Source organism: Oryctolagus cuniculus, chromosome 10, assembly GCF_051225735.1.
Source record: "Oryctolagus cuniculus isolate XC-2025 breed Fujian yellow rabbit chromosome 10, ASM5122573v1, whole genome shotgun sequence".
NCBI lineage: Eukaryota > Metazoa > Chordata > Mammalia > Lagomorpha > Leporidae > Oryctolagus > Oryctolagus cuniculus.
The window spans coordinates 35,361,461-35,649,818 of record NC_142876.1 but is presented as its reverse complement, the minus strand read 5'-3'; the positions used below and the strand labels follow the sequence as shown (position 1 = coordinate 35,649,818).

The following is a 288,358-nucleotide window of genomic DNA, read 5'->3' as shown; positions in this document are numbered from 1 at the left end:
GACACTGTAATCATCTTATACTGAAAGTCTTTGCTTTCTGTCACAGACCCGTCCTTCAATAACAATGAAAAGCTATAGAACACAACTGAGGAAACTATAATATCCATGCAAACACAATTTAATATGCACAGTGGGGGAGGAAGAGAATAAACAAGTACACAAAGAAATGATGTCATTTTTATCTGGTGTTAAATGATCTCATTGGTGTATTGACATCAGCTTGGATTAAACTTGAATTAACTGTCTTTTGTACCTTGTATTTTCTACTTATGTTTCCTCCCAGAGTGATGGAGGCCACTGGAGAAACCGCAGTCAGTTTCCTTCCATGTCTGCTGCACAAATCTCCTTCATCTCTTTCTGCCAGGAGCCCAACATCACAAACATTTTAACTCAAACCACTCAGAACATTCCTGTGATGATAAATTTTATGTATCAACTCATGTAGGATGTAAGGTACCTAGATATTTGCTCAAATATTTTTCTGAATGTTTCTGTAAGGGCATTTTTTATATGATTTTCACTTAAGTAGATAAACTTTGAGTAAAGCAAATTTCCTTCCATAATGTGAATGAGCTTCTTCCAATCAGGGAAAGGTCTCAACAGAACAAAAAAAAAAAACAAGCCCTGTCTGGTTTCCTCCGGCTGCTTCTGAGGAATAGAATTCTCCAGTAGACTGGCTTCAGATTTCATCCGCAACATTAGTCAACTCTTTCTGCTTCAAGAGGAGACATCCATCAGACTCAAACTGGAATATTAGCAATCCTGGGTCTCCAGCCTGCCAGCTGGCTTTACAGATTTTGAGTTTCCTAGCCTCCAAAATTGCATGAGCCATTCCTTATGTTATAAATATGTATGTGCTACAAATATGTGTGTGTACATATATATCACATTGGTTCTCTTTCTCTGGAGAATCTGTACTAATATGATCCCCATGACAAATTAGAAATTAAAAGTAACTCTTTCCCCAAACAAATAAGAAAAACAAAAACAAAACTTGGGAAGTCCCCAACTGAGACTAAGGGCAAATGGTATGTACTACTCCAATAAACACTTGTGATTGACTGACAACTAGAAATGCAGAAAGTATACTAATTGCTGGACTTAGAAATATAAATGCATACAAAGACAAAAGATCAAGACATTTTACAAAGCTCTTGAAACAAGAACTATTGACTAGAGAACCAACTAGGGAAATAGATTATATGTGCTTTGTAATTATAAAGAACAGAAGTGGAAGTGGGAGAAGGTATAAAGATGCTTTTTTTAATGATCAAAATCAATGTACCAAAAGTGACAGAAGCAAAACAAGACTTGGATCCTTATTACTTGGATAAGTAATGTCAGGTATAAAATGAAGACAATAATAGCAACTACCTCACCAGGTTATCAATGAGGATTCAACAAGAGAATGGAAAAAAAGTATTTAGACAGTGTCTGACTATTCATGTTATATGCTCAGTACTATTGACGGATGTCATTATCTACCTTATATCTTCAAGTATTAGACCAGGTAAGTGCAAAAGAAAAATAAATAGTACAGAGGTGAAAAATAAACAGATTAATACAATAAAGACTGTCCCCAACTTACAACATTTCTACTTGCAATTTTTTTTTACTTTATGAGAATGCAAAAGTAAAATGCATTAAGTAGAAATCATACTTAAAAATTTTATATATTCCTGAAATATCAATATGGATGCTTGACAGTGGTAGTGAGCTGAAGCTCCCAGTCAACCACAGGGTAGATAACCAATATGCTATAATATCCTGTGTTGCTAAATTATAATACCTGGTAGGTTAGCTTCAAACGTACAATGGGTTTATCAGCACATAACCCCACTGTAACTTGAGGAACATCTTATCATCCTGAGATATATCAATTCATTGACAGATTTCAGACCCCATGAAGAGTGTGAAGACAAGTAGACAGAATCTGTTTCCACTCCTGAATCTGACTGGTAGACTCATTAACAGATATACAACAAAGGCAATTCCATATAGAAACACCCAAACATCATAAGAGTTCAAGTACTGTGCTGTGGAAATTCATGGAGGAAAAAGAAATTGTGAAATCAGCTGGAATTGGGAATGAGTTTTGAAGGACAGAGCTCATGTTTATGTGAAGGTGAATAATGAGGGGAGGAAAACAGTGTGAACACAAGGATGGAACTAATCTAAAGTCATCCAGGCTGTTGGATGCTGAGGAATAAGGAGGCAGGAGAGGCAGACAACTGGAAACCACCTAGATGGACTTAAATTATTTTCCTAATGCCATATAGCCATACAGAATATGACTACTGCACCTGATTCTAATGCCTGGATTTCCACTACCCAACAGTCAAAGGAGGAGAAAAAATAGAGTTGGTCCTATATCATAAAGAAAGTAGTATTAATTTTTAGTTCCCTAACACTTAATAGAACAGCTAACATCCAGTAAACTGATAGTTCAAAATGTGCCAGTAAAAGGATGACGGAATGGCAAAACATGGAAAATTAGTTTACTAAAAGGTAGGGAATTAGTACATCCAATAAAATATGGACACTGTATATTGAAATACCTCTTGGTAAATATCTAGAATTATGGTTAATGTGAAAATATCTTAAAAGGAGTTCTGATCCTCTATAGTGTGCCTGTCTCTGTAACCTGGAGAACTATTGACAAATAAAAAAAGATCACCTCTGCAGGGTCTGATTTCTAAATCCTATTACCTTCTAATCTCATGCAGAGTAATTTTAACAAATATTTTCTCGTAATCTATAGGCAAATTCAAATCTTAATTTGGAAAACCTACTAGAGGGCATTTCACTAATATCACGCCTATGGTCACCCTGAATTAAACTCATGAAGAAACTTTTCATTGAGCCAGGCTGCTGAGTCATGTGTGCCCTAGGCTTATTTGATAGGCTCTTCATAGAAGAGATTGAGACATGGCACATGACAGTGCTATACACAGACTCCTACCTCTGAAGGCTTAACCTGAACATCCCTTGCCTTCTCAAAGCCTGTCCAATATAGCAATCTCATTCAGCCAACAGTAAATATGTACCAGGAAAAGTATGTGTATATGTAGTTGGGTTTGTTTATTTGTTTATATTCCTCTTGGTTTTCAAATACCCATCCTTGATGCAGGCAAGGTAATTTACTCCCTCTGTGTTTTTTGCACTTTTAATCAATGATTAGGCTATAGGAACAAATTTTTTATTTACTCTTATCGCTTCTTTTAGAGTTTGTTTTTGGTTGCCCTGGCCCTCCAGGTATTAAATGTGTCATCACTCATCCAGAATAATTGTGCATTTTTTTCAGTTAGCATATGTTTATTGAGTTCTTATTACATGCCAGTTATGATGCTGGATATCAGTAAGAATGCCAGAGTTCATTGTAAGCAAATAATCAACGTAAAGACCAAAAAACAATCAACTGAGAAATTCACAAGCCTCAATGGTATCAGTTAATTATGATTGTCTTTTACATGGAAACTTGCCCCTCAAATTTCATTCTCTACCTCCTTTATTTAAACACCCTCTCCTCTATTCAGGAGTCACATTTTTTTAGGAGTCACATTTGTTATTATCTATCACCATATGTATACAATCTACTCCTCAACAGTACCTCCCTGACCCTCAATTTCATGTCCTCCCATACTGTCTTTAATGGTGAGTTATAACCTAAAACATGTGATGCACTGGTAAATGTTTAACAACCAGTTCTCTAGGGAAAACTTAATCAAATGTTAATGAGTAATTTTAATGTAAATAATGGTAATGCTGAAACTTCAGTGAGAGACTTCTTTGGTTAATCAGAATGCTAGAAAAAAATTTCCTCCAATGTTGTCTTAATAACACACATTAAATTAATCCAAATCATCAACATCTTCTCCACTAGTACAAGCTACCATTGTGATGTCACTGCACATATACCTCATCCTACTGGATCCTGTTTGAGCATTCCCTGCTCCAAAAAAAAGTTTACATAATCCCTGATCCTTATCACAACTTTCTAATCTACTTTCTCTTTGTCCCCACAGCACAGGACTCAAAACTTGCACCTTACCATGAGTATGAATTTCAAAGCTCCAAATAAGTTTCCTTAAGTTCATAAAGGGTTTTCTCTCCACTCCCTCAAAAGAAATTAAATATTAAAAAAAAAAAGTAAGGAGGCCAGTGCTGTGGCTTAGCAGGTAAAGCCAGCAACTGTAGTGCCAGTATTCAGCTGTTCCCATATAGGATACCAGCGCTTCAGGCCAGGTCTTTAACCCACTGCACCACAGCGCTTTCCCCGCTGTTCCACTTTCAATCCAGCTCTCTGCTATGGCCCTGGAAAGCAGTAAAATATGGCCCAAGTGTCTGGGCCCCGGCACCCACATGGGAGACCTGGAAGAAGCTTATGACTCCCGGCTTCAGATCGACTCAGCTCCAGCCACTGCAGCCATTTAGGGAGTGAACCATCAGATGGAAGACCTTTCTCTCTCTCTCTCTCTCTCTCTCTCAGCCTCTGCCTCTGCCTCTGCCTCTCTGTAACTCTGCCTTTTAAATAAATAAATAAATAGATAGATAAGTAAATAAATGGAAACTCCAAGGTGAGAGGGGTAGTACACTGATGTAAACCTCCTCACCAGTTCTTTGTTTCTACTGCTGCTGACTTTAAAAAAATGCAAGAGTTCACTGCGCTCCTGGGCATTTGATCAAACAGCTGCAGTACTATTCTCAAATTTTGAAGTGAAAGCTGCTCCACTTTTTTTCTACATGCCCATTCTTTAATTTGGGTGGAGTCTAAACAGTAAAATGGAAAATTGAGCCAACCTATAACAAATGGGAAAGAGTGGGGCTTTTCTTTAACATTCTACTGGACTTCTTCACTCACGTCCTAAGGTAACCCTCTATCTTGATAGGCGTTCTTAAGCAGTATTACAGATTTATTTTCTCAGGGCACTACCTCAAGCTTCAACTTACTGTTTATATTTTTGTTGATATCCTCTTCTGTTATAATCTTCAGTTTACAGGAAAATGTTTGTTTAATGATTCATTAAGGGACCAGTGACGTGGCTCACTTGGTTAACCCTCCGCCTGTGGCACCGGCATCCCATGTGGGCACCGGGTTCTAGTCCCAGTTGCTCCTCTTCCAGTCCAGCTCTCTGCTGTGGCCCGGGAAGGCAGTGGAGGATGGCCCAGGTGCTACAAAGATCCAGATTACTTGCAAATACTGACAAGGAAATGGTTGAAATCAATTATGATTTTTACTATATCTTACATTAGTTTTACTAATTACAGCTTGCTATAGAGTTTTGGGTATGTTGATACTGCTTTTTCACAGCCCACATAGAAGATATCACTTATCTTTATTTTTCATACATGAAAAAGAATCAAAAAATTATGTGATTTTCCTGTATGTATACAGACAAATGTTTATGAAATCAAAAATAGGGAACTTCTAATTCTTAAACTGGTATGTTTCCATCTAACTACATCTTTTTTCACAAAAAATGTTTACAGCAATATGTGCTGGGGAGAGAGGGTTTGTGACATGGGAGAATGTCAGAATTGAGAAAAGGAGAAAAAGAAATAGAAGCAATATTTAGATGAACAGAGTTGTTATTAAGGTTGTTTGGTATACATGTTACATAAATAAATCTTGCAATCAGAATATCTGAATTAGAATCCCAGCTCTTTCACTTACTCTAAGTGTGATCTAAGGCAAATAAAATTGCAACACACCTCAATATGATCACCTGTATAATAGGAGTTATAAGGGTATCATGACTCTCCAGGTTGTTATAACAATAAAATGAGACAGTGCATGTGAGCCACATAGTGACATATAATAAATACTTAGATCTCACAAGTTATAATACCAGCTAGAAATGTTAAAATAGCTTAAAAGTGCTTGCTATGAATTTATATACGAAAGTTCTAAAGCTGTTTTTGAGAATAATTAGGGTATTTGGGGAATGTTCTTAAGTCCTTGACTCCAAAAAGAAGGGCCAGGGGCTCCCGCAATTTCTCTCTCCTTTTGTGTCTTGCTAGAATAAACTCTAGGTAGAAGGAACACATATGTATTTATAGAAAATGTGTGTCTTGGTCAATACATCCTTAAGACTATTGACTTCTGGAGGGCAAGGACCACATCTTCTTCAGATCATCTAAAGCCCTCCCAAAGACCAATACACTGCTCTGCACTCAATAAAATAATTTTAATCCCTTATTTATTGATGAAAAAAAACATGAGGTATTTGGAGAGATTTGCCAACAGCAATTGATCTTGGAAAACAGCAATTAAACTTCATCAAGCAAAATCAATAGCAGGCAGAAATCAAGAAAATAAGCACTGAGAAGATGGGGAACTGAGGCAACAATTGCCTGTATAGAAAATACCCACAGAAGAGCACTTACTGTATAATTTTACAGTAAGCATTAATTTTTAAGTACTATTTATGATCATCATGAATGCATTAAAAGTTGAAGAAATATTTTTATGTATGGTAACTCTGAGACTGAGAGAGATAAAATGGCTGGCTTAGAGGTACACAGTTAATAAATTAATATAAAAAAGCAAAGCCAAAGTTTGAATTTAAGAAAACTGAAACAAAAGAAGTCAATCAGTGTTTGAGGAAATGATCCTGCTTCAAATTTCTGTGTTTAAAGGTACTGACAATGATTTTCTTTCACTTTTCCCTTAACTATCTAAATAATAATACATTTAGACTGTAGGTGGGTTTGTTTTTAATGGAGCTAAGTTGTTAGCTAAGTAGTTACTAACATCTAACACTTTGATGAGATCACAGCGTAAGCCCTGAAAATTCAAACCCTGAAATGATACATGAGTATGTATGTACGTGTATATGTTTGTGTAGTCTGATAAACCGACAGTTCAATGTATGTGAGTGTGTGTGAGTGTGTGTGTATGTGTGTCTGTGTATAATATACCAACAGTTCAGCCTTCCATTAACCTTAGAGAACTTAGATCATGTGATAAAATAATACTGTGATGACCCAGGAGCATCCTAGCAGAGTAAGATGAACAGTACGAAGATCTGGTATCTGGTACCCCTTGAAACCATCCCTTCTCCCTTATCTTCACACACCTCTCTCTTCTCTGAGGAATGCATCTCTTGGTATTGCACCATTCAGTACTCCACTGAATCTCTCTGAGCAGTATTGTGTCAGGGCCCTTGTTGGCCTGATCTGAATGCTCCAATTGTCCTGAAAATCCCTTAAGATCAGACGTAATTATATTTCCTTGGACTTACGCAAGAGCAGGTGTGTGGCAAATATTTACTATTGAATGTAGCTGGGCTGGGGAATTATAATGCAATTTCATAACTATTTGAGGATAATACAAAAAATCCATAAAAATAGAAAGAAAAAATATTTCTAACCAAAGAAGTCATACTAGACAAAGTCACATAAAATATGAAGTGGACTACGATGAACGCGTGCATCACAGCTGAATTAGGGTAGTTGTAGCTAGATAAATGTAGGGCTGAGTGAAGTTCAGAGGTGAGAGTCTAGCAATCCTTTGGATATAGTAAAATCTCCCAATATTTGAAAAGTGAATTTATAATTTTCTATCACATAAAGTTACTATGTGAATTATTTTTATGATATGAAATGATAAATATGGCATTTCATTTAATGATATAATCTGTATCTATCTAGTTCCCAGATATGGTTTAGGGTCAGGTGATGGTGTTTATCTACTCCAGATTAATATTAATGAGGACCATTCAGGATTTGGGGGGCTATTTGGGACTTCTAAGACTGCCACAGCAATTCTGAGAATGATTTGATTAGATGATACCTATTCCATAAACCTCATCAAAAGAGATCCAGACAGGAAAATACAGGCCTGCTCTCCCAGATGCAGTTGCCTGCAATTTCCCTAAACATCACTCCTCTGTTAGTATACCAGTGAGCTCTTACATTCTCCCCACTCATATGGAAATAACAAATTTAGCCAGCTCCTTTTGAATAAGAGAACAAAATAAGGAATCATTTGTCAAGTACATTATGTGAGACTCTTTATTACAGGATTTTACTATATTTGACTCCCTCTTATGGCCTATAAAAAATCAGTCAACATATGTGTAGCCAACCCTGTTGTGAAATAACCTACTCTGACCTTGGATACTTTTACTCAGTGGAAAGTCATGGCCCAGACACTACTCTGGTTTAATATGCATGCATTAGCTTTGTTTCTGTGGTCATTCAAAAGGATACCATATCTTTCAAATATTGGAAAATAGCATTTAGCACAAATCTGCTAAGTTTACTTTCTTGTAGACTAAATTTCTTGAGTTCCTTCAAGGATTATTTGTCTGTCTTGTACACTAAATTTTTCCTTGAGTGCCAAGGAAAATGCCTGGAGCATGGCAGGTTCTCAGTAAAGATGTACTAAATAAGCAAAAAATGAATGAATGGTTCTGATGGGCATATACACATGTCTCTGTCTCTCTTCAAGTGGGGACACCCAAAATAGAATGAAAACATCCAAGTGCTGTCCAGCAAGTACAGACAACCAGGTTGATCACTATTCCCACCTGGGATGCTTAACATCCATGGGTGCAACCCTGGACTGACTGCTCTTTCGGAGCAATCCTATTACTATGGATTCATATCAAGTTTATAGTCAGCTAAGACCCCACTGAGATTTTTTTTCACAGATCTACTCTTATGCTACATCTCCCCCAATTGAATTTTCAGACTGAACTGCAAGACCTCACATTATTCCCTGTAAGTTTTGTCTTATTAGATTTAGGCCATTACTCCAGTATCTAAAGACCTCTTTGAGCCTTGATTCTGACCTCTGACATATTAGATATTCAGCCTAGCTTTGCGCTACTTACAAATTTGATCAGCATTTTCTCATTGCTCTCACACAAGCCTTCAATAAGTAGCTGGACAAGGTCTTGGATAGAGCCTTGAGATTTGCTTCAAGAGACTTTTCTCCAGATTAATGGTCATTTGTCTTGTAGTTGCATTATTGCCTGAAGCCAGATGGGAAGTAACAAAAAAGAGAAATAATACACCACCAAAGCTTAGAAAGACCTATTTTGTAACTCTGGCTTATCATTTACTAATTGTGTCCCTTCTATTAAGAGAAATGTTTTGAACCAGACCAAAGGGTGAAAGGGTTTTTCCAACAGATGCAAACAACAAAAACAGTGGCACAAAGTTAAGAAACTAAGGCATGCCCAGGGAACAGGAAAACAAACATATTTGGCATGATGATACTTTGGAGAAAGGATAAACTACAATGTTTTATTTTTTGCTTTTTTTTTGCATAGAGGTTGTCTGATTCCTTTCTTCATCTACTCTCTGGGTTCATTAACTGGAGAAAAATAACTATATTAAATAACAACACAAAATAGTTTCTCTTAGAACAAGTATTTACATGTGATTTAGTATAGCAAAAAAGGACTGGAACTCTCAGTGCTTTACAAACTTGCTTTGGGACATTGTTTAGATAATTCCATTACTTCTAGGAACACTTCATCTATAAAATATGGGTCCCATTTCTGCTGTAGTGAGGAGTAGGTGAGAAACCTAAGTGGAATAGCCTATGGAACCTAAAAACATTGTTACATTCAAGTTTATGCTAATTCCTGTTTTGTTTTCCTCTACTCTCATTGCTATTGGGTTTAAACAACCTTGAAAGTCCAGGAAATCTGTTTTATATTCTACTTTTGGTCCTTGTTAGAACAAAACAGAAGAGAAGAACATCACCCAGCCTACTACTCTATTAGTAATCACAGTATTTAAGGGAAAAAAAAAGAATCTGGTGAAAATCCATTCACTATGATTTACCCTATGAAAGTGTGGTAAATTGCTTCAAATCTTATTTGATTCTTTCCTAAATAATATCTCTTATAGGGATAGATAATTTTTGTGTTTCAAGTATAATGATAAATGAGTCAAGATAAAATGATAATGAGTCAGATGATAAAAATTTGAATTATGGTTATATTTTCTTCCAGAGATACTGTTATCTCTATTAGAACCAGATAAACTACAAAGATAGAAATGATTTAATTAATAGAATTCAGAGTAGCATTACATGTGCCATTTTAAGAGACTGAGTTGAACTGGTTGTGGAATGTACTAGTTAAGATTTTCATAGCTGCCAGTGACAGAAATCCTGATCAAAATAACTTAGGCTAATAATGCAATCTATTATGTCATTTAACTCAAAGGACTAGAGACAGCAAAACTGGGTTGATTGCTATTCTAGAGAAAAAAATATCATTTTTCCATATATAAAATCTTATGGAAGAACTTAGTTGGTTTGGGATCATAAACCAACTATATACCATTTGTTATATTGAAAAGGCCAAATAACATGCTCAGTCTGTTACCAAAAGATTCAGATCCAATATTAGGCAGACAAAAAGGAGCATGAGGTACAATGAAGTCAGTTTCTCAAAGGAAGAGGTACTTTGATAATGCAAGAAAGAGTAAAGATAGTTGGGCAGAGAAGGAAAATAAACTCCAATATAGGAAGCCATTGACCCTGCAGATAAACAAAATCCAATTCACCCAGTACATAGAAATCATTTAGTCATCTCTTTACTTGCTCCTGGTAAGAGTAACAAGCATCACTCAGTGCTACCATCTGAATGACTGTGTCCTCTAAAGTTCATATTTTGAAACCTAATCCCCAAAGTTTAAATATTCAAAAGTAGAGCCTTTGTGTTCAGGTCACGAAAGCAAAGCTCTCATGAGAGGAATTATTGCCTCACCCTTTCTACCACATGAAAATGCCGTGAGAAGAGACTGACTGTGCAACAGACACCACTTTGATCTTGGACTTCCTAATCTTCCAAATCGTGAAAAATAAATTTCTATTGCTGATAAGCTACCCAGTCCATTATACTTGGTGATAATTATCATAATGGACTAAGACACAAAATTGGTACCAGGAAATGGGGTTATTACTAAAAAAAATGAAAATTAGAATCATCTTTAGTATTGGGTAATGGGTAGAGGCCCAGGGAGTTCTGAGGCAGATACTAGGGGGGAAATGCTGTTGTTATGAATGGACTGCTAAGTTCAAGAAAACAGTTGTAATCTCAGCTGTAACCTCAGTCTGCATGGAAAATGTCAGTCTATATTCTCGGAATATATTTTGTTAGAAATATGGATGGTAAAGATCATTTTGATGATGCCTCAGAGAGAAATCAGCAGATTATTACTGGACAATAGAGGAAAGGCCATTCTGGTCATAAAGTGGGAAAGAACTTGGATTAAATGTGCTTGCGTGCTAGTATTTAGTGGAAAGCAGGACTTGCAATCAGTGAAACTGGATGTGTTATTGAGAAAATATCTAATCAAAGTATTGAAGGAGGGCAGGTATTGTGGCATAGCAGGTCAAGCCTCAGCTTGGAAAACCCACATGCATGTCAGAGTACTGATTCCAGTCCTGGTTATTCCGCTTCAGACACATCTTTCTGCTAGAGAGTCCCTGCCATCTACATGAGAAACCTGGATGGAGTTCCTAGGCCAGTCCTTACCACTATGTGCATTGGAGACAGAACTAACAGATGGAAGATATTCTCTCTCTCTCTCTCTCTCTCTCTCTCAATCTCTCTTTCTCTCTCTCATCCCCTCCCTCTCTCCCTTCCTCCCTCCCTTATCCTCTGTCTTCCAAGTAGATGAAAAATAAATAAATGAACTTTTTTTAATGTTGAAAGAATGGCCTGGCTTCTCCTAACTGTTTATAGTAAAATGTAAGAAGAGAGAAATTATTTAAAGATGAAATTACTCATTAGAAAGGAAGCATAATTTACTTAAAGACTTGGAAAATCCTTAGCCTGTCCAGTTGGAAACTAATGAGAAACACTGCTCAGGAATGAACACTAAGGGTAGGGCCAAGGAGCATAACATTAGTCAGCCAACTAAGCTAGAAGCCAAGAAACCTGGAAAAATAACACAAAGGCATTTTAGAAATGATGAGACTGCCACTCTCATCATAGACTCAGTGTGCAAAAGCCCCAGCAAAACCAGCATCACCATAAGGAGTCCTTGGTCAAGCCTTGATCCTTGATCGAGCCTCTTTTTGGTGATTCCAGTGCAAGGGAACCATTGGCATGTAGCATAGGCCCAGAAATAACTACAGGGGTGTGGTCACAATGAAGAGCTGCCACCAGAGTAAATGGGGCCACCCAAAGCTATGGGGTTGGAATGCCCAGCACAGTGGACTCAGAAGGTAGGACCTCCATGCCAAAATCCTGGAGGGTAGAGCATCAAACCAAAGAGGATTATTCTTCAGCCTTAAGGTTCAATGTTGTTTGTTCCATTGGGTTTCGGACTTGCTCTAGATCTGTTACTCTTCTTTCCTATTTATTTCTTTGGAAATAGCAATGTCTATTACATATATGCCTCACTATTGTATTTTGGAAGCACATCCAGATCTGTTTTCACAGATTTCCAGCTGAAGAGCAATTTTTCTCAGATACATCACATCTTGAGTCTCACACATATCTAATTTGGATGATATTTAGATGAGACTGTACTTTAGACTCTTTAGTTGATGCTGGAATGATTTAAGACTCTCAGAGGTATTCTGATGGAATAAATGTGTTTATGATCTGAATGTTTGTGTGTTCCCCGAACACCAGTGTTAGGGTGTTTGGAAGTAGGCATTTAGGATTTGATTAGTTTGTGAAGGCCAATCTCTCATACGTGGGATTAGTGCCCTTATAAAAGAGGCTCCAGAAAGATCATTTGCCCTGTCCATCAAGTGGGTACACAACAAGAACAAGTCATCTGTGAGCCAGAGGTTGGCCCTCACCACACACTGAATCTGTCAGTTCCTTGGTCTTAGACTTTCCAGCCTCTGGAATGGTGAAAAATAAATTTCTTTCATTTATAAACTACAAGTCCATGGTATTCTGTTATAGCAGCCCAACAGACTAAGAAACCCAATCATCAGACTTTTTTCTGGCAATGATTAGCACCTTCAGCTTCATTGCCAGTGTACTGGGAGGAAGAATAACAGAACAGGAAGTCAATGAGCTTCCTTGGCATACATCAATACACATTGTCAAAGAGAATTTTTTTTTAAATCACACAAACATGGATGGCCTAAATAATGGCTTCACAATGAGAGAAAGCCATCTCTGTCTTTATTTGCCAAAACTTGCATTGCTCACATTAAAACGAGATTCCATTGTTTTATCAAAGTTTGTTTTGTCTCCTGATAAGATGGCAATCTTCAGTTAGACTTTACTTTATCAATCTTGTTTCCAAGGTAGGATTTGATAAACCCATTTGGTAAAGAGCATACAAGTTCTGGCCCGCGCCACGGCTCACTAGGCTAATCCTCCGCCTTGCGGCCCCGGCACACCGGGTTCTAGTCCCAGTCGGGGTGCCGGATTCTGTCCCGGTTGCCCCTCTTCCAGGCCAGCTCTCTGCTGTGGCCAGGGAGTGCAGTGGAGGATGGCCCAAGTGCTTGGGCCCTGCACCCCATGGGAGACCAGGAGAAGTACCTGGCTCCTACCATTGGATCAGCGCAGTGGGCCAGCCGCAGCGCGCCGGCCGCGGTGGCCATTGGAGAGTGAACCAACGGCAAAGGAAGACCTTTCTCTCTGTCTCTCTCTCTCTCACTGTCCACTCTGCCTATCAAAAAAAAAAAAAATTTAAAACTTAAAAATAAAAAAAAAGAGCATACAAGTTCTAAGCACACAAGGAGAGCACCAAGAGTTGCCGTCCTGGAGTGCAAAGGCCTGGGACCTGAGTCTGGTCTTGCACTTTGCCAGCATATATATTTCTGTTTTTGATTTCCTTTTACTCTTTTGATCCAATCTGCTATTTTTTTGCCCTTTTGGGATTCCCTGACCCCACCCTAATCTTCTTTAGGAGAGATGTCCCTTTTGTATCAGATCTGATGATGGTTCAAAAGTGTACTCACAGCAGCTTAGGCTAAACAGGAGAAAGCTGAGGCTACTGAAGGGCCAGATTAGAGCAACCTTGAAAGAGATCAGCATCAGCACAGTTGTGACAAGCTAATGGCATGGGCAAAGCTGTAACTGGCAGACTGCCAGCATCCTACCTCCCAGAAAAGGAGTCATGATTTGATAGGTGGCTCTTAATGTTGGTAAAAGTTCCAGGGTCAGAAAAATAAGGGACCCAAGTTAGGCAAGACGTCAATGCCTCTGGACTGCCACTGGAATGTCCTAAATTATTCAGGCTTTTGTTTGTTTTCTTGCTTGCTTGTGCATTGCCTTTTTTCTTTTTTTGAAGATGTGTCTTACATTGGTCTCAACACCACAGTTGTGGATGATGTTCACAGCTGCTGTAACTGCTCGAATCATCTGAAAACGTCCAGATGAGTTGGAGGCAGCAATGAACAACCACGCAGCCAACTCTCATAAAGATGAATCAAACCAGGGTGATCTGATAAGAAGACTTGTAAGATCCATTTTTTTCATCCCAAAGGGTAAGAGTTATTATATCTTCTGAAATCGTCAGTGTGATAAAGTAACCAATTGGAAGACACACTATTCATGCATCACCCAAATGCACTAACTGGTAAATAGAGAACCATGGCTCATACCAGCATCCATAAATTTAAAGTTAGTATTTCAGGTCTATATCGAAAGAATGACAGAATATCATCTCTCCTGATTCATCCTGCAAGAATGCATCATCCTTTTTCTACGGATCTAATCAGGAACAGTTCTGCCATGTTCATTTTTCTTTATAAGTCAAACGGCACAGAAGAGATTTAGTCCCGCTCTCCTACACCCTTCTTGACTCAGGGTGGGGGAGGAAGTGGGCTGCCTAAGAGCAAAACCTCAAACAAATTCTATTCTGACCACCCCACAGGTACTCTTGTTTTCGCAGGAATCAATTTCAAATGCTGTACACAAGTGCCATCTAGTGGTCAGAAATAAATTAACATGATTCTTTAAGAACCAAGGAAAGACTTACAGCCTTTTCATGAATAAACAAACATGTTTTTATCTTTTTTTCTCACTGAAACAGGATGATTTTCCCCTATTTGCATTCTCTTTTGAGGAAATTATTTCTTCCATCTGTTTCCGTTTGGTCAGACTAGAAATATCTTGGCTCATTTTCTGTAAAGTGCATTTTGCAATATAAAATGTAGACTGGGGTTGATTCACAATGAAACAGTGAGACTGTCCCCGTCATTGCTAGTCAGTACTCTGTGGAATAAAATTAGGCTGGATCTAGTGCCTCTGTACTGTACTTTAGCAACCACTACCAGGTTGAGTGGTGGCTGCAATGAAGGAGAAATGTGAGAACTGAGGATGGAGCCAAAGTTAGTCAGCTCCTCCAGTAGTCTCCACTGCATACCGTAGAAGTCTGAACCACAAAATCAAAGTTCTTTAGTTAACATAAACTCACATTTTCAGACAAAGTCAAAATCAAAGTTCTCTAGTTAACATAAACTCACATTTTCAGCCTCTTTGTCCTCCTGCAGCATGGCATAAATTGTTCTCTCCACATTAGTCTACCCATTGACTCCTGAATAAATATGTATTTTAGCCTTTCTTTATTTTCATGCCATTGCCCCATCTCCAAAATCTGATATTCTTCCTCCCCTTCCTTGAATATATAACCTTACTCATTCTTCAAGTTATTTATGACTGTAACAGTATGTCAAAATGGAGCTATTTCAGTCTTGGTTTTCATTTAGACCTGAGTCAATTAGTTATTTCCGCATAATAAATCCTTGAAACTTAGTGGCATTAAGTTGCAAGCTTTTATTATCATTTGCCAACCTGTGGGGTATCTGGGCAGTCTTGGCCATGCTTTCGTACACTTTTTGGCCAGCTGTGGACCAGGTGGGCAGTTCTGCTAGTTTTGACTCAGTTCTCAATGGTTGGCTGGCATAGGTTGTTTAAAGATAACCACAGCTGGAACAACTGGGTTTTTCTCCTTGTTATCTCTCATCCTTTAGCTGTCTTGTCTTTGTTCACAGGGTGGTGCAAGGAACCCAGACAGAGGAGAACCATAGAAGAATACTTGATCCAGTCCTATAGGTAGTAACTTGCCACTTCTACCTAAGGGATTGACCAGAACAAATCAAAGATTAGTTCACATGAAGAAGAAATACTCAGGGCCGGCACAGTGGCTCAGTAGGTTAATCTTCCTCTTGCAACGCCAGTTCTAGTCTCAGATGCTCCACTTCTGATCCAGGTCTCTGCTACCGCCTGGGAAAGCAGTGGAAGATGACCCAGATGCGTGGGCCCCTGCACCAGTGTAGGAGACCCAGAAGAAGCTCCTGACTCCTGGCTCCTGGCTTCAGATCGGCTCAGCTCTGGCTGTTGTGGCCATTTAGGGAGTGAAACAGTGGATGGAAGACCTTTCTCTCTGTCTCTCTCTCTCTCACTGTAACTCTCTCTCTCTCAAACAAATAAATAAAATCTTCAAAAAAAAACTAACATTGAAGTTTTAAACTTGAAAACATTAAAAAGAAAAAGAAGAAATACTCTACCTTCTGATGGGCTGAAATACAAAGTCAGGTTTCCGAGTGTTGCTACGTGAATCAGTAAAAGAAAGTTGCCATTTTAAGAATAATCTACCCCGAGGCCAGTGCTGTGACATAATGGAAAAGCTGCTGCCTGCAGTGCTGGCATCCCAGATGGGTGCAGGTTCGAGTCCCAGCTGCTCCACTTCCAATCTGGGTCTCTGTTATGACCTGGGAAAGCAATGGAACACGGCCCAAGTCCTTGGGACCCTGCACCCATGTGGGAGACCCAGAGGAAGCTCCTGTCTCCTGGCTTCAGATCAGCCCAATTCCAGCCATTGAGGACATCTGGGGAGTGAACCAGCAGATGGAAGACCTCTCTGCCTCTCCTTCTCTCTTTCTGTAACTCTGACATTCAAGTAAATAAATAAATCTTTTTCTTAAAAAAAAAGAATAATCTATCCCAAGAACTCAATAGGTATTGTATTTCACAGTGCAATGAGAGCTCCTATGAAGAATTTTTTTAATTTTTTTTTAGATTTATATTTATTTATTTGAGAGGGAGAGAAAGGGCTTCCTTCCATTGGTTCACTCCCCAGATGGCCACAACGGCCAGAGCTGTGCCTATCCAAAGCCAGGAGCCAGGTACTTCTGGGTCTCCCATGTGGGTGCAGGGGCCCAAGGACTTGGGCCATCTTCTACTGCTTTCCCAGGCCGTAGCAGAGAGCTGGATCAGAAGAGGAGCAGCTGGGATTAGAACTGGCACCCATATGGGATGCCTACCCTGGAGGCAGAGGATTAACCTATTGCACCACGGAGCCAGCCCCTGAAGAACTTTAAAGATCTACAGATCCCTCACCTTTTTAATTTAAGACTAAACCTTGGGGATCAGAATATAGAGTGCTGTAAATTCAAAAGAAGTGTTCCTTTTTTATTGTGACACTAGACATACTAAGAACTGAGCTGGAATCATTTTTATAGCCTCAAGATTCGCCAGGAGTCATGGACCACACCTCAGTTTTCACTCAAAGGTAAAGTCAAATATTAGTCATGTAGCAAGTGTTTCAATGGGCAGTGGAAAAATAAATCAGGTTGTTTTCTCATTATTCCTTGGAACTCTTGCCCATTCCGTACTATTATTTCCTTATATGTTTCCTGCCCACTGTAGCTGTCCAAGGTACATCTTCAGCCACCACCCTCTTATTCTCTGGGTTGATTTGGCTTTTGCTTATCTGAAAGCATAAAGCCTACTGAGAGCTAAAGATTCTAAATTGGAGTTACAACTTTACAGTTCATGATACAAACAAGCCTGTCCTGTAGCCTCTCTGGCACTCTATTTTCTTCCTTTATATGAGTGAAATATGACAATAATATCTATCTCCATGATTATTGAAAGCGTTAATGAGGTCAAGCAAATGAAGAAAATTTTTCTAAATACTGGCATGTTAAAAATTAAAATGGGGGCCAGTGCTGTGGCATAGTGGGTAAAGCTGCCGCCTGCAGTGCCGGCATCCCATATGGGCACCAGTTCAGACCTGGCTGCTCCATTTCCCATCCAGCTCTCTGCTATAGTCTGCGAAAGCAGTAGAAGATGGCCCAAATGCTTGGGCCCCTGTACCCACGTGACAGACCTGGAAGAAGCTCCCGCCTCCTGGCTTCAGATCGACGCACCTCCGGCCATGGTGGCCATCTGGGAAGTGAACCAGCAGATCTCTCTTTCTATCTCTCTGCCTCTGCCTCTCTGTAACTCTGCCTTTCAAATGAATAAATACATCTTTTAAAAAATTAAGATGAGAAGCTTTAAAATACTTGTTACTTGTTTGCAATAACAAAATAAACCTATACATATTTAAGTAAATAATATTGCTATATGCAAAGAACCTAAACAAACTTATCTGAAACAAACTTATCCAAAACAAACTTATCTGAAGAAAAAAATGGCATATTTTTTCAATTTTGCAATGTCTTTTAATGTCTTTTTTTCTTTTTAATGTCTGTTCTAATAGAAAATAGATAGATTCTTAAATCTGTCTGCATTCTGTCTATTACAATATGCAGTTTCATTTACAGCACATAAAGAAAATTTGGCCTCAAACAAATATACAGTTGATAGGAGTATTTTAGTAGTAATATGTCAGTAGTGATGTCAGATAATTGTGTATAGTCATCTTTGATACTATACCAAAATTCAACAATTGTTAATCTCTTTAAAGTTAGTTGTATATCTTAGACCACATCAGTATTTTTGTACTTTGTTCCATTAAAAATTTGTTGGCTTACTGTGCACTTAGAGTGGATCTTTAATCCATGAATGATTTTATATCAATGTGTATTTGGTCATTTGGAAAATACTGGCTCACTGAACTATACAGATCATTCATTGTTGACATATTTCATTATACAATTATAAAATAACACATTTGTTAATATCACCACTGACCTCATTTCTCATCATCATGTGACAGATACATGGATCCATACTGTTAAATTTTGCTTAAAACCTCACTTTTTACTACTAATAAATATATATTCATTTTGAAGTGGCAGACTCACACCGTTTATGTCTGCCAAATTCTCAAATATGAATAATCAATTTTCTCTGTCAATGTATGATTTCCTCAAAATACTGTCCATGAAAATAAGCTGCTACTCAAATGATTGTAAAAGTGCTATTCCAATGGGGAAGGAATGTCAGAAAGTTTGATCACACTGTCTATGGCTGTTGGCCAAGTTGATGGTTGTGGCCTTCAGCCATATGTCTCAATAGGAATTTTATTTAGGTCTAAATCATCTTTTTTTCTCTCTCAGTCTTTCTCTCTGTCTCTTCCCCCGACTCCTCTTCTCAAATAAATACATAAATGTTTTAAAAATATGAATATTTGGGCCGGCGTCGCGGCTCACTAGGCTAATCCTCCGCCTTGCGGCCCCGGCACACCAGGTTCTAGTCCCGGTTGGGGCGCCGGATTCTGTCCCGGTTGCCCCTCTTCCAGGCCAGCTCTCTGCTGTGGCCAGGGAGTGCAGTGGAGGATGGCCCAGGTGCTTGGGCCCTGCACCCCATGGGAGACCAGGAAAAGCACCTGGCTCCTGGCTCCTGCCATCGGATCAGCGCAGTGCGCCGGCCGCGGCGGCCATTGGAGGGTGAACCAACGGCAAAAGGAAAACCTTTCTCTCTGTCTCTCTCTCTCACTGTCCACTCTGCCTGTCAAAAGAAAAAAAAAAAAGAATATTTGGCCATAGCAATAATGCCAAATATAGTGGATCCTAGCATGATAATTGTGATATTAGAAACATATATGTGGCCCTTACCTCTGGTTCCTAGCACAGAGTTCTTTTGTTTTTTAACTTTTATTTAATGAATATAAATTTCCAAAGTACAGCTTATAGATTACAATGGCTTCCCCCCCATAACGTCCCTCCAACCCGCAACCCTCCTCTTTCCTACTCCCTCTCCCCTTCCATTCACATCAAGATTCATTTTCGATTCTCTTTATATACAGAAGATCAGTTTAGCATACATTAAGTAAAGATTTCAACAGTTTGCTCCCACACAGAAACATAAAGTGAAAAATACTGTTTGAGTACTAGTTATAGCATTAAATCTCAATGTACAGCACACTAAGGACAAAGATCCTACATGAGGAGTAAGTGCACAGTGACTCCTGTTGTTGACTTAACAAATTGACACTCTTGTTTATGGCATCAGTAATCACCCTAGGCTCTTGTCATGAGCTGCCAAGGCTATGGAAGCCCCCTGAGTTCACTGACTCTGATCATATTTAGACAAGGTCATGGTCAAAGTGGAGGTTCTCTCCTCCCTTCAGAGAAAGGTACCTCCTTCTTTGATGACCCATTCTTTCCACTGGGATCTCACTCGTGGAGATCATTCATTTAGGTTTTTTTTGTTGTTGTTGTTTTGGTTTTTTGGTTTTTTTTCCCCAGAGTGTCTTGGCTTTCCATGCCTGAAATACTCTCATGGGCATTTCAGCTGGATCCGCATGCCTTAAGGGCTGATTCTGAGGCCAGAGCTAGCACAGAGTTCTTAAAACCTTTGTAATTTCTTGAGTGATAGGAATAGCAGGAGAATTTTTGGTATTTATTTATTTATTTGGCCATACTCTCTGATCATTATATAAGAACTTCTAGAACATTCAGAATCTATAGAGTTATAAATGTCTTTTCCATGATAATGAGATTACTGGTGGATGGCAGGGTTTAGATAGCTTAAAGATGAGGGATGATTGGCACAAAGACCAAGGCAAGCCGGAGGGTTGGAACTCCCTGTCCATCTACATCCATTGAAGGAAAAGTGGACTAGACATTGGGTTGATCACAAATGACCAATGATTTCATCAGCCTTGCCTTCATAATGAAACTTAGCAAAACTATAGGACTCTGGGAGCTTCTGGATTTGTGAATACATTGAAGTACATGTAGAGTGGCCCAACAACAAGGGCATGGAAACTCCATGACCCTTCTTATACACTTTACCCTATACATATTTTCCATTTGAGTGTTTCTTAGTTGTATTCTTCATATTAAGACAGCAATTATAAGTAAATTATTTTCCTGAATTTTTGAGGCATTCCAGTAAAGAATCAAACCCTAGCTGGGGGATATGGGAGTCCTTGATTTATACAGGTTAGAAGTACAGGAGGTGCAGGATTCATGCTTGGTTTCTGAAATGTAGGCAGTTTGTGGGACAGAGCCCTTAACCTGTGGATTAATTAATTAATTAAATTAAATTGTAGGAAGAGGTTGTTTGAGAAATAATACATATTAGATATCAGACATGTTGAGAGTAGAATTAGAAAACATTTTCAGTATCATTTTGTCCACTCAACAAGGGAATTCTCTGTGCAGCTGGGTCGACATGAGATTATTCAACTTCTGATCAGCACTGCAGCAATGTGAATCTCAATAATTCTTTAAGTGGGCCATTCCACTATTCTTGAATAGTTTCAGTTGCAATACAGATCTTTATGATCTCAGTCCAAAATCTTCCTTCCTTGGTTCCAAGATGCAGAAGAGAATGAATCTACTCTCTTCCATATGGATAAGCTTCGAATATTTAAAATTTAAGTTCCTTTTGAATTTCAAAGACCACTTTAATACCCTTCCCCATTTCAGTTCTCTCTCACATACACACATTTCCATCACCATAATATCTCTTCTTCTAGGAAGAACTCGACTTCTTCAGTACTCTTCTTCACATGACATAGTTTCTAGATTGCTTCATTCTACCATTCTAGACACTTTGTTCATGTATGTGCCTCATAAAATTAGCACAAGAATGCTATTAAAACATTTTAAATTAAATATTTCTGGAGAAAAATGCACTTCCTTCTTGTACACTTTGTGTTGATGTAGCCTATAATTGTATTCACAGTTTTGTTTGTTTGTGTATTTGCTTTTCAGGAACCACATCAAACTCTGAGCACATGTTGATTTAGTCTTCAAGCAAAATCCTCAAATCATTCTTCTACATGAACATCATTAATTGGACTTCAGTATTTTGTAAAAGTGGAATTATTTTTAACCTACTTGAAGGAATCTGTATGTCATACTGGTAAACTTTATGTTTAGACCAATTTAGAATAATTTAGAGTGTATAAATTATTAGCACTTTTATTTTACATCTATAGCAAAGAATGCTTGCTGGCAACCGAAACCTACTCTCTCCTTCCTGGGCATTTAACTAGATTACCTTTCTCAACCTTCATTGTAGTGAAATCCAACTGTGAAAATAATTTCTATCCAATTAAAAATGGATAAAAATGCACATTGCTTTAGAAATTATCAGTCTATTTGTGTTGCTATAATAAAATGTGCAAGACTGGTTAGTTTATAAACAACAGAATTTTTTTCTCACATATCTGGATGCTGGGAAATCCAAGTTCAAACTGTCTTGTGAGAGCTGTTGTCCATTTCCAAGATGGTGCCTTGTTGCAGCATCCTTCAGAGGGAATGGATGGGATGTTGTGTTCTTGCATGGCAGAAGAAAGAAGAGCAAAATGGATAAATACCAGATCTTCCCACGGTGCAAAATGAAAGCGCAAAAAAATGAATGCTGTATACTCCGTTGGCAGAAGATATGGGAAGGAACAACTCAAATCTCTCAAACCCTTTTATAAGAGCCCTAATCTCATCCAAGAGAACTCTGTACTCATGGCTCACTCATCATCTGAAGACCTCACCTCTTTGTCACATTGGCTGCGAATTTCAACTCTTGAATTTGGAGAGCCAGTAATGTTGTGCAGCAGGTAACGCCACCACTTGTGATGAAGGCATCCCATATCTGAGTGCCAGTTGGAGTCCCAGCTACTCCATTTCTGATCCAGTTCCCTGCTAATGTGCCTTAGAAGGCAGTAGAAGACGTGCTTAGGTCCCTGCCACTCATGTGGTAAAACTGGATGGAGTTCCTGGCCTTTGGTTTCAGCCTAGCCCAGACCTGGCTGTTGCAGCTATTTAGGGAATGAACCAGAGAATAGAAGATTCTCTATCTTTCTCTCTCTCTCTCTTGCTCTCACTCTCTCTCTCTCTTTCAAATAAATAAATTAATCTTTAAAAAATATGAATTTGGGGTATACATTCAGGCCATAACATGGAGCTTGAAAACAGCAGAATGCCCCCTTCACCCTCCTTCTCCACTTCTAGTCTTGAACTTAGACATGATAACTCAGCCTTAATTATACTGTTGACAGGAAATTGTCAGGATAGGGCCAGGGGCCGGCGCCATGGCTCACTTGGTTAATCCTCCACCTGTGGCACTGGCATCCCATATGGGCACTGGGTTCTAGTCCCGGTTGCTCCTCTTTCAGTCCAGCTCTCTGCTGTGGCCTGGGAGGGTAGTGGAGGATGGCCCAAGTGCTTGGGCCCCTGCACCCACATGGGAGACCAGGAGGAAGCACCTGGCTCCTGGCTTTGGATTGACCTAGCTCCGGCCATAGCAGCCATTTGAGGGGTGAACCAACAGAAGGAAGACCTTTCTGTCTCTCACTCTCACTGTCTAACTCTGTCAAATAAATAAAAAAAATTTTAAATAATAAAAAATAGATAAATAAAAAAAAGATAGGGCCGTAGGTAGAAATAGTCTGGTCCCCCTGAGTCTCTGTGCAGAAAACAGCTGCTTCCTTCACTGGAATACCTTCCTTAGAATTACATGAGCCAGAAATAAACTATTCCTTAAGCCAATAAAGTTGATGTCTGTTTATGACAACAGCTTAGCTTACATTAACTAATATAATATTCAATGTATTTATGGCAGGTAAGAATTAAACTATGTTTTTGTCCATATTGAATGCGTCATCATCTTCACTGATTTTTTTCCTGTGGTTAGAATCATAGTGAGAAATGTAATATCTACTAATAAAATTAGGCCCTGTATATATCTATGCTTCATTCAAGTTTGAGGAATGTATTTTGTGTCCCAAAAGGTACTCTAAGACCCTGGTTCTGATCAGATAAGATTTTATCATTAGTAAGTCCCCTCTTTGAAGTGCTCTCCTTCTTCCCCAGAGTTGGTACCTCTCCCTGCCACATTCACACTGAAACCCTTGCCCAAGCCTTATGACTTGTAATGCCATTTGCATTATTTCCTTGCTATTTTTTCAGGAAACTGTGCTCCCCAAGAAGGAGTAAGACTACCTCTTACTTATCTGCATATTCTCAGTGCTGTGTGACAGTGTCTGACATACACTTAATCTTTAATAAATGTTTGAGATGAATGAATAAATAAATACATGGATACTTTCTACCTGAACCTACCAAAAAAATCATCAAGAGATAATGGCTTGAACATCACTAAGTGTCCACGGGTGCCAAATAAAGGTTAAGTCGGTGACTGCACATTTATAAAAACAAAATAATTAGCGTTCTGTATGGTCTCTTTGGCATTCTGAAATAGATGGATTCTTTTATAATCTTATTTTTATTTTAACTGTTTCAAATTTTATGGTATCATAAATATCTACAACTAGTCAATGTTTCAATTTGCAATTAGCAAACCTCTGAAAGCAAGAGTGATTTTTTTGTTTGCTTATTTAGTTGTTTGTTTGTTATTATTCATTTATTTATTTGAAAGGCAAAAAGAGCAAGATAAAGATAAAGAGAGATAGACAGAGGACCTATCTGCTGATTCACTCCCAAAATGCCCATCCTGGCCAGGGCAGTGACAGGTCAAAGCAAGGAGCTGGGCTGGGTAAAGCCTGGAAGCCAAGAACTCAACCCCAGCCTTCCACAAGGGTGACAGGTTCTCAACTACTTGAACCACCACCTGCTGCCTCCCAGGGGTACACATTAGCAGGAAGTTGGAATAGGGAACAGAAGCAGTACTCAAACTCAGGCATTGTGATTTGGGGTGAAGGTTTCTTAATTGCTAGACCAAACATCTACCTGCAACGAGATCATGTTTTCCAACTTCCCACACTCTCCTAACCTGAAGTAAGATGGAATGTATTGTCTCTTTATATTTCTTACTTTGGCTTCAATTTATTTAAGACTATTCATGACAGCCAGATGGTCTACACTAGCTTCAGACAATTTATCATAGTGTTCAGCCGTTGCACTAAATCTATTTCTTAAAGGAGAAAAAAACATATTATTTTAACAGGAAGAGAATAAGGATAAAGATCTACAGGATAGGCTAGATGTCTACTCATAGGCCCCCTAACCCTTTAGAATATTTACCTATAAGTTATCTAACTGGCTGAAGTTCCATTCAATGTCCTGCAGAAATTCAAAGCGCTCACCAGATTTTCTGTAAATTATAGGGAAGGTAGGGGTGGTGGGATGGCCATATAACTTTATGATGAATTCTTGCCAGAAAGTCTTCCATCTCCTTTTCTCACATATACACTGTGCATTTTGTGCCAGGTCAACCCAAGTATGAAGCTAAACCCACTCTCAGTTCTCCCTAAAAATCTCATCAGATATTATTCGTGATTTGGGAAAAAGAGTAAAGGAAGATTATATAACAGAATAGCAAACAGCCTCAAAATGAATGCTGGAAATGAGGTAATGTTAGTAAAATGGTGCAGTCTTATCTAAGGCATGATCTATACCTCAGACACCATCCTAGGTTCTAGCCCCTGCTCCCATTGCTGGAAGCCAGGTGACCACATGGCCCAACCACCAGTGTCAGTCAGCTCCACCTCCATCCTAATGGGATTGCCTGCTTCCTGGCAAAGTTTTAAGAGGACCTGTTCCTGAATACGTGGCTCTCTTTCTCTCTGTCTCCTGATCTCTCTCTCTCTCTCTCTCTCTCTCTCTCTATCTCTATCTCTATCTCTATCTCTATCTCTATCTTATGCTATCCTTCTCCCTCATTTCCTTCTTCTCCCCTTCCCTCTTGTATGTCAGGTTTCCCCACCAATAAATCCTTTCTCTTAAAAAAAAAAAAATACTGGCCACTCTGGCCTCAGAATCAGCCCTTAAGGCATTCAGATCTGGCTAAAAAGCCCATGAGAGTTTTTCAGGTATGGAAAGCCAAGACACTGTGGCAAAAAAAATTACCTAAATGAAAGATCTCTGTGAGTGAGATCCCAGTGGAAAGAATGGGCCATCAAAGAAGGAGGTACCTTTCTCTGAAGGGAGGAGAGAACTTCCACTTTGATTATGGCCTTGTCTAAACAAGATTGGAGTTGGTGGACTCAAGAGGCTTCCATAGCCTTGGCAACTCATGACTAGAGCCTATGGTGATTACTGATGCCATAAACAAGAGTGTCAATTTGTTAAGTCAATAACAGGAGTCACTGTGCACTTACTCCCCACGTAGGATCTCTGTCCTTAATGTGTTGTACTATGCAAATTAATGGTAAACTACTACTCAAACAGTACTCTATATTTTGTGTGTCTGTGTTGGTGCAGTCTGTTGAAATCTTTACTTAGTATGTACTAAGTTGATCTTCTGTATATAAAGATAATTGAAAATGAATCTTGATGAAGAATGGGATGGGAGAGGGATTGGGAGATGGGATGCTTGAATGTGGGAGGGATGTTATGGGGGGAAAAGCCACTATAATCCAAAAGTTGTACTTTGGAAAGTTATATTTATTAAATAAAAGTTGAAAAAAAATGCTGGCTTTTCAGGCAGTCTTGCTCTTAATTTTTTTTTTTTTTTTACCCACTCCACTAAGATTTGTTTCCATTGTACTCTTCATCTGTGATGCCTTGGACTTGTGTCTTCTCATTGACTTCTCTCTTCTTGCCTCTCATGTCTTCTGTTTCCTATCCCAATTTCTGTTTCTTTCTAACTCAGAACAGTGTAGCTTTGTCATTTGTAGCTTGTGTTCCTGTAACACCTAACAAGAATCTCATCTTTCTTTCAAAATCTTAGTGAGGTATTTTCCTATATAACTACATGATATTTTTTTTTGACAGACAGAGTGAACAGTGAGAGAGAGAGAGACACAGAGAGAAAGGTCTTCCGTTTGCTGTTGGTTCACCCTCCAATGGCCGCCACGGCCGGCGCACTGCGGCCGGCGCATCGCACTGATCCGAAGGCAGGAGCCAGGTGCTTATCCTGGTCTCCCATGGGGTGCAGGGCCCAAGTGCTTGGGCCATCCTCCACTGCACTCCCTGGCCACAGCAGAGAGCTTGCCTGGAAGAGGGGCAACCGGGACTAGAACCCGGTGTGCCGGCGCCGCAAGGTGGAGGATTAACCTAGTGAGCTGCTGCGCCGGCCTAACTGCATATTTTAAGTGAATTCTAGTAGCAGCTGTGAGACAATAAAACATTTCCTATTTTATTTTATTTTTTAAGACTTATTTATTTATTTGAAAGGCAGAATTACAGAGAGGCTGAGGCAGAGAGAGAGAGAGGAGAGAGAGAGGTCTTTGATCCACTGATTTACTTCCCAGATGGCTGCAACGGACAGAGTTGTGCTGATCCAAAGCCAAGAGCCAGGAGCTTCTTCCAGGTCTCCCACAAGGGTACAAGGGCCCAAGGACTTGGGCCATCTTCTACTGCTTTCCCAGGCCATAGCAGAAAGCCGGATCGGAAGTGGAACAGTCAGGTCTCAAACCAGCACCCATATGGGATGCTGGCACTGCAGTGGCAGCTTTACCCACTATGTCACAGTGCCGGCCCCTAAGGCACATTTCTAAACACAGGCTGGTGGAATGTAAAGAGATTCTTGATATCTAGACCTCAGTCATTTGGTATAAAGAATTGTCCAAGGGCTCACAATGTGGTAGCTATGGAATCCAGCCCTACCTCCAGTCCCTCTGACTCCTACTCAAATACCCTCTTCACCACAGACCTTATCACCAATCTCTGCAGTATGGAAGAAGCAAATATCAGCATATTCCCTAAACCAAACCAGCACTCCTCTACTCTCCTCCTATTATGGATCAATTTTGGCTTTTTCCCTGATTCTATTTCCTATCTTCATAACCATCCCCTTTACCTCTGTCCATCCAAGACTGGGATTCTGATACTCCAATATATCTGAGATTGGAATTTCACCAGATCAGCCTATGGCGATATTTCCAATCACCGAACTACCATATTTTTTCACTTTTTAAAAAATCTTGACTTAAACCTTTAAAAAACATTTTAATGATATATGCCCCTGCTTAAAATCTCCAGAATGAACTTTCCTATTTTAATTCACATTTCCTAACCTACTAAAGGGAAATCAGATGTTTTCTTATCCTTATCAATCATTTGAATTTACTAAGAAAAAGATAATACTTGATCAAATTTTAGAAGTGGGGATACAGCAGTCAATGTCTTGACCAATGGGATAATCAAGAAAAGCTAGATGTAGAGACATTTGTTAGATAACTATAGCAGGGATGAAGTAAGTGTTCAATAGTCATTATCCAAATAGGGCTGGGTGCTGGAAAACCAGCATCCACATATTCTGAAATAGAATTATTAATATTTTGTCCTGAGAGCAACATTTAATGTGCACCCTACTCAAACATTCCCTTAAACTTTACCATACGCTTTATCTCAGAATTGGGTACTTCCAAGGGGGATGTGAGTAATTGTTTCAACATGACATCAGTATATCTCCGCAAAAAGTTCATGTACACACGCACTTTCCAGATGTGTTAGCTTCATGTTCCAGGCACCTGCTTGTTTCCAGATAGCTAGGTGCATGGCCTCCTGCAGGAGGAACATCTGGGTGACTGAATGCATTCTTCCCTATTCATGCAAAAGTTTTGGCAGTCAGTTGCCAACAGATTGAAAATCTTCTCCCGAAAACAAGCAAGAGTAGCCTGTCAGCTGAATACTGACAGGATCCATGGTGTTGGCTTTTTTTTTTTTTTTTCAAATCTCAGTAACCATCAAAATGTTGTTTTCCAGCTGCTAAGTGCTGGTATTTTATATTATAACTCAAGGCCAATTACATTCAGAAGGAAATGTGAAAAATACATTTAAAAAGATTTCAGTCCTGACAGAAGTATTCAGATCACAGACAGTGTCACACAACTGTATGCAAAACAATATATTTGTGGACATCAGACTATTTGACATCTGAAATTATTACTTATGACTAATTTTGGTTTTATGTATGAACAAAGAATTAGAGCTGGTCATCTACTAGCAATTAAATGTACTGGTCCAGACCTAGATGTGTTCATTTATTCTAATGAACAGTGGAATACTAAATTAAGGAATTTTCTGAGTTCCAATAGAATAAATAAGTAGTTGGAATTGTTTGCAAATTGTCTGACATTAAGAATCCCAAATGAATTCTATGAAATATAACTATACAGGACTTGGAATTTTTGCATCCATCTTCCTAGTCACATAAGGAAAGCACTTTGTAAAGCAAAGATGATAAAATCTGAGGTTTTTTTAAGTAGATATAAAAAAAATAAGACAACAGAAGAAGTCCATATCAAACAAAAAATGGCAAAACTAGCTTTCAAACCTTGCTATACATCTATAATGTATTATTTAAATTTATTTCTTCCAACCTCCAAGTCTATGTCTTTACTCCCACTGCTATAGTGACAATCCTGTGCCTGCTCATTTCAACTCTTAATTCTTTTTTTTCCTGCTGCATTTTCAAATCTTGCATCCTTCAATTTCTACCTTTGTCTTATGTCTGTGTCCTTTCTGATTTCCATCTCTTCTGAAATTTTACCTAATTTAACCATATACAGCATATTTTAGTACTTAATGATGTTCTGTATAATGATGTGTTAGAGTATTTCAAAATAGCCTAGGTTTCAAATCCATACCAGCTTCCCCATTCTAGTAGTAAGACTTCTCTTTATTCTATAATTAAAGATCTCTTTTTTAATGTAGAAAATTTTTTTAAGATTTTATTTATTCATTTGAGAGGTAGAGTTACAAACAGAGAGAGGGAGAAACAGAAAGATCTTCCATGTGCTAGTTCACTCCCCAAATGGCTGAAACAACTGGAGCTGGGCCTATCCAAAGCCAGGAGCCAGGAGCTTCTGACAGATCTCCCACATGAGTACAGGAACCCAAGTACTTGGGCCATCTTCTATTGCTTTCCCAGGCCATAAGCAGAGAGCTGGATAGAAAAAGGGTTAGCCTGGACACAAACTGGCACCCCTATAGGATGCTGGCACCACAGGTAGAGACTTAACCTACTATGCCAAAGCACCGGCCAGAGGTAAGGGTCTTATCAGCTGCTCCCAAGCTTTTAAATATCTAGCCCATTTTCAGAGAAATATGAATGGATGCGTAAAAGAGTGTACTTGGGTCACAGGTATCCATGTGTTGAGTTCCAGTCTCCTAGCTTTGGCCTGGCGAAGCCTTAGCTTGCAAGCATTTGTGGAGTCAATCAGCAGATGAGAGATCTCTGTTTGTCTTTCTCTCTCTCTCTCTCTCTCTCTCTCTCTCTCTCTCCCTATTTCTATCTCTGCTTTTCAAATAAAATGAAAATCAATGAAGATTTAAAAGACAGTGCTTAGTGAAAAATATTAAACTATTACACTGATACCATTAAACACACATCTTATAAGAACACATAAATGTTAAACAAAACACCTGTTAAACAAAACAAAGTGACTGTGAAAGAAGGCCGTGATTATAGGAGTAGGATGTGATGAAAGTATTCGTATATGTTTCAACCAAAATATTCTATTTACAAAATTTTTTAAAGATTTACTTATTTATTTGAAAGTCAGAGTTATACAGACAGGGGAAGGAGAGGCAGAGAGAGAGAGAGAGAGAGAGAGAGAGAGGTCTTCCATCCCCTGGTTCTCAGCCAGAGCTGTGCTGATTCGTAGCCAGGAGTCAGGAGTTTCTTCCATGTCTTCCACGTGGGTGCAGGGGTCCAAGGACTTGGGCCATCTTCTATTGCTTTCCCAGGCAATAGCAGAGAGCTGGGTCAGAAGTGGAGCAGCCAGAACTTGAACCAGCACCCATATGGGATGCCGGCATTGCAGGCGGCGGCTTCACCAGCTACGCCACAGAGCTGGCGCCGCATGGAGTCGGTCCATTTTTGTGTGTGTGCCATTGAACCTGTGCTTTTCCAACCCTAATTCACATGTTACATGTCTGAATAATGAATGGCATATGTAGTATAAAATGTACACTAGAGTTGTCAGAGTATTTAAGAGTAAATTAACCAATTTAAAAATCTATTTTCCAAGTATTTGTTGAAAGGTATTTTTTGGTTTGTATTTTGTTTTATTGCTGACAACAACAAGATGAGAGGTATGTGTCCTTTTTCTGTAATGCCCAGATTTTCAGGGTCTGGGGATGGCAGTGATCAAGCTAATGATGGTAATGACAGTAATTATGGTGATGATAGAAGTACTAAAGATCGGCAAAATGAAAAATATCACTTTTGAAATGGGCCCTTTTAAATTGTCATTTCCTCCTTTTTTCTCTTTTCCTATCTCCATTGGAAAAAATAGTGGGAGAATCACAAATAATTTCAAATACATTATTTCCTTGACACAGAGGACCACAGCTTAAATTACCAGTTCTCAACCAAGGTGTCATGACACATTCATAATAGCTGTGAAGTATTTTAAGATTAATCTTAGCACATGATGTAATTAGATATTAATAGGAAAAATAAATGCAATTTTAATAAAATAGTATATTTGAGGCTCTACCATGAACATTATCATTTTCACTCATTTGCTTTCATATTATGCTCTCTTGAGAAAAGAAATAATAAAGATACAACCAGTATGTTAAAAATTGTACATAAAACATACTGTATTTTGTCTATACCACAGTCCTGTGGGGAAAACCTTCATATGTCCTTATTTTCAATGTCCTGCTGTCTCATAAACAGGGAGGGTTTCTAACATTCAAGTCTGTCACAATTTAAATCCAATAATAGCTTCTCAGTGACAAAATAAGCAAAAGAAATATTTTCTCAAATTCTGGATCCTGAATTTTGGTCTACAAACTATGGTCACCATAGAAATCTGCTAAAAATACAGTATTTTTAAATTGTTGTATGAAATAGAAACAGAGCCAGAGAGTCATTTAACACTTAATCAGATATCAATTAGGTATAAACCAATAGTATGAAAATCCAGATAAATAAAAATTTTCTTTCATCAGAACAATGCATTTGGTTTATAATTCCAATACTTGCCCCCCGCCCCATCAACTCATTTTACTTTGTGAACCAAAAAGGTGGGGGTATGCGGTATAAGGAGGAACAGGAAAGGGCATCCAAGCGTCTAAGAATTTATGACTAGAAAGGGAGACATTTGGTTACATTCATACCTGCAACAGATTGCCAATCATTTGTAGTGTACTGAGTAAAGAATCGGTTTCAATCCACACTGGGGAGAGGGAACAAGGAAATTCTATAGGTAAAAAGGAAAATGTCACATTCACAGAAAACAATAAAACTACAAAGTTCAGTGAAGAAAAAAAAGTAGGAGAAAACAGGAAAAGAAGACGGGTGTTAGAGCAAGACTGAAAGAACAGAGACTGAATTGAGTTTTTAATTTTAAGAGGAGTAAGAATTAAATTCTCCACCAGAAAAATAAATCAAGGAAGTTTTCTAGGGTGACTAATACATTAATAACCTCCAGAAAGAGCTGAGCTCTCAGGTGAAACCAGTTCAAGGACAAAAGGGCAAGCTCCTACTCTCCGGAACACTGTCAAGGGATCTTTAATGAATTCACGGAGCTGACAGAGAATCCGGAATTCTTAGAGATGCTGGATGCTGCATCCAGAAAGTCTCTTGTGTACATCTCTGAAAGGCCTTATTATTGACTAATGAGCTTGTTTGAATCACCTATTTGCTTTATTATTTGCAAGCAAACATACAATTATGCCTGAGCTAATTTGAGATTCCAACTTTTCATTTATAATGCTGCTTAGTTAACACATAAAACCTTTCACACTGTTCGTGACAAAAAGGTTACTCTTTATTCTTTTGTGCCAGAGATTTTTTCAAAGCGAGCTTCACTGGATGTCATTTTCTCTGGAAACTTTTTTTCTCCTTCCATTAGTGGAACAGTCTAATTACTGCATAATCAAAAAGAGAAGCACACACGGCTGCCTAGCTTCACCACATCCACACAATGGTGCAGAATGCGTCTTAACAGTCCAGTGAACTGTCAGCAGCAAAAGTAATTGGAAATTGGGGGCTATTTCTTCATGTACTGGTAGTGGGAGTTGTTTTTGTGCTTTGTTAATAGGCAAATCACTCTCGGGAGGCTGGGCGTTTAGAGTTAGTTTGTAAAGACTCTGTAATGCTTTTAAAAAATGAAAAGTTAAGATGCTGCCTTACTACCTCCTAAAATTTTTTTTTCAATTACACATTAAATGACTTGGCATTTGAGGTAATGTTATCTAGTGTTAATTCACCTGTTAGGAAATTGCCTCTCTCTAGAACCTGGGGTTAATAGAGTGCAAAAGACCATTCTTATCAAGGGGTAGGAGAAAGGCGATTAATTTACACTATAAATTAAAACATAGAAAATGGAAAGAAAACAGACTCTGAGTTCTGGCCTCACTCCTGAAAAGCTATTATGTTTTGTTGTTTTTTTCTGCTTTTAATTTGTTATTTTTATCCACGTTAGCAGGCCTCTAATCATTCCAGGCAGAACACACAGCATGGATGAAACTATACATGAAAGAATATGCTTCAGGAAGCAAAATTAATTGACATTGCAGGGAACATATTCACACAGTCCATGGAGTTACAGCTGTGTGGCTTCTATTCACATCACAGTAGAATCATTTGTCTGTTTAATATGTGCAAAAGCACATTTGAAAAGGAAAACTATGAAATGCTAAGTGGCCTTGTTGACAAGCATTAATCCTGTTTGTCATATTTCACCTTTAACAAAAATAGTGATGCTAACAATGATAAAATCCATTTGTGCTACATTCAAAATCCATGGCAAAGCAATGTATGTCAGAGGAAAGCTTCCAAGAAGTGAGCTTGGAAATAACAGTTAATGGACCACCAGGCAACTCTTTGCACAGATCAGTTATTATAAGTCTCAGGAACATTAATAATAAAAACAAAAAAACTGAAAATATACATAACTGATTTGTTTTCATTTCCAGAGCCAGGCCTCTCTTCTCTGTTCTCCATTCTCTGTTCTCCCACCTCTAGCAACTAAAGGTAATAGCCAGCCTTGTCACATGCAAAATTTTAAATGAGTTTACCCTTTACTTCCCCAACTTTTAATTTCCAGCGTACTTCTGATGCTGGACCAGCAACCTCTTCCACAGCCTACATCCAGATGCCTCAAGTTAGCCCTACCACGTCCCTTCTGCCTTGCTGAAACTTTTCCCTTTTCTACTTCAAGACTCTAAGTAGTCAGACATAAGAATTTGACCTAACTAGTAACTGCTTACTACAGAAACCAACTAAGTAATAAACGTAGTTGATCAAGTGTCCACCACTTTCAAATTTTATAGTTTTGGGTATCTGCCTTAATTCTTTAAGTTCCAGCTTCCTCATTTGCAAACCTGGTCAATAACGCCACAAGAGTCTGCAGAGATGCATACAAAGCACCTGTATCACAGCCAGGCACAGTGCCTGTCACTTAATTGCAGCTAAATACATTTGATGAATAGATTGAATAAATAAACACAGATATGGCTAGATTGTCTTGACAACCAGAGATATCAGAAGTCATCAATCAAGAGGCAATTATTTTGTGCATAAAATATCACACAAGTGACAACATGGCTTGCAAAACAACATAGCATTTTGGACTGGTTTAGTTGCCTTCTGTGACAAAACATAAATTAGGCAAAGAAGAAATGTTACGTGTTTTCAGCAAGCATTAGAGGTTACCACAAATTTTAATACTCAGGAAACATTGAATTGTAGCCATCACTGACACTTGGGAATTGGAATTAGCCAGATTGGAATGAGCTGACAATGGCTGATTCTTCACTTAACAATTTCAAATGGTGGCCCAAATGACCACATTTTGTGGCATTTATTCTATCCGATCTGTTTTTGGGGGAAGCAATGATCAATTAGTTTTTTTTTTTTTAAAAAAAAAGGAAAAACTCAAGAATGTAGTTAAGAAATTTTATTGTGTCATAAAGTATTAAAAGACAAGAAGATAACTTGAAATATATCTGAAAAAGTTTAAAGTTGCTTTTAAAAACACAGAATCAATGGGGACACCACAATAGATTTAGAGAAACCATACAAGGAGAAAAATCTTTTGGAGGAAATAGGGAATTTAAAAAAATAAGTTTATGTACACTGTTGGTGGGAATGTAGATTAGTGTAGTAACTGTGGAGAATAGTGTGGAGATTTCTTCAAAAACTAGAAATACACCTGCCATATGATACAGCAGTCCTACTACTGGGTATATATCGAAAAAACATGAACTCATTGTATCAAAGAGATATTTGCTCCACCATGTTTATAGCAGCACTCTTCACGATAGCCAAAAGCTGAATCAGCCAAGGTGTCTGTCATCAGATAACTATTTAAAGGAAATGTGATGTATATATGCAACAGAATATTACTCAGCTATTTAAAAAAAGAATGAAATTTTATCATCAGTAGAAAAATGGCTAGAATTGGAGGACATCATGTTGTGTGCAATAAAGCAGACACAGTAAGAAAAATACTGCATGTTTTCCCTTATATGTGGGAGCTAAAATTGAAAAAAAGAAATGTCTTTATCAGTCTTATTGCAAATACAGTATTTTGCAAAACTTTGCTTTAAATCTTTGTCCAACAAATTGTGAGGAATTATATACTACTGTAGTTTTAATGATGTTGTGACTATGTTTAAATCAACTTTATATGAGTGTAGTTGAACATCTTTTAATTTGATTATTGTTTGCTGCCCTTGCCTGTTTTCCTGCTGGACTATGGTCTTTTTACTTATTATTTGTTGAATTATTTTTATCTGGCAGAATCATTAAGCCTTTGAGTATAGTGTAAATTAAAATGTTATCTGAAAAAGACATAAATAAAATATTCAGTAGAAAAAATAAATTTGTACTTGAATAATACTCCATTACTTTCTATCTGTGTACCTTTACATATACCACTTAGGCTCTCAATCTCAGATTTCTTATCTTTAAAATGTAAATTACAGGCCAGCGCCGCAGCTCACTAGGCTAATCCTCCGCCTGTGGTGACGGCACCCCGGGTTCTAGTCCTGGTCGGGGCGCCGGATTCTGTCCCAGTTGTTCCTCTTCCAGTCCAGCTCTCTGCTGTGGCCCGGGAGTGCAGTGGATGGATGGCCCAAGTCCTTGGGCCCTGCACCCAATGGGAGACCAGGAGAAGCACCTGGTTCCTGGCTTCGGATCAGCGTAGTTCCAGCCGAAGCAGCCATTTGGGGGGTGAACCAATGGAAGAAAGACCTTTCTCTCTGTCTCTCTGTGTGTCTCTCTCTCACTGTCTATAACTCTCTCTCTCACACTGTCTAACTCTGCCTTGCCTATATATATATATAAATTATAGGGGCCAGCGGGTTAAAGCCCTGGCCTGAAGTGCCGGCATCCCATATGGGCACCGGTGCGAGACCCAGCTGCTCCACTTCTGATCCAGCTCTCTGCTATGGCCTGGGAAAGCAATAGAAGATGGTCCAAGTCCTTGGGACCCTGCACTCACGTGGGAGACCCGGGAAAAGCTCCTGGCTCCTGGCTTCAGATCAGTGCAGCTCCAGCTGTTGCAGCCATCTGGGGAGTGACCCAGCGGATGGAAGACCTCTCTCTGTCTCTACCTCTCTCTCTAACTCTTTCAAATAAATAAAATAAATCTTAAAAAAAAAAATGTCCGGCACTGCGGCTCACTTGGCTAATCCTCTGCCTGCGGCGCCGGCACCCCGGGTTCTAGTCCCGGTGGTCAGGGCACCGGATTCTATCCCAGTTTCACCTCTTCCAGTCCAGCTCTCTGCTGTGGCCCAGGAAGGCAGTGGAGGATGGCCCAAGTGCTTGGGTCCCTGCACCCGCATGGGAGACCAGGAGAAGCACCTGACTCCTGGCTTTGGATCGGTACAGCATGCTGACCGAAGCGGCCATTTTGGGGGTAAACCAATGGAAAGAAGACCTTTCTCTCTGTCTGTCTCTCTCTCACTGTCTCTTTATGTCAAATAAATAAAAAAAGGTTAATTACTTAAAAAAAAAAAACATAAATTATAGTAGAGATTGAGCATTCCTAATCTGGAAATCTGAAATACAAAATCTTCCAAAATCTGAAATTTTTATGTACCATTATACCACAAGTGAAAATTCTATTTAAGATCCCATGTTACAGATCACAATCAAGAAGCAGTTGCACTTAACATGCTATGTAAAATTACTTTTAGCTTATGTGTATAAGATGTATATAAAGCATAAGGTTATGTTGTACTTAGACTTCAGTCCAATCCCCAAGATATCATATCATTATTTATGTACAAATATTTTAAACCCTGAAACTCCAAAATGAGACACACTTGTGGTCCCAAACATTTTGGATAAGAGGTACTCAACTTATATTTCTCTGCAAGTTTCTTGGGAGAATTAGGATAATGAATATTCCAGGCACAGAGTAGCCACTCAGTAAACAGCAGTAGTGGAGGTGGCAGTGTCAGCAACAGCAGTAGCCATAGAAGTACTCTAGTCATTAGGGAGTCCTATTTAATCACAGGCTAGATTAAAGGCAGCAGTTTCATGCTGTAGGGGGGAGAAACCTCACAGTTTTTGGCCACCATACTTTTAAAATATGTATTGGAAGCCAATAAATATATTTAAAAACTTCAATTTTGTCAATAATCAGGAACATTTAAATTAAAAAATAAGATACTGTTACCCAACCATTAGATTGGCAAAAATTAAAAAGTGTGACAATACCCAATACAAATGAAGATGTTGGAAGCAGAGGCTCTGATGAGCACTCTGGAGAACAATTGGCAATATCCAATAGAAGAACAGGTCCTCTACTGCTCTCAGTATTTCTCCACCCACTGTACAGTCACATCTGCACATGAGGACACAATCACCAGTATTGTTTATAATATGAAAACTTAATATTCCTCAACAGGAGAATGGATATGTAAAATGGCACATTCACTAAATGGAACATGATAAAATGTTCACATTTAGGAATTCTAGCTACATGTATCAAGGCGAATAAATTTTAAAATTAATGATGTTGAGACAACAAAGTATGTTTCTGAATGGCAATATATATATACACATATATATATAATGCTTTGCATGGATTCTGGAAAAATACAAAACACAAAATGATGTACACTAAGGATAGCAGCTTTTCTTGGGACAGAAATAAAAGAACAGAATCAGTTAGGAATATTCAGTCTATAGTATGTGATTTCTTTCATGAAAGTCTGAAGCAAATACGACAGATGAGTCGCCCTTCAACATGGTACTATGTATACAGAAAGGCTCATATAATCACATCACATAGACAAGTCTCTGGGGCTTAGAGTCACCATCTGTAAAATGAAATGATTGGACCTGCTAATTACCAAGCTCCCTTCCAACTGAGAGATTCCATAACTCTGTGATAAGAAAAATTTATAATGATGGAACAGACCAATGAAGTTGTTCTTTCTGTCATAGAAAAAGGAAATCAACATAAATTTAAGGAGGAATACCATAAAGCTCCAATAGTCGAGACAGTGTAGTAGTGGCACAAAGCTAGAATAGAGTTCAATGTAATAGAATTGACAGACCAGAAATAAACCCTTTCAGTATGGTCAATTGATTTTCAACAAGGTTGACAAGACCATTCAGGGGGGAAAGAATAGTCTTTTCAACAATAGTACTGAGACAATTGGATATCCACATAAAAAAGAAAGAAGTTGGACCAGTACCTCACTTATAGATCATAGATTAAATGTCAGAGATAAAAGCTATAAAACTCTTAGGAAACTATTTTTAAATGAATACATTTTTGTGGCCTTAGATCAGGCAACAATTTTCTAAGATACAATATCAAAAGCAAAAGAAACAAAAGAAAAAGAATGTAAAGTTCATCAAAACTAAAAACTTTTCTGTTACAATGGACAGAATGAAGAAAGTGAAAAGACAACCCTTTTGTTTCTTTTTTTTTTTTTTTTTACTTTATTTATTCATGTGAAAGAGAGATCTTCTATCTGCTGGTTTAATCCCCAAATGTCCACAACAAGTATGGCTGGGCCAGACTAAAACCAGAAACCTGAAACAAGATTTTCATTGCCCATTTGGGTGGTACCCCAAATACTTGAACCATCACCTGCTGCCCTCAAGCTGTACATTAATAGAAAGCCAAATAGGAAGCAAAGCCAAGACTCAAACCCAGGCACCCTGACACAGAATACAGGCATCTTAAGTGTAGGCTTGTGAACCTCTCACCACAATGCCTGCCACATAAAACCCTTTGAATGTGAGAAAATATGTATAAATAATACATCTAATGAACTTGTATATCAAAGAGATAACTGCGGGACTAGTGCTGGCATTCCATATGGGCGCCAGTTTGAGTCCCGGATGTTCCACTTCTGATCCAGCTCTCTGCTATGGCATGGGAAAGCAGTAGAAGGTGGCCCAAGTACTTGGGCCTTTGCACCCAAGTGGGAGACCTGGAGAAGGCGTCTGGCTCCTGGCTTCAGATTGGCGCAGTTCCAGCTGTTGTGGCCATCTGGGGAGTGAACTAGCAAATGGAAGACTCTCTCTCTCTCTCTCTCTCTGTCTCTGCCTCTCTATAACTCTGACTTTCCAATAAACAAAATAAATCTTTTAAAAAAAAAAATGGAGAGATACTTGCACCACAATATTATTCACAATAGCCAAGATATGGGATCAACCAAAGTGTTCATCAACTGATGAATGGATAAAGAAAATCTGGCATATGGACACCATGGAATATTACTCAGCTTTTAAAAAAAGAATACGATCCTGTCAGTTACAGCAAAATGGATAGAACTGGAGGACATTGTGTTAAGTGGAATAAGTCAGAGAAAGACAAAAACAACACATTCCACTTCGTATCTGAACACAAAATAATGATTACTAAAGACTGGGAGAAATATAGAGGGGAGTTTTCACAGCACGTACCAAATCAGAATTAGGTAGAAGTTCCAAATGTTCCACAGCACAGTAGATGGCTATAATTTATAATCGTCTATTATTATATGTTTTCTGAGCAAATAGAGGAGGGACACTTCAAGTCTCCAATCATAAAGCAGTGGCAAAGGGGGGAAATGCTAGTCACCCTGATCTGATCAGTACACATTGCATACATGTATAGAAATGTCTCACTGTGTCTCATAAATATACACAATTATTGTTCTTCTAAAATGTTTAATTCTTTAAAAGGTAGAGAATTTAAAAATAAGAAAATTTTAAGAAAGAATATATGTATTATTCTCACAATTCAGCAATAAAAAGATGAGTAACTCAACTTTAGAAATGAATAAGGAATTTGAATAGATATTTCTCCATATGCAAATATTTACATGACCTACAAATGATCAATAAACACATGAAAAGTTGTTTAGAATTATCAGTCATTTGAGAAATTTCAATTAAAATAATAGGACACCACTAGTATGTCCATAATTCAAAAGACAAACAATAGCATGGTCAAGGAGATATTGGAAGCCTCACACATTGCTGGTGGGAACTTAAATTGGTGCAGTTCCTCAGAAAGTTAAATATCATAGTGCTCACACAACCCAACAATTCCATCCTTGAGCATACTCAAAAGAATTGAAAATGTTTGTTAATGCAAAAGCTTATATACCAATGTGTTTGTAGCATTATTCTTTTTTAAAAAATATTTATTTTATTTGAAAGACAGAGTTACAGAGAGGCAGAGGCAGAGAAAGAGGGAGAGAGAGAGGTCTTCCATCTGTTGGTATACTCCCCAGATGGTAGCAATTGGCGGAGCCATGCTGACCTGAAGACAGGAGCAGGAGTCTCTTTCAGGTCTCCCACATGGGTGCAGGAGCTCAAGGATTTTGGCCACCTTCTACTACTTTCCCAGGCCATAGCAGAGAGCTTGATTGGAAGTAGAACAGCCAGGACTCTAAACGGTGCCCATATGGGATGCCAGCACTGCAGGCAGAAGCTTTACCTGCTACAACACAGCGCCAGCCCCAGCAGAATTATTCTTAATAACCAAAGAGCGGAAGCAATCCATAAGTGTGGTAGCTGGTAAATGGATAAACAGTGTGAAAAGTACTGAATGCTACATCATGTATAAACCTTGGAAAACTTATGTTGAGTGAAAGAAGCAAGATACAAAAGGTCACCACCATGATCTGAATGTTTTTGTATTCCCAAAATTCATATGTTGATATCCTAACTACAAGGTGATGGTGTTAGATGGTGGTGATGGATGAATGACTGAATATACTAAAGACCACTGAACTGTTCACTGTAAAAGGATATGGTAGGCGAATTATATCTCAATAAACTGTATTTTAAAAATGTAGGGGTAAATATTAGGTTGGAACATATAACTTGATTATCACAATTATTAAAATTATTATATTTCCTTACAAAAATATGTGGTATTGTTATTTTAGAAGGATTCCAGAACAGAATACATTACAACCTATCTTGATGTCTTTAGACATTTCTTCCTGAAGGCATGAGGTGGGTTCGTACAATTTTATGAGATTTATTCCAATTCTATTCAGTAATGAACACAAGACTTCCACTTCCAAATATTTATTTTTCTTCTGTTTCCCTCACGGGCTTTATTTCTAAATACAAGATGTATTCTCTCTCTCATCACATTTGAGGAAAACTCTTTGTGTAAATGAAAATTCAGTATTGCTATATTCATCTGTCATTATTAAGAATGGAGTTGTTCCATATATGGTAGAAATTACAAAACAACTAAAGTTCGTCTGAAGCCAAGGCATGCATTGTGTTTTCCTTAATCATCTTTGATAGAAAGATATCAAAATTCTTTATTTCCTTGACTTCTAAAGCAGAGAACAGTGAACCGATCTTCTGTTTGTTCTTGAAATGGGGTGAATATTATAAATACCCATTTCCTAAAATACGCTGCTGTGTATGCCCTGTCTCCCTCTGCACTGGTTTTAGGTTGCATTTCCTCTCAGGCTGTCAACAATCACTTTTGTTCTCACGGCAGAATCGCTCTCATGAAGAGTTTTCATAGATTTGTGGAACAACTGTTTTACCTCTCCCTTATCTCTTCCTCATGTTTCACTGAACAAAAACTGTAATAACACTTGCTATTAAGAAAAGCAGGCCGGCGCCGCGGCTCACTAGGCTAATCCTCCGCCTAGCGGCGCCGGCACACCGGGTTCTAGTCCCGGTCGGGGCGCCGGATTCTGTCCCGGTTGCCCCTCTTCCAGGCCAGCCCTCTGCTGTGGCCAGGGAGTGCAGTGGAGGATGGCCCAGGTGCTTGGGCCCTGCACCCCATGGGAGACCAGGAAAAGCACCTGGCTCCTGGCTCCTGCCATCGGATCAGCGCGGTGCGCCGGCCGCAGCGCGCCGACCGCGGCGGCCATTGGAGGGTGAACCAACGGCAAAAGGAAGACCTTTCTCTCTGTCTCTCTCTCTCACTGTCCACTCTGCCTGTCAAAAAAAAAAAAAAAAAAAAAAAAAAAAAAAAAAAAAAAGAAAAGCAAAGACATTTTTAGAGAGAAAATAAAAGTAAAGGATAATTACCCTACATCAGGTAATTCTACTTCATACTAACAATTGATACATGAAGGCACTTGAGCCCAGTCATTCTTCCTCTTCAGATGGATGGCTTAGGGTGGAGTCAGGTAAAGATTGAATGAGTCTATTGTCTCAGTCCTAGGGGTCTTAAGGAGTTTGAATGGGTACCAGGACTTTCTCTTTATGAAATAGATACAATGTCACCCCCAGCAGCCCCATTCAGTGACAAGGACCCTTTCTCCCATTTCTTTTCCATGCTCACTAATATCAATTCACTAAAGATGGTACAAGGGAAGAGAGAGAAATGGACATTTTTGCTCAGCAGTTAAGATGCTGATGTCCTACATCAGAGTGCCTGGCTCTGACTCCTTATTCCAGCTTCCTGCTAATACAGAACCAGGGAGGCCGTGGTTTTGACTCAAGTAATTGGGTTTCTGCCATTTATTGTGGGAGACCCAGACTGTGTTCCTGACTCCCAGTGTTGGCCCAATACAGCCACAGCCCAACCAGAGCCACCGTGGGCATTTGAGAAGTGGACCAGTAGATGGAAACTCTGTCAGTCTCTCTTTTTCTCATAAATATACTTAGTGAAGTACATGGAGTTAATTACCATGCTAATAACTTTCAACCTTACTTAGAAATACAATTTTTTTAAGATTTATTTATTTATTTGAAAGTCAGATTTACACAGAGAGGAAAGGCAGAGAGAGAGAGAGAGAGAGAGATCTTTGGCCGGAGCTGCGCCAATCTGAAGCCAGGAGTCAGGAGCTTCTTTCCTGTCTCCCATGCGGGTGCAGGGGCCCAAGGACTTGGGCTGTCCTCCACTGCTTTCCCAGGTCATAGCAGAGAGCTGGATAGGAAGTGGAGCAACTGGGTCTTGAACCGGCACCCATATGGAATGCTGGTGCTTCAGGCCAGGGCGTTAACCCACTGTGCCACAGAAATGGCCCCTAGAAATACAATTTAAATAAACTAGTACATTCCTCTGGCTGTATCATGTTGACCGAACAGGATTATTTTTATTTATGTAGTATTTTTTTAATCTTTGAATGCTGAATATTGGAAGGGTTTTGGTTTCTTTTTTTAAAAAAAGAAAAAGAAATCTGCAGAAAAAATTTTCCCAGAGCTGCCTGCCACCTCTTTTCTTTTGATTTCTCAAAATTTCAGGTTATATTATTATAAATAAAATTTAGTAGTCTTTGTATCTGCAAAGATGAGAAATAACCAGGTTATTAAGTACCAGAATAAAATAACAAATATTTTGTAATCTCAGCGTTTCTGTCCAATTATTTCTTGCTTCATAGATATGCCATAGGTTTGAATAAATCTGATATCTTTTTCCTAAATGCCAGGAATATTATATTTCACAAATTATTTGGGAGGATCAAATCTAATCTCAGTAAATAATGTTACTGCATGTTCCAGATGGTACAGATTTTTTCCAGCCAGAATTTACACATTGACCCTTGAATGGTTATGTGGAAGAGACATCCCTGATGAAATGTAGCATGAATAAAAAGTAAAGGTTTCTTAGATGATCAATATTTCAAAGTAATTTGTTACTACAGCATAGGTTTCCAGTCCTGACTAAAACATATTCTGACTCTAAATGTGGAGCAAACGTGAATAAAAGAGGTGTTTAACTTGATCTACGTCAAGAAGTTATTATTTAGAGGGAGGGGAGGTGAAGGAAAAGAAGGAGAAGTTATCTGGGCTAGGATATGCAACCTAAATGAAAGGAACTATATGAGGTTAATTTAAGTAAAAGAGGACAATGGAGTTTATAATAATTGTATTCAGAATTATCAGCTAAGAAATGGGTGTTTGGCACAGCAGTTAAGGCACTCACTACTTGGAATGCCCACATCCCATATTGGAGTGCTTGATTTCAAGTCCCAGTTTTGCTCTCAATTCCAGCTCCCTGTTACTATGCACCCTATGAAGTAGCAGGTGATGGCTTAGGTAGCTGCCATCTGTGTGGGAGGCCTGGATTGAATTTCAGGCTCCTTGCTTTGGTATGGCCCAGCCCCACCTATTGTTGGTATTTTAGGGTGAGGTGACCAGTGAAGGGGAGCTCCCTCTCTCTAATAAGATGAAAAGAAAGTAAATTAAATAATTTTTAAAATGTATTATGTAATATGTAATGTAGGTCCAGACCTCACAGAACCATGGAAATCCAATGCATTACACAAAATACATTTACTGTAAATAATACACATTGATCGAACTAACTTAAGTGAAAATTATTAAAATTACATGGAAGTGTCTAAAGCAATTCAAATGCTAAAACACCTTTGAGGTTCAGAAAAGTCTGATTCAGACCTAAGAAATCTTGTAGAAGTACTCTTTGAACTTTATATATCTACTTTTATAGCCTTTCTCTCTCTCTCTCTCTCTCTCTCTCTCTCTCTCTCTCTCTCTTCTCCCGCTTCTTTTATACTAACTTTCTCAGCTTCCACTTGCATTTTATCACTCCAGACATAGATTGGTAATTTCTAGATACTAATACCAAATCCCTAGAGACATGATCATTGTGTACCACTGAAGTCAGATGTCCCCCACGAACCAAATCAACTGCAGGTTGGGAGAACAAATTACGTGGTACACACACAGGATGCTGGAAGTCTACCCTATAAACCAGGGGTCCCCAGAAGGGAGACAGCCCTGTGGGCTGCACTTGTCCACAGCAATTCTCCGCCACACACAGTGAATGAGTTAGCATATGAGACTTTATGTAACAAGGAAAAGGGAAATAATATTATGAAAACTACTTTAGGGAAATTACCCTGAAATATTGAACAGAATAGATCAAGATCAAAGTAGATCAAGATAAAAAAGTAGGGGGCCGATGTTGTGGCACAGCGGGTTAATGCCTGGCTTGCAGTGCCGGCATCGCATATGGGCGCCGGTTCAAAACCCAGATGCTCCACTACGAATCTAGCTCTCTGCTGTGGCCTGGGAAAGCAGTAGAAGATGGCCCAATTCCTTGGGCCCCTGCACCCATGTGGAAGACAGGAAAGAAGCTCCTGGCTCCTGGCTTTGGATTGGGGCTGCTCTGGCCATTGCAGCCAATTGGGGAGTGAACCATCAGATGGAAGATATTTCTCTCTTTCTCTCTCTCTCTCTCTCTCTCTGCCTCTCCTCTCTCTGTGTAACTCTGACTTTCAAATAAATAAATAAATCTTAAAAAAAAAAAAAGATAAAACGGAGACCAAAAAAGAAATGCAGCTGAACATATATTCTAGTAAAATCTGTTACTTTTTCAGGTTTTAATTTTGTTTCTCTAATTATAAACTTAGAGCATTTTAAAAGAGATTTACCAGTTTCCATTTGTGGATTTTAAAATTCACACTCTTTTTGCATTTATTATTGAAAATCCATTCATTTTTTTGTAGCTAACAGTTCCCACACTAAGATTCTTTAAATTGAGTGTGATACTTTTCATGGATTTCACACATTTATTTCAAATGTCTTAATATGTGCCAGACTCCATGATAGCCTGAACAAAAGAGACATGACATGGTCACAAACCCCTAGAACTTAATTTTCTATTATTTTAAAACAGAAGTAGGGGCCGGCGCTGTGGCACAGCGGGTTAACACCCTGGCCTGAGGCACCGGCATCCCATACGGACACCGGTTCTAGTCCCGGCTGCTCCTCTTCTTCTGACCCAGCTCTCTGCTATGGCCTGGGAAAGCAGTAGAAGATGGCCCAAGTCACTGGGCCCCTGCACTGCATGGGAGACCTGGAAGAAGCTCCTGGCTCCTGGCTTCGGATCAGCACAGCTCTGGCCGCTGCGGCCAATTGGGGAGTAAACCAGCAGATGGAAGACCTCTCTCTGTCTCTACCCCTGTCTGTAACTCTTTCAAATAAATAAAATGAATCTTAAAAAAAAAAAAAAAAGTAAATATGAAGAAAACTTCAGCTAAATCATAAGATTAATGGTATTTTTTCTTGTTTGATATTACATGACCTAAAAATATGTGGCTAATCTATTTCTTTTTTCTTTCTTTTCTTTTTTCTTTTTTCTTTTTTTTTTTTTTTTTTTTTTGACAGGCAGAGTGGACAGTGGGAGAGAGAGACAGAGAGAAAGGTCTTCCTTTGCCGTTGGTTCATCCTCCTATGGCCCCCGTGGCCGGCACACTGCACTGATCCGAAGCCAGGAGCCAGGTGCTTCTCCTGGTCTCCCATGGGGTGCAGGGCCCAAGCACCTGGGCCATCCTCCACTGCACTCCTGGGCCACAGCAGAGAGCTGGCCTGGAAGAGGGGCAACCGGGACAGAATCCGGCGCCCCGACAGGGACCAGAACCCGGGGTGCTGGTGCCGCAGGCGGATGATTAGCCTATTGAGCCGCAGTACCGGCCTATTTCTTATTGTTAAAGGCATAGTAAACATGAAAAAAATAATATTTTAATGGAGCTGATCAAGTCAATTCCTCAAATTTTAAAAATATATTGAGCTCACATATATGAAACATTGATGCCTTCTGTCTGGTCAATAATGGGAACTTCTACCTTTAAGCATTTAAGTTGGAAGAGTTTGCTGTTTAACTTTTCAAGCTATGAATAATATATTTTCTCATATATAATTTTTTCATCCAGAATTTATATCCTCTTTGGATTCAGTTCTGCCAGGTATGATAGTTTAATGAGGTGGAGAGAGCCTTCGTGTGAGAGCAAGAAGAGTGCTCAGAAATCATAATTCCAAGTTTTTTGGTTTTGAGTCCTTCAGCAAAGCAGTCTTTGCTGCTTCATACAGATATTGATTTTAAAACACATTTAACAAAGAGGGATTTGAACAACACCAAAATTCATCACTTGGTTCAGGCAGGAGCACAAGGCTGAGGGTTGGTCAACATGTGCCTCCCTAGTCACCCTGTGGAACTATACACTTGGTTGGGTAGCACTGGTTGTGTCCCTGCTCACTGCAGCTGTGTTGCCCCTGTGGTGCTTCACATGGCAGACAATGTCACAAGGTCTGCTCATGGATATCCAAGAGTCTGAATTAGGATCTAGCTGTTCTGGGTTGCTGAATGTCAATGGTCCTGTCATATAAGACATTTATCTGGTCATCAAGCTTAATTATTTACCAATCACTTAGTTAATTATTTACTAATCTATAGTACTTTCCTAGTTCAGGGTAATGTCTGTCAAAATGTAGCAGTAACAAAGGTACAAAATAAGTTGAATTCAGATGTCTTGAGGATGAAAACAAACAGGTTGTACATAAATTTCTTCATTTCCTAAAATGTTCAACAACAGAATATCCACATAAAACAGTTTAAAGATTAAATTGCCTTAAACTGCCTTTTGTTCCTTTAGAAAATAGATACAATCTGGCTCCTTGTGGCAACAGATCCCTTCTGTATTTGAAATGATAAATAAATGGAGCTGGGCAGAATCCGAGGTGGTTTGGAGTTTGAGCTGCGAGTATAGCGTTTATACTTTCCAAGTTTCCCTTCTTAACTTGTGACTCTGGGGCTGAAATAATGATCTCTCTTTTTTCCCTTTAAAATAAATCTTTCCCTGCTTCTAAATACCAGGGGAATATTATGAAAACATTCAGAGCTAACTTTACAGAACTAACATAGCTAAAAACCGTGCATCAGCATTGTGAAAAGGCCTGTAATCCCACAGAGAGAAAAACTCCAAACATTATCAGCAGTGCCAGGCTCTTTACTGTTGATTCTGAGAAACAGTAAGTTTGGGGTTTTTGCTGCTCATTTAGCAAAAATAAACTTTAAAAAAAAAAGAAAGAAAAAAACACAACCTGCATAGAAAACACATTTTTTGTGTTAATTTTCACCTCCAGATCCCATGACCCAGGAGTCCTTCACACTCTCAAGACTTGAGGGCTGAGGGAAAGGAAAGGTGGGGAGGCAGGGTGGACAGAATAAGGCACAGAGTAGGTACTTCAAGCCTCTGATGGGTTGTTTCCTCATCTACACTGCTTTGTGCACCCAGAGAAGACTGGATGACAGAAACCAGTTTAAGTCCACTTGCCTGCTCAGTTAGTGTGGATTAGGCATGGTATCTCAAACAGTCAAGGTTAAAAACAATGTTGTCCCTAGAACAGTTATGCCAGCCACCACCCACCACACACACATACACATAGAAACATTAAAGATGTCACCATCTCACCAAAAATTCTCTGCTTTCTGTTGGTAGTTAGCTGCTTTCTCTGTGGTTTCAAGTCTACTGTGCATGAACTCTGTTTTGTGTGTAGCAGTACAAATTATTTGCTTCCTTGTCTCATCATTTGATTATGAACTCTCTGAGGGTGTCTTTCAATCCCTAAGACTTTGCAGAGTACCTGCTATATAATAAGCATTTGACAGTAATTATTTTTGAATATTTATTTATTTGAAAGATACAGTGATAGAGAGAGAGAATCTTCCATGCACTGGTTCACTGCCCAGTGGCGAGGCCGAAACCAGAAGTCAAGAACACTTCATTTGGGTCTCCCACATGCATGGCAGAGGTCCAAGTACTTGAATCATCTTCTGCTGCCTTTCAAGGCACATTATTAGGGAGCTAGATCAAAAGCTGAGCAGCCAGGGCTGGAACCATGCTATGATATGGGATGTTAGCATCACAAAAAGTAGCTTCATCCATTGTGCCACATCGCCAAGCCCAATTTGACAGCAATTATAATCAATGAGAAACTACTGACTCACAGGAATTAAATTAAATATGATACATAGATAGTAAACAAAAGTTTACAAAAATTGAATAACTCAACCTGAATCACCAGCTAGTTGGGACAAGTCTAGTCCTAGGTGCCCAGTTCCTGACAAACAATAACACCTTTCACATTTGTTGAGTGAATATGGGAAAGTCTCCTTATATTTCCCCCATTGTATCAACCATATCTGCTGATAGCCAATAATAATATAGGAAACCTCTTTCCCCCAAAAAAACTGCCTTTTCAGTATCACCAAAACACTATCACTTGATCTTAGTCAAAAGGCCAAGAAGTGATCATCATCAAAACACTATCATTTTTCATACACTGACCTTATCTTAGAATTTGTTCCTTGTCTCTAGGAAGTGCAAATACAACGTGCTTTCAACATAGGAGACCCAAATCAATACAGGACATGTAGCCCAGAGAAAAAAAGAAGTATCCTAATGTGATTATAGACCATGAAATGACACTCAGGGAGTCTTACTTCCCAAATTACACTTAAAACAAGGGCAGAAATGCCACACACACACACACACACACACACGCATGCACACACACATACACTCCTATACAAATAGACACACATATACAATATACATATATAAATGTATACATGTGCATAAAGACAGAGACAAAAAGAGACATTACTTTTAAATTATTCATTTTCATTTTATTTGAAAGGTAGAGAGGCAGAAAATAGAGAGTTTCTAATCTACTGGTTCACTCTCCAGATGCCTGAAATGCCTGCAACAGCTAGGGCCAGGCCAGGCCAAAGCCAGCAACCAGAAACTCCATATAGGGCTCCTATGTGGGTGGCAAAGATCCAACTACTTGAGCTAGCACCTGCTACCTCTCAGGGTGTGCATCAGCAGGAAGCTGCTTCAGAAGCAAAGGTAGGACACATAGGTGCTTAAATGTGGTATGTAGTGATCCCAAGAGGGATGTCAACTTTTGTGCCAAACAATTGTCCTCCCCAGAGAAAGGTATTACTTTTTAAAAGATTACTTAAAAATGTATTTATTTTGAAAGGCAGAGTTACAGAGAGGCAGAGGCAGAGGGAGAGAGAGGTTTTCCAACTGCTGGCTCACTCCCCAGATAGCCACAATGGCCAGAGCTGAGCTGATCTGAAGCCAGGAACCAGGAGCTTCTTCCAGGTCTCCCAAGCAGGTACAGGGGCCCAAATACATGGGCCATTTTCCACTGCTTTCTCAGGCCATTGCAGAGAGCTGGATTGGAAGTGGAGCAGCCAGGTTTTGAACCGACGCCTATATGGGATGCCAGCACTTCAGGCAGCCACTTTACTCACTATGCCACAGTGCCAACCCCAAGATTACCTTTCAAAGGCAGAGTGACAAGAGAGGGAGAGACAGAGGTGTTCTATCCATTGGCTCACTTCACCAATGGTCACAAGGGCCATTGCTGGAACAAAAAGAAGCAGGGGTCCAAAAACTCCATGCTGGTTCTTGACCTTGGTGACAAGTGTCCAAGTACCTGAGCAGTAATGTGATACTTTCCCAGGTGCATTAGCATGAAGTTGAATCAGAACTGGAAGAGCCAGAACCAAAACTGGTACTCTGATATTGGATGTCAGCATTCCAAGAGGAGGTTTAACCCACTGAGCCACAGTGCTGGCCCAAGAGATGGATGATTGTCCCTAGATAAGGATATAGCTTCTGTTCTCTCTGTAAAATGGGGTTGTTGTGATAATTAAATGAAAGGAAGCGCAAAAGTGCTTTGAGTACAGCCTGTGCTCTAGCAGTCATTAAATTATACAAATCATCACAGCAACAGGGAACAGTTCCTTTGAGGCTAAATTAGCATTCCAGTGAGCTGAATTGCCTGAACATGCCTCTTACAGACTGTCCACCCATTTCTAAACAATGCTCATGACAAATGCAAGCACATCAAGCCTCGCTTTTCTGCTTACCCCAAAGGGTTCAGGACACAAGTTCTAACATCTTAGCATTTGAGAAAATGGCAGAAATAGGAAGATCATGCTCACCTCCACCTGCTTTTTACCTCTGAAGCAGATCATAAAAACATAGAATGGTTTCTGACATTCTCTACAATCAAGTCCCCAGGCCCTCACACAACAGGTGTCCTCCCTAAACCTGTAAGAAAAGAATATCCTTATTCCTGACGAAAAGGGTCATGGAGAAGAATCTGAACAAATAGCCCTTGCCAAGTTTCCCAAAGTTTATTACCATTAAATCATTATCTTTATCCAATTATAATTTTCTAAGATTCATTTACATTCTCCACCAAACATAGCTAACAATATATGTTCAATGATTTCTTCAAGTTTTCTTTTCTTATGAAGGATCCAATGTCATCTAAAACCTACATTAGCTTAATTTAGGGGTGGACATGTGGTGTGCTAAGATGCCCCTTAGGATGACTGCTGTCCTATCAGAGTCCTGGGTTTGAGCCCTAGACTTTGCTTCAGATGTAATTTCCTGCTAGTGCAGCACCCTGTGAGGCACAGATTATGGTCCAAGCACTTGTTTCCTGTCACCCATGTGGGATACCTGAATGGAGTTCCTGGCTACTGGATTCGTCTGGCCCAGATCTGGCCAATATAGGCATTTGGGAAGTGAACCCAGCAGATGGGAGATATCTCTCTCTTCCTTTCTTTTTTTATTTGACAGGCAGAGTTAGACAGTGAGAAAGAGAGAGACAGAGAGAAAGGTCTTCCTTCCGTTGGTTCACCCTCCAAATGGCCACAACGGCTGGAGCTACACCAATCTGAAGCCAGGAGCCAGGTGCTTCTTCCTGGTCTCCCATGTGGGTGCAGGCACCCAAGCACTTGAGCCATCCTCCACTGCCTTCCCGGGCCACAGCAGAGAGCTGGACTGGAAGAGGAGCAACAGTACCAGAACCAGCGCCCATATGGGATATGGGAAGCCAGCGCCGCAGGCGGAGGATTAACCAAGTGAGCCATGGCACCGGCCCCATCTCTCTCCCTTTCTTCTCCACATTACTCCTTCCCAACCCCACCACTGCCTTTGCCTTTCTAATAAATAAATAGTTTTTAAAACTTTGCTTTAAGCATAAATAAATCTGCATTCTTCTCTTATTATTCTATCTGTTATTATGGAAATCTTAGCAATAAACTTAGGAAAGATAGAGAAAAGAAATTTCCCTTTTATTTAGCCTTCACCTCTGCAAGTCTAGGTCATCCATGGATACCTCATTCTTGTTGGAACAAGGACATAAGCCTCAACCATTTTAGGTTCTCATTACCCCTGCCTTCTTTAAGAAACCAGTTCAGTCTCACACCTCATTGTGCCCCACCCCACCCCTGCATTCCTCTCCAGGTTTGAAAACCCATGAAAAATTTGAAAAACCTGTATGGAGAAGCTCACCTCAAACTGAAATCGGAGAAGACCCCCTAAAATTTACACTGAAATGTGGCCCTTTAAAGTTCCCTAGAAATGCTATCCGGGGTGCCACATGTGCTACTGGAATTTGGGGTGCCTTATGATTTCACCACGGGCTTATTACTAAATCCCCAATATTAATAAGCCCAAGAGGGTTCTTGCCTAATATTTAGAGAAGAATTCTAAATACCGGCACAGATAAACGAGGCAGCATGGTACATTTGAAGCTTTTATTTAGTGAGAAAGATGCATAGGAGAGTGAGAGCTTCGTTTAGGAGAGAGAGGTGAATAGGGGTTCATACCAAGCACCAGGAACCAGCCACGTGGAGGAGCATCTAGGCCAGGAAGCCTAGAGCACATGGCCTTTCTAGCAAGAGGCCAGGGAAAAAGAGCAGGCCAGGCCACACCATGGCCCGGCTTCTAACCCACTTCCAAAGGGGAGTGGTTAATTAACCTGATTGTCTGGTGGTCACCCAGGTGTGGCCAGGTAGGGGCATGAAGCCACACAGGGGCGTGGCAAAGGCATCAGGTAGGGGCATGACGTCACACAGGGGCGTGGCAAAGGCGTGGTCTTCCAGTTCACAAATCTGATCAATTTTAACCTGTATGCCTGCATACTTCAACCCTACTTCCCCCTACTCCCACCTGTTAGCCCACCGAGGATATAAAAAGGCCCAGCCTGCTGACGTCTGGGCTCTCTGCCATGTGTTCAGTCTGTGTGCATATTGGCTGTTGGTTGACCTCTGCAAATTTATTTTCTTTGAATAAATTCTGTCTACCTACATGGTCGTATCCTTTTTCTTAGAATTTTCATTTCTGTTTTGGCCACATTGCCTCAATCTGACTCAATTCCTTCCTCTCTCCTCTGTCAATGCTTTTATTGGGTCTTTTGGAACTGTGTTTTGCTGTCAGAATGGGGCTCTCAGCTTCCATTTTGAATACTTTTTCACCCTACTGCTAATGAGTGCTGGCTCTGTCCCCTGAGGATAGCACTCTCCCTTTCAAATGGAGGTGGTTTTTTTTTCTTCTCTTCTCTTGCTCACCACCTACTTAAGGGCCATGTGGTAGATTAGATATACACTTGACCTTCACTCTGATTCCAATCATTTCTCCTTCAACCCTCCTCAAATGAAGGCCAGTTTATCATTTGGGAACAATAGGCACAGTCCCTAAATCCCATGATACTTTTAAGGAATTAGAAAAATATTTTGGGGCTGATACCGTGGGATGCTGCAGTGCCAGCATCCCATATGGGCACTGGTTCGTGTCCCGGCTGCTCCACTTCTGATCCAGCTCTCTGTTATGGCCTGGGAAAGCAGTAGAAGATGGTGCAAGTCCTTGGGCCACTGCACCCACGTGGGAGACCTGGAAGAAGCTCCCGGCTCCTGGCTTCAGATCGGTGCGGCTCCAGCCGTTGCAGCCAACTGGGGAATGAACCAACGGATGGAAGACCCCTCTTTTTCTCTCTGCCTCTCCTTCTCTCTTTTTGTAACTCTGACTTTCAAAATAAGTAAATCTTTTATAAAAAAAAAGAAAGAAAAACTTTTTAATTTATTTTAAAAATTTATTTTTAAAAAGCAGGAGGGAGGCTGGTGATGCTGCTCAATAGGCTAATCCTCTGCCTTGCGGCACCGGCACACCGGGTTCTAGTCCCGGTCAGGGGACCGGATTCTGTCCCGGTTGCCCCTCTTCCAGGCCAGCTCTCTGCTGTGGCCAGGGAGTGCAGTGGAGGATGGCCCAAGTGCTTGGGCCCTGCACCCCATGGGAGACCAGGAGAAGCACCTAGCTCCTGCCTTCAGGCCATCGGAGGTTGAACCAACGGCAAAGGAAGACCTTTCTCTCTGTCTCTCTCTCTCACTGTCCACTCTCTGCCTGTCAAAAAACAACAACAACAACAACAAGAGTATTTGCAGCAGTGGTAAAGCTACCACTTGGAATGTCTGTTTGGTTGTGTCCAGTATCAGAGCATGTGGGTTAAGGTCCTGATTCTGCTTCCAATTCCAGCTTCCTGCTGATGGGCACCCATGATGTAGCAGGTGATAATGACTCAATTACTTGGATCCCCACATGGGAGACAAGGCTGTAGTTCCTCATTTCTGGCTTCTGCCTGGCCCAGCCCTGGCTTTTGCAAACATATGGGGACTGTACCAGTTGATAGAAGATCTCTCTCAATTTCTCTGCTATCTCTCTCTTTCTCTCTCTCTTTCTCCCTCTCTCTCTGTGTGTGCCTTTACCTATCAAATAAAATGCAAATAAATAACATAAGAAGTAAAAATGAATATAATTCAACATAAAATATAGTCATCTTTTGCTAATACAATTGTAAAATATATTTTAAGTCATTGCTTTTATATAGGAAAGAACTAAAAATGCCTAGGGCCCAGGAGTCATACAATAGCCCTGCTTTGAGTCCTTCCCAAACTCCTGACTTCACAGTTCAACTCCTCTGCTCCCTATCTTTCCCATCAAGCGGCAGGAATCAGGATCAGCCCTTGTTTACTGAGGGCCTGAGTTCCAGGTCACTATTTTCCTCTCCATATAGACTATTCTACCTAGAATTAGTCCAACTGGGTACTAAAAATTAATGCAAGAGGTCACATATCTTGATCAGTCTCTCCATTGAATCTGTGTGTGTGTGCATGTGCGTGCGTGTGTGCTTGCCTCTATGTGTTTGAGTTTGTATAGAATTGAAGGGAAAGGAAGGGGTCAGGGTTAAGCAAGACATCGGTGAGGGTTTGAGTCTGCAAGTAGAGGGACTTGGCATGTCAGATGAGAGGGCTGGGGAAGGCAGAGAGCAGTGTAGCAATTGAGGTTGTAGACAGCACACCCATTTTGAAATTTTCACCTTGTACCATTTTGAGATTTTCACCTTGTATCTTTCTTTATCTGTAGCCCTGATCACTTTCATTCACCTAAACAGGCTGGGTGGGGGTAGCAGAAGGTGAGGCAGATCAGATTGGTGTGCACATGGCCCAGTGCTGTTAATGATCTCCTTGAGTCTCGCTCCCGCTCTGCAGACAATATGCCCACTAGCTCTGAGTGCCCTCTGCTCTGAGAGCAGCATGTGAGTTTTCAAGGTGTTTCAATGCATCTGTAGGGAAAGCAAATGCTCATCAAAATGGATGTAGAAAAAAAGAATCCTGAATCCTTATTTCCCCTGAAGCTTCCAAAGTTCTTGAAGTGCAAAGTAGAGAGAAGAGCTCAATGTGTGTGCAGGGGGCTCTTGAGCTGTAAATCTGCCTGGGAGTGGCAGGCAGCACTCATTAGGCAGGCACGGGAGAAAGCCTCTCCTTTAAAAGGCAGGAGGCAAGTTAGCAGCTGTTGGGGCAGAAGTGTTTGTTTTCGCCTAGGCTTGGTCCTGGGACTGCTCTGCCTGGAACGATGATTGCCTGAGGTCAGAGGATGACCCTGCCCCAGGCGTCTCTCTCTCTTTCTCCTATTTTGTCTTCCCCTCTCTCTTTCTTTGTTAAAATGCAGATTTACATCATGAAGCAGCCAGGCTTCATAATGATGGAGACAGACTTGCCTGGGTGCAGACATAATCTCTGACTGATGGGGTGTGGTGAGGGAAGAAGAAAGAAAGAAAAGAGTTCATGAACTCACTCTATGATTCAAGTCTTGCCCATGGCCCTGCCTGCCTCCTTAGGCATAAAATTGGGCAGCACAGGAATCAGTAGGATAGTGTTATGTTTCTCTTTCTTAATCTTTTCTCTGAGTCTCTGCCTATCTTCCTTACCACCTGAACTTACAAAATTGGGTCTCAGAAGCTCATGCCCCTTCCCCAAACTTCTGATTTTGTGCAAAATAAGAACTTGTGATTGATGTCTTTTATATTATTATCCTTTGAATTATTATTCTTCCCTGGAGCATCAGGAACACTGAACTTATTAACTCACTGTTGGAGAAACTTAGTTATCTGAGTTGCTCCAAAGAGATGCTCCAAGTTTATTTAGTTTGCTTTTTGTCTCAGTATTTAAAAGATTAGTATATCAATAAAAACATGGATTTGCAAATTCTCACTGCCACCACCAAACAGCCACTACTTAAAAGATAAACAATTTGGGCCCCCCTGCTGTGGCATAGTGGGTTAAGCCGCCTCCTACAGGGGCATTGCATCCCATCCTCTTCAGATCCAGCTCCCTGGGAAAGCAGAGGAGGCTAGCTCAAGTGCTTGGGCCCTGGTATCCATGTGGGAGGCTTGGAGAGGCTCCTGGCTCCTGGCTTCATTTTGGCCCAGCTCCGGCTGTTGTGGCCCTTTGGGTAGTAAACCAGAGGATGGAGGAATCTCTATGTCTTTTTCTGTCCCTCTCTCTCTAACTCTGCCTTTAAAGTAAAATAAATCTTAAAAAAAAAAAAAAGAAAAAAAAGGGTAGGCAAATTGACATCAGTACTTTTTTTTTTTTTGAATGCCAATATCTGGTCAATGTGAGGTGGGAAAAGCAAGTCCACATGTAACAGTAGATAAATAAAATAAGATAAAAAATAAGCATGTTAAATAAAAAGTAGCTTGGGTACAGCAATATACCCCATCATTTTAGGTAGTCCACGCGACTTGGATAAATAAAGGTTTTGGTCAACTTAAAACAATCCTCACTTGTAAGGATTACAACATTTGCTCACCTAATAATTCTCATCTTCTCACCTGTATAACATGCAAGTCTTAGGCTCAAATGAGTAAAAAAGAGTGAGATTTTTCATTTGAAATGAGATGACTTTTGAGGTTGAAAAAAACTCCAACAAACTGTAGAAAGAATTTACATCATGACAGCACTGTTCAAATCAGTATTAGAAAAACTTGCATTTTAGAATGGTGTGTTCTGCAGCAAGAAAAATCCAAAGCTTCTGTATATTGCATTGATAAATACTTTCAGGAATATTTGGTTGGCTGGGAACATGAATTTTAAGTTGAGTGTGCAATGGTTTCATGTTTTACTAAATAACTATGTGTCAAGTCCTATTAAAAACAAAAATAGCACATTATATAATTTTACCTGCAGAATATTTATTTCTCCTTCTTCATAGAGTTTTGAATTATTTTAAATTATAAATAAGTTAGATATAGTTAAATGTTATTTTTATCTAAAGAGTATTGTGCAGGGAGAAGTCCACCCCTTTACAGAGGCTCCCAATAACATGTTTAATCAATAGATGTAAAAACTGTAGGATGGGGCCCAGCATTGTGGCGTGGCAGGTAAGGCCGCCACCTTTGACACTGGCATCCTAGTGGACACCAGTTTCTGGGGTTCGAGTCTCTGCTGCTCCAGTTCTGACCCAGCTCCCTGCTGGTACGCATGGGAAAGCAGCTGATGACCAGAGTGCTTGGGCCCTTGCACCCACATAAGGGACCCAGAGGAAGCTCCTGGCTTCGGCCTGGTCCAGCCCTGGCCGTTGTGGCCATTGGGGAGTGAACCAGGATGAAAGATCTGAAGGATCTCTCTCTCTCTCTCTCTCTGTCTCTTCCTCTCTCTCCAGCTTTGTTTTAGAAAAAACAAAATTTTTCTAAGATTTATTTTATTTATTTGAAAGGCAGAACTATAGAGATAGGGGGGAGATGGAGGGGGTGGGGGAGAGAGTTCTTCCAGCTGCTGCATCACTCCCCAGGTGGCCACAGTGGCCAGGGCTGAGCCAGACTGACAAGAGACAGGAGCCTCCTCCAGGTCTCCGACATGGGTGCAGGGGCCCTACCACATGGGCCATCCTCCCTGTTTTCCCAAGCCATTAGCAGGGATCTGGATCTGATATGCAGCAGCAGGGATTCTAACCAGTGCCCATACGGGGTGCCATCATCCCATCATCGCAGGTGACAGCCTTACCTGCCGTACTACCATACTGGCCCCACAAAATAAATCTTAAGAAAAAAATTGCAGGATTAAACTCCTACCATCAGAAGAGAAAATAAAAGGCAAATAGTTGACACTGGAATCAAAGTTGAAAAGGAAATAACACTGAACCAACAAAATGTGTATTAAATTGTTGATTTTATCTTAGAGCTGCTTTGAACCACTTGGAATCTAGGAATCCAACAAGGAAGGGATTTTTTCTTATCCATGTTATCGCAACAGAGAAGACACCCCAGACCGTTTCTCATCAGGATGGTTTCATCTTAGACTGCTACAGGGAAGAGTAGACAAGTTATAGGTGGAATGCTTTTACAGCTGGTTTTTATAATTAGAAGGAGCTTCAATCAGTCAGCCAAACAGGAAACATTTCTGTCTAGGTTCTTTGGGGACGATAAACAATTCAGGCAAGATTTATGAGAAAAATAAGGGGAATTTGGAGGATCTGTGTTGAGTTTTGTCATAATAAGAAAGAGATTCTTTAGCAAATTATTTTTTTTTTTTTTTTGACAGGCAGAGTGGACAGTGAGAGAGAGAGACAGAGAGAGAAAGGTCTTCCTTTGCCGTTGGTTCACCCTCCAATGGCCGCCGCTGCCAGGTGCTTTTCCTGGTCTCCCATGGGGTGCAGGGCCCAAGCACCTGGGCCATCCTCCACTGCACTCCCTGGCCATAGCAGAGAGCTGGCCTGGAAGAGGGGCAACCGGGACAGAATCCGGCGCCCCAACCGGGACTAGAACCCGGTGTGCCGGCGCCGCAAGGTGGAGGATTAGCCTATTGAGCCACGGCGCCGGCTTTTAGCAAATTATTTTAAGTTACAGGAGGAAGGGTGGTTCCTGGCAGTAAGCCATTTCCCCAGATCAACAAGAGTGAGAAACTTTTTAAGCAACCACCTTTTCCAGGAGCTCAGGTCTCAGATAAAGTTCAGTATCGTCATTCTCAGTTTGGTTGTTAAATACAACGAAACTGCCTTCCCTCTTGAGTGCTCATCCTCTACACAACATGATTTATTCATGCAGTTGTTCACTTATTGGCATATCATCCACTGAGGGCTTCACATTGATGTAAGAGATAATTTTCAGAAAAAGGCAAAATGATGACTCCCAGTAAGATATAAAAATCAACGTATATTAACAATTTTATTCTGCTCATTAATCAATGAGAAAAGTGGAAGCAAATAGATGTCATAATGTCAAAAAGAGAATTCAAGAATATTGAATAAATCAAGAATATTGAAGTGAATATTTAAATTACAGCAAACCTGGCTTTTCCAAGAGTAGTGGAAGAGGGGGCAGATTTGGTTCAGTGGGTTAAGCCATTGCCTGCAACTCCAGCATCCCATTTGGGTGCTGATTCAAGACCTGGTTGTTCCACTTCCTGATCCAGCTCCCTGATAATGTGCCTGGGAAAGCAGCAGAAGGTGGTCCAAGTAATTGGGCCCCTGCCACCTATGTGGGAGACCCAGATGAAACTCCTGGCTCCTGGCTCAGCCCTAGCCTTTGTGCCTATTTGAGGAGTGAAGCAGTGAGTGAAAGATCTCTCTCTCTCTCTCTCTCTCTCTCTCTTTCTCTCAGTACCTCTACCTTTCAAATAAATAAATCTCTTTTTTAAAAGAAGGTAGTACATTGCTGTGTTTGACATCCATTGGAAACACGCACATGGGGAGCCAATTCTTTGCTGCTTCTCACATGTCCATGAGTGGCTATGAAAGCACTGTATTAACTAAAATTTGCAGCTGTGAAATTCATGAATACTGAGAGTAGAATATGCCAGCATTGTGGCACAGTAGGTAAAACTGCTGCCTACTCTGCCAGCATCCACTATGGGTGCCAGTTCAAGTCCCAACTGCTCCGTTTCTGATCCAACTCTTGGCTTGGAAAGCAGCAGAAGATGGTCCAAGTGCTCGGGCCCTTGCACCCACATAGGAGACCTGGAAGAAGCTCCTGGCTCCTAGTTTTGGCCTGGCTCAGCCCTGGCCATTGCAGCCATTTGAGGAGTGAACCAGCAGATGTAAAGATGGACCGCCTCTCTCTCTCTCTCTCTCTCTCTCTCCCTCCCTCCCTCTCTCTCTGCCTCCCTCCCTCGCTGCCTCCCTCCCTTTCTAACTCTGCCTTTCAAATAAATAAAATAAATCTTTAAAAAATAATACGGGTTGACTATAATTGTTCAGCCTTCTGCTTTTCCTACAATAGTATACTCAGGAAGGACACAGATTCTGTTTTTTATTTACTCTTCAGGACTATGCTTGGCCCTTGGCAGATGCTACATAAGTACTTGTTGAAAGAGTTAGTCACTGGAATGTGCAGTGATAAACGTGCAGCTATTTTGCAAAGATAATTTAATATTGGCTCCAGGCTACTGATATGAGGTAACAAATGCACATTTACAACCATGCCAGTAAGTTAGGAGTTTCAAAGATTTTTACATGTTTGGGAAATTTGTTGCTAAAGATAAAAGGATTGAAATAGAGTGAGGCTGGCTCTTGAAGTAAGTGGGGCAAACAGGAGACTTTTTAGGGAAAAGATAGAGCATCAGCAATACATATGTCAGGAAACATGTGTTGCATAGATTATATATGGATTGAGTGCAAGCAGAGTCCACCTTAAGCAGCAATAAAAATCAGTGCACCAAAAGAATTCTGGAGTAAGAATCTAGAAGATGAAAAAGTCCCAGGTAAGAAATCTTTTCCTTAGATTTGGTTAGCCACAGAAGAGTTTTGAGCAAGGGAAGGACAAACTCTGTGTAGTAGAATGTAAGTATAATGGAGATAATGGAAATAACCCTTAACTGAGATTATTAGAAATCCTATTAGAAAGCTTTGCTTATCTTTAGAAAGCTTAAGAAGATCTTCCATAGTTTATAAGTGGCCTTCAAGAATCATGAAGAGATGCAGGGAAAAAATGGAAAGGGGGCGAAGCAGGGAGCAGCCAAGTAAGGCATCGCTTCCTAGGATTTTCTCACCATATACTTAATTAGGTTCCTGTTAGCATCACAGAGGGCCACATCCTCATGAAGTCTCTGGAAAAACAGTGAAGTCATAATCATCACTCTGTAATCATCAGCGTGACCCTTAGCTATGTATGTTCTTTGCCACAGAACTCGATTTCTGTGTCTCTAAATGAAAAGGAATGGGTGGTGCAAATTATTACTACTCAAGGCAGCTTTGGCCTCATTCTTAAGAAACGAGGTAACTCAGGCCTATTGGCCACAATTATTGAGCCAAAAATCTCTATTTTAGTAAAAATCCTCCAGTAAATCTTTTGCACACTAGTCTCTAGAAGTTCTTCATCCTCTTCTGAGGAAATTAGAGTTGATTGTCATTATTCACAAATGACATTATTATGAATTCACTACTCTATAAAATTTATTTGCAATCTCCAAATCAATACTTGCAGCCATTTGTGCAAAACAATGAAAATTTAATTGTGATATGTGTGATACCTATGTTTGAAGCTGAGGTCAAAGTGATATTCTGCCTTCTTGTTCCAGTTCTCACACTATAAACAATTGTCCCTTTTGTTTAATTAGTGCCATGTATTTGCATTTTTGTGCTTTATATTGATAATTTCACTGTTCAAACTGTTTTTTTGTTTACTTTTTTTTTTTTTTTTTGTCAGGCAGAGTGGACAGTGAGAGAGAGAGACAGAGAGAAGGGTCTTCCTTTGCTGTTGGTTCACCCTCCAATGGCCGCCGCGGCCGGCGCGCTGCGGCCAGTGCACTGCGCTGATCCGATGGTAGGAGCCAGGTACTTATCCTGGTCTCCCATGGGGTGCAGGGCCCAAGCACTTGGGCCATCCTCCACTGCACTCCCTGGCCACAGCAGAGAGCTGGACTGGAAGAGGGGCAACCGGGACAGAATCTGGCGCCCCGACCGGGACTAGAACCTGGTGTGGCGGCGCCGCAAGGCGGAGGATTAGCCTAGTGAGCTGCAGCACAGGCTTTTTTTTTTTTTTTTTTGATAGGCAGAGTTAGACAGGGAGAGAGAGAGACAGAGAGAAAGGTCTTCCTTCTGTTGGTTCACTCCCCAAATGGCTGTTACAGCCAGCACGCAGCGCCGATCCGAAGCCAGGAGCCAGATGCTTCCTTCTGGTCTCCCATGTGGGTGCAGGGCCCACTGCCTTCTCGGGCCACAGCAGAGAGCTGGACTGGGAGAAGAGCAACCGGGACAGAATCCGGCGCCCCAACCGGGACTAGAACCTATGGTGCTGGCGCTGCAGGCAGAGGATTAGCCTAGTAAGCCGCGTCGCCGGCCTCAAACTGGTCTTGAAGTGTGATACTGATGTGCTGTCTGGTGTTCCAGACAAGATGTTTACCTGAGATGATAATCTATATAAAGCAGAGGGATCAATGGCAGTGCAAAACAGCACAGAAGATGCTAACTATAAAGATGCAGTAATGGTTTGTTTTCTTTTGCAGAAACTAACTTCAAGGATGGGTCTGGAATACTCTCTCAGAGTTTCTCAAAATATCATGATTTGGAAGTCAGACACAACTGGTTTTTTCACATATTAACTATTAATTATGTACTTTCTACCTTGCCATTATTTTTCTGCAAAATTGGATAGTAATATTTACGTCACTAAATCACTTTACATGACAGACAGCAGACACACAGTAGTATTTCAAGTCTTACTTCATTTACTATTTTTCTGATTTTTTAAAGATTTATTTATTTATTTGAAGGAGTTACACAGAGAGAGGAGAGGAAGAGGGAGAGGGAGAGAGAGAGAGAGAGAGAGAGAGAGAGAAAGAAAGAGAGAAAGAGAGAATAAGGTCTTCCACCTGCTGGTTAACTCCCCAGATGGCTGCAATGGCCAGAGCTGTGCTGATCTGAAGGCAGGAGCCAGCAGCTTCCTCCAGGTCTCCCAGGTGGGCGCAGGGGCCCAAGGACTTAGACCTTCCTCTACTGCTTTCCCAGGCCATAGCTGAGGGCTGGATCAGAGGTGGAGCAACCGAGACTCGAAACAGTGGCCACATGAGATGCCAGCACTGAAGGCAGCAGCTTTACCCCCTTCGCCACAGTGCCAGCCCCACTTTCCTTATTTTTTAACACATGCTCTAGACTAGGAAGTAAACAACTGGGCACAGTGTGTCTTTGTCATTTTGGGCTGCTGTAACAGGTTACCATAGCCTGGGTGACTTAAATAGCAAACATTTACTGGAAGTCTGATGTCAGGGTGTAAGCATGATTGGGTTCAGGTGAGGATCCTCTTCCTATTTGCAGACTGCTAACTTCTCATTGTATCCTCACATGGCAAGAATACATGGAAGTTATTTCACCTGTTTTTATAAGAGATAATCCCACACATGAAAGCTCCCTTGCATTAGTCAGGGTTCTCTAGAGATACATAACTAATAGAATATGTACATAAATATATGAAGGAAAATTTATTGAGGGGTTTGGCTCATGTGATTCTGACAGCTGAGAAGTTTCACAATGGGTTGTCTGCAAGCTGGAGAGCCTGGGACTCTGGTAACCTGGCTCATTCCAAGTCCAAAGGCCTCGTTATCAACGAAATTGAGGATGTGAGTTTCAGTTCAGAGCCAAAAAAATCTGAGTTTTAACAAGGGTGCTGTGGGCATAGTCCTGGAGTCCAAATGTGAGCAAATGACTTCAGAGAAAGGAATCCAGCACCTCTCAGGTCTGTCTCCTCGAGAACTCAAAACCATCTTTCCATTTAGTCTCTCCAGTCCATTGATGGTGCCTGCTGACATCAAGGCTCAGTCTTCCCATCCAGTTCACTTAGGATCACATACTAATCTGACCCTCACAAACATATTCAAAAAATGCCTTTACAGGTTTCTAGGAATTCCTTAATCCTTCAAGTTGACAAGATAAAATTAAACACATCCCTCATGACTAATTACTTTCCAAAACCCCATCTTTAGATACTGTCATAGAGGTATTATATTTCTTTTTTTTTTAAAGATGTTATTTATTTATTTATTATTTAATTGAAAGTCAGAATTACACAGGAGAGAAGGAGAGGCAGAGAGAGAGAGAGAGGTCTTCCATTCGCTGGTTAACTCCCCAACTGGCCGCAACAGCTGGAGTTGAGCCAATCCGAAGCCAGGAGACAGGAGCTTCTTCTGGGTCTCCCACTTGGGTGCAGGGGCCCAAGGACTTGGGCCATCCTCTACCACTTTCCTATGCCATAGCCGAGAGCTAAATTAGAAGCGGAACAGCCGGGACTCGAACCGGCGCCCACATGGGATGCCGGCACTGCAGGTGGCGGCTTTACCTGTTACGCCACAGGGTCGGGCCAGATGTATTATATTTCAACATGTGAATTTTGGGGGGAAACAAACACTATCCACAACAATCAATAAGTAACATTGCTACAAATCTTTCCCTCACAAAGTTTCTAATCTTGTTGACAAGATAGCCATCAACCAAATTATTGTGTTAGAAACTTTTGCAAGTGCTTTGAAAGAAAACAAGAAGAAAGGTGGCATTCAGGAGGAGTGATTTTAGGCCTCAATTGCAAATATAACAGTAGCAGTTCCTTTGCAGGAATGAAGACGATGATGGAAATTCTTCCAGGGTCCAGAATGGTTTGTAAAGACCCACAGTTGATGGGAATTTCTACAGTTTTTCATCAAACTGAGCACTTGAAGACTGCCATATGAGGCAGAATCTGAGAATCAGTGTGTTTCTAGTTGTATGTAATGGAAACATTTAACAACTGGAAATGTGGCTTACTTCATAAGCATACTTTTTTATTTAGTTAATAAGAAATGGAGATGTAGACAATTTCTGAATTATTTAGTAGCTCTGTACTATTATTAAAGAGGCATGGTCCTCTTTAATAACATTTTGCCAACTTCAGTATTTTGGCTTTTATTTTCAAGCCCACATCTTTAAATCCATAGAGGGTTGTAGAAACTCCAGATTTCATGTCATCATGACATCCTTCATGCAAAGAAAGGAGGGAAAACTCTGTTGACAGGTAAAAAGGGAACAAAAATTAAGGGGGAGGGATGGACAACCAAAACTGTTGGCTGCACTTTGGTCTTTATCCTTGACACTAAAGCAACATTGGCCAAGACCAAATATAAAAAAGAGAAACCTGAAACCTGACCCACAATCTACAGCAGTAACTCCAGGGAGCCAAAGTTCAACCCCTATAGCACTCTGCCCATAATGATGAGGATTTGATAACTACAGATTCCTCATGCCAACAACCTCCAATCTGGTCATACCTTTTTCCTGCTACAAAGCGTTTATATTCTTGTGCTTGCAATTGAGTCACCACCAAGCTAATGATGGTGTGACTCTTTTGTTATGGCAAACGCTGAATAAACTGCTTTGCTTGTCTTATTTATGTGGTTTTTGTTTACTTCCACATCCTAAAATATTTGAAAGAATTTTGAAGACTTTAAGCAGAGGAATTATGTGAGATGGTAGAAAATAATAATATGAACAGAATAGTAAGGAGGTATAATAGCCAAAATAGCTGAATACTCTAATAATATGATCCCAAATTTCACTCACTTAACCTCATTTAATGTCAAAGATATATTTCATGTTTACATCACAATCCAATCAGGTGTTTTCAGGGTGTCTTCCAAGCAGTGGAATTTAAGCTTGGCAAAATTCTCATTTTTGTCCTCGTTCCTTGTTTATACACCATCCAATAAAAGTTTTTACAATACATTTTTGACTCGAGTTCCCTTCTGGATTTATTTTAGGTACACTTCGAGCTCAAATAACGGCTCTTTTTCTTAATAAAGAAAAGTTTGTCTTCTCCGGACAGGAAGACTGGCATGTAACCAATTAGGCTGCGTTTCCGTCTTCTAGTTACCCTTAAGCAAGATGGTGAGCGAAGCTTGCACATGCGCAGTAGTAGTGCCTGGGCGTGGAGTTCCGCTGTGTTGGGGCGGCGCTCTGGGTCGGGATTGGCGGTGCGAGGGTCGAGAGGCGGAACCGGAAGTGCTTGTGAAATGTAGCGATGTAGGTCAGCGGGTTGTTTTTTGGAGTTTTTCCTGTGTTTAGCTTTCCTCCGGACGTGTTGATTTTGCGAGAGTGCCATGGGGGAAGCAGAGAAGTTTCACTACATCTACAGTTGTGATCTGGACATCAACGTGCAGCTTAAGATGTAAGAGAACACTGGGAACAGGAAGTGAGATTGCTGGGGCGAAGGGACGGGAAGACAGGTGCCGGTAAGGGGTGAGGAGCGGGGGAAGAGAAGATGGTGACTGCCCGGAAAGCCCGGACTGGGGGCAACCCGGAGGGCAGTGGCTTGGAAAGCGAAGGAGCGTGGATCGGGGAGACGGGTTGTGTGGGCGGATTGAGGGCATGGTTTCTGAGAAGGACAGCAGTAGGACTAGTCCTTCGGTTCCGTAGTCTTCAGAAAATTTTGATGTTTAACATTTTGAGGAGTTCTTACTGTCTCATTTTAAAGATGAGGAAAAGGCGCAGTAAATTCATAGTCCTTCCGTAAATAAGAGGAACATCTTTAGTTTGGAACGGGGCTGAGGGTGGAATTGGGACTGCAAAAATTATGGAGAAGATACAGGTAGATGTGGTTGTTGGCAGTACTTTTTGTGCTCGTTTGTTGAGCACTTGAGTGTAGTAGTTATTAGTACTGCGGGAGGTGATAGAGGCGTCAGTTGAATCTTTGAGCAGTTTGGCATTGTGAAGGCAGAGAAGTTGAAAGTGAGTTGAAAATAAAGAAGACTGTTGGTAAAGAACCAAGAAGATAAGGGGGAAAATCTTGAAGGAAAATGGGGCACTGGATTTGAAGAGCGTAATATCCTGATATGAGATTGATGGAACTGATATAATAACAGGAGTAAAACTGAGTTGGAAGTCTGTCCAGTGTAAGTAGTAGTATAGAACTGTTGCCAAAGCTCACAAATTAATGACCACATCATCATTCTCAGTGAAAGGGCTGCATGGCTGCAGTACATTCTAAATACATTTTCTCGTGGCCCACAAAACGTGGTCATTTAACATGTCCCAAAGAACTACAAAGGCAACTTTCCAAAGTTGAGCACATTGTTAACCTACCCCTTTGCCTTTGACTTTCTTTATTTTCGGTCACCCTATTTTGTTGATTGTTCACATCCTCTGTCCAGTTTAAGTCAGAAAACTGTGACACCTCTTATTTTTTCTGTTGCATCATTCACTAAGGTGTCTTAAATCTACCTGCTAAATCTCTGTTTCGCGCTCCTCTTACCCCACTGTTTCAGTAACATACTTTTTTCCTTTTGCTTTTGATGGTAAGTATTCCAACTGTTGCTTTCAGTAAACTTCTCCAGTATATTGTGCTGCAGCCAGAAGAATCGTGTAGACAAATCTGATTATGTCATTTTCTCTTCAAGTCATTCAGTTAACATATTTTTAAAATGTTTGTTTTGTGCTAGGCACTGAAATGAATTTGGTGGCCACTTAGTTTCATTGTTCAGCCACAAGTTTTCATTCTCATCTTTTGCTTCCCCATATAAGCTTTCTGCTTTGGTTAATATTGAACAACTTGAAATTACCAGACACAGCATTTATATAATGCTGTTCTTTCCCTTTTAGATGACTTCCTACTTTTTTTTTTTTTTTTTTTTTAACTCCCACTTACTTTTGTTGTTCAGACTCATTTCAGGCATCTTACAGGGGTACTCCAGCTCAGGTACTTTCACATGGGGTGTAGGCAACCCAACTGATGTCTTCACTGCTAGGTCAAACACTTACGTAAAATTAAGATGCCTAAAATGGAAAAAATTTGTTGATGAAGATAAGAATAATCTTAGGTATGTTAGGATTTTAAGAGACCCTTTTCATAGGTAAAATAACTAATTTCTTATGCAAGAAAATATTGTTCAGTAGTGATCAGATTTCCTTGATATAAACATAAACTCTTCTTAGTATTTGTTGAGCATGTGAGTATTTGCTTAATAAATGTATGTCTAAAGCATTGTTTTTGTGCTTTCAGAGGAAGCTTGGAAGGGAAGAGAGAACAAAAGAGTTATAAAGCTGTCCTAGAAGATCCAATGTTGAAGTTTTCAGGGTTATACCAAGATACATGCTCTGACCTTTATGTTACGTGTCAAGTTTTTGCAGAAGGAAAGCCTCTGGCCTTGCCGGTGAGAACATCTTACAAGGCATTTAGTACAAGATGGAAGTAAGTTGTTTTCTTGCACATGATAGATTTCAGACTCTTATTCCATTTCTTTATAGAGGTTGAGAGAGTAATTTTATAGAGAATACAGGGGAATTTTCTACCTATGCTTATTAATAAGAGCGTTGAAAGCAGTATCATACAAACATATAGTTATAACTGCAATTGAAATGAAAGTGAATTACATTACCAAAATCAAAACCATATCTGTAACATGTGTAAACTTTTTACCATTCTGTGCATCTGAACACATAAACACTTCTGGATAGCCTGAAATGATGTCCAACTTGTATTTTGGAGCTCAGATCTTTAGAAGGAGATCTTGTATCATCCATTCAGATATTATAACTGCACACATGAGTCTTGCTTTTAGGTTCATGGTTTATTCAGCATGGTTCATTAACAAACTGTTGGGATTCAGGGAAAATACCATGAATGGAAGGCTTTGTTTTCATATCGTGGGTCCTTAATCTTACTTCTTGACAGCTCTTGCCTGATAGACTATTGGGTGTTCTAAATTTCAGTCAGTGAATTTTATTCAGCATCAAGGTAGGATCAGTGCAGGATACAAGGTGGAATGTTCTTAAGGAAGAGGGTTATACTCACATTGTTTGTAGAAGACAAAATGTGGTCACACAGATAGCCAGGCTATGCTGCTGAGGATACAACTCTATACCAGTGGAGAAGCCTGAGCTTTGGTGATCTGACTACATCAAAACCAAGCATTTTAATTGTGTAATTTCTTTAGTAGTTTTTTAGTGGTTTTATTCACACGTACACAGAAATGTGTATATATTTAATATATGTTATTCTGGACAATTTGAAACCTACAAATAATGAATATTATTTGAATATAATTTGAAACCTACATATAATGGAATAAATTTCTACATCCATATTACCTAAATACTAACTAGTTACTTGTGCCAGATCTTGTATTCCTACCAGAGCTTTGAAGCAAATTCTAAAGATTATATCATCTTAAGTAAGTATTTTTGTAGATATTTTTATCTTTTTCTTGTAAAGATTTTATTTATTTATTTGAGAGTTATAGAGAGAGAGAGAAAGAGAGACAGTGGGAGATACCTTAATTCACTGGTACACTCCCAAATGGTTGCCATGGCCGGGCCTGGGCCAGGCCAAAGCCAGGAGCTGGGAACAACTTCTGGGTCTCCCATGTGGGTGGCAGGGGCCTTAGGACCTAGGCCATTTTCTGCTGCTTTCCCAGGCAGATTAATAGGGAGCTGCATCTGAAGTGGAGTTGCCAGGACACTGTATGGGATGCTGGCTCTTAAGTGCTGGGCCCTATATATCTTTAAAAACATAACTGCAATACCATATCATACCTAAAACAATGTACCGTACTCACTAAGTTGTCTTAGAGGTTTCTTTTTTTTTTAAACTGAGGTTGGCCAGAAAGGATTTTTTTTTTTTTTTGACAGGTAGAGTTATAGACAGTGAGAGATGGAGAAAAAGGTCTTCCTTCCATTGGTTCACTCCCCAAATGGCCACTATGGCCAGCGCTGCGCCAATCCGAAGCCAGGAACCAGGTGCTTCTTCTTGGTCTCCCATGCGGGCGCAGGAGCCCAAACACCTAGGCCATCCTTCACTGCCTTCCCCGGGCCGCAGCAGAGAGCTGGACTGGAAGAGGAGCAACTGGGATTAGAACCGGTGCCCATATGGGATGCCAGCACCGCAGGCGGAGGATTAACCTAGTATGCCATGGCGCTGGCCTCACAAAATGGCTTTTTGAAAATAAAAGCTCTAAGACGCTGTGTAGAAAATAGTTTAGGAAAAATAGCCTATTTTGATTGAAGTAACATGAAGGTGGGCTTTTTTTTCCCATGATATTCTTTTAGATTAAGAGAAAAGTTTGCAGATTTTGTATATCTTTTTGTTTAGTATTTGAGTTGAACTTATTGTCTATTTATCAGAACAAAAACTGGCCCTGTAAAATCAATGAAGGCAAAAACTTTATACAGCCAGCATTTTTCAAAATGCTTCCTTAAGAGAAATATTTAGTGTGGAAAAAAAGAAATTATACCATAATAGGATCTCTTGCCATACAAATTTTTTGCATTTCCTATTGTATTTGGGATATTGTGAGATTCCAAATTATTTAAATCTGTTTGATTTCTGTGTGATAGTTTTGAGAGTTCTTTTTTTTTTCATAGTGAGTCTTTTTTTTTTTAAGAATTATATTTATTTATTTAGAGAGGCAGCGTTACAGATGGAGAGGGAGAGATAGAGAGAGGTCTTCCATCCGCTGGTTCACTCCTCAAATGGCCTTAATGGCCAGAGCTAGGCCAACCTGAAGCCAGAAGCCAAGAGCTTCTTCCAGGTCTCCCGTGTGAGTGCAGGAGTCCAAGCACTTGAGTCATCTTCCACTGCTTTCCTGGGCAATTAGCAGAGAGCTGGATTGGAAAGGGAGCAGCTGGGACTCATACCAATGCCTATATAGGGTGTTGGCACCACAGGCTTAGGCTTAACCTGCTATGCCATGGCACTGGCCCTAAGAGAGTTCTAAAATTAAATTTATCAGGTGTATCCTATTATTTCCTATTCTATAATGTACTGTAATAGGAGATTCCATGGTGAGACAAACTTGTACTTTTTAAAATTATACTTAAGGGGTCCACGTTGTAGTTTAGAGGTTAACCGCCTCTGCCTGTGACACAGGCATCCCATATGGGCACCAGTTAGAGAACTGGCTGTTCCACTTCTGATCCCGCTTCCTGCTAATGTGCCTGGGAAAGCAGTGGAAGATGGCCCAAGTACTTGGGCCCTTGCCACCCATGTAGGAAACCCAGAAGAAGCTTCAGGCTCCTTGCTTCGGCCTGGTCCAGCCCTGGCCGTTGCGGCCATTTGGAGAATGAACTGGCGGAGGGAAGATCTCTCTCTCTATCTCCCCGCCTCTTTCTGTAACTCTGCCTTTCAAATGAATAAAATTTATGTTTTAAAAAAATTATATTTAAGGCAGATTCTTATCTGTAGATGTACATACTACAGATTTCCCAGTTTTTTAATGTGAATAATTACTAGTAGGCATGCAGTTTACATTATTAAGGACACTTTTATTTTACTTTATATCATAATAGATTAGAAATCGCACTACACACATTGAAGTAAAATAACAACTACTAGAATTTAAATGCCATAGAGGATGTAATAGTGTGATTTTTTAAAAAAAGATTTACTTATTTTGAGAGGCAGAGTTACAGAGAGAGAGTGAGAAAGGGAGAAGTCTTCCATCTGCTGGTTCACTCCTCAAATGACCACAACAGCTGGGGCTGGGCCAGGCCAAAGCCAGGAGCTTCTTCTGGGCCTTGGACATGGGTGCAGGGGCCCAAACACTTGGGCCGTCTTCCTCTGCTTTCCCTGGTGCATTAGCACGGAGCTGGATCGGAAGTGGAGCAGCCAGGACTTGAACTGGCACGCATATGGGATCCCAGCACTGCAGGTGGCAGCTTAATCTGCTATGCCACAATGCTGGTCCCTGTACTTTTTTTTTGGTAATGGTGTATTAGTGAGACTAGAGAGTTGGGGGCTGGCGCTGTGGCAGAGTGGGTAAAGCTGCTGCCTGCAGTGTGGGCATCCCATATGGGAGCAGGTTTGAGACAAAACAGCTGCTCCACTTACAATCCAGCTCTCTGCTATGGCCTGGGAAAGCAGTAAAAGATGGTCTAAGTCCTTGGGTCCCTGCATCCATTTGGGAGACCCAGGAAAAGCTCCTGGCTCCTGGCTTCAGATCAGCATGGCTTTGGCCATTGCAGCCATCTGAGGAGTTAACCAGCGATGGAAGTCTTTCTCTATTGCTCACTTGCTCTCTCTCTCGCCACCCCCTGCCCTGCACCTCTCTGTAACTCAGCCTTTCAAATAAATAAATAAATCTTTGACACAAAAAAAAAAAAAAAAGAGAGAGAGAGAGTTAGTACAATGGTGTGCCCTTGGCATTCAGATTTAGGCTTTACAATCTGGAAATTTCTTGAATGTTGCGGATGACTTACTCTTGAGACTAATGAGGTTTGGGCATGGGGAAAAGATGATTCTTAGGGACGGAGTGAACAAAATGGTACTAAGTAAATTTTAGAATATCTAGAGCAGTTTTCAAACTGCTTAGCTGCAGAATCATTTTCCTAAAACAGCTCTTCTGCAAAAGTCCTATATGAAAAACAGATTACAGTTGATTTGCTTTAAGGAGAGGTTTGGGAGCTGATATTGGGTAATAAAAAATTTGAGGTGAATGACTGGTCATAGGTGTTGGTTCAGAATAAAGAGGTGAGAAATTTCCCAGTTCATTTTGGATATTATCACTGATTTTTCTCTTTAACTTTAGTGGGTGTTAGTTTCCTCTGTAGTTTATTGATTGGCAAATATGCTGCTGCTTAGTATTTCCTTTTTCAGTCTGTCCTACCATGTGGATAGTAATTAAATGGATGTATTTAGATGTTCAAGTTTATCTGTTGTAGATAATGACTTTGTTAAGCATATGACTTAATTTTTTTAAGAACTTGATAGAAGAAAAAGATTTAATGATTTTTTGCTTCCTTATATTGATAGCCAGGTCTGATTTTCCCGGAGGTCCTTAAATTTGGTGGATGTGAATGATTTGTTGTGTCAGTTTTTGAAAATTCTATTAAATTTCTTATTGATGCAAATATATTTAATCTAGACTTTTAGATAACCCTCTGAGAGTAATTTTTAGTAACTAGAATAATTTTGAGTTAATGGAGAGAAATGGAATTCTGTGAGTCTGCTGGATATTATTTTGTATATTGTTTGTACAGTATTCTTTTGGGATTTTAAAATCATCTGCTGTTTTAAGGGAGTTGCAATTATGAAGTGAATTCAGTGTGAAATTTAAATGCAGAAGAAAGTTTAGACAGATGAATAGAGGGTTTAAGAAAAAAAGAGCTGTGCTGTCATTACTACATTAACAGCAAACATCCCTTAGTGAGATAACTTATTGTATACAGACAGGGTTTAAAAACATAAAGCAATAGTAGCTAAGTGTTAACAGCATTAATGAAATCACTTGAAGAGCAGAAAAGTCTCACATGGAAAAAAAGCAGTGCTTTGACATAATATGAATAATTTTGAGTATTTTATCTTTATAATGTAAAATCACGTTCTGGAAAATAGTTAAGGAAAATCACACTTTGATTCAAAACAGGTTAAAATGTCTTTCCACGTTTTATTATCTATTATCATGTTCCATTCTGTGTTATTAATGTTGGCTGAGTTTCTTGATTGAAGAATTGAAGTGTCATTTTTCATGGGCTCTTATTATTTGCTGTATTTGAAATTGAAGTGTCTGCTGTATTTGAGATTGGAGTGACTACTGTATATTTAGAGTAGTAACTTACTCTTTTTGAAACACTTTCTTCTTGTATGGTCTGTTAATGAAGTCATTTTTAGTAGATTCATTTATTTACTTACTCACTCACACGCTTGCTTGCTTACAAGGCAGAGTGACAGAGGGAGAAGCAGAGAGATCTTATATCTGCTGGTTCACTCCCCAAATTGCTGCGACAGCCAGGAGTAGGCCAGGTCAAAGTCAGGAGTTAGGAACTCCATCCAGGTCTCCCACGTGGGTGGCAGAGACTCAACCAACTACTTAAGCTGTCATCTGCTGCTTCTCAGGAGCATTTTGAAGGAGCTGGATTGGGAGTAGCTGGAACTTGAACCAAGCACTCTGATATGGAATGTGGATGTCACATGCAGTGGCTTAGACACTGCTCCACAATGCTTTCCATGATTTTTTTTTTTTTTTTTTTTTTTGACAGGCAGAGTGGATAGTGAGAGAGAGAGAGAGAAAGGTCTTCCTTTTGCCGTTGGTTCACCCTCCAATGGCCGCCACGGCTGGCGCGCTGCGGCCGGTGCACTGCACTGATCCAAAGGCAGGAGCCAGGTGCTTCTCCTGGTCTCCCATGGGGTGCAGGGCCCAAGGACTTGGGCCATCCTCCACTGCACTCCCGGGCCACAGCAGAGAGCTGGCCTGGAAGAGGGGCAACCGGGACAGAATCTGGCGCCCCGACCAGGACTAGAACCTGGTGTGCCAGCGCTGCAAGGTGGAGGGTTAGCCTATTGAGCCGCGGCGCCGGCCCCTCCATGATTTGTTAATTTAAAAGATAATTTATATGCTTGTGTTAACATTATTTCCATAGCTGGAATGAATGGCTGAGACTACCCGTGAAATACCCCGATCTACCCAGGAATGCCCAAGTGGCCCTGACCATATGGGATGTGTATGGACCAGGAAAAGCAGTGCCTGTGGGAGGAACAACAGTTTCACTTTTTGGAAAGTATGGGTAAGCATTCTGTTTGAATCCTGGGGTGCGAAATGTCTGACCACAAAATCATTAGATCTGATCCCTCCAAGACAACTGCGGGTTGTAACTCAAAATTCAATTAAATCTATAGCAAGTTAATTTTTAAATTGGTAATTTTGTATGGCCCCTGAAAAATGTATAAATACTGAAATGGCCCTTGACAGAAAAAGATTTTATATCCCTGAATCTATAGTTACAGCTTTCTAACGCTTTTCTTTTCTGGAGGTCTTTAGCAGTTTATGTCTGGTCTGGTTTTCTAAGTGAAAACCAGGTAGGTACATAGATTTGGTCATTTTTTTTTCCCTTTGTGTTTTTTTAGATTTTTATTTTCTTTTTAACTCTTTCAAGTAAAGTAAAAAAGAATCTCAAAAAAATTTCCTAAGATGCTAATCCATTTAAAAAAAAATGCACATAGTAATTGACATGTTTATGGGGGTAACAGTGTGATATTCCAATACATGTATATAGTCTGTAATGATCACTAATTGGCATATATATGATTTCTTTGTGTTGGGAACATCCAAAGTCTTCTCTGTGACTTGAAGCATGTACTTTGCCCATTTTGTTGTTATTGAAATGTCATTCAGATACCATAAAATCCATTACTTTTTTTGTGTTGTCATTTTCTTATTGCTTTATGTGAAGTCTTTGTACATGAATGAAATTAGCCCCCTGTATGTTATGTTACGATTACTGATTTTTGTGTTTGGCTTGTTCTTTTGAATGTGTGTGTGTGTGTGTGTGTGTTTGCTTTCTGTACGTGAACTTTAAATTACAATGTTGAGTTTTTAGAAGGTTCTTTCCATTTAGGTTTTTTACAAAAGATTTCTGTTATGCTTTCATTCCTTTGCTTTTAAATCTTTTTTTTAAAAGATGTATTTATTTATTTGATGGGCAAATTAACAGAGAGAGGGAGAGACACAGATCTTCCATTGTCTGTTTCACCTGCTAGATGGTCACAACAGAAAGGGCTGGGGCAGGCCAAAACCAGGAACCAGGAACTACATCTGGGTCTCCCATGTGGAAGGTAGAGACCAAGTACTTGGGTCATCTGTCTGCTTTTCCAGGCACATTATCAAGGAGCTGGATTTGAAAAGGAGCAGCTGGGACTAGAACTGGCTTTCAAATATGAGATGCTGACATCACAGATGGTGTTAACCCTCTGTACACAGTGCTGGCTCCTACATTTAAATCTTTGACTTATTTAAAATAACTTTTGGAAAAGCAGTGATATATTGGGAATTAGTTTTTTAAAAAGACAAAACCAGTCTTTATTTGTTTCATCACCTTAAGTAAATCATGTTTTCCAACTATTTTAAGATAGCATCTTTATATACTCAATTCATTATTATTTAAGGAGAAGAGAGGCAATATAGTATATTTGGTATAATCATTAGGACAGTGGGTTGTAGAAGTAGATTATCTATCTGAAATCCTGGCTGCTTTGCTTAATATCTTGTCTCTTTAGGCAAGTTATTTATTCTCCTTATGTCTTATTTTCATCATCTGTAAAATAAAGTAACGTAGTACCTATTTCATATAGTAGTTCCTGATTAAATAACTAAATATATTTGATGAGTCTAAAATATTATATATTATACATGATATATCTATGTATTTAATACATTTTATAATGAGTTTCATGCATAGCTCTTTTCTAGGCTACAATGAAATGTTTTGATTTCAAAAGAATCTTTGTGGGCTACCGTTGCAGTGTGCCGTGACTGGTAAAAGCACTGCCCGAGGTGGTGGCATCTCATATGTGCACCAGTTCATGTCCCTGCAGCTCCATTTCTCATCCAACTCCCTGCTAATGGCCTGGGGAAAGCAGGGGAAGATGGACCAAATGTTTGGCCCCCTGGCACCCAATGTGGGACAGCTGGATGGAGCTCTTGGCTCCTAGCTTTGGCTTTGCATAGCCATGGCTATAGTGGCCATCTAAGGAGTGAACCAACAGATGGAAGATATTTTTCTGTTTTTCCTTCTCTCTCTGTCAGTCTTGACTTTCAAATAAATAAATCTTTTTTTGAAAAGATAATCTTCACGGCCGGTGCTGCGGCTCAATAGGCTAATCCTCCGCCTGCAGCACCGGCACACTGGGTTCTAGTTGCAGTCGGAGGGCTGGATTCTGTCCCGGTTGCCCCTCTTCCAGGCCAGCTCTCTGCTGTGGCCCGGGAGTGCAGTGGAGGATGGCCCAAGTCCTTGGGCCCTGCACCCCATGGGAGACCAGGAGAATCAGCTGGCTCCTGGCAGCACACCGGCCGCAGCGGCCATTGGAGGGTGAACCAACAGAAAAGGAATACCTTTCTCTCTGTCTCTCTCTTCCTCTCCACTCTGCCTGTCAAAAAAAAAAAAAAAAAAAAAAAAAAAAAAGATAACCTTCATTAGTCTTTTAGATTATTATCTGAATATTCTTAATATTTGAACTTTAATATTATTTTCTCAGTGAAGAAAATAAACTCATTATTTTGTTGGGAAACTTTACTGACACTTTTATAATAATGAATTTTTCTATTGGTAATAGGGTGTGTTGGAAAGGGTGCAACTTATGAATGAAATCTAGATGTATTCTAATTTATAGTAGCTAAACTTGTGATTGAAAACCACACAGCAATATTTAGTCATAATTTGAAACACTGTAACCTAAAGTTTTTCAATATACTATTTGGTAAAATAGCATGGTATGAGAGAATGGATATAATAATAAATCAACATCCTTCCTTTTCCAAGTGTTTGCATCCTTTTATTCTTTACTGAAAAGAGCTTTGCTTGCTATAGAAGGGGAAAGCATATGTGCCAGTTTATTATTCATAGAGGCTGGAAGCTTTTGAGAAACAGCCAGACCAGCCTCTCAGATTTTCCTCCAGGGATTCTTCACATGTGTTTGCCTTCTGGAAATCAACTGTAGGTTCTCATAAAAATAGTTGTTTTAGCATGTATGTGCATTTAGGTGACTGTAGGATTTGGTTACAGGAGATTTTCTCATTAGGCTTTAGGTGAGTGACAATTGAAATTGCCACAGTTGTGCAGTGAAATGATCCACTTAAGGCCAAATAAACTTTCTCTGACCATCCTATATGACAATGTTTTATTTGGTTTTTGGCAAGTTCTTAAAAAGTAATTTAAGGAAATATTAATCTCTGTATAAAGTGTCTGGGAGGCTTACTACAAAAGCATCTTCTTGGTTTTTTAATAAAGTCTGTGATAGGGCCCAAGAGTCAACATTTTAAATAAACATCCTGACTGATTCTGTGAAAAGTGGCCTATGGAACACATTTTGAAAAACACTGCATTAAGCTTCGTCATAGCTGTCTGTTTATATGTCTTGTGTGTGCAGTTTTCTCATGCATTCTTCCTTGATTCCTTCCCTTGGTGCCCATTTTATTTGTAATTCTAAGTATGTCTTACTAAAAGGAAAATTCCTTACCTCCCATACAAACCAAGCAGAATATCTACCTGAAAGACAAATTGGTACTTCTTGTTCAGCCCTGAAAAGTAATTAAACCTCAAGGATTTTCAAAAAGGCAGTAGCTGCAAGAAGTGGGAGTTACATTTGTTTTCCTAGAATTGACTAAAATAAGACTGAATCTTGAAAAGTCATCTGTTTTCTCTTAATTCTAACTGGAAAATAATTCATACTGTTCTACTATGTCCTGAGATACAAGATACAAATGAAATGTGTTAGGAATACAAATTCTGTGAAATTATCTCACTTATAGCAGGGTATCTGAAATTTGCATCATTTAGCAAGAAGCTGGAATTGGTAGTAGAGTCAGAGCTTGAATCCATGCACCCTGATATGAGATGTGGCATCCCAAGTGGTGTCTTAACCACCATACCAAATGCCCACCCCAAATTCTGTTTATTTTAAAGGAAGAGCTTGATGCCTCTACTGCACGTGGAAAACAAATATTATTTAACGCTGGTGGGTGACAGTTAAACTAGATACAATGAAAATAACTATATTATTAAATTCTAGAATTTGAAGCAAAAAAACCCTTACTGAAATATAAGGGATATTAAATTGATTTATTTGCAAAATATGTGTATAATTATTGAAAAAAATGGTTCTTCAATTAGAATGATCCTGTTTGTACCTAGTCAGATAAAAGTTGATATTCAGCTAGTGTCATTTTAAGGTGAAGGTAAGCCTCTGTTTTTTTTTTTTTTTTAAGATTTGTTTGTTTATTTGAAAGGCAGAGTTACAGAGAGGTAGAGGCAGAGAGAGAGAGATGATCTTTCATCTGCTGGTTTATTCCCCAAATGGGCACAACAGTCTGAGAGCTGGGCCATCCCGAAACCAGGAGCCTGGAGCTTCTTCTGGGTCTCCCACATGGGTGCAAGGGCCCAAGGACATGGGCCGTCTTGTGCTGCTTTCCCAGGCCATAGCAGAGAGCTGGATCAGAAGTGGAGCAGCTGGGTCTCGAACCGGTGTCCATATGGGATGCTGGCACTGCGGATGGCAGCTTTACCTACTACACCACAGCGCCAGCCCCAAGCCTCTGTTAATACAGTTGTAGGGCAGTTATCCCAATGATTGCATTAAACTTTACTAAAGGTCTTTGGATACTTTAAATAGTGGGAAATGAGTGCAAAAAAGCTAGGTCACTGACTCCTATTACCTCTAGACTGGTGCTTATACTGACCTTCACCTAAGAAGAAAGAATTCTAAGAAACCCTGTGATATTAAAACATCTTTTTCTCATTGTCCTGGGGCATGCCCTGAGGGCAAGCTGAGTTTCTTTGGAGAAAAATCAGGCATTCCCAAACCAACTACAGGACTTGCACAGCTTTGGCTTTTGGAAGAATATTATCTTTAGGGTGTTGCAAGGTGCCAGCATCTAGTTAGGCTGCTGGGTCACAGCTGCTTCTCTGCATGATGCTGCTGGCATTTACAGAGACAAAGAAACATGAGTCTTCTGTGTGGCCTCTGGAGGAAGCCTGTGAAAATTTTCTTCCACCTATCATTGAAAATCATGCTATGTGCCACCCTAGTTCTCATGACTTAGGGAAACTACTGCCTTTGGCTGTAGTTTCCCCAGTGTTTGTTAAACAATGCAATGACAACAATTGCTTCTCACTTTTTTCCCTAAAGCGTTATAGTATGCACTAAGTAGCTTTTTAAAGTAGTCCTTAAAGCATCTAATATTGTAGTATTGGTACTTGTGACTCCCAAATCTTGTTATTTGCTTATGTCTGCTTTGTATAATTGAGTCATATGAAGCAAAGCTTCTTAGGAAATTACCTAATGAATAATTTAAAGACTGATCTGTTAGAATAAGGCTAGAGTAACTTACTGCCCTGAAATTGGAAATCTAGCTTGTGAGATTTCTAATTATATCAAGAATGCATTGATCATTAGGATGAATTAATTGGCAAAGAACTCTATAGGCAAGCTGCTGATTTCTCATGAAAATGTTTTTTCCATTTCAAGTCCTGAAGTTAGGGAAGTTGCTGTTATCCTGACTTGGCATTGTGAGCTGGAACATCAACAGCAGCTGTTGCTGGGCCTCTGCTGGAGTCTGGAGGAGGTCTTGCTGTGCTGTTGTTTCTTTCTTGCCTGTTTGGCTTAATTTCCCAGGTGGACACATGCTCAGAGCATCTTCTGGCTTGCCACCTGGAGGCTGTGTAACTCTCTGTAAGGTTCCATTAATGTCAAAAGAAAGTAATATGTTCATTTGATCATTTGAGTCACTTGGCATCGCCCCTACCCTTGTATCCTTAATTCTCTTCTCCGGATCCATCCCAAGTCACCTAAATCATTTAGGAAACCAACTTGCTGCCAAATGGACTTACTTTTGATTTAGTTAAGTTCAGTCAGTTGGTATTCACTAGGGATGTGGAGGTAGAGAGAAGGAAAGGAAGCCCTGTGCTCTTTCTGGAGGTGCATGGGAGACTGTTCTTTTAGAGTGGTATTACTGTCCTCCTGTACCCAGTTTCTTAGCATCTGCTCCAAGCAGGTCTGCTTGATGTTGTATATCTGGTTGAATGGGGAAAAAAGAGTAGTTTATAAAAGCTCTGTATGTGTGCTGTCTTTTGTAATGCAGCTTTTAGAAAAAATGTGTACCATAAATAAATACTGAGAATTTTCATTCTCCATATCCAGTCTGTGCATTTTTTGCTAGGCCTGTTATGTAAACTTTTGCAAATATGGTTGCTGGAATTGTCTGTTTCATTGCCAACTTTAGAGACTTTTTTTTTTTTTTTTGACAGGCAGAGTGGACAGTGAGAGAGAGAGACAGAGAGAAAGGTCTTCCTTAGCCGTTGGTTCACCCTCCAGTGGCCGCCACGGCTGGTGCGCTGCGGCCGGCGCACCGCGCTGATCCGATGGCAGGAGCCAGGAGCCAGGAGCCAGGTGCTTTTCCTGGTCTCCCATGGGGTGCAGGGCCCAAGCACCTGGGCCATCCTCCACTGCACTCCCTGGCCACAGTAGAGAGCTGGCCTGGAAGAGGGGCAACCGGGACAGAATCCGGCGCCCCAACCGGGACCAGAACCCGGTGTGCCGGCGCCGCAAGGTGGAGGATTAGCCTAGTGAGCCGCGGTGCCAGCTGCCAACTTTAGAGACCTTTTGACAGATACGGTCCTTAATCTCATTGTGTTCATGAGTTTCTAGCTATCCTTTATAGTTCCCAATCTAACTGTGTGTGGCATCTTTGCTTTCATGCGTTACACAATGTGAGTGAAGAGCCTCTTGTTTACCTCAGGAAGATCTATGAAGAAATTAGTGAGAAAGTTTGATTAAAAAAATTTATGTAAACATTTACAATTAAGCAGACACCTTTTTTTTTTTTTTTAAATAAAGATTTATTTATTTATTGTGAAAGCCAGAGTTACAGAGAGAGAGAGGGAGAAACAGAGAGATCTTTCTCTATTGGTTCACTCCCCAAATGGCTGCAGCAACCTTAGCTGGGCTAGGTCAGAGCCAGGAGCCTGGAATTCTATTCAGGTCTCCCATGTGGGTGCAGGGGTCCAAGGACTTGGGCCATTTTCTTTCTGCAGCTTTCCCAGGTGCATTTTCAGGGAGCTGGATCAGAAGTGAGCAGGCGAGGCTTGAACTGGCACCTATATGAGATGCCAGCTTCACAGATAGGGGCTTAACCCGCTGTGCCACAATGCCGGCTCCTCGAAGTACGTTTTGCTATTAATGTTTTGTTTAGCTTTTTCAGTAACCATGTGAGATGCAGATACTCTTTATTTATCTGATTTTACAGATGAGAAACTGAGGTGCTGAGAGATTAATTTACCCAAAGTCATATGTATGGTAGATTGCAGAGTTGAGATTCAAATTTAGGTAGTTTGAGCCCATAGTCTACTATGCTGAATTGTCACAGAAAAGTTATATAATTTTATAAATTTTTATTTCAGTGATTGTAAATGTGACGTTATTCCATTGGTGAGAATTTTGTCTCTGATTCCTAAGATGTCCAGTGAAATATTGTGTGTGCTACAATACCAGTTCTTCTTTTTATTTACTGTATATATTTCTCTGTAATAGTTCTAACTTTTCAGAGAAGAAATGAATGTCATGTGAGAAAGTGTTACCTGGATTTTAGTTGCTGAGTTAATATCTGTACAATCCACCAGGGACTTACAGCTTGGCAATAGAGACATCCGTTTACTTTTGTAGCATTCTCTTTGTTGTAGGAATCTAAAATTTCCTGTCTACCCTGAACATTCTCTTTTCCTATAGTATGTTTCGCCAAGGAATGCATGACTTGAAAGTCTGGCCCAATGTGGAAGCAGATGGATCAGAGCCCACAAAAACTCCTGGCAGAACAAGCAGTACTCTGTCAGAAGATCAGATGAGCCGCCTTGCCAAGGTAAAGGTGTGACTTTTGAACAGGTGGAATATTCTGAATGATGTCTTTTTTTTTGTTTTTTTTTTTAAGATTTATTTATTTATTTGAAAGACAGAGAGAGAGAGACAGAGAGAGATCTTCCATTGCTGGCTCATGCTTCAAACTACCACAATGGCTGGGGCTAGGATGATGCGAAGCCAGTAGCTAGGAGCTTCTTCCAGGTCTTCCAGGTCTTCCAGGTGGGTAGCAGGGGTCCAAGGACCTGGGCCATCTTCTGCTGCTTTCCCAGGCACACCAGCAGGGAGTTGGATCAGAAGTGGAGTTGCCAGGACTCAAACTGGCACCCATATGGGATACCAGTGTTGCAGGTGACAACTTTACCTGCTAAGCCATAACACTGAAAGGTATAGTTACAGAGAGAGGGAGAGATAGAAAGAGATCTTCCACCCTCTGGTTCACTCCACAAATGGCTGCAATGGCCAGGGCTGGGCCAGGCTGAAGCCAGGAGTCAGGAGCCCCATCTAGGTCTCCCACATGGGTACAGGGGTTTAAGCACTTGGGCCATCCTCTGCTGCTTTCCTGGGCACATTAGCAGGAGCTAGATCAGAAATGGATCAGCTGGGGCTCAAGCCAGTGCCCCTATGGGTTGTAGGCATTGCAGGCTGTGGCTTAATACACTGCACCCAACACTGGCCACCTGAATGATGTCTATTGTAGTATATTATGACACTATGAAGTCTTTCGTATTTGTTTAACTTTTTAATAACAGTTTTATTGAAATATAGTTCACATACCATAAGATTTATCATTGGAAAATGCACTATTGTTCAGGAAATTCACAGAGTTATATAATCATCACGGTTATTTAAATTTAGAATGTTTGGGGCTGGTGGTGTGGTGTAGTGGGTAAAGCTGCCACCTGAAGTGCTGGCATCCCATATGGGTGCTGGTTCAAGTCCTGGCTGCTCCATTTTTGATCCAGCTCTCTGCTATGGCCTGGGAAAGCAGTATAAGACGGCCCAAGTGCTTGGGCCCCTGCACTAGTGTGGGAGACCTGGAGGAAGTGCCTGGCTCCTGGCTTCAGATCGTTCCCGGCTCCCGCCTTTGCTGCCATTTGGGGAGTGAATCAGCTGATGGAAGACTGCCTCTCTGGAACTCTTCCTTTCAAATAAATAAATAAACCTTAAAAAAAAAAATAAATTTAGAATGTTCTCATCACCCCTGGGAAAAAACTTGTACCTATTAGCAGTTGCTCCCCATTTCCTCCCTTCAGCTCCTGGCAGCTGCAAATCTATTTTCTTTGACTATACTAGACATTTTTTTGTAAATTGGGTCACACAATATGCTGCTTTTTCTTTTTGCAGTTCCATCAGATATGAAAATGTGGGTCTTTTAGTGATATTTCAAATCATTGCCTACCTTTTTGGATGGCATAGCCTTAGAGATATAAGTGCTGTATGCTAGAAATACTTAATGTTTTTTGGAAATAAAGACTCGATATATAGTTGACTAAATTGCCTTCACCCTCTTTCTGTAAGCAGACTGAGTTATTATCTTTTCTTTTTTCTTTCAAAAGTGTTGTAATATAGACTTTTCATTTAGAGTTACACAAACTAAGCTCAATTCTGAGCTTAAATTATCTCAGTGTAACTTTATGAATGCTCTTTCACAAAGCACCACTAGGTACTCTTTAAAAGTCCTTTGAGTCAGTGCTGTGGCACAATATTTTAGCCACTGCCTGCAGCCCTGGCATCCCATATAGGCTCCGCTTTGAATCCCAGCGACTTCAATTCTGATCCAGCTCACTGCTAATGTGCCTGGATCCTTGGGCCTCTGACACCATGTGGGAGATCTGGCTGAAGCTCTTGGCTCCTGGCTTCAGCCTGGCCTAGCCCTGGCCCATTCCTGACCTTTGCAACCATTTAGGGAGTGAACCAGTAGATGGAAGATCTCTCTCTCTAACTCTACCTTTGAAATAAATAAATCTTTAAAGAAAAATGGTCATTTTGCAGTTCTTTTGTTTAGAGACTTTCTTGTTTTTCTTTTAATTTTTTTTAAAGTTGTTTTGAGAGACAGACACACACACACAGGGAAAGGGGAAGGGAGAGAGAAACAGAGCTCTGAGACAGAGAACTCCCATTTGCTTGTTCACTCCCCAAGTACCAGAGATGGCTGGGTCTGTGCCAAGGCTGAATCAGGAACATGGAAACTCAATACAAATCTCCGACATGGGCAGCAGAAACCCAATTTCTTTAGCTGTCGTCATTACCTTCTAGGGTCTTCATCTGCAGGAAGCTGTAGTCAGGAGACAGAGGCAGATGACAAACCCACGCAAACTGTTTTGGGTTGGGGGTGTTATAACCACTAGTCAAATGTCCACCCCAAGTATCTTTAATTCTTACGTGTGTTTTTCTTTTACAGTCTTACTAGTATGGGTGAATCTTTAATGTCAGGAGAAGGCTTTGTTGCCATTTAACAGCTTTTTGCTCCTACTACATGTGGAAGAAATCTTAATAATAAAAAATTAGGACTTGCATTGGCTACCCATACAGATGTTTGTTGTCAAATTTATTTTGTGTCCTTTTGTATTTAAGGAAAAATGATATGCCAGCGCCGCAGCTCACTAGGCTAATCCTCCGCCTTGCGGCACCGGCACACCGGGTTCTAGTCGGGGCGCCGGATTCTGTCCTGGTTGCCCCTCTTCCAGGCCAGCTCTCTGCTGTGGCCCGGGAGTGCAGTGGAGGATGGCCCAAGTGCTTGGGCCCTGCACCCCATGGGAGACCAGGAGAAGCACCTGGCTCCTGCCATCGGATCAGCACGGTGTGCTGGCCGCAGTGTGCCGGCCGCGGTGGCCATCGGAGGGTGAACCAATGGCAAAGGAAGACCTTTCTCTTTGTATCTCTCTTTCACTGTCCACTCTGCCTGTCAAAAAAAAAAAAAAAAAAAAAGGAAAAATGATGCCAAGAGTACCTGACAAGAATATTGGCCAATATATATTGTCAATCTCCCCCTTCTATAATTAAATAAAGAAAATTTAATATTGAATTCAGCTACTCATTCTGACACTTTTCTTTGTATTAGTCTAACGGATACAGAAAAGTTCTCAATCTTTTATTTTGTCCCCCTTCTCATAAGAGTTGATATTAGCAATGAACTTTTGTTTGTGCTACTCTCAGTGACTTTGTTAAATCTTGAGTGGTTAATAGAAATTTTCTAAGAATGAACTCACACTAATAATATGTGAAAGGTTAAATCTCAAATGCAAGAGGTATGTTAGCATGTATTGAAGAAGGAAATGTTCTTAAATTATCTTGAGAACAGCATAATTTATAAAATGGATGAAATTCTGAATCTGAAGATATCAAAAAATGCAAAGCTGTATAGTGCATAGTGCATCCAGTTTGTTTTTGTATTAAGCAAGATAGGCTCCTGTTCACCTGTTAATAATTTCTTCCATGCTTATTTTTGATGGAAAGCTAAAAATCGTTTTTCTTAACTATGATGACTTTTTGTTTTTTAAAAGATTTATTTATTGTATTTATTTGAAAAGAAGAGAGAGAGGGAGAGACAGACGGATCTCCTATCTTCTGGTTCACTCCCCAGTTGGCTACAATGGCCAGCACTGGCCCAGGCTGAATCAGGAGCCTGGAGCTTCTTCCAGGTCTCCCACATGGGTGGCAGGGGCCGAAGTGCATGGGCCATCTTCGCAGGTTTCCCAGGCCATTAGCAGGGAACTGGATCGGAAGTGGAGCAGCTCAGTCTCCAGCTGGTACCCATATGGGATGCTGGCATTGCAGGCAGCAGTTTTCCCTGCCATACCACAGCACTTGCTGTGGGGAGCAACTCGGACTAGACTAAGTTACTGGAATTAAGACTTATTCTATGCATCTGCTCTCCCACAATATGGCGCTGCGAGAGGAGTAAACAGCTTCTACGCAGCTGCCTCTCGCCAACTTGAGTGATGACCTGCAGGAGCTGATCCTGCTCCTGATTGGAGGAGAGCAGCGTACTCGGCGTGTGGGTAGCAGAGTTGGGATTGGTGGAAGAGGACTATAAAGGAGGAGAGAGACAACATGCACCAGGTACACCTGAGGAACACCTGAGCAGCCCCTGAGAGAGCCGGCCGGCGGTGTGCTGCTCCCCCACGGAAGTGGGGAAAGTGGCCAGGGGGAACCGCCCTTCCACGGAGGTGGAAGGGACGGTAGCCAACCCGGGAAGAACCAGCAGCAAACCCGGGAAGGGCCGAGCAGACAAAAGAACAGCGCAGGGTCCTGTGTCGTTCCTCCGCGAAGAGGGGGAGCGACAACTTGCCTCAATGCTGACATTTTTAAACAGTGTATTTAGTATAATATTCGCGATTTGTTTGAATTAGCATTCTGGCTTTTACATGTAGGACAGTCTTATACAATTTACTCTCTACATCTGTGGTTTCTACATCCTCCTTTTCAACCAGTGTTGTATTGAAAATATTTGTCGAAAAACATTGCATCCCTAATGCGCATGTGCAGACTTTTCCCTCCGCGTATAACAACTTGCATAGCTTTTACGTTGTATTAGGTATTATAATCGAGATGATTTAATATACATAAGAGGATGTGTGTAAGGATATATGCAAGTTCCATGTCATTTTATATAGATAATTTGAGCATCTGTGAATTTTGTTATCCAAGGGGAGTGACGGGAGATGAAAATAAGGATCCTGTAATTAATCCCCTGGTGTTACTAAGGACTGACTTATATATTTCTCATTTTTGTTTTTTGAGTTTTTATTAGGAAAAAAGATATGTTTTGATAATGATCTGTTCTTTTATAATTGAAACAGTAACTTCTTGAGAATTGAATGATTGTATGTTTATTCCTTTAGTTGTCTGTGCACATTAACAGCTCCATAAATGATTACTAAGCATATGCAGAGCTAACCGAAGTTTTAGGAAGAAGCCTTCTCAGTATTTTTTTGTTGGTAACGATCATTGTCAAGAATCTAAATTCCTTCTGTTAGAATATGGCAAATTGGGTCTTATTTTTTCAAGAGATAGTTATTAAAATTATGTGCTGTCTGTATTATTCAGAATGCTTAACAGTTTTCAGGTCAATCTGTTGTCATAAATCTTTAAAATGGGGATAAAAATTAATAAGTAAAAGCATGTTGAAGTCTTTGTTAATTGGAACCTAGGGTTGTTCCATATTCTTTTACCCCTAATAGAAATGTACTTTTAACTTCTGAATGAAGTAGTGACTTCAGATCTTGCTATGCTGTGACAGCTTGTGTCAGTGTTAACTTATGTTCTCCAAAGACCAAATAGGAACCATCAAAACCAGTAATGATTTTTTCTTACGGGGAAAAATCCATACTGTTTGTAGCATTGTAAAGGAACTGCTCCCTCTTTGAAGGATGCTCTTTTGATTTCTTGGTACTTTGGACTGATCTACCCTTCTTGGTTCAGCAGTTGGTCATGCTGTTTGAGGTTTAGAGCCTGCTTTATCTCTGTTGCTACTGAAGAGAAATGTGTTTTAGAAATGATAGATTTGATGAAATTGGAAGCTTGGGCACTTGAAATATTTTACAGTGGGAAGAACACTTTACTGTGAGTCAGAGTTTTAGCCGTCTTGCCAACTCAGGGAAAATTAATTTTTGAACCTATAAAATCAGGTGTTTAGAATGGATATTTCTAAGATCCTGTTTATGTTTTCATATTTTATGATTCTAAAAGTACTGACATAGCAAATCATAGGGATTATTTGTCTACCTAGAGTTACAGTTTTCATCTTATTAGAGGATAAAACTGTGCTTATCAACTTTTAGTTGTTGGTGTGTTTTGATTCCTTTTTTTCTCCAGTGTGCCTGCCTAGAGTAAAACATTATTACACAGGGCTTGAAGAATCTGAATGATTGGCTGTATGCGGTTTTTGTTGTGATTGTTGCTTAGTGCATGCCTCTTGGCTTACATGTTTGAGAGGCTTCCTGAAAAACAACTCTCCTCACCCAAAGCATGAGTCATTGGCCTTGCCTTATTCCAGAGAAAATGTTTATTTTGATATTTGTCATGGTCTTATCAGAGAGAATACACTTTGATAATTATGTTCTCCTTTTTAAAATTTTTATTTATTTGTTTGAAAAGCAGAAAGGCAGAGTTATAGATATAGAGAGAGGCAGAGAGATCTTCTGTCTGCTGGTTAACCCCACAAAAAGGCTGCAGTGGCCAGTTTTGAGCCAGACTAGCCAGGAGCCAGGAGTTTCTTCCTGGCTTCTCACATGGATGCAGGAGCCCAAGCACTTGGCCATCCTCAGCTTCTTTCCCAGGTGCATTATAAGGAGCCAGATTGAAAGTGGAGGAACTGGGGCTGGTGCTGTAGCTTAGCGGTTGAAGCCGCCACCTGTAGTGCTGGCATCCCATATGAGTGCCAGTTCGAGTCCCGGCTGCTCTACTCCCAATCCAGCTCTCTGGTATGGCCTGGGAAAGCAATAGAAGATGGCCCAAGCCCTTGGCCCCTGCACCCTTGTGAGAGACCTGGAAAGGGCTCCTGGCTCCTGGCTTCAGATTGATGCAGCTCCTGCTGTTGCAGCCAATTGGGGAGTGAACCATAGGATGGAAGATTCTCTCTCTGCCTCTCCTTCTCTTTCTGTGTAACTCTGACTTTCAAATAAATAAATAAATCTTAAAAGAAAATGGAGGAACAGAGACTTGAATGGTGCCCACGTAGGATACCCGCACCACAGCTGGCGGCTTTACCTACTGTGCTGTAGTGTCAGCTCTGATACTTATGTTTTCAACTTAAAACTGTACTTCGATAGGTTGTTCTTAAAATTGTGTTGCAATAGTACATTCTCTCTTTTTTCATTTTGTAGTTACAGACTAAAAATAGTTGTTCAGTTAGATTGTCAGTCAGTTCCTCAAAACATTTGAAATGATCTTTGATATAGTCTTAAAAACTGGAAATGAATTTGTATACTCCATGTTTGCATTTTCTTGCAGAAGGGACAGAGATTGTACATGTAATGCTTATATTTCTCATACTGCCATTTTTAGAAAAGAATATTTTTAGAAAAGAATTGAAAATAGATGAGGTTTAAGTGTTTAGAACTGAATGGTTTATTTCTTGTTTTACTTTGATTTTCCAGCCAGTGAGTTTACTATGACTGTATATAATTGTTGAGAAGGCAATTGGCTTGAGACTAAAAAGGTGTACATAAATCCTAATAATAGCAAAGCATGGTTAGTATACATTGTACCCATGAGCCTAAGTAAATAGCATAGTGACAGTTTCCAAAGTGCAATGTAAGAAAGTTTATTCAGTTATAGAACTGATTCTGTCTTGGTTGCCTAGGGATAATGGGACAAGAGAACTGTGAAATGAAGATTAACTATTGAAATGGCCTGTGAAAAGATGGTGTTAGATAATTATTAAGCAAAAAACTTCAACTGCAAGCTGAATTTAATACTCTTTATTCTGATTTATTGCTCAGCTATGAAATTCGAATTCTAACTGCAGTATGAATAACTGAATTTTAAAAGCTAGCTTTCCAAGTTTAACATTTTCTATAAGCCAAATCTTTTCAGAATATATGAAGTGGAATTAACTTCTGTAATGATTTTATATCATTATGAACATACCTAATTTTCCTTTGAGGAAAAATGAATAGTTCTCAGTTTATGTCTTTTTTTTTTTAACATGGATTTTTTAGAGTTGTGATAGGGAACAGGAAGAAATAAATGTGGTATAGTATTTCCTCTTCCATCTTCCTCATTCACATTTCTAAATTTCCCTAATTTTTACAAGTACAATGTGTTTCTTTATGACTTGTGAAAATAATAAAAGGCCATATTCTGCGACATTTATTAAACTTTCCTTGTCCATGACTTAGCATTTTAATAATGATTGTGAGCCTTACTTGAACAAAGTTGCCGATTGTTCCCATATCCTCCACTTTTCAGCTTGTCATATTGTAAAAGTTTTGTGACTAGGATGTGTATCCACCTGGGGTTTTGGATGTGACTCCCAAGCTTTAGTGTTTGATTTATATCTGAATCCATGTCTTTAGACATGAAAGGTTAGTGCAAAAGCATGCTTCTCCACCTTCTCCTTTTCATTTTAGTAGCTCTGCTTGATGCCTTTGGAATGTGCTTTAGTTTCTGTCAATTTGATTAAGAGGAGGCAAAGAGAAAGTAACGAGCAGATGAAAAATGCTTGTATTCATTGAGACACAGATACATTAGGGAATGTTGGGTAGAGTATAGAGGGAGGTGAGCATTGCAGTGGTGAAGATGTGGTGTTTCAGACACAAGGGTGCCTGCTTGGGATTGCTGTGAGTCCAGGGTCTGGAGCTCTGGTTTAATGGAACACAACTGGATTTGTTTTTGTTTTTATTTCATCCAGAAATAGTTTCTTGAGAATTAGATATACCCATCAATTTAAAGAGTTACTCATCTAAAGTCTAACACAGTAGCCATGTGTCACAAATGGAGAGGAAGCAGCTGATAGTTTTTTGAATACTCACAAAAGATGGTATAATGAGAAAGTAGTGACAGTAATGATAATAAAATCTCCTTCATTCAATTCAGGCTTTTCTCAAATAATTTACTTGATCAAAGGATCATATTTTAAAAGATTGAGGAAAAAGAGACACTACTAATTTAGGTTAATTATAACTTCTGTGAAAGAACTGGTTGGTGAAAAGAGAATAATAGAAACTTTGGAAAAACAAGGTACCACCTTATAATTGGGATTGCAATTACTGTGAAGGAGTAGACTAATGAGCCACGTTACAGTTTGGAGAAAGTTAAGACATTGCATTGATTTGAGAATCTAAAAGTTAAGACAATGGAAATGAAACAGTGATTCTCAAAGGGTAATTTGACCTGGGCTTAAGGAGGGCTTATGACAAGATGACTATAGGTGGAATTGTCTGAAATTTCAAAGAAAAAATCCCTCTGTATAATAGGATGTTATATTTTTCCTTTGTTTTGAATGCATAAAAATGTCATGGAAGAAGTAGGTCTGTAGGAACAAGTTAATTGATTTAGTTGAGTTCTGTCTTCTTTATTAAGATTTATTTATTCGAAAGTCAGAACTTGCCATCCACTGGTTCACTCCTTAGATGGATACAGTGGCCAGGGCTGAGCCAGGCTGAAGCCAGGAGCTTCCTCCAAGGTCTCCCATGTGTGTGGAAAATCCCAAACACTTGGGCCATCTTCTGCTGCTTTCCTAGGTGCATTAGCAGGGAGCTGGATTGAAGTAGAACTGGTGCCCATATAGGAACATGGTGTTGAAGGTAACAGCTTTACCCACTGTACCACAGTGCCAGTTCCAAATTCTATCTTATTTATCAAAAAATGGTGTTCTTTGGCTTGGTTAAACCAAATAATTTGATTAAATAGTAATTGAATCCCAATATTGTTGAGAAGAGGTAACACGACATTCTAGTGCCGGCATGTTAAATGTGTGGGTTTTAAAATTATATCTTTCTGTATTTATAGTTTTGATTTTATTATAGAATAAAAACACAAAATTTCACAGAGGTACTGGACATCCATCCATTCACTGTCAGAGTTGAACATATGTTAACATTTTAGGCCAGCGCCATGGCTCACTAGGCTAATCCTCTGCCTGCGACGCCGGCATCCTGGGTTCTGTCCTGGTTGCTCCTCTTCTAGTCCAGCTCTCTGCTGTGGCCCGGGAAGGCAGTGGAGGATGGCCCAAGTGCTTGCTCCCTGCACCTGAATGGGAGACCATGGGGAAGTACCTGGCTCCTGGCTTCGGATCAGCGCAGCATGCCAGCTGCAGCACCCTGGCCGTAGTGGCCATTTGGGGGGTGAACCAACGGAAAAGGAAGACCTTTCTCTCTGTCTCTCTCTCTCTCACACTGTCTAACTCTGCCTGTCAGAAAAAAAATATTTTACCTTGTTTCACATCTGTTCTCAAAAGATCAAAACATCACAAAGATTTTGCTCATTCTTTCACTTTACAATTTTTAACTTAATAATGTTTTTGATATTTGTCCTTGTTAATCTGTGTGGATAAGTGCTTTCATTTAAAACTGCTGCATATTATTCCTGTGTTGAGTTTGTTTATTCTCTTGGCAACACCTTTTGCTATCAACAGGCGTGATGTTTAATAGGAACAATAAATTCTAGATCATTGTTTAATGGAAGCAGTAGTACAATAGTCCTTCCTCATCTACAAGGGATACATTCCAAGATCCCAGTGGATGCCTGAAGCTAAAGATAGTACCAAGCCCTCTGTACTATGTCTTTTCACATGTATATATATATACAAACATTTTTATGATAGTTTATTTATAAATTTGTTTAGTAAGATATTAACAATAGCTAGTCATAAAATACAATGATTATGATTGTATACTATAGTAAAAGTCATGTTAATCTGGTCTCTGTTTATTTTTGGACTTTTTATTTAATATTTTTGGAACACTGTTGACTGCAAAGTGAAAGTGTATATAGAAGAAGATCACTATAGAGGTATTCTTGTTTTGGGCTTGACTTTAATGAGAATGCTCCTTACATTTAACCATTTGGTAAGATGATGTTGGATCTTCTTGGTGTACAATTATTTCTTTTATTTTACCAAAACTTCACATGATGGCTGAGTGTTGAAACTTACCAAAAATTATGGACTCCTTTGATTTAGTGATTAGGAAAGCATTAACATGGCATATCCAAGGCTGCTATCTAGATCTCATGTGAAGGTTGACTCTTGACTGATGTCTGAGAACATGGTTTCTGAGACAACTCTAACTGACATAGATTATTTCACTGTGCCGAGACTGCACTGTTCAATGGGATTTAGAGAGAGCACCTGCTTTCTTTTGGGAGCCAAGAATTTTGATAGTTTTGAGTTAGAGAATGCCTGTGTGACCAGCATCCAATGAAAAGCCCAATCTCTTGACTCAAATGGTTTTACTGGGCTCCATTTTTCCTGCTACAGAAATATGCAGCTTGAATTGTCTCTTCCCTGGCTGGGAGGGGAAAGCATTGGAAGTCTGTGTGTGGATTTCTCTAGACTCTACCTGTTTCTTTTTCTGTTACTGAACCATCTTAAATGTATATCCTTACTGGGTTGCTGTCATAAATTTTACCTGTGATTGTAACTGCCTCTGAGTCCTGTGAGTTCGAGTGGATCACTGATCCTGTGGTTAACTTTGGAGACTCCTCAAGCGCGTTAATGATGCAATTGATGACTGCATTAATATATATTCTGTACGGAGTTGTTCTACTCTTGCAATAAGTCCTTATTGGTCATGATTTCTATGACTGTTTTTTCCTAATTACTTGATGCAGTTGACTAGCTTTCCTCCTGAAAATTTGGATCTATATGAGCATTTATAAGTGAGAATTGCCTATAATTTTTCTTTTACTTTCCTTCTCTACTGTAGATATCGTGGTCATATTGACCTCAGCAGTTTTTGTAGAACCAGCTTACAAAATCACCTGAGTTTGAAAAGGGAGAAATTTTGATCCACCTAATATTAAAGTTTATTGTATAGCTATAGTAGTAGTACTATCTTGTCCTTTTCTTTGTGTTTTGATTCTTTCATTTTTGTTTTTTTTAATTATTTTATTTCTAATATCCTGTTGTCTGTATTTCTGGTGGATGTGTTTGTCTTATTTGTTGTGGCTATTGACTTAAGCTTTTATTTAGTTATAATTTTATATTATAAACTATCTTCAGTAAGACTTGCCTTCATAAATTTTCATACCATTTTACTGTTGCTTTATTTTTTTCTATTTGTTGTGGGAGGAATTTCAGTTTATCTTAGTCTCCTATATTATTGAAACTGAAATCAAAACTAGTGTTACTGCTTATCTGCTGTGGATGTTACAGGAAGCTAGAGACAGTTAAGAGATCTTCGAAAGATCAGCTAAAGTTTTGGTTTTTGAAATATTATTTGAGTGAGTTTTGTTATCAGCTGGACATCATTTCGTTTACAAATCCTATAATATATTATCAAACTAATGAGGTGTATGGATTTTAAAGTCTGTACCCATATACTGGTATTTTGTATTTAGATTTTAGAGAAATAAAGAACATGAAAGTCTGTAAGAAGGCATTTTGAAAAATGAAATAATTACCTTATATTTTGTGCTTTCAAAATTAATAAAACTAAAAAAATGATGAAAGACTTAAATAGTAGTAAGATGTAACTAGAGAGGTAGAGGCAGTCAATACTTCTAAGTTATAGCTCTGATGTATAGTAGTCTATTGGGTAACCAATTATTTCTGTGTTTTGGGATTTTTTTTAGTTTTAAAATGTGGTCAGTTAGTTGGAGTCCATTATATGCTAATTATGGGAGTCATGATAATGCCATTATTATTACTGTTTTTATATTTTCAGCTGTTTTGTAAAGAGAAATTAACCACAGAGCTATTTTTTTTTTCTGCAGGTAATAGCAAGTTGATTATATTTTCCTTGGATTCTGAATAAGTTTCTGCCTTGATGAAGTTGTATGAAATAATGTTAATGAATAAACTGACATTTGGATAAAATTAATGCGATAGAATAAATTACTTAGAAGGACCTAATAATCATATTTTCTTCTCATTATAATTTGTAATTTAATATTTTCAGAATATATCATTAACTTTCTTAAATAATTTTTAGTTAATTCTGTATGTTAGGGCTTCTCCTGTGAAGTTGGTATTCTTTATAAGTGATATCTTCATTTGGTTAGACATTTCATGCAAAAAAATTGTCCTTTTTCTAAGGCTCAGTAATTTAACTGTATGTTGGTTATAGCTGGGTAGCTTGATAGTCTTCAGGTTTTCACCCTGCAATTGGTTCACTTATTAACTAACTATTAGTTATAATGTGAACAGTATATGCAGCATAAGATTAGGTTATAGCACTTTAGAAATGTTTGTCTACCACCTATATGATCATGTAACCAACATCTAGGTTACTGAATGTATTTTGTGTGTAAATTTATATGGTACATTACATTTTATTCACAGTATAAAACAATTGACTGGTGCTGGCATTGTATCTCCATGAGTTAATTTACCACCTGTGATAACTGGAATCTCATATGGGTGCTAGTTTGAGTCCCAGCTGTTTCACCTCTGATACAGCTCCCTGCTAATATGCCTGGGAAAGCAGCAGAAGATGGCCTAAGAGCTTGGGCCCCTGCCAGCCTGGTGAAGCTCCTGCCTCTGGCTTTGGCTGTTGTGGCCATTTTGGGAGTGAACCAGTGGATGGAAGATCTCTCCGTCCATCTCCCCCTCTTTCTGTAACTGCCTTTCAAATAAACAGTGTTTAAAAATTGACTTTATATAGTAAAGTAAATATAGTAAAAATAAAGTTTTCTCAAGCAAATATGTATGTTGTCCTTAGTAATATTATTTAATTATAAGGAATACAATAAAGGTTTTTATTTAAAAAATTTTTCATTTCAATTTATTTGAAAGATAGAAAAACAGAGAGAGAGAGAGATCTTGCATTTGCTGGTCACTCTCCAAATACCCACAACAGCGGGACTAGTTCAGGCCAAACCCAGGAGCCCAGAATTCAGTTTGGGTCTATCATGTGAGTGGCAGGGACCCAATTACTTGAGCCATCAACTGTTGCCTCCTACTATGTGTAGTAGCAGGAAGCTAAGATTGGAACTGGGAATCTGATATGAAATATGGGGATCCACTCTACCAAATAACTGCCCCAGCTTCTGTTTTTTCATTGTGTATCTATTAGTGGTAGGAAAGTGGTGATCAAAACAGAGAAGAGATTTTTACTTTACAAATGAAAACAGAATGCTACTAGAGTTTCATATTGTTTTCTTTTTTTAAGATTTATTTATTTGAAAGAATTACAGAGAGAGAGGGAGAGATAGTGATCTTTCATCCACTAGTTCCTTCCTGGATGGCTGCATCTGCCGGGGCTGGGCTAGGGTGAAACTAGGAGCCAGGAGCTTCTTCCAGGTCTCCCATGTGGGTGGCAGGGGCCCAAGTACTTGGGACATCTTCCACTGCTTTCCCAGGCACATTAGCAGGGAGCTGGATCAGAAGTGGAACAGCTGGGACACGAATCGGTGCCTATATGGGATGCTGGCGTTGTAAGCAGCAGCTTTACCTGCTACACCAAAATGCAAGCCCCTGTTTTATTTTCCTTAAGCAATGGAATTAGGATGAGAACTGCTGAAATTATTCAAGACTATCAAATTTGTTCAGCAACTCCATAGACGTAATCAAAAATACCCCTTAGCTACAGATATTTGTATAAAAATTATGTGTGTCTTTTATAAATACAGCTTATTTGATTTCATGCTGTGTTGCCATTCTTTTATGTTTTAACAGAAGTGTTTGAGAATTTCTTGTGAATTTATTCCTAATGCTACATGGTAGCATCTTTTTTTATTAGTGACTTTGGTTTGCTCACTGTTGTCTAAGCTTGTCAAAACTTTAAAATTTATTTAAAACCACTGGTAGAGGCCGGCGCCGTGGCTCAATAGGCTAATCCTCCACCTTGCGGCGCCGGCACACCGGGTTCTAGTCCCGGTCGGGGCGCCGGATTCTGTCCCGGTTGCCCCTCTTCCAGGCCAGCTCTCTGCTATGGCCAGGGAGTGCAGTGGAGGATGGCCCAGGTGCTTGGGCCCTGCACCCCATAGGAGACCAGGAAAAGCACCTGGATCCTGGCTCCTGCCATCGGATCAGCGCGGTGCGCCGGCTGCAGCGGCGGCCATTGGAGGGTGAACCAACGGCAAAGGAAGACCTTTCTCTCTCTGTCTCTCTCTCTCACTGTCCACTCTGCCTGTCAAAAAAAAAAAAAAAAAAAAAAAAAAAAAAAAAAAAAAAATAAAACCACTGGTAGTGAGTAACACTAAATTAGATTTTGCCAGTCTAATATTGAGCCCTAAGAGTATTGATTTATGTTCTATAAATTCATTGTCTATCTTATTAGCAGTAGTTTTTGCCACAAAATTGAAAGCAACCTGCTTTTAAGACTAGATTAATCTTGGAGTAGTTAACGAAATGAAACATTTATGTGGCAAATACTACACTTCCTCAATAATAAGATTTACATGTAAAGTTTGAAAATATTATTGAAGAATTTTTGTTAAGGCTTCATTAATCAGGGAGGTAAAAGAAAATTCTTTGCTAGCTAATAATTAATTTGTAGACATGCTCAAAATCTCTAACACATACACGTGTACACAGATATGACTCCTTTTTGAACCTGTGTAGTTTAAGTGAATTTTCATATACAACTGCATTTTGTCATAAATTATTATACAGTCTACATCTGATTTGGCAGAAAAGACTCATTATGGTTTTTGAAGAATTACACTATTTAATAATAGAAATCTCTGATAGTGCCAGAGTGTATTATGCAAATACATTAGCAGACCAATAATGCTGTTCTGTTTGAATATTTATTAATGTAACAGTTCTGTTTTAGGTTCAGGGAGGCATTAGACTTGGAAGAGTTAAATTATGGCATTTAGCCCAATGGAGTGTAGAGGAACAAAGTATGAGTTAATGAAGAACTGCAACCAAGTATAATCATGCTGAAAAAGTTGGGTTATTGTATAGTAGTACCAGAGTGTTTTATTCATCGCTAATTGTAGATGTTTCAGAAGAGCAGTTTTTAACATTCAAGAATTTGAATGTTTTCTCTGTCTGGTGACAGAGCTGATTGGTTTTTATTTTTTAAGTGCGAGTAAAAGTGGAAAAGTGGAAAAAAGTGTACTTTTATAAATTTTTTCCCTATGGGTCTGGCTCAAGCATTGTAGCTTCTATTTAACTTTTTTTGGGGGGTGGGCAGGGGAGTGAGAGTGAAGTAGCTTTACTTTGTAAATCTCTTCTGAAGTTTCTTCACATGAGAAAGGTTTGGTACCTAAACTCTAAATGCTGACCTAATATGAAGCTTTACTAAGCACATAATGAAGTATGGTAGTATCTAATTTATGTGGTGCTTTAGTTGGACCCAGCTGAAAGGCCCTTCAAAGAAATAATCTGAGTGAGAGCAATCATGCTATTCTTGGCTCTCATATCAGGCGATCAAGTTAATCAGATGGGTTTTTTTATTATTAAATGAATAATAAAGGAAAGCATCATCTTTGAAATTGCTAATCTCTAGTGGATTTCCTTTAGATTTCCCCACAATTGTTTTAAAAATAACTTCAGCTTTTAAAAAAACTTTTGTTATTTCCTATTACAAAGATGTGTACATCTTCTAGCGATAAAACCTTGTTAAAGCACAAAGAAGACTATGAAAATCATCCCTAACTCAATTACCAAGAGAGAGGTATTATTAATATCTTGGATTTTATGCTTTCAGCAAATATATAAACATGTGTATTGTATATGAATGTTTGTTTTTAATTTTTTAAAAACTTTAATTTGATGAAGAGAGAGAAAGCAAGAGCCCCTATCCTCTTGTTCACTCCCCAGAGGCCTGCTGGGGTTGGACCTGAGCAAGGAGCCAGGAATGCAGTCCAGGTCTCCCATGTGAGTGGCAGGGAGCCAGTCACTTGAGCCTCATTGCCTCCCAGGGTTTGCTTTGGCAGATATCTGGAGTTAGGAGCTGGGCACTGAACCTTTTAACCAATCAAAGGTAGAATGTGGGGATTTTTTTTTTTTTTTTTAAGATTGTTTTATTTACCTCAATGGCAGACTTACGAAAAGATAGACACAGAGAGAGAAATCTTCTATCTCTGGCTCACTCCCCAAATGGCCATAACACCAGTGTCTAGGCATAGCTAAAACCAGAAGCCTGGTAGAGCAGCTGGAACTCAAGGATGCCGGTGGAATGTGCATATTTCAGCAATACTCTGGTTGATAGAAATTCATTGCTTTTATAAAGTCATCATCCATTTTACATTTTTTTCTTGATTTGAAATGAAAAGTGAGAATTTTTTTTTTTTTTTTTTTTTTTTTTTTTTTTTTTTTTATTGACAGGCAGAGTAGACAGTGAGAGAGAAAGACAGGGAAAGGTCTTCCTTTTCTGTTGGTTCACCCTCCAGTGGCCGCTGTGGCCAGCGCACTGTGCTGATCTGAAGCCAGTAGCCAGGTGCTTCTCCTGGTTTCCCATGCGGGTGCAGGGCCCAAAGACTTGGGCCATCCTCCACTGCACTCCCGGGCCACAGTAGAGAGCTGGACTGGAAGAGGGGCAACCAGGACAGAATCCGGTGCCCTGACCGGGACTAGAACCTGGGGTGCTGGCACCGCAGGTGGAGGATTAGCCTATTGAGCCGCGGCGCTGGCCGAGAATTATTATTTTCATTGGTTTTTATATGACTTACTTGACTTGCATTTAACTCAGAGTTTTGAGTTATCAGACAGATATTATGTGCAAAGTTGGGTGCTTATAGTATCAAAATTTGGAGGAAATCCTGCAATTCTGTATTTTGTTAGTTATATTTGGTCTTGTAAATTTATTTTATTTTTAAATTAGATATTAAACTCCTTAATTGTTCATACTGTCTCTTAATAAGCAAATACAACTCCTTTCCATAACATCTATGAACTTGGTATAAGTATCTGATTCTGTGAGTCAATACATATTCATTGATTACTATTATAATGATAAAATGAGTATATTAATATGGAAAAAACCGACCAAGGAAAATTTAAAACAAATCATTTCTCTTCAGTTTTCTTTGAAGTCAGAGTGTATATGTCTATCTCTTTCCATGTACCTCCACAGATTCTTGGACAGCATTGAAATAGTAAATATTGGTTTCCAGTTCTCATCTTTTCCTCTATCTTTTTGCTTTGAGTATAAAAATCTAGGTTGTAATAACCCTCACAAAAGATGATTTCCAAAAGAGTTGATTTCTAGCATAGCATCTTCTGTTTATATAGGTCTTTTCACCCTCCAATGTGCACAGAAGTTGATTTATTAAGTACTTATTTTGGGCTATTATCTTGGACTCTCTGAAGTCTGGGCAGATAAAGTTTACTGATGTGCTGATAAATAAGGGGCTTGAAAGGTGTACTCCTGTTTGTTGGTCAGATCCCTTATCCTTCAAGTCTCTGCTTGTTATTTGTCTGAGAGACACTTGTCAAGACGCCCTCTGCCCCAATCACTTTGATTTAACCGTTTTGATTTGTAGTTACCTCTTTTAGTAGGGGTGGCAAACCTGATTGTAAACTCTGAAGTTCCATCATGGCAGAAACATCTTTTCTTTGCAACATGATGTACTTACTTCAAGGGTTAGAGGACATGAGCAATTAAGTTACAGATTTATGTAGGAAAGGTTATGTAGGAAAGATTTTTTTTTCTAGCCTCCTTTTGCTGAATTCCACAAAGCTCTTGGGCAGAATTCTATCATTTGAAAATACTTGTTTTCCAACCTGTCTATCATCCTTCCACACAAAGGCCTTTCAATAAATACAATCAGCAAGTGAATAAGTGCTAGGTTTTACCTACCTTTCATATATAGTCTAGTAGGGTTGGTAAGAATGAGGAACAGTGAACCATGAAGTGGAGATCATGGATGTCCCTCTGCTTGCAAGGCTCACTTCGTGCTTTTGCAATGCTTTTCACTGATGTTCTTAGTCTAGATACAATGCAGCAAGTTGGCCTACTTTCAGTTCTGTCCTTGGTACTTTTGCTAAATACCTACTGTTCTGATACATCGTCCTCAAGCACATATTTCCGTCCTTCCATTAAATCTAATAATACATGATTAGTACTCCCTGAAGTTTCCTGGGCATGTTGTTATTTGATTCTTGGGGATGCTTTTATTTAAATAGCTTTACAACCCCTTGCTGTTTAATTCTGGTAAAAGTTAGGGCTCAATAATTACACCATTATTTTTGTGACAGTGGCCTCCTCTTCTGAACTCTGTATGATTCTTTTAAGTTCTATAGAAACTTGTGTTCCTTAAAAAGAGAGTAACACTTTTACTGTTTTCTTGACCTTTATCCTTCGTAAAATAGGCACCCTAGTGAGAATTATTTCTTCACAAGCAATTTGAAACAGATTGTACTATTTTTACCCTGCTGTTTAACAGAATGCAGATTTTCTGTTTGGAAAGATCTAGGTCATTGATATTACAAAGTGAAAATAAACATAAATTGTCATTCTAGTAATAAAATAATAAGTCAGCACACTTATCTATGTTTTAAAGTTCATTTTTGGTCTTCAGTACCTGTGCAACTTCTGAGGGTAATCAGAAGCTGCTTTGTACTGGTAAAAACAACCCAAATCCTACCTCCGTTGTTAACAACATCTAGAAGAATAAAGTGACATAAGTATGGAGCTAATTAAAATAATTGCTTACAGCTTGTGTAGTGCTTTATAGTTTGTACACTTTTATTACATTTGTTATAAAAATTTGTATTCAGTTAGTAATTATTAATTATTTTACTCACCTTGAACTCTTAAAAGGGCTTACGGTTTGAGGAACCAAAAGCCATTCTGGTGGCTTAAGTGTAATCAGTTCATTGCAATGTTGAAGGAAATTATTTCAAAGAGGATGAGTGAAGCCGATCATTTAGCCATTGCTCAATCTAATTTTAGTTCAACCAGGCACTGACTATACCATCTCTAAACTCTGCTCTTCTCCTTTGCAGTTGAACAATCAATTGTATTAAGTGCTTGGATTCTCTAATACTTATGTTCTGTGCTAGCTAGTCTCCAGTAATGGTCCTTAATGAAACATACCTCCTGATACTTACATCCTTCTGCTTTGGATTTACCTTAGCTCTGTGATTCTTTTTAACTGGCACAAAGCAGCAGAAGTAGTGCTATGTTTGTTAACAGGTACAGCAGCTTAACTGCTTTTGCTTCTGTACTTTTGGGGAAGATTTTGATGAAGTGATCATGTTGAAAAACCACTTGGAATGAGAGCAGCACTGAGAATACATGGGGATAGGAGAGGTACTCCACTAGATCAGTAGATCTGCCTACCGTTTATCACCAAGGTGTTAGATATGTGAGTGAAGTTCCAGCTCTGTCTACCAAATGATTACAGTCTTTTGGTAGCATTGTAAATGAAACTAATAGAAAATATGAGCCACACATCCCTTAAGAAGATAAGTATTCTAAAAATTGTGAGAAATAATAAATATTGTTGTAAACCACTAAATTGGGGAGTGATTTTTGTTGCTGTTGTTATTATGAAAAGTAGATAAGACAAATGACTAGAAGAAATTTTCAGCAGTTCCTGTTCAGTTCTGCAGAAATTATAAAACTGTTTGAACAGAGAAATACCAAAAACATATGCTGTTAGTCCCCAAATCTGCAGGAGACAAACATGTGAATAGTCATCATAGTGTGAACAGTTCCTCTCATTTAATGATTTTGCTTTCAGTAGCATCTTTCCCTATCAGTGGGTGTAGATTTACTCATTTTTTTTCATTATGGTATGTTTTAATGTTTGTGTGCATGTGTATGTGCACATATGTACACCATAATTAACAGTTTCCTCTAATAATGGACATTTTCATTTTTATGTCTTGTTTTTCAGTATTACAAATTACAGTACACAAATCTGCATGCCTTTGGGATAATTTAAACTTGTCCTCCATTGTGGCTTCATCAATTTTGCTACTGCCATGGGAACCATTGTTTGGTAGTTATTTTTAAGATCGAGAAAGGTCATATTTAATATTTAAGTAGCAAAAAACTAGACATACGCTATATAAGAAGCAGCCAACAAGATATGATAATATATATATAGCAAAAAACATAAATTCTGGGGCCAGCGAAACATGTCTGATTTGTATACATAATTTAGGAAAACAGAAAAAGCGCTAGCACATTATTCTTGCTAGTTTTCTCCCATAGGAAATTAGTGGAAGATCAATTACTATGTCATAAAAATGAAAGTGATGGCCAGAGAATGACAGGAATGAGTTGAGTGTATATATCTTAGGAATATGTCGTCACCAGAGAGGGAGAAGGAAGTAGTGATGAGAGAAGCATGGGTTTTATAGTCCTGGAGACATGAAGTTCAAATTATAGTAGTAATTGACAATATGCATACTGGAGTCAGATATTTTTAGTACCTGTGTTTAGACAGTGACCTATTGTATGAGCTTGAGAGTGGGATTTTATACTTCTAGTGTCATCTTGGTACTCACAAAATTTCAGATTTTGGAGCATTTTGGATTTTCAGATTAAAGGTGTTCAACTTGTATCATTTTGAAGTTTTCTTTTTTGTTAGAACTATGTTAAGATTTCTCCATTATATTTGTTCTGCAGCTCACCAAAGCTCATCGACAGGGACACATGGTGAAAGTGGATTGGCTGGACAGATTGACGTTCAGAGAAATAGAAATGATTAATGAGGTGAGTTTTAGTCCCCTTTTATTTTGAAATATTTTCTCTACATTCTTAAATCAGTTTTCTTTCCTAGGATAATTATATGCCACCAGGTACCTCACAAATGTGGGACTATTGGATATAATTCCCTTACATCTGTGAATTCTGTGATAATAAGCAGAAAACTAAGAGATTTCTATGTTTTTTATGTTTTACTTTAATGTTGAATCTGAAGTAGATAGTAGATATCATGGGAATACTATAATACGTAAGTGAAGTCTGTAGGCTTGATGCCTCACTTGTGCTCTTTCATGTCAGCTCATGTTCAAGTTCCAGACAATGCTGAATAAATCTTGCATCAGAATACTGCAGCATCTTCAGTTACTGTAAATCATCTTTAGCAAATTCTTTCTGGTTATTGTTGCTGTTCTTATGTACTAAATCTAGGATTATGTACCCTAAATAAAGTTACAAGATTTAAACTTTTTTTTCTTGACTTCATATATTGGGTTGGTGTGTATTAATTAAAATATGACCTATACTATATTGGAGTGCCTGGAATCCAGTGTTGCTTCCATTTCTGATCAAGTTTCCTGCTAATGTGCCTGGGAGGCAGCAGATAATGACCCCAACTGCTTGGGTCCCTGCATCCTACATGGGAGACACAGATTGAATTTTTGGCTGCTGGCTTAGACCTGACGAAACCTTGGTTATTGCAGGCATTTGGGGAGTGAATCAGTGGATGGAAGTTAGTTGTCTTTCTCTCTTTTTCTTTTACATTCTCCTCTTTGAACAAATAAATGAAACATTTAAAAAAAGATTCCATTTAGTCTTTCTAAAGTTATAACAAAAGTATATTTACTCTAAAATACCAGATATTTAGCCAACATTCTATGTCTAGAGAGCAGAAATAACAATTATGTTCATCAAATTAAGAGAGAATAGCATCCAGGTCTAGTTTATAATGACCACTGTAGGGCACAAGTGACTTAATTTATAATCTTTAATAGTTCTCAGCAGGTGGAAGGAGAGAGAAACCTTTTAATTTTATAGTGAAAGATTGTCCTTTTGAAAAATGATTGTAGTGGTGTTTAACAACATTTACCTATTTACCTTCAGTTTGGATATTGATTATCTTTACTAAATTTGTTCATAATACATTCCAGAATACTCAAACTGAAAGAAAAGTTTACATTTTAAAATATCTATAGCAGTCATATTCCCAAAGTAAATTAATCTAAATGTTATATTTTTCTATTCCACTTTGGTACCTTTTGATTTAGAAAATCTAATGGTAATTCTTATTCTGCCCCATCTTTCTCATTCTTCCCTCTCTTACTCTTTTACAAGATAGGAGACCATTATAGTTACCACACTGGACTATAATATGCTTCATAAAATTGAGCAATTTAAATAGCCTTTTCAGACCTTTATGATTTTATAGATTAAAGGTGATTTGGAGCAAGACTAATCATTCCTTTAGACTTTATTGTATTTTACAACATCATTGCAGTAATGTTTACTTTTTTTAAGAAAACACATTAACATAACGGACCAACATTTTTATCTTGAGGGACAAGATAACTACCTAGTATACTTAAAGTATTAATAATATTGACAACTGACAATACGTCTTAAGGCCCTTTATAAACTCTGATACACTTATAAAGATTATACTTGTTAAGTTCAGATAACCTGTGTCCTTTGTTTCTCACTTTCATTTTACCTTTGATTTTTCTTAAACTTAATTTTTTTTAAAGATTTATTTTTTTATTTTGAAGACAGAGTTACTGAGAGAGGGAGTGAGGGACAGAGAGAGAGATCTTTCAACCTAGATTGAAGCAAGAAGCTTACAACTCCATCCAGGTCTTCCACTTTGGGTATAAAAAACCAAATACTTGGGTCATTACTTGCTGCCTTTTCAGGCACATTAGTATGGAGTTGGATTTGAAGTGGAGCAGCCAGGACTCAAACTGGTGCCCATGTGGGATGGCATCATCTTAGGTGTAAGCTTAACCCACTGTACCATGGCGCCAGCCCCCAGATGATGTTAACTTCTTTAGTTGAACTAGCCATATAGTAAACTGTTACTTGCATAAAATTGTTAGAAGTACAGAATATATTATTTTTGAAATAAGATAACTTATACATATGTATACAAAATACTAGTCTTTTATATAATAAAACCCAAATTAACAAAAAAAAAAAACCCAAAGGAGTGATGTTCTAACCAAAAAATTTTTAAGTTCCAAGAGGGAATTTGAAGTGAATAATAGACATTACTGAATAAATCAGTAAGGCTATATGTAATAAAATAGTAGTTATATGTAAGACTGCATGTATATAATGAAATAAAATTTGCTATACAAGTTATATTTCATAAATACTTGTATTACTAAATTAGGAAAATGATATATACTGATACCTTAAGAGAATGTTGAAAATTATAATTTTTTATAAAAATCTTTTTTTTTTCTTTTAGAGTGAAAAACGAAGTTCTAATTTCATGTACTTGATGGTTGAGTTTCGATGTGTCAAGTGTGATGATAAGGAGTATGGTATTGTTTATTATGAAAAGGTATTTGCTTTGGAACTGTTTATGCTGATAAAGTAGAGGGGAGGGAAACATTTAAAAAAATGACTGCTGTTCCTGCTGAGATGAATTATTTGGTTGCAGGATAGCAGCAGACAGCTGTCAGCAGCAGCTGTTTATATATCCACAAATCAAATCATAGAGCTACAACAAGATTACATAAGCTGATCTTTCATGTAATATAGTTCTGGGTTACAAAATCTAATTAGTATGCAAATGATTATAAACTTTTTGATTAATTGTTCTACACATTGGTGAGTAGTATTGATAAACCAGTAGCTTTATTTACAATTACTATTCATTTGAAAAATAGAGGAAATCAGATTTTTAAGAAATAGCTATTGAAAGTTATGAATGTGTTTGTTACTTGAGTATTTATGTAATGTGTTAGAAGTCTGTATGTGGTCCTATCATAAGTATGCTTATGAAAAACTTTATAAATGTGCATTTATTTTTAAAGTATATGCAAAATTAAGAAAACTGTGGGAACTGGTGCTGTGGCATAGAAGATTAAGCCTCTGCCTGCAGTGCTGGCATCCCATTTGGATGCTGGTTTGAGACCGAGCTGCTCCACTTCCAATCTAGCTCCCTGCTAATATGCCCGGGAAAGCAGTGGAAGAAGTCCCAAGTGTTTGGGACCCTGTGCCCACATGGGAGATCCAAAAGAAGCTCCTGGTTCTAGCTTTGGCCTGCCTCAGACTGGACCTTTGTGACCATTTGGGGAGTGAACCAGCGAATGGAAGATCTCTCTCTTTCTCTTCCTCTCTCTCTCTCTCTCTCTCTCTCTCTCTGTATTTCTGGCTTTCAAATAAATAAAAAAAATTTTTTTTAAAGAGCAAACTGTGTTACCATTAGGATGAATAATAATAATCATCAGGCTGATTAGTAAGTACACAGTTAGGGATTTGTTCTGTTCTGCTCGTGTGGAAGAAAGTAGTTCTGTGCTTGGCATGTAGCTACTTGAAAGTTATCTGCCTTAAATGCTTGTTGAAGGGATTTCATGAAAATACTATAGAAATAATACTATATGTGGTCTGAATCCACACAAAGCAGATATCTTCTATTGTGGAAATAATAGACAAGAACAGACTTGATACATGGTAAAATAGATTAATAGTTCTAGCATATAACCAAGTTTATGTGCCATATACTTGTTTATTAGAAATTGCATTTATATCTTAGTGATAATAAAGCTATTACAGTGTTGTTTAAAATACATATACTCTTACAACTATAAATTATTATTTGAAATGTTTGCATAAGAAAGTTTAGGGTTTATATATTTAATTTATAACTGTTTTGTGGTATTTTTCAAGTAACTATATTTTTTTCCATTATCTTGTTTGCCTTTCATGTTAGTGAAAGATTAGGAAAAATTGACTTATTTTAGCTTTTTGTTTTATAAATGATACTCTGGGAAAAGAAAAAAGGAAGGTAGGCTGTTTTAGCATTCTGTATTAATTTGTTAGAAAAACTGTCAAAAGGAAAGGAGAATATAGATGAGTAAAATTGTTTTGTCATCAGTGCATTTTGATAAAATCATATTTTACATTTTGTGCTGTATGTAATTTCTTTAAGAGCAATATTTGCCACTCATACTCATATTGAGCTCATCTTGCAAAAACATGCTAATATCAGTAGTACTTTCAAATATTAGAGATGTGAAGAGTCTTTTGATAGACAGCTTTGATAATAGAGGAAATGTAACAGAATAGGTATTAGAAGAATTTCAAATATATTTTTAAAAACTTCTTGACCCCTTTTTACTGTTTCTTGGAAATTGCTCATAAATTAATGCCTCTCTACCCATCCTGTCATATTTCCACTTAGTATAAAGATTGCTGGGCCAGTGTATTGAATCTATTGAAAATAGACTTTCTTGTCACCTGTCTTTTGTGACAGATAGTCTTGGTGAAGATTACTTGTCACAGTTCAGCTGATAAATGTGTTTTCTGGTGTTGTGACTGAGAACAAGCCTGTTAAACAACAGCTGTGGGAATTTGTGGTTTTCCGTAAGACTCAATTACTGAACTAAAGGAGTTACAATGGCTCTCTTTCAGTCTCTCCCAATTTTGTTGCACATAACTAAATTGAAGACATACTAGCATTTATAAATTGACAGGAAAACTTGATGCTAGGTATACAATTGTGAAGGGATGAATTTTTACCTCATTAAGCTTAGCATTTTCTAGTATATTGCACTGTGATATTTATTATGTGGAATTACCTTTCTTGCTTTAATTGAATTAAAATAAAAATGATAATAGCATAACATAATTTCTGTTTTTTTAATGATTTATTTATTTATTTGAAAGGCAGAGTTACAGAGAGGCAGAGGCAGAGAGAGAGAGTGGTCTTCCATCTGTTGATTCACTCCCCAAATGGCTGCGAGGGCCAGAGCTGGGCCAATCTGAAGCCAGGAGCCAGGCGCTTCCTCTGGGTCTCCCATGTGGGTGCATGGGCCCAAGCACTTGGACCTTCTTTGGCTGCTTTCCCTGGCAAATTAGCAGGGAGCTGGATCAGAAGTGGAGCAGCCAGGAGTTGAACCAACACCCATATGGGATATCTGCGCTGCAGTAGGTGGCTTTCCTCACTATGCCACAGTGCCCGCTCCTGTAATATACCTTGATTGATATATTCTTGTTATTCAGAATGCATTGTATTGAGTTGGTGTTCCTCTAGTTGTATATAAATTTGAGTAACTTTAATTCCACACCTAAAATTCTGCTCCTTTGAATGGAAATCTGTTGTACCATGAAAATTTACCAGTATCCATTTAGTTTTTGCAAATGATTCAACACATGTATTGGGAAACTTATTAATTATATTCAGTGCTTTTATTCTAAGTTTGCAAGATAGTACTTTTTCTTTTTTGATGCTTGTCATTATAAATAAAGTTAAAATTAAAAATAAAAGAACAGCCGGCACCGCGGCTCACTGGGCTAATCCTCCGCCTTGCGGCGCCGGCACACCGGGTTCTAGTCCCAGTCGGGGCGCCGGATTCTGTCCCAGTTGCCCCTCTTCCAGGCCAGCTCTCTGCTGTGGCCCGGGAGTGCAGTGGAGGATGGCCCAAGTGCTTGGGCCCTGCACCCCATGGGAGACCAGGAGAAGTACCTGGCTCCTGCCATCGGATCAGTGCGGTGCGCCAGCCACGGCGGCTATTGGAGGGTGAACCAACGGCAAAGGAAGTCCTTTCTCTCTATCTCTCTCTCTGACTGTCCACTCTGCCTGTCAAAAAATAAAATAAAATAAAATAAAAAAACACCCAAAAGAATATGAAATTTTTTAAAGGTTTATTTACTTATTTGAAAGGCAGAGTTACAGAGAGGCAGAGGCAGAGAAGGATCTTCCATCCCCTGGTTCCTTCCCTAAATGGCCACAACAGCCGGAACTGGGCTGATCTGAAGCCAGGAGCCAGGAGCTTCTTCTGGATCTCCCATGTGGGTGCAGGGTCCCCAGCACTTGGCCATCTTCTACTGCTTTTCCAAAACATAGCATAGAGCTGGATCAGAAGTGGAGCATCTGGGGCTCAAACTGGCACGCATATGGGATGCCTGCACTGCAAGCGGTGACTTTACCCACTACACCACAGTGTTGGCCCTGAGAATTTGAATTTTTGACCTCATGTCTCTAAAACCAGTTTTAGAAATTTTTTAAATTTTATTTTTCTCAGTGTTTCAGCAGTGGTTATGTGGTTTGCTTAGTAGTTAAGATACTTGTTGAGATGCCAGCATCCCATATCGCGAATGTGTGGGTTCAAATCCCTGCTCTGCTCATGATTCCAGCTTCTTGCTAATGTACATCTTGGGAAGCAGCTTGTGGTAGCTCAAGTAGTTGTATCCCTGCAACTCGCATGAGAGAAATGGATTGAATTCCTGGCCTGTAGCTTTTGGCTGACCCATTCCATCTGTTGTGGGCATTTGGAGAGTAAGCTAATGGATAATAGCCCTCTCAGGCAGTTTCTATCTTTTGATTTAAAAAATACATACATACATACATACATACGTAGTAAATTCATCAGCAGGGCCAGAACCATTGCACAGTGAGTTAAGCCACCTTAGTATCACATATGGGTGCCGGTTTAAGTCCTGGCTGTTCCACTTACAATCCAGCTCCCTACTAATGTGCCTGGGAAAGCAGCAGGGGATGGTCCAAATGCTTGGGCCTCTGCACCCATGTGGAAGACCCAGGTGAAATTCCTGGCTGCTGGCTTTGGCCTGGCCCAGCCCTGGTCATTGTGGCCATTTGTGGGAGTAAACCAGTGGATGGAAGATCTCTCTCTCTCTCTCACTCTTTTTCTCTCTCTGTGTGTCCCCCTCTCTCGATATAACTCTGACTTTCAAAAAAATATATTTTAAAAAAAATTCATCAGAAAAAAAGACGTTAAACAAGGGATATATATTTTATAGTATAGTTGAAAAGATTTTTTTCCCTCACCAGAAGAATGGTGTTTATTAAGTAGAACTAAAATTTATTAGCATGTACAATATTATGTGTTGTTTTGATTAAATTTTCTTTCTTTTTGTTTTTTTTTTTTTTTAAACTTACTGCGCTGTTATCCAGGATGGTGATGAGTCATCTCCAATTTTAACAAGCTTTGAATTAGTGAAAGTTCCTGACCCTCAGATGTCTATGGTAGGTTATTGTTCAAGTTTTCTTTTTTTCTCCTTAATGATGATTTAGATCACACCATATATTTTCTTTTAAGAAGAGTAATATAATACTACCTCAGTTATCTAAAAGTAATCCTTTTATCTACTTTAGCTCTCTGGATTCAGATTTTTTACAAGGAACATTGACATCCTCAAAATAAGGATTGAGCAATCATTTTATCTGGATTGTCAAAAGAGCTAGAGAATGTTGTAATGGAAGTAAGGATTAGGTAGAACAGGTATTTGAAAGATTGTCGTTACATAGAAAGAGGATTTGTTTATAATGTTAGGATCATATAATTAATGTCAATGGATTACAATTTTAAGGAAACTGATTTTATTATAAAATAAGGAAGATCATTTTAGCTACAAAAAGTATTCAGTTTAGAACATGATGACCTGGATGCTGATACAATAACTATCTGTTAATGAAATGTTGAGATGATCCTTCTCAAGGATGTAACAAAGAGTTCCTACTTTGAAATACAGGTTTACTTATGTTTTATTTTTAATAATTAGTATTTAAAATATTTATCTGAAAGGCAGAGAGACTGTGAGAGTGAGAGACAGAGAGAAGACTCCCATATGCTGCTTCACTCTCTTGATGTCCACAGTAGGCTGAGTGAAGCCATCGCCAGTAGTTAGGAACTCAGACCAGGCCTCCCAAGAAGGTGACAGGAATCCAATTACTTGAGCCATTACCATTGCTTCACAAGATCTGCATTAAAAAAAGCTGGAATCAGGAGCAAGAGGTTAATATCAACCCTGGCATTGTTATCCGGAATGTGGGTATCTTAACCACTAGTCTAAACAACTGCCCTCTGTAATAAAGATTTAATTAGATAACTTTAGATTCAAAAAGTTGCAGAGAAAATATTCTTTTATCCATGATACCATGATATTCAAAGTTATAATTCATTTACAGGATTTTGAAACTTTTAATTTTGATTTTAATAGTTTTTTAAGTTATTTATTTGAAAGGGTTATTTATTTGTTTATAATGTTAGGATCATATAATTAAAATTAATGGATTAAAATTTTAAGGAAACTTATTATAAAATAAGGGAGATCATTGTAGCTACTAAAAATATTCGATATTTATTTATTTAGAGGAGTTAAGAGAGAGAGAAAAGAAGAGCCACAGGAAGAGAAAGAGAGAGAGAGAGCTTCCACTGCTAGTTTACTCCCTTAGTGGCCATGAAAGCCATGGCTGGGTCAGACTGAAGCCAGGAGCCAGGAGCTTCATCTGCATCTCCCATGTGGGTTCAGGGATCCAAGATTTTGGCCATTTTCTGCTGTTTTCCCAAGCACATTAGCAGGGAGCTGGATAAAACATGGAGCAGCCAGGACTTGAACTAGTGCCCATATGCGATGCCAGTGTTGCAGGCAGTGGCTTAACTTGCTGTGCTACAAAGCCAACTCTGCATTTCTAATTAGATTATTTACATTGCTAATCAAGTCAAAGAAGATTAATAGTGACACATTGGTTGATAAAAGCATGATGACTGAGTTGGGATACAAGTTTTAAAGCATGAAATGTAGTGACTGATGACCTAATATCAAAGGAAGAGATAAAGTAGGAAAAATAAAGATAGAAAAAAAAGAAACTTGGATATCGTATCGGAACAAACACTGCAAATACTTGCATATTATGTATATATAACATAGTTAAAAGTTGGGTTAATATATCTAAAATTGGCACTGAAGGTTTAGTACAAAATCAAATTATATTTGGTGTTCTGCATACTGAAAATACATAGATGGGTATACCCTGTGGTTGACTTCAAAATGTATGAATATAAACAAATTTTGCCATATTGTGGTCATAGATGTCACTTACATAGATGTAAAATTCTGGGGCTGCTGCTATGATGTAGCAGGTTAAGCCACTATCATATGGGTGCTGATTAAATCCTATCCACTCTACTTCTGATTCAACTCCTTGGTGAAAGTAACGGAACAAGGCTCAAGTCCTTAGGCCCCTGCCACCTACATGGGAGACCTGGGTAAAGCTCCTGGATCCTGGCTTTGGCCTGTCCCAGCCTTGGTTCTTGTGACCATTTGAGTAGGGAACCAATGAATGGAAAATCCCTCTCTCTGTCTCTCCTCTCTGTAACTCTGCCTTTCAAATAAATAGATAAATCTTAAAAAAAATAACTTTTCCAAAATATCAAAGATTTTGTTTATATAACTCCTACCAAAATGTCAGCTAAGTGAATGATTTGCATGTTTAAAGTGTTCTTTTCTGAAGAAAATGCCCATCAACAATGGTTGCTGTTTTCTAAGTTTAAGAAAAAAAAAATCTAGGATATGAAAGCAAGCATGGACAAACCAAAAAATAAAAAGGAAACCAAGGGGCTGGCACTGTGGCACAGCAGTTAAAGCCCTGGCCTGCAGCGCTGCCATCCTGTATGTGCAGTGGTTCTAGTCCTGGCTACCCCATTTTCAATCCAGCTCTCTGCTATGGCCTGGGAAAGCAGTAGAAGATGGCCCTTGGGCCCCTGTACCCATGTGGGAGACCTGGAAGAAGCTCCTGGCTCCTGGCTTTGGATTGGTGCAGCTCCAGCCATTGTGGCCATTGAGGAGTGAACCATCAGATGGAAGACCTCTCTCTTCCTCTCTCTGTAACTCTGTCTTTCAAATAAATAAAAAATTAAAAAATAAATTAAAAAAAAAGGAACCCAAGATAGTATACCACCTTATTAAATAATAAAAAAATTAATTCTGTAATTAAGATAATGTGCTACTGACATATAGATACACAAATAGGCTGGTAAGACAAAATAAAAAGCCCAGAAATATATCCATATATAAATGGAAATTTAGTAAATGAGGTAGGTGGCATTTATCACTGAAGCATAGTTCCATGAAATGGGATTTGTAAATTGGATAATGTTAAATTAAACTTGATCCATACCACATAGCATAAGTAAGAAGGAATTCTAAATGGTTCTGGAATCTAAATATTAAAAATGAAATTCTACTCTTAGTGTAGGGAAAGACTTTCTAACTATTATTCAAAATCTAGAAGACTTAAAAAAAGTAATTGATATATTTGACTAATTAGAAAATTGCATGACAAAAAACTCAGTAAATGAAGTGGAAAGACAATTGAAAAACTAGGAGAAAATACTATATACATCACAAATGGCTGACATATAAAGAACTGATAAAAATTGAAAGACCAGGAACTGATAGCCAATCAAAATTTAAGGCACACACACACAAAAAAAGAACAAACAATTCACACATGCAGTCACTCAAATATTTAAAATAAACAAAATTTCAAAACTTCAAATTAAGCATTATCTTAAGCAAAACAATATGGTTAAAACTAATGATTATGGCCATAGAAAAAGCAGTGAGTACCATATGTGTATATATTCAAGCATTATGATCACAGTTCCCTGCCCTCAGTGGCTTGTAATTTAAGCAACTGGTTGAGATGTTACTGTATTAGAATGTACAGTAGCTGATAGGAAGGAAGGAATGTTTTAGTCTGGGTTGTCAGGGAAGTTGATTGAAGCTGATAGAAGGTAAACATCTTCAGTATGTGGAAAGAGAAAGGTTGATGTTTTAAGAAGTTGGAATGCCATGTGCATATTATGGCACTTGGTTTTCCAGTTTTGAGATAGCTCTTTTTTTTTTTTTAAGATTTATTTATTTATTTGAGATATTTATTTGAGAGGCAGAGGCAGAGAGAGAGGTCTTCCATCTGCTGGTTCACTCCCCAGATGGCTGCAATAGGCAGAGCTACGCCGATACAAAGCCAGGAGTTTCTTCTGGGTCTCCCACGTGGGTGCAGGGACCCAAGGACTTGGGCCATCTTCTGCTGCTTTCCCAGGCCATAGCAGAGAGCTGGATGGGAAGTGGAGCAGCCAGGACTTGAACCGGCGTCCATATGCAGAGGGCAATTTTACCTGCTAGGCCACAGCAAAGGCCCCTAGGTTTGTCTTTAAACGATGCATGGGGGCCTGAAGTTGTACCAGAATAAGATGTTAAGTATTATAGAATGATCTTAAGTAACTCTTTACATTTCAACTTATGATTGGCTGTTGAGTTGTTCTTTTGGCAAAGTGTACATTCTCAGTTAATATTTGTAAATTTATAGGAGAATTTAGTTGAGAGCAAACATCACAAGCTTGCCCGGAGTCTAAGAAGTGGACCTTCTGATCATGATCTCAAACCCAATGCTGCTACACGAGATCAGCTAAATGTAAGAGAGTTTATAAAATGTTAACATAAAAATCATTAAATGGGTATTTTGGTTGCTACTAGTGTATCACTTCACATAAAAATGATCTAGATGCGCATTTTTTTCCAGGTTGATGAATTCTGTATAATTTCAACAGTTCCATATATTTGGAAGTTTTATTATCATTTGGGAACTTTCAGTAAATTTATTAGTTCTGAAGAGTTGTTGTGTTTACTTTCATGATGTAGCATTAACGTAACTGATCCTAAGGCATTGCCCAGACTCCCAGGATTTAATTTGTCCACATGCATTGTTGTGTGCATTTAATTGATAGGAGAATGTGTTTTCTGTTTGTTTTTCCTTATTTTGCATTGGTGTGGCATTGCTGTTTTGTTTTGTGCTGTTTTGATTGAATTAAGTGAACTGATTATGTGATATTTTTATATGGGATGTGGCTGTCATCTTTTTCTTCCCTGTATATGTTAATAAATTGGACAGATAACTACTGCAAATTTAAATCTTACTTCCTAGATCAATATTGTCCTTGTTTGAGTCTATCACAGAAATACTTAATGAACAATTGAAAATCAAATAGAACTATGTATTTGACAGAAATTGTTTTTTTTCTTCTTTGTTGTAGATTATTGTGAGTTATCCACCAACTAAGCAACTTACATATGAAGAACAAGATCTTGTTTGGAAATTTAGATATTATCTCACTAATCAAGAAAAAGTGAGTTTCTTGAGTCTTTCATGTTAAATTCATTTGTAAATTTTATTACTAATGATCAAGGTGAGATAAACAGCCATGGAAATTTAGTTAATAACTTAAAAAGTTAAAGAGCTATATATATATATGAAAAAAGATGGTTGCAAAGGTATATGAGCAAAGCTATGTTCCTGATGGTTGCTGCATAGACAAGTCTGACCTGGTTTAGAAGTTAAGTCAGAGATGGCTTCAATTTTAAGTACCACCACTTGTATGTATTAGATTGAATGAAGTAAGTTATTTTGGAAGCTTGGTTTCTTCCTTTTTCTAAGGGACACAGTTCTCCTTCACAGGTGAGATAATACAGAATACCTGGCAGAATACTTGGTGAATAGTAGAGGTACTGTCCATGTTGATTTCTTTCTATCTCATTCTTAGTTTTTTGAATTCGGATCATATGAGAGTATTTACACTAGTAAAAGGACCTCAGAATCCTGGAGAAGTGCCTTCTGGAGAGTACGGCATCTCTAGTTTGCAGTGTGGAAGTGTGGAAGTTGAGTTGGTGGAGTGGCAAACAGATTTGTGGGATAGAGGTTAGGTCAGAACCATACATTTCCTTTCATAATGAAACCATGGAGTGGATAAAGTTTCTAGAGAGACAGAATTATGATGAAATAGCATTACACTTGTAGAGACTGTTTTTGAATCTTATTGCTAGTACAAGGATTTGTAACTACAGGCATATTACTTCACCTGTAAGATTTCATTTCCTCCTATTTAATAATGAACTTTAAGTGTTTTCTAATTCTTAAAATAATCTGTAAATTCTTATAATAGAAGGCCAAGGACTAACTCTTAAGGCACTAATATAGTCAGCATTTATTAAACAGCCACTGTGTGTCAGAGATCTTTTAAATCCTACAACAACCTCACAATGCATGTCATTGTCACTGTTCTACATGCAGATGAGGACACTGAGAGAGATTAATGAAACTGTGCATAATCATAAAACTTATAAATGCTGCTTTTGATATGCTAACATTTTTTAGTTAGAAGAGAAGGGAGGGACTGTTGCCATGGTGTATAGCAGGTAATGCTAGCATCTCATATGGGTGCCAGTTCGAGTCCTAGCTGCTCCACTTATGATCCAGCTCCCTGCTCATGTCCCTGGGAAAGCAAAGGAAGATGGTCTAACTGCTTTGCCCTTCCCCCTGTGTAGGAGACCTGAAGAAGCTCCTGGCTTCAGACTGGCCCAGCTCTGACCCTTGTAGCCATTTGGGGAGTAAACCAACAGATGGAAGATCTCTCTCTCTCTTTCTGTAACTCTGCCTTTCATAGAAATAAATAAATCTTAAAAAAATAAAAAAGAAAGGAGAGAAGGAAGACAATGAAGACATAAAAAAGAGAATTTTGGAAAAAAACATTTTTAACATACCTGTGACTTCCCAGGAATTGTGATATGTATTAGAGGCAGAGCAGAGAAGCATTAGAAAAATGTGTATCCAGAAATTGTTATAGAATTAGGGGTGGATGAATTAATATGTTTTACAATATTAAAAGATGCTCTTTAATAACTTTCTTTTGGCTTGCTTTTTGAATCATTTGTATTTCCTTTAGGTTTTGAAGTAAAGATAAAAGTCCAGTTATGGTTCATCTTAACTGTTGAACTTTTTTTCTTTATCATTTATTGCTGCTTTGGAAAATTCTTTGTAGATAAATCATACTTTTTATATCCACAATAAGAATGAGAGGGGAATTTTAAATTTACTAGAGCTTTTAATGTTATTCCCGTCATCATTGAACAAAAGGAAATATTCATCAATAGAACACAGGTTTGTGATTTTGTGTTTTATGAAAAGATTGAGTTAGTATCTCGATATTGTGTTAAATGAAGAATAACCTTGGTGACAGAATTTGCATCTTCAGTGCAGCATGGTGTTGTTTGAAATACACAATGAGATACATGAAGTAAACCTGTTAGAATGTGTAAATTCAAGAAGCATTAGAATAGATTTACAGAGCAGAACTTCTTTAGGTGGAAAGGCTTGCAGGAAAAACTGTTTAAACAAATAGTCACTTCTCACTGAAACACAATTACTTCTAGATAAGTGCAAAGAATAAAATGCTCAACTGATACAAAGTATGTGACGTTTCATTTAACTAGTTGATTACAAGTTTTAGAAAGGTGGGTGATGAGCCTTCATTTCTCAGAACATAAGGATTGTTAAAATCACTAGAGTAGAGTGAAGGATACTTTTTGATGTTCAGGAAGCATGGGTGAGTAAGCAAATATATATTGGCCTTGAAGTGGCCAGAGGAATTATTCACACAGCCACATTTTTATCTTTGTAATTACTTAAAATGGATTTTGTAGAATACAAATACTCCTCTACACTTCCCCTTAATTTATTTACACAAAGAAATTCTTTTAGTGTCAGGTTCTCAGCATTTGTAATTTGATTTCTTGGCATTTTGACCCTGAGGCTGAAAAGCCTTCCAAGAGAAAAGAGTGTACTCAGAAAATAAATTGCAAGAAATTGGTTCCTACAGAGTTGTACCTTTTGTTTTTAATTGAATTTGGCCTTTCCTCTTATTTGTTTCTAAATCACCTGTCTTATATATTTTGGATGAAAATCCTCTAGTTTGGACTTGATGTTTTACCTAAAAAGTTTATGTTAATAATTTATCCAATAAAGCCATTTAAATTTATGAAGTATTTTTAAACTTGTCTATAGCAGGTAGGTAGTAACTGATATTTGTGAAACACAAAATATGACTATTGTAATTCTTTAATACAGTGGCCCTTCTTAGGAAAGTTTTAAAGAAAAATGACTTAATTCCAAGCTTTTTGGTTATGTTTGTAGAGAAAAAAAGCGTGGTAAGAGTCACATGTTGGAGAAAGTAGGAGGCCTGATTATGCCACTGAGGCTACTTAGAGAAAACAGGAAAATAATCATATTGCTGTTTCCTGAAAAGAAGTTGATGGTGAATCACAGAAGAAATGAATTTACTTTAACAAGCATTTATTATTTACACTTGGCCTACCATTACACATTAAACAAGGCTTTGAGATATCATGTCTTGTATTCATATAAATTAAATTATTTTTAAGGAAGGAGATTTATATACAATCTAGGAAGTATAGTATGGTAAATGATTAAGTCACTATCTTAGTAAATATATAGATAATTACTACAATAGAAATATAGAGGATGAAAAGATCAGTGTGTTATTATATGAAGGAATTTTCATAGAGAAAGATTAAGCAGACTTTGATGGCATTTTTTATTTGGTGATAATTTTTCAAGGATTAAAAAATGCATGAGTAAGGCAGGCTGTGGGGTTCAGGAAGCAGAAGTTTCTATGGATGATTATGAATTAGAAAAGATCGCATCAGATTGTTATGGGCCTTGAATTCTTCACTTGGGAATTAGGTTTCACTGACAATAGGAAGCCACTAAAGCAGGAAAATGTGTTTTAACAATTTTTTTTCAAGGAGGATGAACTAGGATATTAACATAAAACAGGATAATAAGTGCAGTTAGATTAACATTTGATACTAGACTCAGCATCAGAAAGAGTAACAAACAATAAAATAATTTACATTATTTGTCTACACAAGGTACTGTTCTAAACATTTTATATTAGCATTTAATCTTCACCATAAACCAATGAAATAGGACACTTAAAAATTAAACAATGTGCTTTAAGTTAATTATCTGATAGTTAATGGAACCAGGAATTGGGATTTCAACCCAAAAACTCTGGCTCTAAAGTCCGTACTCTCCAGTTAACCTAAGGAAGCTGCAGAGATAAAATTACATTTGAGTACCCTCCCCTTATGTAAAAAACATGTAAAAACATGTAAAACATGTAAACATGTAAAACATGTTTAGAAGCTTTGAGGCTAATTATCATCCATCATTATTATTCCTGTCTTCAAATTCTTACACAGTCCTTCTCATTCCTTCCCTTTTCCTGTTCTTCAGAGTATTATCTCCTTGTTTTCATTTGGAACATTTAGCTTTAAAAAGTTGTGAAATTCTATGTACAGCGCCTTGCATTCCTTGGCAGCAGTATACTCTATAGATCTTACTAATAAGTCTATAAATCTTAGAATCTATGGGGTAGATTGTTTCAGTTACTGAGTTGAGTACATTTACATGCTGTGAGATTTGCTTATAATAAGTACATACCCACACATTTCTATTAAGACTGCTGATGTACTGTGAAATAGAAAAGCTTTCACTGTAGTTATTTAAGAAGTATTGCTTTGTTTCCACATTCAACCTAGAAGTACATTTTAGAAGTGAAAAATAAATGCATGGAATAAGTTAGTAGAACAATCAGTGCTCTGTATGGAGACAGGGATCATTATACTAAATGGTGCGCAAGAGGTGCAGAGGAAATGGACAGTTATCCTTGGGGAATGAGGTTATAGAGATAAAGTGTGCCAACAACAGCATTTGGCAGTTGGAAGAGCATCATTTTAATAAGAAATGAAATTGAGCCAACTTCAAAGAAAGAACCAAGGCATTCTGGAAAAGTTGAGTTTTTGACAAGCTGACCTTAAAGGTGGTACCATGGTTTTGTTGAGGAGCACAAGGAAGCAGAATCCATACAGTTAGATTAATCTGGTTGAACCATAGAATGGCAATGATAACTTAATGAAATAGAGTTTGGATTGTGGTGAGAGGTCCCAATGAATGTTCTGAGAAAGAAGCCAAAATTTGTTGTTTTTCTAAAACCACGTTATATTAGTTGGCAGTCATCTTCAAGTACTGGAAAGACTTGATGAAATCTTGGGGGGTAGGTTTCCTCTCTTGTTTCCTGAGAGTGAAACTAACAAATGGGAAAAAGTTATTTAAAGAAAGACATTTTTGTCTTTTGATTCATAATCATTGAGTAAAACAATTTTTTTAACTATCTATAAATGTTGTAGTGGCTACCTTGAAAATTAGTTGCTAGAATTACTTAATAAATATTAATCTCTTGGCAAAGATGTTGTAGGGCTAATTTCTGCTTACAATGGGAGATTTAGGCTAAGATCAGTTTGAACTTGAGCTTCTAGGAGTTTGTGTGAAATAATTAGAAGAGAAACTGGAATTGAGGCTATCAGTTAGCAGCCTTTGTCAAATACACGTGAAATGAGAATAAAGCTGAGTGGAAGTATTGCTAGAAAAGTTGACAGAGTTTGGGGATGGATCTAGGCAATCAGTGTTGGCTGCGTAATGGCTTCAGGAAGAATGGACTTAATAGGGAAGCGGCATCTTCGTGTGAGAAGCAAGGGGCTGAGAATTGGAGGACCTGTATTCTAGATGTAGCTCCATCCACCATTTGGAAGTGATAAGGAAGCCACTTTGCCGAGGCTCTCTATGACTGAAGCATGACATAGTGCCTTTTTTCTTAAGTTAGTAAAATCAAGAATAAATTAAGGGGTGGACATGAAGGTGCATTTTTTTTTTTAATCTTACTACCAAAAATTATGTTTTGTTGTCCAAGTAGACATTTTCTTGAGAATTTGATTTGTTTACTAATAAGATTTTAATTTGACATAGCGGGAATTTAAAATTTCGAAATTATCTTTGTTTAAGAGATAATTCACAAATAAATTTAAAGAGGAAGAGAAAGTAGAAAATGTCTTAGGTTTTCCAGGGAAATATTTCCAGTAAGGAGACCTTGCAATGAGAGTTGCTTTTTATGGGAACTAAATATATACCTTTTTAAAAAAGAAACTTCATTATTTATGCAGCCACGATACATATTTCAAGGTAGTCAACTTACAGCTAGTATGCTGTTCATCTAAAAGATGATTCTGAAAAGACACTACAGGCAGGTAGTTGAATCACAGACTATTGGTGTTGGTTCTATGCGTAACCATTTTTATGCTTTATTTTTGAATTTTTATTTGATTGTCTTTTCAGAGATACATACTTATTCCAGTTTGAGTCCTCATGTGTAAGTATCTAGGAAAGTCAATGATCATAACCTGAGGAAATGAACAAGAATAAGGCTAGTTTTGGGGATTTCTGATCTTACTTGACTTCTGACTCTTTCCTTCAGTGACTGTGGTACTTTGAGACCTACTGTCGATGTTATAAAATGAAGTTTGTCTCCAAAGCATCCTTTTTCTTTTTTTTTTTTTTTTTAAGATTTATTTATTTATTTATTTGAAAGTCTGAGTGAGAGAGAGAGAGAAAGTCTTTCATCTGCTGGTTTACTCCCCAGATGATCACAATAGCCAGAACTGCACCGATCCAAAGCCCAGAGCCAGGAGCTTCTTCTGGGTCTCCCACGTGGGTGCTGGGGCCCCATGTCTTGGGCCATCGTCTACTGCTTTTCCAGGCCATTGCAGAGAGCTGAGAACTGGATCAGAAGAGGAGCTGCCAGAACTCGAACCGGCGCCCATATGGGATGCTGGCACTGCAGGCGGTGGCTTTACCCGCTACGCCACAGTGCTGGCCCCTCCAAGGCATCTTAAAAGTTCACAAGACATGCCTCAACTATGTCTTGAGGCTTGTAGTATTTTAAAATAACCAAAGGAAAATGAAGAAAAACCTAAATAAATTGAAGATTCATAGTGCTATGCAATTCATTTGACTTGAAGAGGTACTGCTTCTCTAGGATAATATGTATGACTTAATTTAGTGTTTACACAAGGAATCTATCATTGACCCCCATGACTTTGCATCTGGACCAAGTGGAACTCTGTTTAGTCACCCTTGACCTTTCCTTCCCTAGGCAATAGGTTATTACTAACTTTAAGATGTTCTTTGGATTTTAGGCATTGACAAAATTCTTGAAATGTGTTAATTGGGATCTACCTCAAGAGGCCAAGCAGGCCTTGGAACTTCTGGGGAAGTGGAAGCCAATGGATGTAGAAGATTCTCTGGAGCTGTTATCCTCTCATTACACCAATCCAACAGTGAGGCGTTACGCTGTGGCCCGATTGCGACAGGCTGATGATGAGGTACGTTACTATTTCTTATTCCAGTTTGACCAGCTACATTTTAAACTAGAGCCTAATTAGGGAGAAAGGAGGAAAGAGAGAGAGAGAGAGAAATGTTTGGAAGGAAAGAGAATATACTAAGTGTGTTTTCAGAAGTAAAATTAAAATATTCCTCTAAGGACTCCTCTGTGAAATGAAAATTTACTTCCTGATGTGTTACGTGATAGGACAATCGCTCCCAGGACATTTACCTGGCAGCAGAGCTTGTATTGCTCTGTCTGGAAAAAGGAATTCTAATGAAAAATGGTTTAATGCAGCTCCAGTTGGGGAATAATTCAGATCTTCTCCATCAGTCAGTATACAGCTAGCCACATTTAATTGTAGCCTTGGAAAGCCTTTGGGGCCTCTAAAGCACAGAGATGCATGGTCATCTTACTCTCCTTCAAACTCCTCCTTTGAACTTTGAGCTACTGACAGTGTATATGTAGATTTTGTGATGTTGGTTTTGAATCCTCTGGACTGGAAACTTCATGCTGGCTAATTATATCCATGTCAGGCCATCAGGGAAGGAGGAACACTCTCTGGACACAAAGCATTGTTGGATTTTGGGTTTTAGTAATTGCTAATGAGGTAGGCTAACCCAGCAATTTTTCTTTACTTAATATTTATAGAGTGAATGTGTTCTCAATATACTAGCTACTGTGGGACATGGAATACATTTTCTCAAGCCTTGAAATATACACTGATCCTCAGAACATTATCAAAGACTGCTTTTCAAAATAAAAATACCAAAACAGTGAGATTTTGAATTAGTAGTGGCATTTGCATCTCAAGAAGCAAATGAAGCATTTATTAAAATAAATGCTTACATATGTTTTTTTAGTTACAATAAAAATCAAACAATAAATAGTGTAGAACCCTCACATATACTTTACCTATATTTAGCATTTGTCAACTCAGAGCCAATCTTGTTTGATATATAATGGGATACACTCTTTTCAACTCATGCCCCATTCTCCACCAGATCTTGAGACACCCTTTTGATTTTTGATGTACTGGTTGTAAATCAGGGGTTCTCATGGCCTCAACTTTAGATTGCATAATTTGCTAGAATGACTCACAGAACTCTGTGAAATGTTCCTTACTATCTGCTATTTATTACAGAAGATATTTAAATAGTACAGTAATACAGCCAGATGAAGCAATATATATGGTGAGGTCCTGAGCACAGGAGTATCTCTTCTCATGGAGTCTTGGGTATACCATCCTCTTGGTATGTAAATATATTCTTGTTCACCAACCCAGGAGCTTTTTGAATCTTGTTCTGTTCTTAACTTTATGGACATTTATTGACCCAGGTTCTTGGCTGCTAGATTCTCAGTTGGTATTCTCATAAGACACATTAACAAGAGAAAAACATTGAAATTAATACAAGTTTTATGAGACATAGCAGCTTTCATATGAAAGGGAAGACTTGAAGAAATGATTGAATCTCGCGTCTTTTTGCTTTTTGTTTGTTGAATTCATTCTTTTTTTTTTTTTTTTTTTAAACAACTGTTTATTTCTATGAAAGGCAGAGTTGAGAGAGAGAGAGAGAGAGAGAGAGATCTTCTACCTGCTGGTTCACTCCCAAAACTACCACAACAGTTAGTGCTGCGTCAGGCTGAAGCCAGGAGCCAGGAGTTTCTTCCGGGTCTCCTACATGGATGCAGGGGCCCAAAGATTTGGGCCATCTTCTGCTGTTTTCCTAGACACATTAGCAAGAAACTGGATGGGAAATAGAGCAGCCAGAACTTGAATGGGTGCCCATATGGCATGCCAGCATTGCAGGTGGCAGCTTAACTTGTTGTACCACAACACCAGTCCCTGTTGAATTCTTTATATATTGATGCATTAAGTCTTTGGATATAATGTAAATTGAAAGTATATTATCTTAAATATAAAAAGAATTTTTAAAAAATGGTTGAATAGGAGTACTTTTATCTTAGATTTGATAAAAAGTAGAAAATAATGGAAGATGTGATAAGACAAAGGCATATGAGCTGAGAGTAATAAGGGTATTACAGGCATTTGGGGAGTGAACCAACAGATGGGTGATCTCTGAATGTCTGTCTGTGTCTGCCCTTCATCTATTTCATCTGTTTATTGCTCTCCTTTTCTCTTTTTTTTTTTTAAAGATTTTTTATTTATTTATTTATTTGAGAGGTGGACTTACAGTGAGAGGGAGAGACAGAGAGAAAGGTCTTCGTCTGCTGGTTCTTTCCCCAGATGACCACAATGGCCGCAGCTGCGCTGATCCGAAGCCAGGAGCTTCTTCTGGGTCTCCCACATGGGTACAAGGGCCCAAGGACTTGGGCCATCTACTGCTTTCCCAAGCCATAAAAGAGAGCAGGTTCAGAAGAGGAACAGCCGGGTCTCGAACCGGTACCCATATCAGATGCCAGCGCTGTAGGCGGAGGATTAACCTACGGTGCACAGCACCGGCCCCTCTCTCCTTTTCTTTATATCACTCTTTCTTTTTTTGTTTTTTAATTTTTTATTTATTTGACAGATAGAGTTAGTGAGAGAGAGACAGAGAGAAAGGTCTTGCTTTCGTTGGTTCACCCCCCACATAGCCACTACGGCCGGAACTATGCCTATCCAAAGCCAGGAGCCAGGTGCTTCCTCCTGGTCTCCCATGTGGGTGCAGGCTCCCAATCACCTGGGCCATCCTCCACTGCCTTCCTGGGCCACAGCAGAGAGCTGGACTGGAAGAGGAGCAGCCAGGACTAGAACCCGGCGCCCATATGGGATGCCGGCACTGCTGGCAGAGGATTAACCAAGTGAGGCACAGCGCCGGGCCCTATATCCCTCTCTCAAGTATGATTTTTTTTTAAAGGATGACTGTTTTTGCTATATTTTTTTCTAGTTACTTTATTGATGTCTCTTGCTAATTCTAAGAGATGTTAGGTATATTATATTTTCTATGTATGACATTATGCCATCTTTTAAAACAGTATATCTTGTTTTTCAAATCTATATAGAAATGTTCTAGAATTTGAAAAACTGCTAAAAAAGTTTTGGATTTCAGAGTATTTTTGATTTTAAGATTAGATACACTAAACCTGTAGTGCTGATGCAAATATTCTGAAATCTGAGAAATTCTAGTATCTAAAACACTTTTGGTTTCAAGCATTTTGAATAAGAGATACTCAACTATATTTTTCTTTCAATTTATTGCCACGAAACTGTGTAAATAATAGTAAACAATAGCTGCCTATCTTTGGCTTGTTGTTCATTATTGTAGAGATACTTTTAGTATTTCATCCTTAAATGTATGTTTTTTGGGGTGGCTGTTGTAACACAACAGGTTAACCCACTGGTTTGGATGCCCACATTCCATATCAGAGTGTCTGGTTCAAGTCTGACTACTCTGTTTCTGGTTTGTCTTCTTGCTAATGCACCTGGGAAGGCAATCGATGATGGCTTAAGTGTTTTTTTTTTTTTTTTTATTGATAGGTAGAGTTATAGACAGTGAAAGAGACAGAGAGAAAGGTCTTCCTTCCATTGGTTCACCCCCCAAATGGCTGCCACTGCCGATGCTGTGCTGATCCGAACCCAGGAGCCAGGTGCTTTTTCCTGGTCTCCCCTTCGGGTGCAGGGGCACAAGCACTAGGGCCATCCTCCACTGCTTTCCCAGGCCACACCGGAGAGCTGGTTTGGAAGAGGAGCAGCCAGGACAAGAACCCGGCACCCATATGGGATGTCGGCACAGCAGGCAGAGGATTAACCAAGTTAGCCACAGCCCCTTAAGTGCTTTTGTCCCTTAAGTGCTTTTTTATGCATTTGGGTGAACCAGATTGAATTCTGGGCTCCTGGACCAGCTCTGAATGTTGCAGGCATTGGGGGAAGTGAGAAAGTAGATGAAAGATCTTTCTCTCTCTGTCACTCTTTGAAATAAATAAATAAGTCTTTTTAAAAACCCTATGTTTCTTACTGGTTTCAAATGGTCTGTCTTTCTGCTTAGAAAGTTTCTGTGTATGTGTGTGTTGGGGCCAGCATAGTGGCGCAGCAGGTAATGTTACTGCCTGCAGTGCTGGCATCCCATATGAGCACTGGTTCAAGTCTTGGCTAAAAATGGCTTCAGCCTGGCTCAGCCCTGCCTATTGTGGCCATTTGTGGAGTGAACCACAGATGGAAGAGCTCTCTTTCTGTCTTTTCCTCCTCTTCTGTCTTTTCCCCTTCTCTCTCTAATTCTGCCTTTCAAATAAATAAGTAAATGTTTAAAAAAAAAAAAAAAAAAAAAAAAGAGGGGCCCGGTGTCGTGGTTCACTTAGTTAATCCTCTTCCTGCAGTGCAGGCATCCCATGTGGGCGCCGGGTTCTAGTCCTGGCTGCTCCTCTTCCAGTCCAGCTCTGCCTTGGCCTGGGAAGGCAGTGAAGGATGGCCAAGTGCCTGGGCTCCTGAACCCGCAGAGGAGACCAGGAGGAAGCACCTGGCTGCTGGCGCTGGCTCTAGTGGCCATTTTAGGGGGTGAACCAACAGAAGGAAGACCTTTCTGTTTCTCTCACTGTCTAACTCTACCTGTCAAATAAAAAAAAATGTTAAGAAAAAAAAAAAGGAATGGGTTATGTATGTTATTACACGCTTTTTTTTGTTCTTAATTCAATTGTTCTTAATTAATGTAATTATAAGTATGCTGGTAAATTTCTTCATGATGTACACTGTGGAATCTTTTAATTCCTGTATGAACTTGATTTGCTAATATTCTATTTATCCATTTTTTTAAAAGGCATATTTCTTTGTTGTGTGGCTCAAAAGGAGAGATATTCCACATTAGAATTTAATGAGGAAGTGACATTCAAGATAGACATTGAATGAAATGTAGAATTTTCACAAAAGGAGTTTATATTCTAAGCTGAGAAAGCCAGGAGATTGAAAAATACAGAAAGAATAGAAAATATTTCACTTCAATGGGAGTGTAGGATGTACTGTGCAAGCAAAATTAGAATCCATGTCTCTAACTGAAAATGAGTATAAGAAGTGTTTCTCTTAATTCAATAAAAAATGGGAAGTCAGCGACTGATTTTTGACATGGCCCTTTGCATTTGCACTCTGAAGCATTAGAATTAACTTGTTCTTCAGAAAAATGATGATCACTATCTAGAAACAATTCCATAGCTCTGGGGAAATTTTTACTGAGTTGCCTGAGATTGAAACTTGATTTTTCTCTCTCTTTTTGGGAGGGTTTGGGATTTATTTTACTCAGATGCTTGTGTCTTTCATGCTTGGAGGAGTTTTATGTTTTTCAAGATGTGAATATATAATGAGAATACTGACTTTGTACTTACTGTTGAGGTTAATTCATTTTCATGTAAATGCAGAACAGTAAAGTTTAAATATAAAATGCCAAATGACCTACATATCAGATGGTGATAAATGACTTAAAAAGAAGAATTTTTTTTTCTGAATTTTGCCTTCCTGGGGATTTTTTAATAATATTGCAGCTTTTTTATTGCATGTGACTAAATGTTTTCTGTAATTGGGAAAACATACTGGAGATAGATTTAGCAGCATTGCTGAGGAATGTCAGCAGTGAAACTGAATTTTGTGTACCTATAAAGAAGGAGAGTACTTGTCATCAGACATATTGAATCAGTTATTTATTGCTCCTGCTAAAATGTGTTTTTTAGAAACAGAACACTGTGTAATGGTGCTTTGGTATGAAGTCACTTGATATCCTGGTCATTGTCATTGACTTATTTTATTGGGAATATTCTAAGTAGTCTTTGATTTGATTTGTAGTTATGATGAAATGTGTATTACCCTTTGTCAGTGCTTGCCTAATGATTTAAATTTTTGTTACTTTGATATAAGACATGATTTATAAAAAAGAGTGCACAAAATCCATGCATAGAGGGGTCTTTGAAAAATATATAGAAAATGTGTTTTCTGAAAAAATTGTGCATAAATTTAAAAATCTGTAGCACCAAAACAAACTTACCTTTTAACTCTGTTTTCTAATAACCTTTTGAAGTATTCTAATATTTAGTAAGGAAAAATTGGTAATTGGTAAATAGACTGTGTCACTACGTTCCATAAAATAATGGAAATAATAAAAAGTAATTAAGCAAGTAATTACAGGTGCTATAGATGTTAGAAAGGATGGGCCATGAAATATTTATAGGAGATTTAATCTTGTTTATGGGGTTAGAGAGGAGACAAGTTGAATTGGTAGTTTCAGAATTATCTAATTATAAATTTTTAAGAGATAGTAAGTGGCAATTGGAAAATAGAAGACAATTTTTAAAATATTTAAGTATTGAGAGCTTCTTCAGTTTTTAATTGTTTTAAAATTTATTTTTAGGGCCGGTGCCGCGGCTCACTAGGCTAATCCTCTGCCTGCAGTGCCGCCACACTGGCATCTAGTCCCGGTCAGGGCGCCAGATTCTGTCCCGGTTGCCCCTCTTCCAGGCCAGCTCTCTGCTGTGGCCCAGGAGTGCAGTGGAGGATGGCTCCTGGCTTCAGATCAGCACGGTGCGCCGCCGGAGCGGCCATTGGGGGGTGAACCAATGGAAAAGGAAGACCTTTCTCTCTGTCTTTCTCTCTCACTGTCCACTCTGCCTGTCAAAAAAATTATTTTTAGAAATTTTTATTAATTTATTTGAAATGCAAGAGACAGAAACAGACAGACATCTCATCTGCAGTTTCACTCCCCAAATCGCCACAAAAGCTGGTACTTGAAGCGGCCCCCATATGGTATGCTGGTCCCAATCCAAATTCTTTAAAACCTGAGCTCTCAAGGGGCCAGCATTGGGGTGTAGCAGGTAAAGCCGCTGCCTGCAGCACCCATATGAGATGCTGGCACTGCTCCACTTCCTATCCAGCTCTCTGCTGTGGCCTGGAAAAGCAATAGAAGATGGCTTAAGCGCTTAGGCACCTGCACCTGTGTGGGAGACCTGGAAGAGGCTCCTGGCTTTGGATGGTCCAACTCCGGCTGTTGCAGCCATTTGGGTAGTGAACCAGTGGATGGAAGACTTTCTCTCTCTGCCTCTGCCTCTCTGTAACTCTGCCTTTCAAATAAATAGATAAACCTTTAAAATAAAAACTGAGCTTTCAGAAAAAAAGACTAAGGCTTTTTCAAGATCCTAATTATATAAGTTCAGAAGATAAAAATTCTCTGAAAACATGAAAAATTGGAATTTCTTATGTTTTCAGCATAGAATGTGGTTTTCTGATGTATTACTGAAAAGTTATCCTTTAATTTCTTAGTTTTATTTGAACCATCTCACCTACTACATGAACACACACATATACACACATACACCCATTCCAACCCCACCCCCCCTACTTTTTGGGTACTGCTACTTCAGACAATCACTCAGTAGGTGTATACTCTGTCCATGTGCTAATCTGCAAGTTTCTTATATTAACTGATTCAATCATCATGATCCTCTCAAAGATTTATATCACAAAGTTCATTTTATAGATGAGGAAGCCATGAGGCACCATAAAGGTAAATCACTGAGTAATATGCCAAAGGAACACAGCTGAAGGATAGTAAAGAAAGCTAAAATATTGGCTTGATAGTTAGGAACAAGTTATGCCTATAATCATATTTCGTTTGCTTCTCTAATATTAGCTGATTTTTTGTTTTCCAGGATTTATTGATGTACTTGTTACAACTGGTCCAGGCTCTCAAGTACGAAAATTTTGATGACATAAAGAATGGGTTGGAACCTACAAAGAAGGATAATCAAGGCTCAGTGTCAGAGAGTGTGTCAAATTCAGGAATAAATTCTACAGATATCGATAGGTATGGATAAAGAGAAAATCTAAATATGTTCATGGAGGACTTTTTAAAAAAAATTAATAAATTTTCCCCCTTTCCAGTTGCCTTTTCCATTCTTTTTTCCTCAGATATACCAAATTGTAGAATGACTACTTTTGAAATTTTACCAATGAATGTGGCAAGAACTGTCACAGAGCACGATTGCTTTATTAGAGCACATAGTTTTGCATGCTATTCAGTTAGAATCCCTGAGTGAAGATCAACTCTTACACAAAATAGCTGTACATACTTGTCTGTTTCATATTCTCTATGCGTTCCCAGTTTTTCTTCTTAAAAATGGCAATAGCAGTACCAACTAATCTTTTAGGTTGTTTGGAGAATAAATGAATTAATATTTCCAAAGCATTTAGAAAATTGTCTTAACACATAGTGGTCAGTGTTAGCTACAGTTATAAGAAAGACAGACTAGACAGACTATATTACAGGGATCATCAAATAGTTGAATAAAACCCTTGTTTTGTTTTAGCTGTGTCACCTCTTTAGCAATTATACTTTGAAAATGTAGCACAATATTTGAATTAAAGGTCAGCTATTGAGAACAATTGAGAAGTTGCAACATTGTTCCAAGTGTCCACATACATTATCTCAAAGTTACAGACCTGTTGGACAGTGTCTATCCCTAGGAATGTAGTACTATACGGAAAGTTAACTATATTGCCCCAAGTCTTAGATTTTGCAAAGCATAGGGTAGACTCCAGGGCCCATTTTCTTTCTACATTGTCATTTTGCTTTCCATAAAATTGTAAAATTGAAATAAATAGGAGCTTTTGGGTGAAAAATACAAGGCTTAGTGATTGCAAATGGTTTTCTGAAGCTCTTAAAGTTGTTAGTGATAATACTAGATCTAGAATACAGATTTCACACATCATTTCAATCAGTTAGTACATGAGCTGAAGATTGGATTCCTGAATTTTTCCTTATGATTATGCTAATGCTATGCTTTTTCATCTGCATTTTCTTTTGAGAAGAACTGACAAACAGGAAATCTGTTTTATGAGTGGAGACCCTTATGTTTTCTCATGGTGTGTATTGGAGGCCTTTAATTTAAAATCATATGTAATAATCTTCTTTTTACTTAAGACACATAAACTGTTTTATTAATAAAAATATTCCAGTTTTATGTTATGGTAAAGCAGTAAGCCAGTAATTATATTTCCAAGTTATGGTCTGCTGATCACTTGTTCTGGATGATTTTTAGTTTTCATTTTCTTTTTTTTTTATTTGACAGATAGAGTTAGACATTGAGAGAGACAGAGAGAAAGGTCTTCCCTCCATTGGATCACCCCCCAAACAGCCGCCATGGCTGGAACTACACTGATCCAAAGCCAGGAGTCAGGTGCTTCCTCCTGGTCTCCCATTCAGGTGCAGGGGCCCAAGCACTTGGGCCATCCTCCACTGCCTTCCCAGGCCACAACAGAGAGCTGGACTGGAAGAGGAGCAACTGGGACTAGACCCCGGTGCCCATATGGGATGCCAGCGCCGCAGGTGGAGAATTAACCAAGTGAGCCACAGTGCTGGCCCCTCATTTTAATTTTTTAAATAATGTTTGAGAGGCAGAGAAGGAGCCCCTATCTGCTATTACCCAGATGGCTATAATGGTCAGGCTTGGTAGATTCTAGGTCAAGGCTGAATCAAGGAACAAGGAATTTAATCAAGATCTTCTGCCTAGGTAGCAGGAACCCAATTATTTGGGTCATCATTGATGCCTCACATTGTCTGTATAGTAGGAAGATGTAGTCTGGAGCCAGAGCTGGGCCTTGAACCCAAGCAATTGGTTATGGGATGTGGATGTCTTACCCTCCAGACCAGATGCCTCCCTCCCACCTGGTGATTTTTTAAAAAGATGAAAAAGGGAACATTATCTTACGACCAGATGTTTTGAAAATGCCGGTTTAGTGTTAAATGTGTTTTTTTTTTTTGTTTTTGTTTTCAAATCATATTACTGATGAAATCCTGCACTAACATGCAGACTTGCACATAAATCTCTAAGAGGTTGTTGCCCATAATCTTTGATCGTGTCTGGTCTTTTACCAGAACAGCATGTGACTCACGTGTTAGGCAGAACACACTTTAAGAAGTTGATGCATTGACCAGACACAATTAAGGTTAACTTGCTAAAAAATAAAAAAGTATGTCTTTTCTCATTGACAGAGTATTTTTACCACTTATGATCTTTCCTGTTACCTTTTCAGCTCCCAAATTATAACCAGCTCTATTCCTTCTGTGTCCTCCCCTCCTGCTGCATCTAAAACGAAAGAAGTCTCAGATGGTGAAAATCTGGAGGTAAGTGCAATGCTTTACAGGCTTCCTATAGGAGAGATGCCAACAGATAAGCATTTTTTGTTAGTTTTTAAAACCTTGACTTTGATTAATAAACTAAACATTACAACTTTATTAAATAACTTGTTTTATGATGCATGTGTACGACTTTTTCCTCTCAGTTTGAAGTCCCAGAGTATCCTTAATTCAAGTCATTTTATTGGTGCTTTGGGCATATAAATGGTTTCATACACACTGAAATAACTAAACTTACATATTTTATTGGAGAAACTCAGAATATTTATTTATTTATTTTTTGTTTTGTGTATTACAGAACAGATTTTTTTTTTTTTTTTTTTTGACAGGCAGAGTTAGACAGTGAGTGAGAGAGAGACAGAGAGAAAGGTATTCCTTCCGTTGGGTCACCCCCCAAATGACCACTACGGCTGGCGCGCTGTGCTGATCTGAAGCCAGGAGCCAGGAAATTCCTCCTGGTCTCCTCATGTGGACGCAGGGCCCAAGGACTTGGGCCATCCTCCACTGCCTTCCCGGGCCACAGCAGAGAGTTGGACTGGAAGAGGAGCAACTGGGACAGAATCTTGCGCCCCAACCGGGACTAGAACCCAGGGTGCTGGCGCCGCAGGCGGAGGATTAGCCTAGTGAGCTGCAGCACCGGCCAGAATATTTATTGATAACATATTTACTAATGTTACTGCAATTACCAGTCTTTGTGATTACATTGTAGAAATGTATGCCGTTGATACTAGAGTTAATACAGCTGTTTTTAACTCATACAGATAAGTAGACTCATTTTTTTCCTTTTTTTTTTAACTTTTATTTAATGAATATAAATTTCCAAAGTACAGCTTATAGATTACAATGGCTTCCCCCCCATAACATCCCTCCCACCCGCAACCCTCCTCTTTCCCATTCCCTCTCCCATTCACATCAAGATTCATTTTCGATTCTCTTTATATACAGAAGATCAGTTTAGCATACATTAAGTAAAGATTTCAACAGTTTGCTCCCACACAGAAACATAAAGTGAAAAATACTGTTTGAGTACTAGTTATAGCATTAAATCTCAATGTACAGCACACTAAGGACAAAGATCCTACATGAGGAGTAAGTGCACAGTGACTCCTGTTGTTGACTTAACAAATTGACACTCTTGTTTATGGCATCAGTAATCACCCTAGGCTCTTGTCAGGAGCTGCCAAGGCTATGGAAGCCCCCTGAGTTCACTGACTCTGATCATATTTAGACAAGATCATGGTCAAAGTGGAGGTTCTCTCCTCCCTTCAGAGAAAGGTACCTCCTTCTTTGATGGCCCATTCTTTCCACTGGGATCTTTGTTATTTTGATTGGAATTGCATTGAATATAAATTGCTTTGGGTAGTATGTACATTTAATAATAATTCTAATCCATGGGCATCAAATATTTTTCCATTTTTTATGTCTTCTATTTCTTTTCTCAATGTTTTGTAATTTTCATTGTAGAGATCTTTCACATTCTTTGTTAAATTTACCCAAAATATTTAAATTTTTTTGTAGCTACTGTGAAAGCGATTCATTTTACAGATTCTTTCTCAGTCATTGCATTGTTTGTGTATTGTGTGTTGGTTTTTTTCTTTTCTTTTTTTTTTTCTTTGACAGGCAGAGTGGACAGTGAGAGACAGACAGAGAAAGGTCTTCCTTTTCCGTTGGTTCACTCCCCAGTGGCCGCTGCGGCTGGCGTACCGCGGTGATCTGAAGCCAGGAGCCAGGTGCCTCTCCTGGTCTCCTATGTGGGTGCAGGTCCCAAGCATTTGGGCCATCCATCCACTGCACTCACGGGCCACAGCAGAGAGCTAGACTGGAAGAGGGGCAACCGGGACAGAATCCGGCGCCCCGATGGGGACTAGATGCCAGTGTGGCAGCGCCACAGGTGGAGGATTAGCCTATTGAGCCGCAGCGCCAGCCCCAATTATCTCTTTATGCAGTCTTTTGGTTCCCCCATGTATAGGATCATATCATCTGCGTACAGGGATAATTTGACTTCCTCCTTTCAATTTATACCCCTTTGATATATTTTTCTTTTTTAATGGCTCTTGCTAAAACTTCCAGAATTGTATTTAATACTAATGGTTAGGGTAGGCATCCTTTTCTGGTTCTGGGTCTTAATGGAATTACTTTTCCCCAGTCAGTAAGATGCCAGTTTTGGAATTGTCATATATTGCCCTGATTGTGTTGAAGTATGTTCCTTCTATGTGCACTTTGCTTTTATCATGAAAAAAAGTGATATCAGAATTTGACCCCTTAAATTTATTTCGGAATGTGGCCTCTTAAAGTTCCCCAGAAATCCCATCTGGTGTGCCACATGTGTTATCAGAATTTGGGGTGCCATATGGTATCACCATATGCTTATTAATAAATCTCCAATATTAATAAGCCCTTGTGGGTTCTTGCCTAATATTTAGAGAAGAATTCTAAATACTGGCATTAATGAACGAGGCAGCATGGTACATTTTAAGCTTTTTGTTAGTGTGAAAGATGCATAGGAGAGTGAGGGCTTTATCTAAGAGAGAGGGGTAAATCTGGGTTCATACTGAGTACCAGGAACCAGCCACGTGGAAGAGCATCTAGGCCCGAAAGCAAAGGGCAGTGGCCCAAAGGCCATGTGGCCTGGAGGCGCAGGGCTACAGCCAGCCCCCTACTGGCAAGAGGCCAAGGCAAGGGAAATGGAGGAAAAGGGCCAGACATACCCTGTTCCGGGCTTTTAATCCACTTTCAAAGGGGAGTGGTTAATTAACCTGATTGGCCAGTGGACACCCGGGTGTGGCCAGTTAGGGGCATGAGGTCACACAGGGGCATGGTGCAGGCATGGTCTTCCAGCTCACAACCCTAATCAATTTTAACCTGTATGCCTACCTACTTCATTCCCCACTCAGAGACTCCAACCCTTAATCCTAAGGGAAGTTGATGGATGTAGAGTCATCTCTTCTGTAACTTCTTCCTGCTTATGAGGGGCATAGTGCAGGCCCTGCCTATCCAGGGTCTGGAAGTCTCTGTCCATCCTATCCAACAAATTTATTTTGTGAGCTTGAGCAGTCTCAGTCATTGCCAACATCTATGTCCCCTGCGTGATCAGTTACTCCCAGAAGTTGAGTTCTGAAACCTAGAAGTTTGTTAATTAGCATAAGCAATACTGGAACAAAACCAATTATAAGTGGGGTGCCTCTTTAGATGAAAAGAAAATATCTTCCACATTCCCAGACAGTGGGTAGTGATAGGCTACCCTTATGTAGATTATAAACCCATTTAGCTTGAGTATAGAGAATTATAATAGAAGAATTCATTAGGTAGCTTTATCATCAATAACAGTTCCCAGAGACAATCAAGAAAGGCAGGTACAGCATGTTTGCCTTAAGGAGACAAAGGCAAAATGCTTTACTTATCCTTTTTGTTTGGAAGACGTACTTAAGGTTTCTGATTGTTTTACAAGAATAGTCATGCATGGCTTTCACATTCACCTGTGAAAACTTAAGAGGTAGAAGTTGAATCTGAATTTCACTGTGGTAGTTGCGCTCAGTAGCACCTGGTAAGATCCCTTTTATTTAAGCTGAAACTGATCTGAAGAGGATCTTCTTATGAATGGATTTTTTAGGAATTCCTAATGTTGGAGTTTTTGTTAAAAACTCCTTGATTCCTTGTAGCTCCCCTGTCCAGCACAGTGTCTATTTCAGAGGCTTTTAAGCAAACACAAGACTTACAATCCAAATCCTGGAATCCATAACAACTTTTGTAGCTACCCTTTTCAGTACAAAGTCTGCATCAGGGCCTCTTTAAAGCTACATAGAAAAGCTTGGGATCCGAATCTTGGAATCCAAATTTCATAGAATCCCGTCATCAGTAATTCCCAATACTGGAGCTTTTAGTTAGAAGCTCCTTAGTTCTCTGGAACAACTTTTGCAGCTACCCTTTTCAGTACAGAGTCTGTATCAGGGCCTCTTTAAAGCTATATACAAAAGCTTGGAATCCAAACCTTGTAATCTAAATTCCACAGAATTTTGCCATTTCCAAAAATCTCAGTTGCCTTTAAATATTTGACCCTATTTTAAATCATATGAGATAGGAATTTCACAGAGAGACATGTATCCAAGATTTTACATTTGAGGCACTTAATAAGCTTTAAAGAAATACCTAGGGACACAGGTAATGGAGCTTGACACTTAGACATAACTAGAACTGATGATGCATAATATCACACAATAGAACAAAGTAACTCTTTGGGATCTAGTTTTACCATTAATGTTAATACTGTAGCTCTTTTGAGAACAGAGGTCCTACATGGGAAGTTAGTACACAATGACTCCTTAAAATTAGAGAACAGGGTTCCTGGTTGTAGAGTTAGCAAAGGGGAGCAGTGCCAGAAGGTTGGGTATATATAACAGTTACGTCGTGGTTTTTGGCCATTAAATCAAGTGAATTTTACTTAAAAAGTTTGAGACATATTGGTGAGACATGTTGGTGGCTTGAACTGTGGTGGTTTACACTGGGGAGTGCTGATGAGGATTGGATTTTCCAAGTTAAGTTCAGAGTATTATTTTACATACCACCTATGGTTCAAACTTTTTGGTTAGAAGTAAAAATAGTTTTATGTAGTTTTGATATTTCTCTTATGACTGATGAACCCGTCTGCTATTACTCCATCATTAACTCTTATGTTTTCTCAACTGAATAGTTTCTTAAAGGGTTCAGATAATCTAAGCTATCTCAGAAAGGAGAGAGGATCAATTTGAGTGATGTTTTCCTCTGTCTTTCCATAACCCCAGTGCAGTAATAATGTAGTATAAACAGTACCTTAAGTTGATATGTGACTAAGCTGAAGTCTCTTTTTGTCACAACATGAGATACCATCATTCTTGTCTTCTCCCAGACAACTGAACCACATTGTATGTCTTTCATTTCTATGTGTTTTAGGAGACTCTTATCATATGTGTCTACCCCAATATGGTAAAGAAGGGGGAAACTCAAATCTTATTGTCCAAAAATTGTCATATTTCATAAATTCCATAGGTTTTTGAAAAAAAGGTATTTTCAACAACTTGTAGACACAACATGGTACATAGCTGTAGAACAAGACTATCGGGGCTGGGGCTGGGGCTCACTTGGTTAATCCTCCGCCTGCAGTGCCGGCATCCCAGATGGGCGCCGGGTTCTAGTCCCGGCTGCTCCTCTTCCAGTCCAGCTCTCTGCTGTGGCCCAGGAGGGCAGTGGAGGATGGCCCAAGTGTTTGGGCTCCTGCACCTGAATGGGAGACCAGGAGGAAGCACCTGGCTCCTGGCTTCGGATCGGCGTAGCTCCAGCCGTAGTAGCCATTTGGGGGGTGAACCAACGGAAAGAAGACCTTTCTCTCTGTCTCTCTCACTGTCTATAACTCTACCTGTCAAAAATAAATAAATAAATAAAATGGAACAAGACTATTAATTGTGTTATGGAAGTCTTTTGACCCTTCCAGTTGTGAGTTTTTGTTGCTAATTTGATCTAAGAAAGAACTAGGATGAATTCCTATGTATGATGGCAGAATTCACAATTCCTTCATGTGTTTCTGTTGATGTTTGCTTTAAATATTTTGAAGCTCTTCTGTTAAGTGCGCTTTCAAGTAAATCGAATCTTTTTTTTTTTTTTCAAGATTTATTTATTTAATTTGAAAGGTGATTTACAGAGAGTGAGGAAGAGACAGAGAGAGAGATTCTATCCAATGGTTCACTCACCAAAGGACCGCAACAGCCAGGGCTGGACCAGGTAGAAACCTCATCTGGGTCTCCCATCTTGGTGCAGGCCCTTGGTGCAGGGCCAAGCTCTTGGCTCATTTTCCTCTGCTTTTCAGATTGGATTGGATTGGATGTGGAGCATCCAGGACTTGAACTGATGCCCGTATGGGATGCTGGCTCCACAGGCAGCAGTTTAACCTGCTGCACCTTAGTGCCAGCCCCTAAATTGAATCTTTTATTACTATTTAGTCATCCTCTTTATGTATAATACTACTTATGCCTCAAAGTCTGTTTAGTCTGATTTAATAGAGCTTTGTCTTGATTAGCATTCACTGGCTTACTTTTTTTTTTTTTTTTTTAAGATTTTTTTTTATTTGAAGGCAGAGTTACAGACAGGCATAGAGAGAGAAAGGACTTCATCCACTGGTTCACCTCTAGATGGCCACAATGGTAGGAGCTGTGCTGATCTGAAGCCAGGAGCTTCTTCTGGGTCTCCCACACGGGTGCATGCCCAAGGACCTGGGCCATCTTCCACTGCTTTTCCAGACCATAGCAAAGAGCTGGTTCGGAAGTGGAGCAGCCGGTACTAGAACCGGCAGCCATATGGGATGTTGACATCACAGGCAGCAGCTTTACCAGCTGCACCACAGCACCAGCCCCTCACCACTATTCTTTTTTCTCTTACTTGTCATATAAAAACCGTTTTCATTTTGCCTGAAACACATTTTTTAAATTGTTTAAAAATTTGAAAGTATGGTTTATTCAAACTGAGTGTTATAGTATATATTTATTATCTCATAATTTTAAAACATAATTCTCTCCTATTTATGTTCTGTAAATAGTTTTATGAGGAAAAAAGTAGAGTGTCAAAATGAAACATGTGTTTTCTGTATATATACAGACTTCCATTGTTTATCTGACAGGTGTTTGTTTCAGAGTTCATATTTCAAAATGTAGTTCTCTCACATCTCACATTACCCCTTGTCCAGCTCTTCCTCTTCAGTTTTCATCTGTGACATAACAAATCAATGCATTTCCTGAATCTGGAAATTTTATAGTTACTGTCAATTCATTTCTGTCCCCCTGTACTTCCTCTTCATCAGCAGGTCCTGTTAATTATATTTGCAAAAAAAATTTTTATTGTCTTTTCTTCATCTCTGCTTTCACTGTTCACTCTTTGAGATACTTATAATAGCATGTTAACTGATCTCAGGTCTGCACTTCTCAAAGCGGCTCAACTCATTTTCATAAAATGAAATCACATCTTCTCACTCTCCTTTCAAAGATCTTTCATTGGGTATGTGTTACTTTTAAAATAAAATCCATACTTAATATGATCTGAAAGGTTTTGCAAAATTACCTTCACCTATCTTTTTAGTCTCTTACTTTGATGTTCACTATATGTTAGCTACATTGAGCACTTTTAAAATCATTGTTGTAAGCCAAGCCCAGAGCCTTTGTACAGTTTCATTTTAGACTTGCATAAATGTCATGTCCCCGTTGCTGCCTTGACACGCCAATCTATGATTTCTGTAACTATTGTCTTTTACTAAATTAAGATCTAGGAAGACAAGAAGCTATAAACTGTGTTGTTCTAAACTTTTACATAATGCCTGGTTTAGAATAAATTTTGGATGAATGGAGGGAGGGATAGGTAGATAGATGAAAATTTGCATTGTCATATAAAATGTACAGGTGAAAGCTAATAGGCAAACATAGATTATTTACTCACCTATCCCGTTAATATTAAACAGCAGCATATATTCATTTATATGTATATACCTTTCTTTTATTTTTTTCAGCAAGATCTGTGCACCTTCTTGATTTCAAGAGCCTGCAAGAACTCAACACTGGCTAATTATTTATACTGGTATGTGAAAATAATTTTCTGCTTACTTTCTTACTGCTCTTAAGACTCTTTAGTCCTGTAAATATCAATTTAAAATAAGATACAAGCAGTCATCAGAAATCTACATAGCGTGTGTCTATCTGCTTTGCTTAACAGTTGTATTCATGGAAATGCTTGTTACCACCACTGTTTCTCTTCTCTTTCCTAACTTTCCAGGAGCTAAAATTTAACTGGGTAGAGTAATGAAGTCTTTCAATTTTGTGTCTGTTTGATTTTATGCTATTAAAGTAGTATGCATACTGCACAGTCCTTCAGGAGAATATATTTCACATTATTTGCTAAAATGGAATCATGTGAAGATAGAAAGTTGGAATTCAGTTACCTCATCTCATTTTAAAGATGAGGCAGCCACACTGTAAGTGAACTTGGTAGAACCTGATGGGAATTAGATCATTTACCTACCACTTTGCCATTTGTAGAATACCTGCAGTGACCCTTTCTTATTTATCTCTCTGAAGTTAAATGGGACAAATATAAATATCTGTTTCACATGAGAACAGTGTCCTTATTGAGTTGAAAGAAAGAAACCAAAGCACAGGGAGGCTAACTGACATCCTGAGAAGTAGTTAATGTGAAGCATGGCTGCCTTTATCTGTCACAGAATTCTAAAGGGCAAAAGACAAGTAGCTTACGGCCCAGTGAGAAATATTTTGGTTCAGTAAAGAATAGCACTTGGATGAAATACTAGATCAGTGATTCTTATGCAGTATTATAGAGTGACAAAGTGCAGAGCCAGCTGGATAGGTACTCCCAGAAGCCTTCTTTACTTTTGGAAAAATACTTAAAACTAAATATCACCTTACACATTTCTTGAATAGTTGAGATTTTTCAGCTGTAGAAATGTTCTCTGAACTAATAGGTGCAAATTAATAGATATCCATACTGAAGCTCAGTTTTTTAAAAAGTAAGGTGACATTTTGCCTAAGATGAGGAAATTAAGCAAACGTCTATGTTATTGATTTGGAGAAACTGTCCTGTGAGTCAAATTAAGCTTTAACTTCATTTCCTACTTTCCAAAGGTAATGTTATTTTGGATATTTCCTCTCTCAAGAAGTAGGTAACTAATCTGAACACTCTTGTAACACAGTTGCTCATTCTTTATATTAATAGTGTTTGTTTAGTTTAAGCCTCTATGGTCGTATTTATACCAAGTGAAAACCACTATTAACAGTCTTAACTAAATCAGTCATTTAACCACTCTTTGGTTGTTGCCCCACCCACCCTATTGGCTTTAGTATTGTGAAGAAAAATAGTTACCTGCTTCTGTTAGCAGTTTGATATTCATAAAGCTATATTTATTTCACAATAAATTTCAATGTATTCTTGAAAATACACCCACAGAATATTTTGACTAATCACTAATTTTCCTTTGATAATTTTACTTTAAAAAATATCATGTTGCAAATTTGTTACTGTTTCCTTTTAATATAACATCTTGCTTCCTAAAGGTTTTTTTATTCCAATATAAATTCTTAAGTGTATATCTATTCATGGATATTGTGGAAAAATATTCTCAGGAAAATCCAAGTAAATATTCAAAAGAAAATAAAGGAAAAAATGTGTGGGACACATTCCCAAGCTTTTGAGTAACTACTTTTAAGCTTCTTGGGTATTTTAAAATTAAAATTTTATATATTTGAATAGTTCACTAAAAATTCCTTTATAGTTATTTTGTTTCCTTGAAATAATCATGAAAAGTTTTCCCTGGCTCTAATTTTAGGTTTTTGTATTCAGTTTAGTAAGAATGGTATGTGTATACAATGATGATTTGGTGTTTTGAAATTATGTATTCTCTGCATTTGATGTAGACAAGATTTCATTGTAAAATCTGTAATTTGTTTTGATAGAATCTTGGATCTCTTATTTCAAGTAGGAAGAGTTTTGAAGTTATTCTGAAAGCAGTTGAACAAGAGAAAACCTATTTGATGTACAGTTTCCAACAAGGCAACTGTTTCTGTTCAGAAAGTATACTTGTTTTCTCTAAATATAATAAGCGAAATGCAGCCCTAGTTCCTAGTCTTATAAACATTCCATCAAATTTAGATTTGATTTGTGTTTTCCTTCTGTATCTCTGATTCATTGAAGCAATCGCATGTGTTATATCTATTCATTCTCTAAGGGGTAATTGTTTTTCCCATATTTATAACCTATATATTATGTATTCAGAAATACTCCTGGGGAGAAAAGCTATTGATGTGGACTCCTGACTTTGGTAGATTTTGCTTTTGTTAATGTAGGATAGTAATATGGGAAATAATTTTAAATAGTTGGTTTAAAATGATCATTCTCTTTTTCAGTGTGGATAGAATAGTATAAACATATTAAATGTATTAATGTAAATGAATCTTGATCTGAGCTTACTTTGTTATAAGAAATGTATTAAAATGTAAATTAATTGATTGTGTTATTTCTTGTTGAACATTTTGAATTTCCTTTTCCATTTGTTCCCTTTCCAGTGATTTAAACAGAATTTCTGCTGTAGCTAAATCCTTAGGGGCCTGTAGTTGTGCAGACAATCCTTTTAAAATGAATAGTGTCAACCTTTTAAACCACAGAAGGGAGTTATAGTCTCCAATCTATAAAATGTTGGGCATCAGAATCCATAAATCGTTCCAGTTTTTTTTTTATTTTTATAGCCATTCCAGTGTGTTGAAATTGAAAGTAAACTTTGGATGCTTTGACATGTTTTCTATAACTTTTAAGACCTTTCAAGGTAATAAAGGTTATTTACTCCGCAAAATAAAATTGCCAGGAAACAGTAGCCCACTGATGTCATCTTACAATGAGTGCCTAGACAATTTTGTCTGCATTTCTACTCTGAGGTGACAACCTTTAAGATTATACCTTAGAGTGCTTTATAGAATCTAGTTTATTGGTATGAACAGAGAACACAGAAATAACTGAAATCCAGGCCTTTTGGTCTTGATCTAACCTTGTCTTTCATTTTGGGAAATGACCCTGCCATTTTTATTTTAGGTGGACTGTTTCTTTGCAGTAGAACTTTGACCTGAGTGGTGTTGGAAGGTGGTTGATACTTGACCCTTATGAGCATCAACATATACCTTCAATCCCAGGAAATAACAGTAGACACAGTGTTTACTTGGTGGTCATGAAAACCTTAGCTCAGCACAGAGACCTGCATATTGTAGTCATCCACCTGTTTGTTTCTTGTTTTTTAAATTTATTTGAAAGGCATAATGACAGAGAAAGTGGAAGAGGAAGAGATAAGTCTTCTGCTGGTTCACTTCAAATGGCTGCAGTGGCTGAGGCTGTGCCAGGCTGAAGCCAGGAGCCTGAAATCTTTATCTGGGTCTCTCATGCGGGTGGCAGGGACCTAAATATGTGGGCATCTTCTGCCGCTTTCTAGGAATATTAACAAGAAGCTGGATTGGAAGTGGAGCAGCTGGGGCATAAACCAGATCTCCAGTATGGGATGCTGGTGTCACAGATGATGGCTTAACCCAGGATGCTACAGTGCCATCTCCCTTTATGTTTATTTGTAAATGAGTTTCCTGCATAAATACACAAGCAAATAAACTGGCTGTATACTAAGGTAACAGTTAATCAAGGACTTTAACTGAAGGGAAGAAAATTATAGATTGGATTTGAGTAAGACCTTATTGCCAGCTTTATAGCTTAGAACCACTGTCTTTTTGACATTCTTACATGTTCTCCTGAAATTATCCCCCAAACTAGAATCCCATGAATAGGAAATCAGAATTTATTTCTAAACAGCTCACTACCCTAGAACAGTGCTGTCCAATAGACCCTTCTGAAACCATGGAAATGATCTTCAGTACTGTCCAGGTGACTCTGAGCACTCGAAATGTGGGTGATGTGATAGAGTAACTAAATTTTAAATTTTATTTCATTTTAATTAATTAATTTAAATAGTCATATATCTAGTAGTGGCTTTGGAAGTCCTAGAAGGCATTCTTGACTCAAGATGCAGGAATGCCTTCTTGAAATTTTGGTTTAGAGCTCTTGTTCTATGACTTTATGGAAAATTCTGGGTTATACAAGTTTGGGAGCTGTTGGAAGACTACTTACCATGGTTCAGCATGGCACTGGAAAGTAGGGAAGCAAAGGCTTCCAACCCCTTTTATCACCTATCAACCTTTGGAATGCTTTTTGCATCATCATCATGGATATGTGAGGTTACTGATAGTGCTCAAGAAATAGTGCCTGGCATTAGTTTCTTTATAACCTATGAAGGATGCCAAGAGTTAAGCCTGTGAAACAGTGGCAAACAGGGAAACATTAACTGCATGAGTTGTGTGAGAGGTGGTCTCTTCTAGGAAGTTGTGGAAGAAAGAAGTTGTTAGAGTCCATACAGACTTCCTTGAGAGACAGACAGACAGTCAGCTGTACTTGAAGAATCAGGAGACTATGGAAGGATGAGAGTACTTGTAGCCAATACTGCAACATGAGCAAAAGCAGAGGGCTTCTGAAGAATATTAGGAAATTGACCTGACTGAAGTGAGTGCATAAATTGAGGATAGTGGAAATTTCAAACGGAAGTAGGGGCCACAGAAATTATTTTAAAATAATAGAAAACAGGGAACCATTGATGTTTTTGTTAGTATAGACAGAACATTATGAATGTATTTTGAAGAAGAAAACATTTATATTGATAGTATTGAGCAAAAAATTAGTTTCTTTTTAGAGTTGGAGAGGCCAAGGAAGTAGAATCTGCTATTTGATTCCAGATAGAGCCGGATAAGTACAGAACTATTGTAAAAAGCATTGGGAAATCCAAAAGGTCTAGTGACTAATTGAATATACGTGTTTGAGGCAGGGGAGTGTGAGCTAAGTTTGGCTGTAGCTGCATGGATCACCAAGCATCAACACAGGTTTTAGATAGGCTTTGCATTTTCTGGTTTGGCTGCAGCCCTGTCTCTCTTTTTTTTTTTTTTTTATAGTAAAGTGATTGCATTTTATATTTTCAGCCTCAATGTATGGGATATTGATACCTTCAGCAGAGGTAGAAAAAAATCCAAGTTAGCATGATAAGTTCAGTATTACACATGTTCAATTAGAAATGACAAACAGGGCCAGCATTGTGACATAGTAGGTTAAATCTCCACCTGAGATGCCAGCATCCCATATGGGTGCTGGTTCGAGTCCTAGCTGCTCCACTTCCAATACAGCTCCCTGCTGATGTGTCTGGGAAAGTGGTAGAAGATGGTCTAAGTGCTTGGACCCCTGCACCCATGTGGGAGACCTGGAAGAGCCTCAGGGATCCTGGCTTCAGCCTGCCCCAGCCCTGGCTGCTGTGGCCATTTGGGAAGTGAATCAGCAGATAGAAGATCTCTTTCTCTGTCTCTTCTCTTTCTGGAACTCTGCCTTTCAAGTAAACAAAATAAATCTTAAAAAAAAAAAAAATGACAGTATCTTGAATAGAGGTTCTGGAGCTTGAAACTGTAGTGGATGAATGTAAAAACCAGCCATATAATGAAATTCAAAATTAGAAGTTAGATATTAAAAAAAGGGATATATATATATATATACATACATACATATCTAAACATATACATACATATCTAAACATATACAAACATATTTATTTATATTCATAATTAAGAATTATCAGTATTGAGATACTAAGCCCACACAACCTAAGTTTTGTTATTGATAAAGCAAGCAAAATTGTTTTTTTTTATGATCCTTTGTAAGCAGTTTAAAGATTTACATGATGGGGTTGGTGCTGTAGGTTAATCCTCCACGTGTAGCACCGGCATCCCTTATGGGGGCCGATTCTAGTCCTGGCTGCTCCTCTTCCAATCCAGCTCTCTGCTGTAGCCTGGGAAAGCAGTAGAAGATGGTCCAAATTCCTGGGCCCCTGTACCCGCATGGGAGACTGGAAAGAAACATGTGGCTCCTGGACTCAGATTGGTGCAGCTGCGGCCATTGTAGACATTTGGGGAGTGAACCAGCGGATGGAAGTCTTTTCTCACTTTCTCTCTCTCTCACTGTCTATAACTTCACCTCTCAAATAAATAAATAAAATCTTAAAAAAAAAAAAGATTCACAAGATAGAATTTGTTTAAAAAAATGAAATAAAGCAGAGCAGTAAACACTGATAATGTTTATAAGGTATTGCTTATATGATTTTTGTAATTATATAAGTAGTTTAGGCTTAAGAAAATAAGATTTATTTAACTCTCTAACAATTTTATAATAGAAAATTTAAAGATTATATATGGAATTTCGGTAAGTGGGAGAATTGGATAAGAAAGGAAAAACAATTTAAATTTTCTCATTACATATCTATAAAGTGAGAGTTCTTATTCTTTAGTTAGACTTTTGAGCTTACTTGACTTTTGGGATTATAAGTACCTCATAAAGTACAAAGAGCAAATTCCTGTTTTGATGGCAAAACTTTTAGAAAATTTAGGGTATTGCACAAATTAAAGTCTTACTAATGTTAATTTACCTTTTATTGATGATGGTATATGTCTGCCCTTAATTTTTCACTTTTTTTACAAAAAGATTTATTTATTTTTATTTGAAAGGCAGATTTATAGATAGAGATATCTTCCATCTGCTGGTTCACTTCCCAGATGGCCACAACAGCCAGGGCTGGGCCAGGGCAAAGCCAAGAGCCAGCGGATTCTTCTCCGTCTCCCAGCTGGGTGGCAGGGACCCAAGGACTTGGGCCTCTTCTGCTGCTTTCCGAGGTGCATTATCAGGGAGCTGGATTGGAAATTGAGCAATCTGAATTTGAACTGGCACCTTTATGGAATGCTGGCATTCAGTGGCAGCTTCCCCACTACACCACAGCACTATCCCCTAATTTTTCACTTTTGAGAGGGTTATGATTAAGTGTATTATATTATTTCCATTAAATTATTTTTGCAAATGACAAATTAATCCGTTTTAAGAAAATGTTTAATTATTTACAAAACAAATTTTTTTCATGTGTGACTTAAACATATTTTAAAGGTATGTTATAGTGGAATGTGAAGATCAAGATACTCAGCAGAGAGATCCAAAGACCCATGAGATGTATTTGAATGTAATGAGAAGATTCAGCCAAGCATTGCTGAAGGTAACCGTTTAATGTGAGGAATGATTTGCTGTTGTGCATGAGTCAAATTGTGCTGCCGCCCGTTTTGGTGCACCTCATGAGCTAAGAATGGCGTTTACATTTTTAAATAGTTGAAAGTCAATCACTGGAATAATATTTTGTGATGTATGGAAAGTATTCTGAACATCAAATGTCAGTCTTCTTAAATTATTGGAACATTCTCATTTTCAAATTGTCTATAGCTGCTTTTGTACTACGATAGCAGTTGGATAGTGTAAAAAGAACTGTATGGCCAACAATGCCTAAAATACTTACTTTGGCCCTTTATAAAAAGTATATTTAGCTCTGATTTAATGAAAGAAACATGGGACAGTAAAATAGGAAGATTTGGTTTTTTACTTCCCATTTTATTTTCTCTTCAAGTTTTAAGTACGACTTCAGAAATCTGGCAATGGTTATTTATAGGTACTTTCTTTTTTTTTTTTTTTAAGATTTATTTATTTTTTGAAAGTCAGAGTTACACAGAGAGAGGAGAGGCAGAGAGATTTTCCATCTGCTGGTTCACTCCCCCAGGTGGCCACAATGGCCAGAGACACAGAGAGAGATCTCCCTTCTGCTTGTTTACTCCTCAAATGGCTACAGTGGCCAGTACTAGGCCAGACCAAAGCCAGGAGCCTAGAACTCCATCTTGGTCTTCTGCATGGGTGGCCAGGGCCCAAACGCTTGGGTTTAACAAGGAGCTGGATTGGCCGGCGCCGCGGCTCACTAGGCTAATCCTCCGCCTAGTGGCGCCGGCACACTGGGTTCTAGTCCCGGTCGGGGCACCGGATTCTGTCCCGGTTGCCCCTCTTCCAGGCCAGCTCTCTGCTGTGGCCAGGGAGTGCAGTGGAGGATGGCCCAAGTGCTTGGGCCCTGCACCCCATGGGAGACCAGGAAAAGCACCTGGCTCCTGGCTCCTGCCATCGGATCAGCGCGGTGCGCCGGCCGCAGCACGCTGGCTGCGGCGGCCATTGGAGGGTGAACCAACGGCAAAGGAAGACCTTTCTCTCTGTCTCTCTCTCTCTCACTGTCCACTCTGCCTGTCAAAAAAAACAAAAAAAAAAAACCAAAAAAAAAAAACAAGGAGCTGGATTGGAATTGGAGCAGCCAATACTGAATCAGTGCTCACATAGATGCCATTGTCAAAGGCAGCTGCTTAACCCACTGCAGTACAACGCTGGCCCCTGATTCTGCCACTTTATATATCTAGCATATTTCTGGAGACATCATAGGTCTTCAGATGTTTATTGAATCAGTGAATGAATGCATTTTAGTAAAAGGAATCCTTCTCATCACATGATTATATGGAGGGGAAAAAATGCTGTTGAAGATAGCCGTGGCTCACTTGGCTGATCCTCCGCCTGCGGCATCGGCACCCTGAGTGCTAGTCCTGGTCGGGGCGCCAGTTCTGTCCTGGTTGCTCCTCTTCCAGTCCAGCTCTCTGCTGTGGCCCAGGAAGGCAGTGGAGGATGGCCCAAGTCCTTGGGCCCTGCACCCCATGGGAGACCAGGAGGAAGCACCTGGCTCCTGACTTCAGATCGGCGCCGGCTGCAGCGGCCTTTGGTGGTGGATGAACCAATGGAAGGAAGACCTTTCACTCTGTCTCTCTCTCACTCTCTCTCACTGTCTAACTCTGCCTGTAAAAAAAAAAAAAAAAAAAAAAAAAAAGATTGTCCAGTATTTGCTGAAACTCAAATAAAATTCTATTGTGGGTGGATTGGTGGTGGGTGGGTAAGATAGCAAGTTTCTCATTAATCTTGAGTCAAAATAATTAATCTTTCTCAATTTCACTTTGTATTAGAAGTTTACAGCTATTAGAAGACTTAATAAAGATCACCCCCACTATGAAGGGAATCTTGATCATTGTATTACATACAACTAATTTCCCATTACTTTGATTCCCTTCAGGGTGATAAATCTGTCAGAGTTATGCGTTCTTTGCTGGCTGCTCAACAGACATTTGTAGATCGGTTGGTGCATCTAATGAAAGCAGTGCAGCGTGAAAGTGGAAATCGTAAGAAAAAGGTAAGCTTATGGGGTATGCTTTCTGTTTATGATCTACAGTAGTTTCACATCATGAAATAGCGAGTTTTGACTTTTGCCTCTTTGGGTTGATATATGAATTTCTCTTACCATGTTATACTATTAGGAGCACTTATTAAAAGTGCTGATTATGTACAGAATGCTGCTTTGTGAGTTTACACGTACTGATATATTTAATCCTTACAGCAACCTTGCATAAATTAGGTACTTTTATTATTGCAGTTGTCAGGAAAGGACGCATAGAGAGATTAAATAATTTGTACAGTGTTAACACAACTAGTAAGTGTCGGGGTTGGGATTTGTACCTACGTTTTTTGTTATTTTTAATTTATTTGAAAGGCAGAGCGAATGAGACAGTGAGATCTTCTGTCTGCTGGTTAATTCCCTACATTTCTGAAACAGGTAAGGCCATGCAGGCCTAGAACTCAATCGAAGTTTCCCACATAGGGTAGCAGGGACCCAGCTACTTGCTATCACCTGCTACCTCCCAAATTATTAATAAGAAGGAAGGTGGAATCTGATATGGAGCTGGGACACAAACAAACATTTTGATAAGTGATATGGGTGTCCCAATTGGCACCTTAACTGCTGCCTAAAAAATCTTGCCCTGGTACTCAAATATTATGAGTCCTTATTTTATCTGGAGTACTTTGCTGGCTCTCATTTTAATTTTAGTATATAAGAGTATAATATATTTGATGTGGAACAGACCTCTGGAAATCATTTAGAAAGTTTTCAGATGGGGCAGGTTCTGTGATGTAGTGGGCAAAGCTGCCATCTGCAGTGCCAGCATCCCATATGGGCACAGGTTCTAGTCCCAGCTGCTCCACTTCCAATCCAGCTCTCTGCTATGACCTTAGAAAGCAGTGGAAGATGGCCCAGGTCCTTGGGCCCCTGCACCCACATAAGAGACCTGAAAGAAGCTCCTGGCTCCTGGCTTTGGATCGGCACAGCTCTGGCCATTTCTACCATTTGGGGAGTGAACTAGTGGATGGAAGACTTCCCTCTCTCTGCCTCCTTTCTCTGTATAACCTTGACTTTCAAACAAATAAATAAATAAATCTTAAAAAAATGTTTTCAGATAAAAAAGGTTTCAAAGTGACTTGTACAAGGTTGTGGAGCTGAAGCCAGGAGCTTCTTCTGGGTCTCCCACGTGGGTGCTGGGGCCCAAGGACTTGGCCCATCTTCTACTGCCTTCCCAGGCCATAGCAGAGAGCTGGATCAGAAGTGGAGCAGCCGTGACTAGAACCAGCACCCATATGGGAGACCAGTGCTTCAGGCCAGGGCTTTAACCTGCTATGCCACAGCACCAGCTCCTTATAGGTACTTTCAATATAACTTGAGTTTTTGTTCCTTCAACAGTTGAGGCCCTGATGTTTTTCTTTCAGCAGTGTCACATTTCAGCCAGCAGATGGTGCAAGGGCAGTGAAAAGAATTTCTGTGACTTTGCTACAGAACTAGTTCATAGCAGCTTTTATCTGATGTTTCATTTTCAACTTCTAAAAATTTAAATCAAAGCCTGTTAAACACGTTAGGACTAAGCTTTTATATAGTTCACAGAGCTTCTTAACATCAAACTGATGGGCAAATAAGCCCTTAATCCTCTTCTAATTTGGATTCTCTAATTTATGGCCTGTGTTACTCTGTGAAGACATTTCAGTCTCTCTGAGCTTACATTTCCATTCTTTGAAATAAGAATGTAACATTTGTCCAGCTGCCCTTACCAGGGTAATAGGGGAGATTAAATTAGAAAACATAATATTTTACGGATTGGGAATCAATACGTAAGACTTCATAGTGTTTTAGGACAAATTTTATTCTTGGCTAATTACATATTGTGGTGCTATTTGAATATTTTCTTCACTTTTAGATAGTTTTTAATTCTTTGATGATTGTGTCTTTGTTTCAAATAAATAAATCTTAAAAAAATGTTTTCAGATAAAAGAAAGTTTCAAAGTGAATTGTACAAGGTTGTGGAACTGGTTGTCAGTAACAACACTGGCTTTGCATCTCTTCGCTTGATCTTTCCTTCAGCTGTGAGGCTTCCTCTTGATGAGTAGTATAGATGACTACTGCTCTTCATGTGTCATTGTTTAAGATGAGTAGCTTAAGTGATATGAAGGGTGTCTGTCTTGGTGACCTTTGTAAAACAACACAAGTTCTCCAGACTTGTCAGAGGAAACTTAGAAGAGGAAAAGAAGAATTAAGCCACAAGTTCAGGGATCAAGCAAGGGATCAGTTCTGAAGAAATGTCAGTAGAGATATTTACAAGGACTAATGTTCACAAGATTAGAGAGGGAGGAAAAGGTTATAGATTAAAATGGTCTTTTTAACTTTTTTAAAGGTTGATTTATTTATTTGAAACACAAAGTTACAGAGGGAGAGAGAGAGAGAAAGAGAGAGAGAGAGAGAGAGAGAATATCTTCCATCCCCTGGATCACTCCCTAAATGGCTGCAATGGCTGGAGCGGAGCTGATCTGAAGGCAGCAGCCAGGAGCCAGGTGTTTCTTAGCAGAGTCTTCCACATGGGTGCAGGGGCCCAAGCACTTGGGCCATCTTCTGCTTTTATACACACAGATACATGAGAAATGCACTCTGGGACCATAGAGAAATGCAAAAATGGCTCCCTGCTGTCATTACTTGCATTATTACTAGAAATACTAAATGACTATAGTAAATTAAGCATTCCTAACCTGAAAACCCAAAATCAGCAATGTTGTGAAATCCAAAATTTTTGGACCTCTGACATAGTGCCACAAGTCTGATGGTTCAATGTATGCAAACTTTGAGAATAAAAGTATTGCATAAAATTGCCTATAGGACATGTAGATAAAGTATGTATAAAACATAAATGAATTTTGTTTTTAAAGTTTGGTTTCATCCCTAAAATTGTTCTATATGCATATATGCAAATATTCTAGAATCTGAAAAATTCTGAAATCTGAAACACTCTGGTTGCAAGCAGAGTACCAATAATTCAAAATCATATGTAGCACTTTTCAGTCTTTCATAATTAATTTGGGAGAGATATACATGTATCATAGTGGGTACAACAATTTTTAGATTCATAACTGTTTGATCCCTGAGTTAAATACTGAATGAAACAAATGTTGGCTTCATTTTAGGAAAAATTCTTTTTTTTAAAGATTTATTTATTTATTTGAAAGGCAGAGTTACAGAAAGAGGAACAGATTGGGGGTGGGGGGGGAGAGGTCTTCCATCCACTAGCTCACTCCCTAAAAGGCCACAAAGGCCAAGGCTGGGCCCATCAAAATCCAGGAGCTTCCAGATTTCCCACATGGATAGAGGGACCCAAGCACCTGGGCCATCCTCCACACCTTCTCAGGCACATAAGCAAGGGGCTGGGTTGTAAGGGGAGCAGCCAGGTTTCAAACCAGCACCCATATGGGATGCTGGCGTCATAGGTGGCAGCCTGACCCACTATGCTGTATCACTGGCTCTCAGAAAAATTATTTTAGAAGTCTCTGAATCTAGGTATTTGAGTTCTAATAAAAATGCTTTTTCCATAAACGTTTTAAAACAATTTTAAACAATTTTAAAACATTTTCTTTTTAATGCTATGAGTTATCTCTTTTCATTATGGGATTTTTTTAAAGGAATATTACTCATTTATTCTATGAACAAGAAATATGTATGGCATGCCTAATGAGCGCTTAACGCCTTTTTAGACTCTGGGGGACTATAAAAATCTCTTCCCTATGGTGCTTACATTGATGTTGGAGAAAAGAGAACACATTATATTTGAGTAAAATATAGAGGGTGCTGGAAAACATTGCTTGCTATGGAGAAAAACAAAGCAGCAATGGGTAAAGAGAGTGCTTACATCAAGTAGTATGGCAGTTCACTTCTCAATTTCATGATTGGTGAAGGCCACTCTGAGTACTTGTTCTTAAGCTGGTAAGGGAGCAAACTACCTTTCTAGAAGAGATTATTTCAGCCAGAGGGACTGCTAGTGCAAAGTCCCTGAGCTATGTATGGAATGTTTGAAAAATAGGAAGAAGCCCAGAGTGTGTTTGTGCTTAAGGGATGGAGGTACAGTAGTAGGAGATGAGGAGAGAGATCATTGGTAAATATGAGAGGTCTTCAAAAAGTTGATGAAAAATGTATATTACTTAAAAACTATGTATAAATTTCAAAATTTCTTGAACAAAAATAACATCTTATAATTCCCCATGATTTTTTTGAAGTGCCTATGTAAATGGTATGTGTCCTTGTAGGCCATTTTCAGCACTTTGAAGCACTGCAAAAGCTATTGGATGGCCTGAGCCGAGAGCAGTGTGATCTGCATTTTAGCAGCAGCACTCTAGATGCTTTTGATAGAGACTACAGGGGGCAAAGATTGAAGAGAGTAAGATCCCTCAGTCAGCTACTGCAGTAATCAAGATGAGAAGTAATGGTGAATAAGACCCTAGAGCATATAGTGGTAGAAGGTGTTGAAAAGTGACTGGATTTCTCACCCTTTTCTCATTAACTACTTGGTGGTTATTTTATCATTTCTCAGCATATCAACTAGGAATTGGTTAAGTTAGAATAACTTGAATGATTGACATGATTTCACATCAGTATATCTGACCATCCATTTAGTTAAAGGACTAGATTTATTGATTTTTTTAAGATAGTATATAGCAATTCATGCTAGTTTTCAGTTGATTTTAGCTTGAATTTTTCGTAATTCAGAAGGAGACTTGGAATGTTTTTGAAGGAACTTATTAATTTTATACTTTGAACTTCTGTTTGTCACTGATTCCAGAGTTGTGTTTTTTGATGCATATATTTTTCTGTTAACGTTATGATTGAAGCACTTTATGTCACTGAGATTGACAAGTCAAGTTTTTCCCTTCTAACAAACAAGCTCATCTGTTAAAAAGATTCAAGACTTTACAGGTTTCTCAAGAAACAGATTGCTCCTTTGAAATTGAATGAAGACCTTCTTCTAAACACCATAGATGTTGGAAAATGACTTAGATGTTTCACCATGATTTGAATTTTCCAGTTACTGTTAACTTGGTTCCATGTAATATGTATAAGAGCTGAAGAAAATGAATGATGATATCTTAGGAAAAGTTAGATCAAACAGACTTATTGAAAGAGATGATAGGGTTCAAGTTCCACCAAGTGAATTAAATTTCCCTTTTTAAACCCCAAAAATGCACTCGGCCACCATAAAGAAATTCTCACTTAATATTTGGTCATGCAAAATTAAGCTTCAAACGAAATTACAGTTTCTTTCTGTGGCTTCACAGACCCTAGGGAAACAGAAACTGAATCTTTAAGTTTAACTTGAATATATTCCTGATTGTTCCTCTGCTGCCATGAATGAAATGTATTCTGTGCCCTTCTTTTGAAAGTCTGGGTTTCTTAGTCAAGGGATTTTTTTTTAAGCCTGTTGCTGCTATCACTGAATTATTTATAAGTGATTGCTTTATTTTCATACTCTCTCCTTTATGTTAGTATTCATATACTTTTATGATGCTTTGCAAATATTGTCAAATTAATAGAATCAGGTCTTATGTGTTTACTGTGCGTTTTAAAGACTTTTTTTTCCATTCTAGCCTAACTAATGCTTTCTGATTTGTTCTCCTAGAATGAGAGACTACAGGCATTGCTTGGAGATAACGAAAAGATGAATTTGTCAGATGTGGAACTTATCCCGTTGCCTTTAGAACCCCAGGTGAAAATTAGAGGGATAATCCCTGAGACAGCTACACTATTTAAGGTAATTTTGATGGATCTTTAATGTATATGATTGGATTCTAGTTTAAGACTAGAACACAGACACTGTCTTTCAAAATGATTATTTTAAGGAAATATTTTTTCTTATATATTTATTTTTTAAGGTGTATTTATTTGAAAGAGAGAGAGGGAGAGACAGAGAGAGAGATCCTTCATCTGCTGGTTCACTTCCCAAATGGCTGTAACTCCCAGCCTGCCTAGACCAGGCCAAAGCCAGCAGCCAAGAGCTTCATCTGGGTCTCTTACGTGGGTGACAGGAGCCCAGGTACTTGGGCTGCCTTTCACTGCTTTTGCAGGCACATTATCAAGGAGCTGGATCAGAAGCCAAGTAGCCAGAACTTGAACTAGTGCCCATATGGGATGCTGGCATTGCAGGTCTGCTTCGACAGAACGCTGACCCCTCAGGGTATATTTCTAATTCTGATTCAATAAATGCCAGATGCAAAAAAACAGTGTCTTTCATTTATCAATTATTTTGATGTTTTTGTGTTGCCATTACATTTATTTAATGAAGTATGTAAAATATTTTATACCTCTGGGGTTTAGAAGTATTTAATTCTTTCAAGAAAATTGTTCATCAGAGCCTCTGTGCAAGATAATTTGTAAAAGATAAATTGTAAGGATTTTGTTATACATTCACTTCATAAGTTCAGATGGTTGGATAAGACTCCAATTAACCTTCTTTAAAAAAATAAAAACAGCATACCTGAATGTGGTATCTGTTCCTCTGATTACATTTGATGTAATTTCCTTTCAGTGATCAACAGCAATAGTGTCTCAGTCTGTTTCCCTCTCTTTTCTTTCTCTGTATCTCTCTCTTCCTTCCTCCCTCTCTCCTTCCTTGCCTACCTCCCTACCTCTGTCACACAGACCACTTATCTCTAAAGTAGTGGTGTCAGTATGACAATTTATGTGTGATTCTGTGTGATTCTCCCTTTCTAAAGAGGATTTGGTTTCTTTATTTTTTGTGGATTTAAACATTTATCTGGTGGTATAGGCTAAGGATGCTGCAGCGTAGCATGCCCTTATCCCAAACCAGAGGGACAGAATTCCACTTTCTGACCCAGCTTTCTGTTAATGAGTTTGGGAGAAACCAGATGATGGCTCAAGTACCTGAGTCCCTGCCACCCATGTGGGAGCCTGGATGGAATTTCCAGCTCATGGTTTTGGCCTGGTCTATCCCCAAATGTCACCAGCATTTGGAGAGTGAACCAGTAGATGAAAGGTTTCTCTCACACTGCTTCTTCTCTCCTTCACATTCTGCATTTCAGATAAGTTAATAAATGCTTAAAAAAATCTGATATAAAATTTTCATGTAAATAAGGAAAGGATTTTAGGGAATCTTTCTATTTTATTCCGAAATATATATATATATATATATATATATATATATATATATAAATACTTGAGTCTTCCTTCATTTTATAAATGAGGGATTTGAATATCGAAACCACAAGCCTACTGATAAAATTCCCATTAAAGCCAGACCTCTTCATGTTTCATCTGATACATTTTTATGCTTCCTGGTATCACCTTATTTACTTAGTATATCGCAATTTGTAACAATAATAATGGAACACAAATATAAAATATCTGTTTTGCATCAGGCATGACACCAGGCCCTTGATATGTCTGATGTCTGATTGCCTTGGCAACTCTGCAAAGAATGTGTTATCTTTGTTTTACAGATGAGGAAAACAAAGAAGATTATGAACAGGGTCATCCCACTGGTTACTGGCAGAATCTGGATTCATATGCATAACTTATTTCAGAGTTTATGCATTTTACCACTATGTAATCTTTAGAGTGATTGTTGGTTCGTTATTTTCCAAAGTACCCTAATATATCAGCAAACACCTTATTTCTTTAGGTCTTGTTTACCATTTTGTGGTTTAACTTATTTCTCAGCATTTCCTTCTGTGTGTAGTGAATCTTCAGGCATTATTTTACATGCAGTTTTGAAAACAATATTTTTATTTTACAGAGTGCCCTGATGCCTGCACAGTTGTTCTTTAAGACAGAAGATGGAGGCAAATATCCAGTTATATTTAAGCATGGAGATGATTTACGCCAAGATCAACTTATTCTTCAAATCATTTCACTTATGGATAAGGTAAAGATAGCCTTATATTGGATGCAGCACATGTATGGTTTAGTACATGTGCTATTTACAGAGAAAATTGTACTTGTCACAATCTCCACTTAATCTAAAACAAATGTAGTTAATTTTTTAATACTTTACAATGACTCTTGTGATGAATGTGACACTGTACTTGCTCCATAAAAATTTCTTTGAAAATTAAGTTCTCTAAGTGTCAGATTTAGTTATTTCTAGTAAGTTGTTAAATCTTTGCTTTTCTAATCCTATTCTGTCTTTGGCTTTTAATGGAACATCTTTGTCCTCATTCCCTTTATTTAGATTTCTAAAGTATTCTATATCCAGGAAGGACTGCATAAATCATAGGGAGAACCTTATTGAATACTGCTGATAGATATTTAGAAAAGTTAAAAAATTTGTCATGCTGTCATGTCTGTGCTTAATAAGTTTATTTTATGACCAAAGTTAAACAGTTTAGTTTAATTTAAGTTTACCTCCTAATCTGTATTACATTACTGATATAATATTTGTGCATAAAAGTTTTTCTTGGTGATATTTACATTTGCCTAATGCATTTTACCTTTTGATCAAAAGCTATTACGGAAAGAAAATTTGGATTTGAAACTGACACCATATAAAGTATTAGCCACTAGCACAAAACATGGTAAGTTTATTTTACATCATGATTTTTTTTACCCCATTGATTGCACTTTTCCTTTTAATTGAAAATTCTTAAGAATGTTAGAGATTGAACATATGTGTAGCACTGAAAACTGGTTGGGTTGACCTCTCTCCCTCATTTCTGTTCTTTCATCTCCCTTCCTTCTTCTTTCCCTTTCTTCTTGTATGCCCACCGTTCCTTCTGTCCTTCCTACTCCTAATATCATAAAACACCATATTTGGAATAAAAATTAACACCTTTATGATGTACTTTTAGGCATTCAAAGTGGTTACAGTTCATAGTGGTTCAAAGTAGTTACAGTTCTTGCATGGTATTATGTTCTGAATCATTCTTTTGAGCATTATTGTGACACAGAAATCTTTTCCACTTTCCTCTGCTGATAAACACAGTTCAGCAAATGATGATGTCAATTTATTTTTTTTAAATTTTGTTTTAGCGATTTTCAGAAACTTCCTGGAAAATGTGTACTATGAAGAAAAATACATGAATTTCAAAAAAAAATTTGCACCAAAATAAACTCAATTTCTTTTTTTTAAATATTTATTTATTTTACTTGAAAGTCACAGTTACGCAGAGAGAGAAGGAGAGGCAGAGAGAGAGACAGAGAAAGAGGTCTCCCATTCGCTGGTTCACTCCCCAAATGGCTGCAACAGCCGGAGCTGAGGCAATCGAAAGCCAGGAGCCAGGAGCCAGGAGCTTCTTCCGAGTCTCCCATGTGGGTGCAGGGGCCCAAGGACTTGGGCCATCTTCTACTGCCTTCCCAGGCCACAGCAGAGAGCTGGATGGGAAGTGGAGCAGCCGGAACTTGAACTGGCACCCATATGGGAGGCCGGCACTACAGGCGGCAGCTTTACCTGCTATGCCACAGTGCCGGCCCCTCAATTTACATTACATGTAAATTTACATTACTTTTGCCCACACATTTTTTTGAAGTATCTATGTATGTGTGTATATATAATATATATCTAGCATCTGAGTCTTTGTGAGGTTGACTAACTTACCTAAATTGGCTTCATATCTGTAGTTACTTTGCAGAGACAAATTTCAGGTTTTCAGCCTTTTCCTGGTCCCTCCAAAATCTTTTTGTTGGTTTAATTACTGTTCTAGTTTTCCTCCCAAATGATCTAAACACACACACACACACACACACACACACACACACACACACACTTTGTTTGTTATTTATTTACTTAATAGAAAGAGCTTCCATCCGTTGGTTAAATCGCCAAATGCTCAATGTTGGACCACGTTGAAGTAGGAGGCAGGAGAACTTAGTCAGAGGTAGGGACCCAATTACTGAAGCCCTCACCTGCTGCCTCCCAGAGTCTATGGCAGCAGGAAGCTGGAATGAAGAGTAGAGCTGCAGTTGAACCCAGCACTCTGATTCGGAATCTGGATGTTACCAAGAAACTGCTAGGCCAGATGTCTTCCCCCAGTATGGTTTTTTTTTTTAATTATTGGTGTATTATATAGAGAGAAAATGAGGGAAGGGGGAGAGGTAGGTAGGTCTTCTATCCGCTGATTCAATCTCCAATTGGCTGCAATGGCTGGGGCTGCGCCAGTCCGAAGCCAGGAGCCTCTTCTGGGTCTTCCACATGGGTGCAGAAGCCCAAGGACTTGGGCCATCTTCTGCTGCTTTCCCAGGCCATAGCAGAGAGCTGGACTGGAAGTGGAGCAGCCAGGTCTCAAGCTAGCACCCATATGGGATGCTGGTACTGCAGGCAGTGGCTTTACCCACTATGCCACAGTGTTAGCTCCCAGTATGGTGTTTTTCAAAACAGTAAATATGTTTTTTTAATATTTTTATAAATTTGGTTGCTAGCTTTCTTTTGCTCTTAGGACAAAGAACACATGATTAGCAATTATCTGATTCATCCTTTCTTCCATGTTTTTAACTATTAACTTTATTATCTGTGAAAATATATTGAGTGTCAGATGTCCTTTGGTTCCTAGTGTAACCAAGGTCTCTGTGCTTTTCAGACCCCCCTTTAAGACCCCCCCCTTACATTCATAGTATGTATCCCAATAAAACATGTAGACTTTAATATCTGTGGAAGCAGGGTCTAGCACCTATTTTTGCTTACTTGGTAAAGTTTGTGCAGCTTATGAGGAAAACAAATACCTGTTAATTAATGCAGACTATTCTGTGTTTGTAATGTAAAAATGCAACATTTTTACTCTGAAGTGATATGAAATCTCCTAATTTGCGTGTGACTTGTTACAATGCAAGGCTTACCAAAACCAAGTCATGATTGTATGTGATCCTGAAATATTGTTTTCTTCAAGTTTTTCATACATTTCTTTTATGCTTGTGTTGTTCTCAGATTTGCCAGAAAAAATCCTTTTTCTGATTCATATTTTCTTGCTTACTGTCTCCTTCCTCTTCTTTTGATATATGTCCCCTTCATATAATTTCCTGGAAATACGAGAAGATTGAGTAGACAAAAGAAGCCAGTGGGCGTACATATAGTTGTAGATTCAGGTGATTGTATTCCACCGTTTCAGATTCTGTAGTGTGATTTTCAGTTTGGGATATTTTTAATTGGCAAGTGTTATAAAACTATAGAAGGAAAAAACATTTGATGCTGTGTTTAAGAAGCTTACTCCATTACTTTGTATGTTTTTACTGTAGTAAATAGCTAGAAAATAGGCTAAAGAAATATAAAGTAGCCTAATTGAAAAATAAAGTTTCCTTATAGTTACCATGATATAAATGTCAATATAAACTTAACATAGTCTTCATAGACTTTTTAAAGTTGTTCAGATATGAAGTGTGTCCATTTAAAGATTAAGGTTATTCATTCTTAGGAGAACTTTTGTTTTTATTGCTTAACCGGTAACTGTGTTTAATGATGCACAAACATTTCTGTGTTAGGCTTCATGCAGTTTATCCAGTCAGTTCCTGTTGCTGAAGTTCTTGATACAGAAGGAAGCATTCAGGTACAGTGTCAATTTTAAAGACTTTTACAATTTATTTTCTTATAGAAAAGTCAGTCTTTGTAAAGAGTACATGGAAGTGAAATTGAAAGATGCCTTTTATCATCATCTTTTTCACTTTTTTTCTTTCATCAGAAGTAAATATTGTTGAAAATTTTCACATGTTCACACATGGGTAGTTGCTAATGAGGTTTCTGGAACAGTGTATGATGCATAAGGGACCAGGAATTAGTTGTGAACAAATTAAAAATGTGCTAGATCTTATGTTGCATTATATTTCAATGTGTAGAAATACTATAACTTAACCATTAATTGCTGAACATTCTGATTATTTTCTAATTTTAGTTATTCAGAATAGTGCTACAGTAATATATTTTTATTGTGCTTTTGTACAGTTGAACTTGTATTACTACTAGCTTTTTTCTACTCCATATTGGAAGAGGTAGCATGCTGAGTGAGTCTCCGTAGAGGAGAGACAGTGAACTAGGAGATGTATGCATAAATTTATTCAGACTTTCCCTGCATGTATTTTCCATGCTGATTCTGTTGTGTATCCTTCCACTGTAATATATCTTAGTTTTGATACAATCAAATGTTGCATCTGTGACTCCTTCTAGCAAATGAAACCTTTCAGTGGCCTAGGAACACTTAACATGCCTTTCAAGCCATAGTTTTTACATCCATAAAGTTTGGGTAATAATTAGTAGTGCCTATCCTCAAGCTGTTCTGAAGATGTCATGAAATGTATATAAAACCCTTACCCAGGTTCTAATTGAAGTCACTGCTAAATAATATTATTAATTATGTTCTATAATTAGACAACTAGACAATAATCATTCTTTGCCCTGTGTCTAATCTGTAAAATCGTTTAGCTATGTCATGGGGTATTATTATCTTCAGTTTTATGTGATAATTAAAATTGTTTTCCAAAATAGTTGCTCCCCTTGTGTTTCTTGTTGCTATACTTCTTTTCCTAATCTTGATATTGTCAAACTTCTAACTCTTGCTATTTCAATGCAGTTTTAATTTCCATTTCAGTGAATGGAAGCTCAAGCATTAAGAATGTATAGATAGTCTAATTGTTGTTTCTGTGAAGTGCTTGTTTATATCTTTTACCCATGTTCTTGTTGGGTTTTCTTGTATTTTTCTTAACCAATTTATAGGAGTTCTTTGTTTCTAATCTAAATATAGATTATTTGTCAAACACACAAGGTGTTCAAAATTTTGAAAACACAGAATAAACTTAAATAGTATATTAGTTACACTTTGAAATATAGGCTGTGTGTTTGCCTCTAATATTTCAATATAAAGGAATTAATCTAGGCCGGCGCCGCGGCTCACTAGGCTAATCCTCCGCCTAGCGGCGCCGGCACACCGGGTTCTAGTCCCGGTTGGGGCGCCGGATTCTGTCCCGGTTGCCCCTCTTCCAGGCCAGCTCTCTGCTGTGACCCGGGAGTGCAGTGGAGGATGGCCCAGGTGCTTGGGCCCTGCACCCCATGGGAGACCAGGAAAAGCACCTGGCTCCTGGCTCCTGCCATCGGATCAGCGCGGTGCGCCGGCCGCAGCGCGCCGGCCGCGGCAGCCATTGGAGGGTGAACCAACGGCAAAGGAAGACCTTTCTCTCTGTCTCTCTCTCTCACTGTCCACTCTGCCTGTCAAAAAAAAAAAAAAAAAACAAAACAAAAACAAAACAAAGGAATTAATCTAGTTGATAATGTGAAACTTGAAGAACACTACACATTAGATATACTTTTTTTTCCTGCAGTTTCCAGGCTCTTTGTCCATTGTAGTGTATTTCTTGTACTCCTGTGATTCTTTAGTTCATTCAACATCTCTCTTGTTTTGACTAAAAGCTTTACACTAGACACTTCCAAAGCACAGAATTTATTTGTATTGAATTGTTACATATATAATTAATATGTTTTCAGAACTTTTTTAGAAAATATGCACCAAGTGAGAATGGGCCCAACGGGATAAGTGCTGAGGTCATGGACACTTACGTTAAAAGCTGTGGTAAGTTTTCCAGGCTTATGTTCCATTCATGTGTTTTAATGAAAAAGCAAATTATCCTGATACTGCTATATTTATCTGCATTTAGAAGATGTTAAAATTTAAAAGCTCTATTATAAAAAGAGAAAAAGATTCAAGATTGTTGATAAAATCATTAATTCTTTGACATTATGGTGGTGACATGGTATACATTCATTTTAGTCTTTAATATATCTTTAAAATCGCTTAATATTTCATAATTACAAGTTATCTCGATTAAGGAAAGATTAAAAAGGCATTGAGAGTGAAATTGAGCTCTGCTTGGTATATAATATATCTGTTTTATAAATGTGGTATTTAGGTTTATGTCCATATTTATACATATGCTTACACAAGCAAAGCCTGGTACAGGGAGCAAGATAGGACTTTCTAGACATTTAACATCTATATTTAAGCTTCCATATTATTTTATGGTTTAGAAATTTCTTTCTTTTATACAGTAGTTTTTGTTCTTCCCAACAATCCTGTAAAAAACAGTCACAAGTCAGTATATTTTAAAGACTAAAGAACACTTAAGGTTTGAAGAGGTGTTTGCCTCTGGCTCTTACTCTGTTTCTCTCACATTGCTTGTCTGTTTTCCTCCAGCCTGTCTTCCTTTCTCCCATTTTGTTTTTCTTTTACTTTTTTCTCAGACTTACAAGTCTGTGTTTTCTGTGACTTAGTAAATTGACTGACTATGACACGAGTCACTCACATGACTGACGATGTATACTGCCTTTTCGCTAGGCAGGTCAATTAACTAGCCTGTACATGGCTTCTCTGTGGCTTGGATTTCTGAGTGCAAATTTTCTAAAAGACAGGAAGTAGAAAAAGTTGTTTTCTGACAGCCTGGACTGAGAAACTGTTATTCTATCACTTACGTCACATTTTCTTGGTCACAGAAGTCATAGAGCATTCCTGGATTCAAAGGTACAGGATGTAGTCAAACTTCTGACTGAAAAAGATATCAAAGAATGTGTGACCATCTTTACTCCAGTACACCTAGTTTTCAGTAATTACAAGTAATTACATGAGGTATTTTGCATGCCCTAAAATAATTATCTTTTGATGTTTTGCATAGCTTTCAGAATAGTTACTATAAGCTTTTTTAGGTCATACATCTGTTAAATAAAGGAATGCTTAAACTTTCCTTTTGAAACACATATATACAACTACTCTAAATATTCACTGAAATTTGAAAAATCCTGCTAATTTGGTAAAATTTTCAAAGTAGTATGTAGTAGGTATATGCTTAATTTCATAGCATAATATCTTTTACATAATGATCCAGTTTTCCCCAAGAGCTAATGAAAGTATGAATGGTGTTTTCATGTGGAAAAAATAGCAGTTTAAATTATCAGACGTGTTAGACAGTTAAATTCAAATTAGATCTTGCTCTTCTCTTTTTCCTACATTACGCACTTATTCATCCATTAGCTTCATGGATGGCAGGGCTTTTCCTTGTGTTGAATACCTCTGTTTTCAATATGTCTTGCTGTGTTATAAAATAATCTATTGTGTTTCTGTAAGTTTGGTAGCAGTGTCGGTAATGTTAGAGAATGACGGTTATTATTTGAATTTTTCGTTAGAGAATTCTGGTTCCTTTGAACCAGAATATGAATGTTGTAGATTATCATGAAGATCTTTGTGTAACTTTCAGTTTAGAAGACAGTATTTTAGATTTTTGGCAGGGTATAAATTAAGAAATTGGAAATAGTGTGGTAACATCTTTTCCACATCAAACAACGTTTGTGTATCAGGTCTGTATCTTACAAATAAATGTGGGATTATTGATTATTCTTGCAGACATATCTTCATTCGCATATGTAAAGGGAAATTATATTATTTAATGATCTATTTTTCTTTGTATTTTACTTATAGTTGTTTTAAAGCCAATTGCAAGATGTTGTGTATGTCACATGGGGTCAAAAAACTAATGATATTCTTTGACAAATATTGTTGGACAGGTATAGAATTTCCATTGTGTAATTAAAGAATAACTTCATTTTCTCTAAAATTTTTCTAATAAGTCCATGCTAGGCCATCTCTGATCATTATGAAATTTGTTAATCTCCTAAACATTTCTGATATTGCCTCCAATTTGTCTTCAGGATATGAAATCTTAGGCTAAAGTACCCTTCAAGAATTGACATTTTAAATTATTGAAACACTCTAAATGATCAACTCTGCCATTAAATTTAACCATATACAAGAGTGCTCCATAAAAGTTCATGTATTTCAAGATATTTTTGGCCCAGCCCTCACTGTTTCAGCCACTTGTAAGTGAATCAGCAGATGAAAGTGCTCTCTCTAACTCTGCCTTTCAAATAACTAAATAAATCTTTAAAACTGCTGTTGAACATTTAAATAAGTACTTTGTAGGGATAAACAACTCAAAAGAAGTTAATACTGATAAAATGATACTGCTTGAAATTTATAAAAAGCGCAAATAAGAATAAGTCTTTCTAACAATTCAGCTGCATTGATACACAATCTTGCTCTTTTTTGAAGCAGTAGAATTTTCAAGTCTCTTCATGTGCATAGTGTCAGTAATTTTATGCTTTTCACACATAATGAGTCACATTGAACTAGTATACTGAGTTTTAATGTGTTCTCAGTGTATTAAATGCCTCTTTTTAAATAATAAATTTATAGTCCTTCAGTAAGTCACTTAGTTTTGCAATGCGGAGCCTTTAGTATCTGTGGAATTGCATACTTTGCAACTGTTTTAGAGAAGTACTCTCAAGGTACAATCCATGGACCCTCAGCTTTGGCTTCACCTGGGCCTGTTTATGTTATGGAATCTCAGGCCATGCCCCTGATGTTTTAATCTGAATCTGCATTTTTAAGAAGATTCTCAGGTGATTCTTAATGTAATTCAAATACTAGATCAGGCTTCCCAAACTTTGGTATTTATTTGATAAAAGGCAGAGTTACAGAGATCTTCCATCCATTGGTTCACAGGAGCCAGGAGTTTCATCCTGGTTTCCCAAGTGGATCCAGGGGCTCAAGCACTTGGGCCACCAGCTGCTTTCCCAGCTTCATTAGCAGGGATCTAGTTCCAAAGCGGAGCAGCCAGCATGCCAGCACTGCAGGTGGTTACTTTACCCACTACACCACAGCACCACAAGCCCATCACAAGATCTTAAAGATTATTAGGAAGGGGCCTGCGCCATGGCTTGTGGGTAAAGCCACTGACTGCAACTCCACTGGTTCTAGTCCAACTGCTCCATTTCCCATTCAGCTCTCTGCTAGTGGCTTGGGAACGGCAGTAGAAGATGGCCTAAGTGCCTGTCCCCTGCACCGACCTGGGAGACCTGGAAGAAGTTCCTGTTCCTGTCTTGGCTGTTGTGGCCAGTTGGGGAGTGAACCAGCAAATGGAAGATCTCTTTCTGTCTCTCCCTCTCTCTCAATAACTCTTTCAAATAAATAAAATAATTTTTTTTTTCAAGATGACCTTGTGGCCATTGCCACTAGGAAATTCTGTTTCAGTTGTGCTGAGGTGAGGCTTAATAGTTTACCTGTTTAACAAGCTCCCAGTTGATAGTGACATAGTCAGATTGTGGATCTTGTTGATAATCGAATAATTTTTATATAATTATTATTCATGTATAATAATACATTAATCAAAGGTTTTTTTCCCAAGACTTTGCAGATGGTAAATATTTTAGCTTTTCACTATAGGCGGTCTTTATTGTAACTAGTCAACCTTGCCATGGTAGTGCTTAAGACAATAAACTTTACCTGAACAGAGGGGAAGCAGATTCTGCCTTCAAGTTCAGATTGCTCTCCTTCATGTAGGTACTCTTCAAGTCCCCCCAGAGGACTACTAAATGTGATAGCAGTTGTACTCAGCTGCAATTAACATAATATATCTATAGTGATTTAAATACATTCAGAGTATTTTTTGTTTCTGTACCAGGACCAGATAGATGTAAAGGATTACTATGTTTAAACTGTTTAAGGAGGTTAAAACCAACAGGAGATCTGTCTGATTCTCTTGGCCTTTTGCTTGTGGTCCCAAATCACTGCCACAACTGCAGTGATCATGTTTGCAGCCTAGCCAAGAAGGAGAAGAGGTAAGAGGTTTGAAGAGCTAACCTCCCTGCTGAGTCAGCACTCTATTTCACAGTGTTCTCCAGGCAACTATATTTGGTGGACACACAGCTGAGGCCAGTAACCTTCGTTGGACATTCTGATAATTCCTGGAGCATGAGTTTAGTCATTTGAGGCAGTGTTACAATACTTAACTGGCTTCATTAAAAGGGTTAGAGATAATGAATTTAATATGCCTTTCTAGTACCCCAGCCTCGGTATATTGTAACTTTGCTTATTAATTAACAATTAATAACTTGTCCAGTGATGATACTATTGCTTAAATCATTTTTTGACTTCTGAAATGGCCTTCAGAACCTGAGTCAAATGAACCTTAATATTTATTGAATTTTATGAGGCTCAATTTGTCCATTAACAGTCCAGTTTTATTGTTACATATGGGATGAAATTAGCATGTTTTATATAAATACTGTCATATATTTGAGTGTTTGCAAGTTGTTCTACCTGTCAGGTTACTAGTGGGAGGATTAGAAATAATGGGAAAAAATAGGCTACAATAATTTGTTTTAATAAATGGGAGGTTTCCAGACTTTTTCTTTACAAGAGAAAGATTAAAATAAATTGGACCCAATAATTCATCTGTAGCCTTGATCATAGGAATTTTATTAATACTTTAGAAGATGATTGTACAAACTACATAATATCTTTACCATTCAGCAAAATAAAATGTATTTGACTTGCCTACTGCTGACAACGTCAAGATTGTTTCTGTACAGATTCTTTTTTTTTTTTTTTTTGACAGGCAGAGAGTGGACAGTGAGAGAGAGAGAGAGAGACAGGTCTTTCTTTGCCGTTGGTTCACCCTCCAATGGCCGCCGCGGCCGGCGCACCACGCTGATCCGATGGCAGGAGCCAGGTACTTATCCTGGTCTCCCATGGGGTGCAGGGCCCAAGCACTTGGGCCATCCTCCACTGCATTCCCTGGCCACAGCAGAGAGCTGGCCTGGAAGAGGGGCAACCGGGACAGAATCTGGCACCCCGACCGGGACTAGAACCCGGTGTGCCGGTGCCACAAGGCGGAGGATTAGCCTAGTGAGCCGTGGTGCCGGCCTCAAATTCTTTTTTAAGTCCTGCATTTATTTCTGTATTCTTGTGGATGACACAGTTATGGGATAAGGGATGAGTATCAGTAAACTTTATGTATATTTCTGTAGATAATTGTTTTTCAATGTCATTTTTAACTGATGTTCAATTTGAAATGATAAATGGTAGGCATAGGTTATTATTCCTGACAACTAATATAACTTTTGATACAAATAGCTTTTAATTGGACCCAATTTTAAAGATTTTGTTTCTGTGCAGATACTGATTTCTTTTGAGTTTCAGGTGATAGACTCTCTAGAGAGAAGATTACAAATTACAAAATTACAAAAATCTTCTAGAAAGAAGATTACAAATTCAAAATTCAAGTGAGAATTCAGAAACAATAGAAAGCACATTGAGACTGAAGTAGCACAAACTGCTTTTATATTCCAGGGAATATGTAACCTGCTTTGTATGTGTTTTTCATGTTTTTTTTTTTTCTTCTATTACGGCAGCTGGATATTGTGTGATTACATATATACTTGGAGTTGGAGACAGACACCTGGATAACCTTTTGCTGACAAAAACAGGTAACAAATAATTGTTATTGTACATGCATTTGAGAGTTTGGTGATTTTTATCTGTAATCTTATTAGCAAAATAAATTGCATAAGTGAAGATAGAACAGAGTCTTAACTGTCCTTTAAACGCCAGGCAGAAGGATATTTAGAAAATCTTCATCCTTTGTAACAACACTTTAGTAGTAATTCTACAGATAGTCATCTAGCTTTTGCTTCGGTATTTCAAATTCCCTTTTTTGGTGGAAAGCTCATAATGTATGCAGTTTGAAATTCTGTAGCTCTGGTAAGAAAAATATTGGAAAATTCTTTTTCTTATCAAACTATGCTTAACTCATCTATCTTTAATTGTTTTTCTTTTTCCCTTTGTAATTCCATGGAACAATTGTTCTTATCATCCTCCCTGATAACTGTTTAGTCTCATGTCTTTAAGTGTCGTCTCTATGCTGAAAACTTCCAAATTTATAGCTCTGTACCTCAATCCATTTCATTAAATTCAAATTAAAATTCCCAGTTGCTGGGGTCAATGCTGTGGTGAAGCTGGTAAAGCTGCCATCAGAAGTACCGGCATCATATATGGGGGCTGGTTTGAGTCCCAGCTGCTCTACTTCTGATCCAGCTCCCTATTAATGCTCCCGGGAAAGCAGCAGAATATGGTCCAAGTTTTTGGGCCCCTGTACCCACATGGGAGACCTGAAAGAAACTCCTGGCTTCTGGATTTGGATCAGCCCAACTCCAGCCAGTGTAGCTATTTGGGGGATGAACCAGCAGATGCGAGATGTCTCTTTCTCTGCCTCTACCTCTCTGTAACTCTGACTTTCAACTACATCAGTAAATCTTTAAAAAAATAAAATGCCCGGTTGTTTACTTGAATCCTGCCTATTTTTGGCTAGTTGTAAAGGTTATCTTCCTTCCTCTTCCTCTTGCCTAAAATCCCCTCCTTACATCATTTTGTCATTTCAGTAAACAACAACATCATCTAGATAGTCGTTCATCCTCTGGTCCTGGAAGTTATTTTTAGTACTGCTCTTGTCCTCATCTCAGGTGTTGAACTTAGTAGCAAATCTCATCTATTCTGTACTTCCAGAATAGTTCATGTGGTTGACTGCTATCTTCGTTTTTCCTGTTTCACACCATTTGAAGCTTCCCTACACAATTACAGTACAATCTCAACTCTTTACTGTGACCTTGTCATGGCTCCCCCTCCAACTATCTTCTGAGTATCAATATGCTTCTGCCTCAGGCAGGCGCCATTATTCTTTCCTCTTTCTGTTTCATTTAATGACTTAAAAGCTGCTTATATGTCCATTTTCTTATGGTATCGCCTTAGAAAAGTCCTTTCTAACTGTCTAGCAAATGTGCTTTGTTCTGTATTACTCTATTTATTACCCTTGTTTTCTTTAGAGTGCTTTTTTGCTAGATGAAGTTATCTTTTTGTTTAATTTTAAGAGTATGTATTAAACATCTGCTAGATACTGGAAATATCAAAGTAAACAGAAAAGACAGGATTCTACCCCCATGGAACTTGGTGACTCCTTATCCTCATCTTATTCTACTAAGGATGTAAGTGACAGGAGAACAGCAACCTTGTTAATCCAGGTTAACACTATACCTCCAGAGCTGGAACAAAACCTAGCTAGAGTTTCAGTAAGTCAGTTTTTAATTAATGAATGAATAAACATCTCTGCTTTTCTGTTTAGACTTTTACTCTCTAGGCTATCCTTTTGCAGAAAATAGATTTTCATCTTACTCTTTAAGTTAGTCCGTTGGATAAAAACATAATACATCAAGTATAGACTAGCTTTTAATATAATAAACCTATTCACATACTTTGAAATTCCATAGAGTCATTTTAAGTTACTGCATGTGAAAAATCATCTGTGATTGATTTGGTATGTCAGGCCAGTCCCTCTCTTTAATAATCAACTTCAAAGGATTATAATCAAGCTATCATGGAGGTCCTTGACTAATTCAGTCAAGAATATTTATAAAACTTTATGATGTGTGTAGAGAGAATTGTTTTTTGGAAGATGTTTTCATGTGTTGTTTTTTAATTAAAATCAGCTACCAAAGTGATTCCATTTGTTTCCAGATTATAATCACTTTATAACCTCAATGGAATTCTCTAATGTATAGATTAGCATTACACTGGTATTATATTGTACTCCTGGATCCTAGCATCTCTTCCTTTTAAATTAATAAAAAGTTTATCTGATAATGTAGCAGAGCACTTTCTGCTGGACTTTGAGAAGAGCTTGTTCATCTCTATATATTGATGGAGGGATGTGTTATTTAGGAATGAGATCTAGAAAGTGGAGTCTACATAATGTATTTTATTGGCCCAGATCTGTTACTTGTTTAATGGAAGTTGATTTGTAAAACTTCAGTAACAGAAGCTTGTTACCAGTTTTTCCACTAGAGGGTGCTCCAAACTTTTAAAAAACAAAAGCTTACCTTAAAATGTTCTAGATAGGAGGCACATTCATTTTCTTTTAATACTGAAATTCAGAGAAGTGCATTTGGTGCAATATTTAAGTCGTCTGAATCCCATATCAGAGTACCTGATATCAAGTCCCATCTCTGCTTCTGATCTCACTTGTTGCTAATGTATAATCTACCAGGCAGCAGGTGATGGCTCAAGTACTTGGGTCCCTGCTACCCACATAGGAGACCAGATTGAATTCCAGACTCCAGGCTTCAACCTGACTCAGCCCTTGGCTATTATGGGCATTTGGAGAGTGTACCGGCTGGTGGAAGATTTCTCTCTCTCTCTCTCTCTCTCTCTCTCTCTCTCTCTCTCTCTATTGTTCTGCCTTTTAAATAAATAAAAACCTGGAAAATTTTAAAAAGTTTTTTTTCTTAACTGCTTTGCAATTATTTCATCTAGTTGCATGAGTCAATTAGAATTTTAAGTCTTTCTTACTAGGAAAATGTTTTCAAAATTTCAGGTTTAGATTGCATCAAAATTATCTAAGAAAAAACTAATCATTTTAAGACACATAGAAGTATAATACATTCTTCATCTTCTAAAAATGTGTATTATTTAAAAGGGTTTTTTTGGCTTTTGTCATCTTTTACTGATAGTCCCTATTTCAGAATAGTTTCAAATGATATTAATTATATAGCCCTTGTCTATACTACTGTGGAATAGTGGTCTTTCTACTTTATATTGTTGAATTCTTCATTTAGTGGAGGATTAAGCCTGTGACTAAAAAGTAAATTGAAAGTAAGTTATTGCAAAAATTAAAATAACAAAAAGAAAGGAAGGAGGATGGAAAGTAGTATTTTGTGCATAGAACTGCATATAGAAAGTCAGTATAAATAAATTTATGTCATTAAAAATGATATTATACATTGTAAATTTCATACAGTTTAGACAAAGTAAATTTTGAATGTGGTGTATTGTACAAAATGTACTTTTGTGCTTTTTCTTGAAAATGCCTGAATATTATTTATCATTTTCCATTGTATATTTCATCATCCATTATACCTTCAGTACTGATTTTGTAACTTATTAAAAACTGGGAACCTGAGATTCACTTCGTGTCTCATCCCTCGACAGCTGGTAGAACAGTTTTTAATAGATGTACTAATGCTTTTCCCATTTTTCCCATTGTTGTCTTCTGTTCTCATTTGCTAGTATGGGCAGGTTTACACTATGACTCTGCTTTGAATGAAAGTAGTTTTGAATAGTATCCAAAGTTCCCCTGTATCATTGATGTCCAGTTCCTGTTATGAGTGGTGGACTAGAGATTTCATTTTGCTGTTGTCTTTGGGGATTTGCCCCTCACAGCTATTCCACACTATCAAGAGAAGTGAGACAAAAAGGGATCCAGCTAAGAACTGTAGACGTGTGTGAAAGAAAATGATTTGCTGCATATACAAAATTTAAAAAATCTATTCAGAGGTAATAATGATAAAGTGAAAAAAATGTGAATCTCAATAGTGGATTCCCCTCTTCTTCACTTTTCCCCCCAACACCTTATTTGATTTTTGGATACTTCTTGTTTGGTTGATGTTTCCAAAGCTTGTGCAGCAGATGGCGCTGTGTGTTCACTGTAAAATTGAAAGTATGCAAATCCCTTTGTCAGTATATTGCCTTGTGGTCAATTGTAGCATTGTTTTCTTGAAGCAAATTTGAGGTGATAGCTCTTTCACATATTAATGCATTAAAATTGCATATTTTGGCCAAGAAGTTACAAAATTTAAACTATGGTGAAGGATTGAAAAAAGTATATTTCAGAATTGATGTCCTTGGGGCAGCAGGACTCAAGCTTGGTTTGAGTTTATCCTAATTCTTTAGAAAAAGGGTTTTTTTAAATTTTACTTTTAAAAATTTGATGGGGAGAAAAAAACCCAGTGAAGCTGAAAAACTTGTTTGTTCCTCGTGTTATACAGACTTAATAATAGGATTAGTGTATAAAATTTATATGTAAATAACTAATGAATATTCACAAATGAAATAACAAGCTGGATGTCTTTACTGAATGGAAAGTTTGTTGTAGGTCCTGGGGATGTTTTCTTTAATCTCGACTTGTCCATTTGGGACAGAAATAGTGGCTTTTTTTTTTTTTTTTTCCTGTCTTGGCAATTTCAGGGTAGTATGTTTTGAATCCTTTTTCAGAAAGCTTAAAGAAAAAAATTGCATTCTTACACTTACCCTAATTGGACCTTTTTTTTCAATATTTCTCCTACCCTGGAGTATATCATTATTTAAATTTATGTGAAAATGATTAATATTTTTTAAGTTATGAGGAACAAGCTGGCAGATTTGCTAATATTGCTGGTTCTGAGGTCAGAATTAAGTAAATGTAAGTAAGCTACTTCATATTTGGTGAGTCCATATCTTCTTTGTAATGTATAACTGATGATAGTACTTTTCTCCTGGTGGTTTTGTGAAGAGTGATTAGCATAATATGGTAGAATTTTGCTTGGTGCTAGTAAACATTCCTGAAGGGCTAGTACATTTTATTTGGTTTAGAACCATGAGATGAGAATACCTTCCATTTTTGGTTTATTTATTTATTTATTTTTATTTTATTTTTTTAATTTTTTTATCTTTTATTTAATGAATATAAATTTCCAAAGTACAGCTTATGGATTACAATGGCTTCCCCCCATAACGTACCTCCCACCCGCAACCCTCCCCTTTCCCACTCTCTCTCCCCTTCCATTCACATCAAGATTCATTTTTGATTCTCTTTGTATACAGAAGATCAGTTAAGCATACATTAAGTAAAGATTTCAACAGTTTGCTCCCACATAGAAACATAAAGTGAAAAATACTGTTTGAGTACTAGTTATAGCATTAAATCTCAATGTACAGCACACTAAGGACAAAGATCCTACATGAGGAGTAAGTGCACAGTGACTCCTGTTGTTGACTTAACAATTTGACACTCTTGTTTATGGCATCAGTAATCACCCTAGGCCCTTGTCATGAGCTGCCAAGGCTATGGAGGCCCCTTAATTCACTGACTCTGATCATATTTAGACAAGGCCATGGTCAAAGTGGAGGTTCTCTCCTCCCTTCAGAGAAAGGTACCTCCTTCTTCTTCTTTCCACTGGGATCTCACTCACAGAGATCTTTCATTTAGGGTTTTTTTTTTTTTTTTTTTTTTTTTTTTTTTTTTTTTTTCTAGGGTATCTTGGCTTTCCATGCCTGAAATACTCTCATGGGCTTTTCAGCCAGATCCGCATGCCTTAAGGGCTGATCCTGAGGCCAGATTGCTGTTTAGGACATCTGCCATTCTATGGGTCTGCTGTGTATCTCACTTCCCATGTTGGATCATTCTCTCCCTTTTTGATTCTATCAGCTAGTATTTGCAGACACTATTCTTGTTTATGTGATCCCTTTGGTTCTTAGTCCTATCATTATGATCAATTGTGAACAGAAATTGATCACTGGGACTAGTGAGATGGCATTGGTACATGCCACCTTGATGGGATTGAATTGGAATCCCCTGCTATATTTCTAACTCTGCCATTTGAGGTAAGTCAGCTTGAGCATGTCCTGAATTGCACATCTCTTCCCTCTATTATTCCCACTCTTATATTTAACAGCGATCACTTTTCAGTTAAGTTTCAGCACTTAAGAAGAATTGTGTATTGATTACAGTATTCAACCAAAAGTATTAAGTAGAACAAACAAAAGAAATACTAAGAGGGATAACATATTAAGTTGCTCATCAACAGTCAGGGTGAGGGCTGATCAAGTCACCTTTTCTCATAGTATTCATTTCACTCTAACAGGTTTCCTTTTTGGTGCTCAGTTAGTTGTCACCTATCAAGGAGAACAAGTGGTATTTGTCCCTTTGGGATTGGCTTATTTCACTCAGCATAATGTTTTCCAAATTCCTAACAGAGATCACTTTTCAATTAAAATTTAAACACCTAAGAGTAATTGTGTGTTAATTGCAGAGTTCAACCAATGGTACTAGCACGAAAAAAATACTAAAATGGATAAAGTATTACATTGTACATTTTTGGTTTATATAGTTATTTTGACTCATAATATTAGAAATAATTAATATATTTTAGAAGTTCCCTTTCTCACCATAAAATCCATATTCCTTTAAGTTACTTTTTTTTTAAATTCTCTGTTGAGTGCTGATTATTTTAATAAATTGTGAGAGATTACAAAAGGAACAGTCTATTTGGTTATTGATTTAATATTGTCCTCTGAATTTTTTAGGTAAAACTTGATGTTTCAGAAACACAACATGTTTATTTGATATTTCAAAAATAAAACTACTTTTTTGTTAATAGAAATAGTCTGTAAAGAAGTTAATACAAGGTTTATTCAAGGCAGAATATGAATGACCCTAGTCCCAGCAGACACAAAAATGCATTCTTCATGAATCTTGGGAAATATTCCAAAGTAGTCAGATTCTCATCAGGATTTGTGTATTCTATGACAGTACATTTTCATTTATCATAAATACTGAACACACCATTGGCTTGGCCCCAAATGGTGGATTTTGGGTATGCAGCGGCTTATTTCTCTAAGCATATGATTGCTTACAGGCATCATCAGAGATAGGATATGTAGAAAGAAGACTACTGATCAGTTTTTAGAAGTACATTTCTGGAGATAGACTAGGAATGTAATTATTGATAAGAAAATTTGACATCACCTAAGTCAAATTGCCCTGGAGAATGAGATTTGTAGCTCTGTGGGGATACCCCTCAGACCCATCTCAGTAGGTGTTCCTCTTGAATACTTGCTGGCTTTTGGAGGTCTGTGCTCAATTTTATTTTTTTCTCACATTATAATATATCATGTTCAATATATAATGTTCTTACATAGAACTTGGTTACCATTCAGATGGTGGTGCTCTTCAGCTATTTATGTTTAAGTTATTTAGTATATTAAGTAAACTATAAAATGTAAAATCGCACCTTTGCTTTCCTAATTTGCTTGCTTATTTTCTTTGGTATGTAGGAAAGGAAATCAGGAAGTCTTAACACATTTAATATGCTTCCAGTAAATATTTTTCAAATGAATAAATGAACTAAGATTTTTCTTGTCATTTTTATCCACACTTATGGTTGCTGAAAATGTTTCTTGTCTAAACATTTATGTTACCTATTGGCATACTATTATTTACCACTCTTTTAACTTTAAGTGAAAATAACTCTGACCAAGTATATATATAAAGGTTTAAATAACAAGAACTAGGAGCAGCTAGAGTGTAGATAGCCATCTTTTAATTCCAGAAATAAATAGAGGTTTCATTATAATAATATAGTTGCATGACACCTTTTGTTGTTTCTAGATTTTGACTTAGGGAAACAGGAAAGATATATCCACAAAAAAATAAATCTGTGGGAAAATAGTAAAAAGTCAGATTATATACAAAACAATGATAGCCAGTAGGAAATTCACTGGAGAGTGTCAGGGGAATTTTTTCGGGAGTTGGAAATTAACTGGAATCTTCTAGAAAAGAGAGTTTGGATATGGGGGACATTGATAGATAGTCAAGGAGAAGGGAAGTAAATTGGTATGAAAAACAGAATGAGTACAGTCTTGAGATTTGCCACATTTAATTACTAGATAAAATGAGAGTTTAAAAAAATTTTTACCATTCAATAGTTTATTTTTTATTTATTTGACAGATGAGTTAGACAGTGCCATTCAATAGTTTTGATTCAGCAGTTATCTAGTCTCTTTAATGCAAGAACTACAAATGTCTTGAGCTACAATTTTAAAGTAAATTCATGTCACTTATGCAAATAACAGGAAAATTTAATTATTGTCATTCCTTTATGTATTGCAAGTTAGGGACAAAAGGAAGTAATTAAAGTCAGTAATTGGTTTGTTTTCTGTACACTTTACCTCTTGACTGTTCAAGGTATAGTTTTGAATAAGATCACACACCCTGAACTTCTTAACTAAACATTCTTTGAATTTCATGGAATGAATATTTTAAAGCATTTACAATGATATATCATTTACAGTTATTAACTTAAAAAATCATTCCCTTTAGTATGTGGGAGGATGAATTTTCTTAAAACATTAATAGCCTCTTTCAAAAAACATGGCTTTTTGAACTTGCAAAGCATAATAATGGTTTCATTGTTCAATACTGAATCTTTAATGGCTTATAATTAAGCAGTAATCTTGTTCTTTGAGAATTTTCTTACAAGAAGGATGGAAATATATCTTTCATTTACAAGCAATGATGCATAACCAACGTTGGAATTCCAGTAATGCCTGCAATGAAAGGGAGAAAATTGGAGCTAAGTTTCCTTTTAAAAGCATGGAGCAATTTAAATAACCCATGTGTGAGGACAATTTTGTTTCAAAAACTGAATCACTAATCTGCTCAAGTGTTGGGCACCATTAGGGATTATACTGGCTAAAAAAATGTTATTTTATACTTAGTTAGATGGAGGAAACATATTCAGGTGAAGGCCATGGAATCTTTAACAGAAGTTTATTATAGCTTTTTCTCAACTCACGGTGAATTAAAATGATAGAATACCCTTTGGTCTTTAAGAAATTAGGAGATGATATTTTCTAGTGAGTACTGCAGTTACTCAATTCCTAATTCTAAAACTGCTTCTGTTATTGAAAAGATGTCTTTCTTTCCTCTTACCCTTCCTCACTCCCTTCCATCAATTCTTTTTTTTTTTTATAGAAAACTTTCATTTAATAAATATAAATTTCAAAAGTACAACTTTTGGATTATAGTGGTTCTTCCCCCCATAACCACCCTCCCACCTGCAAACCATCCCATCTCCTACTCCCTCTCCCATCTCATCCCATTCTTCATTAAGATTCAGTTTTAATTATCTTTATATACAGAAGATCAACTCTATACTAAGTAAAGATTTCAACAGTTTGAACCCAAACAAAGTATAAAGTACTGTTTAAAGACTAGTTTTACTGTTAATTCTCATAGTACAACACATTAAAGTCAGAGGTTCTACATGAGTAGCAAGTGCACAATGACTCCTGTTGTTGATTTAACAATTGACACTCTTTATTTATGACGTCACTAATCACTTGAGGCTGTTATCATGAACTGCCAAGGCTATGGAACCTTTTGAGCTTACAGACTGAGACCTTATTTAGACAAGGCCATAATCAAAGTGGAAGTTCTCTCCTCCATTCAGAAAAGGGTACCCCCCTCATTGATGGGCTGTTCTTTCCACTGGGATCTCACTTACAGACATCTTTCATTTAGATCATTTTTTGCCACAGTGTCTTGGCTTTCCATGCCTGAGAAACTCTCATGGACTTTTTAGCCAGATCTGAATGCCTTAAAGACTGATTCTGAGGCCAGAGTGCTGTTTTGGGCATTTGTCATTCTATGAGCTTGCTGTGTATACTGCTTCCCATGTTGGACCATTCTCTTATTTTTAATTCTATCAATTATTATTAGCAGACACTGATCTTATTTGTGTGATCCTTTTGATACATAATCCTATCATTATGATCAGCTATGAACTTAAACTGATCACTTTAACTAGTAAAATGGCATTGGTACCTGCCAACTTAATGGGATTTGGACTCCCCTGGCAAGTTTTTAGCTTTACCCTTAGGAGTAAGTCCGAAGGAGTGTGTGCCGAACTGTATATCTCCTCCCTCTCTTATTCCCACTCTTATATTTAACAGGGATCACTTTTCAGTTAAATTTAAACACCTAAGAATAACTCTGTGTTAATTAAAGAGTTCAACCAATGGTATTAAGTAGGAAAAGAAAATACTAAAAAGAATAAAATGGTAAGCTGTTCCTCAACAGTCAGGACAAGGGCTGTTCAAGTTGTTGCTTCTCATAGTGTCAGTTTGACTTCTGCAGGTTTCCTTTTAGGTGCTCAGTTATCACCGATTAGGGAGAACATATGATATTTGTCCCTTTGGGACTGGCTTAATTTACTCATCATGATTCCTCCATTTTGTTACAATTGACCAGATTTCATTTTTTTTTTTTACCAATGTGTAGTATTCCATAGAGTACATATCCCATAATTTCTTTATCTAGTCTTCTGTTGAAGGAAAATTAGATTGATTCCATGTCTTAGCTATTATGAATTGAGCTGCAATAAATATTGAGGTGCAGATAGCTCTTTTATTTGCCAATTTAATTTCCCTTGCGTGAATTCCAAAAAGTGGGATGGTTGGGTTGTGTGGTAGGGCTATATTCAAATTTCCGAGGTATCTCCAAGCTGTCTTTCATAGTGGCTTTACCAGTTTGCATTCCCACCAACAGTGGATTAGTGTCTCTTTTTCCCCACATCCTTGACAGCATCTGTTGTTAGTTCATTTCTGTATGTGAGCCATTCCAACTGCGGTGAGGTGAAACCTCATTGTGGCTGTGATTTGCATTTCTCTGATGGCTAGTTTTCCTGAACATGTTTTCATGTGTCTGTTGACCATTGGATTTCCTCTTTTGAAAAATGTCTGTTTAGATCCTTGGCCCATCTCTTATGTGGGTTGTTTGTTTTGTTGTTGTGGAGTTTCTTGATCTCTTTGTAGATTCTGGTTATTAATCCTTTATCAGTTGCATAATTTGCAAATATTTTTTTCCATTCTGTCGGTTGCCTCTTCACTTTCCTGACTATTTATTTTGCAGTACAGAAACTTCTCAATTTGATGTAATCCCAATTGTTAATTTTGGCTTTGACTGCCTGTGCTTCTGGGGTGTTTTCCAAGAAGTCTTTGCCTGTGCCTGTGTCTTGCAAGGTGATCTTTGTTCTTTCTCAGCCATGGCATTGCCTGTGTATACAAAGGCTGCTGATTTTTGTGCATTGATTTCATATCCTGCTACTTTGCCAAACTCTTCTATGAGTTCCAATAGTCTCTTAGTAAAGCTCTTTGGATCTCCTAAATAAAGAATCATATCATCTGCAAAGAGGGATAGTTTGAGTTCTTCCTTCCCAATTTGTATCCCTTTAATTTCTTTTTCTTGCCTAATGGCTCTGGCTAAAACTTCCAGAACTATATTGAATAGCAGTGGTGAGAGTGGGCATCCCTGTCTGGTACCAGATCTCAGTGGAAATGCTTCCAACTTTTCCCCATTCAATAGGATGCTGGCCATGGGTTTTTCATAAATTGCTTTGATTGTATTGAGGAATGTTCCTTCTATACCCAATTCACTTAGAGTTTTCATCATGAAAGGATTTTGTATTTTATCAAATGCTTTCTCTGCATCTATTGAGAAAATCACATGGTTTTTCTTCAGTTTGTTAATGTGGTGTATCACATTGATTGATTTGTACACATTGAACCATCCCTGCATGCCAGGGATAAATCCCACTTGGTCTGGGTGTATGATCTTTCGATGTATTGTTGCATTCTATTGGCCAGAATTTTATTGAGGATATTTGCATCTGTGTTCATCAGGGAAATTGGTCTGTAATTTTCTTTCAATGCTGTATCTTTTTTAGGCTTAGGAATTAAGGTGATGCTGGTTTCATAGAAAGAATTTGGGAAATTCCATCTTTTTCAGCTGTTTTGAATAGTTTGAAAAGAATTTGAGTTAGTTCTTCTTTAAGTGTCTGGTGGACTTCAGCAGTGAATCCATCCGGTCCAGGGCTTTTCTTTTTTGGGAGTACCTTTATTATTGATTCAATTTCTGACTTGGTTATTGGTCTGTTTAGGTTTTCTATGTCTTCATGGTTCAATTTAGGTAGGTTGTATGTGTCCAGGAATCTATCCAATTCTGCTAGATTTCCCAGTTTGTTGGCATACAACTCTTTGTAGTAATTTCTGATGACTCTTTATTTCTGTGGTGTCTGTTGTTACACTTCCTTTTTCATCTCTAATTTTATTGAATTGAGTATTCTTTCTTTTTTTCGTTAGTAGGTCCAAAGGTGTGTGAATTTTGTTTATTTTTTCAAAAAGCAGCTCTTTATTTGACTGATCTTTTTTTAAAAAGATTTATTTTATTTATTTGAAAGTCTGAGTTACACAGAGAGAGGAGAGGCAGAGTAGAGAGAGGTCTTCCATCCGATGGTTCACTCCCCAATTGGCCACAACGGCTGGAGCTGTGCTGTTCCGGAGCCAGGAGCTTCCTCCGGGTCTCCCACGCGGGTGCAGGGTCCCAAGGACTTGGGCCATCGTCTCCTGCTTCCCCAGGCCATAGCAGAGAGCTGGATCGGAAGAGAAGCAGCCGGGACTCGAACCGGCGTCCATATTGGATGCTGGCGTTTCAGGCCAGGGCTTTAACCCACTGAGCCACAGCACTGGCCCCCTTTGCTGATCTTTTGTAATTTTTTTTATTCAATTTTGTTGAATTCTTCTTTAATTTTAATTATTTCTCTTTTCCTACTAGTTGTGGGTTTGATTTGCTGTAGTTTTTCTAGATACTTGAGATGCATTGATAGCTCATTTATTTGGTGCTTTTCCAATTTCTTGATGTAGGCACCCATTACTATAAGCTTTCCTCTTAACACTGCTTTTGCTGTATCCCATAAGTTTTGGTATGTTGTTTACTTATCTTCATTTGCTTTCAGAAAGTTTTTGATTTCTCTTTTGGTTTCTTCTATGACCCACTGTTCATTCAAGAGCATGTTTTTTAGTCTCCATGTGTTTTCATATGTTCTAAAGATTCCTGAGTTGCTGATTTACAGCTTCATTCCATTGTCATCTGAGAAAATGCATGGTATGATTTTGATTTTTCTGAATTTACTGAAACTTGCTTTATGGCCTAGTGTGTGGTCAATCCTAGAGAAAGTTCCATGTACTGCTGAGAAGAATGTGTCTTCTTCAAGTATAGGATGAAAAGTTCTGTAGATATCTGTTAGATGCATTTGGGCTATAGGGTTGATTAAATCTCCTATTTCCTTATTGATTTTCTGTCTGGTTGATCTATCCTTTGCTGAAAGTGGAGTATTGTAGTCTCCCAATACTATTGTATTGGAGTCTAAGTCCCCCTTTAGATCCATTAACATATCTTAAATAGCCCGATGTCCTGTAATTAGGTGCATATATGTTTATAATAGTTATATCTTTCTGTTGAATGGAACTCTTGATCATTATATAGTTCCTCTCTTTGTCTCTTAACAATTTTTTTAATTATAGTCTAGTCTATTTTGTCTTATATTAAGATGGCTATGCCAGCTCTTTTTTTTTGGTTTCTGTTGGCATGGAATATCTTTTTCCAACCTTTCAATTTAGTCTACATGCACCTTTGTTGGAAAGGTGTTTCTTGTAAGCAGCACGTACATGGGTTTTGTTTTTTATTCCATTCAGCCAGTCTGTAACTTTTAATTGGAAAGTTGAGGCCATTTACATTCAATGTGACTGTTGGTAAGTAGTGACTTCACCCTGCCATTTTTCCCAAGATATTTTTAATTTATACTTTGAACTTTCTGTGATCTTTTACTGAGAGATTTTCTTCCTTTACCTTCTTTCATATTGATGACTGTGTTTCTGTATTTCTGTGTGTAACACATCTTTAAGCATCTTTTGCAAGCCTGGACGAGTTGTGACAAATTCTTTCAATTTCTATTTTCTATGAAAGGTCTTTATTTTACCTTCATTCACAACTGAGAGCTTTGCAGGTTATAATATTCTGGGATGACAGTTTTTTTCTCTCAGGACTTGGGCTGTATCTCACCATTCTCTCCTAGCCTTCAGTGTTTCTGAAGAGAAGTCAGCTGTGAGTCTAATTGGAGATCCTCTGAAAGTAATCTGGTGCTTCTCTCTTGCACATTTTAGAATCTTTTCTTTATGTTTCACTGTGGTCAGTTTGATTACAATGTGTCATGGCGAGGATCTTTTCTGCTCATGTCTATTGGGACTTCTGTGTGCTTCCTGTACTTGGACGTCTCTTTCTTTGTCCAAACCTGGGAAGTTTTCTGCTAGTGTCTCACTAAAAAGGCTTTGTAATCCTTTCTCTCTCTCTCCATGCCTTCATGAACTCTTAGAACCTGAATGCTGGGTTTTTTAAAAGTATCCTGTAGATTCTCAACAATATTTTTTAGATTTCTAATTTTTTCTTCTTGACTTTGGTTTGACTGCATACTTTCCTGTGTTCTTTCTTCTAAGTCTGATGTTCTGTCTTCTGCCTCACTGATTCTATTTTTAATGCTCTCAACTTCATTTTCTATTTGTTCTATTGAATTCTTCATTTCATTTTGATTTCAGTATTTCAGTGTCATGTTCTATTGAATTACTCATTTCATTTTGATTCCTCTTGAAGTTTTAAATTTTGTGAGAGCAGTTTTCTTTCATGTCCTGCATGGATTTCAGGAGTTCCTGCGTTTGCTTTGGATTATTTCTAAGTAACTTTATCATCATTTTTTTGAGTTCCATTTCTTGCATTTCTTCTGTCTCATCATCTTCATAATCTTGTGTTGAAATGTCGTGTTCTTTTGGAAGCATAATGTTGTCTTCCTTATTGTTTCTTGGGTTGTTGCACTTGTTGTTTGGCATTTGTGGAGACACTTGTTGGTTTCTTCTTTTTATTATTATTTTTTTATGCTCTGGTGGCTTTTATCCTTATACTATGGCTCTCTAGTTAAGTGGACTGTCTGCTTTCACTCAGTCTCTAAAGGCTTGTAGGAGGCGTGGCCAGAGAGCTCTGTTCAGTTCTCCAGGGTTAAGGGCATGCCTAAGGTGACACACCAGGTTTGGCATGGTAAATCTCTCTCTTTTTTTCAATCAAAAGGGAAGTAATTCTGCTCAGCTGAGCTCTTCTTGAGGGAGACCAGTACCTAAGTGCTAGCCCCAGTGGGTATAATATTTGTCTGTTTTGTCCCAAGGACCACACAAAGGATCTGTGCAGTCCTCAGTGTAAGTTCAGATTCCCCAGCAATGTCTTTTACCCGGTAACCAAGGCCCTCCATAGCTTGTGGCGTCTCCCACCGAGACTGCTCAAAGTCTCAGCCACACTGTGAGTTCTCCCACACATCTTCAGTTTTGTTTTTTTTTTTCAAAGCCCCAGTTCAGAAGCTTCACATAGTCAGAAGCTCCCAGCCCCCTGTTACTTCTCCCCACGAGTCAGGAGTCTCTGCTTGGCTGACTGCTGGCACAGACATGAGGTGGTGCAACTGTTACAATGTCCAAAATGATGCCTGCTCTATTGGCTTGTATGCCTTTAAAAGGTGATTGGAGAGACTTAGTCTATTGCACTTTCCCCCATGGGGCTTCAAGCCTCCTTCCCTCTAGGCTCTTCCTGCCACTTTTTTGCCAGTGTCTCAGGCTACCGCAGTTTCGTCTCACCTCACTTTCCAGCACTGGTGTGGAGGCTCTCGGCTATTGGAGTCCCAAGCCGTGGGCGCCCACACCCTCCATTTAGATCTAGCATGTTCCTGTAATTTCGGTAGAGCTTTCTGTGCTGTTTTTTCCCTAACTCTTCCTTGATATTACACTATCTCCACTTTTTTAAAAACTGTCTTCTCCCGGACTAGATCAGTAAGCTCCCTCCCTATTCTGCCATCTTGGAACTGCCCCTTCCATCATTTCTTCCTTCCTTTCCTTCCCTGTCTCCCTCTCCCTCTCTTTCTTTCTCTCTGCCTAAGAGGAAAAAAAAAGGGTTGGGGGAAGAGATAGAGAGGTGGATCTTTCATCTGCTCATGTGTTGGTTTACCTCCCAAATGCCCACAGCATCTGGGCTAGGCTAAAGCCCAGAGTCAGGAACCTCATCCTAGTATCCCATATGGATGGCAGGAGCCCAGGTATTTAAGTTCTCTTCAGCTGCTTTCTCAGCAGCATTAGGAAGGAGCCAGGACTCCTATGTAGAATGCCAGGATTGCGTGCTGCATTGTAACTTGTTGCTCCCCAGTGCTGTCTCCTTCCTTATATTTTTAAAATCAGTCTCCCGCTGGAATTCTGGTGAGGTATATAGATCTTTCCAAAACTGCATTTCATTATGCTTAAGAGACTACTGAAGTCCATTTTTGGACTCTGAAAAGGTATTCTACAGTCATGCGTGATACATAAATTTCTTAAATGGAAATGAAACCCCTCATGTTGACGTAGTTTATAATCTTAAATAATGTATAACATAAAACCTCATACTACTATATGACCATTATTCTGTAACTGTACAGTGAAGACATTTATAAATTTATACATTAAATTTGTATTGCCAATTAATAAAGTTTAATTCAACATTAGCATGAGAGATCATGTAATATTTAAACTAAATTGCCACTTTCAGTATGAAAATAGTACAGATCCTTTAGAGTGAATTTGAGTTGTATCCTTTTATCATCTTCTACATGGAAATTCTATGACAACTTTTTTGTGCTTGAACTGCTTTAAAATTTTTAGTTATGGATTGCACTTGGCTCAAACTGTAGCATGAGAAATTTGTTACAAGATTCTATGTGGGGAGCAACTCGGACTAGACTAAGTTACTCGAATTAAGACTTATTCTATGCATCTGCTCTCCCACAATATGGCGCTGAGAAGGGAGTAAACAGCTTCTACACAGCTGCCTCTCGCCAATTTGATTGACTGAGCTGCAGGAGCTGATCTTGCTCCTGATTGGAGGAGAGCAGCGTACTCGGCGTGTGGGTAGCAGAGTTGGGATTGGTGGAAGAGGACTATAAAGGAGGAGAGAGACAACATGCACCAGGAACATCTATCTGAAGGAACACCTGAGCAGCCCCCGAGAGAGCCGGCCGGCGGTGTGCCGCTCCCCTGCGGAAGTGGGGAAAGTGGCAGGGGGAACCGCCCTTCCACGGAGGTGGAAGGGACGGTAGCCAACCTGGGAAGAACCAGCAGCAAACCTGGGAAGGGCCGAGCAGACAAAAGAACAGCGCAGGGTCCTGTGTCGTTCCTCCGCGAAGAGGGGGAGCGACAATTCTACTTTTGGCTGATACCTTAAAGTATTACCTGGGTTTTGACTGTCTGAGTCTGGACACCTAAAAACAGAGAATACATTTTTAAATTAATGTTACCATGGAATGATTTTTAAGCATGGTTTCATCTGAATGAATGTGAGTTAAAATGAACTAAATGTGCTCTGAAGGCTACTGCCTATTCTGGAATTAGAAAATCAAACCTTGTAATAGGTTTCATCATGAACTAAATACTCTTTGCATAGACATACTGCCTATATGATTATGTGATGTATTCCTTTCCTAGTTCTTTAAATTAATTCTTGAAACAATGAATTTCTTGTCAACATCCAGGAAAACTCTTCCACATAGACTTTGGATATATTTTGGGTCGAGATCCAAAGCCTCTTCCTCCTCCAATGAAGCTGAATAAAGAAATGGTAGAAGGAATGGGGGGCACACAGAGTGAACAGTACCAGGAGTTCCGTAAACAGTGTTATACAGCTTTTCTCCACCTCAGGAGGTAAGTTGATTTGCTCAGTATAGAGAATTTTGATAAATTTCTTTGCTAGAGCAAGAATGGGAGTTTTCAGATGTATATATTTGTTAGCATTACTCTTGTTTTCAGAAAAACTCAGGCTATAATATTTCCAAATAATCATTTGATACCAATTTTTGATAAACGACCTGATATCAAAGGAAAACCAGATAAAATTTCTTGCTCTGCCATTTGCTATCTCATAGCTGCATCCTACCCATTGGGAAGCTGGTGTTGTACAAGATAGCACACAAGAAGGCTTCACATCATTTAAGTGAAGCATTTGGTGTGTACTTTGACAATATTGGGATATAGACAGAGTGAAGAAACTGTGTCATTCACATATCCCTGAAGGCAGTCTTGGAGGATTGCAATCACCCTGCTGGGTTGTTTTTCTTCTTTCTACATGGTTTCCCATTTCTTTTTGAAAGAATGAAGGATTTATCTTATTTAGAATGGATTTATTGAAATTTTAAAGGTTTATGTAATTTTTGAAACTCAGAGTTAGGGAGACAGAGAGAGAGAGAAAGATCTTCCATCCACTGGTTCTTTCCACAATGGCCAGGGCTGAGACAGCCTGGAGCCAGGAACCAGGAGCTTCATCTAGGTCTCCCACGTGGGTGTCAGGGACCCAAACACTTGGGCTCTCCTCTGCTGCTTTCCCAGTTCATTAGCAGGGAGCTGGATCAGAAGTAGAGCAGATGGGACACCCACAGGCGTCACAGGCAGTGGTGTCATCCACTGTGCCGCAATACCAGTCCCCATGTTTGTTACATTTAAATTGTAACTGCTGATTAGTAAAAAATGACAGGATCAGCCTGACCATGCAAAATGAATTTTCTTAGTCAAGCAGAAAATCCCAGCTCAGGAGACATCATAACCTTGCATGCTCTTCAGGAAAAAATATAGCCAGTAGACCATGAGTTTCCTAATCATGCAGGCTCTGTCATCCAACCATTTTCAGTACCTTTTGTTTTGTTAGTTAAGCTGTATTAACTTATACTTCTTTTTGTAACCTCACTTACTTATATATTATGTGAAACACAGACACTCTGTATCTTTGTTGAATGATAACTCTAATTTGTATGAAAACCCTCAGAATTTCTGCTTTAGTTCTGTAGGTAGGCCTTGTTCCTGGGTGATATTGATGTTGCTGGTCCCAGGAAATGGGCTGTTCTGTGTTAATCATGTTTCATATTTGCAGTGAGTAGCTTTTCTTTTTTTTATGTCTTTTTTTTTTATCTTTTATTTAGTAGATATAAATTTCCAAAGTACAATTTATGGATTACAATGGCTTTTTCCCCCCATAACTTCCCACCCCCCCACAACCTTCCCATCTCCCACTCCCTCTCCCATTCCATTCACATCAAGATTCATTTTCGATTATCTTTATGTACAGAAGATCAATTTAGTATATATTAAGTAAAGATTTCATCAGTTTGCCCCCACACGGAACACAAATTGCCAAATACTGTTTGAGCACTAGTCATATCATTAATTCACATCGAACTACACATTAAGGACAGAGATCCTACATGGGAAGTAAATGCACAGTGACTCCTGTTGTTGACTTAACAAATTGACACTCTTGTTTAAGGCGTCAGCAATCTCCCCAGGCTCTAGTCATGAGTTGCCAAGGCCATGGAAGCCCCCTGAGCTTGCCGACTTTGATCTTATTTTGACAAGGCCTAAACAGCACTCTGGCCTCAGAATCGGCCCTTGAAGCATTTGGATCTGGCTGAAGAGCCCATGAGAGTAGTTTAGGCATGGAAAGCCAAGACACTCTGGCAAAAAAAAAAAAAAAAAAAAAGGACCTAAATGAAAGATCTCTGCGCGTGAGATCCTAGTAGAAAGAACGGGCCATCAAAGAAGGAGGTACCTTTCTCTGAAGGGAGGAGAGAACTTCCACTTTGACTATGGCCTTGCAGTGAATAGCTTTTCATTGTAAACTCAGTGTCTTCCACGTGTCCCAGATTCTCTAATACGCATTTTACTCACATCCTTTGCGTGGAAGAATGGCTCAGTTTTACTCCTCTGAAATACTCAAAGAATAATGAAAAAAATCAGTGTTTTTTTGATTTGCTTGGTAGTGCTTCATAGAGATGAGAGTTCTACTTTAACTTGTGGGAATTTTAGTTGAAATAGTCATAGCCTCTAGGGAACTACATGGAACCGTGGCTATCTCAGTGATGAAACAAGCGGATATGGAATAATATTCTTAGAAATGTCCAAGAGAACTCAAAGCAGGAGAGAAACAATGTGGTTTATAAACTATCACTGGAAATGGATTAGTAATGATTTTGTTGAGAGGGAAAACAGCGGAAGGTTATTAATGTAGAGCCAAAGTTACTACACTTGATCTTAGCCAAAAGGCTGAGAAGCAATGTATGCAGAGCTAAAGTTAACTTTCTCTGTACAAAGAAAAGTCACAGGAGATTTAATCTAAATCTTCAGATAAATTTTCATGAAAATTTTCTATTGTTAAATTTCTTTTCTTTTTTTTTTTTTTTTTTTTTTGACAGGCAGAGTTAGTGAGAGAGAGACAGACAGAGAGAAAGGTCTTCCTTCCGTTGGTTCATCCAACGGATGGCCGCTATGGCCAGTGCACTGTGCCGATCCGAAGCCAGGAGCCAGGTACTTCCTCCTGGTCTCCCATGGGGGTACAGGGCCCAAGGACTTGGGCAATCCTCCACTGCCTTCCCAGGCCACAGCAGAAAGCTGGACTGGAAGAGGAGCAACTGGGACAGAACCAGCGCCCCAACCGGGACTAGAGCCCAGGGTGCCGGCGCCGCAGGCAGAGGATTAGCCTAGTGAGCCGTGGCACCAGCCATTAAATTTCTTAATTTGAGAGGTAGAAAAATAAAGAGGAGAAAGAGAGAGACTGACAGAGCTACCATCCACTGGTTCACTCCATGGAAATGCCTGCTTTATCCTAGGCTGGGCTAGGTTAAAGCCAGGGGCCAGAAACTTCAGTCCTGGCTCCCACATTAGTAGCAGAAAAACTACTTGAGCCATCACCTGCTGCCTTCCAGGGTACACATTAGCAGTAAGCTGGAATTGGGAGCAGAGCTGGGACTCAAACCCCAAGCACTTCAGCATAACATTTAGATATCCTAACCTGTATCTTAACCACTAGGGTGATTACCTGTACCCTATTTTTTATTTTTAAAAATTTTACTGCACTTCAGTTAAGATCAGCTATACCCTAATATTTTGAGCAGTATTTATTTTTTTAAGAATTTTCAGAAGTTTTATTTATTTGAGAAGCAGAGATAGAGAAAAAAATACAGAGAGGGTCCACTCATTGACTGACCAAATGCTCATTATGGCTGCATCTGGACAAGCCAAATACAGGAGCTGGGAACACAATCCACATTACCCAGGTAGGAGACAGGAATCCAATTATGTCACCTATCACTGTCGTCTGCCAGGGTCTAAGTTGTTAGGAGCCAGAGCTAGGAATCAGACCTAGGTTCTCTGATGTTGGATGCTGGTGGCTTAATTGCGAGGCTAAACACTCACTCCAACATATTTTCAAATGTTGAGTTTTAGAGTATGATGCAGTTACTTTTAAAATTTACTTTTAAGGCATAAGAATTAATCTGGCAGTTAAAAAACGTTTTTAGACTTTATATTTGACATTTTCTATTTGTGGAGGTTTTTTTTTTTTTTTTTTTTTTTTTAAACTTTTATTTAATGCATATAGTTTTCCAAAGTACGACTTATGGATTACAATGGCTTCCCCCCCATACCGTCCCTCCCACCCACAACCCTCCCCTTTCCCACTCCCTCTCCCCTTCCATTCACATCAAGATTCATTTTCGATTATCTTAATATACAGAAGATCAGCTTAGTGTACATTAAGTATGGATTTCAACAGTTTGCTCCCTCACAGAAACATAAAGTGAAAAATAATAGATGATTTTTTTTAAATGATGATGAAATCAGAGCAGACCTATTGTCATGTTTAATCCCAGTGAGAGTCAAGTTGGGAATTGATAATTTCTTTTCTTTTTTTTTTTTTTTACAGAGGATCAGTTTAGTATGCATTAAGTAAGGATTTCAACAGTTTGCACCCCCATTGAAACACAAAGTGAAATATATTGTTCGAGTACTCGTTATAGCATTAAATCTCCATGTACAGCACATTAAGGATAGAGATCCTACATGAGGAGTAAGTGCACAGTGACTCCTGTTGTTGACTTTACCAATTGACACTCCTGTCTATGGCATCAGTAATCTCCCTATGCTCCAGCCATGAGTTTCCAAGGCTATGGAAGCCCTCTGAGTTCTCCGACTCTTATCTTGTTTAGACAAGGTCATAGTCAAAGTGGAGGTTCTCTCCTCCCTTCAGAGAAAGGTACCTCCTTCTTTGAAGACCTGTTCTTTCCACTGGGATCTCACTCGCAGAGATCTTTTGCCAGAGTGTCTTGGCTTTCCATGCCTGAAATACTCTCATGAGCTTTTCAGCCAGCTCCGAATGCCTTTAGGGCTGATTCTGAGGCCAGAGTGCTATTTTAGGACATCTGCCATTCTATGAGTCTGCTGAGTATCTCACTTCCCATGTTGGATCACTCTCCCCTTTATTTACTCCATTAGTTAGCGTTAGCAGGTACTAGACTTGTCTATGTGCTCCCTTTGACTCCCAGTCCCTTCACCATGACCAACTGTGAACTGAAACTGATCACCTGGAACAGTGAGATGGCATTGGTACATGCCACATCGATGGGATTGAATTGGAATCCCCTGGTATGCTTCCAACTCCACCACTTGGGGCAAGTCAGCCTGAGCATGTCCCAAATTATACATCTCTTCCCTCTCCCATTCCCACCACCATGTTCAACAGGGATCACATTTCAGTTAATTTTCAACACTTAAGAATAACTGTGCATCAATTACAGATCTAAACCAGTCATATTAAGTAGAACAGATAAAAAAACTACTAAGAGGGATAATGTATTAAGTTGTTCATTAACAGTCAGGGCTATGCTGATCAAGCCACCATTTCCCATAGTGTCCACCTCACTCCAACAGGTTTCCCTCTTGGTGTTCAGTCAGTCGTCACCGATCAGGGAGAGCATATGGTATTTGTCCCTTTGGGACTGGCTTATTTCACTCAGCATGATGTGTTCCAGATTCCTCCATTTTGTTGCAAATGACTGGATTTCGTTGTTTCTTACTGCGGTATAGTATTCTAAAGAGTACATATCCCATAATTTCTTTATCCAGTCTATCGTTGATGGGCATTTAGGTTGGTTCCAGGTCTTAGCTATTGTGAATTGAGCTGCAATAAACATTAGGGTGCAGACCTCTTTTTTATTTGCCAATTTAAATTCCTTTGGGTAAATTCCAAGGAGTGGGATGGCTGGGTCGAACGGTAGGGTTATCTTCAGGTTTCTGAGGAATCTCCAGACTGACTTCCATAGTGGCTTGACCAGTTTGCATTCCCACCAACAGTGGGTTAGTGTCCCTTTTTCCCCACATCCTCGCCAGCATCTGTTGTTGGTAGATTTCTGCATGTGAGCCATTCTAACTGGGGTGAGGTGAAACCTCATTGTGGTTTTGATTTGCATTTCCCTGATTGCTAATGACCTTGAACATTTTTTCATGTGCCTGTTGGCCCTTTGGATTTCCTCTTTATTTGGAGGTTTTAGGTATGAACAACTACCTTCTTTTATGATATTTGTTGATTACTGATTAGCTTTTTCAACAAGAAGGCCATGGAATCACAGAAGCAGAGCAGGCTCTTTTGAACTCAATTATGAATGGTTACAACTGTTCAGATTTTGAGACCAACTTTAATGGTATAGTGATTTTCATGTAACAAAATATGTCCTCTCTTCTCAGTACATATAATACCAGCAATTGTACATTTATTTTTACATTGCCATCATAATAGTAACACTGAAATACTTTAAAGTATTCAAGGTAAACTTAACTCTTTTAAATTGGATGTTAATGTCAAATACCATATTAGACACCGTTGACACAAAGATGACCTTACATTTTTTGGTCATGAATTTTACCATATAAAGTGGAAATGCATTTAACTGTATCAGGTAAGGTTCTTATATTGTCTTAATGCTTGCTGAGTCACCAAACATCAGTACTACCTTTCATCATTAACTAAATGATTCCCCATTTTTTTTTAAAGATTTATTTATTTATTTGAAAGTCAGAGTTACAGAGAGAGGTAGAGACAGAGAGAGGTCTTCTATCCACTGGTTCACTCCCCAGATGGCTGCAGTGGCCAGAGCTGCACCGATCCAAAGCCAGGAGCCAGGAGCTTCTTTCCCACGTGGGTGCAGGGGCCCAAGGACTTGGGCCATCTTCTGCATTGCCAGCCATAGCAGAGAGCTGGACTGGAAGAGGAGCAACCGGGACTAGAATTGGCACCCATTCGGGATGCTGGTGCTTCAGGCCAGGGCTGCGCCAAAACTCCCTGGGCCAAAGTGCCAGCCCCAGATTTCCCCTTCTTAAAGTAGTATACTTATTAAATAACTATTTGGATTCAACTCTGATATTTGCCATATATAAAACATATGAAATGTAGGAAAAATAGCCCTCTGAAATAATGTTAAGACCCTAATCTCATATAGTGAATTACATTTTTATTTTCAGTATTGAATATTTTTCTTGAAAAATTTAAACCATTTTGTATGACTAGCATGAAGGTTTGTAGTAACATGAGTAAAACAGAGTATGTTTTCCTTCAATGATGTGCTTCTTTAAAGAAAAATCAAATTATTTCTTGTCCTTTTACCATCTTCGTCTAGACTTCATTTTGCTTACTTCCCTACACTATCATTTTTTTTTAACTTTGACCTTATGTTGCTTTTTAATATTGGTTTTAAAGACTTTCAGTAACCTTTACATCTTATTTAACAAATATATAATTTGTTTTGGTTTATTAAGTCTTAAAGGCAAAATGCAGGTTAATGACAACAGATGTAAAAGATTAATACAGTTAAGGTAGTGACAAATCATCCACAAAGTATTTAAGCTTCTTACAGAATGTTCCATTTGTATTTCATTCTTTGTCTTTGCTATAACAATAGAAGTATGGATGGTTAAACTTGCAGATAATCCGGAAAACATTGATATTTGCTTTTGTGAAATGAAACACACACTCTGCCTTTGTAAAGACAGACATTTTAACATAGATCCTGCCAGCCTAACAAAATAACATGGGGAACTGATTGCGAGAGACAGTTCTGAGAACTCCCCATGTCAGTCGAATGGGCAATCAGATTTCCTCTCTTTGTGTTACTCTTGGATAGATTTCTTAGGATTCCTCCGTGGCTAGATGGGAAGAAGCTATGTAATCAACAAAGCAGAGTGTGAATAATTGAGGGTTAATTAAAACAATATCTTTTTTTATTTTCCCCTAATGTCATATGCCCATCTGGCTGTATTCTGCTAACTATATCCCTTACAACCTACTCAGGTAAATCATCTTTATTCTCACAGAGAAGGCCTTGTTGCCCCTCCAGCTGCTTAATACCTCTTCCAAACTATTTCTTTACTTGTCCCTTGTAGGAGAAAAACGTAGACACATCTAACTCCATTAAAGACCATACCATCAGATATGTTACCCACTATCAACCATCAGCTGCTGACCTTCCCATCATTCCTATTCATTGAAAATTTTCATTATCTTTTCCTTTACTGTTAGTGTGACCTCAGTATCCAAGATGATAGTCCAGCCATGCACTGGTCTCTTGAGGTTTTGTCTTCTTCACATAGTGCCTGTATCTAATCAATACTGGTAAATATTGTCTTCCAAAATCTCAGTCCCAAGCTTTCTGTTCTCTGAGCAATGCTTTGTACCCTTACAACTCATTTACTTCATATTCTCACTTTTTTCTTTTCCCTACTAGACTTTTGTTCCAAAATGTAATCATTCTTATTGCCCTTTCCTCTAAACTTTATCTCAGACATTTGTATCCTGTCCTATGGCTTCACCTGCTGAAACCCCAACCCGGTTCTTCTTCCTATGTCATGTCTCCTTCTGTGTCATGCATACACAGCAACAGCTGTATGCTCCTGAAGAAAATCCAACGATTGTGTTGTGCTCACTACTGATTTTAAACCACTGGTTCTCAGCTTGGAGCTATTTTGTACTCCCTCCTCCCCTTGGGTCACATTTGGCAATATCTGGAGACATTTTTGATCATCACAACTGATGATTGTTACAGACATCAAGGGGGAGAGGCCAAGGGTATTGCTAAAAATTGTACTTCTACCCTGTTTCTCCACTCTCTACTGTAATAAATCTTTCTGTCTCCACTTGCCTTCTTTTCTTCAACCTTCTGCAGTAAGGTTTTCCATTCCAGTTATGCTACCAAAACTAATTCTATCAAGATAAATAGTTATAAATTCCAAACCTAATGTCCATTTTTGCTTCTTGGCAGATTATAACACAGTTGACCAGTCCTTTATTCCTGAAAATCTTTTCTTTCAACTTGGTGAAACCCACTGCCCTGTTTTCTTTTTGCCTCACTAGTCATTCATGCTTTTTTTTTTTTTTACTGTTTTCTTCCATCTTTCTAACCTCTGATAAACTATCCAGAAATCTCATTATCCTTATAAAGAGTTTTAGTTATGGATTGTTTCCCCCAAGCCCTCTTATCTGTTTTTATTCAGTCCTGTAACTTTAAATGTAACCCAAATACTGATGGCTTCAAATACCAGTTCTGATACCTCCTCTGAAATATATCTAACTGCCTACTTAGCATCTCTGCTCAAAATCTAGTGATCATGTCAAACTTAGTATGTCTAAATGGAATTCTCAGTTCTCCACCTAAAATCCGGTTCCTACTTGAGTCAAGCTTTTTTTTATTTTATTTTTTAAATTTTGGTGAAGAAATTAGAGTCCTGTTACTTATGGTCATGGTGACATTCAGTTCCTCTTTCTCCCTGTCTTCATTGATACTATTACTAAGTATTGGCTAGTCTGTCCACTCACCAAAACATAGCTGGATTGCTTCCATGTTGTTACTTTTCCACATGGAACTCTGTGATGTGGGTTCCCTACATCTACAAGATGACCAGTGAAAGCTTTTACAAATGTGTATCAGGGGGCCAGCATTATAGCACATCAAATTAAGCCATTAACTGTTACTGGCATCCCATATCAGAGTACCATTTTGAGTCCTAGATGCCCTGCTTCTAATCCAGTTTTCTGCTAATGTATCTGGGAAGGCAGTGGAAGATTTAGTCTGCTGCCACCCTTGTAGGAGACTTGGATGGAGCTCCTGGCTTCTGCCTTCACTCTGGCTCAGTTCTGACTATTGTGGACATTTGGGAAGTGAACCAATGGAAAAGCTCTATCTGCCTCCTCCTTTTTGTCTGTTGCTCTGCCTTTCTAAATAAATAAATGAAATTTAAAAATAAAGAATGCATTTCAGAATGTGTTACTCCACTCTTTAAATGCAATTAATTTTCAGTTCATTAAAAATAAAATTGTACCTCCCTAAGAGGATTTCTTCTCTCTCCACCCCATCAAGTCTCTGGCCAGTATCCCTGGTTTGTGTGTGTGTGTGTGTGTGTGTGTGTGTGTTTTCTCTTTCTTTTTAAAATCTTTTTGTCAGGCAACCTAAATAAAGTTAATCTTGCTTTTCAGTTTATTGTGCGAGTCCCCACCATGCTCCAGAATGTAAATTTCATGAGTGCAATACGAACCTTCTTAGTTCAGCTCACTACTATATCCCTACTGTATAGAATACTGTATGTAGCAAGTATAGTACTTGGGAAATATTTGATGGTGGAATGAATAAAATTACCATATAAATAGAAATAGAATAGCATCTGTCATATATTTTTATTAATTTTTCAAGGAAATCAGGAACCTAAAGATCCACTAAAGCTATTTAGCTGTTATACCTTTTTTAAAAGTATTAAGTGTTTTAGGGCCAATTTGATTACAAAGTAGAAGTTTTTTTTTTTTTTTTTTTAAGATTTATTTATTTATTTGAAAGTCAGAGTTACATAGAGAGAGAAAGAGGTCTTCCATCCGCTGGTTCACTCCCCAGTTGGCCACAATGGCTGGAGCTGTGCGGATCCAAAGCCAGGAGCTTCTTCCGGGTCTCCCACATGGGTACAGGAGCCCAAGGACTTGGGCCATCTTCTACTGCTTTGCCAGGCCATAGCAGAGAGCTGGATCAGAAGTGGAGTATCTGGGACTTGAACCGGTGCCTGTATGGGATGCCGGCACTGCAGGCAGCGGCTTTACCCATTATACCCTAGCACCGGCCCCAAGGTAGAAGTTTTTATTATAACCTCTCTTGATTTTCATCAGCAATAAAAATGATAAAAATATGTAATTTGAAACTCATAGAGAGACCTTTTTGTATACAAGTGCCATTACTATACTTCAAGTTTTTAATAGTTTTTTTTTTAGTAACTTGTGCAATTTTATTATAGACAAGTAGATGACAGGAATTCTGTATTACTTGAATCCTGACCTCCATGCATAAAGGAATGTAGGCACTTGTATTGACAGTTTTTCTGAGACCAGCTATAAATCTTCGTTTCTAAAAGCTGAAGCTTTCTTTAAACACATCCATACCTGAAGTCAAAACTGAATGTCTTTTTCTCTCAACAAGAATAAAAATGGACTACCCAGAATGTGATTGCCCAAGGGAAGGGTATTCTGGAGGTAGAAAGTGCCCAGTATAGATTTATTTGCTCCTTTTTATTATGTTTCCCCATATGCTCTATGTGTTAGTGACCATTTGAATAGAAACATTCTTTCTGCTTTTTGGGGGAAGGGAATGACTGAGGGTTGGTGAAAATAGATTTTAGTTCCTGATTATTTAGCATTATTATTAGCATTATTTAGCATTATTTAGGTGTCTTACTCATTTTTAATGCAGTTGAGTACTAGCTACTTTTTCTGTCATTCAGGGTTACTTATATCCAGGTCAGTTACTATAGTTCCTGGAATTATAAGTAGTATCCCTCTATGATACTCATGAGTCATTAGTGGGATATCATCTCCATTTCATTCATTTAGTCATGACACACTTAGGTGGTCTTAGGTAGCAGATTCTTATCATTATCCAAAGACAAACTGTCATTGTTATAAAATGCTAGTAGATATAAAGTGGATTCCTTTTGAATCTCTTCTGAAAAGGGTGTACTTACTATCATGCCATCATTAGATGGTTACTCTAAAAGTTTTTTCCACAGTAGGGGAGCTAGAAATGATGTTAAATGGAGGCCCGAGAATAAGACTTTTTCAAGACTTGCTTTTTTATTGGGCCTGCTGAGGAATAGCCTCACATTATTTTCCATTGGATAAGAGTAATTATAAGAATCCAAGTGTTGGCCGGCGCCGCGGCTCACTAGGCTAATCCTCCGCCTTGCGGCGCCGGCACACCGGGTTCTAGTCCCGGTCGGGGCGCCGGATTCTGTCCTGGTTGCCCCCCTTCCAGGCCAGCTCTCTGCTGTGGCCAGGGAATGCAGTGGAGGATGGCCCAAGTGCTTGGGCCCTGCACCCCATGGGAGACCAGAATAAGCACCTGGCTCCTGCCATTGGATCAGCGTGGTGCGCCAGCCGCAGCGTGCCGGCCGCGGCAGCCATTGGAGGGTGAACCAACGGCAAAGGAAGACCTTTCTCTCTCTCTCTCTCTCTCTCACTGTCCACTCTGCCTGTCAAAAAAAAAAAAAAAAAAAAAAAAAGAATCCAAGTGTCATTACTTCTGGAAATGTTCTGGATTTGAGAAATAAATGCAAAGTTCTAACTTGTTGCATTTTTCTTTTTCCTGCTCTCTTTTAGGTATTCAAATTTGATTTTGAATTTGTTTTCTCTGATGGTTGACGCAAACATTCCAGATATTGCTCTTGAACCAGATAAAACTGTTAAAAAGGTAAATTCTTATACATTCTTAAATACTACAGTATATTTTTCATATCCAGGATATGTTAAGATTTCAACAACTCACTACTCCTTATCCCACCCCCTCCCCTCTTAAGTAATATGAATTAGGGAAGAAACCTTTCATACAATTTTTTCGAAATTCTAGGATACAACTACCTTCCCAGTCCTCTGCAACCAGTTCTGTCCCCTTTCCTGTTCATGACTCTGTCATATGAATAGGACACGTCACCATATCTGGAGAGACAGCTTACTCTACTACAACCCTTCTTCTTTTTCCTGAAAAATGTAGGTCTTTCCATAATATTCTTCATTGGATACTTGATTCCTAATACTCCAAGGAAAAGCATGCTAAGGATGTCACTCAGAGCTATCTTGCCTTGAGTTCTAGCTCGAGATGGGAGGACAAGGCAGTGCAAATGAAGATATATAGCTGAATGAATTTTCTGCTTCTTTTAATCATTTAGGACAAGGTCGTGGTGAGGTAATTTGTAAAGTACTTTATCAAAAGGTAGTAAAATCTTATTTTAAAAATAATTATGATTGAGTATTGAACTTGATGGAAAGATTATATAGCTTTTTAACTTGTAAACTTGTTCTTTTTGAGAACAATGTCCGCTACTCATTTTTCTTATTTTTAATTAAAAAATATTTGATAGAGAAAGAGACTGAGAGACAGAGACCACTCCTATCACAGGTTAACCCCCTAAATATCCACAGTGGCCCCAAACAAGAGCAAGGACAGAAGCCAGGAACTAAGAACTCAATCCAGGTCTCCCATTTGGATGGCGGGAAACCAATTACTTGAGCCATCACTGCTGCCTCCCAGGGTTCACATTAGCAGGAAGCAGGAGTCAGTAATTGAAGCCAGGACTCAGACCCAGGCATTCCATTAAGCAACACAGGCATCCCAAGTGGCATCCTAACCACTAGACCAAATGCCTACCTCATCTTTTCTTTTAGACTCATGCTCACAAAGCATTTATTCTAATTTCAATTAAATGACTCTTTTAAAATAGCCTCTTACCATAAGTTTATCATAACAGATTTCTTTGCTTTTGATGTTTTATCAAGAATGTGGATAACATAATTAACATTAAAGTCATAGCAATATTGGAAAGTTATGCTGGAATTGGCTAACATTTTTGTTTTATATTGCTTGGTATTTTTAAGAAGGAGATTTTTAATGATTTGATGAAATAACATTATTGACATTATTTAATAATGTTGTTCCTTGGAAAATTTTTGTTTTGGCTTCATGAATCAAAGCTAGCTAGAAGAGAATAGCTCAGTTGGGGCTGTGAGATCGTTACAGAAGTAAATATTACTCAAATTAGTTGATCCTAACAATGTAATATTATCTTGTCTCCATTATTTATTTTAATATATATCAATTTCTTCTTATGTTTTTGGAATTGGGTTACTTATATATGGAATACATGGTATTTTTGTTAATCACATTTTTTGGGATATACTACCCTAATATATGGTTTGTTGGCATTTGAGAAAAGAGCAGGCACAGGAAAGTCTCTCTGTGACCCTTTCCCACCATTCTTCCTTGAAGTACTCCATAGAAGAATTCTTGGACCTTCCTCCAAAATATTCAATACCCTCATTCCAGAGGGGTGCTACCCTATATGCAGAAAAAAGGAGTGTTGCACAGAGGTACCAAAAAGAATCTTAACAAAACAAGTCTTGCTATGTTTCTCCTGCTTTGCATTTCTTTGATTATTTTCTTCAGATTACTGTTACATAAAAGTTATACTACATAAATTGGAGTTCTTTTGTTAATCTATTTTTTGAGAGGAAAAGGGGGAGCTGGGGAGGTAGAGAGAGAGGTAGGGAGAGAGGTAGGTAGGGAGGTAGGGGTAGAGGTAGGGAGAGGGAGAGAAAGAGAGAAGAAAAGAGGGAGAGAGAAAGAGAAGGAAGAAAAAAAAAATCAGCAGCCTCCATCTGCTGGTTTATTCCCCAAGTGCCTGCAATGATCAGGGCTGTGGGACAAAGCCAGGAACCAGAGCTCAATTAAGGTATCCCAATTACTTGAGCCATCACTGCTACCTTGTGGGGTCTACACTGATGGGAAGCTGGAATCAAGAGGTTGAGATGGGTATTGAACATAAGCACTCTGATGTGGAACTTTGGCATTTTTACCAACAACTTAACTGCCAGGTCAAGTGTTTCTTTCCTCAAAAACATTGAGTGCCTGGTAGTAGATTAATGTGCCACTAATTGCTTGGTTCTGTAAAAAGCTTGCTCAAAAATTGTTTTAATCTTTTAAAGCTAATCATAAGGGCGAACATCTCTGTAGCCTAAAAAATAAAATGAAAGAGTTTTGATAGTATTGTCAGCTCTCTGAATCTATGGGTAGCACATCCAAAGATATTTTAAATTGTTTAAAAATGCTGATCCTGTAACAAACCTGTATCACATATATTTAACAAATAGTAACATTTTCTCATTTGCTTTAGATACTCTTTAATCAATGAAAATGCTGTTAACTAATGAATGAAAATGCTATTAGTGCTATGATTTGAATTATAGTCAGCTACATTCCTTTGTCCTAATAATCATTCTTCCAAAATTTGAGTATAGATTTCCATAAAATTTTTTATTCATCGTTCATTTCACTCAATAAATTTTGAACTATTTACTATGTGTTAAGCACTGGCACAATGTATGTATTATACACAGAACAAAATTCCTGCCCATGTGGAATTTGCCTTCTACTAAGGGGAATAGAAACAAAATAAAGTGACTGAATATAGATTACTAGATAGTGATTGGTGTCATAGAAGGGGAAAGAAGAGGAAATGAAGTGTTGGGTTGCCTTTAAAAAAGTCAAAGGAGATATTTGTAAACCTGTGGTGTAGAAATAGGATTTGTTAATCAACATCTATGAAATGCAGTAATGATGAAGGAACATTTGAGATAAAAAAGAAATACATACCTTATTCTCTAGTAGATCATTAACAATACTTGCAATGAGTGTATTGAAAGAAGAAAATTGCCCAACTTCAAAGAGTTTTAAGTCTTTAACTTTTGATACACATGGATCTATTTAGAAGAAAAATGCAGTGAAGATAAAGTATTTAATGAATGGATAAACGTATCTGCTTATTAGTGCTTTTCATTCATGTTTTTCTCAAGTTCAATAATTTAAAAAAAGAAGTACTTTAACTTGCACTTGTAAATATTTTAAAAAGTTTCTTAATACATTTTCCAAAATAATGATTTTTTTGTGTTGAATTAAACAGGCATGTTCTTTTTCTAAATTGATTTTTTACTAAACTTAAAAGATTTATGTATTTATTTTGGAAGAGTTATAGAGAGACAAAGAGAGATCTTCCAACTGCTGCTTCACTCCCCAAATGGCTGCCATAGCCAGGGCTGAGCCAAGTCAAAGCCAGGACCCAGGAGCTTCGTCTGGGTCTCCCACTTGGTAAAAGGGCCCAGGGATCTGGGCCATCTTCTGCTGTTTTCCCAGGTGCATTAGCAGAGAACTGGATTGGATGTGGAGCAGTTGGGACTCAAACCGGTTCCCATATGGGATGCTGGTGTCTGAGATGGTTACCTAACCTGCTATGCCACAGTGGTGACTCCACTGTTTTACTTATATAAAAACACACTCACACGTGCACACATACACATACATATATTACATATATGTTATGTTATATATATATATGTATATATATATAATACAAGGAGCTACAAATTAGTTGAAGTTCTATTTCAAAAATTAAATTACCTTGGGTTCCTAAAAGATTAATAAGTACTCTAGCTGTAACATCCACACTTTATGTAATTTTGAATGCAGATCGTTTTTTAAATAGTAGGAAAGTTATTGCAGATGGTAATTTTTGAGATTGATTGTCCTCTAGCAGTTGTTGAACACTGGTTCAGTTTCTTCACTTTTCTTTTTAATTACTCTTTAAATTCTGGTTTCTGTTCAGGTAAGGGAATTATTCTAATGAAGTTCAAGTAATCAAATGAACTCATCAAGAAAATAATATTTAGATTAATGCATTCTTTTATACTGTTGAATCAGATTTATTTCTTTGCTATAAAAACTTTTGTTATTAACTTATTAAGAAATTAATACAAGGAAAAATATTTTTTCTAGTTCTAATATTTTGAGATATTAATGGAGAACATCTGCTTTTGTTATTTGAATGTAAGTTATCATATCTGAGATGCTAAACAGTGCATTATTTTAAACAAAAACGTTTTTGTCTTCACGGATGTTAGTCTTTTATATGCATTAGTTTTGAGTTTTCAAAGACAAGGCATAAAGATTATGTATAAATGAAATACCTTGCTTCTTTATGAAAGAGTATAGTTTAGTATAGAAATGTATTGTTGGGTTTTGTTTCAAAATAGCTGTATGTGCCCAAGTATGTGATTGAAAGTAATGTGTGCATTGAAATGCTATTATTGATAAAACTGTGCTAATTGGACTATAAGGGCATGGTGTGTGTATGCATACACATATAACTTAACAATTGAAAAATTGTGTAATTCCAATGCCGTTCAAGATCTTCATGCTAATCTATGAATTCTGTCGAAATTCACATTTAATAAATTGTTCCTTAGAAATAAAAGAAAGCCTCATAGGCTGCATGGTAGTCCTGAGGGTATACAAAGTAACTGAAGGCAAAAGATCCCTGCTTAGCTGTTACCTCTCCAAGTTTGGTCCAACCATGGAGTACAGTAACAGATCAAATAAGTCTTACAATTCTTCTGTTTATGTAAATCCTAATTATGGCTCCTAAAATAACTAGCTGGCATATTAAATTATCTATATTATCAGAAATATGACATCTTAAAATCTGTCACCCAAGGTTAATCAGAAGAGTATATTTAATAGCCAGAGTTCTTATTTTTAAAGGATGATTTTGTTTTAGATCACCCTGTTAAGTCTTCAGGGACAGATTAGAAAATTATGTGAAGAGGTCTTCAGAAAGTTCTTGGAAAATGTGTATTATGAAAAAACTGCATGGACTTCAAAATATGCTTGCAATGAAATAAACTTTAAATCCATTTAAGTATAAAAATCATATCTGGAAATGGGTTGTGGGTACTTAGTGACTTGCTGTTGTTTGCTGGTGACTACTTGAATAGTGAGTTAATCAGTAGTTACTACTACTTTAGAATCAGTTCACTTGAATAATGGTTTGTTTTTGAGGATGTAGGTTTGTCCTATTATATCTTGTGAGAAATATTTATTCTTTGTCTTAAAATTTTTCTAATGTGTCTCATTAATCACTACATCATGATTTGATTTATGGGCAGAAAATTGCAGCAAGAACAGGTAGGTAATTTAGTTGACAGTAAGTCTGATGTTCTAAGGGAGTAAATAATTTCTTCCCTACCACAATTTAAGGGACTATGTTGCCCATTAGTGTTGAACCAGAAAAGCTATACTGACTGCCTTTTGATAAGTAAATTAAAATATTGGTTAATATGGGATAATAAAATACAATTTTTGCCAGATTAAACCTCTCCCTTAGCCCAGTTCAAAACTTATGGAAACTTACACTTTTGTGTAAAATTCAGTCTTGGTTATTATTGGTAAAGAGGATGCTTACTGAGGCCATCTTTAATAGTCTTCAATCTTCAAAGTGAAACAGTGTATTTATGGTGCTAAAGTGTTTTTCATATTCCATTATTTTATGCTTTTAAAGATAAGACATCTGATAATATTAAGTTGGAATTGTTAGACTATCTTTTGTCTGTAGCTAAAGCTGGCACTAGGGAAGGATTTCAGAAGTGAAAGAACGCACTGAGCAGTTTGTGGTAGCTTTAAAAAGATAACTCTTTAAATATAAGAGGTCATTTCTTACTGCATGTCAAATTTCAATGTGAAGGCCGGCGCTGCGGCTCACTAGGCTAATCCTCCGCCTGCAGCGCCGGCACTCCGGGTTCTAGTCCCGATTGGGGTGCCGGTTCTGTCCCGGTTGCTCCTCTTCCAGTCCAGCTCTCTGCTGTGGCCCGGGAAGGCAGTGGAAGATGGGCCAAGTACTTGGGCCCTGCACCCGCATGGGAGACCAGGAGGAAGCACCTGGCTGCTGGCTTCGGATAGGTGCAGCACGCCAGCCATAGTGGCCATTTGGGGGGTGAACCAACGGAAGGAAGACCTTTCTCTCTGTCTCTCTCTCTCTCACTGTCTAACTCTGCCTGTCAAAAAAAAAAAAAAAAAAAAGAATTAAAAAAAATTTCAATGTGAATAAAATAGATTTTACATCTGGTTGGTGAATGAAGATTTTAAAAGGACAGCGTAGTAATCATAAATTTTACCAGTGATGCATCTTGGAATTAGAAAGCAAAATAAAATAACGTGTATCTCAAGTAGATCATTCTATGTTGAAAAGAAAATAGACTGTTAAGAACATAAAAATTGAAAGTGTTTCTTATTTTGCCTAATTCAGTTTTCACTGCTTAAATGTGGGGTTCTATACTTAATGCCTTTCAAAGTTTTTACTTGTTTTAGAAATTTTTCATATTGGACACATACATCAAGTGATGGTTTAATTGGTTGCTGCTCAACTTCTAGTTGATTTGAAGCTTAATGTAAATGAACTAACGGAGCCAGTATAAAAAACTACAAAATCTATAATCTACTACTTGAAATACAGTGTCTAAATGAATGGAGATTCTAGTCACACCATAATCTATACTGTTTTTATACCACTGTTTTATACTTTAAGATGAGTACAGACACATCATGAAGTCAGGACATCTAAATGCTGATGGAAAGATGGAAGATTGCCTAGGGAAGGTGCCACCAGGATATTTGATGGTTTGGAACTGTGGTACATGAGGGACACATTAGACATCAGAGATGTTTAATCAAAGTAAGAGAAGGTACAGAGGAACCAACACAAAGAATGGTTGTAAACTTAGATGAGCATCTCTGAAGAATAAAACTAAAATGAAGGAATACATGTTTTGGCTCGCTTGTTCTTTTAGATCATTTGAGCAGCTGGTCATGGCAGTGGTTAATTGGACGACTCCACCTATAATTACCCACTGCTAAAATTTTATTACTGGCTGAATGACTGTCTTTCAGAGAAAGTGTTTTACTTCCTGTGAATGATTGGTGGTTCAAAGTGATCCAATATAGTACAATATTGCAAGTGGATCATTATAATAAGGGTGGTAATTACATTTATAAGATAGAGAAACAACACAGTGAATATTACATTGTGTCCCTTGATCTTATTTATTATACTAAATAGTAGACTACCCTTTTTCAAAGACAGATTCACTGATTCAGATAACAATGTTACAACATGGTAAAAAAGTAAACTACTATGAAGCACAGGGGCGTAACCAAACCCAGGCATAAACACAAAGGATTTTAAAGGTGAACAGTAAAGAATAAAATTTGCATGTTTGCAACCTTTTGCTTGAAGGTACTTTATAGACTGTTCCGGTGTGAGCACACTGATAAGGTGTAAGAGTACAGCATTTAGAGTTGGTATGATCGTTAGAAAATTAAAGTAAGATGATATTCAGAGGAACTGGGATACATCTCTCTCTAAGTACATAAAAAATTTTCCCAAATCCTAACTGTGAAACTTAGCAGAACCCCTGTCACATTAGAGGGTGAAGCAGCAGCCAGAAGCTTCTTAGAACTGAGCAGAGTTTTCAACTATTGTCCATTGGAGAATACATATTTTGGATTTGATTGCTGCCAAGGTAACTGCCTATTATAAACTTCAGAGGAGCACAACAGAATTTTGAATCCATGATGTTTCATTCAGAATGCCTAGTATCTAATAAAAAAAAAACATTAGACATGTGAAGAATCCGATAGATGTGACACAAGTCAGTTTAACAAAAGCAGTCAATAGAAACATCCTGATGGGCCATGTGTCATAGCGTAGCAGGTAAAACTGCTGCCTGTGACCTTGACATCTTTATAGGTGCTGGTTTGTGTCCTAGCTGCACCCACTTCCCATGAAGCTCCCTGCTAATAGCCTGGGAAAAGCAGTGGAAGATGGCCTAAGTGTTTGGGCCCTTGCCACCCATGTGGGAGACCTGGATGAAGCTGTTGGCTCCTGGCTTCGCCCGGCCCAGCGCTGGCCATTTTAGCCATCTGGGAAGTGAACCAGCGGATAGAAGACCTCTCTCTGCCTCTGCTTCTCCCTCTGTGTAACTCTGACTTTCAAGTAAAATAAATAAATCTTAAAAAAAAAAAAAAAAGAAGAAGAAGAAGAAACACCCTGAGATGACCCAAATGTCACACCTATCAGGAAAGAACTTTACAGCAGCCATTCAGGAAAATAAATGTGTAATGACTTAACAGATGGGGATCTCAACAGAGAAAGAAAAACTAGAAAGAAAAAAATGGCAAAATAAAAATTATAGAGCTGGAAGAATAGTAGCTAAAATGAAATATCAATTGGATATTCTTACCAAAAACTGGAAGTGGCATTAGAAGGAGTCAGTGAGTTTAATCGTAAATCAATAGAAATTATCTGTTTCAACACAGAGAATGTAGCTTGAAGTGAATAATTAGAACCTTGAGAACATAGGGGACACTAACAGGTAGCCTAACATAAGTCAGAAAATATAATGCCAAATAATATCTACTTAACCTTTTTCTTATAGAAAAGAACATTTATGTATTTGTCAAAATACTATTGTCTCTTCTTGCTAAATACCTCTTTTTATAATACAGGTATTGGTGCAAGTAAGCTTTGATGAGTTGGGCTAAAGTTTTGATTCTCCTAACTGTAACATTACTGTGTTCTTAATAATAATTTAAAATTTTAAGACATATCTCTCTAGCCGGCGCCGTGGCTCACTAGGCTAATCCTCCGCCTGCAGCGCTGGCACACCGGGTTCTAGTCCCGGTCAGGGCGCCGGTTCTGTCCCGATTGCTCCTCTTCCAGGCCAGCTCTCTGCTGTGGCCTGGGAAGGCAGTGGAGGTTGGCCCAAGTGCTTGGGCCCTGCACCCGCATGGGAGACCAGGAGAAGCTCTTGGCTTCTGGCTTTGTATCAGCGCGGTGTGCCAGCCGCAGCGCGCCGGCCGCAGCGGCCATTGGGGGGTGAACCAATGGAAAAGGAAGACCTTTCTCTCTGTCTCTCTCTCACTGTCCACTCTGCCTGTCAAAAAAAAAAAAAAAAAAAAAAAAAAAAGACATATCTCTCTAAGTAGATATCAGTGAAAACAAGATTAAACGCTAGGGACGTATGTGTCATTATTTGGGATCCAGAAATGAGAGAGCTGTATCATGAAAGGTGTAACCTTAGTAAATGTCTCTCTACTGAATTGCCCTTCCCTTTTTACATCAATGTGTCTCTTTCTTTCCCTATCTTGAAACTGCAGAACTTTCAGATTTCATGGTGCCTGCCTTCAGTGAAGAGGCAGGAGCACTATACTGGCACTATAGATTTTACTGTCTGTCCCTTCTTTTTCCTGGGCTTCTAGAAGTTAAAAGGAAATACTAAATGTGGACCATATTGTATCCAGCTGGAAATTCCATTTCCGCCTAGCCTGCCTTTAAATAGTATATATGAGTCATATATAAGAAGAGAAAGAGTAGAATGCAATGACTGTGTTTAATAGTGTGAGATTGTCTGGGTGCATGTCTCTCTTACAACCATTTAAATATACCTGGATTGCCTTCACAAATTGTCTATGCTTCAGGTTCCAGATTCTAGACTGGAAATTGTACCTTCTGAAATGCTACAAGTATAATGAGCACTTTATGTGGTGTTTTACACAGGGCAGTCATTCAGTAACATTGGCTTTTATTTATTTATTTATTTTTTGAGCATACTCACATTGACAGTTTTTCAGTCCTTAATGTTGGAAATCAACTGTAGCTTTAAATATTTTATTTTCTTAAAGGTTTATTTATTATTTACTTGAAAGAGTTATAGAAAGAAGGAGAGGCATAGAGAGAGAGGTCTTCTATCCCCTGGTTCACTCCCCAGATGGCTGCAACTGCCAGAGCTGTGCCATTCTGAAGCCAGGAGCCAGGAGCTTCTTCTGTATCTCCCACGAGGGTGCAGGGGCCCAAGGACTTGGGCCATCCTCCACCGCTTTCCCAGGCCATAGCAGAGAGCTGGACCAGAAGAGGAGCAGCCGGAACTTGAACCGGCGCCCATATTGGATGCCGGCACTGCAGGCGGCAGCTTTACCTGCTATGCCATAGCGCTGGCCCCAGCTTTAAATATTAACTAAAAGAAATGTACTGTCTCTGGAAACTTGACCCACTGAAGTAGTGCTCTGCAGGGTTATAGGGAACTACTATAGGAAAAGAGACATTTTAGAAAACCTAGTTGATTTTTGCCTGTGATGGATATAGTTCCTGTTCTTACTTAGGCATTGAAATTGGGGGATAATGTTAGTAAAATTTCATCTTGCTACATCCATTTTACAGTGACTACTAGGGATATAGTTAAGGAGGTTATTAAGAAATATGAATATGTCACAATTCACATAGATTTAAATTTGATTTTCACTGTTGTGTGGTTTTAGATTTGAAATTCAAAGAAACAATATATCTTTTCAGTTGAAAGACAAGATTTTCCGTCTTTATGTTTTGGAGACCTAGTAGAATGAAGTTTTCTATTTTCTTTTTTCTTAGAAAAAATGCTCATATTCATCAAGAATAGGGCAAAATAAAGAGCATGTAATAAAACCAGTAAATTTTCTCAAAAAGTGGCATTCAGAACTCCTTTTATAAGTTATAAATCATTTGATTTGGCATAAGAATAGTCATTATATCATTTTGATTCTGTCTCTTCAAAATGTGACCCTATCTTCCTTTAAAAGAGACTGACAGACTGTTGCCTTGTAGGTTCAGGATAAATTCCGTTTAGACCTGTCGGATGAGGAGGCGGTGCATTACATGCAGAGTCTGATTGATGAAAGTGTCCACGCGCTGTTCGCCGCAGTTGTAGAACAGATTCACAAGTTTGCCCAGGTAAGTTTTTCTAGGACAGTGTGTTTGTCTCACCTCCACAGAACGTCCCACAGTTCTTGGAAAGCCACCCTTTTCTCCTGCCAACCGATGTGTTTTCTTTGTTCCTATGAAGCCATTTTGACAGCTCATGACCCAGCTGAAGTAATTGTATTACATGCATTATTAACTCTACAATATTCCTAGGTTTTTATTTTATAGTTCTGCAGTAAAATATTATATGAGATATAAAAATCCTGGATAGTTAATTGTTACTTTGACTTTTATTGTTATAAACTCTTTTGAATTAAGATGGATTATTACGTAAGTACTGTAGAAAAATCAGGGTAGAGCACCATGAAAACCAGAATTCAGAGCAAATATCTGGATGATTCCAGCAGTTTGGGAATTGTTTTCATCATTCTAGACTGATAAAAGTTGAGGCTGAATATAGCATGAATATCTATATAGGTGAGCTTTTTGATTCATATCACAGCTTTTCATTTTTGATAGATGCCATCTCTGAGACAACAGCCTTATTATTTATTTGAACTTTATATTTAATTTAGTGCTTCTCCATTTATTTAGTATCAAATAATCCTTACCCTAACTATATGTTTTAGCATAATCTTCTTACTGTAACTATATATTTTAGTATAATCTCCTTTGTTTTGATGGGAAGACTGAACCACATGAAAACTTGCATCTTACATAACAAACCTATCAGCTCTTCTTTTCTAGATTCCTCTATTCTTTTAATTAAGAGATGTGCTTTTAAATGGTCATGAAGTTTTTTAGGTTTCCTTAAATTTGTCAACAGTACCCATCCTGTTGTGCAAATGAAATTCTAACAAAATAACAGTTTAAGGATGTTTAATGGGATTCATGGGATACTAAATTAGGTATGAACTTCCTATAGGTCTTTTCAAATTATAACATTATAGAAGGATAGGTCTTTTGTAACTAATCTCTAGAGAAGTATATTTTCTCTTTGAAACTCATGTAATGTGTGCTAAAATTCTGGTGACCAATATCTGTTTTTTGTCACATGTACCATTTATTATAATGATATAATGTTGACCATTGATTTATGATAATTTTAGTGCTTTCCCATTCATCATTATGGATTGTAGAACCACATTTTTATAGAATATGGGTGGACTGCTAAATGTTAACTGAAATTAAAGCTAATCTAGCATAAAAGATACTATATTTTAAAAAAGACTAAAACTTTCCAGATATGACTATTATGTTGAAATGCTGAAAAGACTTATTTTCTTCCATCATGCAATTGCTTAGCAAGGGTAGAGATTAAACACCGCAATATCTGTTGCCTAGCAACTCCCACCTATTAGTGGTATAAATTTTCCACCAAGAAACACTTTTATTTGGGTCATTGTCTTTGAAATTGCATCATCAGAACTCTTCTTTCTGCTGAAATGATCTTTAAAGGGCTTTCAACTCTTGTCTGCAGGAGAAAGGAAGAGGTCACACTGTTTGGGTCACTTACAACTGTAAAACGAGGCCTTTCAATGGTACTCTCGCAGACTGCCATCGGTTTCCTCTATTTGACTACTTTTGCTGTTTCCTGTCTGCTTTTCCATTAATCTTAATACATATTAAATATAATAATTTAACCTTTTCAGATCCAATTGTGACTATTGTTCTCTCACTTCTTTGAGAAGGCTACCTTGTAGGTCAGTGAATGACTGATTAGGTGATCCGAATTGAGGAACTAAGGTCATTCAGGCCCATTTCTCCTTTTATGTCCCTAGGTAAACTGTAAACATTGTGTTCAGAATATCTATAAGCATGGTTCTATTAGGTTTATGTGCATATTCATAGCACCTTCACAGTACTGCCTCTTCCATTTTGTCATTTTGTCTCATTTATTTGCAATTTGTTATTTTATGAGTGATGAGTCAGAGTTTTATTTCATTTTGTTTTTAAGCCTTTGGAATAATGATAACTATGTAGGTATACTTACAGATCCCAATCTAACTAGCCTTAAACCATAATTTTTTTTGTGAACTTTATTTGGTCGTTAGTCTTACATAACAAAGCTAGCTATTTTCTTTTAAAGATTTCTCTGTTTGAAAGGCAGGGTGACAGAAAGAGACAGACAGAGATAGAGAGACAGAGAAGGAGAGAGAGACTATTCTCTGGTTCGCTCTTCAAATGCCCACAACAGCGGTGCTTGGCCGGACTGAAGCCAGGAACCAGGAGCTGCATTCAGGTCACCCATAGTGGTAGCAGGAACATAACTACTTGGGCCATCATCCACCACCTCTCAGGCACATTAGCAAGAAGCTGGATTGAAAATAGAGGCAGGACATGATCCAGGCACTCCTAAGTGAGATGCTGGGGTCCCAAGTAGTGGCTTCACACACTGAACAACAATGCCTGGCACAAAAGTGGTTTGGTTTAAGGGCTGTGTATCAACTAATAGTCATTGTTGCAAAGGAAAGTTATCATGTGCAATTTTTTTTTTACTTTTTAATTTATTTAAAACCCTTATGCTTAGAGATATAGTGTTTACTTTGGGTCCTTATTATAAGTAAACAGATAAGTAGGAAAGGAATATTCTAATTTTCTCATCAGAACATACTCCCTTCTAACAGAAATATAGTTGGCCTTAATAATAAAAATGTCCATAATTCCTTAGGTCATGAACTTCTTATTTCCTGCTACAAATATTAAGTGGCATTTAGTCTTTATCTGTAACATAGATACACGAGTGTGTGCATGCAGAATAAAACTGTTGTGAGTTTAAAGCATTACCAGTATCCATATGTGTAAGTTCAGATGTTTCTGTGTTTGTGTTTTCTTTTTATAACCTTTCTGTATTAACCTTTCTGTTTTTTTGTCATTTTGTTAATTCATTTTTACTTTATATTCTGTTTGTGCTTTTTGAAACTTTTCTATTTATATAAATTGACCAGTGAAATAGAATTCCTCTTTGCCTGTGGAACCCATTGCTTTCCTCTTTCATGTTCTGTCTTCCAAGTCAGAGTAGAAACCATGGAATGATTTCTAATTTTTTTTTCCTTAAAATTTATCTATTTATTTGAGACAGAGTTACCAAGGGGGGTCGGGGAGAGAATTAGTTAGTTCATCCATCTGTTGGTTCACTCCCGTAATGTCACAATGTCCAGAGCTGAGCTCATATGGAGCCAGGAGCTTCTTCTGGGTCTCCCACGTTGGTGCAGGGGCCTACATACTTGGGCCATCCTCTGCTGCTTTGCTAGGCACATTAACAGGGAGCTAGATCAGAAGTGGAGTAGCTGGTACTCGAACCAGTGTCCATATAGGATGCTGGAGCCATATGTGGCAGCTTAACATGCTACACCACAGCACCAGTCCCAATTTCTAGTTTTAAATCTTGTTTTACTTCATTTATACTTCACATAAGGTTAAAGCCTTAGAGCCTTGAATGCCGTAACTGCCAGTTTCAAGCCTAAAGGCTGTCTAAAACATTTTGTTTAGTTCTCCTTATCTTGCCACCTTAGTGAGGTGACTTTTTATATAATAACTAATATTTGTTTGGAACTTTAGGTTCCATTTTCATAGATGCAACATGATGACCTAAAAAGAAAACATTGGACCATAATTTCTGAGTTTCCATTATATGGATCGCATTACCATTAAGAATTAAAAATAGCCATGTAAAACATTTCATTGAACAAAGCAAAAAAATGCTGGATACAGTGGCCAAATAGAAATTCTTCTCTAAAACAACTTTGTTTCAATTTAGTAAGTAATTTTCTCATGAGCCAGAAGATTTCCCCACCAGTGGTTTAAAAGAAACTATCATAATAATACCAGTATATCCTGTAAAGCTTAATTCATACAATTTGTGTACCAAATCCTTCAAAGAATAACAATAATGGCAAAGAAACAACAAATAGTAAAACTGACAGCAACCTATTGAACATTTAAGTGTGCATGAAATTATTTAAGTGCTTTGCTGTTTCACCTTATTTAATTTTCACACCTGTGAAGTGAGCCTAACACCATATATGTTTTATATATGAAAAAATTGAAACTGATCAGTAACAAAGCCCAGAGTCAAATTTATACCATAGGTTGTAAAAATCAACACTGGGTTTTTCTCAGTAGACATCTAAGCTTTAAATTATTAGATATGAGTGATTTGTGAGTAATGATTTTTTAAAAATCTACCCACAAGTTTTAAAAATTATCTTTTATTTTGTCTCCTTAATCTTTCAATTGACTATCAAAGTTAAAAAAAAATAGCCAGCTACTCAGCCAGCAGAATTTGATACATTACATAAAGGAATCACTGGAAATAATCCAAGATAAATATAGTAAATATTGGATAACATTTATTTTACACATTGTGCAAAACTGGTCTTGTTGTTCATTAACCCACAAGTGCTATCTTTTACTGCCATTAAATAGCTACCCATTAAAACTCATGACGTTTAAAAACAAATTATGCAGGCACTTGCTACATGACACATGTTTGGAGGCTTTGAGATTAATTAATTGCTGTAATAGCAGCAGTCAGCAGAAAACCCAATAATTTGCAGCTAAAGTGCTTTGGGGTTTATATTTTGTCCATTTAAATTTGATTTTTTTTCTTCTCTAAGGAGGGTTTTCAAATACTTGAACATAATCCTTGGTAAAGTTTGTCCCTGTTTGCTTCATTAATGGCTTTATTATGGTCAGTTTTATATTAACTCTTGTTTTCTTGTCCCTCTGTGTTATATCACACCTTTATGTAAAAATTTTCCAGTCATACAGAGGACTGAATATTTGGGGACTGTCTCTGCTGTGTAGTATCACTAAACTATTGACAGATGTTTTGAAACATTCAGGAAATACCTTAGAGACCATCTGTTCAACAGCATTTTTCTCATACACACACAAATGTACATCTACATAATAACAGTTTCTTTCCTTTTTTTTTTTTTTTTTTTTTGGACAGGCAGAGTGGACAGTGAGAGAAAGAGAGAGAAAGGTCTTCCTTTGCCGTTGGTTCACCCTCCAATGGCCACTGCGGCTGGCGCGCTGCGGCCGGCGCACCGCGCTGATCCGAAGGCAGGAGCCAGGTGCTTTTCCTGGTCTCCCATGGGGTGCAGGGCCCAAGCACCTGGGCCATCCTCCACTGCACTCCCTGGCCACAGCAGAGAGCTGGCCTGGAAGAGGGGCAACCGGGACAGAATCCGGCACCCCAACTGGGACTAGAACCTGATGTGCCGGTGCCGCAAGGCAGAGGATTAGCCTAGTGAGCCGCGGTGCCAGCCCAAGAACAGTTTCTAATGGTTTCCAAATTCCTTCTAGGATAGTTAGACTTTCTATTATGTCAGTGTAGACTGGACTCTTTACAATTTTTTATTATTAATAAAAGCTTTTATTTAATTAATACAAACTTCATAGGTACAGCTTTAGGAATATAGTGGTTATTTCCCCCATACCCACCCTCCTGCCCCCCACTCCCGTCCCACCTCCTACTCCCTCTCCCATTCTTCATTAAGATTCTTTTTTAATTTAACTTTATATACAGAAGACCAACTCTATACTAAGTAAAGATTTCAACAGTTTGCACCCACACAGACACACAACATAAAAAGTACTGTTTGGGCCGGCACCATGGCTCACTTGGCTAATCCTCCACCTTTGGCACCAGTACCCTGGGTTCTAGTCCCGGTTGGGGCACCGGATTCTGTCCTGGTTGCTCCTCTTCCAGTCCAGCTCTCTGCTGTGGCCCGGGAGGGGCAGTGGAGGATGGCCCAGGTGCTTGGGCCCTGTGCCCGCATGGGAGACCAGGAGGAAGCACCTGGCTTTTGTCGGATCAGTGCAGTGCACCGGTCGTGGCGACCATTTAAGGGGTGAACCAACGGAAGGAAGATCTTTCTGTCTCTCACTCTCTCACTGTCTAACTCTGCCTGTAAAAAAAAAAAAAAAAAAAGTATTGTTTGAGAACAAGTTTTGCAGTTAGTTCTCGTAGTACAACTCATTAAGGACCAAGGTCCTACATGGGAAGTAAGTGAACAGTGACTTCTGTTGTTAATTTAACAACTAACACTCTTAATTATGATGTCAGTGGTCATCTAAGGCTCTTGCCATGAGCTGCCAAGACTATGGAAGCCTTTAGTGACCAGTATTTGGATAAGGCCGTAAGTAAAGTAGAAGTTCTCTCCTCTTTTCAGAGAAAAGTACATCCTTCTTTGATGGCCCTTTCTTTCCACTGGGATCTCACTCACAGAGATCCTTCATGTAGGATATTTTTTGCCACAGTGTTTTGGCTTCCATGCCTGAAGTGCTCTCATGGGCTTTTCAGCCACATCTGAATGCCTTAAGGGCTGATTCTGAGTCAGAGTGTTACTTAAAGCAATTGTCATTCTATGAGTCTGCTGTGTTGACTGCTTCCCATGTTGGACATTCCCTCCTCTTTAATTCTATTATTATTACCAGGCACTTGATGCTATTTATATGATCTCTTTAACACCTAATCCTATCTATATGTTCACTTTAACACTTAATGTGATCATTTTAACAATACAATATGGTTTTTATCATCACCAGCAGCTTTTCTTTCTCTCTCTCTCTCTCTTTCTTTCGTTTACTTATTTATTTGAAAGGCAGAGTTACAGAGAGAGACAGAGAGATCTTCCATCCATTGGTTCACCCCCAAAATAGCAGTGAACACCGGGGCTGGGCTAATCCAAAGCCAGGAGCCAGGAACTTCTTCCATGTCTCCCACATGGTTGCAGTGGACCAAGTACTTGTGGCATCTTTTGATGCTTTCCTAGACGCATTAGCGGAAAGCTGGATTGGAAGCAGAACAGCCAGGACTTGAACTGGCACACATAAGGGATGATGGTGCTGTAGATGGAAGCTTAACTGACTGTGCCACAGTGACGCCTCCTTCCAGCAGCATTCAAAAGGAACCTTCATTGAACTCTAATAACAGTTCTTCATACCCGGAAGCAGTACCTGCATCATACCCCCAAGCAGTGCAGCTAAATTATGCCATATGCTCTCTAGAATTGCAAGCTTAAAATGTATCAGATTAAAACCAGTCATCATCTCAGCATTTTCACTTTTAAATGTGCACACACAAACACAGACAACTAGGCAGTGAGGTTTATTTATTTATTTATTTTGCCTTTTTTTGTTCTCTGAGAGTGATAATGAGGTAAAGTCACACATAAACAGCATTCTTAATTTCTGTAAGGTATGCCAGCACATAATTTTTTTAAGAAAAGGGCACATGAGGGGCCGACACTGTGGTACAGCAGGTTAAAGCCCTGGCCTGAAGTGCCGGCATCCCACATGGGCGCTGGTTCTAGTCCCGGCTGCTCCTCTTCTGATCCAGCTCTCTGCTGTGGCCTGGGAAAGCAGTGGAAGATGGCCCAAGGGCTTGGGGCCCTGCACCCACGTGGAAGACCTACCTGGAGGAAGCTCCTGGCTCCTGGCTTCGGATTGGCTCAGCTCTGGCCTTTGTGGCCATCTGAAGAGTGAACCAGTGTATGGAAGATCCCTCTCCTTGTCGCTACCTCTCTCTGTAACTCTGTCTTTCAAATAAATAAAATAAATCTTTTAAAAAAAAAAAGTTACATGATATGTGGTTGGCTCAAGATATTTTCACCCAAACTAAGAAACCCTGTTTGTTTTTTGTTTTTGTTTTTGTTTTTTTTAATTTGTACTTGATATCTTAAAATCTGGGGTAGTCTCAAAGCAACTATCCGTGGGCCTCTGTTTTTCTTTTAGGACTACTGTTGACTTGATTTCTAGACCATTTCTAAATGAAGTCATTGCACTTTGTGGGATTAGGTACAGGTTTTTACAACCTCTGAAATGTGGCACCATGAAGCAAGCACTACCCAATAGTAATCTAATCACTATGGAATTCAGTGTAATTTTTGCCTTCCTAATGCTCAGTGAGATGTTGCTTTCTATAAATTATTGATTATTCTGAAATTCGGTCATAAGCAACCCCCTTGGCCCCCATGAATATTTTCTTGTAGATTGGATTTTAAGCCACAACTTGGGAATCCTCTACATTGTGGTTAATTGCAGTTCTCTTGATGGCATTGAGCAAAGTAACCCATTTACTTTCTATTTTAATACATCTCTTTAAAACTATAGACTCTTATTTTTCCATGTCAACATGAAGTACATTATTTTGTATTTGTTTTTAATTTTTAGTACTGGAGAAAATGAAGCTGGGTTTGGCCTCTCAAGATGTTCGTCTCAATTAAGAAATCCACATTGGAAGCTACTTATGTATAAGGACTTCAGAGTAACAAGGAGGAAAAAACATAATCTTCAAGATACCCTATTTCCTAAATTTTTACACAGTGCCTAAAGTCCCATGTCCTTGGATTGCTTATATATGGTCTTGAAGGGTTTATTTTGACATATTGTATATATTTGTTTTCAAATGTATGAATTGTTAATAACTTAAGAAGCCTATTCCAGAATTATGTACATATTATTAGAGCTCTGGATAAATTTCATGTTGAAATAGTAAAATATTTTAGTCTTTGAGTCATTGATTTCTCATATCTGTAAAACAGGACAGCAGTTATATCAATCTGGGTTAATTTCCATTTACAATTTTTTTTTCTTCTTCCCTTCCTTCCCTTTTTCTCTCCCCTCCTTTTATTTATTTATTTTTTGCCAAATTTACACACTTAAACTTTTACCTAATTTTATCCTTTATTATATGCTGTATATTTTTTTTTCTTTGCAGTTACAGAACTATTTTGAGGGAGCCTTTGTCTATAGGGGTGGTCAGGGGGATCCCACTGACAGCGGACTCCACAGAGTGCTGGACATGTGTGGTCCAAGCACAGAACCTGTGTACATGGTGTTCTGGCAATACTGAGCAGCTGGGTGGGCGGAAACAGATGTATACAAGGACTCAACAATATTGGGACAATTTTCCCAATATGTAGACAGGCAGACAGAAGGCTTACCATGTAAGGGAAAAATTATTTACATTCTAAAAAGATACTTTCTGTTATTTACAAATACTATTTTTTTCCTGAAAACTGTAATTCTCCCAGATTGTAAGTATGTAAAGTAGAATATAAAAGTGTAGCTTTCTGAATAACTGGCCAAAAGGTAGAAGACTAAAGATTTTATTATTAAGCATATTTTTACATACTCAGGACAGTATAAATTATCTTTGCAATAAATCCTTTTTTTGGTGTAAACTTGGTTTTCAAAAATTTTTTGAAATAGTTTATGAAGTTCAGTTAACATAATACATCCTTTCTAAGTTAAGCAAAATAAATTTTTAAGACCAGAAGTTAATTAATACATCTGTCTGCCTCATGGAACTTTAGGAAAAAAGGAACATTATATAAATGATGTGAGCAACATATTTGTAATCTTTCCAGGTTAACATGTTTCATAGTCATAGGACATTGCCTTAGAAGAAGAAGAATATTTTGTTCTTTCATTACTGAATAAGCATTAAATATTAAATGATAGGAAAGGTGATGTTTACCTTTCAGAGAATACCACTGTATTATTTGCCATCAGAACCTCATCTGTGAGCTTGCTTATTTCTACTGGGCTTACTAACTTGAAAGCAAGCATATAATTACACATCCTAGAGAAATATGGAATATAATTTGTATAAAACATATGTAGATTAGAAAAATGATAAAAATGAAAAGACTTTGTAAATCATCTTATGGAAGTTTATACTAAACTAATTGGGAAGTTCCACTCTTGATCCCCTGTTTTCCCCCACATAAGTATGTCATTTTTTTGTTACAATGAACTCCTCTCCTCTCTTTTCTCCTTTCTCATCCCCTCCCCTCTTTTCATTTGAAAGACAAACAGACAGTTTATGTCTGCTAATTCATTCTCCCAAACAGCCATTGCATTGCCAAGTCAGAGTCAGTAGCACAGAATCCAATCCAGGTCTCCCACGTGGATAGCAGTGACCCAACTACTTGAGCTGTTACCCCTGCTTCCCAGGGTGTGCATTAGCAGGAACCTGGAACAGAAAGTGTAGCTGGAACTAGGACCTAGGCACCTTAATATGGGCTGTGGGCATCCCAAGCAGCCTTTTTTTTTTTTTCTTTTTAAGGTTTATTTTATTTATTTGAAAGAGCTACAGAGAGAGTTGGAGGAGAGAGATCTTCCATCCTCTGGTTCACTCCCCCAAAGGGCTGCAAAGGCCAGGGCGGAGCCAGGCTAAAGCCTGGAGCCCCTTCCAGGTCTCCCACATGGGTGCAGGGACAGGTTTGCAGCAACAACTCGTTTCTGGTGCTGCAGTGGAAATCCGTCATGTACAATATGAGGGTACTTTAGAATGTTTGTAGAAAATGGAATTGAAAGATCAGTTAGCTTTGGTGCAAAACATTCTGAAAGAAGTCCATAGTTTTTTCGTAATAGGCACTTTGCATGAGATTTTTGAAGACCTTGTATGCATGGTTTTTTTTTTTTTTTCACTGAAAGAAACATCTTTTAATTCCAATTTTCTGTGAAATTTTTGAATTACCTTTTGTACTTATAAACAAGTGGGCATGGAGGGTGGGTAAGAGTGTGGGCAGGAGGGAGGGTAGCATGAGAAGTATCACTATGCTCCTAAATTTGTGTATATTAAATACATGAAATTTGTCCACCATATATAAATAAAAAGCATTTTAAAATAAGTGGGCACAGCCAGATTTGACTCTGGCTATAATTTGCTGACCTTGTTTTAATTGATTAGAATATGACAAAATTTTCACCTTTATTCATCTTTATAAACTCTAACATATTTTTTTGTTTCAAAGGACTCTTTCCTCAAAGCATTCTGAAGGAGAAAAGGACCAAAGTGTAATATCTTTTTCTTTCATAGACACTTAATTGTTTTTAAAAGAGTTTAAAAGTTAATTATGACATATGCAGCCATACTGGGAAAAGTTTATGAAAAAAACTTGAAACTTTGACATCAATGCACCAGCATTTTTTCATGAACTTTTTGAAGGCCCTACATACATAGAGTTAAAAATTTTTTTCCACCAGTATAAATAATTTTAACTGTTTTCCACTTCCACTTCTTGAAGTACACTTGTATGTGTGACACACCATGTTTTCTGACATTGTCTAATGCCACTGTTTAAATGAGAGAGCTCTGAGTGTACAAGAGAACACAAAGCTCCTCACAAAATATTCATTCAGAAAGGGGACAAGTTCTGTTCTACTCCATGGGCCTTGTCTAATGGAAAAATAGATAGGAAATTCAGAAGCTGAGTGGTCATCATTCATTCAACAAATAGGTTACCTACTTCATGCACAGCATTGGTGTAGATGCTGGAGACAGCTTGCATTCTAGATTTGTGATTGGGGTTGTAAACACAAAGGAATAAAACTATACCAGATCAATGTTTAAAGGGGCAGGAAGAAAAATAAAGCAGGATGAAGAGATAGGGAATGATTAGAGGAAAGTATTTTAGATTGGTCAGAAGGTTGGTTAGATGGCACTGAAAAATGATAAGGTGAACCTTGGGACTACCTGGCAGGAGACAGTAATAAGCTTAACACATTTCTTTCAAGGAAGGCTTCTTTGTTTTTAATATCCCAAAATGCAACAAAACAAGATTGTGTTTTATCTAACAGTTTGCTAGTTAACTGTGGTTCAAGTAGGAAGGCTCACTGCCAACAACTAACACACAAAAATGGGCCATCATGAACACTTCTGGTGAAACGGAGAGTATTTACCTTCCTTCCCAGCTACACAATTACCTGCTGCACTTTTACCTGGAAGTTGAGTTCCTGCAGACTAAGAATATGCAGGAGAGGAGTGGGCATTTGGCTCAGCAGTTAAGATGCCACTGGGGTCTGGGGGTTGGGGGTGTGACACTGTGGCTTAACAGGTAAATACGCTGCCTGCAGTACCAGCATCCCATGTGGGCACTGGTTCTAGTTCCGGCTGCTCTGCTTCAGATCCAGCTCCTTGCTGACGTTCCTAGGAAAGTAGCGGAAGATAACCTGGGTCCTTGGGCCCAGGCACCCACGTGGGAGCCCTGGAGGAGGCTCCTAGCACTTTGCTTTGGACCAGCTCAGGCCCAGCCATTGTGGCTGTTTGAGGAGTAGAGCATCAGATGGACTCTCTCTCTCTCTCTCTCTCTCTGCCTCTGCCTTTCTGTAACTGTGCCTCTCAAATAAATAAATAAATAAATAAATCATATATATATATATATAAAGATGCCACTGGGATGCCCTCTTTCCACACCAGAGTGCCTGGGGTCGAGTTTCAGCTTTGCTTTCTATTCCAGTTTCCACCTAAGGTATATACCCTAGGTCCTAGGAAAAATGGGAATAATTGTGGCTAGTGAAGTGTATGAAAGGTTGGAACAAAAATTCTGTGTGTGTGTGTGTGTGTGTGCTTTTTCCCACTGAGCTGGAGCCTATTTTTCATTTCCTCAAATCTGGAAAGGTCTTGTGATCTGCCTTCCAACAGAAATATAGTGTGAATTCCAAGACTGGACCTCAAGCAACTTTGCAAGTTTCTCATTCAAGGAAACCTGAGCTGTCATATGAAGAAACTTGGGCCAGGCTGCTGGGAAATGAGAGACACATGGCCATTCTGATATCCAATCCCACCCCTGCCCCTCAATTGCACCAGTTAACAGCAAGTCAACCCTGTGCAGTAGAGCTCATCTGCAGTTGAATGTAGACAGGTAAGTGATCTCAAGAAGGGTAGAAAAATCATTCAGCTGAACCTTGCCTTAATTGCCACTAAGTCCTGAACTGAATCAATGCCCATTTTAAGCCAGTAATTTTGGGGGTAGTATTTTGTGCAGCAAAAGCTAATACTAGCATCACACATTGATTATGTTCAAGGTTAAGTATAAAACATTAAGAATATCAAGATAAAACATAGAAAGTCTAGAGAACCCACTACATAAGTGTAACTTGGGGATAAATTTTTTTAAACTTTTTAATAAATACAGATTTTGAAAGTGTAACCTTTGGATTATAGTGGTTTTCCCCCCGCTTAACCACCCTGCCACCTGTAAACCGTCCCATCTCCTACTCCCTCTCCCATCCCATTCTTCAAAAAGATTTTTGGGATAAATTTGAACAAATGTCTACATCACAGTAATTTTCTGTTGGCCTTATTATGCCAGATAACTCCTCAAATAAAGTATGATTTTACTAAAATAGAAGTTAATATGATAGCCCACTATTTCTGTCCTTAAACTCTGAAGTTCAGACATTGGGACATGATTGTCAATGAGCTCAAAATAAGTAGTGACCTATATTTGAATGAACCATAGAATTTGGCTAGAATTTCACTTTATATTCTTCAATTCTTGTATTTGGTCACCAAAACCACTTTCTGCACTGTGACCATCAGGCCCAATTTCATTATACCTCCTATCTCTTTTTATGGCAGTCACCATGAAAAACCCAGTCATCCATCTGGCCTTGATCTCATTCCCATACAGCTTTTTACAAGCCTATCTCTCCAAATCTTAGAATTCCTCCAGCTGTCATCAACAGTCTGAATGACAAAGTTTGCTTTCTGTGATGTAAAACTATGTACTAACAAATTTTCACCTGCTCTTTTTTAGAAGAAAAAAAGCAAATAAAACCAAGCAAGTTAGTTTCAGGAATTTAGTAAAAAGTCAAGAACAAAAAAGTCTTTCTGGAGTTATGTCCTACTATCCATATACCTTTAGCCTCATTCCTTTTTTTTTTTTTTTTTTTTTTTTGACAGGCAGAGTGGACAGTGAGAGAGAGAGACAGACAGAAAGGTCTTCCTTTGCCATTGGTTCACCCTCCAATGGCCGCCATGGCCGGTGCGCTGCGGCCGGCGCACCGCGCTGATCCAATGGCAGGAGCCAGGTACTTATCCTGGTCTCCCTTGGGGTGCAGGGCCCAAGCACTTGGGCCATCCTCCACTGTACTCCCTGGCCACCGCAGAGAGCTGGCCTGGAAGAGGGGCAACCGGGACAGAATCCGGCACCCCGACCGGGACTAGAACCCGGAGTGCCGGCGCTGCAAGGCGGAGGATTAGCCTAGTGAGCCGCGGCGCCAGCCAGCCTCATTCCTTTACACAGCACTAAAAAATGACTATTCATTATTATGAGCCTTTGTAAAATTGTCAGTCATTTGAGAAAACCATTGGTATTTAATTGTTCCTAATAGTTTTTATTTGATACCTGTTTCAAAAATGAGTAAGTGAATGGTTAGTTCCCTTAACAAGAACAATCATTAGAATTTCCATTTCCTTCAATTTAGTTAATTTTAATTTCAATAAGGTTGCTTCTTGATCAGACATTTCCTTTTAAATCTAATAAAAAGAGGGGCAGGTGATGTGGCTTAGTGGGTTAAGTGTTTGCCTGAGGTGCAGGCATTCCTTGTGGATGCTGGTTCCAGTCTCAGCTGCTCCACTTCCAATCTAGCTCCATGCTAATGTGCTTGAGAGAGCAGAGAACTGCCTAAGTGCTTGGGCCCCTGCAGCCACAGGGGAGACTGAGATGAGGATCCTGGCTTCTTGCTTCAGCCTGGCCCAGCACTGGCCATTGTAGCAATTTGGGGAATGAGCCAGAGGATGGAAGATCTCTATTTCTCTCTCCAGAATTCTGCCTTTCAAAATAAATCTTAAAAAAAAATCTAAAAGAGATCTGGGTTTGGCATTTTAAAAGAAATTTTAGGAGTCGGCCTTGTGGTATAATGGGTTGAACTGCTGCCTGCAACGCCAGCATCCCATATAGAGGCCAGTTTAAGTCCCGGCTGCTCCAGTTCTGACCCAGCTCTCTGCTAATGTGCCTGGGAAGATAGCAGGGGATGGCCCAAGTGCTTGGGCCCCTGAACTCACATGGGAGACCCAGATGAAGCTCCTGGCTCCTGGCTTTGGCCTGGCCCAGCCCTAACCATTGTGGCCATTTGAGGAGTGAACCAGCTAATGGTAGATCTATTTCCCCTCCTCCACAAACGCTGCCTTTCAAATAAATAAAATAAACATTTTTTAAAAGAAATTTTAACATGAACTTAGCCTGCAACACCATAATTCCACACCTAGATATCTACCCAATGGAAATGAATACTCAAGGATTGTACACATTCTAAATATGATTCGTAATAGACAAAAAAAAAGGGGGGGAATCCAATGTCCATCAGCTGGTGAATGGCTAAAAATAATGTGACCTGTCCATGCAATGGGATACTCAGCAAAATGTAGGGAACAAATCAGTAACTTTGCAACAATATGAATAAACCTCAAAAGTAAGACACACAAATCACATATTCCAAGTTTCTATTTCCAAACGGTAAATCTTTCATGAGAGAAGGCAGCTTAGAAGTCGCCAAGGATTGACAATGAAAATGGGAAGTGACTGAATAGGGGAGCTAAGGGAATTTTATGACATGATGGAAATGTTCGGAAAACGATTTTGATAATGGCTGCACAGATAATGGCTGAACTCTTTACAACTAGCATGCGTGGAATTGTGCGCTTAGAATGCATACGTTTTATGGTCTTTAAATTATATCTCAGGAAAGCTGATTGTAAAAAAAGAGACTCGCAGCCGCTCATAGCTAAAAACAAAAAAACTGCTTGCTTTCTGTCTAGCAGGAGCCTGGTGGGTAAGGCAGGCAATTAGGAAGGCCCCGCCTCCACCAGGACCCCGCCATGGCCGGAAGAGGAAGAGGCCATTTCCCCCGCGGCTTCGTCCCTGTTGCACATTCTTTCTTACCCTCCTGTGTAGTCCAGGTGGCGGCGTGACAACCTGGGTTGACTCTTCCTCCTCAGGCTATGATGTTCCGATAACTCCTCTGCCCAGACACCGTGGTTTGCGGCTTCCGGGTTTTCTGGCCTTGCCTGACTGCGAGGGTAAGGATCAGGCTAGCTAGGCACAAGGAGCGGAGCTCCTCAAGCGGTGGAAACTCCTTCGGTCCAGGTCACAGAGCGTTCGTCGCCGCTAGACACGGAATCCTGAGCAGCTAGCCTGAGCCCGTGCCCTATACCGAGCCCTAATTGCTGATAAGATTATCTTTAAGAAGAAAGTACTGTGGCTTATTTAAACCTCTAAGTAGTTTGAGATGTGAAAAGTGTTGTGATTGGAAAAATATAGCATGAGGCAGAAATCCAACAGGCAGCCCTTCAAGAAAAGGGTGGAGAAAGGTAAGATACCAACGAAATAACTGAGATAAAAACTGAAGAAAAAGAGGAATTTAAAGGAATTTCTGATGGAAAGACTAAGGACAATGTCAACACTTAAAGGGATTCCTGGGTTTTGGTTGACTGTTTTTGAAGAACGTTCGTTTGGTTCTGGTTAAGAAAAACTTACTCCAAAATATTTGCAAGATGTTGAACTAAAGTTCTGAAATCCTAGCAAGCTCCTAATTTACATGTTCGAGTTTCGCTTTGGGCCCAATTAATACTTTTTAAAAGATTTTATTTATTTATTTATTTGAGAGGTAGAGTTGCAGACAGAGGGAAAGACAGAGTGAAAGGTCTTCCATCTGCTGCTTCACTCCCTAAATGTCTGCATTGGCTGGAGCTGAGCTAATCCGGAGCCAGGAGCTTCTTCTGGGACTTGCACATGGGTGTAGAGGCCCAAGCACTTGGGCCATCCTCCCCTCCACTGCCTTCCCAGACAATAAGCAGAGAGCTGGATCCACAGGGGAGCAGCTGGGACACGAACTGGAGCCTGTATAGGATGTCGGTGCCACAGACGGAGGCTTAGCTTCAGATACCACAGCGCCAGCCCCCGCAGTTAATATTTTTTTAAAAAAACAGTACTGACAAAGACATATAAACTGAAGTCTTAACCAGAATCTAAATCAAAACTTTGCCTTTCTCAGGGATTTTAAGTTCAGGGCTGCATAGGATATCAGGTGGATTGGAACAAAGGAAAGAGTAGCACTGTGAAAACTATTCAGAAGAAATGCAGTGTAAATGGAAAAATTGGAAGTGACTGAAGTAATTATAGTGATTCAGTCTTTAATGTTTTTGGACTTCCTGTAGTATCTTTTTTTTTTTTAAGATTTTATTTATTTATTTGATGGGTAGAGTTAGAGAGAGAGAGAGAGAGAGAAAGGTCTTCCTTCTGTTGGTTCACTCTCCAAATGGCTGCAACAGCTGGAGCTGCACTGATCTGAAGCCAGGAGATTCCTCCTGGTCTCCCATGCGGGGTGCAGGAGCCCAAGTACCTGGGCCATCCTCCACTGCTATCCCAGGCCACAGCAGAGAGCCGGACGGGAAGAGGAGCAGCCTGGACTAGAACTGGCACCCACATGAGATGCCGGCGCCGCAGGCGGAGGATTAACCTAGTGAGCCGTGGCGCCAACACTTCCTGGGGTTTCTTTCTTTTTCTTTTTTTTTTTTTTTTGACAGGCAGAGTGGACAGTGAGAGAGAGAGACACAGAGAAAGGTCTTCCTTTTTCCGTTGGTGCACCCCCCAATGGCCGCTGCAGCCGGTGCGCTGCGGCTGGCGCACCGTGCTGATCTGAAGGCAGGAGCCAGGTGCTTCCTCCTGGTCTCCCATGGGGTGCAGGGCCCAAGGACTTGGGCCATCCTCCGCTGCACTCCCGGGCCACAGCAGAGAGCCAGACTGGAAGAGAAGCAACTGGGACAGAACCCGGAGTAGCGGCACCGCAGGCGGAGGATTAACCTAGTGAGCCGTGGCGCCGGCCCTGGGGTTTCTAATAAGGATATCTGGGTGAAAAAGTAAAAGCTGTCCTTGCTAATAACTTTAAAATAAGTCAGATGATGTCATCACCAATTCAATATTTTATCTTATAATAATTCTACTAATGTGAACTATTTTTTTAAAAGATTTATTTATTTATTTGAAATTCAGAGTTAAACAAAGATAGAAGAAGAGGCAGGGAGAAAGAGAGAGGTCTTCCATCCACTGGTTCACTCTCTAATTGGCCGCAGTGGTCGGAGCTGTGCTGATCTGAAGCCAGGAGCCAGGAGCTACTTCTGGGTGCAGGGGGCCAAGGACTTGGACCATCTGCTGCTTTCCCAGGCCATAGCAGGGAGCTGGATCAGAAGTGGAGCAGCCGGGACTGGAACCAGCACCCATATGGGATGCTGGCACCGCAGGTGGCAGCTTTACCTGCTATGCCACAGCACCAGCCCAATATTTTATCTTAAAGAGGTTTCTGAAGAGAAATCTAACAAATATTACAGGCCAGTTGATAGGAGAAATTTGTAAAATTCTTAAAGAATATGAAGAATATCTGGCTAGAAAAGCATAAACTGCAAGCTGGGATGTGCAAGCTTGGTTATAATAATTTAAAGCCAACACCTATTTGAGTCCTATGTATATTTTCATGTGGATATAGTTTTCATAATTTGTCCCCCAAAAGTTATAAGTAGTAGTTCTGCATAGCCTTTCATAGTGTTACTTTCTGCCTGATATAGAGAACAAAGTAGATTCCATAAAGCAGATTAATTTCTACTTATTTAGTTTGTGTGAAGTCCTTTTTGACAAATACTTCTTGGACCTTCACTGTGAAACCATTTAATTCATTAACAGATGTGTACTTATATGTATATATTGTTTTGGCTCAGTTGAAGGTGTTTTTCTGCTTGATCTAGAAGTATCTTTATTCTCCTAAAGCAGTGCAGTGACTTACTACACTGTGGGGTAATTTGCTTTTATAACTTGTTAAATCAGTTATTATCCCATATTTAAGACTTTTCTCTGAAGTGACAGTTAATAACTTTTCATTATTATGGTTTTGTAATATAACAGTAATTTATAATTAAATTGTCATTTTGAGATATTTACCACTGTAGAATTAATATAATGTTCTTAAATGTTTGCCTAATGTTATGTAAGGTATCTAAGCACATTTCCTTTATAGGGTTGCCCGTCTAATATTTTATTGAAATGTTCATTTTGTATTTAGTGCCATCTAGCAAGCTTTCTTCATATTCTTTTATTGTCTTAAAATGTCAAAAATAAATGGAAGGGAAGAAATATTTTTGTGAGTAAAATATTTTAAAGTAGTTAAGTAGACAACTTTTCACTTGTCAGAATAAGGAAAAATAACATGGATAGTTAAAATCTGAGACCTTTTTTTGCTGCTATTATTTCCACATTTTCCTTTGCTTTCTTTTAGGGCCTCTTCCTCAGCAGAAGCCCCCCAAATAGTAGAAGAATAAAACAGAAAAACAGTAAGTAATCAGGTCATACAACCAAATAACTAGCTATCTGTACAGAATCTTATACTCAAATGTTTCTAACAACATTATGCAAAAAAGTGAAAATAACTTAAATGTTCACCACCTAAGGAAAGGATAAACACTTCTGTTACATAACACAATGAAAATGATTTGTTAGTAAAAGGTATGAAATTTTGATACATGCTATTACATGAATGAACATTGAAAACATACTGAGAGCCACAAAAATTATATATTCTGTATCAATTATGTAAAATGTCTGGATTAACCACTCACAGAAAGTAGATTAGTGGTTGCCAAAGGATACTGCTCAGAGAGGAAGAGTGTAGAGTGAATGATAGTATGTATAGAAATTTTTTGCATGGTGAAAGTATCCTAAAATTCAGTAGATGTAGTTGGCTACACAAGTGTGTATCATGGCATATCAGTTATATTTCAATGAAACTGTTGTGAAAATAAACGTCACTTAAGGAGAAAGTATTAGAAAAGTTAACAGAGAGGGCACAAGACTGAAATGTCAGAAACGTCTATGCTTACATGGAGAAGAAAGGAAAGGCAAACACATGAGATTGCCTTGGAATAACCAAAGAAGTAGAAGAAATATGTGGGGATTGTGTAGTGACACAAACTATTTATAAGTGTTTCCTGCATTAAATAGTTGTCAACAGGAATGCTAGTGAAACTCTAATAAGCTGAGTAACAGCAGATGATCATTATTTCTATCTCCCACTAGACTTATGTTCCTTGGAACACAGAGATATAAGAATATCAATTTATGTAGAATAGAGTAGAGATACAGCAAGCTGGGATAATTTGTTGAGTGAATGATAGGACTCTACCTAAAAGACTGGAGACAGTAATTACAGACAGTTCTTATCTGAAGGAGCAGATAGGTGAGGGAACAGGTAATAGAGGATATTGGATAAAGGGAAGTTTTTTATTTTTATTTATTTTTTGAGCGGAAGATATTAGAACCATCGATGGTGGTGATGATTCAGGAAACCATGCAATGGGAACTGTAAATAAATCAGTGAAATCCTCAAATGCTGAAAAGGTGCATGTCATCTCAGAGACAAGTGAATAAATTTACTTTAGATGAGAAGAAAATGATTCTTCTGTTCTAATAAGAGGATCATTGGGGGAGGTTCCAAACCCTCCTGGGATGTACAGTTTGCTTAGGGAAAGAAGAGATACATTTTTTATCTTTGCATGTAAGAGAGTCTGAAAGCTGCCTTTAGTGGCCAAAAATCCTGTCTTCCTTTGTAGCCGTTTTAAATTTTCCTTCAACACTTCCACAGTTCAAATGTTCAGAGTAACCAACTTTCTTTAATATTTCAACCCATCAGATAACAACTCTGCTCAGGGGCCCGCCAATCCCATTTATTACCATGCCCTCACTGAGCTTAGCAATAAAATCTGAGGACTTTATTTTGAACATCTCCCCACCCCTGCTTACTGTAGTCGAAAGGGGATGTGGATGTATTCACACTTATTACTCTTGTTCCTACTTTTAATATCCTGAATTTACTCCAGGCTTCAAAAGAATAGGTTCATATTATGCTTTATGGGGGATTTTATGATAGAGGTCCACCTTCTTTTCCTTCTGCTTTCTCATTATTTTCCTAATTGTCACTTCTGCATATTTTTACTTAGTTGTGAATATTTATGGTGATTAAAAAGGAGTGTTACCACTGAAATATATCATTTTACTAAAACATTTCCATAGATTAGATAGAACTTTTCTTCACTTTATCAGTGGGATTTTAAATTTTAAAAAATTTTAAGAGACCAGAATTGTGAGAGAAAGAGTTATTTGAATCCCCGATTTGTATGTGCCTGAAATGTCTTCCTGGTCTTTTCAATTATGCGAGGCATTAAATTGCTCCTTTTTTGCTTAAGTTAATTTGTATTGGTTTTCTATCCTTTATCTGAAAGACTCTTGACTAATATAATTAACCATGTATAATAGGGGAATTGAAATCAGATCAGGAAAAAAGCCTGAAAAGAAATCCCAGGGATAGTGGGTAATATTCTCCCAATTATTAGACATAATTCCTAGTTATTTTCATTTACTGAGCATTTTTCAGTTGCAAAGCACCCTAACTTAATTAGTTGAAAGAAGAACATAAGAAAACAATGAAGTGACAGAGCAAGTCAGAACATGACTAGTCTAACGTATCAACTTGAGAGACTTTGTGCACAGAAGTGGGAAATATCAACTGGAAAATCTGGGGAAGATCTCTTAGAGAAGGTGAAAGCCCACTGGAATATTGAAATTCCAAGTAACTGAAATGGAGATTTTATGGGAAAAAACAATTTGTTTATCCAGGAATTTCTAGTATTTGTAACTGTTGTGCTCATAGGAGAGTTTCAGAACTTTAGAAGTGATTTTAAGCATTTTATTTTTGCTCAGAATTTGTATGGTTTTATTCTTTTTTGTTCTTAAATAATTTTTCTTTTTGGCGCTACTTGTAGTGGATAAAATTTGATACTATGTAATTGTCCAATAGCTGATTAATTTATTAAATGAATTAACATAGGTTACCAAACATAATCCCGTTTTCATTGAAATAATACATGTGCATCAAAACCAGTTTGAAAAGAGATAGGCATAGCTATGTTATCAGCAGGTGACTGAGTGGGGCAGTGCCATGAATATTTATATTATTTTTTCTGTTTACATTTCCTGAAATTTTAGTAATAAGCATGTATAACTTTTGCAGTAAGGAACTAGTAGTAAGAAACTTAAGAATTAAAAAACACAACAGGGGTAGGCATTTGGCACAGCACAGCAGTGAAGACACCTGCATCCTATTTCAGAGTACTGGTTCAAGTCCCAGCTCCACTTCTGATCCAGCTTCCTGCTAAAGTACTGCCTTGGAGGCAGCATGTTATGGTTCAGATACTTGGGTCCCTGCTACTCATTGTGGGGTCGCAGATTGAATGCTGGCTCCTGTCCTCAGCCTGGCCCACCTCTGGCTGTTGTGATTTGGGTGAATGAACTAGTACATGGAAGACTTCTGCCCATTTCTTTTTCTCTCTCTTTCTGTATGTGTGTGTCTCTCTGCCTTTCAAATAAAAAATGAAAATAAGTAAAAAATAAATCCAACTTTGAAACTTAAAAACAACCACAACAGTGTAAGAAAACACAGCACAACCAAAAAAGCAAGTAGGAAAGGCTGGGTTAACAGAGGCTAATGGGACATCTAGCCTTGAAATTGTTATATCTTAATGTTAGCCGTCACAAAGCACACCGGACACCGGAGTAAGGGAAAGGGTTTATTGGGGAACACCCTACAGACCGGAGTGAAGGGGCAGCGAAGGAAAAAGAGAGAAAGAGAATATAAGAGAGAAACAGAGAGGAGAGGAACTAACAAGGAGAGAAGAGAGAGCAGAGAAGAGGAGAGCAGAGCCAAGAGACCAGAGGAGGAGACTAGAGAGAGGAACCGAGAGAGAGAGCAGGAGAGAAGGGCCAAGAGAGCACGTGTGCAGGAACAGGCCCTTTTGAAACTTTGCCTGAGGGCGGGCAGGGAAGCAGGAGCAGCCAATCCTATTAGGATGGGGGTGGAGCCTGGCTCAGGTAGCTGGGCCATGTGGCCACCTGGCTACAACTGCGCCAGTTTCCTAACAGAAATAACAATGACTCATGCAGAAACCTGGGACTAGGGAGAAGATGTCTTGTATCCGTTTTGAAGCAAGAACAGTCGATGAGAAGGACATGTCTGGTTGTTGCTGCTTTGGGTCATCAGTATTTTACGCAGCAAGAGAGTTTCACTTTGAAAGAAAACTTAAAGTGAGGAAATACTGACAAAAGGCACTTGCTTAGACTAAGTGAAATTATTGGAAAGCCAGATTTTTAAAAATTTTGGCTATTTCAAAAAGTCTATTTCAGCATCCATGAAGGAGTTGAACTTACTTGTGGTGGTGGAGGGTTAATCTGCTTTGGCCAGGGAACGTATGATGACTTTTTCAGGAAAAGATCATAAGCTGAGATGGACATTATCTCTTCAGTGAAGACTGCTGCCTTTGTCACTTTGTTTTTTGACTTTGAGAAAATTAAAAAAAAAAAAACTAAAATGTGCAGTGACAAGTTGCAACAAATCATACAGAAGGAGAGAGTGAAAAACAAAAGTAACACTCAAATGGGAGGAGGGGCTTCCAAGAATTCATTAAGAATATAGATAACAATTTCCTCCAACTCTGGGAGCTTGAAAAATCAGTTGAATTGCTGGAGAGGAAGTATTTCTCTTTGAATATGACTGATGAAAGGTATCAAAAAGCAAGAGTTAGCTGTGGTTTGTGAATCTAAATAAGCTGTTTAATGTTGCTGAATAGAAAAATCTAGATATATATTTGAACTTGCTTCTTAGTAGGCTTAAATAGAGAAATAAGACAAGGAATGGTAACTTTCTGTGAGCTGAATCAGAACAAGGTAGTGGCGATTTGGAAGACTTGAAACCTATATGATTTTTTTAATAAAAAAAAGAACTGAAAGGTTAAAATATTGGATCTGCCTTTAAATTAATTTCCTTTGGAACTGGAGACCTTGTTCAGATATATCTATGGATTATCAACTAATGACAAAGTCTCATAAAGGACTTATTTTGGGGTTGCTTCTCTAATCATGGGTTAGGAAGAACACAGGAAGAAAACAGAATTTGAGATTCAGAAATCTTAAGTGGAAAGTCTATGATACAATAATACAAAGTGGGAAAATAAAATATTTTGGAGCAATTCGTGTTGCAGTCAGAAATAAGCCCTGATACATTAGAAAGTTTTCAAAAGCAAGAAACTCTCTTGTGGGAGGCCAGAACCCCTTTCCCTCTAGCTGCTGCCCCACTCTTCATTTTTCATGACACATTCTTAAGTCCAGGGGTTTCCATTGTACCCAGCTTTGGGAGACTGGGTGTGTCCCCTCTAGTGCCCTCCTCCGGAATTGTTACCTGAGGCATTGTTTTCAATGCCTACTTACCAGGAACTCTGGTAAGTAGGCCCCACTTAGAATAGTCAAGCCACAAAGTTCTCAACTGGCTGCCTGCCTATTGACTCTGGCTCCTGAAAGAGGTTTTAGCCACCCTGCCAAAACCTCCACTCTGCGGAAAAGAAGGCTTTAATTTAAATGTGCGCTGTCATTCTCTGAGTAGTCATCTAGCTGTAGGTGGATGTTAAGGCCCAGGGATCAGGGATTCCCATTTCTATTCCATGGTGAGATAAAAAGATGATTTGTTTCCCTTGCAGTCTTCCAAGGCACCATACTGAGGCATTGCTGGAATATGAGTTCCTTTCTGAATCTCTGCCCATCACACCTTGAAAGACAAAATTCTGGGCCGTGGCTTTCACCTCCCTTCTCAACATAGTGCATAATTCAGAACTCCCATGTGGTTGTTTTTCACCTGAAACTGTGCTGTGGGACCATCAGGCCAACAGATGCCATTATGACAGTAAAAGAATTGTACCCATTCTTGCCAACTAGAACCTCAAATTCATTACTTCCATATGCACCATCCAGCCACCATCCCACATAATGCTACCTAGAGAAATTCTTTAATTTAGCTAAAATAATTGTTAGGTATTACTGAATTCATCCTCTAAACTCAATTTTGTGAACTCCCTACACGTCTTTTTTAAAATTTACTTGAATGGCAGAGAGAAAGAGGGAAAGAAGAGTGAGAGAAAGAGAGAGATTTATTTACTGGCTCAATCCCAAATGCCTGAAACAGCCAGAACTGGGCCAAGCTGAAGCCAGGATCTGGGAATTCAATCTGGGTTTCATTTGGGTGGCTGGAACCCAAACTTATTGAGCCATTGCCAGTGCCTCCCAGGGTGCACATTAGCAGGAAGCTGGAATCAGAAGCAGAGCTGGAACTTGAACTTTAGACACTCCAGTATGGGATATAGGCATCCAAAGTAGCATCTAAACCACTACACCAAAATGCCCAGCCCTAGATACACTTTTGTACAAATAATATAATTATTTTTATAATTATAATTATTTTTACTTATATTATTTATTTATATAATTTATATATTTTATTTATATTATTTATTTATATGATTTATATTTATTTTATAATTATAATTAATGTTCGTGCATTGCCACAAGCTGACCTGGGTGGCATGGTGTCATGTATGTGTCCCACATTCAGCTATACATTCACCTCCCTCCCTTGATTTGTGGATCACCTTAAGTAGACAAGGAGTGTAGTTAATTAAACATTTTCTTTTTTAAAGTCTGGTCCTGGATAGAGGGCTATAATCATGAGCAAAAATAGGAACAATGTGAGTCATGTATTTCTTTGATACTTGCTAATGTGTTCATAACCTTGAAATATTACAAGATTTCTACCATTATAGATCATCAAATCTGGTATTGGTGGCTATAGCAGTTTCTGAAAGATGAACAAATTGTACAACCAATTAAAGAAGGAACAACCAAGGCCGGCACCGCGGCTCACTAGGCTAATCCTCTGCCTTGCGACGCCAGCACACTGGTTTCTAGTCCCGGTTGGGGCGCCGGATTCTGTCCCGGTTGCCCCTCTTCCAGTCCAGCTCTCTGCTGTGGTCAGGGAGTGCAGTGGAGGATGGCCCAGGTGCTTGGGCCCTGCACCCCATGGGAGACCAGGATAAGCACCTGGCTCCTGGCTTCGGATCAGTGCGGTGCGCCGGCTGCAGTGCGCCGGCCGCGGTGGCCATTGGAGGGTGAACCAACGGCAAAGGAAGACCTTTCTCTCTGTCTCTCTCTCTCTCTCACTGTCCACTCTGCCTGTAAAAAAAAAAAAAAAAAAAAAAAAAGAAGAAGAAGGAACAACCAAATTCTGGAGTATAACCACAAGGCAGTTAGGAGAAAGGGACATTAAGTAGGGGCCTGGAGGAAGCAGTGATGCCCCTATAGTAGGGCTGGAACTTGACAGAGCCTTAAAGAAACAGTGCATGTCAGTGAGAAAGTGTTTTACTGTGGTCTTGGTTTTATTACAATAATAATAATGAATGGAAAATGAACCTGACAAAACTGGTTACAAGCGTTCCCACCCCATAAACCCTCATTACCCTCATTATTCCAATTTTGATTTTGTGCTGGATTTACCTTTGCTTGGGCATCCTCCCAAAGACTACCTGCCTATTCTCAGGAGTTTATATTTCTTTGTGATTCATTGAAAAATAAAATAGTCCATTAACAATTTACACCAAGACATTCTAAGAGTCCATCTGTCTAAGAGCTACTCCATTTCAAAAAGGGCTTTAAGATGACTTCAAAATAATAGTATACGTAAACCAAAAAGACAAAGGGAAGAAGAAAGGAGGGAAGGAGATGAATATTCAGGGCAAGCAAAATGTGTTAAGTTAGAAAGTGGAAGGTAGATCAAGAAACCAGAAAAAATATGGGTGATTCTGGAATTTCACCAATCCCCACACAACTGGATATTGATGTAAGAAAGGCAGGGAAAGGAAATTTGTTTTTATTTCTTCAAATGTGGACCTCAGGGGAGCTAGATGTACAAGCTGAAAAATGAGATTGCAGGAGTGTGTGAGTGGCATTAAAAATGTAAGTGGCATTCACACTACTTGCAGGAAATTAGACTTACTGAGAGCTTTTTGGCATTCTGTGGTTGGTGATACTCCTCCGTGCTTTATATGCCTGGACTTGGAGCCAGTGATAGGAAGTTGTCTCCATCATCTAAGATGGTGTCTGGAGTGGCTTTGTTTCCCCACTGACTGGAACTCTGGGCCTTCTGTCTATAGTTTTTTCCACTTTACAAATGAGAGAGTAGAATGAGTGACCCAGAACTTTCCTTGTTCATTGAATCAGTAAGAACAGACTCTATTAACTTTTATTTTTTTGAGATAATAAATGCTTAACACTTTTTAATACCAAAAAAAGAAAGAAAAATAAATTGCTTTTGTATAATCAATAATGGTACAATGAGATAACTAGAATTAGTAGGAGGTATGAAACACTCCTATATTAAATTTGTTGCAAGGAATTGACTTATAACTGTGGGGCCTCGTGAGGCAAGTTCAAAATCTGTAGGGTAAGATCATTCAGAAGGGCAGGCTGGAACTCTTTGAGTTCAAGTTGATTTTGCAGTCCACAGTTGGATTTCTTTTGGGAACCTCAGTTCTGCTCTTACAAATTTGCAACTGATTGAATCAGTACCATTCAATTATCCAGAAAAATAATTCCTTACTCAGGGCTGGCGCTGTGGCATAGTGGGTAACGCGGCCACTGATGGCACCAGAATCCTATATGGACACCAGTTCTAGTCCTGGTTACTCCACTTCAGATCCAGCTCCCTGCTAATGTGCCTGGGAAAGCAGTGGAGATGACCCAAGTCCTTGTGCCCCTGCACCCACGTGGGAGACCCAGAAGAAGCTCCTGGCTTCTGGCTTTGGACTGATCCAGCCCTGGCTGTTGCAGCCATTTGGGGAGTGAACCAGCAGATGGAGGATCTCTCTCTGTGTCTTCCTCTCTCTCTCTGTAACTATACCTTTCAAATAAATAAATAGTTCTTGTGGCGCCGGCACTCCGGGTTCTAGTCCCGGTTGGGGAGCCGCATTCTGTCCCGGTTGCTCCTCTTCCAGTCCAGCTCTCTGCTGTGGCTCGGAAAGGCAGTGGAGGATGGCCCAAGTCCTTGGGCCCTGCACCCACATGGGAGACCAGGAGGAAGTACCTGGTTCCTGGCTTCAGATCAGCGCAGCGCGCCAGCCATAGCAGCCATTTGGGGGGTGAACCAGTGGAAGGAAGACCTTTGTCTCTGTCTCTCTCACTGTCTAACTCTGCCTATCAATATACTTAAATCCAATTAATGCCAACATTGATCACAACTATAAAATACTTTCATAACAACACTGAAAATATGTTAGATTAACAGAAGACTAGACCCTTGACAAGCTCACATAAAACCATCATGATACTCCTAACAGTGTACCTGTTTCACATTTATCTTTTATAAAAATATATTTATTTATTTATTTGAGAGGTAGAGTTACAGAGAGGGAGGGAGGGAGATAGGGGGAGAGAGAGAGAGAAAGAAAAAGGTCTTCTATCTGTTTGTTCACTCCCCAAATGTCTGCAATGGCTGGAGCTGGGCTGATCTAAAGCCAGGGGCCAGGAGCTTCTTCAAGGTCTCCCACGTGGGTGCAGGGGTCCAAGCACTTGAGCCATCTTCTACTGCTTTCCCAGGCCATAGTAGAGAGCCGGATCAGAAGTAGAGCAGCCGGGACACACACCACTTCCCATACGGGATCCTGGCACTGCCGGCAGAAGCTTAGCCTATTATGCCACAACACAGGCTCCTGAGATTTATTTTTGAGGCATAATTTCCCTGGTATGGAGAGTGGCTCCTGTCTCTCCTTGTCTTAATCAGATTCTCAGTGGTAGTCAAGAGTGCTGGCTGATCTCTCTTTTCTCACCTGTTGTTTTCTCTTGGCTTTATTGACATTGCAAGCTCCTGGTTTTTCTCCCACCTCTCCCTTAGCTACAGCTCAGTCTCTTCCTTCTCCGGCTGGCCTTCTCTTCCTTTCCCATACTCTGTCTTTACATAACTTCACCCCTTGCTCTGCTTTTGAATACCATCTATATGATGGTCAATTCCCCAGAGCTGTCTCTGTGTCACAGTTCCACTTGGAACTCCACACTCTTAACAAACTGCTTCTGTTTCTCATTATCTCCCCCAGAGATCTCAGCACATCCTCCGAGGCTACTGCTTTTCCTTCTTTCCCATGGTACCACCATCCATCATTTCTCATACCACAAATCATAATCCTTGATTTGATTCTCTCCTCTCCCTCATTATATATAAAACAGTCCACAGTCCTGAAAGTATCCCTCAGTCTTGACTGTTTCCACGCTATAATTGCTGCTGCTCTAGCAAAATGATGTCACCCCTTGCCAGAATAATCACGTCACTCTCTAACCAGTCTCCCTTTTTTTTCCTTGCTCCTTCCTCTAAACCATTCTTCAGAGAGCACTTTTAGTGGTTTTAGAAGATGTAAATCAGATCACATCACTGTGCTTAAAATTATTCCATGCTTTTCCAGATACTTAAAGAAAAGTACTTCTTGCCATTCCCAATCACGGTCTCTGCATCCTGGCCCTGATGATCTCTCCAAGCTCATTTTTACCTCCCCCACTTTGTCCCTAGACACAGCGGCGCCATTTCCATCTATATTCCAAACTCTTTTCCTTCTCTGCCGTTTTTACATGGCATTCCCTCTGCCTGGATTACTGGTCCTGGTTTTTTGCATAGCTGTGTGCTCATCCTTTGAGGCTCAGGTTCAATGTCACCCCTCAGAGATAGTTCTCCTGACAAACCTATAGTGACAGGTCTCCTTTATTATTCTTTATCTCAGCACTCCCTTGTCTTTTGTTTTCTTATAGCAACTTGTCAAATTAGTACTTAGATGTGTATCTGTTAGTTTTACGTGTTTATTGTCTATTTTGTTGTGCTCTCTATCACATTCAGTTGTCTTGCAGTGCTACTATAGTAAATTAGAAATTCAACTCTGAAAATAGAGGATAAACATGTATCAGTAATTAAGAAGTGCATATGGAATGGTATTAACATAATTTCAAGGAATTATAGTTCTCAGTCAGTGCTTAGTTGATTTAATCCCTTTCTTTAAGTGGTGTTTACATTCTGTAACTTTCTTTTCAGTGAGTGTTTTTGCAGAAAAATTGAATCCAGTTTTTATTCTTTAGTTTTAAAAATGAAGTTGACCTGCATGTTTTACATGAACTTGTGGGTGCTAAGGTATCTGGTTCCTGCTCTATAGACCAAAAAAAAAAAAAAAGGAAAATCATGGAATCAGAGAATCATAGTCCCAGCTTTGCAGCTTCTTGCTTTTGTGATTTGGGGCTTGTCAGCTCATCCTCTGAGTGACAGCTATTGAACGAGCAACTCTCATGGGGTGTAATCTTGGAATCAACTTCATTGGCCTGTCTCAACCCTGTGTACTTTCTCTATGGGGGAATTCTCAGTATGTCTTTGGATAACAGTTTGACAAATCTCTTGGGTTTTCATGTTTCAATAATAAAATGTCCTGTAATCCCTTTAAATCACAGAGCAGTTTCAGTCTAATATGGAGTCCCAGGAAGCATCCAAAGTTTCCAGCTTCACTGTATGTTATAGTTGCTGTCTTTCCTTTGCCCAGGTGGGTGTGATACAGGCAGGGACCCTCTAGCCAGGGAAGACAAAGGTGGGAGAGATCATCTTCCATCTTCTCTCCATACCTCTCCCATCCTATTTTACTAAGGTAGGATTTTGATCCTTCAAAGATACCGAGGGTAGGGAAGGAGAGGTAAGGGCCTGGGGACTTTGTTGCTTGAATGGGACAGTTTTGTGATACTTATGTCAGGTGGGCTTTAAGGCAGTGTCTTTCTCTTGTGGATAGTTGGGCAGTTTTTCAGAGGCTTCTCTTAGAGACTATGCCACCAATGATTCCTTCCAGCTGGCTGCCTTCTTGGCAGTTGTCTTCACAATCATTCTCTTGGATTATTACCCTTCCTGGCATTTTTCTTACATGAGATTTAACATGGCTGTAGACCAACTCTCTGTATCCATGTGGCCCTTACCTGGTCCATGAGCAACTTATATGTATTCTTTGCCCCCCAAAGTCATGATTCTCTACTCTCTCTACTAAGCTGTGCATAAACCTTCTTTTGTTCTGACTTTTCTAGACTGGAGTCAGATACCAGTTCACCAAACATTCTCCTTACCAAAGGGGACTCCTAGAGTTTTGAGTTATGGCCTCTTTCCTTTAATATTTAGTTACAGCGCTGGACTATAGGAGAAGATAAGCTATAGCAGAAGCTGGGCCAGAGGAGATGCTAGCACACAGGAGAAACTGAGGAACTGGGTTCGGAATCTATTCTTTTTTTCTGTCTTGAGTAAATATCTTTAAACTAATTTTTTTTCTCTGTAGACCATATTTGTCTAAGCAGGCCACTCTAGAGACCCTTTAGACTTGTAAATAAGGATAATAGTAGTTCCTACCTCATAGGGTTGTGTGAGGTAATGCACATATAGCCCTTATGATAGATCTTGGCAAATGGTAATTGCCATGTAAATAACAGCTCTCAGATGCTGCTTCAGGATTGTCCTTCTAGTTCTCTGGACTTTGGGCCAAGAGGTGGTAGGAGCAGTGAGAAAAGAAAGAGGATTACTCTTGAATAAGAGGCTTGGGACCAGGAATAGAAGAATTAAGTATTTTAGGTTTATTAACTTTCTCAAAAATACCTAGTGAAACAGTACTATCGAAACTTTTTGAGCTAGACATCATGAGGAGAACAGTATAGGGCAGTGAAATATTAAACATATACATTTGGCCAAATTGGGACAAACATTAATAGAACCTACCATCTTGTTAAATACATTGAATAATCCTTTCTTCAAGAAACAGTAAATTTTAAAATCTCTGTCATGCCTCAGAGTGTCTAAATGATTTGGCTCAGAGTTAAAGGGACTCTGAAACTCAATAGGAATTAAGGTGTCAACTCATTAGCCCATGGGTATAAATTTCTACCTATCAGTAGATGGGTTATAGTGTATTTTAGGCCTTGAGTTGTAATCTGTGTTCTAATGCTACCCAAAGGAGCAAAGTATGCCTACTCAGCTCAGGTAATGCCTGGCCCTGTGTGCTCACTGAATGTTGAATCTTCATTGGCCTGTGATGCCAATCTGCCTAGGTGAAATCATTGGTTCTCCCCAAATCTTATCATTTTTAGGGGTTCTGTGTAATCCAGATTTTATAAAATTAGAACATTCTTTACAGCAAGAAAATGCTCCCCTTTACCCCACGGGAACTTGAACTAATAAGTACTGAAATTGGTATTCACTTTCCTTAATTGTTTCTTCCACTTGTTTACTTGCCTAGGTCCTTATTAGCTTCTGCTGACTCCCTGTCTGCCAGTTTCAGGAGCCTTGCTCACCAGCTCAGCTTTTACATGCTCTTTCATATCCTCCTGGCTTTGTCTCCTCTCTTCCGATAGCTGCGTGTAAAATGTGGGATGTTCTGCACGTTTTAATTTAGCCACATTGATTCCATTGATGTCTTGTCAGATACCCTGGAGCCTGAGGCCTCATCAGCCACACAAGACAGATCAGAGATGGGCCCTCTGATCTTTTGACCCTGATTATTCTTTCTTTTTATTGTGATTTTTCTCTTGCTATTGTAGAATGATGTGGAGAAGGACAGCCTGAGGGAGAGAGAGAGAAGGGAACAAGGAGGAGAGAGTAGAAGGTCAGTGCTCACGGACACATAAGAACAAAGGAACTGCAAATTGGGACCTCTCTCTACAGCCACCTTCCCTTCGGAAATTAGATGCTGAAGCATCAATCATCTCCCAGCTCAGGGACTCCCAGCTCAGGGCTGGTTTGTACCAAGTCAGAGCCTCCTAGCCAATCACTTGTAGTGCCTTTTCTAGGAATACTTTTGCTGTCATCCTGCCTTCGTTAGGTGGAAATGACCCACTGCTCCACTGCCATTGGGGCCTTCACACCTCAATTATTTATTAAGGAAATGAAAAAGAATGCTTGATGAAGCATTCAAGTTGCTATGGGTTGCAACTGGTGGGGTGGGCCCTTGCCAATCAAATGTTGGACCAGGTTTATTTTGTTGTTGTTGTCATCTTGTTTGGATAGTTTTTTACTGATTTTTTTAACAAATTCAAAAAAGATATGTGCCCTATTTGCAATTCCAGGGCATTTTTGGAAATTTTGATTATCTATTGATTTTTGAAATCCATGTCTTGACATTTAAAGATTCCTATAATATTTGGGTCAGTTTTTGTGTTAAAGATGGATTGAGTTTAAAGAGTACATGATTAATATGCAATTTATAACCATCTATGGAGCTGAAAACAAAATTGTGTGTGTGTTTGTGTGTGTGTGTGTGTTGAAGATAAGACATATTCTCTGTATTTGCATCCTGTATTTGGAATTTGGAGTTTTCAGTGAAAGTTGGTGCCTTTATCTGACCTGTCAACATTATAGATGATACTGTATACTTATAAAGATATTTGCATATCTTTTTATCAGATGGATGTTCTTCATTGATTTAGTACTGCACTTCTATTTGGAAAATAAATTAATATTTAAAATGAAGATGAAAACTCAGGATTGGACTCACTGCAGTTTCTAAGGAATCCTTTTGCACTTGGGATTTATGACCTTTTAAGGTCAATGCTAGATTTAGTCAAATTGGTGAAATAGAGGACTTCCTACTACTTTGTCTGTTGTTACCACCTACTTGCATGCCTAATGTAAATACAAATCTTCAAAGGTTTATTCTGGGTTTTACTGGACACTGATTAGTATTTAAATGCAACCTTCCTTCCATTGTATTTTAAATAGGCATTCTTGAAGACCTAAAGAATCTTTTTTTTTTTTTTTTTTTTTTTTTACAGGCAGAGTGGACAGTGAGAGTGAGAGACAGAGAGAAAGGTCTTCCTTTTGCCGTTGGTTCACCCTCCAATGGCCGCCGCGGCCGGCGCGCTGCGGCCAGCGCACCGCGCTGATCCGATGGCAGGAGCCAGGAGCCAGGTGCTTTTCCTGGTCTCCCATGGGGTGCAGGGCCCAAGCACTTGGGCCATCCTCCACTGCACTCCCGGGCCACAGCAGAGGGCTGGCCTGGAAGAGGGGCAACCGGGACAGAATCCGGCGCCCCGACCGGGACTAGAACCCGGTGTGCCGGCGCTGCTAGGTGGAGGATTAGCCTAGTGAGCCGCGGCGCCGGCCCAAGACCTAAAGAATCTAAGATTAAAAAGAGTAGAGGTGTTTAAGCCTATGTCTTTAAGTTCTACAATGAAAGCAAACCTGATTAACAAAGTGCTTTTGTCTGTATTACTGCTTTCTGATTTTTATTCTAAATCACAAGTCTATTTAATAGGAAGGACAAATTATACATGTTACAGATGATAAAACTGATATTCAGATAAGGAAAGAATTTAAAGCCACTGTGGGTTTGAGCCCCAAGATATGAGGGTCCACTTCATCTCACTTGAAGTACTCCACCATCCTCCATGGTATTACAGTGCCTCTTTTCACAAATGATGTAGACAGTAGAATATAACAGAGAGACTTCTGGCTACAAACATCTTGCTGTTGAAGATGGCCTTTTGTCCAACTTCTTCAAAAATAACACAGTAGTGCAAAACCTGCTTGGAGTCAGACAGGATTCAGTTCTTAATCCAGGTTTGTCTCTTGTTAGCCCTGTGATCTTCCCAAGGTATTTAACATCTCTGATCCCTAGATTCAACACTTGTAAAATGGAAAAGTCTTCAAGAATTGTGAGAATTTGAAATGGTGCATATAATGTTCCAGGTTTGCAGTGGATAACCAAGACCTGGTATCTCTGATTATTAATTCCTCATGCTTTTTCCATTTGGGGGACAAAGCTCAAATAAGAGGGTAGTTTGTCTATACATACAAGTATTAACACCCAGTTTGTCTTGGGGTTAATGAAAATAAGCTAGTCTAGTTCAAATAAGCAGTTTCTTTTCTGACATCAAATAGATAGCAGATTCAGTGAAGTTTGGGATTTCTAAGCAGCTTTTCATGTGGAGGTAAAGCTCCATAAGTTCTCACACTTGGTTGCCTAATAGGCCCATCTGGAGGTTCATTGGAAGGACTAGAAAGCAAATTTGAAGCAATAATATCAAGAACTGTGACGGATCTGAGAGTTTTACCCTACTTACAAGCTAACAAATTGGTCTGCCACAGTTTCCTGGGCATTGAAAGAAGACGAAAGCACCCTGAGTTAGAGAAAAAGAGCTTTATTGCTGATGCCACAGCAAGTAGCATGAGTTCATGTTCATGTCAATTCCCCTTGGCCCTCCAGTTCTGAGGCAGTATAGAGTAGCCCAGGTAGGTGGTGCACAAATAGTGATTTGTGTCACAGCTGAAAAGCCCTGAACTTAGGAAACCTTAATATTTTATAATGGGCTGCAAGCAGACTTGCCTAGTCTTTGTTGCAGGGGGCATCATTATTTTTATCATAGTGGGCAGTAAACAAACCTGCCCTTGACTCTGAAGGGAGATGTGTTCTAAGGTGTTAGCTCTCTATATATCCTTAAGAAGATAATCGGAAACAAAAGGTATCATTGCCTCTTCTTTCAAGATATATAGAAACGAGAAAGATGGATAGAGAACTATATTTTGCAAATGGCTTACACATTATTTGTTGATGTAATAATAATTTCCATGAACCTATTGTATGTTACTCTTTTTTTTAATAAAGATTTATTTGTTTATTTGCAAGACAGGATTTCAGAGAGGCAAAGGCAGAGAGAGAGAGAGAGAGAGAGGGAGAGAGAGAGGTCTTCCCTCTGCTGGTTCACTCCTCAAATGGTCGCAATGGCTGGAGCTGGGCCGGAGCAGAGCCAGTGTAAAGCCAGGAGCCAGGAGCTTCTTCTGGGTCTCCCACACGGGTGCAGGGGCCCAAGGACTTGGGCCACCTTATACTGCTTTCCCAAGCCACAGCAGAGAGCTGGATCGGAAGTGGAGCATCTGGGTTTTGAACTGGAGCCCGTATGGGATGCTGGCACTGTAGGCAGTGGCTTTACCTGTTATGCCATAGCTTTACCCGCTATGTCCCCATGTTACTCATTGTTTTATAGTGGCTCAGTGATGGCAGTTGATGCACTGCTTAGAGTTGGGAGTTCTACCATAACAGAATTTCTCTCCTTTGAGATATGAACCCTGGGGAAAGCTAAACCTTCAAGTTAGATCCTAAGTGTCTCCCTGGGCCTAAAATCCAAATTGGAGCCAAGCAGAGGTTGTCTTCTAGAGGTTATACATGTATTTTTTGTACTCTGTGTTCCTGGGGTAGTGTGGGCCAGGGAGTAGAAGAAACACATGACAAACATATTACTGTTTTAACTGCCAAGGTTAAAAAAAAATCTCTTTATGAATTAGGCAGGTGTACTCTAGTAGGTCAGACCTACGAGGTGAGCCCTTGGAAAAGCCAGATGCCGAATGGTTTACTGATGGCAGCAGCTATATGAAGGAAGGAGTTAGAAAGGCAGATGAAATATATACAGATTATAGATATGCTTTCCTTGTGTTACATGCACATGCAGCATCTGGAAAGAGAGGGGCTTACTGACTGCGAAGAGTTGCCCTGTTAAATATGGAAAAGAGATACTGGCTCTACTTCAGGCAGTACTGGAGCCTTTAGAAGTGGCCGTCATCCACTGCGAGGGATATCAGAAGGGAGATAATTATATTAACCAGGGAAATGCGTTAGCAGATAGAGCAGCTACACAGGAAAGTTTGGAAATGGCCCTTATACCTCAATCTGTGGAAGCAGCTGAGGAATCTCACTATACGGAGCCTGAAAATGAATGGGCCCAACAGCGAGGCTATACTACAAACGCAAATGGATAGTGGATGCTAAATCACAGAATTATGCTACCAATGACCACTTAATGGAAAATTATACAACTCTACCCACTTAGTAAGAGATGCTTTAGTACAACTGTTCTCCCGAGCTTTTGGAGGAAAGGTACCAAATATGGTCATAAAGGAAGTGACTCGCTCTTGGCCACTATGTTTACAGAATAACCCTCACCATGTAAGGCCACCTACCCTGTTGACTCCTGTGCAGAGGAGGGGAACATAAACAGGTGTAGATTGGCAGGTTGATTTTACCAATATGCTCCCTACAAGTAATTATAGGTACCTTCTAGTCTCTTTTTTTTTTTTTGACAGGCAAAGTGGACAGTGAGAGAGAGAGACAGAGAGAAAGGTCTTCCTTTGCCGTTGGTTCACCCTCCAATGGCCACTGCAGCCAGCAAGCTGCGGCCAGTGCACTGTGCTGATCCGAAGCCAGGAGCCAGGTACTTCTCCTGGTCTCCCATGGGGTGCAGGGCCCAAGCACCTGGGCCATCCTCCACTGCACTCCCTGGCCACAGCAGAGAGCTGGCCTGGAAGAGGGGCAACTGGGACAGAATCCGTTGCCCCGACCGGGACTAGAACCCGGTGTGCTGGCGCTGCAAGGCGGAGGATTAGCCTAGTGAGCCGCGGCACCGGCCTACCTTCTAGTCTATATTGATACTTTTACAGGATGGATAGAGGCCTTTCCGATCCGAATAGAGAAAGCACATGAGGTGTTTAAAGCCGTGTTGAAAGACATCTTGCCACGCTTTGGACTCCCACGGTCACTCCAGAGTGACAATGGACCTTCATTTATATCTAAAATAACCCAGCAGAACCCAGCAGCTTCTGAGAATAATGATGACCATGCAGGAGACACTGAGGATGGCAGTGACTGAAAGAGATCCAGCTCATGACGTGAACTCATTAGATGAGATAGGTAGAGACTTCCAGACCAAGAACAGGCAGGGTCTGCACCCCTAATTAGCAGGAAGTTGCTACAGAAGATGGTGACTCGACGCCCATCAACATCCCCTTAAGATTAAGGTCTGGAGTCTCTGAGGGGGGAATGAAGTAGGCAGGCATACAGGTTAAAATTGATCAGATTTGTGAACTGGAAGACCACGCCTTTGCCACGCCCCTGTGTGGCCTCATGCCCCTACCTGGCCACACCTGGGTTCCCACCAGACAATCAGGCTAATTAACCACGCCCCTTTGGAAGTGGGTTAAAAGCCAGGCCACACCGGCTCTTCTTCCCTGGCCTCTTGCTAGGAAGGGGCTTTCTTTTCAATCTCAGCTAAAACAGAGAGGCCACTTGTATATTGGATGTGGTTTTCTTTCTTGAGATATAGTGCTGGTAGACGGGAGGAATGGGGAACAGAGAAGCAGAGATGGAAAAAAATTCTTGGAATAATTCTCTTCATTCTTTATGGTCACCATTTAAGTCTCTATAAGAAATGTGCTTGGGGAAGCTGTAAAATAATTAATAGTGCATGAGAAGAACATTTATATTTCAATTGTCTACATTTAAGAAACACTTTGCATATCTGTTCAAGGCTTCCAATCATGGCCTTGAATATAAATGAGAGGGGGAAACAAAGAAAACCCAGAGGCAAGAAAAAAGCAATTAGAGGGCCTTAGACAGGGCACATCAATCGCTGTGGAATCCCAGGCATGACCTTGCTGCTAGTTCTAGTAGAAGTCCAAGTGAGGGTTTGTCTGGCTCCTGCTCCAGCCTCCTTGGAGATTTACCCATGGTGGTATCAGAACTGTGCCCATGATTTTCCTTCATAATTGGCTTGTGTGGGCCACTTACAGTAAAGGTTATTGGGCTCTAACCAGTCACTTCATAAACTTTCAGATGCACTAATTAGGCTTAGTGCCACAGTTCTAGGAAGAGAGAAAACCAATAGCTTCCAGCTAGATTTATCTGAATGCATGGGGCTTTGAGAATTCTGCTGTTAGAGCAAAAATTAACTTTCATCTTTTCAAATGTTGATAAGAACTTATAATAAATATCCTGAAGCCTCATAATTTTTACCACAGTCACTAAGAAGTCAGAACAAATACTATTGTCTACAGTTTTATGCACATTGATGCACAGTTAAATCCAGTTCCAGGAGCCATTCAACTAATTGTTGGTAAAATGAAAAATCAAAAACAAAGTACTTCCACTAGATGGCGATGTCCACCAAGTTAGAGGCAGGGCCTCACTACCTACTGCACCCAGAACTTGTTTCTTGGCCCAGAGCCTGAAATTGTTTTATTTTTTTCCCTCTTGAATAACTAAAATAAAAAGCCATATTATATATTCCTGAGTGTTCTATGACCTCTTTTTTCAGCCATAATTTAATGTGGTTAATATGAGCTGCTCTATGTAGAGGATGAGAATTTTGAAGCCAGAATTTATTAAGTAATTTACTAAAGATTGGATTGTTTCTTTTGGGCTTTGATTTACATAATTAAAGGGGATATAGATATCAAGAAAAGAAATCATACATCTTGGACAATATATGGGCTTACAGAAGAAAGAATAAGCATTTAAAATAATACTGTTGATGGAAAAGCATACCATTTGGATTAGGTTTTATTAACAAGAATAATAATTCAGAGTAAGTTACAAGGAGAACTGTCTTGAAACTTCATTTTGTCTGCTTTGCAGGAGACAGGAACAATGTAACGGTATCCAGATTTCTAGCTTATCTGAGTTTGGTTGATTGCCTTTCTCTAGTCCAGCTGCGCCCCCACCCCCAAGTTTATAAATATAAACAAATATTGGCTGTGAGCTTGGTATAGCTCAGGTTACCACACTGCTGCTTTTTTGTGGATAGTGTGCATAATAAATATTTTTGTCATGCTTGTTATTGAGATCAGCTTTTAAAAAATGCCTTTATCTTTAGAAGACTTATTTTTTTAGAGCAGTTTTAGATAAAAAAAAAAATCACAGTCAGGTGAGTCCCCGTATCTTCCTTTTCCTTCTAGTTTCCTGTTATTAAGATCTTGCATTACTGTGGTGACATATATTAAAACTGATTAAACAGTATTGACATACGTTATTACTAACTGATGCTCACAGTTTAATTGAGGCTCGTTGTGTTGTACATTGTGTTGTACTGTGGGTTTCACAAATGCATAGTGTCATGTATTCAACGTTATGGTATCATAAGGAAACTGTTGCTGCCCTGAAAGTTCCCCGTGTTTCACCTGTTCCCTCCTCCCTCCTCCTGCCTGTTCCCAGCCCCTGGGAATCCCTGACCTTTTCACTGGCTCTACAGTTTCGCCTTTCCCAGAACACTGTACAGTTGGAATCACAGAATCTTATATGCATATGAGATTCTTCCATGTCAAAGCAGGCATTTGGCACTGCAGTTAAGGCACTGGTTGGAATGTCTGCATCCTACTGGGATGCTTATCCTGGACACCCTGCTCTGTTTCTGATTCAGCTTCCTGCTAATGCACACCCTGGGAGACAGTGGTATGGTTCATGTACTTGGAATCCTGTCACCCACAGGGGGACCCAGATGGAGTTTGCGCATCCTGGCTTCAGCCTATCCCAGCCCTGGTTATTGAAGGCGTTTGGGGAGTGAATCAGTGAATGAAAGATTTCTCTTCATCTGTTTCTCCATTTTTCTCCCTCCCCTGCCTTTCAAATAAATAAAAAATAGATACAACTTTTTTTAAAAAAATTATTCATCTCTTTTCTTGACAATAACTCATTTTTGAAAATTTCTGAGTAATTATGTTTGGCATGAATGAACCAAGATTTGCCTATCTGTTCATCTAGTGAATGACATTTTGGTTGCTTTACATTTTTGGCATTTGAGAAAAAAGCTTTTATAAACACTCCTGTACAAGTTTCTGTATGGATGTAAGTTTTCAGCTCGTTTTGGTAATCATATAAGGAGCGGGATGGGTGTATCATTTGGTAAGAGTATGTTTCATTCTGTAAGAAACTGCCAAGCTTCATTACAAAGCAGCAATATCATTTTTGCATCTCTCTGTCAACAAGAGTTCCTGTTGTTCCACACGCTCACATCATTTGGTGTTGTCTGTGTTCTAGATTTTAGTTATTCTAAAATTGTATGTCTAAGGTATGTTGTAGTATCTCAGTTTTTTAATTTTCACCTCCTCAATGACATATGAAATTGAACATTATTTTCATATTTCTGTTTGCCACTGCAAAAATTATAAAGATTTATTTTATTTATTTGAAAGGCAGAGTTATGGGAGATGGGGTGGGGGGAATCTTCCATCTGCTGGTTTACTCTGGGGAGTAAAGATGACTTCAGCCTGGCCCAGGTACTACTGCTGCAGGCATCTGGGGAGAAAACTAGTGGATGGAAGGTGTCTTTCTGTCTATCTGTGTCAGTTTCACTTTATGTCTCTCTGCCTTTCAGATAAATACAAATAATTTAAAACTTTAATATATATGTATTTAAAATATATATGTAACATACTACAGTCTACTTGTATCCTGCTTACATTTTACTGCGTTGAGTGATGTGTAAGAACTTAATTTCTATTTAAATCCCTTTAGTCTCCACTTTTAAAACAAATGTTTGTAGTAACTTCTCTGCACACATTGAGCAGTGCATTAGATAATGTTGTAATTTGTGCTTCATTTGTCAGTCATAACTTTAAAAACTCATGAGGAGAAAGATAATCTAGTTACTCCTATTTAACCCTTTCCATTATTTGTTTTCTTCAAGTTTCCTGATATAATTCCTATTTGCTCGGAAGTTCCTTCACGTAGGAACTTTTCTCTCACTTTCCTTTTGTCTGAGTATGACTGTTTCTCTCTATGTTGTTGAGGGATATTTCACCACAGGTCAGAGTTCTTTTCTTTCAGCACTTGAACAGTGTTGTGACACGTTTATGCCTTTCCTTCTGGCTTCCGTGGTATAGATGAGAAATATGCTTTCTTTTGAAGTTCCTTCCCTCTCTGAGGGAAGATTAACTTCTTTAGAGTGTTTTTAGTTTTCAGAAGTTTAATTATGGTTCATCTTAGTGTGAATTTGTTGGCTTTATTCTGTTTGGTGTTTACTAATATTTTTTACTTTAGATCTAGTCCCTTCACCAAACTCAGAGATTTTTAGTCATTGTTTATTTGAATGTATTTTTAGACCTGCAGTCTTTCCTCCTCTTGTGTAACTAGAATTATGCAAATATTATTTTGTTATTGTCACACAGATGCCTGAAGCGCTTTTTTCCTGACTCTCCTCCCCACTCCTCCTCTTCCCTCCCCTCCTCTCCCCTCCTCTCTCCCCTTTCCCCTCCTTTCTGCTCTTCTCTCCTCCTCTCTTCTCCCCCCTCCCCTCTCCTTTCCCCCTTCCCTCCTCTTCTTTCTTGCTCTAGCTTTCTTCCTCCTTTTCTATCACTTTCTATCGACCTGTCTTTAAGTTCACCGTTTCTTTTCTTTGTTATCTCCAATCTACTTTTGAGCCTGTGGTGAGGTTTTTATTTTGAGTATTCTTATTTTTATATTTTCTCTTGGCGCTCTTCCTACTTTCTGTTTCTTTGTTGAAGATTTCTATTTTCCTTTTTTTTTTTGCAGTGTTCATGATTCCTAATTGACTTATTATTATTTTTTTTTTTTGACAGGCAGAGTGGACAGTGAGAGAGAGAGAGACAGAGAGAAAGGTCTTCCTTTGCCGTTGGTTCACCCTCCAATGGCTGCTGCAGCCAGCGCACCACGCTGATCTGAAGCCAGGAGCCAGGTGCTTCTCCTGGTCTCCCATGGGGTGCAGGGCCCAAGCACTTGGGCCATCCTCCACTGCACTCCCTGGCCACAGCAGAGAGCTGGCCTGGAAGAGGAGCAACCGGGACTAGAATCCGGTGTGCTGGCGCCACAAGGCGGAGGATTAGCCTAGTGAGCCGCAGCGCTGTCCTTTTTTTTTTTTTTTTTTTTTTTTTTTTTTTTTTTTTTTTTAATGGCTGCTTTTGCCGGCACTATGGCTCACTTGGTTAATCCTCCGCCTGCGGTGCTGGCATCCCATGTGGATGCTGGGTTCTAGTCCTGGTGGCTCCTCTTCCAGTCCAGCTCTCTGCTATGGCCCGGGAAGGCAGTGGCGGATGGCCCAGGTGCTTGGATCCCTGCACCCTCATGGGAGACCAGGAGAAAGTACCTGGCTCCTGGCTTTGGATCAGCACAGTGCCGGCCATGGCGGCCATTTGGGGGTTAAACCAACAGAAGGAAGACTTTTCTCTCTGTTTCTCTCTATCACTGTCTAACTCTACCTGTCAAATAAAAAAAAAAAAAAATGGCTGCTTTCAAATCTTAGCCAGAGATTCTACCATCTAAGTCATTTTAGTGTAGTCATCTGTACACTGTCTTTTCATGCAATTTGTGATTTTCTTAATTCTTGGTACGGATGATTTTCAAATGTATTCTGGACATTTTTAGTATTATTTTGTGGAACTCTGGATTCTATTTAAGCTTCTTTTTAAACATAAAGTCACTGTTTAGATAAAGTGATAGTGCATAAATCCAGATTGGGGTTGAATGTTTAGTTCCTTGCTGGTTCTTGATGACCCTAAACTGGCAAAAGTGCTTACTCACCTGCCTTATTGCAAATAAATGGGTGTGGACATTAGCTTCTTGTTGGGCCTGCTAACAACTTCCTGGAGAAAGTCAAGAACCAACTTGTATGTTCTTGTTACTTCTGTGTGAATATGTAAGCCCAGTTTTTTGCTCTTTTTTTTTTTTTTTTTTTTTTTTACCAGGGATAGGGATTAGAGTGGTACTGTGTTCTTCCACTAACAAAGGTTGGTTGATCAACTATTTGTAAGACCCTACCATGGCTGGCGCTGCAGCTCACTTGGCTAATCCTCCACCTGCGGCGCTGGCACACAGGGTTCTAGTCCTGGTTGGGGCGCTGGATTCTGTCCTGTTTGCTCCTCTTCCAGTCCAGCTGTCTGCTGTGGCCCGGGAAGGCAGTGGAGGATGGCCCAAGTGCTTGGGCCCTGCACCTGCATGGGAGACCAGGAGGAAGCACCTGGCTCCTGGCTTCGGGTCAGCACAGCGCGCTGGCCGTAGCAGCCATTTGGGGGGTGAACCAATGGAAGGAAGACCTTTCTCTCTGTTGTCTCTCTCTCACTGTCTAACTCTGCCTGTCAAAAAAAAAAAAATTAAAAAATTAAAGGGAATGTATTTTTCCATTGGTGTTAGAATACTGTCAAAAAGATTTTCTTTCTGTTAGGCTGATCTTTCCCCATTCCTTCAGTGAGGCAATATTTTCTTGGAACATTTTTCTTTGCTTGTGTATGTTCTGAGTTTTGAGTTTCTTGAGGGCTTTTTTAGATATGTACAGGACAACAAGAAAACCTGGAAGGTGAGGTGGATATTTGGTCCTATGGTTAAGATGCCTGCATCCAACATTAGAGTGGCTGGGTTTGATAGCTGGCTCTGCTCCTGTCTCCAGCTTCCAGATAGTGCAGACTCTGAGAGGAAATAGTGATGGCTCAAGTGATTGAGTTTCTGCCATCCATGGGGGACACTGGGATTTAGGTCCTAGCCACCAGCTCTCGCTAAGCTCAGTCCTGGTCAGTGTGGACATTTGAAGAGTGAGCCAGCAGATGGGAGAACTCAATTTTTCTCCGTCCCTCTCCTCTGTCTCTCAAATAAGTGAATAGATGACTGAATAAACAAATAGCCTTATAAAGATGGCTTGTTTCCTTTAAGAAAAAAAAAAGAAAAGAAAACCCAGGGATCCTCAAGTCTTTGCATTCTTTCCTCCTTTTAGAGTCTTCCTTTGGTTGCATTTAAAATGTTATGTTTTAAAACGTTGTTATGTCTGTGCCGGCTGCAGCGCGCCGGCCGCGGCGGCCACTGGAGGGTGAACCAACAGCAAAGGAATTCCTTTCTCTCTGTCTCTCACTGTCTACTCTGCCTGTCAAAAAAAAAAAAGTTGTTATGTCAATATTTTCTAGTTATTCTAATAACTATTCTAATTTCATTTTCTGTTAATTATAACCTTTTTTTGTTAGCTATGAGTTAGATTCCATTGGCGTATTTTTCTCATTAGGGATGTATCTTCTGGATTCTATGTATAATGCCAGACATTGTGAATTTATTTTTTTGGGTGCCAGGTATTTTTGTATTTTCATAAATATTATTGGGGGCCGGCACTGTGGCTCACTAGGTTAATCCTCTGTCTGCAGCGCCGGCATCCCATATGGGCGCCAGGCTCTAGTCCTGGTTGCTCCTCTTCCAATCCAGCTCTCTGCTGTGGCCTGGGAAGGCAGTGGAGGATGGCCCAAGTGCTTGGGCTCCTGCACCCCGCATGGGAGACCAGGAGGAAGCACCTGGCTCCTGGCTTTGGATTGGTGTAGTTCCGGCCGTTGCGGCCATTTGGGGAGTGAACCAACGGAAGAAAGACCTTTCTCTCTGTCTCTCTCTCTCACTGTCTGTAACTCTACCTGTCAAATAAATAAATAAATAAATAAAATCTTAAAAAAATATGTTTTATTAAGCAGTTCAATTACTCAGAAACAGTTTGATCCTTTCGTTAATGTTTTGAAATTTTGTTCTATAGGGAAAGAATGGCATTTTCTCTAAGGATGATTCTCTATTGATGGGGAATTATTCTTGTAAGTGTTCTACACATTGTCATGCAAATGGCGAGGCTTTCTAGTCTGGCATATGGGACCAGGCACTATTCCCAGTCCTGTGTGGTTTCCAGGCATCGCTCCACCGAATCATCTCAGATTACTTTTGCTCTAGCCTCTGCTAGTTTCCTCACAAGCATTCTGATGGGAACCCCTCTGTGGATATTCATAATTTTATTTTTGTGTAACATTTATTTTCTTTGGCACTCTGTCTTGTGAACCCTAATAGCTTTGTCTTCCCCCAGACTGTCAGCCCAAACTCTTCAACTCAAGAGTCCACCTGCTTCCACCGTGGCTCAGGGTAATGTCATTAGAGCAGATGGTTTGTAAAACCAGAATGCAACAATGAGAGATTTTGAATAATGAAATGATCTCCAAGTATTAAGTGATGGCTCCTTGGGTTCAAGAATGCAAGCATTTAATATTTCCTGAGCTAATATCTCAAGGAACAAATTTCTTAAGAATTTCTTCTATATCTTAGGTTAGATTTCTAGAATTTTGTAACTAGAATTTTGCTGGCAATAGATTTAATCATTGACTTCCTGTGTTCTTCATTCAATATTATTCACATACATTGGGGCTGGGACACATTTGTGGTTGACTTACTTGTCAATGAATGGAGAATTGTGACTCTCATATATGAAGACCCTTCTAAAGAGTTTATGCTGACCTGTGGTGGTTGACCTATGATGCCTATGCAGAGTGCATATGAGAGACAGAGCTCTGATGACTGACATAAACACACAAACCAATGGCATGTCTCGGTACCTGAGGCTTCATGTAACTATTTAAAGAGTAATACTAGTTTATTTCTGTTTCAAACCAAATTTAACTAAAGTAATATGTGTAATTATTTTAAGAAGCAAAATAATTTCAGAATTGACCCCAATCTTCCCTTGCAAGAGGCAAATATTTAACATCTTTAGTTTTTCCTTCTGGAATATATGTGCATATATGTATATATGTATATATATATATGCTTATGTATTTCTGTAATTTTAGTTCATTTTCATTTAACTTGAAAGGCTGAGAGACAGAGACACAGGAGATCTATGTGCTGTTTTATACTCAAATGCCTGTAAAACAGCCAAGGCTAGATCAGAAGCCTGGACCTCAATCTGTGTTGCCCACATGGGTGACAGGAGCCCAAATACAGGAGCCAGCATTTGTTGCCTCCCAGTGTGCCCATTAGCAGGAAGCTGGATGGAAATTGGAATGTATGGAGATGAACCAGGCATTCTCATGTGGGATGTGGGCATCCCAAGCAGTGTCTTCACTACTATGCCAAATGCTCATTCCACAGTTGAGTATTGTTTCAAGCTGGCCACAGTAAAATCATGTGCTCTTCTTGCAGTGAAATAGTGATGGCCTTCACTGAGAGATGATTTAATTCCTGTCCCTGAGTCATGGGGGCCTGTGACTGGTGGGAGTGACACACTATGATTTCAGTGATCAAGTCATAAAAATGATCAACTTCCAAGTTGACATTGAAATCCCGGGCTGTCCACCTAAGAAATCTCAGAAAATCATGCTTTGAAGACATTCGTGGTGTAGAGTCCATGTTTGTTTCAGCCAACAACCCCAGATGAGGGCCAAGCCTACTGATAAAATCAATTCTGTGCATGCGAGAGATAACAATAAAATGATGGTTGTTATCTTAAATTGCTGAGTTTAGGAATGATTTGTTAAGACATCAATCAATAATTGACATGTTCATGTACATTTCTATCTTTTAATTCATTTATTTTAAATATTTATATGCTATCTTTTATGGTAGTTGGTACTAAAGCTGTCTTATTCTAACAACTCCTTTGTTTCACTATCAGATACTATTATGTAATAAACTTTTGGATAAATTAAGCATTATATTTGCATTTTTATGCCAATAATATATTCTGATTGCTATCTTACTTTTTATTTATCTTGTTAAGTGATTTAGTTAGTAATTGTCTTAATTTTTAATCTGCTTAATTTTCTCTGTACTAATTTTTCCCTCTTATTCAAATAGCCTCCAATACAGTTTTTCATAAGGTCAATTGTAGGAGATGATCTGCCCATTCCATTTTTTTTTCTTGGAGTCATCTCACCTGAAAAATTTCATTTTCCATCTATCTGAGTTTGCTCTGTAAGCATCGTGCCCAACTGTTATTCTAGGACTTCTTTCTTTTTGTTCTTAACTTTGGAAAGCTTGTTGGATCTTCATTCAGTTTAGATGCTGTATTTCACAAATTACGTATTTTCTTTTTATTTGATTTAATCCCTTGTTTTAACATCATCCCCTATTTGGAAAAGTTGATGTCATAGCACAAGACAGGATAGCAACAGCCCTAAATTAGTCTGCCTCTGACGTCCAAGTAGGAATAGGAATATAAAAATTTTGAGGACCTTGTATATCTGAAAATATATTTTATATCTAACACTTAACAAAAATCAAGGTTTCTTCACAATATCTTTGTCTAAATGTGAATGGAAAGTTTCAACTTCTAGGCGAATCTATGGAGTGCTATTGTAGATACATGGGCACATCAGCAACAAGATGGATTGGAAACAGAGTAGCTAGGACTCAACTGGCACTCTGAGATGGGATGTTGACATCCTGATGGACAGCTTAACCCACTGTACCACCATGCCTTCCCTGAGTATGGGCTTTTATTTTATAGTAATAAAAATGCTTCTATCTAGAAGTAGTGTTTTATGACACTGTGAATATACTAAACACCACAAAATTATTCACTTCAAAAAGGCTCTTTTTATATCGTGTGACTTTCACAAGATTAACATGGACAAGGGAAGTAGGAGGAGGAGTGACTGACCCCTAATAGTGAGCCTGAAGGGGAGGGGTTGCTACTTTCTAGCCTGGGAATGTTGGAGTTGTGTGTAAAATAAAATGGACACTGATTTGTGTATATTTGACATTTATTTTGAGTTTTTAGAAAACGGTTTCCTTACTTAATGTTTTTATATTATATAATGTTTTGATACACAAAATCCTAGACAACTGAGTTCTGGCAAGATAAATTGTTCTTCAGCCCCACAAATATATATGGTAATAATAGTTTAAAAGTTTTGTGATCAAATGAGATAGAACATCTGAGAAAAATCTCATTTAAAATATAAAAAGTACAGGGTAATTTTCAGGAATTTCAACAATCAAAGGAATATTTGCCAATGATTTCTAAGACAAAAACTTAGAATTAAAACAGTGTAAAAGGCTGCACAACAAATGAAATGTAAGTAAGAAGCTCATCTTAGAAGGCGAGCTTTTGGCCAGCCAGGTGGCTCTCCCTCTCACTTGAGTGCATTTATGTACCCGAGAGCGAATGCTGCCCTTCTAGAAACAGAATGAGTGAGCGCATGCCAAGAAGCCCAGCCCATCTAGCAGCAGAACTGTTATTAAGCTGTAGCCCTAGAGCCTCCCAGTTTTATTTTATTGTTTCTGGGTTGTGAGTGTTGTGCAGTTCTTAGCAACTTTCTTTCCAGGCAATTAAGTCTCCCAGATCCCCATCTCAAAAGCCACAAAAAGGAAGTAAATAAGAAAGGGGAGGCAGCAGCTTGGTGGGGGCTTTCAAGTTATTTATGACTTTAATAAATCTGGGCTCCTCCCAGCCTGCCTCAGACTCCTGTTCCTGTCAAGCTCCTGAGGACAAACGATCACTTAATTGTAGGGTTTGTGGGCTGAGGTGGGCGCCAAGCACAGTTTATTGTGCAAGAAAGGCCGTTAAGTGAGACGAGGTGATAGTGCCCTGGCCAATAAGTCATTAAGCAGAAATTAAAAGCAGAAAACTTCCAAGTACCTTCTCCCTGTTAACCTCTTAGAGGTGGAGTCATTTGTGTTGGCACCTGAAGGTCCAGAGCGGCCCACGTTAGGGAGTTCTGTTGGAGGAAGGCAGACTGGGCAGCCTTTGGAATTGTCCGGTTTGCCTTGCTGTTGTGAGGCCATGGCCCTAAGCTGCTGCATCTGGGCAGCGACTCTCATGCCTGGGCATCTGAGGCTGTTGAAGGTCTGACAGTGTATTTTCTTCCGTTTTCTTCCTTCAGCTTTTTTACATCCTTGTAATATGTGGGGCACATGATTACTACCAGCTGAGAAGATGGCCAGGGACCATGGGATTTGCCTAGGCTTCCCAGGGGTGAAAGCAGGCCTGGGCTGGACCCCACCCAGTAACATGGCATTCTCTTATGAGTCACAGGCCGAATCTCTGGGTTTAAGGAATAGAGAAACCTAAGAATGTTGAATGATGGCCATCCAGTTTATTATGATTATTTCTTCTTTGGAATACTACTCAGCTTTAAAAAAGAATGAAATCTTGTCTTTTACAACAAAATGAGTGCAGCTGGAGGCAATTATGCTTAGTGAAATAAGCCAATCCCAAAAGGACAAATATCATATGTTTTCCCTGATTTATGGTAACTGATATGCAGAGTACAAAAAATGTAATGAGTATGAGTGAAATTGACATTTTGAGATTTGATTATTGTTCGTAGCCCTTGTCTACATTCTTGAGGAACAATGATTGTTCTACTTACTACTTGTTCAGTTCTTTTTCTAGTGGAGGATTAAGCTTGTGATTATAAAGCAATTTGAAAATTTGTCATTGTAAAAAATTAAAAGAAAAATAAGAAAAGAAGGAGGAGGGGAAGGTAGTGTGGGACATATCATGAATATATGAACATAGTCCCATAAGAATTAAAATAAAATTTATTTATTTGAAAGGCATATATATAGAGAAAGTGTTTTTCTGTTTGTTGATTCATTCCCAAATGGCTGCAACAGCCAGAGCTGGGCTAAGATGAACCCAGGAGGTGGGTACTCCATCCTAGTCTCCCATGAGGGTTGCAGGGACCCAAGTACATGGATCATCTTCTACCTTCCCAGGTACATTATCAGGGAGATGGATCAGAAGCAGAACAGCTTCGACTCAAACTGGTGCTCTCATATGGAATGTCCCAGGTGGCAACTTAACTTGCTGCTCCGCAACACTGGCCCCATCACTATGTCTAATTGTGTGACTAAGAAGTCCACAGCAAGTGAATGAACAGGGAATGTAAATGTTATCTTGTCTTTACTTCTAGTTCTGTGGGACAGCTTTATCTTTGCTTATACATGGTTTTGCTTTTTCTGTTTTCAGTTACATTTAATCAATCACAATCAAAATATTAATATTTGTTTTGACTCTTTCAAGAGAGTGAGAGACCACATTCATATAACATTTATTACAGTATTTTATTTATTTTATCACTACTTATTGTTTCTAATCTCTTACCATGCCTAGTTTATAAATTAAATTTTATCATAAGTATATACTGTGGAAGAAAACAGTATATATAGGATTTGGTACTGTATTAGTTAGCTTTTCATCACTACAATGAGATGCTGAGTAAGGCAGCTTATAAAGTAGAGATTTATTTAGCTCATTGTTTTGGAGGTTGGAAAGCCAAATGGCATAGGGAAGGCTCTGGCACAGGCTTCCTTTTGGCCAGTTACTAATGGCAAGAGTGATTATAGGGGCAGGCAAGTAATTACATCCCAAATCAGGAGTAGACAGAAAGTGGGATGGAACAGGCTTGCTACTTTTTTAACTTTTAAGAACTGAAAAGATCACAGGAAAAACTACCTTCTGAGAGCATACCTGCAGTGACCTATGGACCTCCCACTGGGCACCATGTCCTAAAGATCTCATTGTCTCCCAGTAGCACTACTCTGCAGATCAAACCTCCAATCACACTGGACACTCGCGGGTACCCTAACCATTTCCAAACTATAATAGGTAGTATCTGCAGTTTCAGGCATCCACTGAGGGTCTTGGATTGTATCCCCTGCAGATAAGGAGACACTATTGTACCTCCCTACTTTTATTTTATTTTAATTTTTTAAAAAAGATTTTATTTATTTTTATTTGAGAGGTAAAGTTACAGACAGTGAGAGGGAGAGACAGAGAGAAAGGTCTTCCTTCCATTGGTTCACTCCCTAGATGGCCGCAATGGCTGGAGCTGTGCCAATCTGAAACCAGGAGCCGTACGCCTCCTCCCAGTCTCCCATGTGGGTGCAGGGGCCCAAGGACTTGGGCAATCCTCTACTGCTTTCCCAGGCCATAGTAGAGAGCTGGATGGGGAGAAAAGCAGCTGGGACTCGAACTGGCACCCATATGGGATGCCAGTGCGGCAGGCAGAGGATTAACCTGCTGCTCCATGGTGCCGGCCCCAGCCTCCCTACTTTTTAAACTTCATCTTTCTCTTGCTGTTTCTGTTTTAACAAACTTTATTTTCTAGAGAAGCTTCAGGCTCCCAGCAGAACTAAGCAGGAGGTAAAGAGATTTCCTGTATATCTCCTGTGCTGATACCTGCACAGCCCTCTCCTCCATCAGTATCCTTCACCAGGGTGCTGCTGTATTTGTTATAATTGATAGAGCCACATTGACACATCATTGTCATCCAAAATCCATAGTTTGCATTATGGTTCATTTTTATTTGAACTGTAGGTAGGTGAAAGTAACTTGACCTTTTATGATCTCTGGCTGGCCTTGAGAATTGAATTAACAATAGGTAGAATAACAAGAAAAAGACATATAGATTTTTACATACACATGGGAATCCCTATAGGAAAATGAAGACCTGAAGAAGTGAAAAAGACCAACCCACTACTGAAGGAGCATCTTGCCACTTGAAAGTTTTGACAATTATGAATAAATTGCTATAAATATCCTTGTCCGGGTGTTTGTGTGGACACATGATTTGACTCCTTTGGAAGAATACTAAGGAGCACACTTGACGGATCATGTGGTACCATAGACTGAAAGTTTGCATTCCTTCAAAATTTAAACAGAGCACTAATCCCAATTTGATAGTATTTGTAAGTGGGGCCCTGTGAGGATACAGTAAGAAGGCAATGCCTGAGACTCAGAAGACTCTCACTAAGAACCCAACCATGCTGGCACCATGATCCTGAACTTATAGCCTCTGTAAGATAAATGCTGGTTGTTTTTTTTTTTTAACTTTTATTTAATGAATATAACTTCCCAAAGTACAGAATATGGATTACAATGCCCCCCCCATAACTTCCCTCCCACCTGCAACCCTCCCCTTTCCCTCTCCCCCCCCCCTTCCATTCACATCAAGATTCATTTTCAATTCTCTTTATATACAGAAGATCAGTTTAGCATATATTAAGTAAAGATTTCAACAGTTTGCACCCACATAGAAACACAAAGTGAAAAATACTGTTTGAGTATTAGTTGTAGCATTAAATCACAATGTACAGCACATTAAGGACAGAGATCCTACATGAGGAGTAAGTGCATAGTGACTCCTGTTGTTGACCTAACAAATTGACACTCTTGTTTATGGCATCAGTAATCACCCTAGGCTCTTGTCACGAGTCGCCAAGGCTATGGAAGCCTTTTGAGTTCACCAACTCTGATCATATTTAGACAAGGTTGTAGTCAAAGTGGAATCAAAGTGGAAGTTCTCTCCTCCCTTCAGAGAAAGGTACCTTCTTCTTTGATGACCTGTTTTTTCCACTGGGATCTCACTCACAGAGATCTTTCATGTAGGTTTTTTTTTTTTTTTTTTTTTTTTTTTTTTTTTTTTTTTTTCAGGGTGTCTTGGCTTTCCATGCCTGAGATACTCTTATGGGCTTTTCAGCAAGATCCGCGTGCCGTAAGGGCTGATTCTGAGGCCAGAGTGCTGTTTAGGACATCTGCCATTCTATGGGTCTGCTGTGTATCTCGCTTCCCATGTTGGATCGTTCTCTCCCTTTTTGATTCTATCAGCTAGTATTTGCAGACACTATTCTTGTTTATGTGATCTCTTTGGTTCTTAGTCCTATCATTACGATCAATTGTGAACAGAAATTGATCACTGGGACTAGTGAGATGGCATTGGTACATGCCACCTTGATGGGATTGAATTGGAATCCCCTGGTATGTTTCTAACTCTACCGTTTGAGGTAAGTCAGCTTGAGCATGTCCTGAATTGCACATCTCTTCCCTCTCTTATTCCCACTCTTATATTTAACAGTGATCACTTTTCAGTTAAGTTTCAACACTTGAGAATAACTGTGTATTGATTACAATATTCAACCAAAAGTATTAAGTAGAACAAACAAACAAACAAAAATACTAAGAGGGATAACATATCAAGTTGCTCATCAACAGTCAGGGTGAGGGCTGATCAAGTCACCGTTTCTCATAGTATTCATTTCACTTTAACAGGTTTCCTTTTTGGTGCTCAGTTAGTTGTCACCGATCAGGGAGAACATATGGTATTTGTCCCTTTGTGACTGTTTTATTTCTCTCAGCATAATGCTTTCCAAATTCCTAACAGGGATCACTTTTCAGTTAAAATTTAAACACCTAAGAATAATTGTGTGTTAATTACAGAGTTCAACCAATAGTACTAGAACAAAAAACAAATACTAAAATGGATAAAGTACTAAAGCTGTCTGCACCTTAATGTTTATTGCAGCTCAATTCACAATAGCTAAGACCTGGAACCAACCCAAATGCCCATCAACAGTAGACCGGATAAAGAAATTATGGGACATGTACTCTATAGAATACTATACAGCTGTCAAAAACAATGAAACCTGGTCATTTGCAACAAGATGGAGGAACTTGGAAAACATCATGCTGAGTGAATTAAGCCAGTCCCAAAGGGACAAATATCATATGTTCTCCCTGATCGGCAACAACTAACTGAGCAGCAAAGGGGAAACTTGTTGAAGTGAAATGGACACTATGAGAAACAGTGACTTGATCAGCTCTTGTCCTGACTATTGAGATAAATGCTTGTTATTTGAGCCACCAGTTCTATAGTGTTTTGTTATGGCAGTCTGAGCTAATTAAGACATAAGGCAAGGTTGGTTTTGTAGGAAACATCCAAACCGTATTCCAGGGTGACTACCATTTTTCATTTCTACCATCAACAGGTGACAATTCCTGTTGTTTCACATCTTTACCAGCACTTGATGTTGTTAGTATTCTGGGTTTTGGCCATTCTGACAGTCATATAATAGATCTCATTGTTGGTCCATTTTACTTTAATGTGTCTTCTCTCTGTTGCTGCTTTTGTGTATCTTTCCTGGTAGTTCCTGGCATTTTCTGACTCCTCCTTTCTCAACTATCCCCTTCCTTTGACCCTCCTGCCTTTCATTTCTGTCTTTTATTCCTGTCTGGAAGTGTACTTTTATTTTCCTTTCTACTCTTTCCTTCACTCCTTTTCCTTTTCTTACCTTCCTTCTTCTCCATTCCAACTTGGTGTAAGCATGAAAATGAAGAGTAATACTTACTTTCAATTAATATCAGTTGTATTGAATATATTAGTTAGCCCTCATTTGAATATAAAAAGTCTTCCTTGCTTTATATTTCTTTCAAGGAAATAACACCAAATTATTTTTGAATGTGGTTCATGATTTTTTTTCCTGTGGGGTCAGTAATTCTCAAAAGTGATTTCCCTTTGCCTTCCTACCTCATTAATAATCTATTTGCAACTCACAAGGTTTTTAGTAAGAAAAAGAACCCAAAAATCAATTCTTAACATATTTGAGACGCTGTAAAAGATTATACATTCAATCCTAAATTGTTCAGATTGAAACTGAATCCTATTTTCTCTTACTCAGTCCATAGATGACAGTGTTGTTTTTGTCAGAATAATACACATGAATGGAGGGATGAAATTATGACCTTGTCAACCCAGCTCTTCCCTTTAGTTTCAGTGAGGTTTGTTCTCCTGTTTTCTACTTATATCCTGCCATTGTTTAAAACTTGGAAATAAGAACAATCTTGCATTGCCTTTCAGGTCATACTAGAATGTTTAATAACAAATCCATCTACAATTCATCTCATGCTCTGGAGGAAGGTAACTTTGGCTTATTACTGATTATTGAATTAGGGCTCAGACTCAGCAAAGTGGGATATAAACTTTTGAAGATTGATATATTATAAATGATTTTTAGTAGTTAGAATAGATACGTCCAACAGCTATGGTTTTATTGCCGTGTAGGACATTGACCAGTTTTCTTTCTTTCTCTCTCTCTCTTCTTTCCTTTCCTTTCCTTTCCTTTCCTTTCCTTTCCTTTCCTTTCCTTTCCTTTCCTTTCCTTTCCTTTCCTTTCCTTTCCTTTCCTTTCCTTTCCTTTCCTTTCCTTTCCTTTCCTTTCCTTTCCTTTCCTTTCCTTTCCTTTCCTTTCCTTTCCTTTCCTTTCCTTTCCTTTCCTTTCCTTTCCTTTCCTTTCCTTTCCTTTCCTTTCCTTTCCTTTCCTTTCCTTTCCTTTCCTTTCCTTTCCTTTCCTTTCCTTTCCTTTCCTTTCCTTTCCTTTCCTTTCCTTTCCTTTCCTTTCCTTTCCTTTCCTTTCCTTTCCTTTCCTTTCCTTTCCTTTCCTTTCCTTTCCTTTCCTTTCCTTTCCTTTCCTTTCCTTTCCTTTCCTTTCCTTTCCTTTCCTTTCCTTCCTTCCTTCCTTCCTTTCCTTTCCTTCCTTTTCTTTCCTTTCCTTTCCTTTCCTTTCCTTCCTTTCCTTTCCTTTCCTTTCCTTTCCTTTCCTTTCCTTTCCTTTCCTTTCCTTTCCTTTCCTTTCCTTTCCTTTCCTTTCCTTTCCTCCAAAGCCAGGAGCCAGGTGCTTCCTCCTGGTCTCCCATGCAGGTGCAGGACCTAAGGACCTGGGCCATCCTCCACTGCCCTCTCAGGCCACAGCAGAGAGCTGGAATGGAAGAGGAGCAACCGGGACAGAATCTGGCACCCCAACTGGGACTAGAACCTGGGGTTTAGAACCCGGCACCGCAGGTGAAGGATTAGCCTAGTGAGCCGTGGCGCCGGCCTACCAGTTTTCAATCTAGTTTGCCATCTTATTCTTTCTTTCCAGTGACATATCATGGTTTCTGAATTCTTCCTTTAAATGACCTTTGCCATACTCCCGTCCATACTCCTGGTTCCTTAATTAAAGACTTAACTTTCAATTTGTATGAAAGTCAATTTCTGAAAGTTCTTATACCTTGAAGTTTAGTTCAAATGGCAATTCTTTTAATTCTTTTTTTTTTTTTTTTTTTTTTTTGACAGGCAGAGTGGATAGTGAGAGAGAGAGAGAGAGAAAGGTCTTCCTTTTTGCCGTTGGTTCACCCTCCAATGGCCGCCACGGCTGGCGTGCTGCGGCCGGCGCACCGCGCTGATCCAAAGCCAGGAGCCAGGTGCTTCTCCTGGTCTCCTATGGGGTGCAGGGCCCAAGCACTTGGGCCATCCTCCACTGCACTCCCGGGCCACAGCAGAGAGCTGGCCTGGAAGAGGGCAACCGGGACAGAATCCGTCGCCCTGACCGGGACTAGAACCCGGTGTGCCGGCGCCGCAAGGCGGAGGATTAGCCTAGTGAGCCGCGGCGCCGGCCTAAAATGGCAGTTCTTATTACTTCTGCAACATTCACCTTGTCCTTCACAGAATTATTTTAAATTTATTTAGGCATTTTAATATTTCTTTATTTATAAAAATATGTTGTATACTTCATCTATACTCAATTCTTATCTCTGAAAGCAGAGACAGCCTCTTTTAATGTTCATTGGATTTAATAGGGTTGTGCTGAATCTGTCTCCATTGTCTTCAGCCTTAGGCTGCTAGTAATAGCAGCATGGAAAGAAAGCCTTTGCTCTCACAGAATATTAGTTATTATAGATATCATTCTAGTCTCTTAGGAGTATTTACACTGGCTATTGTTTGTTTTTGTAGCTGTCCATCTTGGGTCCAATTTTGGCAGCTTTCTAAAATCTCTCTATAAGCAGCAGAGCATGTTTGAGTCATCTTCCTTAATGCCAGTAAAATGTCACCCAGTTTCCCCCTTGGAATACTGGCCTGAAACTAACTGCATCATTCCTTTCTTACCTATGAATTTTATCCACACTGAGCTAGATGATGCCTGGGAATTATATATAATGTAACATTTATGCCCTTCTTCTTTTGTTTTCATATGTTGAAATTAATGTGTCATTGTGAGGATTCTAAACAGATGGGGAAAGGTCAAGGTTTCTTTGTTGCTAAGTGTGTTACCATGGCTACAGTAATATCTGTGCATTATCAGAAAACATCATTTATTTGGCTGCTGGTGGCTCATTAGAGGAGGGAGCAGCCCTGCCTTCATGGTTCTGGATGGTTTATTTCTGTTTTATACTTTTTATCTTGCTATGAGAACCACAGTAATAGGTTGGAACACAAACAAATCTGGTGGCAGTAGGTGGAGAATAATCAAAGCAGGCCCACACTTGCATACAAATGACCCAAACAATTTAACTGGGACAGCTGGGCCCAGATCAAATAAGCTTTGGGTAAAATTAAGCAGTGTCCAAACAATCATGTATCTGGGCTGTGCTTGACTGAACAAGCAGTGCTCTGAATGGAACCTTTCCTGTCCTGAGTCTTGGGTAATGCTGCCTTCATACCTGTTGCTTTTGTACTGTCCAAGGTGATCTTGCTCTAATGCAAACTGGAATTGCAGCAGAGAGTATGTGAAAGGGAATACCTTAGACTAGGCAGTCTAAGGACTAGAATTGACCAAGTTAATCCCTAATGAGGTGATGTGTGGTGTAAATACTTGGATACCAATGTATGATAATTATAAAAATTTAATTCAAGCAGAATTCAAGAGATTCTAACAGGGATAAAATGTGGCCATGAGTGACTGAGCAGTAGGGATGTTAGAAGTCAGACCCGTGTCAGGCTATCTGATTTCAAGCAGGACCTCAGTTAGTGGATAAAGATTTGGTGAAATTATCCAATTCCCAGGAAGAAAAGTAACAAGACAGACTTTTGAAGAGCATCATCCAGGGTAGACTGAATTTCCTACAAATGTTTCAACCCCAGTGAATACACAATATAGGCAGTAGTGCCATGGATAACATCCAGACCTAACAATAGCCAAAATAATTCCAGTGTGCACTGGTCACTAGGTCTAGCTTGAGGATTTGCTGTCTTCTTCAGCAAAATGGTGCCTACATAAATGAAAATTCATTTTAGATTTTTCTCAGGCCTGGGGTTTATTTCCCTGTGTTATAGCCTCTAGCACCAGGGCTCATGAGGATTAATGAATATGTGTCAGGAGCCCAGTGATCTGTGAGGGCTTTGCCTAAGGGTTGAAGAATATGTGCCTCTCCTGTGAGAGACTAGAGGAGTCAAAAACCAAGAGCTTTTGCGTCTTTGGCAGGAGCATATCCTTGCTCTGAACTTGGTCTCTTGGGATGATGATTGATGGTTTCTAGGGTGAAAATTCTGGTCTAACGAGAGCAATACCAGAGTGACAAGAATGGACCTATTCTTGGCTTACCGCTAGCACTGGATGCTGTAAGACAGTTCTCTCTTCTCTGGACTGTAGTATCTTCATTGATTCAATTTGAAGCTGAATCTGATGTTCAGCTTATGTGCTTCATGGATTTATTGATGTTTTTCAATGTATATTGAAGTGTATGCATCAGAATATTGCTGTCTTGGTCTGTGGGTGCTGCTGTTAAGAAAATTCCTGGGATTAGGTAATTTACAGAGAGCAAAATTTTCTTTCTTTCTCATTGTTCCCTGGAGACTAGGGAATCCAAGACCACGGCGACAGCACGCTCAGGGTCTGGTGAAGGGCCTGGTCTGTCATTCCAAGATGTGCTTTGGTTTAGTTTCCTCTGGAGGGGAAAAAAACTGTGTCGTCCCCCTGGTAGAAGGCACATAAAGGTAAAACAGGGCTAAGGTAGCTGTCTGCAGGTCTTTTATAAGACATTAACCCATTAAGTGCCTTTATATATATATATATATATTCTACATTAAGATTCATTTTCAGTTAACTTTGTACACAGACTACCAACTCTATACTAAGTAAAGATTTCAACAATTTGCACATATACACACTCACACACAAAACTGTTTGAGAACAAGTATCACAGTTAATTCTCACAATGTAACTAATTTAGGACAAAGGTCCTGCATGGGGGGTTAGTGCACAGTGACTCCTGTTAATTTAACTATTAATGCACTATTCGTTCTCACAGATCAGGGAGAACATATGATATTTGAACCTTTGGGACTGGCTTATTATAATAAGTATATTTTCCAAATTCATCTATTTTGTTGCAAATGACCAAATTTCATGTTTTTTCTGCTTTGTAGTATTCCATAGTGTACATATCGATTCTTTATCCAGTCTTTGGTTGACGGGCATTTAGGTTGTTTCCATGTCTTAGCTATTGTGAGTTGAGCTGCAATAAATATGGGGAGGCAGATAACTCTTTTATTTACTTATTTCATTTCATTTAGCTAAATTCCCAGGAGAGGGATGGCTAGGTCAAATGGTAGGTCTATATTCAGATTTCTGAGTTATCTCCATACTGTCCTCCAAAGTGGCTTTACCATTCTACAATCCCACCACCAGTGAATTAGGGTACCTTTCCCGCCACGTCCTTGTCAGAATTTGTTCATTTCTGTATGAAAGCCATTCTCACTGCAGTGAGATGAAGCTTCATTGTGGTTTTGATTTGCATTTCCCTGATGGCTAATGATCCTGAACATTTTTTTATGTGTCTTGGCCATTTGGATTTTCTCTTTTGAAAAATGTCTATTTAGGTCCTTTGCCCAGTTAAAAAATGGGTTGTTTGTTTGTTGTTGTAGAGTTTCTTCATCTCTTTGTATATTCTGGCTATTAACCCTTTATAAGTTGCATAGTTTGCAAATAATTTCTCCCATTCTGTCGGTTGCCTCTTTACTTTCCTTTCACTTTTCTTTTGCAATTCACAAACTTCTCAATTTGATGTAATCCTATTTTTTAATTTTGGCTTTGACTGCCTGTGCCTCTGGGATCTTTTTCAAGAACCCTTTGCCTGTGCAAATGTCTTGCAGGGTTTCCCCATTGTACTCTAACAATTTGATGGTATTGGGTCATAGATTTAGATCTTTAATCCATTTTGACTGGATTTTCATGCAAGGTATAAGGTAGGGGTCTTGGTTCATACTTCTTTTTTAGTTGTTGTTGTTTTATAGGCAGAGTTAGTGAGAGAGAGAGACAGAGAGAGAGAAAGGCCTTCTTTCCATTGGTTCACCCCCTAGATGGCCGCCATGGCCAGCGTGCTGTGCCGATCTGAAGCCAGGAGCCAGGTGCTTCCTCCTGGTCTCCCTTGCGGGTGCAGGGCCCAAGCACTTGGGCCATCTTCCACTGCCTTCCCGGGCCACAGCAGACAGCTGGACTGGAAGAGGAGCAACCGGGACTAGAACCAGCGCCCATATGGGATGCCAGCACCACAGGTGGAGGATTAACCTAGTGTGCCACGGTGCTGCCCCTCTAATTACTTGATGTAGGCACCAGTTGCTATAAACTTTCCTTTTAACACTGCTTTTATTGTATTTAATTGATTTTAATATATTGCATTGTTGCCTTCATTTGTTTCCAGAAATTTTTTGATTTCTTCTATGAACCCCTGTTCATTCAGGAGTATGTTGTTCAGTCTTCACGAGTTCGCATATGTTCTGAAGATTCCTGAGTTGTTGATGTTCAGCTTCATTCTATTGTGGTCCAAGAAGATGCATGGTATGATTTCGGTTTTTTTGAATTTGCTGAGACTTGCTTTATGGTCTAGCTTGTGGTCAGTTCTAGAGAAGGGTTTGTGCACTGCTGAGAAAAAGGTGTATTCTGCAACTCCAGGGTGAAAAGTTCTGTAGATATCTCTTAGGTACATTTGGTCTCTAGTGTTGATTAACTCTATTGTTTCTTGCCGAATAGAGATCCATATAGAATGGAACTCAGCCAAGATCAGACTTTGAAAGTAGGGAATGTGAATTTGAAACTATTGTTTTTTACTTAAAAATGAATTATATTTTCACTATTTACTTGGTGAGTAATTATCCTCTCTTCGTAGACTCCAGAAATCCTGCTGAACCATCTGGAATCACAATTAGCCTTCAATATCATACATCCTTATCTACATGAATGTCTACTGATCTCCCACTTCTGTGTTAGGTGGTAGAGCCAGCTGTTCTGTTTTGTAAGGACAGGGAGCTAACATTAGCATTCATTGAGCTCCTAGGTACTATAGATTTCATATTAGTTTTTATTTTTTAAAAAGATTCATTTATCTATTCATTTGAAAGGCAGAGTAATAGAGAGAGAGGAGAGACAGAGAGAGAAAGGTCTTCTATTTGCTGGTTCACTCCCCAAATGGCTACAATGGCTAGGACTGGGCCAGGCTGAAACCAGGAGCTCCATCTGTGTCTTCCATTTGGGTGACAGATGAATAAGTAGTTGGGCTACCTTCTGCTGCTTTCCAAGGTCATTAGCAGGGAATTGGATCAGAAGCCAAGCAGCTGAGACTCCAGCTGGCTCTCTGATATGGGATACCAGCAATGCAGGCAGTGGCTTAACCCATTGTACTACAGTGTCAGCCCTAGTCTCATATTTTTTATGAAGCTTTCACAAGAACCCTTTGTCTACTTATTTATTATGTGTTATTAATTCATATTAATATTTTATAACTTCTTAGAGTGTGTAGGTCTTTAAGCATCATTTATATCAACTTGTAAGGAAGAGAAACTTGGCTCAAATTCTTATTTTCTGACTGTTATTCCATAACGTTTCCATTGGCCACACTGTCTAATGCAGGAAAAGGGAGTTTTATAGTCTCGGATTTGAGTTATCATATTCTTGATGACACATATATGAAAAATTCTCTCCACACTTTAGAAACTCCCTTTTTCCTAGGGCACTAATAACCAACCAATGAAATACAGAAATGGAAGAAAAGCTTGAGATCAGTATCCTCTCATAAAATCAGAAAAGTAAAATTGGTGCTGTGGCGTAGCAGAAAAAGTGATGCCTGTGGCGCCAGCATCCCATATGGGTGCTGGTTTGAATCCCAGCTGCTCCACTTCCAATCCAACCCCCTGCTAATGTGCTTGAGAAAGCAGCAGAGGATGGCCTGAGTGTTTGGGCCTCTGTACCCATATGGGAGACCTGGAACAAACTCCTAGCTCCTGGCTTCCAGACAGCCCACTTTGAGTCATTGCAGCCATTTGGGGAATGAACCAGTGGCTAGAAGGCCTCTCTCTCTGTGTCTCCTTTCTCTCTCTCTGTAACTCTGCGTTTTAAGTAAACAAATAAATATATATTTTTAAAAAGTCAGAAAAGCATGACTTCTTTAAAAGTGCTGCCTTTTTCATTCCTGTGCATAGTTCTTTTGTAAAAGTAACTTTCCTCTGCAAGAAGATTGCTTTTGGTGAAAATATCATGTGTTTAGCTAAAACGAACTCTACGAAGTATGAAATGACAAGGGAGAAAACGCTTTCTCCTGGAAATATGCTGTCAATATGCTGTTCTTAAGTATAACTTCTGCCTTGGGCAGTGGTTTGTTTTATGATGTTGAGATATTGGGAGAAAGTGGGTTTTCTCTAACAACAAATAAGAAAGCCTAACATTTGAAATAAAAAGGCAAGAGGAAAATGCATTCATGGATCTAGAAAATCAAGAGCAAACCAATCCCAATGTTGGAATGAAAGAAATAATAGAGATAAGTGACAATATAAGTGAATTAAAAAATTTAAAAATATGGATAGACAATGAAAGGAAAAATTATTATTTAAAAAAAATTAAAATAAGCCTTTGGCAAAACTAATAAATAAAGAAGATTAAATAAATCAGAGATGAAAATGGAGATATTATAACTGATACTACAGAAATACAAAGGATCATTAGCAGCTATTATAAACAAGTACAGGTAAAAAATTGAAAAAAAAAAAACTAGAAAAAGTAGATAATTTATGGATACAGAAAACTTACCAACATTGAACCAAAATGACATGGAGAACATGAATAGATTAATAACAAAGCAATGGGATTCAATTACTAATCAAAAGTCTCTTATTCATTTTGAAAGAGTTGGAGAGAGGGAGATATACACACACACACACATACACACACACAGAGAGAGAGGGAGAAAGAGAGAGAGAGATTTTCCATCTTCTGGTTTACTTCCCAGATGGCCACTATGGCAGTGCTGGGCCAGGGAAAAACTGGGAGCCAGGAGTTTCATCCAAACATCCCATGTATGTGGCAGGGCCCCAAACACTTAGGCCATCTTCTGTTGCTCTTCCTGGGCCATTAACAGGGAGCTGGATGGGAAATGGAGGAGCCTGGACAGAACTGACACCCATATGGGATGCTGTTGTCACTGGCAGTGGTTAGTTTTATCTGCTGTGCCACAAAGCTGGCCCCAGAATCCTACCAAACTTTTAAGGAAGAAATAACAGTAATTCTTTTCAAAAGATTCCAAAAATTGTAAGAGATGGAATCCTTTCAAACCCATTTTATGAGGCCAGGATTAATTTGATTCTGAAATTGACAAGGATCAAAATAACAAGAGCAACCACAACATCTTTTTTAGGCCAATATCCCTAATGAACATAGTTGCAAAAATTCTCAACAAGGTACTGGCAAATCTGGGGCCGACGCCGTGGCTCTCTTGGCTAATCCTCTGCCTGTGGCGCCAGCATCCCATATGGGCGCCGGGTTCTAGTCCCAGCTGCTCCTCTTCCAGTCCGGCTTTCTACTGTGGCCCGGGAAGGCAGTGGAGGATGGCCCAGGGGATTGGGCGCTTGCACCCGCATGGGAGACCAGGAGGAAGCACCTGGCCCCTGGCTTTGGATTGGCGTAGCTCCGGCCATAGCAGCCATTTGGGGGTTGAACCAACGGAAGGGAAACCTTTCTCTCTGTCTCTCTCTCTCACTCTCTAACTCTACCTGTCAAATAAGTAAAAAACAAACAAACAAAAAAACTAGCAAATCTAATCCAGCAACACATTAAAAGATCATTCATCATGATCAAGTAGGATTTAATATGTAGATATAGATATGGTTCAACATATGCAAAGAAATAAATATAATACATTATAAAAGCAGAATGAATAATAAAAATCATCTCAAAAGATGCAGAAAAGCGTTCAATAAATTTCAACATCCATCCGTAAAAACAAAAAAAGAAACAAAAAAACCTTGAGCAAATCAGCTATAGCAAATATATAGAAGGAACATGACTCTACATAATAAGTTATTTATGAAAACCTACAGCCAACATCATATTGGGTGGGGAAAAGATGAAAGCATTTCCTCTAAGATCTGGAATCAAACAAAGATGTCTACTTTCACCGCTCTTATTCAATACAATACTGGAAGATTTAGCCAGAGCCATTAAGCGAGAGATAGAAATAAAATGCAAGAAGGAATTCAGTGTCCTTCTCTGAAGATATCATGATTCTGTGTAGAGAAGAACCTTGACTCCACCAAGGGAATATTAGAAGTGAAAAATGAATTCTATAAAGTTGCGGGATACAAAATCAACAAAAATTAGAACTTTTATATATCAATAATAAATTCATTGCAAAATAAATTAAAAGCGATCCCATTAACAGTAGCTATAAAATTAAAATACATTGGAATAAGTTAAACCAAGGATATGAAAGACCTTTGCAAAGAAAATTACAAAACATTGCTGAAAGTAATTGAGGAAGACACAAAAAGTGGAAAGACCACCTATGTTCAAAGGTTGGGAAAATTAATATTACTAAAATACCCTTATTACCCAGAAGAATATGCAGATTTAGTATAATCCTCATCAAAATACTAATGACACTTTTCACTCAACTATAAGAAATAACCCTAAAATTTATGGAACCACAAGACACCAAAGAGCCAAAGCAATTTTGAAGAAAAACAAAATCTAGGGTATGTAATGCCTTATTTTAAGACATTTTACAGGAAAATTGTAACCAAACCAGCATGGTAATATAAGGAACAGAATAAAGATTTACACCCAACTGTCCTTTAATAAAGGTGTCAAAAACATAGATTACATCAACAGCCAATTGACATTTTAACAAAGGTGCCAGAAACATACACCGAGACAACACAGTGTCTTCAGTGACTGGTACTAGGAAAACTGGATGCTACTTGTAGAAGATCAAAACTTGCTCTTTCTCTGTCTCCCTATGCAAATATCAACTCATCAAAATGAATCAGAGATCTAAATGTAAGACATGAAACTACTAGAAGAAAACAAATGAAAAATATTTTAAAACATTTGCAGCAGGCAATGGTGACTTTTTGGAAAAGACCTCAAAACACAGGCAACAAAATCAAAATTAGACAAATGGTATTATGTCAAACTACAAAGTTTCTGCATAGCAAAAATAATGATTGGAGAGACAACCAATGTAATGGGAGAAAATATTTGCAACCTATTCATCTGGCAAAGGATTAACACACAGAATATATAAGATTATAAAACACAACAATAATAAGAGAAGGGTTAATAAATAGGCGAAAGATCTTAATAGACATTTCTCTTTTTTTTTTTTTTTTTTGGACAGGAGGTTAAATACAAATGGCTAACAAATACATGAAAAAACTGTTCAATTTCATTACCCATCTGGGAAATGCAAATCAAAAGCAAGATGAGATATTTCACTTCAGTTATAATGACTGTTATAAGAAAGAAAAATATTAGAGGTGAGTTTTTGGTTCAGCAGTTAAAGAGGCCACCTGAGTCTTTTTTCTACAAATATTTCATCACCATCATTAAACATGTTATCACTCTGAATTTTAGTATAAAAAGCAGAACAGAAATTGGTTAGGATGGAATGATCACAAATAAGTAAAATGAATAGAAAAAAAGTATGTTAATGATAATTATGTCTGGGTTATGGAACTTGGTAGCTAAAACAACTTGACAGGACCATGATGAAGGAGGGACCAGAGGTTTAAGCAGCTAGATGACCTCTAAGGTCCACTCAAGTTCTGATATATTATGGTAACTACAGTGAAAGCATTCTTAGGTGCTAGTTTAGTTGTAGCAGAAATACAACTCAAACTGGAGTAAGAAAACAAAACTATTTATTGGCTCCTGACCTCAGGACTTCCTTACTCTGAAATTTGAACTTTGTTTTCTTCTGTGTTTTGACCTTTTTATTCTCCCACCCACTGTGGATTCTTGTATGTGGTATGGAAATCTGGCAGCCCTGGATTCACCTATGTCAGATTCTCCAGTAGAAAAAGTAGCTGCTTGCTGCTAATATCTGAATGTCACTCTCAGAGATAAGCTATAATTGGCCTTGCTTGGACTGTCTTCTCCCTCTTTGTGACTGGATTATATAACTGACAGCTCCACTACATGTAGTCATAGAAGTGTCCCAATCAAAGCTTTCTTTCACAGAACCTGCTGTGGGGGAGCATAGCTGATTGACAGCTTCAGCTGCCATACCTATGGATCCGCCACATCACTCACACCCAGCCCTGAGTGAGCATAGAGATGTTGCTCTAACCTAGCCATTCCTGCCTGATGAGAAATTTCTCTAATGAGTGCTAATGAGTTCAAGAACTCTACACTGACCCGACTGAGACTGTCTCATAATTATTTTGACATCTGAGGTCATTCCTACCCAATGATTCCTCTTTTCACTTTTTATAGGTGTCAAATCTGTCTCACAGTCTGAGTGAAGTTTCTCCTTGCCTAGTTATTCTTGTTCCCTCTACACTCTCTCCACCACAGGCGTTTCCTCCAATCTCTTGCTTTCTTTCCCTGACTTGATGTCTGCTTTCTATAGAATCTGAGTCAATCCACACTAAATGAAATGTGAATGAGGCGGCTCACATCAGGAAGGAATGTCAGGTATTCAGAATAAAACACATGTATGGATTATTCTGTAGAGAGGATAAAGAGAAAATGCCAAACTAGGCAGGTTTCAAGCCTTGTATGTCTTCTAGAGGAACACTGATATTTCCATGGCCCAGTGAAGCCCCAAATGGTCAAGACAAAGATATAAAGTCTTGCTTGTAGAAGAATCTATTAAAAAGGAATACATCTAGATGCAAAAGAGTTGTTACATATGTTATTTAGTTCTCTAGAGACATCAGTCATGGAGTTCATTGTCTTATTAAAAATTGCACTGCCCAATTGATGTTTCCAGAGCCCATTTAACCTAGTTTTTCTAATTAGTAAAGAGATATAGACTCTATATAATCACTATTTGGCATGGATAAAAGTTAATTTTCAAAATATATGCTTCAGAATTGGCATTTGGTACAGCGGTTAAACTGCTCCTTAGGATGCCTTCATTCCATATGGGAGTGCTTGGGGCGGAGTGTTGGGTTCAAGCACCAGCTTCATTTCTGATTTTGCTCATGTATACCATAGAATGTTTTGGGTGATGGCTAAAGTACTTGGATTGAATTTTCATTCTTTGGAGCTTGGGGAGTGAACCAGTGGATGGGAGTACTCTCTTTCTTTGTCTTCTTGCCTTTCAAATTAAATTTTTTTAAAAAAATTCTTTATATTTTTTGGTTGTTGTTTATTCTTATGAGTGGTAAAAGAAGCAGAAAGTTTTTAGTAGAGAGTAAATAGAATTCTTTTAATACTTCTTAAGCCTTAGCTTTCAGATACCAATTCTCTGATCTCATCACTTTTCCTGAGATAATCTATTACATATTCATTTCTTCTTTCTTAAGGGAAAATTATTGAAGAGCCTAGTGTTAATATGCTAGCATTCCTGAAGGGAGTTACTCTTTAATCAACTTTTATAAGCTCTTCAGTGTGAGCTACTTCTTAGCTCAAATTTCAAGTTAGCAACTTGCTGGGAGTGGGACTCGAAAGGGTAAGAATGTTTCCATGTCTTTGGGGCTGAGGAACAAACAAGTCTGGTTCCTCAGAGCAGTTAATGTCTCCTTAGGCTGATTTGGAAGGATACTAAGTCATGGTTGTGAGTTATCAGGGTCCACTGGTTGTCTCAGGGGGTGGGGATTGGGCATAAATTGAGTAAATGAAAAGATTGGAGAAAAAATGAGGAACAACGAAGGCAGAGGTTTTCTGCTTTGTAATTTTGCCAAAGGTCTGGCTTGGGCTCTGTCTGCCTTTGCAGGAAAATGTGCAGAAGTTACCATGACATCCTGAGAGAACAGGTGGTCACAATCGCCCTTGTATCTCTCCAACCAGAAGGATGCTCATGTCCAGTCCTTGGCAAGGGCCACTTGATGATGATCTGGGGATCTCTGCCAATTTTTCTGCCTGGCCAAGCTGTGAGACCAACTGTTCCTTATTTTCCAGCCACTGGGATACTTCTGGACTTTGCATCTTTGTTTAGGAAATTTAGCCAAAACCCTCTCTTGTGGAATTGCTTGATCCCCCAAGCCTGAAGTCAAGCCAGCACTGGTTATTCTCTGTTCTCCCAGCCTCATATTTAACAATCAGAAAACATACACACATTTATAGGGTCACTTGTTTTTGTCAAGAGGCTTCTTCTTATTCCACCTGATTTGATATGAGAAACAAAGCTCTATGTTAGATCAGGCAGGTATTATTACTTGTTTGGCAGGTGTTAGGCCTATAACCTGGAGAAGCTGACACAAAACTTGCCAGAGTCAGAACCCAACTTCAGGCTGTGTATAGCTCATGAATACCAGTGCATTCTCTCTCTCTCTCTCTCTCTCTCTCTCTCTCTCTCTTGACAGGCAGAGTGGACAGTGAGAGAGAGAGGGAGAATGGTCTTCCTTTTCCATTGGTTCACCCCCCAATGGCCGCCGCTGCTAGCGTACTGTGCTGATCCGAAGCCAGGATCAGGTGCTTCTCCTGGTCTCCCATGTGGGTGCAGGGCCCAAGAACTTGGGCCATCTTTCACTGCACTCCTGGGCCCTAGCAGAGAGCAGGACTGGAAGAGGAGCAACTGGGACAGAATCCGGCGCCCCAACCAGGACTAGAACCTGGAGTGCCAGTGCTGCAGGCAGAAGATTAGCCTATTGAGCCATGGCGCCGGCCACAGTGCATTATCTCTTGAGATATCTTGTTGCCCACATCTATTGGGCAAAATATAAACTCCAATGGGACTTTCATCTTCAGTTCTTTATTCTCAAGCAGCCAAGTGAAGGAAACAAGGAATTAATATGATAGAGCCCAAGCCACCCAATTTATAGAGCCAAAGTGGGAACTTGTAGGAGTTGTTTTAGGTTGCTCATGTCTGTGATTTAATAAGAGGAATGTAAAAACTAGGAACATAAAAAACAAGAATAAGAAAGCCTACATTTTAATTTTGTCTGGTGGATTAGTTCCATGATGTGTGTTAAATTCAACTTCTCTTAGTTTTGCTTGCTACTTCTCTTAAGTCAGAATGCTGACCTGCCATGTGTAACTACACAGAGTTACAAAAATTCAGTGAAGCTATAAAATATGTTTTTAAAATTATAAAGCAGATTAAAATAGCAAGGTGGTTTCAACATTGTTAACAATATTTGCACAGAGAGTGACTAAATTAGTATCTGTGAGAAGCATGAATAAATGAATGAATGATTTGACTCTTTGAATACATCTTAATGATGTATTCATCCTTTATTATCTCCAGTCATTCTTAAATGCTGGTAGATTTATCTTTTCTCTTTTTTTCTTTATCTGGATATCAGTCTACCAGGCACAGCCTTAATGCCAAGTTAAGTGTAGTCACTAAGTACCATTCATGAACCCCAAAATTAGCAGTGACACTCCCTTATCAAGTCCTAAATATTGAGTGCTTTCTGAACCAAATCATCTCCCATCCCTGTTGTTCCCTTATCCTAGCAGTTTCTAAAAAGTATGTGCAAAGAATGAAACACTGGACACCATGGGAGAGAGAACAAACTTTAATGAGTCAAAGAATCTTAGAGCTAAAGGAATCCCGAGAGACCATCTTAACCTCTCCACTTATTTTATAGATGCAGCTGCTGGGGTTCACAGGAATCAAAGCCGTGAATTAGGCACACACAACCAGTAGGTAAAGTCCAAGGTTTTAGATTTACCAGCACAGTGGTCTTTCCAACTTATAATTCTGATTGTATTTGCGGCTTTCATGGAATGGGAGAACAAATTTCCCAAGGTCTGTTTCTGGTGTCTTGAGTCACTCCTCAATTTTGAAGACATCTCTTTGAAGACTTCTTCAGCCCTGAAGTGCCCTTTAATGCTATATTCCACTGGAGTTAGCTATTCTAGGTTGTATTATTTTATTGGCTTATACTTTGGGGACTCAGGATTTAATGTCTACCTTCTTGTGTTTTCGCATGTTTTACATTCAGTTTCATTAGAGAGTAACTTCAATTGATGCCTTATGTAACAAACTTATTGAGGAAAATTGTAGACCGTTGATCCCAACTATGTTGAGTACTGTAGAAATATAGGAATTTCATCAGGTTTGAACAACTTATAGCAGACCTGGAGAAATCTCAGTGGTACTATAGGGGAATACTCAAAATTTCCCTATGCAAAGATGTTTAAATATTTTTGCATAGAAATAAACAACTTTTTAAAGTTTTTTAAAAATTTTATTTTAGAGGCAGTGGTGATAAAAGAGATAGGTAGTGACAGAGATAGTCACCATCTGCTGATTCATTTCCCAAACTCCCATGATGGCCATGGCTGGATCAGATATGAAGCTGGGAGCTAGGAATTCAATCCAGTTCTCCTGTTGGGTTTTAGGAATCCAACTAATTGAGTCAAAACTCCTGCTTCCTAGGGGTCTGCACTCTTAGGAACCTGGAGTCAAGAGGGACTGGGAATCAAACTGAGGTACTCCTATGTGGGATGTAGGCTTTGTAATAGCTAGGTTAAACACCTTTTCCTATAAATTTATATTTTAATTATATTTTCCCATAGACTTTTTCAAGTGCCATATGTTTCAAGGATTTGAGCCTTTAAATTTGCAGTTTATCTTCAGAAACATGTGAAATTATTCTTTAGGGAATTTGTACCTTTAATATCAATTGTATTTGTAAAAGTACAGGTTCCAGGCTGTCCACTCAAAAGTGATCAGCCTGTGACCAAGAGTAGTCTTTGTTCTTTGTATTCAGGGTGACTTAGTCAATATTTTTGACTTATTAATAGACAATTTTGATTTCTTCCTTTGCATCATAATTTCCAGGTCATTGCACTACATACATTGCTCTAGGAAGAATCTTCAGAGGAAATAAATGGTTGCTTTGGAAGTGGCATGATTTTAGGAACCCAGGGAAAGACTCCAAGTCAATGAGTGGGTTATGGAAAAGCGTAATTTTGGTGTAATTACTTATGTTTATGGAATATAATATAAATGAAAATATGCTTTATGATCTGTTTTAAGCATTCTTTCATTGTTTTATTCAATAAATATTTTCATGAGTTCTTCTTAAACTCCTGGCAATGTCAATAAGGATTTTGGAGATTGTGTGAGGCCTAATTACTGAGCTAAGTACAGAAGAATCACAACGTGGACTTGTAGGTTCAGTGTTCTTTGTGATGCATCATGTGCTAGGTCTCCTGGCTTCTGCCATAGACTGTGCTCCATCCTTCCAGTGTTGTGCTGTGTATTCAGCATGGAATAGCAAAAGATGCAAAAGGACAAGCCTTGGTTTTGAATGTTATGGAATAAGCATGCATAATTGTGCTGACTTCTTCACTTTTTAAACACCATGTCCATTTTAATTGTCCTGTGACCATTCCATATTTGTTGGTAAGTATTTGATGTCTAGTTGTCATCCCATCACATTTCAGGCTATTTTGTATTTGAACTGAACTGCTCAGCATTGGGTATAATATTGACCAAAACTATTCCAGTCCCTCCTTGGCGCAGATGTAGATCTTTCATTGACAGACACCTTTATTTGTTCTGAGATTCAGCTCTATCCTAATGTCCTGGAGAAGGGTCAGAGATATGAAAAGGGCAATGCACAAACCTCACTTTTCTCATCTCTAAAATTCTAAGACTTCATTTCTGAAGAAGTTTATTCCACAGAGTACTTCTGAGGATCAATCAATGTAAGATCTTTGGAAATACCTAATAAATGATAACATATGTGAGAAATAAAAGATGGCATTATATGTTTTATGCATGAGAATATAAAAGACAGTCATTGCATGTGGCACCCTATAACACATGTACACTGATCTATTAGCTTGTCTTTCATGGGATCTGAGAATTATTCATTGTTGTGTTCTTGACATACAGTGTTTGAAGAAAGTATAAATTAAATAAGAAAACAGGGAGTACATAAATGTTTAAGGAAAATTGCAGAAAATAAGTCTTACAGAAATTTGCAGTAATGAGGAAATACAGTTATGTGAAGAGATGACACAGATGTGTTTTTTAAAGATTTATTAATTTATTTTAAAGGTAGAGAGAGATATTTCATTCACCAATTAACTTCCAACATGCACACAACATGCAGGCCTGAGACAGCTCCAAACCAAGAGCCAGGAATTCCATCCAGGTTTCCTATGTGAGTAGCAGAAACTCAAGTATGTGAGCCATCATCTGCTGCTTCCCAGGTGTGTTAGCAGAAACCTGGATCAGAAATGTGGAGTAGCCAGTACTTGAACCAGACTCACCCATACTCATGGGATATGGGTGTCTCAAGCAGTGGCTTAACCCACTGCACCACAACATTTTTAAGACCTCTATTATGTGTGCAAATGTATGGGTAAATATATTAAAGTATTATTCACACCAAGGAAGCATGTAGGCTAAGTTTGGTTTGTATGCTGCACATTTGTGGCCTCTTTCCTTAGAAAGCTACAGAATAAAGGGATATTTTGGGGATTCCAGGATGGTGGAATAGTCACAGGGTGGTCTGCTCTAGGTGAAAATAGTAAAAAAGGAGAGAGAGAGACAGAGACAGAGAGAGAGACAGAGAGAGAGAGAGAGAGAGAGAGAGGAGAAACTGCATTCTCAAGGGAGATTTGGAGGGAAAACTGCAGTATAGTTTCTGAAGAAGGAGAAATGCTGTGGATCTGTGTGGAAGGTGCAGACACGCAGCAATGAGAATGCACACAACAAATGATCCCAGCAAATGGAGAAAGTGCCAGCTTTGGAAAGCAAAGTGAAATCAATCTGTAGCAGCCTGTGCCACTGCTGATACAGCTGGAGGGGAAGCCTAGCAGACTACACTATCTTTGAGTCCAGCCCCAAGCCTTGAGGGGAACAGGGTGCCCATCACTCTCTCCTCATCCCCCACTACAATGGCACCCAGTAACCAGCTGTGAGAGGGTGGGTGCCAATTTGGATGTAAGTAGGTAGGAGTTGCAGCAGGTCTTGTGTGCACACCCAGCAACTGGAAGAGACACAGAATGGGTTAGATATTGAATGGATTAGAAGGTCTATATAGTGAAATAATTACAGAAAATTTCTCCAGTTAGGAGAAAGAAGGGGACATTCAAGTACTGGAAGCACATAGAACTCCTAATAGATATGACCAAAAAAGATCTTCACCACAACACTGTAGTCAAACTTTCAGCAGTGAAACATAAGAAAAAAAATTCTAAATTGTGCGCAAGAGAAATGCCAGATTACTTTCAGAGGATCTCCAATTAGACTCACAGCTGGCTTCTCTTCAGAAACCCTAGTTGCTAGGGGAGAATGGAAGACATAGTCCCAGTCTTAAGAGAAAAAAAACAAAACAAAACTGTCAACCCAGAATACTGTACCCTGCAAAGCTCTCATTTATGAATGAAGGTGAAATAAAGATCTTTTGTAACAGAGATTGAAAGAATTTGTCACCACTCATCCAGCCTTACAAAAATTGCTTAAGGATGTGCTACACATAAAACACAGAAAGATAGTCATCATTATGAAGAAATGTGAAAGCAGAAAATCTCCTAGTAAAAGAACAAAGGAGGCCGGCACTGCGGCTCCCTAGGCTAATCCTCTGCCTGCGGTGCCGGCACTCCAGGTTCTAGTCCCGGTTGCTCCTCTTCCCGTCCAGCTCTCTGCTGTGGCCCGGGAGTGCAGTGGAGGATGGCCCAAGTGTTTGGGAGACCAGGAGGAAGCACCTGGCTCCTGGCTTCAGATTGGCACATTACACTGATCCTGGCAGACATTTGGGGGGTGAACCAATGGAAGGAAGACCTTTCTCTCTGTCTCTCTCTTTCTCATGTCTAACTCTGCTTGTCAAAAAAAAAAAAAAAAAAAAAAAGGAAATCCAAAGTAAGTAATAGGAATATTTGTGGAAAAATGACAGGGACAACTTATTACTTATCAATGGTAACGCTGAATGTAAATGGCCTGAACTCTGCAGTTAAAAGATACAGAGTGGTTGAATGGATTAAAAGACAAAACCCATCTATTTACTGCTTATAAGAAACACATCTTTCCAACAAAGGTGCATGCAACTGAAAGTGGAATGTTGAGAAAATATATTACATGCCAACAGAAACCAAAAAAGAGCTGGTGTAGCTATCTTAATATCAGACAAAATAAACTTTAACACTAAAACTGTTAAGAGAGACACAGAGGGGCACTATATAATGATTAAGGGATCAATTCAACAGAAAGATGTAACCATTATTAACGTATGTGCACCTAATTACAGGGCACTGGATTATTTAAAAGATATGTTAAGGAACTTAAAGGGAGACTTATACTCCAATACAATAGTATTGAGGCACTTCAATACTGCATTTTCAGCAATAGACCAACCAGACAGAAGATCAACAAGGAAACAGAAGATTTAATCGACATTATTGCCTAAATGGATCTAACAGATATCTACAAAATTTTCATCCTGCACTTGAAGAATACACATTTTTCTCAGCAGTGCATGGGACCTACTCTAGGATTGACCACATGCTAGGCCATAAACAAGTTTCAGCAAATTCAAAAGAATCAAAATCATACAATGCATCATCTCAGAGAACAATGGAATGAAGCTGGAAATTAGCAACTCAGGAATCCCTAGAGATTATGCAAACACATGAAGACTGAACAACATGCCCCTGAATGAACACTGGGTCATAGAAGAAAACAAAAGAGAAATCAAAAACTTCCTGGAGGTAAATGAGGATAACAGTTCAACATATCAAAACTTATGGGATACAGCAAAAGCAGTGTTAAAAGGAAAGTTTATAGCAATAGGTTCCTACATCAAAAAATTGGAAAGGCACCAAATGAGCTATCGATGCATCTCACAGATCTAGAAAAACTGCAGCAAACCAGACCCAAAATCTAGTAGGAGAAGAGAAATAATTAAAATTAGAGAAATTAGAGAAGAAATCAGCAGAATTGAATCAAAAAAATTAGAAAAGATCAACAAAACAAACAGCTGGTTTTTTGAAAAAATAAACAAAATTGACACACCATTGGCCCAACTAACCAGAAAAAGGAGAGAAAAGACACAAATTCATAGAATCAGAGATGAAAAAGGGAATGTAACAACATACAGCACAGAACTAAAAAGAGTTATCAGAAATTACTACAAAGAGTTGTATGCCAGCAAACAGGGAAACCTATCAGAAATGGATAGATTCCTGGACACATATAACCAACCTAAATTGAACCATGAAGACATAGAAAACCTAAACAGACCCATAACTGAGACAGAAATTGAATCAGTAGTAAAGGCTCTCCCAACAAAGAAAAGCCCAGGACCAGATGGATTCACTGCTGAATTCTAAAGAATTTAAAGAAGAACTAACTCCAATTTTTCTCAAACTATTCAGAACAATCAAAAAAGAGGGAATCCTCCCAAATTTTTTCTCTGAAGCCAACATCACCTTAATTCCTAAACCTGAAAAAGATGCAGCATTGAAAGAGAATTACAGGCCAATTTCCCTGATGAACACAGATGCAAAATCCCCAATAAAATTCTGGCCAATAGAATGCAACAACACATCAGAAAGATCATCCACCCAGACCAAGTGGGATTTATCCCTGGTATGCAGGGATGGTTCAATGTGTACAAATCAATCAATGTGTTACACCACATTAACAAACTGCAGAAGAAAAACCATATGATTTTCTCAATAGATGCAGAGAAAGCATTTGATAAAATACAAAACCGTATCATGATGAAAACTCTAAGCAAATTGGGTATAGAAGGAACATTCTTCAATACAATCAAAGCAATTTATGAAAAACCCACGGCCAGCATCCTATTGAATGGGGAAAAGTTGGAAGCATTTCCACTGAGATCTGGTACCAGACAGGGATGCCCACTCTCACCACTGCAATTCAATATAGTTCTAGAAGTTTTAACCAGAGCCATTAAAAAAGAAATTAAAAGGATAAAATTGGGAAGGAGGAATTCAAACTATCCCTCTTTGCAGATATGATTCTTTATTTAGAGGATCCAAAGAACTCTACTAAGAGAGCTTTGGCAAAGTAGCAGGATATGAAGTCAATGCACAAAAATCAGCAGCCTTTGTATACACAGGCAATGCCACGGCTGAGAAAGAACTGCTATGATCAATCCCATTCACAGTAGCTATAAAAAATACCTTGGTATAAACTTAACCAAGGATATCAAAGATCTCTACGGTGAGAATTACAAAATCTTAAAAAAGAAATAGAAGAGGATACCAAAAAAATGGAAAAATCTTCCAAAAATCTTCCATGCTCATGGATTTTAAGAATCAATATAATCAAAATGTCCATTCTTCCAAAAGCAATTTATAGATTCAATGCGATACCAATCAAAATACCAAAGACATTCTCCTCAGATCTGGAAAAAATGATGCTGAAATTCATATGGAGACACAGAAGACCTTGAATAGCTAAAGCAATCTTGTACAACAAAAACAAAGCCAGAGGCATCACAATACCAGATTTCAGGACACACTACAGGGCAGTTGTAATCAAAACAGCATGGTACTGGTACAGAAACTAATGGATACACCAAAGGAAGAGAATAGAAACACCAGAAATCAATCCAAACATCTACAGCCAACTTTTATTTGATCAAGGATCTAAAACCAATTCCTGGAGCCAGGACGGTCTCTTCAACCAATGTTGTTGGGAAAATTGGATTTCCACATGCAGAATCTTGAAGCAAGACCCCTACCTTACACCTTATACAAAAATCCACTCAACATGGATTAAAGATCTAAATCTACAACCTGACACCATCAAATTATTAGAGAACATCAGAGAAATCCTGCAGATATAGGCACAGGAAAAGACTTCTTGGAAAAGACCCCGGAAGCACAGGCAGTCAAAGCCAAAATTAACAATTGGGATTACATCAAATGAGAAGTTTCTGTACTGCAAAATAAATATTCAGGACAGTGAAGAGGCAACTGATAGAATGGGAAAAATATTTGCAAATTATGCAACTGATAAAGGATTAATAACCAGAATCTACAAGGAGATCAAGAAACTCCACAACATCAAAACAAACAACCCACTTAAGAGATGGGCCAAGGACCTCAATAGACATTTTTTCAAAAGAGGAAATCCAACTGGCCAACAGACACATGAAAAAATTTTCAGGATAACTAGCAATCAGGGAAATGCAAATCAAAACCACAATGAGGTTTCACCTCACCCTGGTGTAATGGCTTACATAAAAAAAATATACCAACAACACATGCTGGTGAGGATGTGGGGAAAAAGGGACAGTAATCTGTTGGTGAGAATGCAAACTTCCACTATGGAAGTCAGTTTGGAGATTCCTCAGAAACCTGAATAGAACCCTGCCATATAACCCAGCCATCCTACTCCTTGGAATTTACCCAAAGGAAATTAAATTGACAAATAAAAGAGCTCTGCACCTCAATGTTTATTGCAGCTCAATTCACAATAGCTAAGACACAGAATCAACCTAAATGTCCATCAACAGAAGACTGGATAAAGAAATTATGGGCTATGTACTTTATAGAATACTATACAGCAGTAAAAAAAAATGAAACCCAGTCATTTGCAACAAAATGGAGGAAATCTGAAAAACATCATGCTCAGTGAATTAAGCCAGTCCTAAGGTGACAAATATCATATGTTCTCCCTGATCTGTGACAACTAACTGAGCACTTAAAAGGAAACCTGTTGAAGTGAAATGGACACTATGAGAAACAATGACTTGATCAGCCCTTGTCCTGACTGTCAAGGATATTTTAATTTAACTGAAAAGTGATCCCTGTTAAATATGAGTGGGAATAAGAGAGGGAGGAGATGTATAGTTTGGCACATGCTCAATTTGACTTGCCCCTAATGGTAGAGTTAGAAATGTGCCAGGGGATTCCAATTCAGTCCCATCAAGGTGGCATGTACCAATGCCATCTCACTAGTCAAAGCAATCAGTTTCAGTTCATAATTGATCATTATGATAAGATTAAGAGTCAAAGGGATCACATAAAGAAGACTAGTGTCTGCTAATACTAACTGATAGAATTAAAAAGGAGAGAATGATCCAACATGGGAAGCGGGATACACAGCAGACTCATAGAATGGCAGATGTCCTAAACAGCACTCTGGCCTCAGAATCAGCCCTTAAGGCATTCTTCTGGCTAAAAAGCCCATGAGAGTATTTCAGGCATGGAAAGCCAAGACATTCTGGAAAAAAAAAAAAAAAGAAGTGACCTAAATGAAAGATCTCTGTGAGTGGTTCATAGAGTAAATCAAAAGAAAAATAAAAAATTTCTGAAAACAAATCAATACAACACATGAAAACTTAATGGATTCAGCAAAAGCAGTGTTAAGAGGGAAGTTAGGCCAGCGCCATGGCTCACTTGGCTAATCCTCTGCCTGTGGTGCCAGCACCCCAGGTTCTAGTCCTGGTTGGGGTGCCAGATTCTGTTCTGGTTGCTCCTCTTCCAGTCCTGCTTTCTGCCGTGTCCCAGGAAGGCAGTGGAGGATGGCCCAAGTGCTTGGGCCCTGCACCCGCATGGGAGACCAGGAGGAAGCACCTGGCTCCTGGCTCCA

General features: G+C 38.8%; 1 protein-coding gene, 1 long non-coding RNA gene and 1 pseudogene across 7 annotated transcripts; 2 read left to right on the top strand and 1 right to left on the bottom strand.

Annotated features, from left to right (window-relative positions):
• Positions 1–66,252: 66,252 nt before the first annotated feature.
• PIK3C3 (phosphatidylinositol 3-kinase catalytic subunit type 3) lies at positions 66,253–218,096 on the top strand. 2 transcript variants are annotated; one of them, XM_008261249.5, is made up of 25 exons: positions 66,253–66,461; positions 68,292–68,480; positions 74,645–74,788; positions 82,500–82,629; positions 103,772–103,858; positions 106,314–106,409; positions 110,988–111,059; positions 115,188–115,292; positions 115,912–116,004; positions 122,765–122,950; positions 130,570–130,724; positions 132,953–133,043; positions 140,578–140,645; positions 147,630–147,735; positions 149,662–149,778; positions 155,402–155,533; positions 157,535–157,663; positions 158,243–158,312; positions 161,206–161,270; positions 163,196–163,280; positions 168,950–169,024; positions 186,608–186,776; positions 198,574–198,664; positions 209,490–209,615; positions 217,770–218,096. In XM_008261249.5, the coding sequence occupies exons 1-25, from the start codon at positions 66,394–66,396 to the stop codon at positions 217,782–217,784; spliced, it is 2,664 nt and encodes an 887-aa protein (XP_008259471.1). In that variant the 5' UTR covers positions 66,253–66,393; the 3' UTR covers positions 217,785–218,096. The 2 variants fall into 2 exon arrangements, 1 of the variants encoding a protein (XP_008259471.1); XR_016214052.1 differs by lacking the exons at positions 209,490–209,615; positions 217,770–218,096 and having other exon boundaries at positions 161,206–162,590; positions 162,976–163,280; positions 198,574–198,628.
• LOC127492505 (U2 spliceosomal RNA) lies at positions 189,050–189,176 on the bottom strand (annotated as a pseudogene).
• Positions 218,097–223,866: 5,770 nt separating the features above from the next.
• On the top strand, positions 223,867–280,863 carry LOC149123736 (uncharacterized). Of its 5 annotated transcripts, XR_016214049.1 has the most exons (6): positions 223,867–225,702; positions 228,657–228,711; positions 264,495–264,554; positions 270,092–270,228; positions 275,054–275,192; positions 280,616–280,863. It is a non-coding gene; the product is annotated as an uncharacterized LOC149123736 (long non-coding RNA). The 5 variants fall into 5 exon arrangements; XR_016214047.1 differs by lacking the exon at positions 264,495–264,554 and having other exon boundaries at positions 223,870–225,702; XR_016214050.1 differs by lacking the exons at positions 264,495–264,554; positions 275,054–275,192 and having other exon boundaries at positions 223,868–225,702.
• The last annotated feature ends 7,495 nt before the right edge of the window (positions 280,864–288,358 follow it).

Excerpts from the sequence above, each read along its gene's own strand:
- PIK3C3 (XM_008261249.5), top strand. The coding sequence starts at position 66,394 with ATGGGGGAAGCAGAGAAGTTTCACTACATCTACAGTTGTGATCTGGAC. Across the intron at positions 68,481-74,644 it reads GCATTTAGTACAAGATGGAA|CTGGAATGAATGGCTGAGAC; the intron begins GTAAGTTGTTTT and ends TTATTTCCATAG. Across the intron at positions 122,951-130,569 it reads TGCGACAGGCTGATGATGAG|GATTTATTGATGTACTTGTT; the intron begins GTACGTTACTAT and ends TTTGTTTTCCAG.